This window comes from Phascolarctos cinereus, unplaced genomic scaffold (assembly GCF_003287225.1).
Source record: "Phascolarctos cinereus isolate Bilbo 61053 unplaced genomic scaffold, phaCin_HiC Scaffold_2;HRSCAF=192, whole genome shotgun sequence".
In the NCBI taxonomy this organism is placed as follows: Eukaryota; Metazoa; Chordata; class Mammalia; order Diprotodontia; family Phascolarctidae; genus Phascolarctos; species Phascolarctos cinereus.
Genome location: NW_027555625.1, coordinates 380,956,406 through 381,244,763, shown reverse-complemented (window position 1 = coordinate 381,244,763; position 288,358 = coordinate 380,956,406). Strand labels below are relative to the sequence as shown.

The following is a 288,358-nucleotide window of genomic DNA, read 5'->3' as shown; positions in this document are numbered from 1 at the left end:
TACATATATATTCTTATTAAACATATTTTCACATTAGTGATATTGTAGGGAAGAATTAGAACCAATAGGAGGAACCACAAGAAAGAGAAAAAAACAAAACAGAAGAAAGAATAGCAGATAGTATACTACGATCTGCATTCAAACTCCCTCATTCTTTCTTTGGATGTGGATAGCATTTTCCATCATGAGACCTTTGGAGATGTCTTAGATCCATGCATTGCTGAGAAGGGCTAAATCTATCAACGTTAGTCATTGCACAACATGGCTGTTACTGTGTATGACGTTCTCCTGGTTCTGCTCACTTCACTCAGCATCAGTCCATACAAGTCTTTTCTAGGTTTTTCTGAAGTTTGCCTACTCATCATTTCTTATGTAACAATAGTTATGCCACAAACATGTTCAGCCATTCCCAAATGATGGGCATTCCCTCAATTTCCAATTCTTTGCCACCACAAAAAGATCTGCTATGAATATTTTTGTACATGTAGGTCCTTTTCCCATTTGTTTGATGTCTTTGGGATACAGCCCTAGAAGTGCTATTGCTGGGTCAAAAGGTATGCACATTTTTATAGCCCTTTGGGCATAGTTCCAAACTGCTCTCCAAAATGCTTAGATCATTTCACAACTCTCTGGAGAATTTTCACTGGCTCTTCCCTGTGCCTGGAGTACTCTCCCTCCTTATTTCTACCTACTGGTTTCTCTGGCTTCCTTCAAGTCCCAGCTAAAATCCCATCTTTTACAAAAATTCTTTCCTGATCCCCCTTAATGTTAGTGCCTTCTCTCTATTGATTATCTCCAATTTATCTTGTATATATAACTTATTTGTACATATTTGTTTGCATGTTGTGCAAACCATGAGCCCCTTAAGAGAAAATTGCCTTTTTTTATATCCCTAGTGTTTAGCGCAGTGCTTGACACATATTAGATGATTTGTGTGTGGTTTGTCCTTCCTTCTCGAAGAGGACCATGACATCAGGAAGATGATGACATGACTTGCAAGTGAATTGGATTTAAGTGAGGGAGGGCTGTGCAAAGTCACCAGCCTCACTTTCTCCTCCAGAGCTGACTGGGCCCAGTGGCAGGATATAGATCTGGACAATTGGAGATGGCCCTGGATGCAGTGGGAGACCTTGGCCTTTTTAAGCTAAGGTCTTTCCGAGTTGTGCTTATGGACTGACTGATACTTTCCATATTCTTTCACTTGTTGTCCTTTATTCTGGAAGAGGACCAAAATGACATCACTATGTTGGGGTCAAGGTACTGTGTCTGGCTGTGGCCGATCAGAGCACACTGGCCTGGAAGGCTCTACCACAGGTCAGGCACAAATAATCCATATAAATGGTCCATTTCTCTATGCAGATGACTCCTATATCTATATATTCAGCACCAGTCTCTGCCCTGACCTTCAGACCCAAATCACTGGTTGCTTTTTAGACATTTCAAACTGAATCAAATTCAATGTATCCAAAATTGAATTTGTATTCTTCCCCCAAAAAAACAGCAACAACAACATGCTTTCTTCTTCTCTTCTTCCTGTCCACAAACAGGTGGCTAAAGGCTGGCACTAACTGTCTGGAGAGAGCCAACTGTTACATTTTCACTTATGAGTATTTACACCTCAGAAATGTGCAGTTCAGGGCCTGATTATTGTTTGGTGGATTGTCTAGACTTCAGAAAGCGGTAGAGACGATGTTGATAATGCAGATGAAACTTAAAAGTGTGTTTTCTGGAGAATGGGTTGTCAAACACTTACCAGCACACCCCAGCTGCCACCACCTCAAGTTTCTCACTATTCCATTTAATCCTATTCATTGTTCCCAGAGCAAATTTCCTTAAGTGTTAGTTTCACCGGGTGACGGGAAATCCAATGGCTTCCTACTATCTCTAAGATTAAATATGAGCTACTCCATTTAGCTTTTAAATCTGGCCTGTATCACCTGGTCCCAGCCTATCTTTCTGGCTTCACTGGACATTGTTCTTTCTGCCATATTCTGTAATATATCTAAACTGGCCTTCTCTCTTTTCCTCATGGGCAGCACCTCATTTCCCATCGCCATATCTTTGTAGGGCCACCCACATGCCTGGAATACACTCCCTCCTTACTTCTGCCCCATCAAGCCCCTCTCTTCCCTTAAGACCTAAATTATAGCTCCTTTATGAAGCCTTACCTGGTCTCCACAGCCAGTATCTTGAACTTGAGTACTTTTATAGGTTTGTTACATATTCACCTTAATTTTATATATTTATTTATACATTTATTTTATTTATATAGTTCACATATTTAATTATGTTTGTCATATGTTCTTTTTCTATTTATGCTGTATATGCTGTATATATTTTATATGTACTTATAGCAGTATCTATTTAATAAATATTTAGTATTATTTTTAATTTTATTAATAATTGTTTTATTATTTATATAATTATATTTACATATATATTTATTATATATATTTATATTTACATATATCTCTCCCATTAGAATGCAAGCTCCTTGTGAGTAGGAATCGTTTCATTCTATATGTCCCCAGGACGTGGGACAGAGCCTGGCACATAGTAGGTATACTTGTTGACTGATTGAAAGGTCATTAAAGGTCATTGAGTCCAACCCCTTCATTTTCAGATAAGGAAAATGAGTCCCAGGCTGGCTAAGTGACTTGCTCAGACTAACACAGGTGTTGGCAGAGGCAGGATTTTAATCCAGGTCCTCTGTGTCCCATGCCAGTGTTTTTTTTTTTACCATACTACACTGTCTCTCTGTGTGTATGTATATATACGACACCTCCCCGACCCCTCTCCCCCACATATTTTAAGGGCAGAAGAAGCAAGGGACACCTCACTCACTTCTAGCAATGTAGAAATCAGTGTTGAAAAATGAATCCATGTTGGTTCATGCATGAGAAGTTTCTCGTAATCTAGTAACTGTTGAAGAGACCAAAGAGGAATGGAAATATATGGGTGAGAGAGAGGCCAGGGCATGCTGAGGAGACCCGTTTTAGAGCTGGTTTCGTTTTCTGTAGTTATTAATGATCTAGAAGGAGGCAAGGCACATGCTGTGGCAATTAAATCTGCAGATGATAGTAAACAGAGCTGTGTGAGAGACACAAGTGAAGATCTGTAAGACATAATGCAGTGACCTAGACAGAGTAGAAATATGGGCAGGAAATGGCCAAATGAGATTCTTCCTGGAAAAAAAATAGAATCCTGTACATCTGGGAAGGAAATAATTTAAACACAGAGAGCTAGACCAGCGCAAAAGCATCAGTTAACGAAAAGACCTGTGAATGTGAATCTGTCTTGGAATGGAAAATGACAATATCTTGCTTTTGCATATACTTCAGACTTTTTGGGGGTGCTATTGAGGGTAGCACAATCCTGAGAAAGAGAGAGGAGGTATCAGTATCTTCTTTTTACAGATAAGGACATTGAGAGATGGATAAAATGACTTGCCCAGAGTCACACAGTTAGTAACATAAAATAACATAATGGGCCATGGGGATAGAATTGTTAGTCGTGAACGGCTGCTGATCAAATCCACTTTAGAGCTGCCCTACTGGAATAGTCAGGACTCGAGCCAGGACCAATGTGCTACTTAGCAAAGTTACTTTGTTTATGGGGTAGATCATATCTTCTCCTCTCCTGTTCATTCCCTTTCCCTAGATAAAAAATATTTTGGCTCTGCTAGTCATTTTATTCTGATGAAAATCAGTCTTGATAATTTGTTGTTCAATGATGTCCGACTTTATGACCCCATTTGGGGTTTTCTTGGCAAAGATAGTAGCGTGCTTTGCCATTTCCTTCTCTAGCTCATTTTACAGATGAGGAAACTGAGGCAAACAGGATTAAGTGACTTGCCCAGGGTCTCATAGCTAGTAAGTATCTCAGGCCAGATTTGAACTCACGAAGATGAGTCTTCCTGACTCCAGGCCTGGTGCTCTGTCCACCTCACCAGTTAGCTGCCCTATCTCGATAATGCTTTTGTTTATAAATATCCTTTTTCCCTAAACAGCCTTACACATTGGGGCCCTGAGGAATTCTACACATATGTGAATTTCACACACGTCTTTTATTTCAATTTATCTGACAAAATCTTTTAGTTTTTGTCAAGATGATCAGCAATTTCTGATAGACCCATTCTGCAGAAGAGAGAACTAAGGATTACAGCATTTTAAGATTTTAGTTAAGGCAGAGCCAGAACTGTGGTAGAGTAAGCATAATATTGCATTAGAGAGGGAACATTGTAATCCTCTAGGCTACCTAAAAGGGCTCCCCCTCTTGATCATGGTTAGTGGACCATGGTCCTCTGCTCTGCAACCTGGAACAGCACATTGATAGTCAAGAGACCTGGGTTCTAGTTTCTACTTTGCAAGTTACTCAGGGCTTTGTCTTGCCCTTTATAAATGAGGGCATTAGTTTTGGTTGTCTCTAAAATTTCTTTTAGCGCTTAACAATCTGTGTCTGTGAGATATGGGCTCCATGTGACTCCACCTAAGCTAAGCCTCAGTTTTCAGTAACAATTGAATGAGTCTTTGTGAAATTGGATAAGTCACTCACCCTCTGTGGGGCTTCCTTTTCCTCCTTTGTAAAAACTGAACTAGACCAGGGGTTCTTCACTTGGACACCCAAGGGGAAAGTGGATAGATTTCAGGAGGCCCATGAACCTGAATGGGAAAAAAACCTCTAATCACTTTCTCTTATCTCTGATTGAAACTTAACATTTTCTTAAAATGTTTTAAAACATAATTCTGAGAAGCGGTCCCTGGGCTTTGCCAGACTGCCAATGGAATCTATGACATAAAAAGGGTAAAAATTCTATACCAGATCATCCCAAAGACCTTTTCCAGCTCCAGCATTCTGCTTTGTGGGCTTTTTTTGGGGTGGAGTGAAGGAGGTTGGCTTCAAGATGTCTTTCACTCCCCTCCCCCAAAATATCCTTCTGTATGTCGTAAGGGTTATCATTCCACTGCATCCCCTGGTAGTCCAATCTCTTGGATGCTAAATGTGAAAAAACAACTGACTTTAGTACCTAGTTTTCCCCCCTCAATTTTATTATGGATAATTAATTAAAATATAAAGCTGCCACATGGTTCACTTCCTCAGAATGGGAGGGGAGGGGCAGAGGGAGGTGGTTAGGTAGTAAGAACATGGTAGACATCATCCCTGGACAGCTAGGTGGCACAGTGGATAGAGTGCTGGGCCTGGAATCAGGAAGACTCATCTTCCTAAGTTCAAATCTGCCCTTGGACACCTACTGGCCGTTTGACCTGGGCAAGTCACTTAACCTGGCTTGCCTCAGTTTCCCTATCTGTAAAATGAGATGGAGAAGGAAATGGAAAACCATTCCAGTATCTCTGCCAAGAAAACCCCAAATGGCTCACCAAGAATCAGACAGGACTGAAAACAACTGAACAGCAGCAATGGCGGCATCCCCAGCCTTGGCCTCATGGCATCCAGGAGCTCTGCCCATGGGGGCTGAGGTCTAACTCTCATCCCCACCTGAGGCTCCTTTCTGTGCCTTTTGCCTCAAGTCCTAGTTATAGCTTCGGTGAAAGACTACACAATTTGAAGGCCTGCTTGGAATAGATCCCTGGCCTCCTGTGCTTCAGTCTTGGGCCCTAAATACTTGTTTTTACCACTGTCAGTGACAAAGGATGGCTTAGGAAATCAAAATCTGGGCAGATTTCTTTACTTAGGGCTTTGTTTGATGTCGGATTTCCTGAAGAGAGAGAGTCGGCCCATGACTGTTTTAGCATGTAGGAGCAGTCAGCCCAACAGGAAAGGCTTGTTTTCATTAACATGGCCATCTCTTGAAAGAGGCAGCCCCATTCCTTCTCCCACAGCTCCTTTCTGTCTTTTGCTCAATGCAACCATATCCCATGACTGCTGGATTAAATCTCAGCAGGAGTGTGCATCTATTATTTCCACTACCCCGAAAGATGGGGAGGTGGAAGCTGGCGAACCCCTTTGGCCTCAGAGTAGTTGCCATGGATGAGTGCAGAAAACAGGGGGAAGAAACAAACCAAACAGCCACGCTCCCTTCCTGGAGACAGGGCGGAAAGCTTGGAAAATATAACGGGGGCTGTTGCCTCGTACTTGGGGGGTTGGTGTGCTGTTGTGAGCCATCCTTCAGCTGGGATTGAGCTGTTATTCCATGCAGGGGAAAAGTTGAATTCAATAACATGTGTTTCCATTCGTCGGAAGCGTGAAACAGATCTTTGCATTTACCAGAAACCTTGCCTGTGGCGTGTGATCTCAAACACATTTTTTAAAAGAGGGACAGGTGCCTCTTGGATTCAGTCCTGTGGTTTGGCTCACAGGAGAGACCCGAGTTCTGATTGAGCAAATCCATTGTTCCACATATTTTGCACATTCAGAAAATAATACTGTTAACTCCTCCTCCAAAGTCCTGCTCCAATGTCTCTTTGCAGTTTGGTGGTGGTCCTGTCTTTGTGAAGGCCATGCCTGGGGAGGGTGAGCCCTGACAGGGTTTACTGAACTGAAAAGTCTCCAGGGACAGGCCTGATGAAACCCTATGTGTCTCGTTCAAAGACATGCTTAACCAAGTGAGCACAGGGTCAAAACCAAAAAGTTGGCCATCAGCTGATGAATTTGGGGGCCATTGTAGCTATGGAAGATAACTGGCAAAGTCTTAGATGGAGAGAAAGGGTGAGTGGAGATGGTACCCACACCAGTGAAATCAAGTTCCTTTTGACAGATTAGAATATACTTTGACTAGGATTATTCTTATGTCTTGATTACATGGCCCTAGCTTCTTCTTTCCCAAGTCACTTTTATAGATTGATTTTTCTTTGGTTTCAATTGCCTGGAGAAATTCCAGGCTACCAGACCGAGGCAGATCATCTGTTTCTCAGATTTTTTTTCTGTCTTTAGCACTAAATCTGTCAGATATTTCAGTAAAAGGAATGAAGAAACAATAAGGCATTTTCCCTTGACCTGTAGAAAGATTTAGCAAAAGCACATAAAAGATTTGAGCATTAAGGGATGAGAGTTTTAATCCTGCAGTACCACTGATAATGGACCTTGAGAAGCACTTTCAAAATAAGTCTTCTTAAACGGAAAAGACTAATACTCGCTTACCTTGTAAATCAGCGATAATGAGTACAAACGAATATATGGCATATGTAGAGGCAACAGGCAGCATGGATGTATAAGCATGACCACGTGTTGCTGCAGAGATTAGCTCCTGATTGGGCCAGCGTTTGCGGTGCTCTGCCAGAGGACTCCTTACTCATTATTGTTCACCTTGTGTGGAGACAATAGGAACTTCTTTGTAATTATGTTTTTCCTGAGTTCCTCGGGCTAACAATCAAGGATGAATTTTCTTAAGATTAGCAGATTTGTTTATCTTGGAGGTGAAAATATCTAGGAAGGGCGATAATAATATCCCATGTTCTGGAACTCGAGAAGCAGCATGATATAGTAAATGAATGAAGGCATTTATTAAGCCCTTATGATGTGCTAGGCATTGGGCTAAGCATTAGGGATAAAAATAGGAGACAGTCTCCGCCCTCAAGGAGCTTATATTCTAATGAGAAAAGGCAACATGCAGAGAGGAGTGGTAGCCAGAGAGGAGTTTTTTTGGACAGGGAAGTCACAGGCCTGGTCATTGGAGTCAAAGGGAAACTGATTGGTATGTATTGGTATACATTCAGAGATGGTAGTGCTGATTTGATTATGGTTCTCAAAGTACAGAGAGGTGGCCTTAGAGGCAGGAAGCCCTGGGTTCCAGTCCTGCTGCTGATATATACTAGCTATGGCCACTTACCTTAGTCCTTTGACCTCACAGTGTTGGGCCAAGTCTCTAAGACTGTAAGCTGTAGATCTGCATTGATAAAGGGAATTTCTCACTGGGAACTCCTGAAACAGTTTAACTCATAGATCTATATGTGTATGTGTGTACATGTACATATGTGTGCATATACACACTCACATATAGTTGTCCCAAAAGTGTTAGTGCAGGTTTAGGTTATTAAAATGACTTCATCCAAAGGTAAGCTTCTTGAGGGCAGGATGTCTTGCTTTATGATATTTTTATTTCCAATACTTAGCGCAATGCCTGGCACATAATAAGGGGTTAACCAATGCTTTTTCATTCATTTATTACAGCACATTGCTTTCCAAGTGTTATAATATGGGTTATTATTATGCTTCTCCCGAGATATTTTAATCCCCAGGCTAAATATTCATTTAATCCTGAGGAAAACTCCTCCTTGGTTGTCCCAAAAGTCTTAGTGCAGTTTTAAGTTAACAGCACTAAGACTTTGGAGACATCCTGTAGAAGAACCCACTTTCTAATAATTAAAGATACCCCCAAAGTGGACTGGGCTGCCTCAGGAGGTAGTGACCCTCCAAGTGGATCTTGGATGACCACTCCTGAAGGAAACTGAAAAAGGACATAAGCTTCTAGAGGGCAAGGACTTGTTCTATCTTTTTCTTTGTTTTCCCTTTTCCTGCCATAATGCATTGCACATAACAGGCCTCTGAAAATAAAGGCTTATTGAATTGAATGGAACTGAATAGGACTGGATTAAATTAAAATTATAAAGGAGATTCTCTTATTAGACAAGGGATGGCACTGGACAACTTCTGAGGTTTCCTCCAGCTGTGGAATCCTGTGATTTTTCAGAAGAATGAGAATGGTAATGAGTTGTATGTTAAGGCCTGATAGTTCTTGCTGCACAGGACTAGGTAAATAGGAATACCTGGCCTTAGTCAGGTCTATCTCTCAGCCGGAGGCTGAGTCAGGGAGGCAACCCCCCTCCCCCTCCCCCCACAAAAAAACCCTTAAAAATCCAAAAAACTGAAAAGAGTGTTTCCTCTTTTATTATATAAATCCAAAACAATAAAATAATAATTTACTTCTTAAATAATAATAAAATAATACATTTAATTATTAAGTAATGGTTAATTGCTCATTAAATAATAATAATTCAAAGGATTACAGCAGCTAAGTTAGAAATAAGAGAGAAGAAACTATATGCATTGATAATTAGGGTTGCCTAGGTTTAAAGGGAAGAGAGGAATTTGCTCTGTTAATTACTTAAAAGAATGCTGAGTCTGAGTGACAAGCTCGTCAGCATGACTTAGCATAGCCAACCCTGCCAGAAAGTCTTCCGTGATATCATTATGCTTTTTCATTAAAAACTACTGCAAACAAAGTCAAAAGTTCTGAATGTTAATTTGAGGCCTGTGAACAAGGGGAAAAAATATGCTTCTTCACATTAATGGGCCAGTCCTTAAAAGCAGGGACTGTTTAATTTTTGTCTTTGTATAACCAGTGCCCAGCATAGTGCCTGTCTTCCAGTAAATACTTAAAAACTGTTTGTTGATTGCCTGATTGCCTGATTGATTCATGATCTCATCTAGAAGCAGTGTGAGATATTGGTGGGAGTATCAGCCTTGGAACCAGGAATCCCTGTTTCCAAATCTTACTTTGGATGCTTACTCTTTATATTACCTTGGGCCACATCTCTCTGAGCCTCAACTTTCTCATCTATAAAAAGGGTATAGTAAGATCTTGGTGTGAGGCCTCTGCAGATCAGATGGGTCACTTGCTTTACAAACCTTCACAGTTTGGTCTATAAATGTCATTTGTCACATAGGCTACCACCCAACCACGCCTTCTCCTCCTGTGAGACTCTTTGTTATCGTCTTCATGTAAATCTTCCATAAAGGATGTTCAATATTCCAGGGCCCTTTGATATGATGTGGTTGGGGCTGGAAGGGACTTGAGGGCCCATCTAGTCTAGCCCCGTATTTAAGAGATGAGGAGCTGGGGCCCACACACTAAGTCACTCGCCCAAGATTACACAAGGAATAAGTAGCAGAGACATGATTTGAACCCGGGTCCTCTGCCTCCAAATCCCATGTTCTTTTTGCTGTACTGTGTTGCTCTGGGTCTGTATGTTGTACTGGGCTCTTATTATATTACCAGCCAACTTCCATCCTGATGATAATTTCCTACGTGATCTCTCTTCCGTTACTTCTTACACATAATTCCTCGTTAGCTATATTTGTTGTGTCGTTTCAGACTCTTTGTGGCCCCATTAGGGGTTTTCTTGGCAGAGATACTGGAGTGGTTTGCCATTCCTTCTCCAGCTCATTTTATAAATGAGGGAGCTAAGGCAAACAGGATTAAGTGACTTGTCCAGGGTCACACAGCTAGTAAGTGTCTGAGGTTAGATTTGAATTCAGGAAGAGGAGTCTTCCTGACTCCAGGGCTAACACTCTATCCACTGTGCTATGTTCATTTATTTATTTTTATTTTTAATTTTTTTTTTTTTGTTATTGAGGCAATTGGGGTTAAGTGACTTGCCCAGAGTCACACAGCCAGGAAATATTATGTGTCTGAGGTCAGATTTGAACTCAGGTCCTCCTGACTTCAGGGCCATTGCTCTATCCACTGTGCCCCTCCATGTTCATTTATTATGCCTCCCCTAAATCTTTTATTTGGGAGAGCAAGGGAGCTGATAGTCCCTCTGCCCGGGCCAGACCACATCTGGTGCCGTGTAAAGCTCTGGGCACCACATTTTAGGATTGACGGTGAAAAGCTGGAATGCATCTGGCTGAGGGTAACCAAAGTGGCTGTTAAACAAAGACTGGTTAAAGGGACCAGGGCTGGTTATCCAAGAAAAGAGAAGAATTAGGAGAGACATGGTAGTTATTGCCAAGTATCTGAAAAGTTTTCACGTGTTTGACTTAGTTCCCAAGGGTAGAACTAAGAATCATATAATTCCAAAAAAGCAAATTTGGGCTTAGTGTTACTGAGAAAAACTCTCCAATGGTCAGAATTGTTTAAACAAGGAATGGACTCTCTTAGGAGGTGGTAAATTCCCAGAAGACTTGGGTTTACATCCTAACTCTGACACTTATAAGCTGTTCGACCTTAGGGTTTTTTTTTGTATTTTATTTATTTGATTCTGAACTTAAGAAATAAAACAAGCATTTTCATAACATAGTAGAATAGAAAAAAAATGATTGTATGTGAAACTTGCAAATCTGTTATGTACAACTTGCTACTCCTTTTAAATATATAATAAAGTTATCATGCAACTTTTTTTTCTCCCTCCCCCCAAACTAGCAGACTTTTGCCTCACAATCTTTCATCCGGTGAACAGGAAAGGGATCAGTGGGGGAAGATTAAAGGACTCCCTTGCCTGCCCCCACCCCCTTTCTGGACACCAGGCCTCGCAGTGCTGTTTGACCTTAGTACAGGCTTTAGGACAACTATCCTAACCCCTCTATTCACCCTCGGAGGCTAAGTGCTCAGAGATTGGCTCAGTACTTCACTCCTCAAGGTTGCAGGGCTAACTCTAAGAAGTTTGGATTGGCTTTATAATACCATATAGTTCAGAAGTCCCCACCACTATGCTTCCCCATTGATTGATTGTCAACTAGCCAGTCAAAATCAATTAGAAGGTATTTAGTGGGGCAGCTAGGTGGCACAGTGGATAGAGCACCGGCCCTGGAGTCAGGAGGACCTGAGTTCAAATGTGACCTCAGACCAAACACTTGACACTTACTCGCTGTGTGACCCTAGGCAAGTCACTTAACCCTGATAGCCTCACCAAAAAAGAAAAAAAAAGAAGAAAAAAAGGTATTTAGTAAAGTATTACTGTAGGAATGGTTAGTACAAAGCATCCCAACAAATTGGGGTGTGAAAGCTCACATTAAAAATTTGGTAATCTGTTCCCTTAAGTCGATACCAGCTGGCTCCAGCTCACTCCTGAAAACCCCTACCCTTACATGACCATGGACTGGTCGCCTAACATCTCTAAGACTCAGTTTCCTCATCTGTAAAATGTGGATAACAATATATGCAATGCCTTTACAGGGATGTTGTGAGTCTCAAATGAGATCCTGTGTATAAAATATTTTGAAAATGTTTAAATGCTACATTCATTTGAATCATCCCTGGAGAGCTATAAGCAATGGTCGTTTGTGAGGGAAATTATAGAGCAATTTCTGCAAAGGTATAGGTTAAACCCCTGGTTAAACTTTGACTCCTAGAAACTTCTATGACTGTATGACAGAATGAAAAAGAAAATAACTTAGATTCATTAGAACCATACCAGAGATTGAACCCTTATGATGCGGGTTTAAGTTAATTAATTTTAAAGTAGTTTTGAAAAATAAATGTTAGCAACATGGGCTGGTTTTTTTTGTCTTTTGTTTTTTCTTAATTGATTAGGAAAGTGAAACATAGGAAAGGATGTGACATCTACCCCAATGATTGTTGGAACTAGGAAAAAACCCTGAAATCCTTGTTCTTAGCAGAGGCAACCAAACATTTGTTTTTGTTCATGGTGGTTCTCCCTCTGCTTGCCATTCTCAGGTCAATTCTTCACTTCCCTTCTGCCCCAACTTCAGTCCTGATGCTAATAGGTTTATCTCTGGGAAGATGGCTCAGAGGAGAGTTCCTGCTTTGGAGGAATAGCCATTTGTGTCTTTGACTTTAAAATGTCTGTTTAATGATGAGTTGGACATGTGTGCCCTGGGCTTCCTCAGAGTGGTTTATGTTATTACAGAATTGGCTGGCTATCTATCAGTCTCCTGGGAATCATGATGGATGTTCTCATCTGCATTTAATCTGAAAGCTGGATGAGGATCTCTCCCTTCCCCCTTGGTTTTCTGGTAAACATCAGACAGATGAAAAAGGAGCTGGTAATTGTAGGGATGAATAATAAAATAATGGCCTATTGTTTCACTCAATTTCTTCTTTGTGTTTTTAAGAAAATACACAGGAGAGGAAAGGATTTGAATCAAGCATCCTCCAATTCTTGTTAAAATGATTTCTTTTCATAAATCTTAGTAGGTCACCAGAGCTGCTACCACCAGTCTAAAGCTGATGTTGCCTGTCATATTGGTAGTATCATCCAGTTGTATGTTGGTAAATGTTTAGCAACCAGCTTTCCAGAGTAAAAAATGTACATATAACATGCTTTTAAATTTAAATTGCATTCTTAACACTTTTTCTCCATCACTTTCTCAAGTGTAGATAATTGGCAGAATGATAAAATCAAGGCCTGATTTGGAGCCTTTGCTGATTTCCAGAGTATAAATGCTCACACTCAAAATTAACAATTGGCTCTAGAGATCCAATTCAGCCTTAAGGTTTGATTCACAGAAGTAAAGTAGTCAGGCAAGCCCGAACCCAGCCTAGCCCTTCATCTAGCCTGTTGGCACTTGCAATAATCTAGTTCAGATTGGGTGTCCCAAGAAGGGTCGACGTATGGCAACTGTTTGACTGGCTTGATTGAAATTTTTTTTTTTTAGGCAATTGGAGTTAAGTGACTTGCCCAGGGTCACACAGCTAGTAAGTGTGAAGTGTTTGGTCTGAGATCGGATTTGAACTCAGGTCCTCCTGACTTCAGGGCTGGTGCTCTATCCACTGCGCCACCTAGCTGCCCCTTGATTGGAATTTTAATCCTGATGTTACAGCTTTGTACTGATTTTTTTTTGTTGTTATTTTACCCCCTTACATTAAAACACAATAGAACTCCAATCAAATGCAGTAACCCATGTTGGTTCCAGAGGGCTGATGATAGAGCGTGCTTCTTTTCTCTAGCTAGAAAGGTGTTGAACTTCATCTGTAGAATGATAGCTGATTTTTTTTTGTCAGATGGTTTTGTTTAACTATTCTTTTAAGGACAGGCTACTATTGGCAAGAGTATTGGGGAATGAGTATAGCAGTGAAAAAAAAATGCATCAGAGAAAAAATATTCTTAAAAAGAAAAAAATTATCCATAAATTGAAAAATGGGCCTCAGGGGAGATGTGGGATATGAGCTTAGCCCTGAAGGATGAGAAGGATTGAGATAACCCCTTGACCTTTGACAGTCACTCTTCCAAACCTCTCTTGAGGACTTTTCCTCGGTATGCTTCTAGTCTTCGGAAATAAACACTGATAAGCATGCACTAGCTTCACTAATAACACGGGTTCAGTAAGGAGCTGAAAGGGAAAAACATACATATGTTTTAAAAATACCTTAGATCTGAAGCTTGGTTGGAGCTACTGGTTATATAAATTAAAAAAATAAACACACACAAGCACACAAATCCAAAATTGAAAATATAGTACATTAATTAGGGAATAAGCAGCTAGGTGGTGCGATAGATACAGTGCTAGGCCTGGAGTCAGGAAGAGCGGAGTTCAAATCCAGCCGCAGATACTTATTAGCTATGGACCCAGGGCTGTTGGCCTCAGTTTCCTCATCTATAAAATGAGCTGGAGAAGGAAATGGCAAACCATTCTAGTTTCTCTGCCAAGAAAATCCCAAATGAGGTCAGGACGTGTTGGACACGACTGAACAACAGCAAAACGTATGAATATTTTATAACTTCTCAAATGATTCCAAACTTGTTTCTGGAATAGTTGAACCAATTCATAGCTCTGCTTATGGTATATAAGTGTTTTTCCATACTCTCTCAGTATCGATTGTTTCTGTCTTTGGGTATGATGGGAGATCTTGGAATTGTTTTCATTTGCATTTTTCTTGTTGTCAGTGATTTGAAGCATCATTCATAGAGTTGTAGGTAATTTACATTTTTGGGGGGGAAATTTGCATTTTTTTGCTCACATCCTTTGAAGGGGGAAGGGAACACGTATTGATTAAGTACTTATTATATTCCAGGCACAGTACTAAACACTTTGCAAAATATTATCTCTTTTGTTCCTCACAACAGCCCTGGGAGGGAGGTGTAATTATTATTCCCTATATATTTGAGGAAACTGAGGCAGACAGAAGTTAAGTGTCTTGTCCAGAGTTACATGGCTAATAAGTATATGAGCCCAGATAGGAACTCAAGTCTTTCTCCCTGCAGGCCCAGAGCTTTAGCTACTGTGCTATGGATTGTTAAGCTAATAGGGAACGAATGGGTCTTTTCTATATTCGCATCTTTTCTCTGTAGCCTGTGGCTATCAGACTTGAGATTTCCCCCTTCCAGGCTATAGCTTATCTTCTTATTTTCGCTTCAGTGATTTTATTTCTACAAAATAATTTCAGTTTTACAGAACTGAAATACTTTGTTTTGAGGGGTTTGGTTTTTCTCTTGGTAACCTCTTCTATCCCTTGTCTAGGTATGAATGCTCACCCTAACTGTGGAGATGAATGTTATAATCTTCCATTCTCCCCTTTTATTTACTTTATTTTATTTCTTTGCTTTTTTGGTGAGGAAGTCGGGGTTAAGTGACTTGCCCAGGGCCACACAGCTTGTAAGTGTCAAGTGTCTGAGGCTGGATTTGAACTCAGGTCTTCCTGACTCCAAGTCCAGAGTGCTATCCACTGCGCTACCTAGCTGCCCCGCCATTTTTCTTAAAAAAAAAAAGAGATGGTCTTTAAGAGTTACACCATTTGTCTTTATTATAATGAAAAATGATGATCTAATACTTATCTTCCACTAAACTGTTTTCCTGTTTTCCCAGGGGGCATTGCCCCAGTAATTTGTGATCTTAGGTTTACTGAACATAAGACTACTGTGAACATTTGCCCCTGGGTCTTTCTTATCTAGTCCATAGCATCATTTTCATCTTCCATTTTTTAGCCAGCATCAAATGATGGTATTGACAGCTGCTGGGGGTGGGGGCTGAGAGAGGTGGTCAGGACTCCCCTATTAGTTGTTTCCTCCCACTCCATTTCAGCCCAATTGATGAAAACAAAAGGAGCAGGTAAGAGAGACGATAAAGTGTTAAACGGTGCAACGACGGGCTGCCAAGACCAATTTTCTCTGGCATCCGTAGTTGGCTTTCTTCTCTGTTTCTGGGGGTTACACTCAGAGCTGCCTTGGCTGACTGGCTTGTTTCCTGCCGGGTGTGGTATCTACTACTGAGTGGAATGGTTTTATTTCAAGATGTCATGACTTATGACAGAGGAAAGTCCCCTTCCCACCTCCATCCCCCTTCTGAATAGACATGTAAGAGGAAAGGCAAAGAGTTCTCTGAAGAATCGGTGCCTTTCCCAATTTCTGACTTTCCTCTAGACTGCTAAGGGTCACATTCACTGAAGCTGTTTGTTATCAACTATGTTTTCCTCTCTTGTGTATACTGATTTTAAAAAGCCACCAGGGGTGACCTATCCTTGGCCAACCAAGAGCTATTTTCTAATTCTAAAGAGAATTTCCTTACCCTTTGCAAAGGGGTAACAGAGCATAGTCACATATCTGGTTTGTTGTCTGTGTTACCTATCCTTTCTGTGGTTCCATCAAGGGGGAGGCTGTGGGCATGAAGACTGTCCTTATTAACTGCCCCTCTCCCCTTACACAGGCACAGATACACACACACACACACACACACACACCACACACACACACACAGAATCTTACTGTTCCCCACTTAAACATATGTTGTAGATCACCGATCAACTGTGTTGATTTTGGCACACTTGTCTATATTCTGACTTCTGAAAAGTTTTCTGTTGACTTTGGTAGGCATTGTCCTTTCAAATGCCGTCCTCCAGTGCCTTGTACTAAAGAGTCCATATGGCAGAGTCCACATGGCCCAATGTTTTGGACAATCTGAAAATTAACAGTTTGTCATGATGGTCTAGGACCTATAGCTGGTGGATCTGGGGGTTACACTCATTCCCAAATATATGACTATATAGTTCAACAAAAATAAGAATTGGAAAATTCTTATGGTGCCTGTCTAATAAAGGGAAAAGGAAAAAGAAAATTGGGTACCTCCTTCCCACCCCTCTCATTCCCCCTAGAGAAAGTCTGGTCCCAATAGAAACCCCAAAGGAATAGATGACTTGAGTTAGACTGGAAGTCACCACCCCCCTCCCACTACCCCAACCCTCAGGTGAGAAACCAAATTGTCCTGGGTGAAAATTCTTTGAGGTTTCTGCAACACATTGAATACTCCAAATTTCCGCAATGTTGCCCATATAACATATAGGACATTTCCAACTAAAGGTAAGGATGAACATTTCTAATGGGTTCCTTCAACATATAGCTCACTTGAAAATTTTCCAATGGATGCCTGCAATCCATGGGGCTTCTGAAATGAAGTTCTGAGCTCACCCCTTACTAGGATAAGCAGGCTAGCTTAAAAAATAAACCAAACAAATTTAGAAAAGCCCAAAGGGGTTTAAGAGTTCCCAAAAGGGATTAAGCATTTGGAGTGGATTACTGGTAGTGTCTACATCAGACAACCTGTTGTCCAGAAGGATCCTAGAAGAGCTATCCAGTCATGCTACGATGAGGCAAGTGGTTTAGATCTACTCAAAAGGAAAATTAAGAAAAAAATTAAATGGATCAGCTGCCAAAGTGTGAATTACTAGACTCCAGTATTCTAAGGGTGCAACCTCCATGCTGTTCGTATCAGCTCTCAACCTCTTAATGGAACATGGTAATACAGCAGATCTCAATAAATAAGAATTCAACAAGAAAAAAGTTATCTCAAAAAAAAACCTTGTTTAACTGGTAAAGAAAACACATCAGAGAACTAATTATCTAACCACAGGCTGAAAAGAAAAGGAAAAAAAGATGCAGGCTTTACACAACTTCTTGTCCAGCCATCCGGGTGGTAGCCCTTAAACTTCTGGTCCAGAAAGTATTTAAGGAATGCCAGTACTTTCTGAACCCGTCCTCATCTAGCACCACCTATTCCCTCCCATCTGAACTACCATCTGTCGGGGGTGGGGTGGGGTGGGGTCGGGGGAGTGTGTCCAGCTGAATTAAGGGAGATTGAGGCAATGATAGATGCTGGCAGTGCAGTGGGCTGTCAATAAAGAATGAAGTCAGTAATGCCCTCTTCTGTTTTGTTCTGTGGGCATTACCTTGTAGGGAAGTATTTCCATTCTCTTTTCACCACTGCTACTTTATCACTTTGGTGCATTTCCTGCCCTTCTGAGGTGGTGAGAGGGAACAAGGCTTAGGTGTAATCTCTCAGCCTCCTTGCTACAAGTTCTGATGGCTGTTTCTTATGTGGGTTATTCCTGTTGATCTGCATTTAAGGCAGATAGGTAGTCTTAGCAATAAAGGATGCTGCTTCCCAGAGACTGCATGTACCTAAGGTTGTGCCCATGCCATCCACAGGTAATGTATGACAAGCAAGGATTATCCAGACCCTGCACTTGACTGGCCAGCCCCCACCCCCTCATGCAGGATCTGGGCCTGTCTCATATTATCTCTGCCATAGATCATAGAGACCATAGATTTAGAGCTGGAAGGGATTAGAGATGTCATCTGGGCCAACCCCCTCATTTTACAGATGAGGAAACTGAGGCTCGGGAGGTTAAGTGAATTGCCCAAGCCCACGTGGTTCATATGTGTCTGAGGCAGGATTCAAACCTCGGTCTTTTGACTCTAATTCTAGTGTTGTAACCACTTTGACATCTAGAAGATTCATCCTTATGCTAGAGCCAGTGGTAGTGGTGGGGGGCTTCATCCCCTGCTTTGTTGTCATTGTTCAGTCATGCCAATTCTTGTAACCTCATTTGGGGGTTTTCTTGGTAGAGATACTAGAGTGGTTTGCCATTTTCTCTATTTCAGCTCATTTTGCAGGTGAGGAAACTGAGGCAAACAGGGTTAAATGACCTGCCCATTTTAAATGACACAGCTAGTTAGTGTCTGAGGCCAGATTTGAACTCTGGAAGATGTCTTCCTGACTCCAAGCCTGGCACTCTAGGCACTGCACCACATAGCTGCCCTCATCTGCTTTACATCCATATAATGCCGCCTCCATTGTTACCCTTGTCAAAACCACTTTTCCTCCATCTCTCTCTCTCTCATACACACACACACACACACACACACACACACGCCTCCTAGGCAACCCACATAAGAGGAAGATGACATTGCTTCCACCTTCTCAAAGGTCTATTCTCTTTGGCCCAAGAAGTGAAGAGTATAAATGCCTTTGGACAGCCAGCATCTTTTCCAGGGTCCCTACTATATCCTCTCCCAAGTAAGGTCTAATTGCCACCAAGGATCATAAAATCCAACCTTAGAGTAAGTGAAAGGTTTGCTTATCTCACTGAAGCTGGTATCAACTTTATTTTGGAATATGCCTAGGCTTCAAATTTCATGAGAAATGTGTGTGTGTGTGTGTGTGTGTGGCTGTACAATCTTCCTGTCAGTATATGTGTGACCAAGGGAATAGTTTTCCAAATTTATTCTTATGAATTTCATATGTAAACATCTAATAATAGTTTGGTTAGGTTTCTTTTTTAATCCAGTTAATTGTGACACTGAAAGTGTATGACTAAGATTTCCTTTGTTAGAACCACAGATCAAAGGAGTTAACCCTAGTGTTTCGGAATAAATGATTTTGAAGTTGTTCTACCAGAGACTATTTATCTTCATTTACTCTCATTGGAATTACCTAATTATTTGGCAGAACACTATTATGTGAGCCAGGTGCTTCCCTTATTGTGTTTTAGAAGTTTTGATAGATGTTTTAAAAGAATTCTGTATTTTCTTCATCCATCCAGCTGGTATCAGCATCACAGAATCAGAGTTGGAAAGGACCTCAGAGGACATCTATCCAAAAATCTGTCTCTGAAGAGGAATTCCCTTTACAGCTTCTCTGACACGTGGTCATCTAGTGCCTATCTGAAGGACTGCAGGGAGGGGGGAACCGATAACTCTCAAGGAATCCCATTCTTCTTTTAGAGAGCATTAATTGTTAGAAGTTTCCCCCTTAGAGCCAACCTAAATCTATATCCACCTTAGCCACTAGGTGGCAATAGAGCCCAGGGTCTGTAGTAAGGAAGACCTGAGTTCAAATGAAGCCTCAGATTCTTCCTAGCTGTGTGACCCTGGACAAGTCTCAGTTTTCTCAACTGTAAAATGGGTATAAGAACCCACGTGGTGCCTTCCTCACAGGGTTGTTATGAGACTCAAATATGATAGTGTGTGTAAAGTGCTTTGTAAGCCCTACTGTGCTTCAGCAATATGAAAGTCAACTATTAACAGAATATCCTCCCACTTCCTTTCCATCAGTCCAATGCAATCTCTTCCTTCAATCTCTTATTCAAGATTCATGTCCTATCAAAAGATTCCCTGACCTCCTTCTTGACCCTTCCCCTGCCCCCTCCCCCAAATTTACACACTTAATTCTTATATCAGCATTTACAGCCAAACTAGTACTACTTAATTAGGTACTTATTTACTAGCATTTTGAATTTTTTCTCTCTGTTTCATGTATGTATTTCATCTTACTTATTCAGCAGCAGTAATTATGCAGAATAGAAATGAGCCTCAGGAAATGAGAGGTGAAAAAGCCTCTAAGCAGCTAAAATACTTTTTTATAAAGTCATTGCAGTCACTATAATGCTATTAACTCTCAAAGCCTCAATCAGAGCTTACTTACTCTTATTTTAAATACAGTACTAATGAGCTTGTTAATATGGTTTCAAAACCCACAATAGATTATTTGCTGCAAATTAGAAGGGTTATAAGGGGTTACTGCTAGATAATTAATTGCTGAAACATTGATTAAAAAATTACACCTGACATTTACATAGCAATTTAAAGATTTGGACATACTTTCTCATTTGGTCCTCACAGAATTTCTGTGAGGGCTTCTTCCCAGGAAGTGATGAACGAGAGAGAGAGAGAGAGAGAGAGAGAGAGAGAGAGAGAGAGAGAGAGAGAGAGAGAGAGAGAGAGAGAGAGAGAGAAATCGAGCATACATTTACAGGCATGACCAATGTAGAAATTTGTTTTGCTGGACTAAATATGTTTATGATAGGGTTTTATTTATTGTTTTATTTATTTGTTTCATTGTTGTTCAATGAAGGTACAGATTATAAATGCAAAAAAATTTAAGTTTCTTAAAAAGAAAATTTAGAAATCGTTTGAGGAAGGCACCACAGGGATTATTATTTCCAGTTTACAGATGAGGAAACTGAGGCTCAGATAAGTCAAGTAAATCACTTATAGACACACATTACTACCAAAAGCAAGAGTCAGACTTGTATGGAGCAAGAGACACAAAAAGGAAACACACACACACACACACACACACACACACACACACTCACTCTCAGGAAGCCCAGCAGTTTGGGGCCATCTAACATAGGGGCAGACAACCTTACACACTCCAACGTGCCTGTGTACAGTGGTTGATTTTTCATCAGAATACTGAGTACTGTAGTTAGGAAGTAATGTGTAAATGCTATTTGGGTAGTCACGCGTTTGAGAAAGATTTCCATCCAAAATAAAGTCAAAAGTTGGAATACTTAAAAGTAAAGTTCCATTTACTGGAAACTTCCCTTGTGTGGAACAGCGCCTTCCTGACCGTGCCAGATCAATAAGGCTTCTTACTATTCCATCTTTTCTCCTTAATGAGATTGTGAGACCTTTGGGTAAGGGCTGTTTCTCCCAATGGTTCCCCTGGGCATGCACATATGAGTAAATGATTTGGGCGCACTGAATTGATACACTCCTTAGGGAATGTTTTTGAAATCTAATGGCATTAAAGCACAATCTTACACTGGGCATTAGTTCCCTTAAAACAGGAAAAACGTGCATGGCCGAGTCTTTTCAGAATGGCACATCTGTTGCTTTCTCATTGTCTTCCGGCTCTCTAAGCCCGAGAACGCCGCGGACGATCCAAGGGAATCTTTTCAGAGGCTTTCAACTGTGGAGCATTTCAATCTTTGCTCTCCTCCTCTTCTTGCGCCCTTTCTTTTGGCCGGACTTAGAAGTAAGTGCTCACTGCTGCATTTCCAATCCCTCCAAACAGACATTGAATTTTAAAAGGTCCCCTGTCTTTTCCCCTGTGTCTTAGCGTGGATGCTTTAATATGCTCCAAAAAGGGAAAGATGGGGTGGAGGGAGGAAAGAGAGTATTCCTCGTATATTTGTGGTGGTAGCAACAGCTTGAAACCATTAGCCTTGCTCTTATGCATTCCTGTGTTGTTGGAGCTCTCATCACAACACGACACAATTCTTATTTTTGTTTGGCCTCTTGCACCTCAAAGAGTTTAGCCCAGTGAAATACGAAGAAAGCAGAGCGGAGAATGCATTGCTTGATATTGGGAAACGTTGGATGAATCCCCTCAGCGTAGAATGCTTTTGGTTATAATGCCTGCAAACGAAGGAGATGCTAGTATACACCAGAGGATAAGAAATCCTAAGATGTAAATTTTAAAAGAGGTAACGGGATCCTTGACAACGGCGTCTGGGTATTTTCACGTTCCGTTCCTAAGAAACCATGTTGGTCATGGCCATCCCCAACATTTTAGAGGGGTAGAAGCTCGGGGGGGGAAAAAAAAAAGAGAAGACTCTGCAGGGCTTTGGCGTGCCCTTTAATTCCGCTTTCCCTCCATTCTAAATATAATTCTGCTCATTTGCATGCCAATACCCAGAATGCTTTGTAATTTCACAACTCCTTTCAGTGGTCCCGGAGCTGAAGCCTCAGGAACAAAGCAAAATGTTTAGGGCGTGCCTTTGGCTTCCCCAGTCCATGCTTTGCAAAAGAGAATTGGAAGGTAATCCTTCCCCAGCATGCCTCCTGGTTGTTAAAGTACCCTATATATTTATTGGGAACAGGCTGTGGCCTTGGTATGGGGCTGCTGTTTAAAGAAAGGAAGGTCTTTTTGGCTGGAGATGTCGGATTTTTTTTTTTTAATCTCAACAAAAAGTTATTAAGGGCCTATGTGTGCAAAACACTGCTTAGGTGATTACATGACTCAGTCTCTGGCTTCTGGAAAGTTTTAGGTAAAACATTCAATATACATAAAAAAAATAACTCATAGGTCTATGATGTTATGTTTGCAACTGGTAGTGACTTTGGAGACTATCTAGTCCTATGTCCTCCTCACTTTAGAAAAAGAAACTGAAGCCCAGAGAGGACAGTGACTTACATAAGGTCACACAAACAGGCCATGGAGAGCCAAAATTCAGACCACAAACTCTCGTCTCCAATCCAGTATGATTTCTATTGCACTTGCAATAACCTCGGGAGGTAAGGTAGTGAAAGCATCCCCATTGCACAGATTAAGAACCCGAGACCAGGAATTTCAAATGGTTTGCCCAAGGTTACTGTAACCTAGATTCAGACTCAAGTCCTCATTCCAACTTCTACATTCTTCTATCGCACCAGGGTTGCACTCCCATTCCACACATTGTTCCTGTTTTCTGGACTGCAATTTAAATTTCCCATTTAGTGAATTAGAGACAGTAGTGGCATGGGTGTGGACTAGAGAACCAGTCATGAAGACTGGGTTCAGGTTCTGTCTCTCACACCTACTAGCCGTATGAACCTGGGCAAGTCACCTAATCTTAGTGCTTTCTGCATCCGTCTCTTTAAGACTATAAATTGCACAAAGGGTGCTGATTGGCATTGATAGGTAGAGCTTCCTCACCTGGTACTTCCCCATACCTATTGAATCACAGGTTCAGTCTTTATCCCTATTCCTTTTTAATGAATAAGGCACCAAAAGGTGTGCATTAGTGAACCCCAGACTCTCAGCTTTATCAAATTTGCTCAAATACACGTGCCTTTGGGCATATGGAGATATTCAAGAAATATTTGTTGATTGCTTAAAGGATGGCAGCCCTATCTCTAATTTTGGTGCTAATCTATAAAGGAAATAAAAAAGAGCATTTCATTGGACATAGCTGCACGATCTTTCTACATTCATGTTTTGGCTTTGTATATTATTCTTGTATAAACCAAACCCATGTTGTAAATAAAGCATGTGGAAGAAAATTCAGTGGCATGACAGTATATTTTGCAAGTACAGCTTTCATTTAGAGTGCCGATTTTTAAAAAAAAAAACTTTGTAATTGTCTTCATATCATATCTTAAATGCGTAAAGCTTCACGATTTCCATTCAATGCTCTCTGCATACGGTTATGAAGTGTATCCTACGGTACCCAGCCCATCAGTCGGTACGTTCTCAGGAATGAACTGATGAGGCTGTAGGGGAGCAGAGGCGGTGCCGCTCAACCTTGTAACAAAGGCTGCCTGCCGGAGCATCCTGCCAAGGCAAAGGGGGCTCTGGGCGCAAGGGTTTGGGGAGGAAAACGGGGTGCCCGCTCTGCTCCGCCGGGGTCCAAGGGCGTGGTGGGGGGGTTGCAGTTACCAGGCAGTGCAGTTACCTGCCCTCTGCCTGCCCTCCCTCTTCGCCCCCGTCCCTCTCTGCAGCACAGCCCCCGGCCCCGCCTGCGCGGCGGCACCACCCCACTCCACCCCACCTTCGTCTCCTTCGCGGTCCGCCCGTGTCCGCCGTGTCTTGCGCCCCCTGGCGGTCACCAAGGTGGCTCACTTACGCACGCACTCGCTTGCACACACACACATCACACACACACATACACACATACACAAAAAGAAAAACTGGGTGAGGCAGATGCAATAAGGCAAAGGGAGGAAAATCATTAGAGAAGAGGGCGAAGAGGAGGGAGGAGTCGCGCGGACTGGGCCTTTCTTGCCTCGTTGGGTCCCAGCTGGCCCTGCAAAAGAAAAAAAAAGAGAAGTGTGGGGTGGTGGTGAAAGGGGCGCAGGGAGAGCGCTGCTATTGTCTCTCGGGCGGCAGCAGCAGCGCAGCGGCAGCGGCAGCCCGGCGGGGGGCGGGCAGAGGAGAGGAGAGGGGGAGGAGAAGGCGGCGGCGGCGGCGGCGGCAGCGGCCAGCCAGCGAGGGAGCTAGCGAGCGAGCGCACCATTCTCTTCACCTGATCTCCGGGCGGGGGTGCGAGCAGCCAGCGCAGGGCGAGAAGCCGGAGCCGGAGAGGCAGCCGCCGGTGCAGCAGCAGCAGCCCGAGCCACCGCCGCCACCCACCATGTCGTACCAGGGCAAGAAGAACATCCCCCGGATCACGGTGAGCCCCGGCTCCCAGCCCCAGCGCCGCTGCCTCCTCCCCTTCCCCTTCCTTCCTTCCCTGCCCTCCCTCTCTCTCTCGTCTCAGCTCTCTCTGGCTTTGTGTGGGGCGAGTTGCTGCTCCTGGCCCCGGGGCACAGCAGAGAGTGCAAGTTAAGAAAAGGGGGGGGGGTTGCGGAGGCGGACCTGGGGGGCGCACGCGGCCCCGGGGCTGGGCAGGAGGGAGAAAGGCAAAAAAATAGTAATGGCAGTGATAATACTAATAAAGGAGCGGCTCCATCCAGCCCTTCCAGGAACTTTGCGCCAGGTTCCCGGGGCCGGGGCGCCAGATAGCTGACCGCTCTGCGCTCCTTCCCCGGGAGCTCGCGCGCGCCCCGGAGCCCGGGCTGGGGGCCGGGGAATTAGACGGCCGCGGGTCCGATGGCCTTGAGGTTGGAGCGGGGTGGTGGAGGGGGTGGATTCTGGTTAACACCCTCGAAGCTTGGAGGTTGCAAAGCTTCCTTGAAGCGCGAGGCCAGGCGTTCTGGTTGGGGGGGGAGGACACCACCCGGGTCCTGCCCCAGCCTTGCCCCCTCGAGGGTCCAGCGTGGGTGTCACTCTCCCCACCCCCCCGCCAGCCTTGGAGGATTAAGCAGCCTTCAACTTTATTCCCCTTTGCACGGCCTTCTTCACCCCTCTCTGTACTGCATGTTTTGGTGCGTCATGTGCTGGGTTGGAACAAACGAGGACAAAATAGGAACCGGATTTTTCTTCTCCCAGCCCGGAGCGCTGACCGCGAATTGTTTTAAAATCAGTTGTCATTTGAGAAGAGCCTGGGCGGGCGGTGCTGGGTATTTTTGCTTTTGTTTTTTTAAACCCAGGATTTGAGTTTGTTACGCTGGGTACAGCGGTGCATCTAGCTTTGTGTGCACAAGGATGGGAGGAGGGTGTTGGCTGGGGCGGGGTGGCGGATGCTAGAGTCAGGTACAGGATCTACATCTCCCACGAGGTGTGGGCCGTGCCCATCCCCAGAGACCTGGCCCCCAGCCCTGCTTTATCCTAGATGCGGGGAAAACGGAATATTGTAACAGTAGGGCGACCGTCTTGGGCTCCAGTGGACCTGGATTTTTAGTAGTATTTGTTTTTGGTTTTAGAGGCAAGAAATGCAGCTGTGCTTTGTTTCCAATGAATTTAATTAAACCTTTGTGGGATGGGGTGTGGACTGGGGGGAATTGGTGGGCTACTCCATCTTTGCAAGGCGAACAAAGGAAGTGATAAACCCCGGCACGAGGAGTGGCTTTGCGGATGTTTGATGGTTTTACTGCTACCTGTTATCAGCTCATTAATTTCCTAAAAGCGCACTGATTTTGCGGGGCTTTGGGGGCTCCCATTTTCCATCGTGCCCATATCCACCGTAGGTAATGGAGATCATTTCAGATTCTCACTGGGTGAAATGTCTCCCACTTCTTGATGTCCATATTACCTTTTATCTGTATTCGTGCTTTATTTGAATTGCCATGCAGCCTGCCAGAAGAGCCATCGGTCCTTTGCTGTTTTCTGGGGCTGGGCTCCAGTGCCTTCACCGACACCTTACTGTAATGTCTAGCTTGTCCTAGCGAAGACTCACCAGGGCTCTGCCTAAGCTTAAAATAAGCACTAGGTTTTGGAACCAAAGCTTGTTTCCTTTCTATCTTTGCCAGCATGGTTTAACCAAAATAATTCAGAAATATTAGGGGGCGTGTAGTCTTAGGCTGCTCCTGTCCTTTTTTTCTCGCTCAAATTGATGTCGCTGCTGAATGAGCATCGTAGAAGACATCCTTGAATCACTGAAAAATGAAGGTAATTGGGATGTAACCTTTATTCTCGGTTTTAATCTTTGCAGAACCCAGGAAAGGACTGCTTTCTTTTGAGATGTTACATGTATGTGCTGGCTCATGATTCATACGTGTATTCATACATTGCAGTGCTTTCCACACAGTGCATCGTGATCCCTACTCATCTTGTGCTTCGAATAGACAGCACAATTGTAATTATTACGTTTGGCCAATCCAAGAGCCAGCCTGATTTTTCCTGTGGGCTCTGACCAGTGGGGTAGCACGGCCCCACCCACTCCCAGGGCCACCATTCAGGACACATCTGAGGAAAGATGAAAAGGTTTTAATAGGGGATGCCTTGTCTTTGAGTTGAACACACACACGTATGGGTGGGGTTCCTGTTTGACTCTCTCCAGACATCTCCTTGAGATGTAGCCTCAGCATTGAGTTTAGATTTAGGCCTTTTGCCTCAAGGTCTCCTATCTCCAGTAGAGTCTGTGATTGAGGACTGGGCAAGCTTTATATTATAATGTGGCGGGGGTGTCTTGAACACCAAAGCTAAAGCAACAGTTGTTAGATGAAGAAAATAAAGGGTGGGGTGCTGGGTTTAATAGGCAAGTGATGTACTTCTAGAAATTTGTTTTTTCTGTTTTGTCTTTGTTTTTCAGAAAGATAATGGGCACCATGTAAAAAAGGATATTTTTTAATGTTTTATATATAGATGTATGTGCATGTATAACCTATATAACTATAGGTTTTATACTCATATTGAAAGATTTTAAAACTACCTTACAAATATAGAAATCTGTGAGAGAAGGCTAGACACACCCTTCCAATAGATTCTATTCCATACTGACCCCAAAATATTTTTCAGAATATGGTGAGGAGATTTGGATTTAGCTTCTGTGCTCTCCGTGTTAATTTTCTTCAAAGCAGCTCCACCCTCAGCATCCAGAGGCTCTCAGGGAAACAGCAGTCAAATGGGTGCAGTTTTTTTTGGCCTCATGCCTCCCAACAGCCTCTGCCAGCTTCTTTACTCCTCTTGCTTCTCCATCCTGTCTCCCCCATTATTTGGACCAAAGTAACATTTATGCCACCCGGTTTCCATCCTTTTTTCTTTCTGCTGTTCTCCTGGCCACAGACCCTGGGAATGCAGCCACCTCCCTGGGGACAAGGAATGATAGCCCTGAAGTTAGGCATGGTGACTGATTTTTGCCAGGCTGGGAACCAATTTCCCAGGCTATTTGTTGGTGTGGAACCCATTCATCAGAGGCCTAGGAGTTTGGGGCTGGTGCTTTGATGGAGAGGTTTGATTTCTAGAACTTGGTTATTTTTTATTCCTTAACCTGGCATTTAAGGCTCCTCATAGTCTGGCCCCACCCTACCTTTCTAGCTTTATTACCCATCACTCCTCTTTATGAACTCTATCCTCCAACCCCTACCCCACCCGGCTTAATATCTGTCACCCAATTTTGTCCTACTCTTGATGCCTCAGTACTGTCACACAGGTCATTGCCCTTAATTTAGAATATATCCTTGTCAAAGCTCCACCTGTTGATAGCCTTGTCTTCCTTCAAGACCCAGTTTAGGTGCCCTCTTCTCCGTGAAGTCTTCGTGATTGTCCAAGCTGAAAATCCACTCCCTTCCCCCACCCCAAAAATGTAGGATTTTGTCTGAAATTCTCATTTCTGTCTATCACATCCTACTTTGTCTCATGCTAATCTGTATATAACATGCCATATCTTATTTGATAGATTGTAAGCTCCTAGGGGGCAGGACCTGTGTACCCAGTGCCTAGCTCGGTATCTGGCACACAAAAAAAATTGCTGAATTGCATTGAATTGAATTTTCTGAGAGTCCCAATGAGTGCTTAGCCTGGGCTCTGCCATCTCTACACATCGCACTTTGAAGTGTCAGAAGCTGGAGATGTGGGGCCAGTTACTCGGCCTATGCAGTCTGTATCTTGGTGCAGCTCAGGGTGGGGCAGGCACGATATAGTGGTGGGAAGATGCTCCCTCCCAGACTCTCAGCATAAATGGCAGAACCCCTTTTGCACCTCATCCTCTCAAGGGTCCCGTTCCAGCTGGATTCAGATCTCTGTAACAGCCAAGTATGATTGTGGAGGGTGGGGAATTGGGGATTTTTCCTACGTCGTAAAGAACTGTCCTTTGTTTTTGTTTGCTGACGGCCTCTCTTATCCTTTAAAATTATTATTATTTTTACCCAAAGCTTTTCCTTCAGTATTCCCAATGTCTGTAACACCCTTCCCCTCCCTCTTCACCTTTTGAATTCCTACCCAGCCTTTAGGTCAAGTGATACCCCTCCCAGGTGCCCTTCCTTGATTTTCACTTAAATAATAAAGACCTTCCCCCTCTTTGACCTCATGTTAACATTTTACCATATAACTCTGAACATTTTGTCTATTATAGTTATTTCTTTTAGGTTCTCATCCTTGCTATAGACTATAATATGCTCCAAGAGGGCAGAGGTTTATGTCTTATCTAAACTTTGTGTGTGTTTTGTTACTTATCACCCAGTAAGGGTTCTGCATGCTTAATACCCTTAATTATATAACAAAGCATGTTGGGTTCTAAATTGTGTATTAATGTCACAGAGATGAAGCTTTAATGATTTTCCCGATTCCCCTCCCATCCCCAGTCATATGAACTGCCTGATCACTGAGTGATGTAACTTACTCCGGGGACTTAGAATGTAAACTTGCTGAGGACAGGAATTGTATCACTTCTGTGACCTTGTGGCTGGCACTTAATACTTGTGGGTGGAGAAGGACAATGAATGAATGATGTAAATGGAAGGAGAGTTAAGTCTGAAATTGCTGAACACCAGTGGCTGGGAGTTAAGTTAGCCCTTTGTTTAAATACTCTGAGGGTTTTGTCCATGATGGATGGATGATTTCATCTTTGGCGTGTGGGACCAAAGTGTAGTCGTTGGGGGGTTCCCACTTAAGTGGCACCTCGAGGGTTTGGTCTGCTTGTTTGGAAGGCAAAGAAGAGTGTGGAAATACAGAGGATTTATTTGAAGTGTTTTGTGAGGGGAAATGTGAGATTGGAACCAGATACAGAAGTCGACTGTAGAATCCCCTTTCTTGGAGGTCTTTGTAAAGAAAAAAGATGTTGAGGAATCTGGAGTGGTCTTTGAGGTTATGGGCTGTGGGATGAAGTAGAGGACCTCAGAAGGCTTGGACTTAACCCTGTAACCTTAGAGTCATAGGATCACAGACCTAGTCGGAAGGGGCATCAGAGGTCATCTAATTTATCTTCCTCATTTTGCAGATGAGGAAATTGAGGTCCATAGGGTTAAGTGTTTTAATACTCCCTCAGCCTCAATTTCCCCATCTGTAAAATGGGGATTTTATGCTGTGCTGGCTGCCCTCTGTGCCTGGAACAGGTTTTGTCCTTATCTCTACCTCTTTATAACCCTAATTTTCTTCAAAGCTCAATTCAAACATAATTTCCAATGTGAGGCCTTTCCTGATCCCTGCCCCAGCCCTTCCCCTGCAGCTGTGTTAATGCCTTCTCCTTCAAATTACCTTTTTTTTTTTAAACATGTTGTCTCCATGATATAATGTTAGCTTCTTGAGGGTAGGGATTGTTTCATATATATCTTTGTATCCCTAGTAACTAGTGCAATCCTTAGCTAAATAGTAGGTGCTTAATAAATGCTCCTTGGTTGATTGAAAAGAGGAATCATCAAGTTATGTTGTCTCCCTCCAAGGCATCTCACATTAACAAAAATACGGGACCAAAGACTTGAAGAGTCTGAGAGATGAAGTAAAATAGCTGAGGGAAATCTTTGTGTAAATCTCCTTTGGGATTAATGAGGCCCTTTCTAGTTCTAGTGAATTGTGTGGTTCTCAGTAAGGTTAGCAGAATTGGTCTAAGAACGCTGTACAGGTGGTGCTGATAATAGCTAGCATTGATAGAGTGTTTTAGGATTTGCAAAGAGCTTTATGAATATTATCTCGTTTGATTCTCACGACAACCCTTTGAAGTGGGTGCTATTATTATCCCCATTTTACAGATAAAGAAACTGAAGCAAATAGAGGTTAAGTGACATGTTTAGGGTCACTAGGTGTCTGAGGCAAGATTTGAACTCTCTGACTCCAGGCAACTAGGTGATGTAGCGGATAGAGAGCTGAGCCTGGAGTCAGGAAGACCTGAGTTCAAATGTGATCTCAGACACTTACTAGCTGTGTGACCCTGGGCAAGTCGTTTAACCCTGTTTGTCCTGGTTTCCTCATCTGTAAAATGAGCTGGAGAAGGAAATGGCAAACCACTCCAGTATCCTTGCCAAGAAAACCCCAAATGGGGTCACAAAGGGTCAGACGCAACTGAAAAATGACTGAACAACAACTTTCTACCTTCAGGCCAGGGCTCTGTCCCTTGCACAGCTTAGGTGCCCTACCTCTCAGACCAATGTCCTTTGACTCCATGGTAGTTTATTAAGAAAACACATCTTTACAACAAATTTCCTCACAGACACACCCTTTTGCTGCAAAGTGACTATTTATAATGGGGTAGGGATATGAGAACCCTGTGTTAGCAAATGAATTCCAGTCCGGATGAATACTCATGTCTGTTTAATGCAGAGATTAATTAGTTTCTGGCTACACCCCCATGTTAATTTTCACTTCCTTTGTCTTATTCTTTATACCCGAGGGGTTCTTCCCAAGGAAAGGGCTTGGGAGGCCCAGGTGAGAGAGCAGTGCCACTAATAATAGAAAATTGGCTTCTGCTTCGTATGGTGAAAACAGAGGTTGCCAGTTTGATATCTGATAGTTACGTATACATTAAAACAACAGTGATGACTCATTTGGATGGTTGAAATAAACTTTAGGTCACAGAATATTAGTGCTAGAGGGGGCTTTAGAAATCATTTAAACCAATTCCTTTATGTTAGAGTCTCTAAATAAAGATGAGGAAATTGAGGTCAACCAGGAGGGAGGGGAAGCGATTTGGGCTTTTAAAGGGTGATGCAGCTTAGTAAGCAGCACAGCCAGGATTCAAGGCCAAAATTCCAGATCTTGTGTTCCTCTCTTCTACACATACTGTGATGACCTGCCGAGGTCACAAAGGTAAGTGTCAGTCCTCTTTGCATTGGACAGATAAAGAAACTGAGGTCTAAAAATGCCTAAAATCCCCAAATGGGACTTCGGTCTCCCTGACACATAGCTAGTGTTCTTTCTACTCCCCCCACATTCCATACCCGTAGACTTTGTGCCTGTTAAGACACAAGAGCTGTCTACCAAGTTTGCACTGTTCTTCCCAGGGTGAGCCAGGCTGGCAAATGGGGCTGATTCAGGCCGGTTCCATCACCATGGCTGAAAAAAACACCAGCAGAGAACACGGGTCCTTTTGACAGTGGGTCAGTAGCATCATCTTCAGATAGGGCCAACACTGTGCTGCGGCTGCCAGTTGTCTGAGATAATTTCTGGCGTTACCCCCAGAGCAGTGTAGTCAGTTACAAGGTAGAAAAACAGATAATATTTTCTTGTAGCGCTTTAATGCAGATATGTGCCTTGGAAATGGATTGGGCACCCCCCCCTCTGTGGCCCCTTTCCTCTTATCTTTTTTTTTCCCCCAGAAAAAGGCAGTCTTTCAGAAACCAGATTTCTTGATTCTCCTAAAGTCATTCTAAGGCATATTAATTAACTGGACACACCCAGATCTGGGCCAGAGGGAGATCTATGTAGTAGCCTAGGACCCCACTCCTGAGCTCATCTTTAATTAAAGACATTTCTCATTGTTTGCTTCATCTCATTTGTTTTTTTCCTGTGAAGAACCAAACAATTAACTAGGAAGGAAACGGTAATGTTTTGAAATGGAAATATTAAGGAAGATTTTTTAATAAGGGACATAAAGGAAAAGATGACCAGAGAGCAGATAGATGGTAGTCTTTTTCTTTAGTGGTATAGGGGTTTGGGCTTGGGGGGAATCGCTGTGGAGACCTAAGTTCCAATCCTGCTTTTGCCACTGACAAGCTATGTGACCCTGGGAAAGACTCTTCCCTTCTGGGTTTTAGGTCCATCATTTATAAAACAAGGGCATGGGATTTTTAGGTGCTTTCTGATAGTTAATAAGATCCACCTCTAAACATTCTCTCTCTGTTAATTGTGTCCTCTTGCTACCTTCTCTTAACTTTACACCCAGAGTTCCACAAAGTCCTTGCCTTTGTCCATCTTCCTTCCTCCTTTGTCTTCAGTTACTTGGGAGAAGGTAGAATAATGATAGAAAATGACAGAGTGGGGAAGCAGTAGTGTCTCAGAATTCCCATCTATCTGCTCATAAAAACCAAGACTTGTTTAAAATTGATCCATTTTGTTTTTTGTTGTTTATTATAATTTTTTCTACATATATCCCTCCCCACCACCTATAGTGTCTTCTCTTGCTATAAAGATTAAAAAGGAGAAGGAAAAAACCCCCAACACATTGACCACACCTGACAGTGTATTCAGTACTCTGTATTCAAACTCCTCAAATTCTGCAGTGAAAAGAGAAAAATACTTTTTCTCAATTTTTTATGTAGCCCACCTTAGTTACATAATTTCAATTTTCAGTTTCATATTTTTTGTGTTTTTTCCCATGGTTATAGTCATTATGTATGCACATTATGTAGTATTTATATGTATATACATACATATATGTGTGTATATAATGTGATAGATAATAATCTGTGTGTATCCATCAAGCCTTTTAAAGATGAAATTTAAGTTCATAGGTTCCTCTAGAGCCCTGATGGAGGTGGAAGGACTTAGAAGAGAAAAAAGATCATTGTCATTTTTTATCCAAGGGTTCCACATTTCTAACTTTAATAAAGGCATAGTAGGACCATTGATGGAGGTAGAAAGTAGTATAGGGAGGGTAATTACTCAGAGAACTATAAAAATTCATTCATTCATATTCATTAAGACCACACTTCAAGGAAGAAGGCAGCAGGAAGTAAAGGTGAAAATCCATATTCCTTACATTTGGAGCTGTAACTAGGGTGAGGTGACTGGAGTTTTGTTTCTGGATGCTGAAATTTAGAGGGTGATGACAGCTTTTGTATGCCTTTAGCAGGTAGAAACTAGTCAGCTTAGGTACTTGCTTAGAATTATTAGTTGAAATACCAGACCTAGCTACACCCCAGGCGAACTCTTCCTGGGCCCAGCCGGGCCTGCCAACAAACTCCATATCAGCCACCTCCCAGTTTTTTCCCAAGGGCCAGTGTCCTGGGATCTCTCCCCCCATAGGGCCTTGGGTCCCAAGGAGGTCTTCTCCTTGAGATTTTTTCCCATAGCTTGTCCCAGGAAGGCTCATTTTGACATGTTTGTCCCAAGAGTTTGAACTGCTAGTTACCAACCCTGCTGAAGAATGTAAGTTTTTGAGTTCAGGGACTGTTTCATTTTTATTTTTTGTTACCCAGTATTTAACTCAGTGCCTGGCACACAGTAAGTGCTTCATAAATGCCTGTGGATTGATTGATTTCCATAAATGTTAACAAAGGCCTAGAGAGACTTCATTTTTTCAAGGATGTAAAGTGAGTAATGATTGCAGGTAAGATGGTGTCTCCGAAATGTCTCCATTTGGGTCCTCTTTTTCCCTACCATCCAGTTTTTCCGTTCACTCTTCTCAACTGAAAGTAGCTAAATCCTATTCTCCAGGCTCCTAAGAGTTAAAGATGTGACCTGACAGCCACTGGCCTAGAGACTGATGTCTGGGGAACAGCCTTGGCAAGGCTTGCTAGCACAAACAAAGGCCTATTGTAATCCTGGGCTGCTTTGGGTGAAATGTGTTCCTGGAGGAACCCATCCTTTCCTCCCTAGGATTCCCTCCCCTCCCACCACTGCATCTGGACACATCCTCTGTGAATTTCAGGGCCCATCCTATGTCATATTCAGTCTGAGATGAGGCTGTTTTTTTTTCTTTGGCCAGCTTAAAGGAGTTCATGCTGACATTCAGCTCTCTTCCTATAGGTGGGCAGAATTGGGAGCATGATCCAGTTTGAACCAGGACAAAAATAATGCCTTTAATTAAGGCCTATTTATGCCCTTGTATAAACTGCAAATAAAGTCATTAGAGTCATTTACAGCGATTAGTACAGATCAGCCCTTCATTTGCATGACAAGATCTTTCCTTAAAGAAGCCTGGGCTTATGTTTGGGCTTTTTCTCTTCCTCACTTGTTCGATCTTATGGGCCAGTAGAACAAAATGCTATTTCTTCACACGTTTTTACATTTTCCCCTGCACCTGTTGTGCCTTTCTGCTTGAGGTTTGTTCAGGTTGAAGGCGGTTTCTCTTGTACTTGCACAGATTCTGTTATCTGTTCTTCTGAGAGCACACATTTCCGTGGAAGGCTCACGAAGTACTTTTCTCTCTACCTTTTGAGGTGGTGCGGTTATCACCCCCATTTTATCGTTTTATAGATGATGGAAAACAGATCGTTGAGAGGCTGTTACTTGCACAGGGTCACTAAGAGTCTGAAAGCAGTTTAATTCAACAAGCATTTCAACACGTACAAACTACTAGTATATGATTGAGTAGGGAGGTAATTCTCAGAATTCACATCGATCCCTTATAAGAACCACTTCTTTTTTTTTCATTGATGCCTTTTGTTTTTACGTCACCTTTTTTTCCCTGCAAATATTCCTCCCAGCCAATCAGTGTGTCTTCCTTCAAAACAAAGATTAAAAAGAAAAAAAAAGCTCAAAACCAACATATTGACGCTACCTGACAATATATTTAGTATTTTTACTAAGAGCCAGTTACTGTGACAAGCACAAAAACAAAAAGGAAACATTGCCTGCCCTCAACAGTCTTATGTTCTATAAGGTAGGGAAGTCAAATGTTTTTTAACTTGTTCATTTAAAAAAGCCTAGTTCCCCCATCTCCCCGAGGCTGGAAGCCCAAGAATTTTTCACCGGCCAATTCCATTAGTGGTTGACGAAGGAACTTTGGCCTGTTCTAATTCTAACCTAAGGTGTTTTTTTTCTCCTTAGATAACCCTGTGGCCCCTGCTTCTGGGGGGTTCACCATATTAATGATGGACTTAGTGTAGACATCTAATTGCCATAGTCTGATGAGTCTCAGCAGGTCCAAAGATATAGACCCACCAGTCACAGCCTCCGTAGTAGGGTGGGATCAAGGACATGCATCATGAAGCTGAGCTGAATGTGTTTTTTTTTTTTTAAAGGCAGTTGGGGTTAAGTGACTTGCCCAGGGTCACACAGCTAGTAAGTGTCCAGTGTTTGGTCTGAGGCTGGATTTGAACTCAGGTCCTCCTGACTTCAGGGCCAGTACTCTATCCACTGCCACCTAGCTGCCCCTGAATGTTGTTTTAACCACATCAAGCTGTTAAGAATTTTAAGACGTAGTCCCTGCCTTCAGGGAGCTTACCAAGAGATGTAAAACTATTGAGTAATAATGCCAAGTACCAGCTACATGGAGAAGACCACTGGAAGTGAACTTGCTCCTCATTTTCCAGAGAAGTAAACTGGATCTCAGAGGAGGGGAAGTGACTTACCCAAGATCACTAAGGTAGTAAAGATAACTAAGCCTGTCTTCTCTTATATACTTTAACACCCCTCCCCTCCCTCCCCAGGAGTGCTTAGCACAGGGCTAGGCACACAGTAGGTATTTTGAAATTGGACATTGATTTGACCTGATGTTGTAGTGGCCAAGATTCCCGGTGTGTTTGAGCCTTTGACTCAGCCACCCTCCTGTCCCCAAATTTATGTATCTTTTTAGAAATTGGAAAATTAACTTCAGTTCTACCTCACATGAGAAAGAGCATTTGATAGCACACATTGGTACGTGAATTTAGCAAGCGTTCGTGTGATGGTCAGGATCTTAGCCTTTCCTTTAAATGAACATAGTTTTGTGAAGATCTGAGGCTACAGTGAGGAAAAAGTAGCTCACTTTTCCTCCGTTGTGTTGGGTGGACTGTTGATCTTCACCCAGGCTGGATAGTGAAACTACTGCTGTGTAGCTTGGCTTTCTTAGGGCAGCCTCAGACTATTGAACCTAGACTGCTGACACCCCAGGGACGTGCTGGCCGCCCCCAGAGCAGCAGGCTGCTTTCATCTCAGCTGGTAAAAATATCCTCGAGTGTTCCTTTAAAATTGAGTTGTGTGACTTCCCGCTCACTTTTTTTTTAAGTGAGACTATGTTTAAAGCCATGTAGGTGGCATAGGAGGGAAGGGAAGAGAATAGGCATTTATTAAACACCTGGTGTGTACTTGTACCATGCTAAACGCTTTACAAATATGTCACTTGAGTCCTGGACTGGAGTGGGGAAAACCTCAGTTCATGCCTTGCTCAGATACTTAACTAGCTGTCTGACCTGGGCCAGTCACCTCCCATTCCTTGGCCTCACTGGGGGGGCGGGTGGATTTGGTAGTTCCTTCCAGTTCTAAGTCTGTAATTCTCTAAATGCTGCAGCCTTAATGCTGGGCCTCAGCAGAGGGTCCTCTAAGTGGGACTATTGCCACAGGCTTCTTTTTAAAAATTTTTTAAATTTTTAGGCAGTTGAGGTTAAGTGACTTGCCTAGGGTCACGAAGCTAGGAAGTGCCTGAGGCTGGATTTGAACTCAGGTCTTTTGACTCCAATCTGTGTTTGTGTGTCTGCACACACATACCTATACACACTTTTGATTTAAGAGACTTTTTGGCCATGAGGAAAGTTTTGTTTTCTAATTCACTGTTTGACTTGAAATCATTTCAGATACTCCTTGTTTATGGACCACAGACTGGCCGTCCAGAGGTTTGTTGCCGGTGGTGAACAGGGACGTAGGGCAGTTCTAGAAACACTGTTCTGTTTACAGGGACAGTGTGTGGGCGTGCAAGCACGCACACACATACGCTCACGGACGTCGTCCCTGACAAGTGGCCTTAGTTTTGGAGCTCAGGAGTGGGGGGTACCGCTTTTTCTTCCACGTCCGCTGTTAGCGCTTCATTAAAAAAATAAATTCCCTGTGAACATGATTCCTTACTCGGAGCTTGTAGCATTTTACATTTTCCCGGAATATTTGAGCCCCGTAGTAATTCTGCAAGGTAGCCTGGGTGTTACCCCCACTTTACAGATTAGGAAACTGAGGACAGCAGATGAGGGAATTAGCCCAGGTTGCAGAGGCGGGGCTGGTGTGGAGAGGTCTTGGAAGGACCGAGGCCTTGGAGGTTATGTGGTCGGTCCCTGCCATCGTACATAGGAATAACCTGAGGCCCTGAACAGGGAAATGACTTTTTCAAGGTAAACAAATATCATAGGTAATAAATGTCAGACTTGGAGTTGGAAACTGTGACCTTTGACACCAAGTCCTCGGGCCTTGCCTCAGGACCCCGCCACCTCTGTTTTTCTGGCCTCCTCCTGTCCCATCTCTTCTGCCGTGCTCCCCCAGAAGGCGTTGATTCCTCTCTCGTTTGGGCTGGAGCCCAGCGGGCTGATCCCCTTTGGCTCCTCGTCTTCACTGTATGTTGCCGGCCCTTCAGGATCTTATCTGCAGTTGTGGCTATTGCTGCCCAGATAAGTTGAGCAGTGGTGATTTGTGCCCTCTAATAGCTGTTAGTAGATATCTTCCTCCCTCCCCCATTCCTTTCTTCCCTCCTTTCTTCCTTCCTCCCTCCCTCTCTTTGTTCTTTCTCTTCTTTCCTTCCTTCCCTCTGTCCCAGTCTTCCTTTTTTCCTTTCTTCATTCCTTCTTCCCTCCCTACTTCTTTTTTCTTTCTCTTCCTTCCCCTCCCTCCCTCCCTGCTTCCTTCCTTCCTTCCTTCCTTCCTTCCTTCCTTCCTTCCTTCCTTCCTTCCTTCCTTCCTTCCTTCCTTCCTTTCTCTTTTTCTCTCTTTCTGTTTCAATCTCTCTTTCTTTCTCTCTCTTTCTCTCTTTCTTTCCTTCTTTCCTTCTTTCTTCCTTCCTTTCTTTCCTTAGGAGAATTGAGCCTGTCTTTCTTTGGTGATTAACTAAACATGGCTGACTTTAAATATCTATAACTACAAAGGAATGGAAAGTACATCAGTCAAGGACAGAATGTCATATGGGGGAAGGAGAGATGGAAAGTGTGGAAGAGGCAAGTCAGCAGGGAGCTCAATGCCTTGGAGGGGCAAGGATCTGCGGACCCTGATACCGAATGTAATAAATATATTTCTGAATAGTTGGCTGCATAGAAAAGGTTTTTGTAAATTGAAACCCATCTTGAATACAGACAGTGAGCTTGCTGTTAAAATGAGCCTGGTAATGAAATTCTTTTTGAAAGACGGCTTTTAAAAATTTTTTGGTTTTTATTTATTAGTGCTGTGACCTTGGGCAAGTCTGTGGGGTCATAGTGAGGCTCAAATGAGATAATGGGTATAAGTGCTTGAAAAATTTCTCTCTCTCTCCCCCTTTCTCCCTCCCTCCTCTCATTCTTTCCCCTTCTCTCATACTTTGTTCCTCCCTCCCTCTCTTCCTCCTTCTCTCGTTCTTTCTCTTTTCTCCCTCCCTTCCTTCTGCTCTCTCTTTCCCCCCTCCATCTCTTTCCCCTTTTCTCCCTCTCTTCATCTTTCTCTTTCTCTCCCTTACCCCTTCTCTCTCTCCCCCTCCCCTTCTACCTCTCTCTCTCCTTCCTTCTTTAATTCTCTCCTCTTCTCTCTCTTTCACTTCCTACCTTTCTTTCCACTTTGCTCTCTCTTCCCCTCCTCCTCCCCTTCTCCTTCTTTCTCTCTCCATCTCTCCTTTCTTTCATTCTCTCCCCACCTCTCTTGCCCCTCTCTCCCCCTCTTCTTCTTCTCTCCCTCTCCCTCCTTCTCCCTTTGTTACCCCTTTTCCCTCTCCCCCTCCCCTTCTCTCTCTCCCCCTCCCCTTCTCCCTCTCTCTCTCTCCTTCCTTCTTTCTGTCCTCTCTCTCACTTCCTCTTTCTTTCCTCTTTGCTCTCTCTTTCCCTCCTCCTCCCCTTCTCCCTCTTTCTCTCTCCATCTCTCCTTTCTTCTTTCGTTCTGTTCCCCCTCTCCTTCCCCTCTCTCCCTCTGTTACCCCTTCTCTCTCTCTCCTCCTCCCCCTCCCTCTCTCTGTCCCCGTCCCTGTCTCTCCTTCCTTTCATTCTCTCTCCTTCTCTCTCCCTCTCCTCTTCCCCTTGTCCCCCCTTCTCTCTCCATTTCTCCTTCTTTCGTTCTCTCCCTCCCTCTCTCCGCCTTTCCCTCCCTGTACCCCTCCTTCCTTCCTCTCCTCGGGACATTGGGAGGTTAAATTGTTTAGCCAGGACCACACAGACAGTGTATGTCAGAGGCAGACATGGGAGAGCACATTTGTCTGGATTTCTCTTTTGTCATCCTATCACCTTCTACCTTATTACCTTACAGCTGTGTAGATGTGCACAATTATGCCAAGGTCAGCTCTTAATACTGTTATGTATTATTCGTAAAATGAGAGAATTGGACCGATGATCTCTAAAACCTCTTCCAGCTCTGATAAGTTTACGTCTGATCCTCTTTAAAGTGGAAGTAATCACCCACTAATTTTTTTTTTTGTAAGTCATTTATTTTCAAGAGGGACACACCTGCTTTTCATAACCCTTAAAATCCAGGTTTACCTACCTTCATGCTGACCTTACTCTGTTCCTAAGCCAGTGCCTATGGCTACCTTTGGTTTTATGACAGAGAGATATAACAGATCCTCCAGGCCTGAGAGCCAAAAATAGCTACCTTTCAGCCTTCCAGCTGGCTGCACCAGCCAGCCCCTGTACTCTGTGTCTGTGACCATGCAGGTAAGTTTCAAGTCATATAGAACTGCCATGCCCAGTAGAAGAAGCATTCAGCCTCATCCCTTTTTCCCACTTCTGAGTGGGAGCCAGGATTTCCAGCCTTTGCTTTTTAACTTTGTTGGGACCCTTTTGCAAAACCTTCAAAACAAAGGAAAGTGGCATTGGAATTGTGAACCAGGAAGGATCCTAAGGATTACTTAGTACGATTAGATGGCCTCTAAAAATTCCTTCTGGCTTAAAATCTGTGATCATATGATTTAGTCTAATCACCTTATTTTACAGATGAAGACAGCAAAGCCGAAAGAGGGAAGCAGCTTCCCTGAGGTCGTACAGACGAGCAATGGAAACGCAGTCTGAGCTCTTCTGAGCTCCTCTTTCTTTCTCTGCTTAGCACAGTGCCTGCTGTATTGTGAGCAATTAACAGATGCTTAGTCTGCCTGTTGTCTCTATGTCTCTGGCATAGCTAGGAGTCATGTAATAAACTTGAATTTGGGGAAGGGGGAAGTCACACTGTACTAGTTATGGATGTAATTCAGCCAGATAAAATATGAAGCAGCATGATGTGGTATCTAGAGAGCCAGAGGACATGGATCCTGGCTAAGTCACTTAACTTCTCAGTGCCCCTGAACCCCTTCAGCCCGGTCCCCAACAATTATTAAGGGTTTATCTGGGTTAGGACAGGGAAATTCCTCATTGGGAGTTGTACCGATGAAACCACAGGGTTGGGTTTCTTTAAAATTTAGAAAAGTGCTAGATTTGGAGTAAGGATTCAGGTTTGAGCGCTGGTCCCACCATTTTATTTATTTTGGTAAGTCCTTTTTTGGGGGGCAAGGAGTCACTTAATCCTTGTAGGACTCAAGTGTTCTTATCTGTAAAAGGAAGAGGTCGAGCTAGGTTACCTTCCTACTTTAAATTTCTGATCCTATGAACTGAGTGCCTGCTATGCACTAGGATTCAGGAACCCGCAGCCTCGAGGCCACGTGTGGCCCTATAGGTCCTCAAGTACAGCCCTTTCACTGAATCCAAACTTCACAGAATTTAGAGGGCCATATGAGGCCTCAAGGCCGCGGGTTCCCTACCCCTGAGTGACTAAGTGTTGAGGATACAGAGGTGAAAGACAGCAGCAGTCCCTGCCCTCAGGGAGCTTATGGTCTACTAGAAGAGATAAAAGATGTCTACAAAGGAGAATGGTACCTTGTGGAATTTGACCAAGGTAAGGGAAGGGGACCAAAGTGCCCTTAAGACAAAGGAGCATAGCTGAAATAGAGAGGAAACTTGGGTTCCAGTCCTGCCTCTCCTGCTAACTGAATCAAACTTTGGTTGGAAAGGTGGCCAGATTTGTGTAATGCTGAGACTGGTTCATCAGTTCTTTAGGAATGAGGGAAAAAACATTTCTTGTGTACTTGCTGTCTTCTAGGCACTGGGTAGTGCCCTGGGAATAAATATATGAACCTGAGATTTTAAAAAAAAAATTAAATTTTCATTTATGGAATAAAACAAACATTTCCATAACATAATATTATTTAAAAAAAAGATGATTGCAGACGAAACTGCAAATCTGTTATGTACACCTTGCTACTCCTGTTAAATACATACATTTCTTTTTTTCCCCCTGAGGAATCCTCCCCTGCTCCCCAGCAATACCACTGCTAGGTATATGTCACACCTGTGATTTCCTTTGGTAGAGGGAACTCCTTGTGAGGAAAGTGTCCCTACAAAATCTAAGATCAGCAACTTTTTTTTTTTTTTGCAGATTATAATCTTAGTTTAGAGACTTACCTGAGGGTGATGAGAGGTTTGTGGAGCAGGCCTGGGACCCGGGTCTCTGTTGTTGTGAGATGGGCCCTCTATCCATTATGCTTTGGTGCCTCAACAGCCTTCGAGGTGGACTGTGTGTGCGGCTGATTCCCTCAGTGCTGCATAGGAGCGTTGGACTGGGATTCCACTGAGCTGGCTTCTGGCCCCTCCTGTGCAGCTTTCTCCAGTCTCTTCACCTCCATGAACCTGCCTCTGTGTCTCTAGGTAACATGAGGGCTTTGGCTTCGATCTCTGAGATCTTGAATAGCTTGACAGATAGTTCTGAAAGTCTGGAGTGAAGAGCTTCGACACTACTTCTGCTCCTGCCATTATTGGGGCCCTGGGCAAGTCGCTTACCATTCAGCCTCCATTTCCTCACCTATAAATTGGGGATCATTTATGGAATAAAGGCAGCGAGGTGGCCCAATGGATAGAGTGCTGGGTCTGGAGTGAAGAAGACCCGAGTTCGAATCTGGATCAGATACTTACTAGCTGTGTAACTATGGGCAAGTCACCTCTTTTTGCCTGAATTTCCTCATCTATAGAATGAAGATAATAATTAGCACCTACCTCCTAGGTTGTTGTGAGGATCACATGAAATAATACTTGTAAAGTACTTAGCACAGTGCCTGGCATATAGTGTATAAGTGTTAGCTATTTATTATTATTATTATTATTATTATTATTATTATTATTATTACATGAGATAATATTTGTAAGGTGCTCAGTTATTATTATTCTTAAATGAGATAGTTGTAAGGAGCTTAGCATAGGACCTAGCACATAGTAAGTGGAATATAAATGTTAACTATTATTATATGGTACTATACTACATCTCTCACAGGATTGTTTTAGGGAAAGAACTCTGTACCCCTTAAAGAGTTATTACTGTATTCCTGGCTTTTACAGTTTCAGGTTTGTATGGCTACACTTAGCTGGTATACATTTTTGGTAGGGAGAGGGGTGTGGCCTCAAGTCAAGACCTCTGATTTAATTAGTGTGGAGAATTCCTCTTAAGGAAAACTCCCACTCTTCACCAGTCAGTCAGTTAATAAAAATGTGTCAGGCCCCTACTATGTGCCAGGCACTAAGACTGAGGATACAAACAGGCAAAAGACAGTCCCTGCCCTCAAGGATCTTATAGTCTAATAAAGGAGACAACGTGGAAACAGCTGTGTACAAATAAGATGTATATGATGTATATACACATATAGGCATATGCGCACACATTACATATGTGTTTACATATATAGGAGATAATCAACAGAGGGAAGGCACTAGAATTATAGGGATTAGGGAAGGCTTTTTGTAGAAGGCTTTTTGTAGGATTTTAACTGAGACTCAAAGGAAGCCAGGAGGCAGAGATCACTTTAAAAGCTCACCTATAATTTAGAGTCTTAGATGTCTGGGAGCACTAAGTAGTTAAGGGACTTGCCCAGAGTCGCACAGCCAGTCTAGGTCAGAGACTTGAACTCATTTCTTTTCTGGGGGCAGCTAGGGTAGGGGGGCTATATGGCACTGCCTCTCAAGCACGAAGGAGAAGAACAAAGGGCCTGCCTACTTGGCTGTTTCTCCACAAATGCATACCTGCATCTCTAGGAACAAAGAGTAGAGATAGTACTGCTATGGCCTTTGAATCCAGCCCCTCCAAGGCCTTTTGAAGTCCCACAGCTGCCCTGGTGTGCCTCAGACCCTGAGCTCTCTTAAACACATCGTCAGATTTAGGAAGTTGCATAAGCCGGTGGCTGAGTGCCTAAAACCACAGTCCCCAAATTAGTCACTGCCAGCCCTAAAGTATAAGGTCAGTTTTTGTATTAGGCTCCATTGCCGCCTCCTCAAATGGGTGGTGAGCAATTGCCTGTAATTTGAAATCACCACCAACACATTCCAAGGCCAGAGTGCCCATGTCCTCTCCACCCCCTTCCATTGAAATTTTGCTAGTTTTCAGAATTAGCAAAGGGGGTTTTCTAATTCCCCTCCTGATGCTTCTCTCCTTTGAAAAGCCTCAGCGTAGAATATTCATGGAGTTTCTAATGCCTATATGGGCTGGTGACTGTTCACTTTTTCCCCTTATATATTTGAGACATATTGAAGTGGTCCTTTTGTAGAATGAGGAAATGGATAGGGCAGCAGACTGAGGCTCACAGAATGTTGCTAAAAGGGACCTTAGAGATCATTTACTTCAACCCTCTTGTTTTAGAGATGGGGAAACTGAGACCCATAGAGGTCAGGTCATTTGTCTGAGGTCATAGTAAATCAGTGGCAGGTCAGAATTAGGACTTAAATCTCATGATTCAGGTAAGGCTTTTCATGAAAACCCTCTCAGTCTTTTTCATGAGAAGTGAGATGATCATAAATTTCCTCTGATATTTGGCTTCCATAATTTGGGCCCCAGTGGCCTGAACCAGATTAAGATGTAATTGGGAAATATTTAACGAAATAAATACAAATTCAGTAGAACACAGATAATGTTCATATGTGGTTTTCTAAGTCATCATGCAGCTCACAGACATCCTTATGTATCCATTAACGTCTCCTCTTTCCACTTGCCTTTGACACCCCTAAGCTAGATCATGGTTGCCTCTTAGAGGAACTCCTTGACAAATGAGGAAACTGAGGTATAGAGAAACTAAGTGACTTGCCCAAGGTCACACAGTGAATTTATGGCAGAATCGGGATTAGAATCCAGGCCCTCTTGATTGACAGCTCTTGACTTCCCCCCCCCTTTTTATGGAATGTCATGTGTTAATGTTGCCCAGACGTGTGTAACGTGACGCTGGCCGCAGTGTTCTGATTGCCGGTTTTCAGCCCACATGGCCGCCCTTTATGTATATTTAGAAAGCCTCACCAACAGCCTGGCAGACCATGCCTTCTTCCATTAGTCCAGCTCATCTCCTTCCCAGTGCTACCATTATAGTTGGCTCCAGCTTCTCCACCCTTTGGTCTGTTCTCCCTGTACCCCAGACTTCCCCTTTGGTGATAGCCAGTTGATAGATCCATTTTATATCGCCTCTTCCTGTTCTGGCGGCCCCGTGTCCTTGCTGGCCCATGGCTGGCCCTGTGCCGTGTTGGAGGTTTCATTAGATGGCCTTCGAGATCCCCTTCTGCTTTAAACTCTCCAGTTTTGTGAATCCTTTCCTGTCCCTGATGCCATGTTAGCTTTCTCCCCACCTTCATCTCCTTTCCCCACATTGGCATCAACATGTGTCCATCTGTAAAACCTCACTGTCTGTAACCCTGCTGAAGGAAAGAAAACCACTGTCAGTGGGCTGGGGAGAAGGGCCCATGAGTATCTTCCCCGTTCAGTCCTTTGCTCTGAGAAGCCACTTCCCTCTTGGCCCATTGCATCTTTATAATTGTTGTTCAGTCATTTTCCAGTTGTGTCTGACTCTTCATGACCTCATTTGAGGTTTTCTTGGCAGAGATACTACAGTAGTTTTCATTTCCTTCTCCACCTCATTTTATAGATGAGGAAACTAAGGCAAACAAGTTAAAGTGACTGTCCTTGATCACATAGCTAGTGTCTGAAGCTGGATTTAAACTCAGGTCTTCCTGACTTGAGGCCTGGCACTCTGACCACTGCACCACCTAGCTGCCCTATGTGCGAGATACAGTACTGTATATACCAATGCACATACTATATACTATACCAAGATGGAACCCTTGCCCTTGGTGAGCTGACCTTCTGCTGAGCCTGTATTCTTCTCCTTCTTCCCATGTTAATGCAGTTCTTTGCTTTGTCCTCTGCCATCCTTCCTGTTTTCCTTCCTCTGTACTCTCTCAGTCTTTAAGGGAACCTTGGTTGAGTCAGTCATGGTGAACATGGGAAACAAAGAAGTCTCCCGTTTGGCTGTGAGAAATGGAAGGGAGAGGAAGTTGTACCAGATACATATACTATTTCTGTGTTGGGTTTATTTAGGGTGAAATCTGTTTATGGTTGAGATCTGGGACATTTTAACTTAACCTCTGTATAGCCCATCTGACTGGTCAGTAAGTATTGTTACATGGTGGATGTGATTGGAGGAAGGTCAGGAAGGTTGGCATACTCAGAGGTGATCATCTATGGCAGTTGAGAGGAGGTTTGCATAGGCAGCTGTGTGTCTAGCCATGGCTGGTTTCCAGCCCTAAGGAACCCAGAGCCAAGAAATTACATTATTCTCCAAGACCTTGTTCCCCTCCCTTACCCTTTCTTTTTGTGTCTCAATTGCATGTTTGTAAGTGAGAGTCTTATGAGCATATCAGTGTGCCAGGGAAGAAGCAGAGGAGAAAGGAATAATTTTCTTACGAGGTATTTGCCCCCCTTCCAGGAAGACAGTTTGTAGGTGATCTGTCTCTCAGCAGTGCTGATTTTCTGGGGAATGGCAGACAGGAGGGGTCATTAGAATCTCCCCTGGAGAGTGGGAGGCCTAGGAATTGGACAGTTTGAAATGACCTTGGGCTGATACCGTTCGGAGCTGGGAACAGTTGGTAACCAAGTACAGGAGATGAGACAGCTTGGCATAGGTGCTCACTGTACTGAGACCAAGAGGCCTGGATTTAAGGGGGCAGCTCTGACCCTGGCTGGATGGTCATAAACAATTCAGCCTCTGTGGACCTCTGCAAAAGGGGGGAATGATATTCAAATATTAATGATGCTGCTGCTGCTGGTGATGATGAAGCAGTAGGGGGTAGTGGGAAAATGCATTAAATTTGCATCTAACTGCAAGTCTAGGGAGGTCATGCCAGAATCTCCAATACCTTGTTTGAACAGCAGGAGCGATAGTACCCGTGTTGGAGGGGCATGAGCCCTGGAATCCCAAGCCCCGCCACTTAACTCTCTGCTTGACCCTAAGCAAGTTACTTTTCTGGGCCTCATTTTCCTCATTGAAAGATTGTTTTTGTCCAGTGTGGGGCACATAGTAGGTGATTAATAAATGTTTGCCAGTGGATCAGAAGGATTGGATTCTTCTAAAAAAAAAGCCTTTTAGCTTTAACTTTCTAGACTGTGGGGTTATGAAATGAGTATTGTTGTCCCAGCATCATTGATGGGCTTGTCCAAGGGGCCAGATCCTTGATGGATTCAGAGGAATTTTTACTTTATTGATCCTCAGAGATCCAATGTTATTTATAGGCAGTCTGTTTTATTGTAACTCAGGAAGGCTCATCTTCCTGCATTCAAATCTGGTGTCAAACACTTACTAGTTGGGTGACTGTGGGCAAGTCATTTAACCTGATTTGCCTTAGTTTCCTTATCTGTAAAATGAGCTGGAGAAGGAAATGGCAAACCACTCCAATATCTTTGCCAAGAAAACCCCACAAAGGGTCATGAAGAGTCAGATACTAGAGAAACATTTTTTTTGTAGTATTTACAGCATATGATATATGCCATTTAGACTCCAAGTGACAGATGAATTGGGTAGATAGAAGATTTCCTTATTAGGAGACCCTCACATGGATGAAATCAAAGGTCCAGCTTTTATTTTTTTTTAATAGTGCAATAAAATGTAAAGGTGAAAAGGGACCTTAGTGACCCAGTTTCCAAGTTCCAATGTTCATTTGGCGGGTGAAGGCCTGGAGAGGACAAGTAACTTAAACAGTATCACGCAGCTAGCTAATTAGGGCCTAAATCCCAGTATTCCAGGCATACTTTGAAGAGATTTCAGGTTCAGTCCCAGACCACTGAAATATATAAATCAAGTCACATGAATATTTTGTTTTCCTTGTGCATTTAAAAGTTATGTTTATACTGCACTGTACTCTGTTAAGTTTGCAATAGTATCATGTCTAAAAAAAAGTATATGACTTAATTAAAAATACTTTATTTAAAATGGTAACCATCATCTGAACCTTCAGAGAGTCATAATCTTTTTGCTAGTAGAGGATCTTGCCTCAGTGCTGCTAACTGATTAGGGTGGTGGTTGCTGAAGGTTGGGTAGCTGTGGCAATTTCTTAAAATAAGATACCAGTGAAGTTTGCCCCATCAATTGACTTTTCCTTGTATTTGAACCACTGTAGGGTTATTAATTGGCTTAATTTAAAATGTTGTGTCTCAGGGAATAGGGAGGCCAAAGGAGAGGAGGAGGGACAGGTCAATAGAGCAGTCAGAACACACATGCCATTTATTGATTAAATTCACCGTCTTATATGGGCACAGTTCTTGGTGCCCCAAAACGATTAAAATAGTAATTGATTACTGATCACAGATCACTGTCACAGATAGAATAATAATGAAAAAGTTTGAAATATTGGGCAAAATGTCGCACAGACACGATATGAGCACATGTTGTTGGAAAGATGGTGCCAATAGACTTTTAATGCAAGCCTTCAATTTATAGAAAACACATCTTCGAAGTACAATAAAGTGAAACACTATGAAACGAGGTATGCCTGTAATCATTGTAAAGCATTGTAAACCTTCAAGTGCACATAAATACTAACCATCATCCCCATCCCTGTCCTCCCGCAAGTTGACCCCAAAGGGTCTACCCAATATAGTATGGGCATTCTTCAGTTTTCCCTGACATTGCTGAGTTCCACTGAAGAAGCTCTCTGGCTGTTCATCTGTCACCCTCCCCATCTCCGCTAGTGAGACCAGTCCATCTTTGTTTCCATCATACAGCTCTTCAATGACGTCTTTTATTCCTTGGCCTCCAAGTTCCTCATTGGCTATCTGCTCCATTCTGCTCAGCCTTTCTGTTGTCCTCTGTGTGACACTCATTTTTAAAATTCTTCAGGCATCATTATACACCATGTTTCCCTGACAAAGGCAGCATTCGGGTCACCCAGTGCATCTCAGAAGTAATAACTCCAAACCCCCTATCTTCTTTCTCTGATCCTGAAATGCTTGTGTCTTTGGGCTGCAAGTCCAGCACGCATCGAACAGGTGCTGTGTTCACTCCAATATATTATATATTCCATAGAGTTGAGGCTTCTTTTAAGGAAGGCCATCCCTTAATCCCTGTGTAAATTGATTTATTTGAGGTGGAGAGAAATCACCCAGAGAGCACCTTGACCGGGCCTTTCAGTGGGTTGAACTTGAATCACAGAGTTTTGTGATTGGTTGAAAGTTATGAAAAAGGACAATTACCTCAGATTGAGGACAGCTCATTGGTCGTTTTTACATCTTGTCTTCTGCCCTTTAGAGCTGCAGGATGGCCTGTGGGCTATTAACCAGATGTGCCTCCAGCACTGAGTCTGTGTGGGCTTTGTTGACTGGATGACGGCCAAAAGAGTCTCTCATTTCTCCAAGGGGCTCATTCCCTCATTCCCTCAAACAAGAGAAGGTAGCAGTTAAGATCCTGTAAGTGTGAGGAGAGGGAGGCAGAACTCGGGCTTGCTGGCCTTTGCTTCAGTTTTGTGTTTATGGACACCATCCATTCACCCCTCAATCTAATGGGTTCCAGAGCGCCTTCTTATAACACAGTCCATTTATAGAGCTGTTGCTTTTTTTTTTTTTAAGCCCTTGGAGTGCATAACATTTTACAGATGATTTCCTTAATCTTTATAACACCCTGGTGAAGTAAATTCAAAGGCCTGAGCTACTCTTGGGTTGTAAATTAGATGCTTTTATAAGCTGCAGTCACACTTTGAGGCCACAAGAACAAAGCTTTAAAGCCTTTCACTGTAAAGTGATACCTTGAAGGAGACTTGGGGGGCAGGACTTCCAAAGGGTGTTTGACCTTGGACCTGCTTATCCTGCTGTAAGCCCCCAAACAGAGTACCTGAGTGCCGGAAACACACCCTTCACATCGTTGTACGTAGACTTGGGGGAACATCGTGGTCTGCGGGGCAGATACTGTACCAGAAGCCTGGGGATGTGGGTTTCATGTCTGGCTTAATCATTAATCACTTGTGTGGCCTGGAGCAAGTCACTGAACCTTTTATGTGTTCTTATGTTTTCTGTTTTCTTATCTGTAAAATGGGGCTATTAAGATCTGTCCTCCCTGGCTTCTGAAGTCTGTTGTGAGGAACAACTGAGTTAAATGTGTGTGAAAGCACTTTTTAAAAGGCTAGAGTGCTCCATAAATTTGAGATGGTATAAACAATACCAATGAATTAGCAAAAAAAAAAAAAAAAAAAAAAAAAAAAGAAATTGATCTCTCCTGGTCTCCCAGAATATCTTGTCTCCTTTGGAACCAGTTTGTGGAGGTCATGTTGCCCAGAGTGGTATTCATTTAGTGCTACAAACACCCTGGGGCATTAAGACCATGGTCCAAGGGGTTCTTCTTAAAAATTCTTTACTGCCTAATTATTGGATAAGGGCCAAAAGAGGCTCTTATTTCTATTGGTTAATAGTTTTGATGTAGGTTACTCAGTAGGGTATAATGGAGAAAGCACTTAGATAGGGTTCCAGAGAACTGAGATCTAGCCCCTAGTGACCCTGGGCAAGTCACTTGACCTCAGTCTGCCTTCGTTTCCTCATCTATAAAATGGAGATAATGATAGCACCTACCTACCTTCTGGATTGTTGTGAGGATCAAAGAGGCATTGCAGATCCATTCCCCTTTAGTTCTCTTTTGGTGGTATGAATTTGTTGGGGATTCGAGACCATAATGCAAGGAGTGCATGCTAAAAATTCTTCAATGACATCTTTAGCAGTGAATAATTGCCTAATTATGTTACAAACATATTTTTTCTCTATGACAACAAGTACTGTGTGGTTGAACCATTATAGGCTTACAGATTTTAATTTGGCATTTTTTGGGGGGACAGAAGTTATCATTGTAGTTATTATGAGCACTTAATAAATCTCAAAGAATATTATGAATAGCATATTAAATTACGCTGGTCATTCACATCATTTTGTTGTTGTGGTTGAAAGATTTTGGGAACAAAAAAAAAATTAGGAACCACTAACCTAGCCTAGCTCTTATTTTACAGATAAGAGAACAGAAACTCAAGAGAAATGTACTGACTTGCCCTAGGTCATAAAAATAGCGAGGAACAGAGCCAGAATTGAACCAGGGTTTTCTGACATCCAGTGTAGGGTTCTTTCCTAGGTAGCCTGTGTGTTCAGAAGACTACCATTTTGCTCGTCTTCCTATGCTTACTCATGCCACCACCATTAGAAGTCTCTGGAAGATACAATACTAAAACCAGGATGGCATCTTCCATTTTGATCAAAAGTTGTGCTACCCACAGCATGATTTCTTTTCAGCCCAGGGAAGTCTGAATGACCACTCCCATGTAGTTGGATGCTTTTGTCTGTAGCTGATAGCTTTTGGTGGTTTGGGAACGTGAATACTCATTCACCATTTTTATTGTGTCCAACTCATTGTGACCCCATTCGGGGTTTTCTTGGCAGATACTAGAGTGGTTTGCCATTACCCTTTCCAGCTCATTTTACAGATGCGAAAACTGAGGCAAACCAGGGTTAAGTGACTTACCCTAGGGTCACACAGCTAGTAAGTGTCTGAGGCCATATTTGAACTTAGGTCTTCCTGACAACAGGCTGGGTACTCCATCCGCTGTGCCACCTAGCTGCCCTCATTCACCATTTACATCCTGGTGACAAGCCAGGTCTGTGTGTTGGTTTGACAAGAGCAACATGTTCTCCAGATAGTTTTGACTGTATTGTCTTGGATTCTCCCTGGCCTGTGTGAACCAGGTAGAGCCTGGCTCTTGAGCCCATGCAGAGAATTGGCCTGTGGGGGTCTGCATAGGAGGGCCAAGGGCCTCCAGAGGACAGGTGGTTGGTGTTGGAGGCAGTATGGCAGAGGGCAGGAAGGGCACCTCAAGAGCAATTGGAAAGACCTCGGTTTTGATCCTCAGGTCTACCACCTAACTAGCTGAAGCTTTGGGCAGGTCACTTCACACAGTCACACAGTTTCAGAAGTCAAACCCCTCTTTCACATCACAGCCCTTCAGGTTGCTTGAAGACAGTTCTGTTCCTCATTTCTGGTCCTGGGCTAGACATCCTTTAACCGACCCTCAGTGGGCATGTAGGTGTCGGTTCTTTTACCAACCGTGTTCCCCCTCTGAGGCTCAGTGTCCTTCTTTGTTAAACGACAGCTTTGAACTCGATGACCTTGGAGATCTCTTGGCAATCCAGGAACCTATGCATTCGTTTGCCTTTTCCTTATGTTCTTCAGTTGGATTTTCCTCCTCCTGGGTCTGGTTTTTCTCTTTTGCCTTTTACAAACCAGAATTGGTTGAATTATTTTCCACAACTTTTCTTTTCCTTTGTGTGTCTGCTGTTATATCCAAGGTCTATACCGGGCCAGTAAATTCATCTCTGCCCTTTCAGTGACTTGTTGAACTTGGCTAGACTAGAGGTACCAGGAGAGTTATTCAATTAGCATTTGAAAGGGTTTCAAATACCACTAGGAACGGTGTTAATTCTGGTAGGATTAACACTTGCACTCTTTCTGGAGGGTGAGACAGGCCCAAGGCAGCTTTAGTTTCCCAGCTGTCACTCAAGTGAAGTAGCCGTGATGCACCCGTTGCTGTCATTCCCAGGACCTGAGGCAGGAGGGTTGATTATTATTATTATTATTACTATTATTATTATAGTATGGAACTACATAGATTTAGAGTAAAAAGGGACCTTGGGTAATCCCACAATATTACAATAATTGGCAGACTCAGGATTTGAATCCAGGTTCTCTGACTCCAAATCCAGCACGTTTTCCTCTGTACCATGTGGACACAGGTATATTAAAGTCGGCCAGCAGACATTTATTATTTATTTATGTATTTTTAGTTTTCAGCATTCACTTTTGCAAGATTTTGAGTTCCGGATTTCCAACCCCCTCCCCAAGATGGCATATCATCTGATAGAGACTATGCATGTACAATGTATTGAACGTATTTCCACATAAATCATGTTGTGAAAGAAGAATCGGAACAAGAGGGAAAAACTATGAGAAGGGGGAAAAAAAGAAAATCGTATGCTTCGATCTGCATTCAGACTCTGTCGTTCTTTCTCTGGAGGTGGATAGCATTTTCCATCATGAGTCTTTTGGAATTGTCTTATATCATTGCATTGCTGAGAAAAGCTAAGTCATAGCACAAATGTGGCTGTTACCGTGTACGATGTTCCCCTGGTTCTGCTCTCTTTACTCAGCATCGGTTTATGCAGGTCTTTGCAGATTTTCCTGAAATCCCACCTGCTCATCATTTCTTATAGAACAATAGTATTCTATTACATTCGTATGTTGTAAGTGGCTCGAATTTATTAACCACCTACTGTGTTCCAGACAATGTGCTAAGCACTGGAGATAAAAAGAAGGTAAAAAAAAAAACAGTCTTAGGTTTTCCATTAAACCTGTTGAGTTCAGTCTCCTAATAGAAAAATAATACTAAGTCGTTTTGACTATTATAAATACCCAACTTAACTACAAAGGACCTATGAAGAAAGATGCTATCTGCACGCAGAGAAAGAATTGATATATAAGTGTGTATAGAATGATTTTACATATATGTGTAGATGCATATTTGTGTCTAGTGGTAGCCATCTCTAGGGTGAGAGGGAAGGAAGAAAAAGAAATTTGCACGATAACTTTTTGATATAATTAAAAGGAATAGCAAGTTGTACATAAAAGAGTTGCAGTTTCATGTGCAAGCATCTTTTTTTTATTTTGTGTTATGGAAATGCTTGTTTTATTTTGTAAATTAAAAATGAAAAAAGAAAAATAATACTTTGGGTTATTAGAGGGAATTTAAAAGGGATAAAGGTAATGAAATGAAATTATTTCTGCTTTTTAGAAAGAGACCTCTTGTGTCAGTCACATTGGTATAGTAACAATGATGATGAGAATGATAGTTAGCATTTATTTAGCATTTTAAGCTTTGGAAAATGCCTGACGAACATTACCTCATTTTCACAACATGTAGGTGTGTAGGTGCTATTATTAGGTCTCCGTTTTTACATATGATGAAACTGAGGCAAACAAATTGTTAAGTGACTTGACCAGGATCACATAGCTATTAAGTATCTGAGGACGGGTTTGGACTCAGATCCTTCTGACTGCAGGTCCAACACCTAGCTTTCAATAGAAGATCCCAGGTTTGTTTTACATTTCTAGCGTTCACCTAACAGTCGAGGCGATGGAGGCGGGATTCAGAGTCAGAGGGCTGACCTGAGTTCAGATTCCGGCTTTGCTATTCATGACTTGGCTTCAGTTTCTCTATCTGTGGAATGGAGTTAACACTAGATGATCTTTCCAACTCAAAATCTCTGGTCTTGTGATTTCTTTGCTATATAATCAAAATGTTTGTTTCTTGTCATGAAAAGTGGTTAAATTGAGTACACATCCTAAAAACAGACAGAGGGCTACATCACATGACTTGGGGGGAGGAGAGGCTGCTGTGCTTTGACCATCAGTTTTATTAGAGTGCTGCATTTTCCTTTAAAATTCTTGTCACCTTGACCTTTCAGAGAATTCTCTGACCTGGATCCTCTGTTTCCTCAAGTCTGATCCAGTCACAACCTCCTTTGTAACCCTCTCTCTGAACATATTTTTCCTCATTTGACACTGCTGTAACTTTTGGCTACAGTAGTGAAAAGAAGGGTGGGTCCTTGGGTGGGGCATTAATCCCCACCCTTGCTGTGCAGCCTTATTCTATCCATCTGTCTTCACACACTAAATCTTGCCTCTAAAAACCATATACAAGCAGCAGGCAATATGACCGTGACACAAGGAGGTTAAAGACTGGAAAAAAAAAGTCCCACATGTAACTAAATATTTAAAACATTAAAAAATATTTAAATGTTTGTGGTAGGAAAGCCGAGCTGCAGAGTGGTGGGTATGCATGGATTAGAAACGACGCACAGGACCAGGAGAGCATTGTTACTGTGTACAGTAACAGCAGTATTGTAAGGCTGATAAACTGTAAAAGACTTAGCTACTCTGATCAACACAGTGATCTAAGACAGTTCCAAAGGACCCATGATGAAAAATGCTGTCTACCTCCAGAAAAAGAACTGATGAACTCTGAGTGCAGATTGAAGCAAACTTTTTTTTACTTTAATTTTGCTCTGTCGTGTGTGTTTTCCTTTGCACCATGGCTAATAGGGAAATATGTTTTACATGACAGACATGTATTATCAGTATCAAAAATTGCTTGCCTTAAAGAGGGGAGACAGGTGGAAGGGAGGGTGAGAATTTAGAACTCAAAATTTGCAAAAATGTAGTTGGGAAATATTTCATGAAATAAAAATTTATTTTTTGAAAAAAGAGAGTGCACAAATCGTGGCATGTGAATCTAATGGAATGTTGCTGCCCCAGAAGAAATGATACACATGAGGAATTCAGAGATATGTGGGAAGACTTGTGTGAATGGATGCAGAGTGATATAAACAGTATCAAGAAAAAATTTTACAGAATGATTACAAGACCGCGAATGAATGTTCTGTCAGACATGATGTAATTCTAATCACCAGTCTTGGCCCACAGAAAAGAAAGAATGAGATACATGTGTGGTGCATTGACAAGGTGGCTGGATTTGGAATACGAGTACTTAGGTTTGAATCCCAGCTCTGCTAGTTATTACCGTGTGGCCTCTCTCCTCATTTGTAAAAAATGGGGGCTTAGATAAATGATCTCTTAAGTTTTCTTCCATCTCTGATCTTATGATTCTCCAAGAAGGAGAGGTAGCAGACGATGGGTGCAGAAAACGTGCTCTCAGACATGGTTAATGGGATCCTTGGTTTTTACTTACCTGTCTTTCTTGGTCACCAGAAAAAGGTTCACTGAGCAGGTGGGTAGGGGGTATATTCAGAAATTACAGTGGTGTCAGAATATAAGGCTTTGATAGAACTTTAATTTTTAAAAAAGGAAACACCCCTTTTTAAGTGGTCAGGGAGCTGATATTGCAGAAATTATTGTTGTACTTGGCCTGAGGCTGTTAATTTTTGTTTCCAGGATGTTGGGGGGGAAGGCAGGAGCTGTGCATTTTCTCATTCCTTGCCTTCTCATGTAGTTTGCTATCAGCCTGTCGAGCCAGTAATTGGAAACATTTCCGTGCAACATACAAAATTCCTCAAAGGACAAGGGAATTTAGGGAGTCAGGAATTACAAGCATGGGGCCTTATTTCTAATGCCATGCAGTCCGGAAATCATTTTCATAAATTGAGAATATAACTTCTAAGACTAACCTTCAAAATACTGTATACACATTCAGATACTGAGCTGTTAGATTTATCCATTTATGCCAGATGTTGAATGTAGATATCTGAGATGGGGAAGGGGAGGGGGAGAAAGAAGAGGCAAAACTGTTCACAAAACATTAATTGGGCATGTACCATGTGTTCTGTGCTAGGTACTGGGGAATACCAAAATGGGAAAATAACATTCACTGTCCATGGGATTTAGGGTCTACGGAAGGAAGGAGATATACAGTATGTACACAAATTAGTATAATACAGGATTAGTGTACAGTGGGTCAGTGGAGAGAGGGGGGAGATTTAGTGATGGGGAGGGGGGCCCTTTATGGAGGAGGTAGTTCCTAAACTGAGTATTGCTGAAGAAGCAGAAGGAAAAAGAGAGTTGTGAACCTTCTAGCTGGCTGATCTCATCGTAGCTACCAGGTTGGAAAGAAGAGACACAGGGCAAACTTACTCTCTAGAGTAAGGAGATTGGAGGGCTAAGATCAAAGCTTTTCTCATGGGTCCTCTGAGAGATTCGAGAGAAGTCTTATTTGGGGTAGATGTTCGAGAGGAAGAAGGACAAAAGGAATGTGGTAGGTGAAAGGAAACTGAGTGCTATTTTATTATTAAGAAGGTAGACTAATGTGAAGAAATTATGGTGGGATGCGTTTGGTTGAAGATTTTATAGAGAAGTTACAGAAGTGATGTTGTTATCACAGTATACTATAGACCACTTGTACAGAAGGAGGAAATAGATGAGGTAGTTAAATGCAAGGTAGTTAGGGATGGGGAGAGCTTCAGTAGTTGGGGGGGGGGGAGGAATTGGAAAAGGCATTATGTAGAAGGCACCCAAGTTATGTTTTGAAGGGACTGTGAAGGATTCTGAGATGGAGCTAAGAAGGGCATACATTTTTGTTATGGGGAATGACCACGTGCAAAGTCATGGAGGTGGTAGGTGAAGTGCCATGGGAGGAAGAGCAAGAAAACCAGTGTAATGGTGGAGTTAATGTATGATAAAGCGGGAAGAGACGTTTGGGAAACAGATTAAAAACCCTGCATGGGAGCTGTATGAGTGATCAAGACATTTACCAGAGCCCTTGCACTATCAAAAACAAAGTAATCTAATTTCTTGACTTACCCCAATGATAATTCCTTTGTGCAAAAGCTGGACAGTTTCTATTGTGGATCTGATTCTCATCAGTAAGGAGGAACTGGTTACTGGCATGTGCAAATGATGGGAATTTTATAGGGAAGCAGCCTCTCTATCTTAGAATTCACGAGAGAGGAAATTTGGGTAGAAATTTGGCACATACTTGTCGATTCTGGGAGAGAAACTTCAGAGGGTTCAGTGATAGGTAGGATTCCGTGGCCTAACATTCTGAAGGTAAGGTCAGCCTAGAAGGAACACAGCATCATAAATTTTAGAGAGGCCATTGAATCCAAGGCTTTCATTTTACAAATGAGGAAACTGAGACCCAGTGAGGTTGGGGTTTGCCTGTTATCAAATAGCTAGAAAATGTCATAGTAGCAGTTCAGCCTAGGTCTTCTGCTTCCAAATCTGTGACTCTTTCCACAGATTTTTTTTTTTTAATTGCAGGGATCTTATCCTGAAAACTCTGGCTAGGCTTAGTGTATAGACAGAATGAAACCTATATGTAAGTGTTGTGAGGAGGGAAGGGAGGATGGTAGATATACACTGATGGCTTCCATCATTGCCTTGAGACCAAACTACACTCTTTTTAAAGGTTTTTTTTCTATTGTTTCTCCAGTAGAGACATTATCGTACTTGCTGTGTGCCAGACGCTATGCAGGGCACTTTACAATTATTATTCCGCTTGATCTTCGTGATAACCCTGCAACGGAGGAGGTCCTAGTAATATTCCCATTTTTAGAGAGGAGGAAGCTGAGGCAGACTGTTTGTTGAGCGTTAGTTTGTATTATCGCTGTTTGTTCATTTGTCTTACCTGCTAATAAACTAGAAAGTCCATGAGGGTGAGGCTGTCTTATCTAAACTTTGTATTTCCTCCAGCTGCTGGGGCAAGCTTTGCGCATAGTAGATACTTAATAAATACTGGTTGATTTGAATTTAAGTGGACTACCTTTCCTTTGCCGTGCCACACCTCAAACACTGATTTCTAGAGGACTTATCTGTTTGATAAACCACTTTTCAGGATTTGACACTGGGTGCTAGAGCAGTCTCCAGAAGGAAGTGTAGAACAGTGAGTGAGTGACAGCCTTTTCGGCCTCTAATGCTCCAGTAACTCTTGTTTTCCTTCCTTTCTAGAGTGACCGTCTTCTTATTAAAGGGGGCAGAATAGTCAATGATGACCAGTCCTTTTACGCGGACATCTACATGGAAGATGGTCTAATAAAGTATGTATGGTGTTCTTTGTCTTCTTGCTTAAGCACTCACCTTTCTGCTGACACTTAGCATGTATCATTTGGTATTATAGCTGTGGATTTGTGGATGGGGCAGAGACACTGTAGCTAAAGGGTGGGGAGGGTTATATTTGCAAAAGACAAGGGGGCACCCCTATCCTAGAGATCAAGAAGAGGTAAGTTTCCTTCAAAACCCTTTGGTGTTTCATTTTTGTCATGTTGTGTGTGTGTGTGTGTGTGTGTGTGTGTGTGTGTGTGTGTGTGTGTGTATCCATCTTTAATTCTGAATCCTGAAATTTTATTCTGAATTCCAGTCCCACATTTCCAGCAGCTTCCTGGCTGTTAAAACAATAGCCATCTTAAGCTCAGCATGTCCAAAACTGAACTTATCTCTTCCAGCCTCCTCCTCTCCCTCTCCTTTCTAATCTCCCTGTTTCCGTGGATTGTAATACCATCCTCCTATGAACCCAAGTTTGTAACTTTGGGGTCATTCTTGACTCTTCCTTCTTTATTACCCTCTAAACTCAATCAGTTGCCAAGCTCTGTTTTCCTGAAATTATTTAATATAAATTATTCTTTTTTAAAAAATTAATTTAATGATTTAATATTATTTTTACTACTTATTTATGGATTTTACCTTCCTGCTAGATTATAGATGCCACATGGGGAGGAATAGTTCTCTCATTTTCATATTTCCTCCAGTTGTGTATAATGTACTGGGTACAATGGTTACTTAATAAATGTATGTTGAGTGGAATTAAGCTGGATTTAGGTTTCCCTGCCAAGTCACACCTCAAACGCTGACTTTTAGAGCGTATAGTCTGATTTTTTCCCATACAGGACAGGGTGCTGTCTCATGCTTCTTGGCCTCTTTGCTGCATTTGACACTGTTGACCGCTCTCTCCTGTGTGGGTTTTTGTGACCTTGTTTTTTTCCTGGTTCTCCTGCCTGTCTAAATGCTCCTTTCTCAGTTTCCTTTGTGCATCCCTATCTCACCACGTATGGGTATATACCAAGAGTCTGTCCTGAGCACTCTCCTTACTTTAGAAACTGATTTCATCAACTCGCATGGGTTTAATTATTTCTACACAGGTGACTCACAGATTTATATATCTAGATGTAGTCTGTCTCCTGAGTACCAAGCCTGCATCATCTGTTGGACATTTTAAACTAGATATCCCCAAAGTACCTCAAACTCAACATCTTTCCTACCAAACCCTCCCCTTTACTTAACTTCCTCATTTCTTTCTTTTTTCTTTTCCTTTTTTTTTGTATGAGGCAATTGGGGTTAAGTAACTTGCCCAGGGTCACATAGGTAGTGAGTGTTGTGTTGTCTGAGGCCGGATTTGAACCCAAGTCCCCCTGACTCCAGGGCTGGTGCTCTATCCACCGTGCCACCTAGCTGCCCCATATTGCCCGTTTCTTTCAAGGGCATCATCGTTACTCCACTTTCCCACCTTCGTAACCTCAGCATTATCTTTGATTCCTCACTCTCCCTTCAGTAGCTCTCTCCTTGATTAGTGTAGTAATCTTCTAATTGGCTTCTCTATTTCCGTTCTTTCTTCTCTAACCATCCTTCACCCACCGTTAGCCATTTTCCTAAGGTACAAATTTTAGCTTATCATTCCCCAGCTTAGAAAGCTTCATTCATAGAGGAAGCTAGATGGCACAATGAATAGAGCGCTGGGCTTACAGTCAGGAAGGCCTGAGTTCAAATGTGAGCTAGTGAGTCTCCTAACCTCTGTTTGCCTCAGTTTCCTCAGCTGTGATAATAGCACCCATCATTTGGGGTTGTTGTGAGGATTAAATGAGATAATATTTGTAAAGTACCTAACACAGTAGCTGGCATATAGTAAGCAGTTGTTTCCTCCCTTCTTCTCTCCCTCCATTGGCTTCCCATTGCCTTTAAGATCGGAAACTGATTCTTTAGCTTGGCATTCAAGGTCCTTCATATTTTGTCTTTCCCCAGCCGACTAAGCAAAGTGATACTGAGGGTATTCCAGGATATAATTGGAAAGATAACATTAAACAGAAGGAAAATGGCAAAATTTTATGACATATATACACGTCATACGTACATATATATACACATACATACATACATATATATATATATATATATATGAATATAATGCAAAAATGTATATATTAACTGTTACGAATAGTAGAACTACCATACCCGAACTCTTAACGTCGCGGTCCCAGATGTGTTTATAGAAAAGGCAGAAATAATGCTAACAAAGAGTGAAAAGGGGAAAAGTGGCTGGATTAGATTCAATGTGGATATATTGAGGGATCGATTCATAAGGTATCTAAAGGAGAGGAAGACACCAAATAAATAGAAAAGATCCTGGACCTTATTAATACCTCCCCAAAAAGTATCCAAGAAAATACTAATAATCATCCATCTTTGATGAGGGTTTTGGTAGGGAACAGACAGGTTCTATAAGCAATAGTCCTTGCTAGATCATATCTTGGCCATCGCACAATTGACTGAAAGCTGTAGTGAATACAACATTTGATTATTATTAATCAATGATGTATAAATGGTTGGATTTGGTAGGACAAAATACCACCTTATGGGCTCTCTTCCAGCAGTGTCTCCTCTCCATACATAACAGTCATCTATGGTTTCTTAAAAGATCTAACAACAGAGATAACCTTGTTCCACAGCTCTGATTGTAATAATCAGGAGAGGCACAAAACCGGGAGCTGTAAATTCATCAGATGTTTCTGTCTCTGTGTACAGCCTTTGAATGGTTTTTATGCTTTTAGATATAATAAAACTTTCTTTGAAAACATAAATAAATAAATATAAAAACCATTCTTAGCACTTGGACCTTACAAAAACAGGCGGGGTGGATTTGGCCTGCCCTGTGTGACTCTGGTTTATGGATGATATTCTACTAGTTGCATCAAGCCCCAGAACATCGCAGAACTTCCTGGATGAGTTTCATAATCACACAAAAAAGTTTGGCCTGACCATCTAAATAGGAAAAACCAAGTGGATGAAAAAGCCAGTTTTCCAGATTATGGCATGCAGCTGGGGTTGGGTGACTTCTGGTATGTACATCTGGGATTTTGTACAAATGGAATTTAGACTTGCTTGGAGCTTAACAGTCCAACAGGGAGAAACATGGACACATACATAAAGCCTAATCACTAAATGAATGGTAAAAACAGTAAGAGTTGTTAGATGTTGTAGAATCATAATATTTAGAGCTCGAAACGGCCTTAGAAGTCATCAAGGCCAGCCTTCTCATTTTTCAGATGAGGAAACAGAGGCCCAGAGAGTGATGTGCTTGGGTTCACACAGATAGTAAGTGTTGGAGACACTTCCTAATCCAAGTTCGTTGCTCTGTCTACCACACTGTTGGTTTTTTCAGAGGAAGGAGAACTCCCAGTGGATAGAGCAGTGGGAAAGCTTCAGAGAGGAGGTAGAATTTGAGTAGGACCTTGACAAATTGGTAGTGTTATGACTAACGCGGTGGGGTGGAGGGCAGTAATGTCCATGGCAAGAATGTTAGGAGATAATTATTCATTTAATAGAATGACTCATCCTGGGAGTTTTTGATAGAGTGATCCACTGTCCAAATACAACCCAGTCATTATTTGATGAAGTTGGAAATGATAGCGCTGATGCATAGCCCATTAGGAATAAGATGAGGTTTGCTGACCCTCAGTAGAAAGAAGTATGCTCATCACATCATCTCTGGGGCCAGACATCTACTACGTCAGCAAGCTGTGTCCGAGGTGCACCCACCTGCTACGACTGCTGCCCCTTTCTAGCTTTCCTGGTTTTAGTTTCCTCAGCTTTCAAGCAGATCAGGTGTCAGAGGGAGGCTAGTTACTGTGAGCTGAGGTAAAGGGAAAGTCACATTTGTAAGAAATATGGAGGAAAATCCGCAGGAGCACAGTGTAGAGCAGAAAGGGACCGCAGAGGCCATCTAGTTCAACATTTTACAATAAAAGAAACTGAGGTCCAGAGAGGTCACAGATATCCTTCAGCTGCAAACCCAACACTGTCCCTGGTTAAAAAGTCAGCCTCAGAATGGCTGCCTTATGACTATTTTGAGATTTTTTTTTCTTATAGGGCCTAACCCTTTAATATAGGTATGGCACATGCTGTGGTTATGGGCTTCTTATGAGGACCAGGTTGGCAAATTCCCATCTTGTCAGCTGTAGCGATATGCCAAGCCTATTCTGAAAGATATCCTTAGGAAACTGAACGATGTTTTTGGGAGAGGATGGGAACTGATGCCTTCGAAGTTTGGCATTTGTAAAAGAGATTTTGTATGTCTGTGAACTTGACAATTCGTTTAAACCTTTCCACAGTGAGGGAAAGAAAAATTTTGTGTGTGACTGTGAGCTTAAGAAAATTTGTCTAAAGCTTCCCACAGAGCACTCAGGCTTTGTGACATTGCCTTTAGAACATCATGTTCACCCTAATCCCATTTTATCAGAGAAGAAGGAAAGCATGTTTAGGGGCCTCCTATCTCAGATGGTCAAGAGCAAGCTGTTTTTCTTCTACACCAAGGCCAGAGTTAGATGTAATGGGTTCAGATTGCTATGTGAGGGAGTTTAGGTTAGCTATAGAGGACTTGGTAACAAAGGATGGTTTCAGATACTGAAGTCTATTACAGAGGGAAATGATAAAATGCTTCTTATGATCTGGATTCTCATTGGTCCAGGATGAGCCTTGTGCTATTGAAAGGCAGAAGATTAAGAACTAAATTACTTTCAAGACATCCTAATGCAGCCTTTTTTGGACTTAAGATACTTTTACAGAAGTTATACCAGCTAAATGATGCTAAAAGTGATATATTTTTATTATAAGAATACCAGTTGAAAAAAAAAGCAACCACCGCCACTAGAATAATTTCTTTTGGAACAAGCTGGAAGTAGTTAAATCTTTTTTGCATTTAGAAAAATCATTCCTGAAATCTAAGAGCAGCTCAGAACTGAGTTCTTCAGATCAGTGGAATGAATGATCATTAATTGACCCAAGAATATTTATGCAGCATCTGTGTGCAAGGCTCTGTACTAGGCCCTGAGAACCAACCCCACTGAGAAGATGACGTTATAGTTAGAGAGGGAAAGTGTTACATAGATGAAAAGATGATTAGCAGTATTGAGCAGTGTGTATATGATAAAAGGTACCAAAATGGTAGACAGTAAGTACTATAGGAGTTCATGGAAGAGGTCACTGTGGATAAGGATGGGAAAAGAAGGCTTCATGGAAGATGTAGGACTTGGGCCAGGCCTTCGGGAATAGATACAATTTATATAGATGGAGAGGGAGAGCGCATCACGTCAGTCTTTACGCTTTTCCTTAGTTGACAAAAGAGATGAAAAGTTGGAGAAGTCCTCAGAATCCAGATTCTTTAGCCAAGTGGTTGGTTCCTAATGAACCTGGGTAGAGTCGGGAAGGGGGGGGGGAATGCCAGTGGAGCCGTTGGGTATTTGAGTTGAGATGAAGCTAAGATGAGGTGAGGAGTTATTTTTTCATTGTTTGGAATAGCATAGTGTTTCTGGAATAGCTGAGTGCTGCAACATGGATTATCAGGGACATTCAGGTGTGTGTGTGTGTGTGTGTGTGTTGTGTGTGTGTGCGCGCGCGCGCAGCATGTATACGCACATATATACACATATGTTTGTATGTGCACATGTATGTATGTATGTATATATATATATTTATATATGAAATATATCTAAATATAAAAGAACTTGGAGTTTGGCAGACTCAGTAGTAAGCATTTCACTGCCCCAAGAGAGAATCTTTCCTGGCCATATGGCTAATCTGCTTCTGACTGTGAATAAAAACTAGCATTTAGCAGCCTTTCTCCAGGGCAGGGGTTCTTAACCTTTTCTGTGATGTGGAACCCTCTGGCATCCTGGTGAATGAAGCCTTTAGACCCCTTCTCAGAATAATGTTTTAAACAATAAAATAAAATACATGGGATTGTAAATGGAACCAATTACATTGAAATAGTTATCCAAATATATATATTGTATTGAGATATATATTGAAATATTATCGAACTACTGGATTATGAATTATTCAGATTATATTGAAATATAATTGATTCCTTTTATAACATAATTTATAATATGTAATATTTTAATATGTATATATTCAAACTAGGTTCAGTATAATTTAAGTAGTTATCAAGACACATACATGTTTGCATTTTGAAATACACAATAAATGTATTTTGATAACTATTTCTATATAAGGTAGTGAGGCGGCATAGTGGGTAGAGTGCTGGTCCTGAATCAGGAAGACCTTAGTTGAAATCCGGTTTCAAATACTTAATAGCTGTGTGACCCTAATGCAAGTCACTTAAACCAGTTTGCCTCAGTTTCCTCATCTGGAAAATGAGCTGGAAAGGAAATGGTAAACCACTCCATTATCCTTGCCAAGAAAACCCCACAGGGGGTCAGGGGGTCATGAACGATTGAATAACAGCATTTCTATGTAATTGGTTCCCTTTATTATAATAGATAACTTATACTTTATAAAAGATAACTTATAATTTGTGAGATATTAAAACACATATATTGTTATAGTATATTGTATGTACATGTATAATATATTAAAAATTAATGATGTATTAAATAGGATATATTAAAAACTAGGTTCATGGACTTCCTGTTAAAAAACCCTTGCTCTGGAGCAGCAGTTCTTAAATTTTTTGGTCACAGGATCTCCTTACACTCTAAAAAGTCATTGAACCCTCCCCCCCAGAGCTTTTGTATGTTCTATCTATTGATATTTACCATATTGGAAATTAAAATGTCTCAGTGTTATTGTGAAAATTGTTTTGTCCTCACAGACCCCCTGAAAGGGTTCTGAGGACCATTAGGGACCTCTCGACCACACTTTCAGAGATACTTTTCTAGGGGCAGAGGGTCTTCCAAGCTATGATTGAAGAGTTGGTGTGCATGCTGATCTTAGGAGTTGAAGCATTATCTGGGAGTGGAATTAATGTTAGCAGGTTTACATGTGCGTTATAGGTGAATAATATATATAAAATGATGTGTGCCTTGTGAATTCAATTCACCAAGCATTCTTTAAAATTAAGTTTTATTTTTTCAATTAATGAAAATCTGCTTTTTTTCCCTTCTACCTTCGCCCCCTTCCTGCCTATAGAAAAAGACAGAACCCCCCCCCCCCGTGTAACAAATATGTATAGTCAAGGAAATCAGATTCACCAAATTCCCAATTTGGCCACATGCAAGAATCGAGGTCTCATTCAGCCCACTGAGTCCACCACCTCTGTCAGGAGTTGGGCAGCAGGTTTCATTGCCTGTGGAATTGTGTTGGGTCATTATGATCACCAAGCATTTATTAAGCTGTTGTTAGGTGCCGGATATTCTTCTTGCTAATGAGAATGTAAAGGTAAAAATGATACAGTGTCTGCTCCTTCAGATTTTAGTGTGATACTGGATTACATGCATTGGAAATGCTCTCACCGTTTTATGGTACCTTCTAGGTTGGTTCAGGAAAGAGAGCGTTGATTTGGGAAATAGCACACGTGTTCCTTCTGTGCTGGTGGTGTGACCCAAGGGAAGTCACCTGAATGTTCTGTGCCTCCGTTTTTACCTCTTCTGTACTGGGATGAATACTATTGGCCTGTTCACCCCTCTCCTTCCCCCTTCTTCAATGGTATATTGGGATTCTTAGTGAGTGATGCAGTAGATCTGGAAAACAGATGGTCAGTGAACAGTCAAGCAGAATGCATTTATTAAGCACCAGCGGTATACCACACACCGTACTAAAAGCACAGGGCCATAATTTCACTGGTGCTTAGTATCTGCTAGGATGCCGATTTAACACAAAGAGCTGATGCTGGAGAAACCCCAGTCTCACTTTCCACCAGCTCTTCTACCCTGAGCATGTTCTGCTGGCTTAGGACAACTGATAAGGTGGCAGAGAAGGGGAGGACTGAAAACTGAGGCAAGAGCGACTCAGCTGACCCGGCGCCAACAAAGGGATTGTTCCCTTTTAACCAGGATGAACTAATTTCTAGGGTAGAAGAGCCCCTACTATTTAATTAATTAAATCAGGATTCTTAAAAAATTAATTAAATCGGTATTCTAATTTTTTATTTTCACTTATTCTGCTTAGGATTCCTAAACACTGTTACCTCCTTAGTCTTAAGGCCCCAAATAAAAATACCAAATATGGCAAAAATAAAAATAGCAGAAATAGCAAACCCACAAAATAACTAAAAGATATGTATCTGATTCCTCTCTGTTGAGGAAAAAAACCCCACATTCTTTTGGTTCAACAAATATTTGTGAAGTGTTTGTTGTGGTGTGCCAAGCTCTGTGCTCTGTACCTAGGAGGAGAGATACAAAGGTTAGTCTAGCTATGTCTTCAATTATGGTTCAGTGAAATAGTGAGCTCATTGGTAAAGCCACCCCCACCCCGAAGAATGCCAATCACAACCGCTGTGTAGCTTCTCATACTGGATTCTTGTCTACGCGTAGACTCATAGCTCTCCTGTAGACAGTCTGTTCCGTGTGCTGGAGGTCTCGGATCCAGTCACAGGCTTGCATATCTGTAGCTGAAAGGACCCCGGAGGTCTTTGCATTTCTCATCCCCCAGCTGGCACTTGAACCTACGTCTCCTTGACTTTCAGTCCATTGCTTTATCCACTATACTATACTGCTTTAATGAGATCTTCCTCTAAGTCTAAATATATCACATGTACCAAGGAGATGAAAGAGAAAGGAAAAGGACCTATATGTGCAAAAGTGTTTATAGCAGCTCTTTCTGTGGTGGTAAAGAAATGGAAACCGAGAAGGTTTCTGTCAGTTGGGAAAATGGCTAGACATGTTGTGGTATGTGATTGTGATGGCGTGATGAGCAGAAAAACCTGGGAAGATGTCCATGAACTGATACAGAACAAAGTGAGCAGAACCAGGAGAACATTGCACACAGTAGCAGCCATATTGTAATGGTGATTAACTGTGAAAGACTTAGAATACGATGGTCCACCACAACTCTGAATGACGCATGATGGAAAATGCTGTCCACTTCCAGAGAGAGAACGGATGGTCTCAGATTGCTGATTGAAGCATAATTTTTGCCTTTTGTTTTCCTTTTTTTTATTTTATTTTTTTTTTTTTGGCAAGGGGTGAGGGAACCTGGCTAATGGGGAAATAAGTTTTGTGTGACTTTGTGTGCAGTAATGGGTGTTGTATTCAGTGGGTGGAGGGAGGGAAAGAACTTGGAACTGGAAATAAAGATAAAAACCTAAAACATTCGCTGGGGACCAGTTTGATACTTGAGATGTCCCTTGATATGTTCGTGTGCTTGAGAGCTTGGACCTGTTCATAGATTGTAAGGTAGTTTTCAAGGACACTCATTTTTTTAAGCACCCAGCATGATATATTTAATTTGTTTACATTGATGATATCCTGCCATGTTAATCTGTGAACTGCTTGGAAGGGAAGCTTTGACAAATAATCAGCTAGCATTTATTAAGCTCTGGAGTCAGAGGTCCTGGGTTCAAATACTGCTTCTGATAATTGGTTAACCTTATGACCTCATTCAAGTCTCCTGACCTCAGTGGGCCTCAGTTCCCTGTCTCTAAAATGAATTGAGTGGCTCTGGGGACTGTTCAGATTTCCATCTGTGTTTCTGTGCTTTTTTGCTGAAGTAGGTGCAGCAGATACAAAGATAAAAATGAAATTTCCTGCCCTCATGGAATTTGCATTCCACTGAGGGGGACAGCACGCGCACATGTAAGTATATACAAGCCATATGCAGAGTAAATAGGAGGTCATTTTTTAGGGAGATGGCGCTAGATGGTGTTGGAATCAGGAAAGATCTCATATCAAAGGTGTCACTTGAGTTGAGCTTTGGATGAAACTAGGGGCTCTGAGTCGTAGTGGTTAGGAGGGAATGCTCTTCAGCCATGGGCAGAGAAGTTAAGTTGATGAAATCCTTTGTGGTGTTAAGGCAGGTCCTTTGGGCTTTCTTCTGAGTGTGGTCACTATCTTTGTCCCTGTCTCTTCAGGCAAATTGGAGACAATCTGATTGTACCTGGAGGGGTGAAGACCATTGAAGCTCATGGGAAGATGGTAATCCCCGGAGGCATAGATGTTCACACTCACTTCCAGATGCCATACAAGGGAATGACCACAGTAGACGACTTCTTCCAAGGGACTAAAGCCGCCTTAGCTGGTGGGACCACCATGATCAGTAAGTTGAGTCTGCTGTATTTGTTTAATCATCTTCCCCCAAAAGTCAGTCCGTGTGATAATTAAGAGTTGTTTTCAGGGCAAGTCATATGCTTCCCCCATCTTGAATTCTTAAGATCTTACTAGCTAAATTGACCTGGGAGGTGAGCGAGACCATATGAAATATGGAATTAGTTGTCTGTTTTCTACGTGGAAGGGATCCATGGTGCAGATGGGTGGAAAATGGAGAGAGAATTCTCTGTCCACTTGTCTTAGCGTAAGAGGCTTTGGAAGATCTGGGTCCTGAGATGGGGCAGAGGATGACTTTCCGGGCCAACCTGTCAGAACATAGCTCCCAAGGAGAGGTAGACAGAAAGAAGAGAGACCATTTTAGTCCATCAGAGCAGCACAGTTGAATCTAGGACTGGTGTATGCAGAGAAAGAATGGTAGAGAAGTAGCCTGAGAATGAACGGATCCTTGGGATTTGCAGGTCTTGGTAAAGAGAAGATTAAAATTATGTTATCTGGTATTGCAGAATACTTGAACTGCCTCTTGTCTTTAGGGTTAGCAAGGGCTCTGGTGGTGTCTTTTCTTCCTTCCCTTCTCTCCTTGCCTTTTCTTCCTTTTCTCCCTTCCTCCCTCCCTTCTTTTGTTTGCTCCTTCCCTCCTTTCTTTCCGTTGTCAATCCCTTCCTCTTTTCCTCCCTCCCTAGCTTTACCTGTTCTCAAGAGTCTTATCCTGCTGATGAAAGGTATCCCAGAAGGGTCTAGCTTTTCTTTTCCTCTTTGCTGACTGGAAGAGGAGAACCTTCATCCTCCCTCTCATCTCCCCCTCCGCAGGATTGCATCAGTCATACCAGATGCAATTAGAGGTTGCCTGAGCAAAGAGCCTCAGGTTTTTTTCCCCAGCCAGAAGGAGGGGCCTGATCCTTACCAGCTGATTTCTCAGCAGCTGCCTAGCCCACAAGAGCCCCTGGTTTGGTGCCAAACATTATTAAGTTGTGGTTCGGTGTGTTTCCTTTCTGATAAGTGCACTTTGGCTGAATTTGATAGAGTGAATGGTCTGGGGATTATGCTTTCTGCTACCCGGATGAAGGGGGTGTGGGGTTAGAGAAAAGCAGGACTAGTTAGCTTCCTCCATCCAAGCACCATTAATCTCCTCTGTGGGAGAGGGGATGGGGAAAGGTTTCAAGAGGACCAAAAGTCAAGACAACAAGGCTAGATATGGCCCATATTGAAAGGAGTGACCTGACTTCATGGTCCCACAGACCGAGGGCCTGAAGCAGTCTGACTGGGCCTCAAAGAAATTATACCAGGAGCAAAATTTTTAATTGGATGTAGGATCGGTGTTGCTCTTAAATCTTATCTACTAATTCAGTAAGAAAGCAAAGTCAGGAGACTATTTGTGTAGATCTAGAGCTGGAAGGAAGTTTGGAGGTAATCTCGTTCAGTCTCCTCATTTTACCCATGGAGAAAATTATGCCCAGAAAAATAAGTGACTTCTTCAGGGCTACACAGGGAGTGAATGATGGCAGTTGTAGACAAAGGCCCCTGCCTTCATAGGGTTTGTGGTTTAGAGAGACTTTGACCCTACATGATCTCACAGGCCTGAATTTGGCACTTAGAGGAAGTCCAGGCCAGCTGCTTGGTATCATCCTCTCTGGGAGGTTCTGCGATGTCTGCTGCAGGCCAGGGTGCTCGTGGAGTGGGGATGGCTTGCGTTACCACCACACTTCCACACCAGCAACCACTACCAAGGGAGGGGAGCTGGATGTGGTAAACCAAGACATTGAGAAACCACCTGGGTTAATTTGAGTTAACTTTGCCCTGTGGGTGGATTGACCTGGATCCCAGATGTTGGGCTTTGGGGCAAGGAGAATGTAAAGATAGTTCTAGATCTCTAGTGGGACCCCAGAATACCTCAAATTTTGCTCTTATTGCATCCTGTTTTTTATCTTTGTGTGAGCACCTTTTGCCATTTTGTGGAATGATTTTATCTGGGGGGGGGTTCTGAATGTGTGTTTTATTAAAGAAATTTTAAATTTTATTAAAAGAAATTATTAAAGAAATTTTGTTAAAGAAATCTCAGTCTCAGGTTTCAAGTGGTCTGTTGCCCTAGCCATGGAACCACAGCTGGGGTACAGTTTGGTTGGGCTGGTAAAAGCCCTGAAGGTGGCAGAAGTAGCTGTGGTATTACTGAAAGAATGTTGGACCTGGGAGTCAGGAAGACTTGGGTTCAAATCTGGCCTCAGACATGTCGTAGCTGTATGATCCCGAGACTGTTAGTCTCAGTTTCCTCGTCTGTAAATGAGGGAGTGAACTAGATGACCTCTTCTAGTTCTTCCAGCTCCAATTTGACGGGACTAGAACCCCTTTGCAAGTCACTAGAGTCCAGAGGCAAGGTCAAGGTCAGGAATAGGATGCTTCAGACCTTCTCCCTTTTTTACTTGTCCAGTCGACCACGTGGTCCCTGACCCAGAATCCAGCCTGACTGAAGCCTATGAGAAGTGGCGGGAGTGGGCGGACGGGAAGACCTGCTGCGACTACTCCTTGCATGTGGACATCACTCATTGGAGTGACAGCGTCAAGCAAGAAGTCCAGAGCCTCATCAGGGACAAAGGTGAGTGAGGCAGCTTCCTTTTCCCCAGGGACCCTCTCCCCTTTGGCGCCTTAGGGGCACCTGTTTTCCACAGACCCCATTTCTTAACTTTTCCCTTTCCTGAGATGGGGTTTCCAGGGGAAAGAGGGAGCAGGGAAGCTTGGGAGATTCTGAGGTCCTGCTAATAGAAGGGTAGAATCTGGGCCATGCCTCCCCGCCAAGGCACGGGCGGCACGAGGTTGGGGATTTTGGCTTCAGACCTTGGGTTAGGAGGCATAAGCAAAGGTCTTCTCTCCTTTTTTGAAGCATCCCAGCACAAGTTCCCCTTCAAAGAGAGTGGATGAATCTGGGTCCCCATGGAAGGACCTTTGTTCTCTAAGGCCTTCCATTAATATCTCCATCAGCGAATATCGATTGCACGCCCACCGTGTGTGCTCAGCATTAGAGAAGGGAAGACTTGGGCAGAGCACTCAAGGTATTTGCCGATGGTGTGCAAATACTTGGGAAGTGAAACAATACAAGACAAATATGTAACGTATCAAAAGGAAGTACGTGATGAATTGCCCATTGAGGGATGTAAACAGAGGTCTGGGAGGGTAGAGAAGGAAAGATAATGGGTTGGCAAGGCCTTGTGAAGAAAGAGAGACTTTCCATTAATGTACACTGAAATGTTCATGTGTGTTAGTTATTGCCAAGTTCATAATAAAAAATGAAATTTAATTTTGAAAAAAAGACTTTCTCCTCTAGACTTTCGTTATACTCTGTTCTCCCACCCCTCCTTTTTGGGGGTAGGACTCTTGCCTCCTGAGACAGTAATAACTCCTTTCTTCCCTCCCTTTTTGGTTCACAAGTGTGGCAAATTCGACACTAACATTGTGAAAACCCCCTCTACCAGTGTTGGTCAATAACTCCTCTGTAATTTATAGTTTTAGACGTTAATCAGCAAGCTTTTATTTATTGCTATTATTATAATATTATAGCAATAACAATAGCTAGTGTTTATACAGTGCTTTGCGGTTTACATGTGTCTTACTTGAATCTCACAACCACCCTGGGTGTAAGGTGCTATTTTTTTGAAGGTACTATTTTTATCCCTACTTTATAGATGAGGAAACTGAGGTAAACAGTAGTTAAGTGACTTATCCAGGGTCACAAGCTAGTAAATGTCTGAGGCAAGATTTGAATCCAGGTCTTCCTGACTCCAGGTCAAGGTTCTGTCCACTACACCACCTGGTTGCCTCTGTGCTAAGTGCTGAGGATACAAAAAAAGGTGAAAACAGTCTGTGTCCCTAAAGAATGTGTATTCTCACGGGCAGACAGCTATGTACAAACAAGTCTCATACAGAATAAATTATGGATAATCCTTAGAGGGAAGGCAGTGGTATTAAGGGGATCAAGAATGGCTTCTTTCCAAAGGTGGTGTTTTTGTGTGAGGTTTGAAGAAAGCCAGGGAAACCAGGAGGTAGAGAAATCTAGGAATGGGGAGCAGCCATGAAAATGCACAGATGGAGTGTCTTGTGCAAGGAGGCCAGTGTCCCTGGCTTGTGGATGAGATGGAGGAGGGTAGGGTATAAGAAGACTGGAGAGCAGGAGGAATTCACTTTATGAAGGGCTTTAAAAGCCATAGGATCTTCTGTTTGATGCGGGAAGTAATGGGAAGCCAGCTGGAGTTTATTGTAATTAGAGGGTCATGATATGGTAAGACCTGAGCTTGAAGGCTGAGTGGAGGAGGATGGTTGAGAGTTGGTAGAGAACTTGAGGCAGGGAGAGCAGTCGGCAGGCTAGTGCAGTAACTGAGGAGTGAGATAGTGACGGCCTGCGCCAGGACAGAGGCGTTCCCAGAACAGAGAATGTATGAGGAAGGTGCCTATAAGAGATGTTGTAAAGATAGAATCGTCTTGACCACATATTGCTTATGGGGCTTTAGGCAGTGAGGAGTCAAGGATGATACTATGGTTTCAAGCTTGGGGCACTAGAAATGATGCCCTTGACAGGAATAGGGAAGTAAGGAAAGGTGGGGTGTTTGGAGGGAAAGATAATGACTTCAGTTTTGGATGTGCTGGGTTCAAGGTGTCTTCAGGACATCTAGTTCAAGATGTCTAATAGGCAGTTGCAAATGCAAGAATGGAGATATTGGGAGAGAGAGGTCAGGGCTACATAAGTGGTTCTGAGAGACTGAAAAGGAGCAGTCAGACAGGTAGGAGGAGAAAAGAGGAGAAGCCAGTGTCATGAAAACCTAGGGAGAGGAGTGTGAGTAACATCTGTGGCTGCAGAGGTCTGGAAGGTGGAGGATGGGGGGATTAAAAAAAAGGTCATTAGATTTGACAATTAAGAGATTATTGGGTACAGCTAGGTGGCACAGTGGATAGAGCTCTGGCCTTGAAGTCAGGAGGACCTGAGTTCAAATCTGGCCTCAGACACTTGACACTTAGTAGCTATGTGACCCTGGGCAAGTCACTTAAACCCAATTGCCTCACCAAAAAGCAAAAAAAAAAACAAGAGAGAGAGAGAGAGAGAGAGAGAGAGAGAGAGAGAGAGAGAGAGAGAGAGAGAGAGAGATTGAGATTATTGATAACTTTGAAGAAAGCACATTTGGTTTAGTGATGAGCTTGGAGTACAGACGGCACAGGGTCTAACATCAGACGAGAGGAAAGAAAGTAGAGGCATTATTGTCGATTCTTTCTCAAGGACTTTAGCCATGAAAGGGAGGAAAGATTCAGGACAGTAGCAAGGGGGATGGACAGAGTTTTTAAGGGAGCGTGGAGAGGGTGTTTTCCCCCAGGCACTCTCTTCTCTTCCATGACATAATACCTTCTTCATATATAATGGGAAATGGAATCGCCCTAGGAAGAGATGCCCTGCATCCCTTACCCCCACTGCCTTTGGAGACAACACGTGAATCTCAGAGATACCCTCTGTTCCCTAAGCAAGAAGCCTGTGGATTGAGGATTAGGGCAAAGAGGTTTTTATTAATGGAAAAAGATACTGCATAGTTCACACCCTGCCCCCCCTCACCTTTCTCTGAGCAGCCAGGCTTTCTGAGGTCCCTTCCTGCTCTGGATGAGTGAACTTATGCTCCTGAGACACACGTATGAGAAGCTGTTCATGGCTCAGTATCACCCTGGAAGGATGTTTCCAGTGGAGTGCTCCAGTAATTTGTGCTTGGTCTCTTGTGTTGTTCAATAATTTTAATGAATTCCTTGGATAAAAACCTAGTTGGCACGCTTGTCAGATGTGCAGATGACACGAAGCTAGGAGGGATAGACACGTCATTGGATGACAACGGCAAGCCAAAAGATGACAACGTTGGGTTGGACTAGGTCGTCCCTCCCAGCTTAGCTTGTGCAAGACTGTGATCAGTATTGTCTGTTCTTTAGAAAACAAGATAAGTGTTTTCCTTCCCGCCATTTATGAATTGAAAATTAGTCTTTCCTCGTGGCTAATGGATTTCATGTTATAGATGTGAGGGTCTTTGTGTGTTGGGAGGAAGTATTGCAAGAAGACAATACTGTGTCTTCTTGGTGTTTGACCAAAGTGATCCATCAAAAGAAAGGAGAGTCATCAGCCTGGTACATTGGAAAGAGTGCTGGGTTTGGAGTCCAAGGATGTGGGTTCAAATCCTGGGTCTCCTGCTTACTACGTATGACCTTGGGGATGTCATTTAACTTTTCTTGGCCTCAGTTTGTTACATGCAAACGAGGGATTTGGACTAGATGACAGCTGAGGTCTCTTTCACCTCTAAATTTGTGATTCCATGGTCTTGATCACTCATTCATTTATTTAATTTTTAAAAAACTTTCCTGTGTCATGTATTCATTTGACCAACTTGTGTTTAGTGTCTGCTTGTGCAGAGCACTGTGCTAAGCGTGAGAGAGATTGCTGCCCTCATTGGGTATGCAGACTAAGACACTTGGATAACTATAATGAACAATGTTGTAGTTGAGAATTTGATGCAATTAATAAGGTGCTATGAGAGGGCTGGGAAGGTCATTTGACAGAAAGATCAAGGAGACCCTTCATGAAAGAGGCAATATTTAAAGGGATATTAAATATTTAAAATTTAAGTATTAAATAAGAATTCGATAGTTAAATTGGGCAGCTAGGTAGTGCCATAGTGCACAGAGCGCTGGGCCTGGGGTCAGGAAGACTCATCTTCCTGAGTTCAAATCTGGCCTCAGACACTTACTGGCTTGTGTGACCCTGGGCACGTCACTTCACCCTGCTTGCCTCAGTTTCCTCATCTGTAAAATAAGCTGGAGAAGGAAATGGCAAACCACTCCAGTATCTTTGTCAAGAAAACCCCAAATGGGGTCACAAAGAGTTGGACGCAACTGAAATGATTGAACAGATCAGGCAGAGAGAGCAGTCAAAGCAAAGATGTGGAGGTGGGAAATGTACCCAGAGGAAAGTTATATTAGAATGCAGGAAAGATAAGATAGGGCTGGGTTATGGAGGGTCTTGAGTGGGAGGCGAAGGAGTTTGAACTTGACCTATGCACTTAGGGAGCCTTTGCGGGGTTTTGAGCAGTAGAGTCGCGGGATCAGAACTACACCTAAGTGAAATCATTCTGGAAGCAGCTGAAGGATCTGTTGCGAGTGGGGGAGGGGAACTGGAGTTGGGAAGAGCAGCCGGAGGCTTTGGTAGTATAGCTCAGGCAGACGTCAGTAAAAGCTTGTAGTGAATAGAGTTGTGAGTTCTTGGATTTAGAGATAAAAGGACCTCAGAGGTCACTGAGTCCATCGCCCTCATTTTCACAAGAAAACTAAGTCCCAGAGAAGCTAATTGACTTGCCCAGGGTTATACAGGTAGCAAACACCAGAGGCAGGATTTGAACCCAAGCCTTACATCTCCAGAGCCTGTGCCCTTTAGAGAGACCGTGAAAGATATGGGTTACATTTACCTCTCTCTTGTTTCTCTCCTGTCCCCAACCCTTGCATTTTTTTATTTTTACAGGCGTCAACTCCTTCATGGTTTACATGGCTTACAAGGATTTGTATCAGGTCTCCAACACAGAGGTAACACTGACTTAGCCATCAGGTTTGGGAGTGCCTGGGTGGGGCTGGTTTATTGGGGCCTCAGCTTCTTTGGCCCTGGGGAGCGCCATGGTCGCCCTTGGCGACAGCCGGAGCTCCTTTTGAATCTAGAGCAGCTCCAGCTACATAGTTAATAAGGCAGTAGGCAGGTTCCCACAGTCCTGGGGAGCCAGAGCTGGAGTTTCCATGGGCGGCAGTCTCCTTTGAAAGACAGCTGGGGAGGGGCATGGTCCTCTTCATCTCCTTTTATTGCTTCCTCCTTCACCTCACAGCCCTAGCTTAGTGTAGCCCTGGGGGGGTCTCACCCCAGCAGAGTTAGGAGTGTTCTGTATCAGAGGGATTATTGCCATCCTATCTCTGACTGCTTTTCCAGGGAGGTCCTTGGGGGTGTAGCTGTCGTGGGGGGCGATGTGGTTGACTGGCCCTATGTTTCCCAGGGGGAAGGGAAGTCCAGATCAGAGATGAGGCGTCTCTGAGAACCAAGGTAGTTACTAGTCACCAGATGTGTTGTTAACAAGTCCCAAGGCTATCTCCATCCCACTTAGGGGATGGCATAGGGCCAAATCCGAGAAGTGATCCAGGATATTAGGGAAATACATTAACCCCTGAATTCCCCTCTCCCAAGATTCTCTTTGGAATGTGTTCTTCTGGGGAGAGAGGATGGCCGCAGGAACCAATCATGCTGACTTGGTTTCCAGTGCCAGGCTCTTTAATCCTGAAATCATTTTTCTTGTTGATTGCCAACCAGAGCCCAAGAAGAAGGTTTTCCTTTGGGCATCTGACGGTTCCCTTTCAGGGTGTTCAAGAGTATAGGCTTTCAGATGAAGACAACCGGTATCCTTTTCCATTTCAGCTCTATGAGATCTTTAGCTGCCTCGCAGAACTAGGTGCCATTGCTCAAGTTCATGCAGAAAATGGAGACATCATCGCCCAGGTAATTGTCCAGCCAGCGAGAATGTGCTTTCCATCTGGATCCCCAGGCTTCTCTGTGTAAGAACGAACCACGTATTTACATTGACCTTAGGCCACTGGATAATAGATTTTGAGCTGAAAGGGGCCATAGAACTCCCCGAGTCCAACTTCCTCATGTTACAGATGAGGAAACTGAGGCCCACAATGATTAAATGACTTCCTGGTAAATGTTTGAGGCAGGATTTAAACCCAAGGCTTCCTGACTCCAGATTCAGTATTCTTACCACCACACCGAGGTCTCAACTTCAGTTCTGTCTTCTATAAAATGGAGTCAATAAAAGCATCTACTTCACAGGGTTGTTGTGAGGTTCAAATGAGCTAATATATGTATTTTATGAACTTCTTATTGTTGGGGCAGCTGGGTGGTGCAGTGGACAGAATACCAGGCCTAGAGTTGGGAAGACTCTTCTTCCTGAGTTCAGATATGGCCTCAGACACTAGCTGTGTGACCCTCAGCAAGTCACTTAATCCTGTTTGCCTCCATTTCCTCATCTGTAAAATGAGCTGAAGAAGGAAAGGGCAGATCAGTCAAGCAAACCCCAGAAGGGGTCAGGAAGAGTTGGACACAGCTGAAACGACTGAACAGCGGCAGGGTTGAACACTAACAGCACAGGGTTTAGACTCAGATCATTTGACTCTCAGTGCATTGCTCTTTCCACAGCACCATGTTGCTCTCCCGAAAGTTACTGGCGATTTTTCCTAAAGTGAAAGCAAGACCTAGTTGCTCAAGAGTCATTATCCTAAAAGGAAATCCTTTTTGGAGCAGGATCTATCCCAGGATGGAAAGGGGGAAATGAATTTTTAAAAATTAAGACTGAACCTGATGGAGGATTATTTTTTTAAGGATGGGCTGGAGAAATTCCATTGGTTTCCTGGGCATATTGAGTGACCTGTCATAAGAGTGGTGAACGTTAGGCCCCATAGCCCAGGCAGATCATTTGTAAGGAAGCAGGAGGTACTTACTGTGTGCGTGCTGAATGGGTTAGATGAGTAGATGCAGCATGGCTTTCACATATCCAGCAGTGGAGTCTCCCAGAAGGAAGAGAATACAACAGATGGGTCAGCTCTTAGTGATAACAACTCTCCTTTCTGTCATGTGGCCAAGTGTTTTTTTCTTTTTAACAACCCTTCGAGCTAGGTGGTGGTTAGGAGATAGGTACTTCTGCATTATACAGAGATGAGGAAACTGAGCCTTGGGAGTGAACGGATTTTGAAGGACTTCAACGTGGAGGGAGGGGGTTAGGTTGGGACAGAGAAGCAGGTTTTGGTGCACTGTGGGGAAAAAAAAAACTTTGCAATGATGAGTGCTGTCCAGAAGTAGAAGGCATTAGCCACCTCCAGAGGGAGAGAGTTCCTCCTCATCACGGATGTAGACACTAGATGGCTGGTCAGGGAGGTTGTAGGGGAGGTCTCTGCACCAGATAAGTGTTGGACCACGTGGCCTATGGTTTCCCTTCCAGTTCTCAGTGCTCACTTTCTGTGCCTTTCTGATGTCAACACAACTTACTAAGTGACAGAGCTGGGATTTGGGCTTGGTTTTCTTGACAACATTGATTTTTTTCCACTACACGTGCTATTTCTCAGGGTTTGTTTGATCGGATTCCCTGACAAAAAACTGTTCCATCAGTCACTTGGGTAGGATAGCAATAGTCATAATGACAGTGATAATTAGAACCAGCGTTTATACAGCACTTTAAGGGATGCAAAGTACTTTACGAACATTATTTCACTTTTTTTCTCATAACCCTTGGAAGTAAGTGCCATTATTTATCCTATTTTACAGTTGAGGAAACTGAGGTGGACAGTGACTCGCTCAGGGTCACACAGCTGTTAAGTGACTGAGGCCAGATTTTAACTAGTTTTTCTAACTTCAGGTCCACTGCTCTATGATAATGCTAATAATAATGATAGCTAATAACATTTTTGTAGCATTTACTATGTGCCAAGCGCTGTACCTTTTATAATGATTACCTCCTTTGATCCTCGCAGCAACCCTGGGAGGAGGGTGCTATTATCATCCTGTTTTAAAGATGAGGAAACTGAGGCAAGTAAAGGTTAAATGACTTACCCAGGGTCACACAGCTGGTAAGTGTCTGAGGCCAGATTTGAGCTCAGGTCTTCCTGACTTCAGGTATAATGCTTAACAAAAACAACAATAATAGCTAACACACACACACACACACACACATATGTGTGTGTGTGTATATATATATATGTATATATATCCTCATAGCAACCTTGGGAAGTAGATGCTATTATCCCCATTTTATAGATGAGGAAACTGAGGCAAGCAGGAGTTAAATGACTTGCCCGGGCTCACACAGTATGTATCTGAGGCCAGATTTGAACTCAAGTCTTCCTGTCTCAAAGACCAGCGCTCTGTTCATGGTACCACCTAACTCTTTTTCTCAGAAGTTTTCCCAGGCTTGGTGAACATGTCCACCAAAGTGTGGGTAAGAATGTGCTTAGATCCAGTGGGACTTGGAGTGGTTCCAGTTAGGGTGAAGAATCTTCCCGGAGACCTTCCTTCCAGTTCTCTGGCACCAGCCTTGTCTGTCAGGAAGAGTTCTCCCCATGTAACTGTCAGACTCTGGATTTTACCCTGTTTGGGGAAGATGACGAGACAGTGTCCTTTCAGCATCCTTAGGACTGTAGGGGAGAAGTAGTTGTGTGTATGGGAAACTCTGGAAGCATCATCCCATGTGCACCCAGAGATATTCCAGACACTTTGTGTGAAGGGTGAGAAGGAGAATTCTCAGCAGCATTGGATAGAAACTCACTTCTCCTTTGAGTGCCAGATACCCTTGTTTGAGTGCCCAAGCTGCTTCATCAGAATTCTCCACAGACCTACGTTGGATGCTTCTTGACTTATTTTGAGAAGGCAGAATGGTGCAGTGGATGAGGTCTTTGAAGTTCTGGTTTCTGTTGCTAGCTGTGTGATCGTGGGTAAGTTACTTAACTTCTCTGTTCCAGCCACAGTTTCCTTATCTATAAAATAAGGGAGTTAGATTTGATGGCCTCTGAGCTCCCTACCAAATCTAAATCTGGGCTACATTGAAAGTATATGATAGCCTTTTCAAAGAAACTCCCTTCCTTGTCTTTTCTCCTAAGACAGTGTGCCTTTGAGTCTGAGTTTCTTGATGCCAAAGGACCTTTGGGGCTCTTTGCTTTCTTGCAAACAAGAAACGATTGAGGGCACTTTTCCATTTGGAGGAATTTCTAGTATTGTTTATTAAGTTTAGCCTTGGCTATGAGAGATCTTGTTGTTTAACAGAAGACGGCAGATGTACCCTGGGATTTCGAAATCCTTATGTAAAAAGAAGAAGAAGAAACAAACTTGGCTGCTTTTAGTAGAGTAGAAAAGCCAAAAATCTACATTGCGAAGTTGTAGAGCAGCAGCAGAATCTAAGAGCCTGGGCTCTCGTGACCCTTCTGCAGCTGGGCTGCCCAGAGCTCACGTAAGGGGGTTATCAGCAGGTGCTTGGCTGGCGTCTGGTTAGTGGAAGGCACCTTGGAGATCATAGAATGAAACCCCTTCATTTTATAGAGGAGGGCTTGTCCTGGATTCAACCGCAGGCAGGGTAGTAGTGTCACTGGAGTTGGGAATCCTGAGCTACAGTAGGGCTGATGTTGGGTGTGTCCGCAGTAAGTATGGTACCCACAGGGGAAGCCCCCAGAGGCATGGAGTTATGAGGCTGCCTAGGGAGAGGTGTGTTGGCCCAGGTTGGAAACAGAGCGGGTCAAAGTTTTTGTAATGACCAGGAATGGAATCAGTGAGGGGATGATGTAAATCCAGCCTGGGTGAGGTTGGGAAACTCAGTTTTCCGTAGAGAGAGAGGAGAGAAAAAGGGAGGTGGGGGGGGGGAGAGAGACAGACAGAGAGACAGACACACGCCCACACACCCCAAGCCTCATATTTGGATAGTTCAGGCAGTACTTGTACAAGTAAACATGTAAAAAATGGATAACCTCAATGCCCAGTCCATTTTGTTCTTGCTTTTTCATAAGAATGAAGAAGCAACTGGAAAAATATTGCCTGCTGAATCTTAATGGGTCCCTGCTTTGCACACTGAAAGAATAGTTTTTGCTCTCAACACCTCATTGCTCCGAAACAAAAAGAAGGCCTTTTCATTCCTATGGAGATGAACACTTCAAAGGTGTACGTTATCTCCATTTTTCACCCCAGAATGACCAAAGCAAGCTTCCAGAACAATAGACCAGGCTCTTGATGTTTTTATGCATTCTTGGAATGAAGCGTGTTATTTTAAAAAAGAATCAGGATGACCTGTTACAAATCGTTCCAGGGTTGTTGTCCTAATTTGACAGCCCGTAAGCCCAGTAAGCTCAGCAGCCTTCTTCTGGAGAGCTGGGAAAGTGGTTTGTGGACTCAGAGGTCAGGCTGTGATTTGTAGAAGTGGTGGTGGAAGTGGAAGTGACCTTAGAGATTATCACATCCTTCATTTTACAGATAAAGAAACTGAGGTCCATAGAAAGCAAGTAACTTGCTTCAAGTTTATGTAGGGAGTCAGTAGCGGAGCTAAGATTTGAACCCACATCCTTGGACCTCAAATCCAGTACTCCTTCCATTATCCCACATAGATTCTTATCTGTGCAACTGTTGTCAGGTTTCCAGGTATCCTAGAGCTTTTGTTGAGGAGCAGAATCTGTTCTAATTAGTAGCATTGTTATTTTCTGTTACCCCTACTGCGTGCTCTTCCTGCCATCTAGTAAGTGAAGGCAGGGGTTGGTGTCCGGAGGAGATGGAGCCAGAAAGAGGGATGAATGGGATAGACTTCATGAATGCTTACTGAATTGCAGATGAGGAAATGAAATGTCCTTTAGTCCTTCAATAGCGAAGGTTCAGAACAGTGTTGTCTCTCTAATCCAAATTGTAGTTCAGTTGAATAACAGAGCATTCTCCTCCCAAAGGTATTGCCCTTTTCTTGGAGGACTTTGCTGCATTATTTTGTGGTTTGAAATGCACGCATGCACGTGCATGTTCAAAGTGCACACACCTGCATGCTAGGAGGGATGTGTGATTTCAGCACTGTTGTTAGTTCTGTGGTTACTGCTCCCACCACCAGCAGAGCAGAGTTCCAGGGAATTGTTTGTCTACACACGTGGCGCAGTCGCCTGGTTAGTGTCAGAGGTGGGATATGGAGAAGTGGTATGTCATACACAGAGGATGTTGCTGGCTTGAAGTAAAAGGTAAGATATATAATTTGATAAGAATATGCCCCGTTGAGCAGAGATAGCGTGTAAGGACTGGATTTGATTTAGGGGAATTAGAGAGCTTAAATAGGAAGGAAATTCAGAGGTCATTTGGTCCAGTATCCTCCTTTTACAGATGAAGAAAACTAAGGCCCTTGAAAGTTAAGTTGACTTGCCCAAGGTCATATGGATAGAAAGTATTAGAACAGGAGTCGAACCTGGGCTAGTCGCTCTCACCACTGTACCACACTGCCTCTCTGGGTTCAGATCTCATCTCTGTCACCTGCCTGCATCATCTCGTTCAGATTGTTTCCTCTCTCTGGTCCTTAGTTTCCTCCTCCGTAAAATGAGAAGTTGGGCTCGGTGGTTCTTCTAACCATTCTGGTAGAGATCTCATGGTTCCATTTTCTTTTTTGTCCTTATGTGGAAATGTTCTCTAGAATTCTCTACCTTTTTAACTGATAGTTAACTGGTATCTGTTGACATGTGGCTTTTCATCCCTCTAGGAACAAGCCCGGATGTTGGAAATTGGAATAACTGGCCCAGAAGGCCATGTGCTGAGTAGACCAGAGGAGGTAAGTGGCAAAAACTAAGGAAAGAAACGAAAGCTGGGGCTGCCTGCGTTCCTCTCTGCGCCCTCCCGGGAGACGCGCTCTTATCAGAAGCAGGCTTTCTTCCTTGCATCCTGTAACTTGTTTTATGTCAGATGCATTTATGTTTGGCAGTCGCTCCTAAGGAGTGTGTACCTCTCTCCCTCCCCCCACACGCAGCTTCGTGTCTGCTCACACATAGATTTTTGCACACACTCATCTTGGAGATGGAGAAAAATCGATAAAGAGAGGGAAACTATATTGAAGCATTTTATCAAAGGCTTATGTTTGGCCAACACAAGCAAAGAGTGCATCCAAATTGGAAAGGGATTGCTGAGAGAAAGAGGGGTATCTCTCTTCTAATCTCATTAAAACAAGTGACATCCATAGACCTTTGGGAATGGCAGTGGGAGGGAAACTTCTGAATTCCTTCACTCCCCCGAGGATAGCTGTGGATTCATCATCGTGGTCCCGAATTTCAATTTTTTTTCAATCCCAGAATCACAATCCCTTGGACACACAAGTGGATGAGAAATTATTTCATCTGCTTTCTGACATGCTGTAGGTTTTATATAAGTTTATCACTAAATATTCCATGTCTTCTAAAACTACAGTTACCAGGATTTCTTCACGTTCTGGAATTGGTAATTCTTTTGGATATTGGTGGTCTTTATATCGTCATGAGCATAATAGCTAGCATTTGTATAGTTCTTTGGGGTTTCAGAGCTGTTTTATTTAATCTCATTTAATCTTCACAGAAGCCCTGTGAGGTAAGTGCTGGTATTATCCCCCTTTTACAGATGAGAGAACTGAGGCTGAGTCAGATTGACTTACCTGGACTTATCCAGATAAGAAGTGTCAGGCATGATTCGAACTGATTTCTTCCCCACTCCAAGTATAGCATTCATACCCCTGTAAAACCAAACTGCCTCATATTTCATTTGTGTACTAGGTTCGAGATTAGTGAGGGGACAGGGGTGCGGTACAGTAGAAGGATTTGTATGCCTGTCTCCAGAGTAGCACTCACTTTACATGGTGGCATCTGCCCGTAGGATTGGGAATTGTTTGCTCTCGTGGTAAATACCAGGTTGGCATCGTAAAGGCTGGCCGGCTGGCATTATGGAACGGGCCGCCAGAACTGATTCTGTGTCTTGCATGTAAATATATAAAACTCCCTTCCTGTTCCGCAATTCTGAGCCAGTGTTAGTGATGGGAGGCAGAAAGTCCCTAAACAGAAGGGTCTAGTTCTCTCCCCCCTCACACACTTGTAATGATCCCTTCTTTTCGCTATTACTTGAATTTGTCATTGGAATTCATTAGCAGCTTTTGACCCTGGCTTATAGGCCAGATGTATCTTGCCTGTAAAGTCAGTCACCACCATGTGGGAAACAAAGCCAGATTAATTCCACAGGGTAGGTTGGTTTGGGCTAATCGGCGCCATTCTCGAAACCATTTCTAAAGGCTAACCACCGCTTGCAAGATAGATTCCTTCAGCTGGGTCACTGAGGGAGTCTGCAGTGGGCCGTGGGCCAGGGGATTTCAACGAAAGGCCTATTTTTGCCTTCTCTGGTTTGGCTTACTTGCTCGTTCCCCCTTTCTTCTTTTTAATAAGAGGCCTTTCAGCTGTAGCATCTGTCAGAACCTTGGAAGCCCTTGTGGGTGAAGTCAGAGAGGGTGATGTAACCCTCCAAAGATAGTCAGGTTGCCGAAGTGCTGGAAATCCACGCCACCCTGGGAGAGAGGGAGATCAAAGGCCAGGGTTGAGGTCATAGGGAGCTGAAGTGGTCAAGGCAGCTGCTCAGAGGGAGGAGTTATCAGGGAACAAGGCAGGCCCTCTCTAGTTCAAAGCATACCTAAACTGTACCTTGAGTGGTGCTTTGAGCCCTGGAACCCAGAGGCTCCACAGAGAAACTTGAAAGGATAATAGTCTGAGAGATAACAGAGGGTCAGTGGTATCCTGCTCGGTCATCTGGAAGCCCAATGTCACCTTCCTTCCCAGAGAGGAAAAAGTCGCTTGTGATGAGCACAGACTCAACTACTCAGACTTTTGTTGTTTACAGGCTATGTTCTTCCCAATGTGTTTTTTTTTCTTCAAAAATTACTGATTAAAATTGGTTCATTTTAAAATAAGTTTAATATATACCTAACATAGGTATAAACTTTTAGAAATAACAGTCACTTCCTGTTCCTTCCTCTCTTATGCAAAGTAAAACATTTACAGAAATCCTACCAACATTTGTACAAAACTTTCCCACTGTATTCTTTTGTAAAAAAATTAATAAAAATGGGTTTATTTTAAAATAAGTATGATAAACACACACACACATATAATAGGTATAGACTTTTAAAAATAATGGTGACCTCCTCCCTTGCAGCAAATTAAAACATTTACACAAAACCTACCAACACAGTGATGCCATATCTGTCGGTATATATGATATCTTGTGCCCATAGTCCCCCAACTCTCTACCACCTTCTGCTTCAGTTCAATTTAAAAAATATATTCATTAAGCATATGCTAAGTGCAAGGTACTGCAATTAGATGCAGAGACAAAAATAAACAATCAAAACCATTTTCTGCTGTTGAGCTTATATTTTGCTGGACTGTATATAGCATATACACAGATCATGGAATTGTAGTTGGAAGGGACCTCTGGGGTTATCAACTCAATTCCCTTATTTTACAGACAAGGAAACTGAAGGGCAGGGAAGCCAAGAGATAGTAAATACAGGGTGGTTGGAGATAGGGAAGTACACAGATAACTTGGGGGACTTATTGAAGTAGTGAGCGTGGAAGGGCTTTGTGATGCCTGATGAACTAATCCTGTACGGTTTATAACAATTAGAAGCTGTGCTCCACAATCCCTGCTTTGGGTTTATAAGAATTGGATTTGATCTTGGGGACATCCCACATACTGTTCTCTTAAGCTTGTGACCTCACCTAGGTGGTAAGGAAGGATTGATTAATTTATGGTATCACCAACCCCTTGGACTTGACCTTGCAATGATGTTACTCAGAAGATACCAGAGTTTGAGGCTATGGTTCAGCTGACGTTTATTGATTGTTTCAGGCAGACATTCTGGTACTACGGTGGTGTTTTCCTAGAAGGGTGGGGTACACCATTTAGTGGGATGGGAAGATAAAGGCTGTAATATTATTTCAACCTTGTTTAAGTACACATATGGCATGGGTGTTTACTTAACAAACAGAGCCAGCTGAAAAATTCAGCTTCCTTCTCTGTCAACTCATGACCACCCATCTCCATGAGGAATGGCACCAGGGTTCTGGAAGGTGGGAGGATTGGCAGCTTTGTTGGGGAGGTGGTCCCTGGCCTTTCTGACGTCTTGGTTCCTTTCCTTCTAGCTGGAAGCTGAGGCTGTTTTTCGGGCCATCACCATTGCCAGTCAAACCAACTGCCCTCTCTACATCACCAAGGTCATGAGCAAGAGTGCTGCGGACCTCATCTCTCAAGCCCGGAAGAAAGGTGAATTGTGCTCTTAGCGAGGTCCCCCTGTGCCTCTCACTCTGTTCCTCTCCTTCCTGGCCAGTGTCCCCAAGTCTTTGCTCTGCTGAACATACACATGTGGGATTTAGGATCCTAGCTCTAGAGTTGAAAGGAAGCTCAGACGTCAGTGAATCCAACCCCTTATTTTGCAAATGAGGAAATTGAGGCCCAAGGAGTTGGGTGACTTGTTCATAAAATGTAGGCCCTTCCCTATCTATCCTGGAAACTGTTTTACACATCCTCACTTTTGTTCACTGCTAATTATGCCCATTATTCCAGTGTCTCTGGAAGAATTATGTTACTTTAAAGGCTGGGTGGACTCTGCTGACTGGTATTTATCAAAGACGTTGTCCCTTGACCTGACTGGTAGATGGCTTGACCCCAGAATGAGTGGTCTGGGAGTGGTTATGAAAACTGTAGGGACAGACAGTGAATGGAGTCAGGGAAGGATGGAAGAGAGGAGAAAGGGAATGGCTTCAGACAAATCCACCAGGACTTTTGCTTTAGGTGAATGCTGATTGCCAGATCATTAGGTAGTAACGAAATATTTTGGGTGGAGGAGAAGCTGTGAGAACAGACAGTAGTTTAAATACCACATTTTGGGCTAAGTCCCCAAAACTCCACATGTAAGTGATTGGGACTGCTAAAAATAGCCCAAGCTGCCTTTTGATGCCTAGCTTCCCAGAGGGTGGGTGGCCGGCCCATTCTTGTGGGCAGAGAACCCTTTCTGTCTAGGCAGCCCTGAGAGATTCACTTGGGTTCCCTGTATTACTGTGTGTGTGTGTGTGTGTGTGTGTGTGTGTGTGTGTGTGTGTTTTACTATGGTGTTAAACTTTTCATCTGACACTATATTGTTTTTCCTTGATGCCTGAGTCACAAGAGGGCTGGATCTGGGAAAAGGGCCCAGCGTTCCCCTGTTTCACTCCTTCCTTTCATGGAGAAAAGTAGAAACTAGGCGAGTGTACACATGCCTGCAAAGCCATCCTGGGGACCACTTCTCCATGCTGCTTCTCATGAGTATTTTGCTGCCCTGAGAGGTTCTGCTTTGAGTGCTGTCCCTTTGGACAGACTTGACCTTGAGTTCTGTTTTCTTGGATTGGTCTGTTCCCTTACTGGGGAGGAAATTGCTCAGAGCCTTTGGACTCAAGTGAAGGTTGCTTAGGAAAAGACGAAATAAGATTTAGATCCAGAAGGGACCTTTAAAGCCTGCTGGGCCAAACCGCTTCATTTCATAGTTGAGGAAGTGATTTCACAGTGTTGAGTCTTTGCTCAGACCCTGCTTCATGTAGAAGGTCCATACTGTAGGTCTGGTATAAGTCTTCATATGGCCAGTAAACCGAGTGTCAAAAGGAAATAAAGCATATTTTAGTAAGGAAAAAAAAAACCTGGCCCTAGAGAGGAAGTATGTCCCTGAAGATTTCATTCCTCTTTCTTTTTCAAGGGAAGAGAGAAGATAATCCTGAGCAAGGAGATGTGGTGGTTTTCATGGTCAGTGCTGATGTGTCTCCAAGGTCTTTGGTGGCTCAGCTTCTGAGAGGGGCTCCTTAGGACTAAATGCCTCGGGCTGTCAGAGCCTGGATGAGTTTTCTTCACTTCTCCACCATTGTGTCCTTCTTGCTATTTCTCCATACAGTTGTTTTTCCTTTCATTTTTTTCATTCTTCATGCATCTGCATTTTTCAGTTGAATTAATATTTATAGAGAGCTCCTGGAGCTTCAGGCAGATTAACATCACACATTTGGTTTCATTGGAGTATGCTAGGCATTCTTAGTAAGCCAAGCCTCTTCTGTAGCCTTAAAGGGGAGACTTTGGGACGAGGAAGAAAGATAAATGAGAGTTAGAAAGGGTAGGGCTAAATATGGTTCTGACCCTCAAAATGGGGAATGGAGCTGATGAATACCAGCTTGGGGTGAGAGTAGATTTCAGTGCTCATCGACTTTTTTCCTGTTTAGAATAACTTTTATTGCTGTATTTTATTTTTATAGTCAACTAACAGTTATTCATTAAGCATTTACTAAGCACCTGTTATTTGCCAGGCTCTGTGTAAAACAGTGGGAATTCAAAGAAAGACAGAAGACAGTCCCTGCTCTCAAGGAGCTACCAGTCTGATAGGAGAGAAATCATGCAAATAGCTATGTACAAGCAAGATACATATAGGATCATTTGGTGAGAATCAGCCTAGGGAAGGCACTAACATTAAGAGGGATTGGAAAGGTTTCTTGCAGGAAGGGGATTTTAGTTGAAACTTGAAGGAAGCCAGAAAAGCTACATTTCCCAGTATATTCCTCTCTCTCCCAGAAAGGCATCCCTCTTAAAAAATGAAAACCTCAAAACCGTCTAGCAAAGCTACCTAACACATCAGAAAAGTCTTATCTCATCTCTAGTGTTTTACATATAGAGTGTTCCATCATATCTCTTCTTTGGGACCAGGCTTAGTCTTTGTTACTTAAATTCATTCAGTTTCAATCATTTTATTCTTGTCATTCTTTCCATTTACAAGATTGTAGTCATCGTAGATATTATTTTCTAGGTTCTGCTTTGCATCTGTTCATATAAGTCTTCCCATGCTTTTCTGTATTCATTATATTGATTTTTCCTTACAGCATAATAATATTTCATTGTATTTATATATCGTAACTTGTATGGTCATTCTTCAATAATCTCATCTACCTTCTGATGGGTATTTGACTTTAAACAAACATTTATTAAATGTCTCCTGTGTGCTGAGCATTGGGAGTACAAAGACCCTGATGAAACTTCCATCCCCTCAAGGTGCTGTGGTTCTCCAAGGATAGAGTTTCACAACTTTATTCCTTTGCCTCAGCAATCCCCTAGACTTCTGTAATTCACTGTTCTACTAGGATCTCTATTAATGAAGTCCAATGGGATTCCCTCTGCCATGAGGGCTCCCTCATCAAGTGGTCCATTGGAGACTTAATCTCTGGGGACATTTAATCCTTTGCTTGTCCCCAGAGTTTTACTTGGTGTTCTTGGCTTACTCCTTGCCTAAGATTGAAGTGATGAAAAAGGACCAGAGGGTAATCTTTCTTCTTTTGAGAAAACTTTGGCTTTGGGGCAGCAGTGGAAATCCTTACTCAGATCAGGATCTAGTTATCCCTGTTGACTTTGGGGAGAGGATGAGCTTGGATCTTTCTCACATACTACTCTGGGTACCTTGTCATCATTGTTTTCTAAACCTGTGATGTCATTAGCTTAAGAATCTCCCATGAGTTTCCACCCATGTAGGTCTATATGTACTGTGCACCTTATAGTCATAGAGATGTGTCTGGCGGCGCTAAGAGGTTAAGTAAATATAATAATTACAATAATAGCTAGCATTTTTATAGTCCTTTAAGGTTCGCAGCACTCTTGACAAATACTGTTGTACCCTCAAAACAGCAGTGGGAAGTGCTATTATTATCTCCATTTTACACATGAGGAAACCAAGGCTGACAGAAATTAAGTGACTTGCCTGGGGTCACACAGCTCGTAATCATCTGAGGCCAATTTTGAACTCAGGTGTTCCTGACTCTGGGCAGCTAGGTGACACAGTGGATAGAGTTCTGGGACTAGAGTTTGGAAAACATCTTCCTGAGTTCAGATCTGGCCTCAGACACTTACTAGCTGTGTGACCTTGGGCAAGTCACTTAACCTCCTTTGCCTCAGTTTCCTCATCTGTAAAGTGAGCTGGAGAAGGAAATGGCAAAGCACTCCAGTATCTTTGCCAAGAAAGCCCCATACGGAGTGTAGAGAGTCAGACCCGTCTGGAAATGACTCAACAGCTTTCAGACTACAGGTCTGGCACTCGAATCACTGTGCTGCCTTAGCTGACTTGTCCAGGATCCCACAGTGAGTATGTATCTGAGGCAATATGTGAACCCAGGTCTTCTAAAAACACCTCTCTTCCTTAGGAAAAATCATGACGTAAATCAGGCCTGCATAGTGTCTGCATGATACAGATTCCGCCTTCTCTTTCCATCCTGTAGGAAATGTGGTGTTCGGTGAGCCCATCACAGCCAGCCTTGGCACGGATGGGACACACTATTGGAGCAAGAACTGGGCCAAAGCTGCTGCTTTTGTGACATCTCCCCCACTGAGCCCTGACCCCACCACTCCGGACTACATCAACTCCCTATTGGCAAGGTGGGTGCCAGCTAATAGTAATAATAATAATAATAATAATAATAATTACAGTAATAATAACAACAACAATGTATGTGTGTACATATACATAGTTTATATATTATCTCTTACTCTTCACATCTCTCTTGGGTTGTAGGTTATGTGACTTTCCTAGGGTCACATAGAAGGTATCTTAGGCAGCATTTGAACTTGGGTCTTCCTGACTCCCAAGTCCAGTACTCTATCTGATATTTCACCGGCATGTCCCAGTGGTCATTTATATACCATAGAGCAGCACTTTAAGTGTGCATGCCCTTAGGCCATGCAGCGCCAACAAACACTGCCAATATGGGAAAAGGGGTCTTGAGTGGAAAAAATTTCAGAAGCCCTGCCATAGAGCAGCATGTGGGGTAGGAGGAAGAGAGCAGAAGGTAGAGTGGAGTCTCAAGCGAGTTCGTTCCCAGTGGGGCAGCTGGCAGCAGAGAAGGGTTCCGAGCAACGTGGGGTTAATCTGGCAAGGTTTTCAGCTGCAAGGTGCCACGGGGCAGAGGCATGCTGGGGCAGACCCAGACCAATGGGACTTGTCAGGCAGATCGGATGCAGACACTGTGCGAGCTGTGAATTCTAGAAATTCCTCGGAGGCCCAGGGCTGGACTTTCTCGTGTTTCTCATCCATGCTGACATGAACGGAGCCAAGAGAATAATGACATCCTGTTGAAGACTTTGTAAAGACTCCTGGAGCAGATCGAGTGTCCCCGGCGCCATCTTGTCCTCTGCCAGATCTCACACCCTAATGACAACCTTGTCCTCCACTGTGCGGCTTTAAGAGTCTGCCTCTCAGTGGGGGCAGGGGGGTGGATGGGAGAATCCAGACCTGTGTTTTCATTGGTGTAAGGGGACTCTTAAGGTGCTAACTCTCTCTACCGGTACAGATTGAGTGCTTAGCTGCAGTTCATAAATCCTAGAGTTGCCTGGGGGTATTCGGTGATTTGGCCAGTGTCATATAGCTAATACGTGTTAGAGGCAAGACGTGAACCCAGGTCTTTCTGACTCCAGAGTTAAGTCTCTGTCGTCTATACCATGCTGCCCATTATTATAATCATCAACATCATTATCATCATTGAAGGTTTGTCATCACTTTAAGGTTTGCAGGGGCAGCTAGGTGGAGCAGTGGATAAAGTGCCAGGCTTGGAGTCAGGAAGACCTGAGTTCAAATTCAGCCTCAGACACTTATTGGCTGTGTGACCCTGGGCAAGTTACTTAACCCTGTTTGCCTCAGTTTTCCTCATCCATAAAATGAGCTGGAGAAGGAAATGGCAAACCACTCCAGTATCTTTGCCCAGAGATCTTCGAATCAGGTCCCAAAGAGTTGGCCACAAATGAAATGACTAATCAGTAACAACAAATTAAAGTTTGTGAAGTGCTTGACAAATATGATTTCATTTGATCCACGTAGCAGCCCTGGAAGGTAGACACTCTCTGCTGTTACTGAGTTGTTGAAAGCGAGTCTTCGTGACTTCAGTTCCGGCTCTCTGTCCACAGAGCCACCTAGTTGCCCTTTAGGTGCTATTATTGTCCCTATTTTACATGGATAACTGAGGCAGAGGCCAAGTGACTTGCCCAGGGTCACCCAGCTGAGGAAGTGTTGGAGGTAGGCTTTCCACTCAGGTCTTCCTGCCTCCAGGTCCATCTCTATCCTCTCTGCCACTTTCCTGCCTTCTGCTTACCCGGTGATTTGTTCTGTTTGGCAAATGCTTTTCTGGTCAATGTCATCAAACATCTATTGATTACCTACTGTATGGAGAGTTCCTAGAGCTTGGCACCAGGCTCCCAAAGCCCTGGGAGTGGCTGATGGTAAGTTTGGAAACTTTAAAACTACTTTGTTAGATAGATAAACAGGTATAATATTTACTAAACGCTTACTAGGGGCCAAGCACTATGATGAGGACTCAGGGAATTGACCCAAGGTCTATGCAGTGGATAGAATGCTAGCAGGAAGATTATTTTTCTGATTCAAATTCAGTCTCAGACACTTACTAACTGTGTGACCCTGGGCAAGTCACTTACCCTGTTTCCTTATTTGTAAAATGAGCTGGAGAAGGAAATGGCAAACCAGAATCCAGAATCTTTGCCAAGAAACCTCAAATGGAGTCACAGTGTCAGACAGAACTGAACGACAACTTCAGACTTCCAAGACCTATGTTCTTCCCATTCTACTACATTGTGCTTTTGATAAAGGAAAAGGGAAGGCAATAGACATTGACGTAGTGCCTGCTATGTACCAGACGCTGTGCTGAGCACTTTTTGAAAATGTCATCTCATCGGGATTATCTCACATGGATTCAGACTAGACCTTTGATCTCATTGGTGTAAGAAATTCCCGTGCAAGGAAACTCCTCCTCCCAGTGTGAGCCAGCACCTTCTCTTCACCTTACCATCTTAAGACTTGCCTAGAAGATTGAGAGATTTAGGTGAATGTGCCCACATCAGACAGCTAATATGTGGTGGGAGTTGAACCCAGGTTTTGGCTTTGAGGCCAGTCCCCATCCACTATATTATGCCACCTTTCCATTCCCTTTCTAAGAGAATGAGAATGAAAATGAAAAAGATAGAGAGTGATGATGACAAAAAGAAATGAAGCCTCTTTATGTGAAAGAAAGGTTAAAACCCAAAACCTTTCACTGTAAATATACTTTAAAATATGGTGATTTTATGTAATTATCTTTAATATGTACCCTTTTTTCCTCTTAAAGAGATATGTTTTAGGAGTATAACCTATATTTAAATCGAAAGTGTAGTGAGTATAAGGGATCACTCCACCAATATTGAACAGTTATCTGGCCATTTTTGGTGGCCACATCCATTACTGGAGTTGTTCACTGCTGCTCCCTGGTGGCAAGCATTGTTAGTGTGCAGCCTCCCATCCCACCGGGCATAGGCTCATAGCATCCTAGATTTAGAGGTGAAAGGGACCTCAAAGGCCATTTGGTCCACTGATTTCATTTTACAGATGAGGAAACTGAGGCCCGTGGAGGTTTGAGGGGCTTTCCCAAGGTCACGCAGGCAGTAACATTGGAGGTGGGATTTAAACCCTGTTCTGTCCCTATAGATTCAGTGTTGCTTGTATTCCACTGTGCCCTCTTTGTTTTCCCAGAGCAGAGTGTTAGAGCCAGAAGGGACCTTAGAAGTCACCCATTTCAATCCCTTCATTTTATTTTATAGAGGCATGGAAACTAACCTGAGGCCCAGAGAGGGGGTTTTACACATCCAAGGCCACACGGCTAGAGCCATCACCGGAATGATGGGAATGGAACTTTCTCCTGTACTCCCCCTTACGTTTTAAGGCTGTCATAGACGTATTCGAGTCTCTGAAGTGTTCAAGTCCTCTGTTCGTGATAATGTGCCTAGTCCTCAGATTTTCTTGTAGTTAGAATCTGCGTCCTGGCCTCAGTGGCCCTGAGATGACTTGTTCCTTGGACCACTGGGCAGCACAGTAGCCTCTGTAATTAGGTAGCGCAGATATCTTTGGTCTTTTAAAAAATCATCATTAGAAAGTTATTGTTGTGAGCAGAAATAGTAACAATAAAGTGAAATATGTTTTCCTCTTGAGCTTTTGAGAGTCAGAAATTCCTCTCAGACACAAAGGCGCTGAAATCCTCTAGCAGCTGGGTGGTAAAGTGGGTGGAGTGCTTCATCTGTGTAAATTAAGAAGACTTGAGTTCAAATCTGACCTCAGACGCATACTAGCTGCGTGTCCCTGGGTAGGTCACTTAACCTATGTTTGCCTCAGTTTCTTCATCTGGAAAATGAGGGTACTCACAGCACTCATCTCCCAGGGTGGTTGTGAGAATCAACTGAGATAATAATTGTAAAGTGCTTAGCATTGATGCCTGGCACATAGCAAGTGCTATATAAATATTAGCTATTACTATTGTAATAATTATCATCATCATCATTACGATAAGGCACTTAGCACAGTGCCTGGCACACTGTAAGCACTATATAAATGTTAGATATTATTATCATCATTATCATCATTGTAAAGTGCTTAGTAGAGTTCCTGGCACATAAGTGCTAATATAAACGTTAGATATTGGTATCGTTATTGTCGTTATTATTATTATCATTCTTGTCTATGAAAGAGGACATATACGTATGAAAAAGCTGAAGCCTAAGGAGATTTAGTGACTTGCTGTTAAGGTTACATAAATAGTTAAGTGTTGAGAAGTGGGATTTGAAGCAGGTCCTTTAACTTTTTGCGTTGTACTTCAAGGGCATCTGTCCTAGGTAGCAGGTTGTGCTGAGGTCTTTTCTGCCATCTTTCCTGACCTAAAGCTTTTTTCTCTCCTGCCAGTGGGGACCTGCATCTTGCTGGGAGCGCCCACTGCACATTCAGCACAGCTCAGAAGGCAATTGGGAAGGACAATTTCACGGCCATACCCGAGGGCACAAATGGGGTGGAGGAGCGCATGTCTGTCATCTGGGATAAGGCTGTGGTAAGAAACGGGGGGGCGGGGGGGAAGGACAACTTGACCCCTCCTCTTGAACTCAGGACGAGGTTTAAGAACTGGAACTCAGGATAGGATGAGTGAGTTAATGAAGAAGCATTAATTAATTAATTGAGGCAGCTAGATGACTCCGTGGGTTGAAGCACTGGGCCTGGAGTCATGAAGACCTGAGTTCATATCCAGTCTCAACACAAAGTAGCTGTGTGGGCAAGTTGTTTAACTTCTGTTTCCTGTATTCACTGGAGCTGGAAATGGCAAGCCGTTCTGGTATCCTTGCCAAGAAAACCTTATGGACAGCATTGGTGTGCTGTGGTTCACGGGGTCATGTATAGTCAGATGTGACTACAACAACAATTAGTTATTATTGGTTAGCTTTTCTCTGGAAAGAAAAATAGAAAAACGATGAGGGTTTTCTGGCCCTTAGCATAAATAGTCTGGTGAATTCTTCTTAACACTTCCATCAATCAGTAAACATTTATTAAGCACCTACAGCATAGCATCCAAGGTGCTGTGCGAAGTCCAGGAAGAACTTCTGAAAGGCCCTAAACCTGCTGAAATGGAGTCCCTCAGGCTGTAATTTAACATTGGCTTTCATCGTCATTATCGCTATCAATTTTTTTAAATGCTTTAGGTTTTGCAAAGGCTTTAAGTTCTTCAAGAAGTGCTCATTTGGACCTCTATAATCCTGCTTGCATACTACAAGCATTAGCATCCATATTTTACAGATGAGGAAACTGAGGATCAGAGACTTGCTCGTAGTCACACCGCTAGGCGGGATTTGACTCCAGATTTCCTGACACTGAGTCTTACGGTTTATCCACTCTTTCATGCTGCCTTATGGAGGCGTATGATGACATCCTGTGAGAAAACACCTTTCTGGCTGTGGCATATAGGAGGAGCTTAATGAATGTTTTTTGATAGACCGGAGACTAGACACTTATTTGGTGTTGTTTGATTTCCTGTTGCACACACTTTCACCCTTTTCCTAAAAATGTTGTGTTAAGGCATGTTCATTTTGTTCACTCTGCGATGTCCCTAACGTACTCTTCTGACCATATTCCCCTGCTCAATAAACTTCATTGGCTCCCAGTTACCGCTAGGATCCATACAGCCTCCTCCTCTGGTTGGCACTGAAAGCCCTGGCCCTAGCCTCTTCAGAATTATTTCCATAATTATTCCCCTTTATTCACTTGATGCCACAGCCAAACTGGACATCTTTCTTTTCCTCACGCATGATATTCAGTGTCCCATCTCTGTACCTTTGCCTGTGCTCCGTTATGTCTGCCTCTTTAAATCTTCCATTTTCATCTTCTGCTGGAGTCCTGTCCTGATTCTCCTTGCTCCAAATTAACTTGTAAGGGCCTTCCACCCAATTACTTTGTTAATTTCATATACATTTTATGTACTTATAATGTATGATTTTTTAAAAATAGTATTTTTCCCCAATCACATGTCAAGTCAGTTTTTAGCATCTGTTTTTACAAGATTTTGAGTTCCGCATTTGTCTCTCCTTCCCTCTCCTCCCCTTTTCTGAAAATGGTAGGCAGTTTGACGTAGGTTATATGGGTGCTACCATGTAAAATATATTTCCATGTTAGTCACAGTTGTGAGAGAAGAAATGGATAAAAGAAAAAAATACGAAAAAGGATCAAGCAAGTGAAAAAACGTGCTTCAATCTGCATTCAGAGTCCATCAGTTCTTTATCTGGTTGGGGATAGCATTTTCCTTCGCCAGTCTTTTGTACTCGTCTCGGATCCCTGTGTTGCTGAGAAGAGTGGAGTCATTCGTAGCTGTTCAGCACACGGTATTATTGACACTGGGTACAGTGTTTTCCTGGTTCCGCATTTCATTTTGCGTCAGTTCATACAGGTCTTTCCAGGTTATTCTGAAATCCACTAGCTCATCATTTCTTATAGGACGGTAGCATTCCATTACATTCATATACCACAGCTTGTTCAGCCATTCCCCAATGGATGGGCATCCCCTCAATTATCCTATATTTTGCCACCATGAAAAGGGCTTCTATAAATATTTTTGCACATGGAAGTCCTTTTCCCTTTTTTATGATCTCTTTGGAATACAGGGATAGTGCTGGATCAAAGGATAGTTCCAATGGTTGGATCAATTCACAACTTTACCAACAGTGCATTAGTGTCCCAATTTTCCCACATCCTCTCCAACATTTATAATTTTCCTTTTTTGTCATATTAGCCAATCTGATAGGTGTAAGGTGGTACCTCAGAGTTGTTTTAATTTGCATTTCTCTCATCAAAAGTGATTTAGAGAGCACTTCTTCATGTGACTATAGATAGCTTTGATTTCATCATCTGAAAACTGCCTGTTTATGTCCTTTCACCATTTATCAATTGGGGAATGGCTTATATTCTTATAAATTGACTCAGCTCTCTCTATATTGGAGAAATGAGGCCTTTATGAGAGACATTTGCCATAAATATTGTTTCCCAGCCTTCTCCTTTCCTTTTCATCTTGGTTGCATAAAAGCCCTTTATTTTAATATAATACAATATAATTTAATATATATAATTTAATTTAAATATTATTTAATATATATTAATATAATTAATATAATATAATCAAAATTATCTGTTTTACATTTTGTAATGCTCTCTGTCTCTTGTTTGGTCATGAATTCTTCCCCTCCCATAGATCTGAAAGGTAGACTATTCCTTGTTCTTCTAATTTGCTTATGGTGTCACCCTTTATGTCTATATCACGTACCAATTTTGACCTCCTTTTGGTATATGGTGTGAGATATTGGTCTATACCTAATTTGTGTCTTATTGTTTTCCAGTTTTTCCAGCAGTTTCTGTCATATAGTGAGTTTTTATCCCAAAGGCTATTTTGTCTTTGGGTGTGTTAAACACTAGGTCACTGTGGTCATCGACTACTGTGTCTCACGTACCTGATCTGTTCCACTGATCTCCCACTCTATTTCTTAGCCAGTACCAGATGGTTTTGATTATTACTGCTTTATAATATAGTTTGAGATCCAGTATTGCTAGGTTGTCTTCCTTTGTATTTTTTTAAATTAATTCCCTCAATATTCTTGACCTTTTGTTATTTCTGTTATTTTGTTATTTTTTCTTAGGTTTGTCAGATAATTTTTGTTAGTTTGATTGGTATGGCACTGAGTAAATAAATTAGTTTAAGGCAGAATTGTCATTTTGATTATATTGGCTCAGCCTACTCATGAACAGTTGATATTTTTCCACTTGTTTCGATCTGACTTTATATCTGTGAAAAGTGTTTTCTAATTGTATTCATATAGCTCCTGGGTCTGTCTTGGCAGGTAGACTCCCAAATATTTTCTATTGTTTACGGTTATTTTAAATGGAATTTCTCTTTCTATGTCTTGCTGCTGGGCTTTGCTGGTCATATAAAGAAATGCTGATGATTTATATGGATTTATCTTCTATCCTGCAACTTTGCTAAAATTGTTAATTATTTCAAATAGTTTTTAGTTGATTTTCTAGGGTTCTTTAAGTATGCCATCACATCATCTGCAAAGACTGATAGATTTGTTTCCTTATTGCTTATTCTAATTCCTTCAATTTTTTTTCTTCTCTTATTGCTATAGCTAATATTTTTAGTACTATATTAAAAAATAGTGGTAATAATGGTATCATGCCCACTTCTTGAGAATAGAGATTGTTTCATTCTTTGTCTTTTTATCCTCAGAACCTACCATAGTTCCTGGCACATAGTAGATGCTTAATAAATGTTTGTTGATGGATTTGATTGATTGAAAAATTGGGGTTGGGGGCCATTGACCTATACTGAACCTATTCATTATTGCACCAAATAGCCATTGTCTGATAACAACTTAAAGATACCCAGTCCAAGACATTTAAACTCAGTGGGTAGTCACCTTCCTCGAGAAATGATAATAACCATGTCTAGTCTTCCATTGTCCGGTGGTCATTCCCTAGTCGATCCTGAGGCTTACCATATTGAAATTCTGTGACTGCAGCATTTGAAGTGCCCTTGGCCATCTGAACCCAAGTCACAACCTCCTAATTTGGCTCTGGGTGAGGAGGCTGTGCATTGACAAATGTCCATTTGCACTTGAACAGGCCACTGGGAAAATGGATGAAAACCAATTTGTAGCTGTGACCAGTACCAATGCCTCCAAGATCTTCAACTTGTACCCTCGGAAGGGAAGAATATCTGTGGGTTCTGACAGTGACCTGGTCATTTGGGATCCAGATGCTGTGAAGATTGTTTCAGCCAAGAACCATCAGTCGGTAAGGCTTGTTGTGCTGGGGAAGGAATGGTGGTGGTGGTGGTGGTGGTGGTGGTGGGGTCATGGGGTCATAGGGTTTAAAGGTAGAAGGAGGCCTTAGAGGCCATTTAATTTTTCAGAGCAGGAAAAAATGGGACTCAGAGACTTTGAGTGACTTTCCCAAGATTTATGTATAGAGAACTTTCTTGCTGTGGAAGAAATTTCACATATAAAGAATGATAACTAGAGTCCATTACACTACTGTAATGGCCCTTCCTTTGTAATCCAGCTTTTAATTGGAAGGAACCTCTGACTTTTATAGGCTCATAGAGTTAGAGCTGGGAGATATCTTAGAGGTTATTGAGTCTGGGCCCCACCCATCATTTTACAGAGAAGCCTAGAAAGGTTCAGACTTGCCCAAGGTCACATAGGCAGTAAGTGGCAGAGCAAGGATTTGGACCTATCTCCCCTGACTCCAAATCTCATCGCATTTCCACCATACTGTCCTGCCTCTCATATAAGTCTGGGGCAGCTACATGGTACAGTGGATAGATCACCTGGCCTGGCGTCAGGAAGATTTATCTTCCTGAGTACAAATATGGTTTCAGACACTTATTAGCTGGTCAAGTCACTTAACCTTGTTTGCCTCAGTTTCCTCTTCTGTAAAATGAGCTAGAGAAGGAAATAGCAAACCGCTCCAGTATCTTTGCCAAGAAAATCCCAAATGGAGTTAGCAAGAGTCAGACACAACTGAAATGACCAAATAACACGAACAAAACTCATATGGTTCACCTTCTCATTCCAGTGTAGGAAGCACTACTACGAAACCTATACCAGATGATTGTCAACCTGCCACTTGAATTTCCCTATCTCCCTAAATGAGGTAGCCAAATCCCCACTGCAGTACAATTTGTTAGAAAATTAATTCTGAAATTGAGCCTCCAAATCCTAATATCTTAGAAGTTGAAAGAAGCCTCAGAGGACATCTTGTTAGTTTAACACAGATTTCAGAGAGGATCCCTCCTATGCTGTTCTCAGGAGGTGGTTATTCAGCCTCTGGAGGACAGCTTACCACCTGCCAAAGTGGACTACTCTGTTCTGAAGACATCTCTACTTGTTAGGGTTTCCATGGGTTGAGACGAAATCTGCCTCTAAAACTTCTACCCATTTCTCTTAATTCTGTCTTTTGGGGTCAAGAAAAGAAAGCCTAATCATTCTTTCATTTGAGAATCCTTTAAATATTCAAAGACAGCTCTCCTAATTTCCCTAGTCATCCCTTCCAGGCTAAACATTCCTACTTCCTCCAAATAATCTTTATATGACATGGTTTCTAGTCTCCTCTCTATCATGGGCACCCTTCTCTGTACATTTGTTGTTTCTCATCCTTTATTCCTGCATGTGTGTGTGTGTGCGTGCGCATACATGCCAAACCAGACTCTTGACTCTCATTGGCTTTGCAGTTTATTAACCGTTCCCTACCCCGCCTCCAGTCCTTTTTTAAATGAACTATGGCAAAGACACAGCCTCCTCATTTTGTGCTTGTACTGCTGATCATTTTGAACCCAGGTGTAGAATTTTGTTTATCCCTCCTAAATTTGATCTTATAGAGCTTCAGTTCTTCATGCCAGCCAGTTGAGATTTTATTGGACCCCGCTTTTGTCATCTGCTGTGTTAGCTCTTTTCCCCAGCCTTATGGCCAGATACATCAGTCATCTCTGATTTGATGAGCATGCCACATATGCTTTCATCCAAGTCACTGATAAAAATGTTGGACAGAGGAAGACCAAGGACAGAGCCCTTTGGCCCTTCACTTAGCAGTTTTGTTTTAGGTGGACACGGACCCATCAGCCACCCTTCTTTGCTTCTAGTCATTGAGTCTGACTAATCTCTCTACCATTCCATCTTCTCTACAAGGATATCACGAGAAAGTTTATCAAATGCCTTGGTTGAACTCCATATATCTTATGTTTGTGGCATTGCCTTGTTGTATCAATGTGGTGATTCTATCAAAAAAGGAGCGAGGTTAATCTGGTATGATTTCTTTTTCATGAACCTGCGTTTGCTCATCGTGATCCCTACTCCCCTTTTCAAAAGCTCACAAATCACCCATCCCTTTGTTTCCTGGAAAAATCTTCTGAGCTTGTAAAATCAAGCTCCATAGCCTCACTTTGAAGAATCTACCTTCTTGGAAAATCAGAATATTTTCCCATTTGTCCAGTTCTTGAACGCCTTTTGTGTTCTTCAGGTTTTTTTTTCCAGAAATCAGTGTGGTTTTTTTTTTTTTTTTAGTTCTCTGGAATATAGTTCTTCCACACTTGATGACTTAAACTCATGGAGGTCAGGAATTCTTTAGCCATCTTCTCAGTTCTCTTGAGTTTCCCTGTTAACTACGGCTGGGTTGGTCTTATTGCTATGAAGATCACTCACTTTGTTAGAGAAAGTTACAGCTCTATAGGAGTCCATCCTCTGGAAGAAGTTGGGGACATTCTGGACTTTCCTTTTCTCTTTTATCATGGTGTATCAGTGCCTTATGATGCCAGGGACAGGGTAGTGTGCTCAGCTCACAATGTCCACAAAGATCCTATTCGTCTCATCTGTCCCTTGTGAAATTTTCTCTTGTGTTACAGGCTGCAGAATACAACATCTTTGAAGGGATGGAGCTGCGGGGAGCGCCCCTGGTGGTCATTTGCCAGGGCAAGATCATGCTGGAGGATGGCAATCTTCACGTGACCCAGGGGGCTGGGCGCTTCATCCCCTGTAGCCCTTTCTCGGACTTTGTCTATAAGCGCATTAAAGCTCGGAGGAAGGTAAGGAGGAGACTGAACCCAAATATAGTAAAAGTCAACGGTAGTGGGAATTGAAAGGCTTGGGGCAAGGGCTGACGTCTTGCCTTTGTTTTCACTGGGGTACCGAGAAGAATAGTGAAGTATTAGGACACCGTGTCTCTGGCTAAGCGATGTCCCCTACAAGAAGGGGCTTAGCCTTATGGTCTTGTGACCAAAATAAATTGCATCCTAGTGTTTGCAAGTTTAGGCACTGACATAAGGTCCTGTAGATTGTAGGCTTTTTAAGGACAGGAGTTATTTTATTTTTAATTTGATATCCTCCCCAGGCTTACCTGGCATGCAATAGGCACTTTAAAAAGGATTATTGAATGGGGTGGTGGCCATCCCTTTATTCACTAGGGTTAGAACATCCCTAGAGCAGAAAAGGGAAAGAAGATCAAAATATTGACCCATTGTAGCTCACTTGCTTGAGTCAGTATCATAAAATAATGTGTCCTTAGTGTTAATGCAGAGAACATATCTGTGGGACTTATCTATGCTTGGTGACTCTGGGAGCCCGTGTGCCTTTAGACTAGGTACTGGCACGTGTTTGGCTTTGCCAGGGAGGGACGCTACTGAGTTCACTGCTTTGCCCCTGTGAGGCCATAGGGAGTAGATGAAAGCAGTGGCCACCGTGATGGAACCAAAGCTAGGGGCCAATGGGCCAGACACAGTGACACCAATCCCAGGCTTGCTGACTTGCGGTCTGCTCTCAACTCTAAGAGGATTGTGAACTTGAGTTCAAACACCTTTCATTTTTGTACAGTGCCTGACACGAAAGGACTTCATAGTTGCTTGTTGATTTGAATTAATAACACTTTCTTTTCCATGGTGGCAGATGGCTGAAATGCACGCTGTGCCAAGGGGCATGTATGATGGGCCAGTGTTTGACTTGACCACCACTCCCAAAGGGGGCACCCCTGCAGGTTCCACCAGGGGGTCGCCCACTCGCCAGACCCCCCCAGTGAGAAATCTTCATCAGTCAGGATTTAGCCTGTCAGGTAAGGCTGGACTGCCGTGCCTGGATTTGGGTGGAAAATAGAAGGCTGAAAATTGAAAAACCAAACAGGACAACAGCAGTAGCCTATAATAATAACAATAAATACCCTGGGAAATCTGGGTAATAGGCCTTGAGGCTGGATAATTATCTTAAGAAACAGAAAGGTGTCTGCTTTGTTCTTAAGGGAGAAGTTTCTGGGGACAAGAAGAAAGTGTCTTAAGTCAACAAGGAATGCTGGCCATGGAGGAGTTGCTTTCTTCTTTCCAGAAATAGAGGATTTTAGAAGTGCTGAAAACACAGTAGTCCTCTGGTCTAACTCCTCTTCTTTTATAATTTACATTAAAAATTTTTAATTTAATTTTTAAATTTCTAAAATTTAAAATTTTGCAGTTTCTATTTTTAAATTTTACATTTAACAAATGCAGGAACTGAGATTCCAAGGGGTAGCATGAATGGTTTAAGATCATATAGCCAGGTTTAGAAGTAAAGCTAGCTCTCCATCCTGAGTCTTCTTTGACCCTCTGTCCAGAGTTCTTTCCAGCGTATGATTTCTACTACACTTCCACTTTATAAAATGAGCAGCAGGGAAATAGATTTACTCAGTTTGGGGCAGCTAGGTGGTGCGGTAGGTGAGGACACACTACTTAGAATCAAGATCTGAGTTCAAATGCAGCCCCAGGCACTTCCTATATCCCTATGTGAGTCACTCACTTTGCTCATCTGTCATTTCATTGCATCATCCTTATCTAAAATGAGGATGATAATAATAGTGCTTTAATTAAAGAGTTGTTGTGAAGAGTACATGAGATATTTGTAAAGCACTTTGAAAACCTTAAAAGTGCTAGTTATTACAATAGCATGACAAATACTTCTAATGTACAGAAATATTTTCACTACGTAAATAAAAGCCATACCAAACTTAATTAAATATTCTCACCAAATTAGGGGGCAGAATAGGAAAAGGAAAAAGGAGAAAGTGAATTGGAGGGGCAGCTAGGTGGTGCAGTGGATAGAGCATTGGACCTGGAGTCAGGAAGATCTGAGTTCAAAATCTGGCCTTAGACACTTAATTAGCCGTGTGACCCAGGCCAAGTTACTTAACCCCTGTTGCTTCAAAACAAACCACACAAAAAATGAATTGGAGGAAAGGGAGAGAAAAATAGGAAGAGAAAGAGAAACTTGGAAATGGAGCATGGGTTAATGGCGGGAGAGACAATGAGACAGGAACAAAGTGAAGGATGCTTTTGGGAAGTGACTGATGAAGGTTGGGAAGCCGTTCAGTGTCTTAGCCCTTGACATTAATCTTCGTGTGTCATTTTCTTACTTGCACCTTCAGGTACTCAGGTGGATGAAGGCGTCCGTTCCGCCAGCAAGCGTATCGTGGCGCCCCCTGGAGGCCGTTCTAATATAACATCCCTGAGTTAAGTAGCCCCAAAGAGGATGAGAAACCAGAAGAGATTTTTCAAAGCCAAAATGGTACATTGGTATTTAAGAAAGAAAGAAAGTGAATCCAAACAGTTCCAATCTGAAGAATCAATAAGCCTTCAAGCCTTATTTTTTTTTCTCCCAGTGCTACTCGCTTGCCTCGCTTTAAGAGTATCGCTTCATTTCTGTTGATTTGGGTTTTTTTGCATAGCCTTGAGAGTTTTTTTTCCTCTTCTACATGCATGCAGTAAGATGAGTCACTAAGTTAAGAGTCTGTAACCTACCTATGTGTTGCGTGCTTGTGTGCCGCTGAGTTATAAGACGGGGGATAGACAAAGCTGGGAGGACAGGGAACCCAAAAGGTAGAACGAAAGGGAAACAGGCCGCTTGGGGTGGAAGGGTGGTGGGAGCCCTGGCAGAGGGGCAGCGGGTGGGCTGAGTGCGGGAGGTGGGTGGGCCAGGGGAAGGAAAAGGGGGTGTTGTGTATTGTGTCGAGTACTTCTGTTTCCAATGAAGCCCGTGGGGCATGGCCACCGTCGTCATCACCTCATCACATCACGGTACCACGGGGCCTCCAGAGAAGGCAAGCAGTTTCTGTCACGTAGCCTTTGTTACGTTTCCTCTTCATCTGGTTTGTGTTACTTTGTACATTTTATTAAAAAATGAAAGGCAATCACTTCTTTCCTCCTGCTTGGTTGTCCCCCGTTCTTCGGTCTTTTGCTCGGTTATTTTCAAGGCCTCTTCGCCTCTCCAGCTCGTTCTTCTCTGGCCTGAGGAGAAGAAGGTGCTTCCGTTTTCTCCCTTCCTGCTGGTGTCCTCAGCCCTGTATTTTCTGCCAGGTGACTGGTGATAGGTGACCCAGGGAGGCGGGGCAAAGATCCTCAAGATGGCAGTGACACCTTACAAAGAGTTACTCTTTAGCGGGTTACTCTTTAGCTGCCTGCTAGAGGATGGATCACAAATGCATGTTGATGAAGAGAGAGAATCCTAAGGACATTTTAGTGTATAAAATCAGTTAATGTTGGATGTGGCCAAAAATAGGTTCCATCAAGCCTCCCGGGGGACGCCAAGCCAGGCAGGTCTGGGCAGTTGATTTTCTTAGTTTCCTGGTGCTCATACAGCTTCAGATTGGATGGAAGGTCTTTTTTTTTTTTTTTTGGTGTGTTTTTGGCAGGCATTTTCCTAAGAATCCCTTGAAATTTTAATTAGCGGTAAGGAACCTCATCTCCTGTGGATCTGGGGATGGGTGTGGGAGAAGGCAGGAAGTCAGAGAAGACTTTTTCCATTGACATTTTCTTTTTCATTTGTAACTGATCCATTTTATCCTTCATTAAGAAATAAACCTGCTGTGTTTATGAGTTCTTGTAAAGGTCAGGAAAGGGTGGCTTTATTTTCCACCTTAGCAAAATGTAGGAGTTGGATGATCTTTTAAGATCCCTTCCAGTGCTTAAGCCTGTGGTCACAGGGCAAGAGTTTGCTAAAGGTCGAGTTAGAGAAGTGAGATCTTGCATACACCTGCTTTTGTCTTCTGAGTTCAAGCATTGATTGTCCACTGCTGGTCATTTTCTTGCATTGTGTATTGCACGCACAGGCTTTCTCGAGTACCTTTGAGCAGGAACAGAGAGCATGGGCATAGTTTTCCCAAACCAGGACATTCTGAAGGATTTATACTCATAAGATGGTTTTTATTTTCAGGTTTCTGACCTGAGGAGGGAGATGAGTTGAGTAGACAAATCCCAAGTGAACAGAGAAGAGGGCTCCCAATGCTTTTTAGGGTCTTCTCAATACTCCATCTTGTTCCTCTGGGGACTGAGGAGGGTGGTGCATTTCCATTTTTCCTTTCTTGCCCAGTGTCCCTGGCCCTCTTTTTCCTAAAGAAATAGCAGAACCATCCAACCAAATATCCCTGCGGTTGGTCTGTGTTGTGAATCAGGCCAGAAATGAAAAAGAGAACAGAACAGACTGAAAATGACTAGGGAGGATTTTAATGAATTGAAATTGCTTTTAAAATAATTTAATGTTGATATCCTCATCTCTTAAATTTTACAAGGGCTTTGAAAAAATCATATTTTGGAATGAAGACTGAGAAACCCTGGTGTTGAGAGAACCCATTTCCCTAAGAGAGGAATAAAATGAAATCTGTGCACCAACCCTGGAAAGGCACCATCCCAGTGAGGCCATTTTTGTCTCTAAGGGCCAACCATTTAGTGACTATTGCCTTGGATGGTTATTTGGCATATATCTTTCCTTCTTTTCCTCTGTTTTGAATCAGTTTTAGATGTTAAGGCTAAGAGGACGTAGCATTTTAGATTTGTTTCATCCATGGGTGGGGGAAGGGGTGGAATTAGGCTTAATGTCAGTTGGGGTTACTGGTTCCCAATGTAGACCTCTGGCCTATTGTACTTAGCCTGAGTGTGCGGAGAATAAATAAATAAATACCTTGCTGGTTCTTTAAGATTTCATTGTAATCCCAAGCCATGGCCACAAGATAGCGCTAACATTACAGAAATGAAAATCTGCAGCCTTTCTGCCTGTACTTGAGGGAGCCAAGCCATTTATGGCCCAAGAAGGCCCTCCATATCATCTTTCTTTTCTCACGGTCGCCCATCCACCTCAGCTGTGCTCTCCCTCGTTACTGAGAGATTCTGACGTGAAGGAATTGGTCAGAACCTTTCAGTTTGCACAGGCAGATTAAGCCGAAGAGCTGTAAAGATTATCCAGGGCATGGGGGGGGGGGGTTGCAGACCAAAAGATTCAAAGGATGATCTCATCTTTGTTCGCTTGGATAACATCTTGCCAAACCCAGTAATTCTAGGTGAAAAATAAATCAGCATCTTGCTGAGTTTAGCTTCCACGGAATCGATTGCTTGGGTTTCAGAGTCTTCTGTCTTATTTTTAAATGGTTGGGTTTCTTCTTGAACAGTAGCAGGAAAGAAATGACATCAACTAATGCCCTACTGTCCAAAAAATTCATCAGGCCTCTCCTTCAGGTGGTCAGTAAAAAGGAGAAGGAAATGACTCACAGCGTGAACTGTAGAGATTAGAGCTCTGGTCTCTGAAGGCGGTTTTGCCAGAGTTTTCATTATGACGATTCTACAGTCCTCTCTCTCCAGGTCTTCAAGCCTTCTCCTTGAGGCAGGGCTCTCAGATGGCCTTCTTCGGCCTCAGTTTGCCAGCCACCATCCCGCCCTTACCCGGAGCCCTGTGATCTCTGATCCTGTGACTTCTGGAACATTCCTTCTCTCATTGTTGTTCTACTTCCCTCTGGTCCTAGATATCCAGTTAGCTTTTCCTGGAGTGGTGGGCAGGAGCAGGTGCTAATGGAATTGTTACCTTTCCCACTGATTCAATTTAAAGATTCAGTTTAAGTAAGAAGATGGCGATGGTGTACTTGAGCAAATGGATGCTCTCTCCATCTTTCTACCTCACAGATACCTTTTCTTGGATCTTACTGTGAGGCTGGGCTGTCCTAGGCCAGAAATAACACGCCTGGCAGGTTGAGTTTCCAACTTCCATATACTGCCAAGGGTTGTCTAAGCTTTCTCCATGGGAAGACCCAAGCTGGATTCCCAGATATGCTCACTGGCTGTTGTGGGCAGCCAACATTTATTGTATATTTCCCTTAAATTTTCCCCTTAAACTTCTTCTATTGACGTATGGTTTGTGGGTGTCAAGTTTTCTTGTATCTGGTGAATATGAAAGAAAGGACAAGTGAACCTTCCTGTGGTCTGTGGTTGCTGTGAAGCAGCTCCCGTGTGGAAGAGCTGTTTGGTTTGAACCGTAAAGAAAACAGTATTTTGAGTTTAGCTGAAGAAAAGTTCATCCAAGTGACTGTTACTGTAAACCTGGTTATTAAAATAATTGTAAAACAACATTCCCTGTGGTGTCCAGCCTCCTTCTTTGTGTGTGTGTGTGTGTGTGTGTGTGTGTGTGTGTGTGTGTAACAGAAAGTCCCTTGAGCCATTAAGCCTCTTAGGATCACAGCTAGAACTGGAACAGAACTTTGAGGCCATGAGGTCCAGCCCCTTTGTTTTACAAATGAAGAACCAGAGCCTCAGAGAGGTTTAAGTAATTTGACCAAAGTCCCATGTCATGAACAGACAGGCAGGGATATGAACCAGCTCCTCTGATGCCAAAGCCTCTGAGCCTTTCCACTGTACCGCACATCATTTCCCCGCAAACATGAAGACCTTGAATAACTGGGATGCTCCAGAAATGGGAATTCTTCTGAATTTTTCTGATTATTTGAAGATGACCCTGAAAACCCTTTCCCCCGCTTTTCAAGCCTTGCTAGAAAAATCTTTCCCCCAGTTGTGATGACTATGTGTGATGGGAGGTGGAAGTGGTCCCAGTGCCTTAGTGAGCAAGGGAGATTGAGTAATTCGCCAAAGGTCATAAAGCTCATAAATGCCAAAGGTAGAGTTTGAAGCCAGGTCTTCCTGACTTCGAGTTTAGTGTGCTAGACACCATAGGATAATAGTGCCTCTTCATAAGGACAGTCAGGATCAGAGAAATGAAATGACTTGGCTGTACAGTACAGATAGTAAATGTGTTAGGACTTTGCACAGCTGTTTCACTCAAATGCAGTTCACACACAAGTCAAGATACCATGCTCAAGATGTCATTGGTCCTCTCCAAGGATCAAGGACCACAATATGGGTTTTGCATGAGATCACACAGAGAGAGGACTTCCAGAGCAGGTGATGTAAATTAAACCTTGTTACATTTCTTACATGTGTGCCTCATTACTGTTAAGGCTACTCCTCCCACGGGTGCTGTGTGTAGTTGTGGGAAGGAGCCAACCGGGGTTTGGGAGAAGGGTTTGTGTTAATTGTCTTTACCTTGTTATCAGAGGAGTAGCAGCAGCTGCCCTCTGGGGGCCCAAATCACCACAACCTCCTCCTCCCTTCTCTTTCTTTCCCCTTCTCCATTTTTTTCTTCCAAAAGCTGGGACAATTTTCTTTTGTCCTGATCAGTTTCCACTCGTTTTTGATTCTTGAAACGTAGCTTATAAGAACAGGCTTTTTAAAAAGCCCATTGTGTTTCAAATGGAGCCACTTGGCTGTGCCTTTAAACACAAATCATTCTGGCTTTCATTGGCCAATAATAAGCCCAGCCCAGCCTCCATGGCTCATTGTTCAAGTATTGATGGCTTAGAATGATTGTAAAGAGCAATTATTTTCTGTTCTGGCCAGAAACTCTGGGGGTCTTCCCTTCCCAGATCGATAACCTTTGGTGGTAAATTGGGCCATCTTTTGTCTCGTTTTTTACTTAGCCCTTAGTCATTGAATGAGCATGGCCTCAGCAGACTGAGATGGGGAAAGACCAGGTCACCCACTGCATCCTGAGGCCATCACCAGGCACGTTGACCATTGTCTTCCTGGACTCTAATGACTGGAGGAGAGAATAAGGCTGAGGACTTTGCTTTGCCTCATTCAAAGCCCATTCACTCAAAAGTCAAGACATCATATTTGAGGTGTGATGGGTTCTCTTCAGGAATGAAGGATGAACAACAAATATGTTTGCAGTAGGATTTGAATAGGGGCCAGTGCCTGACTCCAACTACAGCAGTAGCCATTATGTTCTGTTTCTTCTCGTGACTGGACATCTAGAATTTCCATCTCTGCCATCTCTCATCCGTCTTGCACAGGGCTGTCCAAATAATCACCCTAAAGCACATTTGATCATGTGACACACTGCTTAAGAAGTGTCTGTAGCTCCCTGTTGCCACTAGGATAAGTAGAACCTGAGCTTGGCATTTAAGCCTGGTGAGCTTACAACAGTTTTTTTTTTTTAATGAGTTGAGCAAAACCAGCCACATTGCATTAGATCGCATATACAACATTTAAAACCCATAGTCCATTGGCCTCTACATTTAACATCCTTAATAATCTGACCCCAGGCTACCTTTCTATTTTGTACTACCTTTAACCCCTTCATGCATTCTATGTTCCATCCGTTCTCTGTTCAAATAGTTGCTTTTATCTCCCAATGCAAGAGAGCTACAAAAACGCTCCTATTTGGGTGAGGGTGGTATGGACATTGATCTTCACCAAGAATCTTAAGATTGCAGAGCTGGGTGGGAGCTCAGGGAACATCCAGTCTGATGTCTGAGTAGGAGTCCACTTAAGAAAATCCCAGACAATTTCAGTCTTTGCTTAAAGTGCTTTAATAATGAGTGAGTGACATATGCCCTCCTATGGCACTGGCCCATTCTTAGAAAGCTGTAGTTGTCAGTTCTCTACGTCAGAGTGAATATCAGAATCCCTGCCCCAAGCCTCTCCCCACTCCAGTTCAATCTTCACTCAGCTGCCAAACTGATTTTCCTAAAGCCCATGCCTTATCAGGTTGCCTCCCTGCTCGGTAAACTGCAGTGGTTCCCTGACATCTCCAGGGTCAAATATATAATCACCTGTTTGGCTTTCGAAGCCCTTCACGACCTGTGAAGCCCAGCCTGCCTTGACAGTCTTCTTAAGCCTTACTCCATGAGCCAGTAAAACTGACTTCCTTGCTGTTCTTAGCACAAAACACCCCCATCCCCATTTTCACCAGATGTTCCCTAAGACTGGAATGCTCTGCCTCCTGGCTTCTTTCAAGTCCTGGTTAAAATCCCATCTTCTGCAGGAGCTTTTCCCAATGCCCTTGAATGCTGACTTCCCTGAGATTATCTCTAGTTTATCCTGTATATATCTTGTTCACAGGTTGTCTTCCCATTAGACTGAGCTCCTTGAAAGCAGGGACTGTTTTTGCCTTTTTTTGTATCCCTCAGCACTTAGCATGGTGCCTGGCACATAGTAGGCATTTAATCAATGCATGTTGATTGATGCATTGATCAGTAGGGCCGGTCGTTGGGAAGAGCCGGTATTGTGAAGGTAATTGACAGAGGTAAGAGATGAGAGGACCATCAGAGTGAATCCTGCAGAACCTGTCTCTTCTAGTCAAGATCCAAAGTTCCAAATAGATCTTCTGTCACTTTGTTTGATGGCTGCTGAGAACATGTTGGCAGGCAGAGGGTTAACTGGGATTGTGGGAGTACTTAGCATGCAGGCCTGGGGGAGCCAGGCTGGCCTGCCAAACAAATCAAGTTATTAAGGAAGAGTTCAGGGCAACAGCCAACCCGCCGGCCTGCCGCCGAGGTATTGTTGGGCCTAAGAAGAGGCACTGTCTGGACTGAAAGATACATTTATTCGCTCTGCAGGCAGAAGGAGGCTTTAGTGACTAGGAAACAGAGTGAATGCGGTCTTCTCAGCCACAGATCCTGTTTGTGCTGGGCACTTGGAATGTCAATCTACTTTTGTGACCAGGATGGATTAGGACAGAGATATTGAGGAGTGGGTGTGGGAGCTATAAAACTGGTGATTGGCAAAGCTGCAGCAGACAGTGGGAGATGGGAGACCTGGGCATGCCCCTTCAACTCTGAGCCTCAGTTCCTTCATCTGTTAAATAGGGATGGTAGCAATCATACCACTACCTCAGAAGACTATTGTGGGGAAAGCATTTTGTAAGCCTTCTAAGATGCCATAGGAATGAGTGCTCATTTCTCTGGCTGTCCCCCGTGCCTGGAATGCTCTCCCTCTTCCGCTCTCACTACTGACCTCCCTGGCTTCCTTTAAGTCTCAACTAAAATCCCACCTACAAGAAGCCTTCCCCACCCCTTCTTAATTCCAGTGCCTTCCCCGTTCATTTTATCTCCTGTTTATCCTGTCTGTACCTTGCTTTGCATACATTTGTTTGCATGTTGTCTCCCCTGTCAGATTGTAATCTCCTTGAGAGCAGACACTGGTCTTTTGCCTCTTTTTGTATCCCCAGTGCTTAGCACAGTGCCTGACACGCAGTACACAATTAATAAATGTTTATTAAACGATTGATTGAATTAGGCCAAGTCCGTCATCTTATAGATAAGAAAATTGAGGCCCAGAGAAGTCAGACGTGTCCAAGGCCACACAGCAAGGCTGCTCATGTACATGAGATTTTGAGTGTAAGGCAAGGAAGCAGAATCTGGGCTTTCCCAGACTTCTGTGGCTTAAAGCATGGCTGATGAGCCCAACTGGTTAGGGCACAGTACCGGAGGTCAGCTGTGGACTAGATCTCCACATGGAGTTTATTATTAAATTAGTAGTAAAAGTAATTTCTAATTATTAATTATCATTAAAAGTACACAGGACACAAATCACAGTTTTTCCAAATTGGGAGAGACTTCAGTGACCCTGAAGTTAAACCTGCTCAAGTTCCCACTACATCATAATGTTAGTCATTATTTACAGTGTTAGTTGACATTTATATGGCACATTTATAAGGCTTGCAGAACACTTTGAATATATGACCTTGGTTAATCACACCAGACAAGAGACCATCTAGCCAGTCTGGGGACTTTGAAATGAGAGCCCCCCACCCCTGTCCATTCCACTGTATGTCCTAATTGTTATGAAGATTTTCCTAACATCTGTGCCCCTAGTTCTGCCTTCTGGGGAGAAGCAGAATGAGGTGAATCCTTCTGCCCCAAGTTAGCCCTCTTTAGGTCCTCCACAGCCCACCCCACCGCAGGTCTTCTCTTGTCCAGCATAATGTCCCCAGTTATTGATCTTCAAGTGGATGGACTGGAGGCTCTTCTGATCTTGGTCACTGTTGTTCAATCATGTCCAACTCTTTGTGACACCATTTGGGATTTCTTGGCAGATACTGGAGTGGTTTGCCATTTCCTTCTCCAGCTTATTTTACAGATGAGGAAACAGAGGCAAACCAGGTTATATGACTTGCCCAGAGTCATGCAGCTAGTCTAAGGCCAGATTTGAACTGAAGAGTCTTCCTGACTCTAGCCCCAGCACTCTATCCATTGTCCCACCTAGTTACCCAGTGGAGAGGGACTTGAACCCTGGACCCGCAGATTAAAAGTCTAAGGCTTTACCAACTAAGCTATCCCAGCATCCTTCTACCACCTTATAGCCCTCTACGGGTGCTTGAAGACAACTGTCATGTGTCATTCCCCCAACCTCCCACCTGCAGTCTTCTCCAGTATAAGCAAAGGAAGTAAATTACTTCCTTTTTTGATCCTCATTTGGGATGGACTTGAGGCTCCTCTGATCCTAGTCATTACTCTAGCTAATTAATGTCCTTCCCAAACATAACCCAGTACTCCAGCTGCAATCTGACCAGGGATACATTCCTAATGCCAGCCAGACTTCTTGAAATTGCAGTACACTGGTCATGAAGGGGTCTGGGTAAGAAAGGAAGCCTTTCCTGATCTCTCTTAATGCTAGTGCCTTCCCTCTGTTGATTATCTCCAGTTTGTTTGCATCTTCTGCCTTGAGAGCAGGGATTGCCTTCTACTTTTCAGCTTAGCACATTGCCTCCTGCGCCACAGAGGTACGTGCCTTGTATGTGGATGCTCGATAAATAAATGGATGCACTTACACCTGCATAATATATTCTCTCCAGAAGCAGAAGGTGGGGGGGGCGGTGTTAGTTACCACTGTTCAAGGCAGTATGTGACATCTCTGTTTCTATTCATTCTGGACACTGTGGCTGCTCAGTTTCCCCACCTGTTCTTGTTACTTACGGTCATAGATTAGAGCTGGGAAGGACCTCAGAAGTCATCTAGTCTAACCCTTCTATTTTACAAATAAGGAAACTGAGTCCCAGGGAGATGTAGTAACACCTTGCCTAAAGCCATAGTTAGTTAAGTGGCAGAGCCAAGATTGAATGTCAGGTCCTCCAGTGCCCTTCCCACTGCACCAGGACGCTGCTTTCGGTTCAAGGTTATGTTACTGCAGCTCCCCAGAGGTGCTTCGTCTCTAGGCCGACACTAAGAGAACTCAGGAAGAAGTTAGACACACGTATACAACACAGCAGAGGGTAAGACATTTGACTTTTTAATTTCTTTAGTGGCAGACAGACAGACAGACAAATACTTTACTTAGAACAAGTGAGCCTGGCAGATGGCTATTAGAAAACAAAGTTATATGGTGTTCTGACATCTTGGTGATGGACAACAGAGATACTCAGCCCCTCACTCTCTTCCCTTCAGCTTCCACAGTTCACCCTACCTTATCACGTGAATGCTAGAGCACAGCCAAAGATTATCTGCTGGGAGAATCCTCTGGAACATCTCTGCCCTGCTTCCTTTTTAATCTGCCAAATGATTAAAGGAATCTACAGTGATGAGTCATAGCGGTCACTTCATACAACTGTGATTGACAGTTCTCCCATGAGAGGCTACTTGACTACTCTAGTAAAATGAATCTTAGTCTTCTCTTGATGTAGAGGAAAGAATGTTATACTTGGAATCAGGGAAACAGGCTGAATTCCACCCTGGATACTTACCAGCTATGTGACTGTTTGACTTCTCTGAGATACAGTTTCGCCATCTATAAAATGAGGATGGTAATAATCATATTGCCTACTTCATCAAGGTGATCATGGAATGTTAGAAGTGAAATGGGCTTCAGAATCACCTACTCTAACCCCATTGTTTTAGAGATGAATAAATAAAGAGGCGAAGTGATTTGTCTTTTGGAGGTGATGCAGCTGATAAATGATAGAGCCAGGACTCAAACCCGTCTTCTGATTCCAAACCCAACATTATCTCCATTACCCTTTGCTTTCGGTTCCAGCCAAAATCTCTGGTCTTAGCTGGGGCTCCCTGAGCATTTTAAAGCATTGGCCTGGGTTTTATATCCCATGATCCCAAACTATTGTCAGTAAGGTGCCCCTTCTACTGTATCCATGCTGCCTAAGTTAACATGCATTCGCTAGACAGAAAGTCCAGGGAAACAGTGCTATTAAGAAAAAATGCTTCCGATCTTTTCAACATAGTGAGTCTATAAAGACATTTTTCTACAGTGATGGGTGGAGATGATAGGATAACACTAATAAAATTCTCAGGAACATATGTCACAAATGGCTGCCATGATTCCCTTCTTTTCCAAGCTGGAGCTCTCAGATTCAAGTTTAAGGAGTCATGAACCAGGAAATAATGGGCCCTGGAAAACCTAGGGTCATGCAATTCAAGCCAATTCAAGAACCTCTTATGTGCTAGTCACCAGAACTATCACTGGGGATACAGAAAAAAAAAATAAACATCCTTTAACCTCAGGGAGCTTACATTCTAATGGAATGTAAGTAGTTGTGGGTATATTTACCTCAGCCCTAGGAAGGTGTTGGTTTTAGCCCCTGACTCACAGAATAGAACAGAAGGGCTTCAGTGTTGCCAACAGCTATTCAAGAAACTATTCTGGAAAAGGTAAAAGCCTGGAATTGCGCCAGCTCAGCAGTGAGAAAGGTCCTTAGAACACTTTCTTACTCCAGTTTTCTGGAGAGGATACCAACACAGACAAAGCTTCTGCTTTCCTTTTGGCAAACAACTGTCTAAGCAGGCCATTAAGGCTCCAGGGAGGACCTTTTTGCCTCATCCAGGTCTATCAGTGTCCAGCTAGTGAATCTAAATCCTCAAAATCAAGAGCACTATTCTAGGCCCATAGGTAGCTTAGTATTAGACAGAAACACTAGTTAACTAGAAATATGAATTATGGATGTTTTACAAGGTTCCTCTCCTAGATCAGACATTCTAGATGAATGAACTAGACATGTCAGTGGAAGATGAGCCAAATGGCTTGCCTTCCTTCCCTTTGGTAAGATGTTTGTTCCCGAAACATCCCTTAGGAAGTTCTTTCAACAGGACTGTTTAACCAAGAAGAAATGTGTGACAGGGAAGAAAAAGTCTATGACCTTTGGGGCTCAAGTCAGAACAACCAAAACACATAGTTTGGCTTGAATTGCAAATGGCCATGGAAACTCTTGGCCTTTCCTCTTTGGAAAGAGAGTCTGGTCTCTTTCTCATTGCAGATGACTTTATTCCAGTCCCTAGCAGATCAGACTGTGTTAGGACAAGGGCTGGTGTTTGGAGAGAGCTCCCTGAATAAGAGATCCTATTCACAGAGTGTTTTATACACATTACCTCACTTGACATACTTTGTAGTTGGAAGGTTTGTTGTTGTTATTTGTCCTTTCTCGAAGAGGACCATGACATCAGGAATTCAGGAAGGCGATGCCAGGACTTGCAAGTGAATTGGATTTAAGTGAGGGAGGACTGTGCAAAGTCACCAGCCTCACTCTCTCCTCTGGAGCCATCTGGTTCCAGTGGCAAGACGTAAATCAGGACGACTGGAGATGGCCCAGATGCAGTGGGAAACCTTGGCCCTTTTAAGCTAAGGTCTTTCCCAGGTCTCAGTTTGACTGAGGCAATGCCCACTCAGTGATCAGGGCAAAGAATGGCCTCTTTTACCTACTCAAAGAAAAAAAAATCAGTCTGGGAGGGGAAGACCCTCGGGGTTTCTGGCCAAAACAGAAACAATGGCTATTTGCACTCCTGTAATAAATACACTCCCTGGCCACTGAGCCATGAGAATCCACACTGTGACCAGGTGAGGCTTGGGCTGGGACCTGTTGTTGGCCAGTCAACGAGAGCCGGAGTGATTTAGGTGGAGGGGAACACAAGAGGTGGAGGTGGACAGTGTTTTGTTTGGTGGTTGTTTTTACAAACATTTAAAAAGATATTTGTGCTACTTCCTTGCAAAGAAAACAAAACCTCCCTTTTTTTTTAATGGCAAGGAAAGAGACTCTTCTTCCTAGCACTGCTGGAGCTTAAGGTCTCTTAGTTCAGTACATTGAAAGCTGTAAACACGAGCAGATGTTGACTCCCCACTTCATGCCTGCACCCTCTAGGGGAGTATAGCCAGTTAGCACTCTCACTTTCCATCTCTTTCTCGCCCCATTCCCATCTCTGGCTTTCTCACAAGCCCTCATTCCTAGGAGGCTGCTTCCTCGATCAGTCACCAACTTGCCCTAGAATTGGCAAGAAAGAGACATCATCAGTGTTTCTTGGTTAGCTCATCTCTCACACTGAAGGACATCCTGCTAGACGTCAGATCAAACTTCTCTACGCATTGATGCTGGTCCCCCATATGTCACCACAAAATGGCGGGTGTGTTTTACATCTGACAGTATTCTTTTCTGGTGTTTCCTGGGATTTAGCCAGATAAAAGCAGTTCCTAGTTAAATGAGATGGTTAGTGCTGAAGGGCCATGCTACTGTGAGAAGGCCCCTGTTTTGGGGGTTCTCTTTCACATAAATCCTTATGGTTAAGTCCCATTCTTTTTTTTTTTTCTTGACAGAATCCTCTACTTCATACTCAGATGGGCTAAGGCATTCCGACCCCCTTTTGTTAGTTTTCGAGGATGGAAAGGCCTCACCCCAATCCTTACATTTTCCACAGTGTGACAAGGAGGAGAAAAGGGGTTAAATATAATAAGAACTCACAACTATACAGTGTTTTCCTCACAACAACCCTGTGAGGTAGGTCTTGTATAGGTAGTGTAAATATTACTATCCCCATTATCCACCGAGGCTCAGAAAGGTAAAGCTGTTTGCCAGTGGCCACAGTGTGTCAGTGCTGGGATTTGAACCCAGATCTTTCTTAGTCTAAGTCCTACATTCTTTGTACTACACTAAAGCATGAACCTCCAACACTTTTTATAATCATGGACTATTAGAGCTAACAGGGATCTGTATCAGATTATCTCATTGTATAGATGAGGGAAACGGAGCCTCAGGGAGGGGGTGACTCGCCCAAGGTCACACAGAGTTGATAAGTGGCAGAACTGGGACTAGATCCCCGGTCTCCTGGCTTCTGGTCTAGTGCTCCACCATAGCGTGCAGTGGGCATCTGTAAGTGCCGGTGGGGGGAGGCGAGAACTACTGTGTGAGCATTCTAAATGGAGGACTCAGAAGCACATGGCACAGTGCCCACGTGCAGAGCAGTCATTAACGCTGTGGGAAGAGGATGGAGAAGATCTCACAGGTTGTTGTTCTGACCATCTTCTGGGTCTTTGGCGTGTGCCAGCTTCTCATTGTGTTCCCTTCTTACCCTTCAGATGAAAAGAAGAAAAGGTTTAAGCCTTGAAAGGAAGGAAATGTATGAGTGAAAAACCAAACAAACCAACGTTACTGATTTAAGGATCAATCAGTAATGCCTGTGCTTTCTTCACCAGTGAGTGGCAGACGGCAGAAGTATTAATCTTCCTTAAAGCCCTACTTCTTCACTCCAGCTGGTAAATTTAGAAATACTCGTTCTGCGAGGAGTTCTGGCTGAGACATTTATCAAATTTACTAGGCCATGCCTTTTCTAGGAGTGACTTACTTTTCTCTGTTGAAAATAATGAATTCCTTCTGGACTGATTCAAGGTGCTCCTGAAGAAGGCAAACCTGCTAGGTGGAAATAAGAAAAGAAAGGTTAGCAGACAGGCTCACAATGGATCAACAGATATCTCCCAAGTGCTTATAATGTACTCAGTAGCATCGGACGATCAGTCCTAAGGCTTAGAGTCAGAAGGGCCCGTAGAGATCCAACACCCTTATTTGGCAGAGGAGGAAACTGAAACCCAAAAAGGGTCAGTAACTCACCCAAGGTCATTCGGGAGTAAATATCAGTCAGAATTTGAATTCAAGACCTCTACTTTGGCCAAAGATGATAAATTTAGAAAGTATTTATGGGGAAAAGACAATGGGTACCCACCTCTGCGCCTCTGTGTCCTCAGAAACAGGAAGACCTGGGTTCAGGCACCACCTCTGACATATTGGACAAATCACTGAAACCCTCAGTGCTCTAGGCAGCCCTCAGTAGTTGTAGACAAGGTACCAACCTGCCCTGGTAGAGGGAGCTTCCTCACCTGGGGGTTCTCTCTACCAATAAAGTCTCGGGTCTAGTCCCTATTTATATAACCTTCATTTGACAGAAGAGAAAACTGAGGTTCAGAGAGAAAACTGACTTGCCCCTCAGTCACATAAGCAGGTAGTAAGTGGCAGTGTGGGATTCACACTCAGCATCTCTGAGTGTTCTTTGCACTATTCCATACTACCTTTTCCTTAGCCCTAACCTAAACTATGATCACATCTACTTAAGTATTAGGAGAGCATGAAGCATGTTTTTCCCCCCCAGTTATCAAACTGAATGGCTGATTTGGGTAGGAAGGTCCAACTCTGTAAGATCCTGGCCCTGTCCTTCCCTGTCCCCTCCATAGTCCCCAAGAGCAGCCAAGGCAGCTGCATCAAAGAGAGGTAACAGAGAACCTGGCAGAGGGCAGTACCAGTAAGGGGACTGAGATCAGCACCATACACACTGCCATCTGGCAAAGGAAAGGGGAGCAATTCTCTTCAGGCCAGTAAAGAAATCACCACCTCTCCAGCCTGAGCCAGAAAGACTTGTTTGGGTAGCTGGCGGCCCTGGGCTGAAGTCAGAAATGATCAATGCCTTGGAGGAAAATGGGTGTGAAATGAGGCCCCCAGAGGCAGCATGTGAGGGTCTCTCCTGCAGGTCACGAGCCCACCACCCACTTCCTATCTCACGGTGAAAGGTGCAGATGTTCTACTGAGTGGCCCAGAATAATCTCTGTCTCCTCCAGGATCACATTTAATTCCATCTGACTGTTCACTCCAACCACTGTGACATTCATTCATCAGGGACTCTTAAATGTACTTTGGCACAAGTGAACAGGCTGTTAGCTATGTCCGACTGTGTTATTGTACAAAGTACCTGCTCGAAAGAACTTAACCTTGAGAAGTGGTCAACAAACATGGAGCCCGGGAGGAATGAGAGCAAAAGTTTTGAATGTTTACCAGAAAAGTTTCCCCTAAATTACTTTTGGGACTTAAGTTATCTGTTAGAGAAAGTTTGTTTGAGAAGTTATCTCTTGTCAACTTCTTATCCCTAAATGTGTGTGTGTGTGTGTGTGTATGTATATGTATATACATATACATGTATGTGTGTGTGTATATACAGAGAGAGAGAGAGATCTTTTGTTTTTATATCATCTTCATTTCTCTTCTCTTCCCAACACAGGGGTTGTAAATGTGGTATGCTTTCTAGGAAAGACTAGAAATGAGAAAAAAAAGCTGTTCAGCAAAACTAATCAAAACTTCAACTGAGTCTGACAGTATATGCAATGTTACACACCCTTAGGCCTCCACTTCTGCAAAGGGAAGTCTGTCCTCTCCTCTCTCATTTAATATCTAGTAACAAGTACAAAAGGGAGATCTTTCATGCCCACTGATTTTCCAAACTCAGAAGGCAGTCAGAATGCAACTAAAACAGAATTCCAGAGACAAAAGGTTGCACTCACTAGCCTGTCAAAATGTGATTTAGTTAAAAGGGCAGTGGGGATTACACGGAGCAGAGAAGGTAGTATAGAAGTAGGGCTCTCAGGAGCTCTTGGCAGAGGCAGCAAAAAAAGGCTCTTAGAGCTATTGTAGGAGACTTGTGAAGGGTCAAAACAGAAATATGAGTATTCAGAAGAAAAGGAAAAGGGAATGTAGGTAAGAAAGAGGCCAGGTAGACTTTACAAGAAAGGAAAAAGGGAGGAAAAATGGAAAACAGCATGATGCAGTGGGAATAGTACTAGATTTGGGTTCAAATCCTGTCTGCTACTTATTACTCATGTGATTTTGGACAAATCACACCTCTCTGCTTCTCAGTTTCCTCATCTATAGACAGAGGTGGCTAGGTGGCACAGTGAATGGAGCACTGGGCCTGGAATCGGGAAGTCCTGAGTTCAAACCTGGCCTCAGACATTTCTTAGCACAGGGCAAGTCACTTAACTTCTGCCTGCCTCAGTTTCTTCAACCAAAATGGGAGATAATATCACTGGCTTCCCGGAGCTGTTGTATGAATCAAATAGATAATATCTGTAAAGTACTTAGCACAGTGCCTGATAATTGTTGCCTCCCTCCCTATACAATAGAGAGGAAGGAGAGTGGGGAAGAGAGTAGAAAGACTTCTATCAAGTTCTAAATCTAGGATCCGATGAACAAAGGAAATACAAATGAAGCGATCTAATGAGAGTAAAAGGAAAAATGTGGTTGAAGAAATTACTACATTGTACTAACCAAGCCAGGGAGTGATGATTTGACACCTGGAAATGAAGAGGACCTGAGATACATTACATGAAGCTTCTATCAATCTGGTGATATCTAGTCCAAGTAGAAAGACTGATGATCAAAGATCAATCCAGATCAATCCAGACAGAAGACCTGGATTAAAAGTTTACCTTTGCCCTTGGCTACTTGTCTGACTTTAGCCTCCCTGGGCCTCAGTTTCCTCACTTGTAAAATAGGGGGGTCGTGTTGGATGAAATGACTCCTGCAGTCCCTTCTCACTAAATCTGTTACTGTGATCTGAGTTTCAGAGAGAAAGTATGTGGAGGTGAGGGAGAAGAAAGAGATGGTTTGGAATAGAGAGCAAAGGGTTTGAGCTGTGCTGTCCTCAATGGGCAGAAGGAGTTGAGTGGGATCCTATAACTTTTTAAAATATGAATTTTTAAAAATAGTCAAAGTCCAGACAGAAGCAGAGTATGGGAATTGTTCTAACTGCAAAAAAATGATAAAGCCATTTGCAGTGGGGGAGGGGAGGGAAGAAGGGGGAAAGATGTCTGGTAATAAAGTTTATTTTAAATTAATTTTTACTTGATCTTATTTATTATTCCTTGCAACCCTACAGCCTAAAGAGACATAGTGGAAGAAATCCCAGGGATTACAGGATAAAGAGGGTAATAATAACCCACAGGTATCCAGTTCTTCTTTAATGTAAGACAATATGTACATGAGGATTATTAAGTTACCAATCTCAGTTAGTGCAGTTTTAAACTTATTAAACTTTTGGGACCCCTTGTATTTGATGTGGGGTCACTGATCATTGTTTTCACATATCTTTTTCATTTACAATACAGGCTCTCCATTTCAGATTCAGATTTCACAACAGATGGGGAGTCTCGGTGGAGGGGAGGGAGATGCTTCCAAGGCATCCACTTAACAAGTGTTTGTCTGGCCTCTGCCAGGCCCCAGGCTCCTTGTGCTGATCGGGGAATACAAAGATGAAGCAGAAGACAGAGTCTCTGCCATCAAGGAGCTTGGAGAGACAAACACAACCCAGAGTTAAGCGACAGCATCAGGCAGTGTGGGATTATGGATCACGGGGATAGCAAGACCCTAAAATATGTTTGCTTTGCTTTTTTCTTTTTGGGGGGGGGGGAAGCAATTGGGGTTAAGCGACTTGCCCAGAGTCACACAGCTAGCGAGTATTATATGTCTGAGGCCGCATTTGAACTCAGGTCCTCCTGACTTCAGGGCTGGTGCTCTATCCACTGCACTATCTGTCTGCCCCTAAAATATGTTTGCTAAAAAAAGTCTTTGTGTGAGTGTTATAAAATATTCAGGCCGCCCCAACAGGTCATAAAGGAGGCTGACCTTGAAAAATTTTCTTTTAAAAACAAGAATAGAACAACAGTATCCTTTTAATTAAGAGGGCTTTTTCACACACACACACACACACACACACACACACACACGAAGGTGATGTGAGAGCATTTTTTTTCCTTAATGAGGGCACCTAATGATTGAAAAGTCTCATTTTTTTTTACTCTTTCTTAACAGAAGAATTTAGTCAAAGGCACTTTCTTAATGTACTAATGTACTGAAAAAAAAAGCCCTTTGTGTGTAATAGGGATCTTTGACGTACGGCAGCCTGATGCAGCGGGGAGACTACTTCCAGTTTTTCCTCCATATAGCTTATTTGTACCCAGTCATTTGCGTGTTTGGTCATGAGCTCCTTGACAGGGGCTGTCTTTTGCCCCATGCGTGGCACAGTACTTGACACATTCACTGAATGATTGACCTAAAGTCAGAAGAGAACTGAGTTTGATGTCTATCTCTGAAATTATTAGCTAGGATAACCCTGGGCCAGTCATCTTGTCTGAGCCTCAGTATCTCCATTGGAGGGAGATGAGGTGGTGTGGCGGACAGAGCTCTGGCCTCGTCATCAGGAAGACTTATCTTTATGAGTTCAAATCCTGCCTCAGATACCTACTAGCTGTGTGACCCTGGGCAAGTCACTGAACTGTTTGCCTCAGTTTCCTCATCTGTAAAATGAGCTGGAGAAGGAAATGGCAAACCATGCCAGTATCTTTGCCAAGAAAACCTCCAATGGGGTCAGGAAGAGTTGGACACAACTGAAATGACTCAACAACAACAAAAATCCCCATCAGAAAAATGAGGATTAGGGTAACCTAGAGTACCTGCCTCAGCAGGGGGCAGTTGTGAGGGTCAGACGAAGAATATATGTAAAGTGTTTTGTAAATCATAAACATTCTATAAAAATAAACTATATTATTATTATTGGAAAGAATATTAAGCTTGGAGTCACACATTTAAATTCCAGCTCTGCCACTTGCTAACGGAGTAATTTTAGGCAATCACTTTCCCTGTCTCATTTCTGTTTCTTCCTCTAAAATCAAGGTGCTGATGGAGATGACCTGATGGTCCTGTCTACCCTGACACTCTGTGATTCTGTGAAACTGCAAACAAGGGCAGCCAAGATGGTGGAGTAAAAGCAGTGATGTGCTTGAGCTCCCCCCCAACCCCTCCAAATACCTGTAAAAAATGGCTCTCAACAAATTCCAGAGCGGCAGAACCACAAAAAGACAGAGTGAACCAAACTTCTAGCCCCAGACAACCTGAAGGGTTGATTAGAAAGGTCTATTGTGCTGGGCTGGGAGAGAAACACAGTTCAGCGTGGGTGTGCAGGCAACAACTGGGCCTCAGGGAACTTGAAGCAGGCCTCAGGGGACTGAATCATGGGCAGCTGTGGCAGTTTCCAGACTTCTCAACCCACAAATGCCAAAGATAACTTAGAAGGTCAGTAGGAAAAGTCTATGATCGTGGTGAGAGAGAAGCTGGGTCCCAGCCCTAGTCCAGATACAGTCCTAGGGTGGCGGATGCTTCTGGAGCTTCAAGGCCACAGAATGAGGGGGAATTGAGTGGCTGATTAGAAGGGGTTGCAGGGATCTCTTTGCTGGCTGAGGCAGGATTCTTTTGCCTTGCCTGTGCTTGGATCTGGGTCACAGTTCTGGGTGGTGATCCTGGGGTGAGGAGGAGTGCTGGCATGGTGGAGCTTGTGGTGGAGAAGGAGTCCTCCTGACAGTTCCAAGGCAGAAAAGAATGCTTGTGGTCACTCATAGACCAGAGCACAGGCCAGAAAAGGATTAAACACCTTGCCCTTGATCATACCACCTTGGAAGAACTGACAACTTACACATCCCTAGAAGTATCTCTGAAAACAGCTCCACAAAACCTCTGAAGCTTGGGACAGTACATTCTCCACACTGGAAGCAGACCCTCTACCTTAACAAAGAGTTTAAAACTCAAGTAATTGGCTGGGAACATGAGCAAGCTGTGCAAAAAAACCAACCAAACAAACAAAAAAACCCACAAAAAACCTCAGACCATAGAATCTTTCTTTGGTGACAAAGAAGATCAAAACATACACCCAGAGGAAGACAACAAAGTCAAAGCTCCTACATCCAGAGCCTCCACGAAAAATATGAATCAGTCCTAGGCCATGGAAGAGCTCAAAAAGGATTTTGAGAAGCAAGTAAGGGAAGTAGAAGAAAAACTGGGAAAAGAAATGAGATTGATGCAAGAAAATCATGAAAAACAAGTCAACAGCTTGCTAAAGGAGATGCAAAAAATACTTAAGAAAATAACACCTTAAAAAATAGCCTAACCCAAATGGCAAAAGAGGTCCAAAAAGCCAATGAGGAGAAGAATGCCTTCAAAAGCAGAACTGGCCAAAGGGAAAAGGAAGTACAAAAGCTCACTGAAGAAAATACTTCCTTAAAAATTAGAATGGAGCAATTGGAAGCTAGAGACTTTATGAGAAATCAAGACATTGTAAAGCAAAACCAGAAGAATGAAAAAATAGAAGACAATGTGGAATATCTCATTGGAAAAAACAACTGACCTGGAAAATAGATCCAGGAGAGATCATTTACAAATTATTGGACTACCTGAAAGCCATGATCAAAAAAAGAGCCTAGACATCATCTTTCAAGAAATTATTAAGGAAAACTGCCCTGATATTCTAGAACCAGAGAGTAAAATAGAAATGGAAAGAATCTACCGATCACCTCCTGAGAGAGATCCCCAAAGGAAAACTGCTAGGAATATTGTAGCCAAATTCTAGAATTCCCAAGTCAAGGAGAAAATATTGCAAGCAGCAAGAAAGAAACAATTCAAGTATTGTGGAAACACAATCAGGATAACACAAGATTTAGCAGCTTCTACATTAAGGGACTGGAAGACTTGGGATATTCTGGAGAGCAAAGGAGATAGGATTACAACCAAGAATACACCTAGCAAAACTGAGTATAATCCTTCAGGGGGAAAAAAAAGGACATTCTGTGAAATAGAGGACTTTCAAGCATTCTTGATGAAAAGACCAGAGCTGAATAGAAAATTTGACTTTCAAATACAAGACTCAGAGAAGCATGAAGAGGTAAACAGGAAAGAGAAATCATAAGGGACTTATTAAGGTTGAACTGTTTACATTCCTACATGGAAAGATGATATTTATAACTCATGAGACTAGATGCTTCTGAGGAGGGACAGGGTCAAAAGAGAGAATAGAATAAACCGGGGTGAGGGGATTCTTGGGATAGGATGAAGGGAAATATACTTAGTTTTCCACAGCATGACTACCATGGAAGTGTTTTGCATGACTACACAAGTATAACCTATATCGAGTTGCTTGCCTTCTCAATGAGGGTGGGTGGGGAGGGAGGAAGGGAGAAAATTTGGAACCCAAAGTTTTAAAACACATGTTAAAAAAATTGTTTTCACATGCAACTAGGAAATAAGATATACAGGCAATAGGGTATAGAAATCTATCTTGCCCTACAGGAAAATAGAAGAGGAAGGGGATAACAGAAGGTGGGGTAGATAGAAGGGAGGGCAGATTAGGGGAAAGAGTATTCAGAATGCATGCTGTCTTCGGGTTGGGGTGGGATGAGATGGGTAGAAAATTTAGAACTCAAAATCTTGTGGAAGTGAATGTTGAAAACTAAAAATAAACAAATTAATGAATCTTAAAAAAATTATAAATGAAGCCTGTTTTCTTATGACTGATATCTCCCATTTCTAGAGAACTTTGAGGTTTGCAAAGTACTTCCCACACAGTATCTTATTTGAATCTCACCAGTAACCCTCTGAGACAGGTATGCCAGGTACCTCTATCTCTACTTTATGGACCAGGAAATTGAGGCTCAGAGAAGTAATGAGACTTACCCAATTGATTTGAATGAAAAAAGAATCATGTTGAGGATGCCTATTGTAATTGTGTGGAGGGGGCCTGGAGGGAGCAGGGAGAAGGTAAACTATTCTAGCATGGTCAGAGTTCCTTAGACAGGGATTCTTTCCCCTGTAGCTGAGGGTGAAGGTTCAAAGGTTGGGTATCAGGAGACAGCTGGATGCCACTAAAATATTCATGCTTGGGTTGCTGGCCTCCTTTCCACATGCATGGCTTAAATCCAAACTCTCCTGTTAAGTGTTGGGTCTTTTTTTTTTCTTACTTCTTCTTCTTCTTCTTCTTTTATTTAAAGAAAATGTGATTCTTAAGCAGTGGAGAATGAGGCCAGAGCTCAGCACAGGGAGTTTTAATCCTTCTCATGTGAGGCTGGTGGCCAAAGGCAAACCTTAAGATTCTTGTTTCAAATGTTAAATTCAGTTCTAGGAAAGTGGCCCCATTGACTGAAACCCAGTGGGGCACAGAAGATGGGGAATAGCATAGGACAGATTAAATCCTGGCTTTCTGACCCTGGCATATGTGTATCTTCTATGATTGTTGTCCTTCATTCTCGAAGAGGACCAAAATGATGTCACTGTGTTACAGTCAAGTTACAGTACATCTGACTGTGGCTGATCAGACCAATACGAGTGCAGAATGTTCTACCACAGGTTGGCACGAATAGTCCATGGGAAAACAGGGGTGGATTCTCTAAATTTGGACATCTCCTGTTTCTTTTGAGCTGCTTCAATTCTGCTTTACTCATAGAGCACTGCACCTTCTCTGATGAGGGCACGCCATACTGGGTGGTCCTGTGCTAGTGTCTCCCTTGTCATACAATCAATTCCAAAGTTCTTAAAAGAGACCTTGAGAGTGATCTTGCATCGCTTCTTCTGACCACCATGTGAACGCTTGCCTTGTGTAAGTTTCCCATAAAATTTTAGGCAAGTGTACATTGGCCAGAACTAGCTCAGTGTTTGGGAGGTTCCAAAGAAAAGTGTGGGAGAAATGAGATATTAGACTGCCTAACAAACGGAAGGTCTACAGAGCTGTTGTGCTAACCTCATTGTTGTACGTCTGTAAACCTGGACAATATACCAGTGCCATGCCAGGAAAATGAATCGCTTCTGTTTGAATTATCTTCAGAAAATTCTGAAGATCACCTGGCAGGATAAGGTACCAGACATTAAGGTCCTTTCTTGAACTAAACTGCCAAGCATTCAGACTCTACTGTATTTCCCACATATGAGAACTGGCTACCTCTTCCCACCTCCCACCTGCGTTCATTTTTTTCTTTGGAAAGCACAGACCCCTTTACATTCTTTAAAATTTGCTGAAGACCCAAAGAGCTTTCATGTAAGTGGGTTATATCTAGGGATATGCTGGTAAATGTTTAACAATCAAATCCCCCCTCAGAATGTAAGTGACACACTTTTACATTTAATCTGCCTTATTAACATTTTCTTCATCACTTTCTTAAGTCTAGACAATCAGTATAACAATAAATCAAGCCCTGATTTGTAGCATTTGCCAATTTCCAGGATGTAAATACTCCCACTGAATATTTAACAATCAGCTCCCCAGCCAGTTTGAGCTGGACCTAGTAACACAGGGGTGTACGTGTGTTACAGGAGGTGTTGTGAGGATCAAATGAGACAGCATAAATGAAGATATTTTGAAAAATATAAAGCACGATGCAATTTTAAGGGGCTATTTTTAATTTATCCCCTCTTGTTACTTCTGTTATTTCTTATTATGGAACTTTTGTAGGGCTTTTGTAGCATTCAGAAGTTACTTTTTATATGTCTGCCTTATATCTTCCTTAAACCATGTACTTTTCAAGGGTAGGTACTATGTCATCTCAAATGAATTACAGGAATGTTTATTTAAGTGCCTTAGGCTTTATGAAAGGCATGGTGGTAAGCCCTGGGAATACAAAGGCAAAAATAAAGCTCCTTGTCTGTCCTTCAGGAATTTACATTTTCCTGAGGAGAGTATTGATATGCATAGACAAGTAAATAAACATTAATTTGAGGCAGGAGACTGGAGTGAGTCTAGGCAAGTTCTGTGGAAGAGATGAGATCTGAGCTGAGCCTTGAAGAAAGATAAGAATTTGAGGAGGTAAAGATAGAGAGAGAGTCCATTCCTGGTGTGGGGAACAGAAGTGGGGGATGAAATGATAAGTTCGGGGAATAGCTTATAGCTACTTCTGTTGAAGTGTAAAGAGAGTAATAGGAAGTAAATCTGGAAAGGTAGCTTGGAGCCAGGTTGTAGAGGGCCTTAAAAGCCAGGCAGCAGAACTTGCATTTTGACCTAGAAACAATATGGTGCCACCGAAGGTTTTTGAGGAGGGTAGTGATATGGTTGGACTAGTGCCTTAGGAAGATAATGTAGCTGGGCAGCTAAGTGGTGCAGTGGATAGAACACTGGAAGACCTGAGTTCAAATCCAGCCTCAGACGTTTACTAGCTGTCTGACCCAAGGCAAGTCCCTTAACTTCTGTTTGTCTCAGTTTCCGCATCTCTAAAATGGGGATAATAATAGCACCTAGCTCCCAGGGTTGTTGTGAGGATCAAATGAGACAATAATTGTAAAGTGCTTAGCACAGTGCCTGGCATGCTATAAATGTTAATTACTACTATTGTGTTGGCAGCCATGTGGAGGATGGGTTGGAGAAGGGAGAGGCTGGAAGCTAGGAGACTAATTAGGAGATTACTGAAATAGGCCAGGCAAAAAGTGCTGAGGACCTGGGCTAAGATGGAGTGAGTGGGGAGGAGGAAATAGATGCAGGAGATTGGAGCAGGAAGGAGAAAAATTGAAAATATTTATCAACTATTCTGATATGAGGCATGGGGGGAGGGAAGAGTCAAAACTGACTCTGAGGTTGTGAACCTTAGTGAGCAGGAGTGCCTGCAATAGAAATGGGGACGTCTGGAAGAGCATCAGGTTTAGAGGAGGGAAATTCCATTTTGGACATACTGAACTTGAAATGTCAATGGCACATCCAAGGGAATATGTCCAACAGACATTTGGTGATGCAAGACTAGGGTTTAATAGCGAGATAAGGACTGGATATATAGATTTAGGTGCCACCTGTAAGAAGATGATAATTGAGCCCATGGGAATAGATGAGATCATCAAGAAAGAAAGTATAGGGAGAGAAGAGGCCTCAGAACTGAGCCTTAGAAAATTTCCATGATGACAGGCCAGAATGGTAGGAGGAAAACATAAAGACAACAAACAAAAATCGGGGAGGAGAAAGTTTCAAGGAAAAGAGGTAGACAGTGGCAAAAATTAAAGAGAAGTCAAAATGATTAAGAAAAAAAAAGACCACTGGATTTAGCATTGAAGAGTTAGTTGATTCCTCACACGTATATCATAATACATCACCTAATATATCACAGTAAACTCCAAGTGGATACCTAACCTAAACATAAAAGATCAAATCACAAACAAATTAGAGGAGAAGGAAAGGAAACAACTCACAACTACGGATGAGTGAGAATTCTTAACAAAATGAGGGATAGAGATGATTATAAAAGATAAAATGGATGATTTTGATTACGCGAAATCAAAAAGCATTGGCACGAGTAATGTGGTCAGAATTAGAAAGGAAACAGATAATTGGAGAAAAAAATCTTTGTAGGAATTGGCCTTGGCACAGAGAGACGGACCATATCTTGCTTGGAAATTAGAACAAAAGTATACAGAATGGGGAATGATGAGAGGGATGTAGAGGTGTGAAATAATGGAGAAGGGCCTCACAATCAAGCCTTGATTTTCCAATAGGAGGCAAAGTCTCTGCTGAGAAGGATGGGAGTGGAAGTGGTATAGGGGATCTGAGGGGAGAAGAGCAGGTTTGGGACATGGGAGAGGGTCAATAAAAGAAGAATAAAAGGACTGTCATGCAGCAGGAGGGCCAAGTTGTGATTGGATAGCATAAACTTGTCATTTGTCATGCTAGCATGAGTTCCTCCAGAAATGTTCCTTTTTTTTTTTTAACCTCCCAGCCCAATGCTATGCACATGAGAAGTGCTTAATAAATAATAATTGAATAAATGGACAGCTGCATTAAGTGCTGATGGGTGTGCTGGAACTGGCTGGAACTGACAGCTAAAGTTTTAGTCAGAGTGTTCACAGCTTGGAAATGAGCAGATACTATAAACTGGAGCTTGGCATCTTGTTTTGTTGGCTGTTGACTCTAGACTTAAGAAAGAGGTGGAAAAAATGTGAATAACCCAGAATATAATTTAGAGTCATTTTGATTATGACAAATATCCAAACCAATGACAAAGAACATGTGAAGGAAGGTGCTGTCTGCATCTAGAGAAAGAGGCGACAAATACAAGTATGTCTAGGATGATTTTACATATGTATATGTACACTTGTGTCTGATGGTAGCCATCTCTAGGGAGGAGGGCAGGTAAGGGGAAAAAAGGGAAAAAAATTAATTTACATGATAATACATATTTAAAAGGAATAGCAAGTTATATATAATAGATTTGCAGTTTCAGGGGCAATTATCTCTTTGTTTTTTAATTATACTATGTTATGGAAAGGCTTGTTTTATTCCATAAATTAAAAATTAATATATTTTTTTAAAAAGTATGAGTACATTTTTTTTCCTGGAGAGCCAGGTGTTAAGTATTTGCCAGTACATCTTTGGGTGTGGGCTATCCCAACTTCATTCTTAACAAACTTATTGAAATAAAAGATTCACAGCACAAACCATTCCCCTACACAGACGTGGTACTGAACTGAAGAGCACCCCAGCAACTCTACACACCCGTCTAGGGCATCATGATTTTCCCGTGTGCCCCGGGCAGCAGCAGCTGCGGACACGTATATTCAGTTGCTCACCTGGGAAGAGTCACATTTTCTGGCGTCCTTCTCTTTCTTTGCCAGTCGTTTCTTTTTCTTGTGAAGGGGATTGGACTCTAGGATCATTTCTTCAAGTTCAAAGGTGGGATCACAGTTCAGCCTGCCTTTCTGGAGGGAACAAAAGGAAAGGTCACTTAGTCCCTAGCGGGACTCAACCTTTTCTATCACTTTACACATGGGCCAGATCTAGGGAAGGGACTGAAGTAAGCCTCAACTGAAGTCGGCCCGAGATAATAGAGAGAATGGAGCCCCCCGCGTGCTCTACGTAATTCATTGTCTGCTTCCATGGCATAGCGCCTTCATCGTTCTTTACGCTTACCTTTTATTCTCTCTGTCTTCCAATTAGTCCGCCGTGGGTAGAAAGGGAAACAAACACCTTTTTAAAATTACATTTTACCTTTCTTGTTTGTGCACTTTTTGAGTCGCTGTGGGGTTTCATTGCTGGAAAAGTGCTATGGCACTAATGAGACCATTCTCTAGTTTGGGGTTTAATGGGAAGAGCAATGGATTTGTAAGCAGAAGACTTGGAATCAGATTCTGACTTTTCTACCGACTTTGTGTGAACAGAGACAAATCATCTTAGCTTAGCCTCAGTATTCTCCATTGTAAAATGAGAGGATTGAATTAGATGATCTCTAAGGATGGGGCCTGGAGTCAGGAGGACCTGAGTTCAAATCTGGCTTCAGATACTTACTAGCTGTGTACCCTGGGCAAGTCATTTAACCCTGTTTGCCTCAGTTTCCTCATCTGTAAAATGAGCTGGAGAGGGAAATGGCAAACCACTCTAGTATCTCTGCCAAGAAAACCCAAATGGGGGTCACAAAGAGTTAGAGACGACTGAAATGACTGAATGACAACAACAAAATTAACTGACTAGGGAGGGGAGCCTGCTTCTCGTCTCTACCACATTAAGGGAAATTTACTCCCTACAAAGGATTCCTACAGCCCAGACCATGGGACACCCCCCAGCTCTGTGATGCTTTATGGAAACAGTGCAAAGTCACACTAATGTCTCCATCTTTTTTTAAACTTCTGGAGTGATTCTCGCCTTTACCACTTATATCATGACATGTGATCACAGCCCTATACTGCTATGCAATTATGTGAAATGTCTGTCCCTCCAAGTAAGCTGCGAGTTCCTTTAAGAACAACAGGGTCCCTCGGTCTCCCTATTTTTTAATCCCTAAAAGTTCTTGGCATAGAACTGAGCTCAAAGTTGGTACTCAATGAATACTAGCAGAACAATAACTGTGTGAATTTTTGCAGCCCTGAAACAAGAGCTCTATGTGGAGTTAAAGACCCCAAACTCTGAACTTTCACCAGATTAAGAGCCTGAAATTCTGGCATAAAATGTATTGCCAATATGCCTCTAAACACAGCAATGCCATTGACAGATTAGCATCCTGTGTGCATTTAATCCACACAGATGAATACATAGAAGCAACATTAGTCTGGTGGATAGGGTACTAAGCTTGGATGTAGGAAGAGAAAGGTTCAAGTTCTGCCTCTGAGATATATTAACCATGTGACGCCAAGCCTCTTCCTCAATCGTATAACCTATCTGTCCCTCACATGTCTCGCTTTTGTCCCTAGGACTTAGTGAAGTATAAATGTGGAGCTCCCTATATTAAGATCCTTCCTGTATTGAATCATACCAAATTCCCTCCTACTTTTCAGGATATACAATTTCAGTGGTGTGGGATGGCCTGAGGCAAAGGCTATAAACACCAACATAGTAACAGAACATTTGAGTTTTGCCCTATAGGGCCCCAGTGGGCTGGAATTTATAGACCCTTCAAAAGCAGGAAGAAACATACTCTAAACTTGGAACAGGTGTTGAAATGAACAGTGGGGGTGGTGAGGAAGTGGGAGGTTGGACTTCTTTCAGTTGACTTACATTAGGAATGAAAGTTGGAATCAGCCTCTTCTGCAGAACTGCATCCCAATTCACATCAGCCATGTAGGAGCAGTCCTGGACATCTGATAGCTGAGAAAATCTGTGGTCAGGATTTTGTTCGAGCAACTGCCAAGAAAACACCAGAGTTTGGAGGATGAAGTATGGAAAGGCTCAGGGAGGCCAATTTTTAGGGGCAGCTCCATTTCTAATGTCTTCAGAGATCTCTCCCCAGTTCCCCCTTCCATCTATAGCCAAGCAGCTGCCACGTCATAGAATCAAAGGTTTAGAATTGAAAGGAATACGAGAAATCACCCAGACCGGAGGTTTCAAACATGCCACTGAACCCACAACACTCCAGGTGCAACCTGAAGCAGATTAAAATGTAATTGGGAAATACTGAACAAAATAAATAAAAATACAACGGAACATAGATAGTATTAATACATGGTTTTCTAAGTCAACATACTACCTGCAGGGATCCTTATATATGGTTTAGTGGCTCCTGTGTCTATTGGATTTTGACACCACTGATCTAGACCCTCATTTTATAGACATGACTCTCGACTAGTAAGCAGTCTGCTCAGTTCTCCTTCTACACCATCTCTTGTATCAAGCCTCTTCCCTCCAGTGAATCAGACACCAGCCTCAGGAACTCATCCCCTCTCCCAGGTCCCCCATGCCTCACAAAGCCTCCTCTTCCCCTCATTTCTCCTTAGAATCCTTGTCTCCCTTGTAGGATCAGCTCAGGGGCTGCCTTCTGTGAATGGGAAGCTTTCATTGAGCCTCCTAGCTTCACTTCTCTTTCCTGCCTCAAATTGCTATGGATCTATTTAACTGTTTACATATTGTAAACTCCGTAGGATATAGGCTTCTTGAAAGCACAAACAACTTTAATTTGTTTAAGGTTTTTAATTTCCATCTCTCTGTTCCCAATGCCTATAACAGTGCTTTGCACAGAGTTTTGTTTTGTCCAGTCATTTTAGCCATGTCTGACTCTTCATGACCCCATTTGGGGTTTTCTTGGCAAAGATACTGCAGTGGTTTGCCATTTGTTTCTCCAACTCATTTTATAGATGGGGAAACTGAGGCAAACAGGGTTAAGTGACTTACGCAGGATCACACAGCTAGTAAGTGCCTGAGGCTGGATTTGAACTCAAGAAAACAAGTCTTCCTGATTTCAGGCCTCACTTTCTCCACTGAACTAGCCAACTGCTCCTTTTCACAGAGTAGGCACTTAAATAATGCTTGGTGCATTAAATAAACTGTCAAAACAAAGTAAAAGATTGCTCTCTTAGAATTCAAAAGAGATAGCATAGAAATTGCTAGGATATGGATATATGAGAATAAATGACCTTGTGTACACAATTGGCTTTTGCCTATACTAAAGTCTCTAGAAAACCCTTCACTGACGTGTGGAGGAGACAACGGCTTCTCAAAGGTGATGTCAATTATGGTAGGTCCTGCAAACTTGAGATGGCTTTGAGTACAGGCCAAAGAACAGACTGTGTCTGTCATCTGATAACCAGCCTACTTCAGGCTGATGGGCCCTATCACTAAAATAGTGAACACGAGGTGGTGATGTATTATTCTGACCATAGCAATTCATTCAACCATCAACACAGGCTGAGGGACTTGCCAGCAGGAATGCCCAAACAGAAGAAACTGTGGGCTCTCAAAGTACTGAAAATAAGTTGGACTGTTGAGGTTTTTCTCATGTTCTTGATGGTGTAAGTTATGGTGCTTAATACATGTTTATTAATTGATTGCTTGATTCCACTCAATGTCTGACTTTCTTCAAGAAAGGTCACTTGATATGTTAGTTGTATAGAGATAATGCTTACTTTGACTTGGGGCTTAGACTTGAGGCTTAGCTGGTGTATGATAAACAGATTTCTCACTATGCTGGAAATGATCTAATGGGGGAAAGTGAGGCTCTAACTAGAAACATGTCAGCCCTACTGAGAACCAAATGGAGAAGACTGCCACTTAGCATCCATGTCTTTGTCTGGGACTGGGAAGTAAATAGCATGATTTTACACATAGATGAATGACACATGGTGAGTAAGACAAAGATGAGTAGAAAGTGTATAGGATTTGGAGTAGGAAGATCTGGGTTTGAATCCCAGTTCTGCCACTTACAACCTGTGTGACCTTGGGAAACTCACTTAAGCCACCCTGGACCTCAGTTTCCTTATCTGTAAAATGAGATGATTGCACTAGATAGCCTCTGAGGTCCCTAGAACTCTAGAGCTATGATCTTATGAGTCCTAACATTTAACTTGGTCCCAACTTGACCCTGTTGTAAACTATATATTACCTCACTTCAAAAACAACAGAGGTGGCTTTTCCCACATGGAAGGGCAATCTTTGAAAAACTGTACAAATTGTCGAGAAAGGATACTTAGTGAGAAGCTCTTTCTTTTGCTGGAGATTACCTTGTTGCAACTTTTCTTCCTCCCTAAGCTGTGCCCATCTTCTTCTGCCCACACCAGAGCTCTAACTAGAAATGTTCGTACCCAGGACAAGTGACATAAAATATTCCTGAGGAAAGCAACAGAAACATTAATGATAGGCCACTGCCATATGAGATGGTGGAACAGGAATAGGCCAGAGATGGAATGTCACCACTGGCCTACCATCTAATAGTTTCCTATTTTAACTAGTTATTTTTACCCACTGGGTGCTAAGATCAGTTTTTCTATTCCGCTAAAGGGTTGCAAGTACTATCAGTATTTTCTAAATTTGGGCCCCTGGTTGCTCATTTTAATTGCTTCTCTACTGTTCCCTTTGCTCAAGGGATTGCCTTAAAAACAACAACCACCACAAAACAAAAACAAATCCCCATTTCAACAGGAATTAAGTTCCACTGGTCAACTCCTGTTTATCTCTTTTATAGCAAGGTATTAAAAATTCACCTCCACCTCCTCTCCAGAAAAGGGTTCAGTGAACACTTCAAAGCACCACTCCCCATAGCAGTGAGTTCAGGGGGAGAAATGAGTAGGATGCAGTTGAAGTGACAACAGTTTCATAAAGTGAAGACATTAACTGAGGGTGATCACTCTCATGTGGGAAAAATTACACTAATATGAGTGTTATCTGGAGACTTGTGATTACAGTTTTATCCTGAACTATCTGGAGCTGGCTTGTGCCTCAAACTATCCCTGCAGACCCCATATTGACTTAGAAATACACAAACTAATATTATCTATGTTGTATTGTACTCTCACTGATTTTTTTTGTTAAACATTTCCCAGTTACACTTTGATCTGGTTCCAGCAGCACTAGGAAACATTGTCAGCCTTTTAAGGCCCCAGACAGGGAGTTTGGACATGTCTGATGTAGTGGATAGACTGTTGGGCTAAGAGTCATAAAGACCTGAGTTTGAAGCCTTTCTTAGACTACTACTAGTTATGTGACCCTATGCAAGTCACTTAATTTTTCTCAGCCTCATTTTCCTTATCTATAAAATGGGGATAACAATGATACCTACCTCACAGGGTTGATGTGAGGCTCTAATGAGGTAACAATAAAGAAATTTGCAAATCTTAAATCACTATATAAACTATTATTCTTCAAAAAAATTTTTTCATCTGGGAACATAGAGTCTCATGATGTACATAACTTTAAAGAAATAAAAAAATCAAGGGAACAACCAGTGGCAACTTTGGGAAGTTATCTCAATGCTCCAGTGGTCACCTCGCTCTGGAGCAGTCCAGTGATGACCACAACTGGCCATCAGCCTTGAGAACTGGACCTGCCCCATCTGCCTGCTTGGGCACTTCTGCCAGCATTACCTAAAAGTTGTCATTTCATCACCTCAAAAATGTGTGATTTCATCCATGTAGGTACTCTCTTGGTAATGTAGATCACAACTTCCCCACACCTTAGTAGATGGTTTCATGAGCTGCTGTTGCCAAAAATGTGACTCACTTTGGTGGCCAACCTTTGAGTGATAAGCTTCTCCACAGCTGGTCCGTAATTAACATATGATAATTAGACACACATCATGCACCAGGTACTCATAAGGGGCTTGGGATAGAACAAACAAAATGGTCCCTGTCCTCAAAGTGCTTATAGTCTGCTGGGGGATCACACCAGAGTGTTGTCGTTGCTCAGTCCCAACCACCTTACACTTGGATGGATTGCAAAAGAGAGAAACTGTAGTCCAGGTTTTGTTTTTCTTACTGACTCGTTTCAGCGGTGTCCATCCCTTTGTGACCCTATTTGGGGTTTTTCTTTGGTAAAAATACTGGAGTGGGTTGCCATTTCCTTCTCCAGCTCATTTTACAGATGAGGAAACTGAGGCAAACAGGGTTAAGTGACTTGCCAAGGGTCATGCAGCTAGTAAGTGTCTGAGGTCACATTTGAACTCAGGAAGATGAGTTCTCGATTTCAGGTCTAGCACTCTGTCCACTGTGCCATCCAGCTGCCCCAATTACAGCACGTATACCAAGTAAATAAGTACAAAATACATTTCAAGAGAAAGAGATGCTTATAACTGGGGGAGAGAGAAAGTGTCACAGAAAAGCCTCTCGTAGTAGATAGCATTTTTTTTTGTTTTTTATTTTTGTTTTGGATAGGCAGTGGGGTTAAGTGACTTGCCTAGGGCCACACAGATAGTAAGCATTATATGTTTGAAGCCAGATTTGAACTCAGGTCCTCCTGAATCCCGGGCCAGTGCTCTATCTACTGCACCACCTTCCTGCCCCTAGTAGATAGCATTTTTGAAGGAGACTAGGAATTCTATATGATGGAGGTAAAAAAGAAATACATTCTAGAAATGGGAGAGAGGCACTTGTGAAAAAGCTTAATAATAACAATAATAGCTAGCATTTATGTAGTACTCTAAGGTTTGCAGATCATTTTGCATATGTTCATTCATTTCATCCTAGCAAACAACCCTGGGAGGGAGGTACTATTATTAACCCCATTTTACAAATGAGGAAACTGAGGCAGAGGGAGGTTGTGACTTGTTCCCGGTCACATAGCCAGAAATTTTCTGAGGCAGGACTAGAACTCAGGCCTTCCTGGTTCTAAGTCCTGTTCTCTAGACAATGAGTCACTTAGGTGAATGGAAATGCGAGATGGAATATTGTATGTGGCAAGTCTAACTGGGATGGAGAATATGTGAAAAAGAGAATGTGGAATATGAATGGAAGCTGAGGATTTTACAGTTAATCTGAGTGGCAATTGACAGCCATTGAAAGTCTTAGAGTCATTTTCAGGGAAGTCCAAATCTGGTCCATCGCCCATTTTTTTTTATAGCCCCACAAGCCAAGAGTAGTTTTTTTTATAAGATTATATTTTAATATAATATAATATAACTATATTTTCCATATAATAAAATAATACAATAATATTATATTTTTAAATATAATAAGACTTTAGGTAAAAATATAAAAACATTCTTGGCTTGTGGGGCTGTACAAAAACAAAGCGGTCAGATTTGGCCATGATCCTGTATTTTGCCTACCCTTGGCACTTGAATGGTTACAAAATGCTTTCCTCACAATCCTAGAAGGTAAGTGTGTAAACATTATGACGACCATTTTATGGATGAGGAAAAGTGAGACTCAGTGACCCTATACTAAGTTAGGATTTGAACCCAGGACCCCTGCCTTTGGGCCATAGCTCCTTCCACTACACTACATTTTACTAACAAAGGTACCTCACCTAGCTGACCCGCTACCAAATATCCTTGGTAGGAATGGTTGTAAATGTAAATTTGTTTATAACACATTATCCATTCAAGACGGGAAGAAAGAAATTTGGAGAAGCTGTTAAAAGAGATGCGGACAGTCACAGCTGCCTAACATCTATAAGGTTCCTGCAGACTAATTTCTGTCACTTGGGAATCTGTTCAGAAAATATGCTTTCACCCACAGATTCAGGCTGAAAAAATAAATACCTTGGCTGCAATAGCACTGAGGGAAGATTTACACCCTTCCCTCCCCTCCTCCATACCTCCATCAGGGCCAGATAACTGTCACAGATAAGGTTAGAGAATGGTCTGTAGTCCAGATAATAGAGAGCTTGAGTCTTGCTATTTACTTCCCACTATGAAATTGAAATATTATTCTTTCTGAATAATTATAAAAAAAGAAAATTGATGTCCTTTTTGGGGGTAGCCTGATTCTACCGATTTCTTTTTAAAGTTCTTATGGTTTCAATCATATAAATTATCTCCTATTTTCCATAGCTTACATCCAGATGCTGGTAAATTGCTGTTATGTTTACCCCACCCCACCCTTCTCATTTCGAGGTTTGGAAGGTTTGCTTGGAAATACATCTCTAGATAACAAGTCTTTCTACGCTTTCAGACGGTAGCTGTACTTAAATTCAGTTGGAGGAGGGGGATTGAGAACAATCTCTTCCATTGGGCTTCCATACTGTGAGAGAGAAGGGGCTATCCCCCAAAGAGTCTAGGCTGAACCTCCATAACACTGCAGATGGTCTCTGATGGTCCCACATATCATGGGAAGATAGCAGGTAGGGGTGGAGTGATGGGAAAAGATGGGCCCTGGGAAAAGGGTTCCGGCAATGGGGGATCCGGGGTCAGAGCACAAAGACAAAGAGAAAAGGCACCAAGCCAGAGGACCGCTGGGAGTCTGAGGAGCTACTAGCCCCGTACGTCGGTTCCCTGGTGACAAAGTCCAGAGAGCCCAATACTGGCCACAGGGCTGGTCGTGCAGGTGTTTGCAGATGTGATTTGCTCCCTCACCAAAATGGAATGATTTCAGAAACCAAAGAGAAAGTTAAGTGTTGTGACCTTTGAGCAAAAAGAATCAGCCATGCTGGCTGAAGTGGAGGCATGTTCACCATGTGCTGTCAAAGGAAGGGATAAATAGAGACTGGAGAATGTACTGCTTCTGGATTCACGGACTTGGGTTGAAAAACTCCTCTGACACGGTGTATATGACCTTTAACTTCCTTGGGCCTCAATTTCCTTAGTTTTAGGAGCAGCTAGGTGGTACAGTCAATAAAGCAGGAAGTTAAAAAAAAAGACCTGAGTTCAAATCCTACCTCTGGACATGTCTCCATGTCCCTAGACAAATCATTTAATCTCCCTTTGCCTCAGTTTCCTCATCCACAAAACAGGGATGATAATATCATCTACCTCTCAGGTCAAATGACATAATATTTGTCAAGTATTTTACAAAACTTAAAGAACTATACAAATGCTAGCTATTATTATTATTATTATTATTATTAATTCTTCTTCTTCTTTCCTCATCATTAAAATAAAAGAGCTTCATTAGCTGGTCTCAGAAGTCCCTCTAGCTCCAGAGCCATGATTTTAAGATCATTATCAGGATTACATCAGTAGAAATTAGACGGAAGCAAGAGATTGATTTCAGCAGAACCACCAGAGGGTAGTATCCCACCTCGTCAGAAGAAAATGTTATTGTGAGCAATTGTCCCACATGTCTCAGTTATCTTTTCTTCCAGATTCATTCCTGTGACATCTATTCTCTCTGCTCCACATTTGGCATCTTTCCTATACTACACCATTTCGTATCGCTAATAATCTTTCTGTGTGTTCATCTCTTGGAGTTGCTACCAGCTGATAAACTCCTATAAAGGAATGTAGTTCTTGGTGTCATTACAGTGCTTAGCCCAGTTCTGTGAATACAGTAGGGGCTCAAGAAATATTTCTCCATTAACTCATTCTCTCCTTAATAAGACTCTAAGCATCTTTAAGGTAAGGATCATATTTTGTTTCTTTTATTTATCTCCCACAGTGCACAGTAGGTGCTCAGTAGTAAATACCTGTTGAATTCAATTGAAGAAATGTTCAATTCAACGAATACTTATTACATGCCTACCATGTTAAGACACTACGGTGAGAATGATACAAAATGGCATAGCCTCTGCCCTCAAGGAGCTTACAGCCTGCAAGGTGCACTGGTGCACATGCTGTCTTAGAATCAGGGCATCTGGGGGCAGGTAGGTGGCACAGTAGATAGAGCTCCAACCTTGGAGTCAGGAGGACCTGAGTTCAAATCTGGCCTCAGACACTTGACACTTACTACCTATGTGACCCTAGGCAAATCACTTAACCCCAATTGCCTCAGGGGAAAAAAAAAAGAATCAGGGTATTTATGTGGTTTTGAATCTCAAATTTGCCAATTATTACACATGTGACCTTAGGCAAAACACCTTTCCTCTCTAGACCTCAGTTTCCTCATTTGTATATAATGGAGAACCAGCCACTGAGAAATTCATCAGTGCATTCTCATGAGGACGGGGCTCAATGACCTAGTTACATAAAAATGATGAAGCTGAACTACATAGCCTCTCTTCCAGCCTAGGATCTTTGATCCTTTGTATGACAAGTTCTCCTAGCTGGCACAGTGAATAGAGTGCCAGGCCTTGAGTCAGGAGAACCTGAGTTCAAATCTGGCTTCAGATACTTATTAGCTGTGTGATCAGTTTCCTCATCTGTAAAATGAGCTGGAGAAAGAAATGGCAAATCACTCCAGTATATTCGCGAAGAAAACCCCAAACGGGGTCACCGAGAGTCAGACATGACTGAAACACCCGAACAGCAACAAATGACAGGTTCGCCGATCAGCACGATATAGAATATGGTATATACAGACAAAGTACTCTGTGGAAAGAGAGAGCATTTTAATCTAGCAAATTAAATGAGATAGCATATGGGGAAGCACTTTAAACATATGAAAGAACTACGCAAATATAAGGGCTTATTGTTTTTTGAATAACAGAAATGGTTCTGATGATGGAGACCGAGGATCCAAGTTTGAGTCCTGGCTCTGACACCAAGTATGGAACATCTGGCAAGTTGTTTCCCTCTCCTGGACTCCAGTTTCCTTTCTATAAAACGGGGAGCATGATACTTGTACTAGCAACCAGAGCTATCGTTAGGAGGAAATGGGGTGAAGCTTGTAAGTTTAAGATCCCGAGATCGTAAAAGTAGAGCTGGAAAGGACCTTAGAGGCTAAAGAGCCCAAACCCTTTATTTATTTCTCCAGCTAGGAGAGCTTGTCATACAGAGGATCAAAGATCCTATGCTGGAAGAGAGGCCATGTAGTTCAGCCTCATCATTTCTGTGTAACTAGATCACTGAGCCCAGTCCTTACGAGCATGCATGGAAGGCCACTGATGAATTTCTCAGTGGCTAGTAGTATTTATTTTTAACATTCATTTTTAATAGCATTTGTGAGTGCTGAATTCTCTCCCTCCAGTCTCTCCCTCACCCATTGAGAAGGCAAGCAAAATGATAGCAATTATACGTGTGAAATCATGTAGACTCTATTTTCATATTAGCCATCCAACCCCCTTATTTTGCAGTTGAGGAAACTGAGGCAGACAGGTTAAGTGATTTACTCAGGGACACCTAGCTAGTAAGTATCTAGGGCAGGATTTGAACCCAGAATTTCCTGACTCTACGTCCAGTGTCCTGAAAGTATATACTACTACATTATCATAGGCAATTATTCATAATACCATCCAGTCATGGGGACCATGTCGCCCCTCCTCTTACCTTTTTCAGCAGTGTCACCATTCCTATTGACCACGAAGCTGGGTAGGTCACAATTGCTGTCTTAAACATGTGAGCTATGTCATGAGTGGATGTGCCAGAGCGAATCTGATATGGCCTCTGTAAAAACATAAGAAGGAAATTATTTCTTTCTGGCTAGGGGAGTGAGAGGAGAGAGGAAGGCTGAAAAACACTTTCTTTGGACATTTTCCCAGGTCAGGCATGCAATAACTAAGATGTCATTGTGTAGTTTCCAAATACCCTACCTCTCCCCACGCTGCTATCCTCAATAGAGCCACTGAAAATCAACACAGGGCCAGGCCTCGCCCGGCTGAAGTAAACAGATTAACACTGGGCTGTAAACACAACAACAATAAACCCAAGGAAATGAGGTTGCTCACAAAGCAAAGGGGCCTGGAAGAAAAGAGGAAAAAAAACACAACAAAATAACCCACTACCAACAAAGCCATCACCGAGTTAGGTTGTGACCAGCATAGCTAGTGCTTTCAAAGTAGAGGTAGCAAATCCAGGCAAGAATTCACTGCTCTGCCATCTAAAGCCTAGTGGCCCAGTCATCTTTCCAACGAAGCTACAATACTGCTGGATCGTGGCTGGAGGCCAAGGTAAAGCAGGTCAGGCAGGTATGGGAGGTCTCAGGTGGGGTCCCCTTTTCCATTCTGTTTGGGCAAAGTGAAAAGAGAATTTGGAAGCAGAAAAACTTGGCTTTGCTCCCATTGTGATGTTGGGTCAGTCAGCTCCCTTTCCGTGCCTCAGTTTCCTCTTGTATGAAATGAGGAGTTTGGTCAAGATATCTGTAGTCTAAAATCCCTTTCCAGTTCAAATCCCATAATGCTATAAATGGCAATAAAACTATAAATCTAGCATAAGAAATAAAAATTTTTGCTACTGTCCTGGGATCCCTGACTGGATTAGATGTCCTAGGGAAGAATATTTCTTTGGGTGAGACCACTATCTGGGTAAAAATTTACAGTTAAAGGGTTTTCCAGTCTCCAATTGTAGTCTTTTTTTTTTGAGGGGTTGAGGGAGGAGAGGACTCATATTATTTTGCTTTGAAAAAATAAATGAATTTTCACAAGGTTCACAAGTGACCATTTGAAGATGACTTCAATGGATACCACTCACTTAAAAGGTGGCATGGTGCGAGAATAAGATTGCTACAGCCACAGAAGACTTGGGTTTGAATTCCAGTTCAAGCTCTCACTGCCTCTGCAAACTTGGGCAAATCCTTTCAACCACCTGGCCCTCCGTTTTCTCCTGGGTAAGATGAGCCTGGACCAAATGATGCCTTCTAGCTCTGTGATCCTCTGAAAGTGCTGCTGGGGCTTAGGTTTTATTCCTGTCTTTGGAAGATTTTCATTTAATATTTACTAACTAAATATATTTCACAAGCAACTTGTAAATGAATAATAATAGCTAACATTTATATAGTGCTTGTGTCCAGAGCAGCTGTGGCACAGTGGATAGAGTGCTAGAACTGAAATCAAGAACTCATCTTCCTGAGTTCAAATCCAGCTTCAGACACTTACTAGATGCATGACCCTGGGCAAGTCACTTACCCCTGTTTGCCTCAGTTTCCTCATCTGTAAAATGAGTTGCAGAAGGAAATGGCAAACCACTCCAGTATTTTTGCCAAGAGAACCTCAAATGAGGTCATGAAGAGTTGGACATGACTGAAATGACTGAACAATAAATACTAGGTACCAGATCTTCCTTCCTTCCTTCCTTCCTTCCTTCCTTCCTTCCTTCCTTCCTTCCTTCCTTCCTTCCTTCCTTCCTTCCTTCCTTCCTGCCTTCGTTCCTTCCTTCCTTCCTTCCTTCCTTCCTCCCTTCCTTCCTTCCTTCCTCCCTTCCTTCCTTCCTTCCTTCCTTCCTTCTCCCTTCCTTCCTTCCTCCCTCCCTCCTCCCTCCCTTCCTTCCTTCCTTCCTTCCTTCCTTCCTTCCTTCCTTCCTTCCTTCCTTCCTTCCTTCCTTCCTTCCTTCCTTCCTTCCTTCCTTCCTTCCTTCCTTCCTTCCTCCCTTCCTTCCTTCCTCCCTTCCCTCCTTCCTTCCCTCCTCTCCTTCGGTCCATATAGGGAATCATACCCCTTCCCTGCTGGTGCTCTGCCTCAAGGGATATAAATTTTGATTGCTGAAACCTCACAAGATATCTGGAGGTTTATGAGCTAGACTTCTTTTTTCAAGGCCCATGCCTTAAGCCCAAATCACTCTGGCTCTCCCAACAACAGGCCAACAATAAGTCCCAACCGAAGCTCATTTGGTTATTGTTTGGGTTTTGATGGCTCAGAGTGAGTGTAAACAGCAATTGTTTCTGTTCTGGTGAGAAACCCTGAGGGTCTTCCCCTCCCAGATTGATTTTTTTTATGACTAGGTAAAAGAGAACATTCTTGCCTCATTTCTTACCTAGCCTTAATCACTGAATGGGTGTTGCCTCAGTCAAGCTGAGACCTGGGAAAGACTTTAGCTTAAAAAGGCCAAGGTCCCTTATAGAGCTAGAAAAAAAATAATAACAAAATTAATCTAGAAGAACGAAAGGTCCAGAGCATCAATGAAATTAATGAAAAGAAATGCAAGGGAAGGTGGCCTAGCCATACCAGATCTTAAATTGTATTATAAAGAAGCAATCATCAAAACTACTTGGTGCTGACTAAGAAATGGAGTGGTGGATCAGTGGAATAGGTCAGGTATACAAGACCCAGTAGTCAATGACTACAGTAATCTACTGTACGATAAACCCAACGATTCCAGCTTCTGGGATAAGAATTCATTATTTTGCAAAAACTGCTGGAGAAACTGAAAATAGAATGGCAGAAACTAGGCATAGAGCAATATCTTACACTGTATACTAAAATAAAGTCAAAATGGGTACGTGATTTAGATACAAAGGCTGATACTATAAGCAAATTAGGAGAGCAAGAAATATTTACCTGTCAGATTTATGGAGAACAGAAGAATTTATAACCAAACAAGAGATAGAGAACATTGTGAAATACAAAATGGGTATTTTGATTACATTAAATTGAAAAGTTTTTGCACAAACAAAGCCAATGCAACCAAGATTAGGAAGGAAGCAGATAACTGTTTTTTACAACCAGTGTCTCTGATAAAGGCCTCATTTCTAAAATATATAGAGAACTGAGTCAAATTTATAAGAATACAAGTTATTCCCCAATTGATAAATGGTCAAAGGATTTGAACAGTTTTCAGATGAAGAAATTAAAGCTATAGTCATATGAAAAAAATGCTCTAAATCACTATTGGTAAGAGAAATGCAAACTCTGAGGTACCACATCATACATATCAGATTGGTTAACATGATAAAACAGTAAAATGATAAATGCTGGAGAAGATGTGGGAAAATTGGAGCACTAATGCATTGTTGGTGGAGTTGTGAACTGATCCAACCATTCTGGTGAGCAATTTGAACTATGCCTAAAGGGCTACAAAACTGTGCATACCCTTTGACGCAGCAATACTACTTCTAGGTCTGTATCCCAAAGAGATCATAAAAATGGGAAAAGGACCCACATATACAAAAATGTATACAGCAGCTCTTTTTGTGGTGGCAAGGAACTGAAAATTGAGGGGATGCCCGTCAGTTGGGGAATAGCTGAACAAGTTGGGGTATTTGAATGTAATGGAATGCTACCATGCTATAGGAAATGATGAGTAGGCAGACTTCAGAAAAACCTGGAAAGACTTATATGAACTGATGTAGAGTGAAGTGAGCAGGATCTAAGATAGCTCCAAAAGACTCATGATGGAAGATGCTGTCCACATCCAGAGAAAGAGCTATGAGTCTGAATGCAGATGGAAGCACATTATTTGCTCTCTTTCTCTCTCTCTTTTTGTTTTGTTTTGTTTCTTCCTTCTGATGGTTTCTCATTGGTTCTAATTCTTCTTTACAACATGACTAATGTGAAAATAGGTTTAAGATGATCATATATGTTGAGCCTATATCAATTTACATGCTGCCTTGGGGTGGAGGGAGGGGAGAGATGGGGTGAAAATTGGAACTCATAATCTTATGGAAGTAAATGTTGAAAACTAAAAATGAATAAATAAATTTATTTTATATATATATATATATATATATATGCATATACACACACAGATATAAAAGGCCAAGCTTCCCCACTGCATCTGGGGCCATCTCTACTAGTTCTGATCTAGATCAGCCACCAGATGTGAGGCTGGTGACTTTGCACAGCTCTGCCTCACTGAAATCCAATTCACTTGCAAGTCATGACACATTGGTCCTCTTTGAGAATGAAGGACATACAACAACAACAATGGGTCAGATATTGTGTTAAGCGTTTTACCGTTATTATCTCCTCTGATCTTTGTGACAACCCTGGGAGGTAGGTGCCGTCATTATCCCCCTTTTACAGATGAGGAAACAGAGGCAAATAAAGGGTAAGTGACTTTCACAGGGACATAGAGACAGTAAGTGGCTGAAGCAAGGATTTGAACACAGGTCTCCCTGACTCTGGGCAGGTAGGTGGCACAGCAGATAGAGTTCTGGGCCTGGAGTCAGGTAGACTTGTCTTCCTGAATTCAAATCTAGCCTCAGACATTCGTGTGATTCTCGGCAAGTCACTTAACCCTGTTTGCTTCAGTTTCTTCATCTGTAAAAAACCTGTAGAAAGCCCCAAACGGGGTCATGAAGAGTCAGACCTGATTGAAATGACTGCACAACAACAGCTTCCTGACTCCGGGAAGACACCTAATTAGGAGTCACTGCACAGATAAGAAGTTGTTGGTGTTATTCACTTGTGCCTGATTCTTTGTGATCATGTGGTCACAAAGCACGCCAATACTGTCCATGGAGTATTCTTGGCAAAGACACAGGAGTGGTGTGTCATTTTCTTCACCAGTGGATCAAGGCAAACAGAGGTTAAGTGACTTGCCCAGGGTCACACAGCTCCTAAGTGTCTGAGGTCATATTTGAACTCAGGTCTTCCTGACTCCAGGCCCGGTACTTTATCTACTGAGCTGCCTAGCTGCCTCCAAAGATAAGAGGCACCATGGCTTAATAGCTAGAATGATGAGTTTAGAGTCAGTCCTATGAACTGCACGATCTTGGGTAAGTCAAAACTTCTGGGTAAGTACCCCAATCAGATCTATCTCTAAGACTATAATTTATAGCTGAGGTGTTATCATGTCCATTGAAATAAAGCATTTCCATGCAGGGAATTCTCTACACTAATGGAATCACAGCTCAAACTTCCTCCACTTCCCTACCAAACAAACAAAAATAAAAGTCTCAATAGCATAGAAATGTTAATATGATCATGAATTGGATCATAGAACTAGAAAGACGCTTAGAGGTCTAGCCTAACTGCCTCATTTCTTTCATTTTTTGCAAAGTTTTATTGTCGTTTTTTCCTTGCAATGGGGACAAATAGTTAAGCAAATTAACTGACATGGGAACCAGTCTGACATGTGTATGTACCACATTCCATAGTTATGGTTCCCACTTCCCTGCTGAGAGGAAGAAGTTGTGTTTTCTCATCAGCTCTCTAGGACTAAGGCCATTCATTACAATTCATCAAAGCTGAGTGTCTTTTACATACTGTTATCATTTACATTACTGTAGTCATTGGGTATATTGCTCTCTTGGACCTGCTTTCTTCATTCCATATCATCTCATACCTTCCCATTTTCAATGGCTCAAGATGTAGAACCATTCCTCAATATTGTAGACAAGTAGTCAAAAGATAGAACAGTTTTCAGGAGAGGAAAGGCAAATGATCAACAACTATATAAAAGACAGATTATTAATAACAAAAGAAATACAAATTAAAGTAATGCTGTTTTACCTCATACTCAACAAATTGTCAAGGATGATTAAAAATAGAAATATGCAATGATGGAGGGGCTGAGGAAAATTAGGTATACTCCCATGAGACTGTGAGCTCCTTGGGATCAGGAACTACTTTGTACCTTTCTTTGTAATCTCTGCATTTAGCACAGTGTAGGTGCTTAATAAATGTTTATCGACTGATTTTGCAGAGGTATGAAATTATGGGTGAGGTAAAATGACTCTACTATTAGACTTGTTTCCTGTGTCGGTCAGTTTTGCAGAACTGTTTTTTTTCCCTCTTTATTTTGTTTTCTTTGTTCTAAGAGATAGTCCTTTTGAAGAAAAAAGGAAGGAAAGATATATCTAGAAATCAGAGATGTAAAAACAAAAATATCCATAAAATTTTGAAAAATTGAAGTTGATTATAGTCAATACCTTCATCTCTTCACTATTCAATATCTCCTCAATCACTTGCAGTTGTGTTTCCTCCCCAGCCCTCTCCTGAAAGTGTTCTCTTTAAGACCACTAATGCTGTCATAATTGCCACATCCAATGGTCTTATTTAAGTCCTCCTCTTTCATGTCTCTTCAGTTTTGGGCGTTACTAACCACTCACTCCTATTGGCTACTTTCCCCTCCCATAGTTTCAAGTGTCAGGTGGTAGAAATTTTTAGGTATTAAACTGGGAGCAATTTCATTGGCTACTGTCCTATGTCATGTTCATAAATAACAACAACAACAAAAGAAATTTGAAGAGCACAAAATGGAACAGAAATGTGATTGGAAATGAGCCAATTTATAAGAAATTGATGGCTATGCTAGGGGTACCTTGGAGAGAGGCGGGGCAGCAACTTTGAGTCTAGAGAAGGCAGAGTTTAACTACGAAGGGTCACATTTGTCAACAGCTATGATTAAGATTAGAACTTAAGGGAACATTTTCAAGTTCATCCCTTCTTTGAAACCTGTGTTTCTATCCAAATAATAACTTGCAAATGTCAAAGTGATTACTTAGCACCCTCTCTGTAAGATTGGGCAGTGTTTATAATTTTTCATAAATGGTTGATACTTTGTTCTTTCTTGCCTGAGCATACTTTTCAAAATATCATTTTATGGCTTAGTTTGTGATTTATAGAACTGCAAAATCCTAGATTTGGAAAGAGCTCAGAGGTCACCAAGTCCAATCCCCTTCTTCACTTCCATGCAGGATTCCCTTCTAAAGGCATTCCTCAAAGGTGGCCATTTGCCCTGGGAACTCACTACTTTACAGGACGCACCATTCCACCTTCAGACAGCTCTTGTTATTAGAGTTCTGTGTTAAGCTGGAGCTGAAATGTGCCTCCCTGTAAGTGGCTTCCTTCTTGCCAACCCTACCGGTCCTGGTCCTGTTCTCAGAAGCAGTAGAAGAAACATAAGCCCTATTCCAGACAATAGTCCTTCAGCTCTTTGAAGGCAACTATCATGTCTCCATTGTCTTCTAGAATTTATCAAAAGAAGCTTGGTAATATAATTTGTTTCCCTTCTTATTCTATTTTATTGATTTTTATGGCTGAAGTAATTTTTTCCCCATTAGAATCTCAAGATCAATCACAGTCATTTTTAATTACTCTAAGTGACCTACAGAAGAGATTCTTAAACTTTTTTTGTGGGATAGACTCCTATGGCAGTATGATGAAGCCTATGGAACCCTTCTCAGAATTATGTCTAAAAACACATAAAATAGAATAACATAGAATTACAAAGGGTACCAATTACATTGAAATATATTTATCAAAAAATCTTTTAAAATGAGTTCATTGATCCCAGGTTAAGAACCCCTGGACTAGAGTACCCTTTTCTCAAGATGCAGCTAAGGCATAATTCCTAACAGTGAGGTGATACAGAGAAGGGTTTAGTGCTAGACATCAAGTGTGCTATGCCTATCCAAATGAAATTAATGCAAATATATGTAATTTGGGATTATCTTTTCTGCATTAGCTTTACCTTTTCTCTTTTCCATTAGTATGTATAATCAATCAGCAAATATTAGAACTAAGCACATCTCATAAAAATGTTGAAAGATGGATTTTGAGGCCTTTTAATACAAAAAGTATTTATAATCATTTTACAAAATTTGTTCAAAATTATTTTAATAATTACTGATTTATTTTTTTAAAATATTTTTATTGCATGGCATTCCAGTAAGCTGGTCAGTACAAACACATTTTTAACTGTTTTCTGGCTTGCATTAATATTTTATGAATGTGTGATTTTTAATGTAAGCCACATAATAAAAACCTAATAAATAAATGTTTATTGAGTCCACATAAGCTCAACAAGTAATTATTGAAAAACATCTCAAAGACTCTACTTGTAAATTCTGAAAAGCTGGCAGACATAGGTCATAGATTTGGCTACTGAGATACTCTCCACTTGGTGGGGAGAGGTCATGATATTCAAGTTGTCCCCAGAATCTTCACTTCCAGTTCTGGGCCAACACACGGAACAGGTTCCTCTAAGGACTGGTGAAGCTAAGGCAGAGAGGACAAAAAAATCTAAAGCCTGTGAACTAGTACCAAAAGATTGTTACACTCCCAGAGAGGCATTTATAATATGAGATGAACCCACTAAATGTTTATAGCTGCCCTTTAACTAGGCAGGTTAAGATACACTTATCTCTTTTTTTCTATTTACTAACATGATTCAGATTAAGTTACTTTTACCAGTCTAGTGTCCCAAGTCCAATAATAATCAACACCCAATTGCCCATGGTGACCATGGCCTCTTCCTCCCAAGGCTGAGCTAGATTTCACAGTATCACCATGCAAGGGGAGGTTGGGGGCCAGATACCAAGTATGACAACTGGGTCAAGTCAACAAACATTTAGTAAGTGCCTGTCATGTGTAAGGCACTGTGCTAAGCACTGGAGATTTAAAAAAAAAAGACAAAAAAATTCCTTGCCCTCAAGGATCTCACGATCTTGTGGGGGAGAAAATATATCAACAACTATGCACGTACAATTTTTATACAGAGTGTGTATAGAGAATCTAATAATTTTTAGACTTTATAAATATTAAAGTAAGTGTTGGTACACTAAATAGATGATGTTTACCCGACAAGTTGATGCTTTACTGGAGGACCTGGTTACAGCAAAGGTCAAAATTAATGCAAAATAAAAAGAAAGGAAAGAAAATGAGGCAAAAATACTGTATGCACTTGCAACACTCCCTGTTGACCTATTTAAATAAGCTATGGATGCTGAAAAATAACAATTAAAAGCAAAGACAAAGACTCTGTTGCAAATTCTTAAGATCATCGATTTAGAGCTGAAAGGGGCCTTGGAGGCCATCCACTCCAACCCCCTAACTTTACAAATGAAGAAACTAAGGCCCAGAGAGGTTAAATAATTTGCCCAAAGTTAAACAGGTGGTAATTGGCAATGCTGGGATTAAAATACAGTGGCCAACCAATTAAAATAATGATCACAATAAGAAGGTAAAACAATCCCTGGGAACCACCTTGGCCACTAAATATGATAATTCCTTTCAGCTTGAGGTGACCTGGTAGCAAAGAGCTATAAAATGATTTATAATATAAACTCATAGTCAAAACATTGCAGAGGAGGCCAATGGAAAATTATAAGCCGTATTGCTGGGCAAAGTATAAAAGAAGCAGTAGAAAAATAGTCTGCAAAAAGTCTGGCATGAGATCCAACCAAGTGAAATCAGGTGAAGAACAGTCATCGATGAAGCTGTAAGAGGGACAATAAATCCACATGAAATGGAACAGATTTTCCAATGTTTTTATAATAATCTTTTCTCATTCCAGATCACAGTGGCACCAACATATTTGTGCTATTAGCACATTAGGATCCAATGAATTATTTTAAAAAGCAAAAATGTCACTCAAAGTGATATGGTTAAAAACAGTTTACCTGAAAAAAGACCTAGGGATTTTAGTGGGTGGTAGGCTCAATTGGGCAGCTGGGTGGTATGGTGGATAGAGTGCTGGGCCTGGAGTCAGGAAGATCTGAGTTCAAATCTGATCTCCAATATTTACTAGTTGTGTAACCCTGGGCAAGTCACTTAACCCTAACCTTATTTGCCTCAGTTTCTCCATTTGTAAGATGAGTTGGAGAAGGAAATGACAAACCACGCCAGCATCTTTGCCACAAAACCCAAATAGACTCATAAAGAGTCAGACATGACTGAAATGACCGAACAACAACAAAGTCTCAGTATGAGTCAATAGCATAATAGGGTAATCAAAACAGTGAACAAAATCATAGGCTCCATTGAGAAAGGTGTAATTACCAGGACTATGGAGATGATAGGCCTGTTGTTCTCTGCCCTGGTAAGAAGACATCTGGAGAGCTGTGTTCACTTCTAGGGAGCACATTTTAAAAGAGCATGGATAAGCAGGAGCTCATCCAGAGGAGGGGCTAATGTACAGGACCTGACAACATGGTGGCACATGTAGATCACAGAAGTGAGAAGTTACACAAAATATGTACTTGGGCCCTTCTTGTTAAAAGAGCCTTTCCATTCTACTATCTGTCCCTTGGGCCAGGTCTGAAATCTTTTACCTCTGCTATATGCCATAGTACCCAGAGGTCTAATCCTATTCCTCAATTCTACTATTTCACCCTCCTGACTCCCCTCCCCCCTTCTCCTTCCAATCTTCTTTCTTCCTACTAGGATGCCACAAAATTCTCCAAATGGGATGCCCAAAACTACACTAAGGACTTGTAATCAGTGTTTCCCAGTTGATGTGTTCCAGTCACCAGGGGATCACAATATCAGAGGTGCTTTCATTCATCCGCCTGCTTTCTTTCTTGTTGGTACCCCCTCTACTTTCTCTCCACATACACCCTTTGGCAATGGTCATCAAAAGGAGTGCTAGAAAATGTTTGGAAGCACTCCTCTGAATGAAATGAAATATTAGTAGAAAATCAATAGTCACTTTAATTTGGCTCCAAAAAAAAAAAAGAAAGAAAGTAAGAAAGAGAGAAAAGAAGATTCTTTCCATTAGTACAAAAAGAAATTTGTTTTCAGGGAGATAACTCCATTTTGCCCCTGAACCCAGAACTTCAGAATTGAGTACCAGTAAGGAATTCAACATGACAGGGCATGAATGGTGTTGTATTAACAATTCACACCTGCTCTAGCGGGTAGTTTCTCAGCTAGTATGTCACGTTGTGATTGCAAAATGACTTTCTTCAAACATACAAATATATTTACATGAGTTACTTAATGAATAGTACTGCAGTCCCCACTTGGGAGATTTCTATTATTCAAATTGCTCCTTCAATTTCTGGTACTTAATTTAATGTTAACAAACATTCTGAGCCCCATGCTGAGTGACAGGGAATTAATCTGCAGTGAAATCACACAGATTCTTACAAGCTCTTCATTGAGCTACCAAGGACTGATATTTTGCTGTCAATTTAAAAAAAGGATTTGGAGGAGGGAGAACTTGGAGATATACTGAGTTATTGCAGGCTGATCCATCTTTTTCTTGTAAAATACAACATATTGTGGCATAAAACAAATAGGAATAAAATTTTACCATACCCGGCCTCTCAGCAGCTCATAAGCAGTCACTCCCAGGGACCACCAGTCAACAGCAAAGGAGTATCCTGTTTGTCTTCTTGAGTTGAACATCTCAGGGGCTGGATGATACAGAAAAGTGGGGCTAATGATTACTTTTAGGTCCTTGATAAATGAATACCTCCACAGATACTGTTGTGTGTGTCAAGTTTACCTTCATGGGAAGAGAATGTGCTTAAACTTAAGCAAGATTCTGTCCTTCTGTTCAGAAGTATTGCCATTTCCCCCACCCAAATTTCTTTTGCTAGTTTTCTCCCCTGACTGAAAAAAAAGCTTTTGTTCTGGCTATAGGTTGGCATTGTCCCCAACCTCAATGTGTAGGAGCAGCCAAAAGGAGCACAGATTACTATCACCTCATAAGTCCCTGATTTTACTGCTCTCTGTCAATGCAGATTGTGATATAGTCTTCATGAATTGCAGCGGCTAACCTCAAACATCATGGGGCTCATGCTAGAAAAATTTCTAGGTTGGTAGGACCAGCCAGAGCTTATGCTCCACTGTCATAGCCTTTGAGAACCCATGACATCTTACTGAAGCACCAGGGGACTTTAGTAGAGAAATTGAGAGGGAAAGTGGTTCACACTTTATGTAGAACTTAAAGGCTTACAAAGAGCTTTTTTTGAAACAACACTGTAAGGTAGGGAGTCAAGTATCACTGTCTCCATTCTAGAGATGAGGATAAGGGGGCTCCAAGGGACTGGAATGGAAGAGAATTGAGAACAGGAAATCAGCCCTGGATATGGGTGTACTCTTCTATGCCTTATTCTGTGCTAGGCAAACTGAGTTTTTTGAGGGTGTTTTGATCATGTTTTTGATCATGTTTGATTACTGTAGGGATCTGATTTTTATAGGTGACTGATTTTTTAAATTCCTATTTTTAATTTGTGGAACAAAACAAGAATTTCCATAACATAATACAATAAAAAAAGATGACCATACATGAAACTGCAAATTTACTATACACAACTTGCTATTCCTTTCAAATATACTACAAAATTATCATGCAAATATTTTTTTTCCTTGCCTCACCCCATCTAGAGATGGCTACCATTAGACACAAATACACATATGTATATGTGTGTCTATACACACATATACATATAGAATTATTCTGTACATCTATTTATCAGTTCTTTCACTAGATGCAGATAGCTTCTTTCTTCATATGTCCTTTATAGCTAATTTGGGTATTTATAATACCAAATTAACTTATTCACAGGGGATGAAGCAAGATGGCAGAGTAAAAGCAGTGACTTGCTTGAGCTCTCCCCTAAACCCCTCCAGATGCCTGTAAAAATGGCTCTAAACAAATGCTAGAGCAGCAGGACCCACAAAAAGACAAAATGAAGCAAATTTCCAGCCCAAGACAACCTGGAGGGTTGATGGGAAAGGTCTGTTGTGCTGGGCTGGGAGAGGAGTGCAGGTCAGCATGGGCTGCACAGGCAAAGATGAATCTGAAGCAGGGCTCAGGGGACTGAATCACTGGCAGCTCTAGTGGTTTCCAGATTTCTTGACCCACAAATGCCAAAGACAACTTAGAAGATCAGTAGGAAAGGTCTGTCAGACCTGAGTGAGAGAGGAGAGGGGTCTGGCCCCAGCCCTGGGGCAGCAGCTGCTTGTGGAGCTCTCTGCCCACAGATGGTGCAGGAATCTAGCAGCTGATTGGAGGGGGATTACAGGGATCTCTGTGCTGGTGCTGAGGCAGGATTCTCTTGCTTTTCCTGTGCTTGGATTGGAGTCACAGTCCTGGGTGGAGGTCCTGGGGTGAGAAGGAGTGCTGGCACGATGGAGCTTGTAGTGGTGGTGGAGAGGAAATCATCCCCACAGTTCCAAGGCAGAAAAGAATGACTATGGTCACTTATAGATCAGAGCACAAGCTAGGAAAGGAGTAAACACCTCTCCTTTGACATAACACTTTGGAAGAACTAAAAATTTATAGCTCCCTACAAGTATCTCTGAAAACATTTACACAAAACCCTTGAAGCTTGGGACAATACACCCTCCACACTGGAAGAAGAGCCCTACATTAATAAAAAGTTTATAACTCGAGTAATTGGCTGGGAACAGGAGCAAACAGCAGAAAAAACTCAGACTATAGAATCTTACTTTGGTGACAAAGAAGATCACAACATACAACCAGAAGAAGACAACAAAGTCAAAGCTTTTACATCCAAAGCCTCCAAGAAGCATATGAATCAGTCCCAGGCCATGGAAGAGCTCAAAAAGGATTTTGAGAAGCAAGTAAGGGAAGTGGAGGAAAAACTGGGAAAGAGAAACGAGAGTGATGCAAGAAAATAATGAAAAATGAGTCAACAGCTTGCTAAAGGAGATCCAAAAAAATACTGAAGAAAATAACACCTTAAAAATAACCTAACCCAAATGGCAAAAGAGGTCCAAAAAGCCAATGATGAGAAGATTGCCTTAAAAAGCAAAATTGGTCAAATGGAAAAGGAAGTCCAAAAGCTCACTGAAGGAAATAATTCCTTAAAAATTAGAATGGAGCAAATGGAAACTAATGACTCTATGAGAAATAAAGAAATTATAAAACAAAACCAGAAGAATGAAAAAATAGAAGACAATGTGAAATATCTCATTGAAAAAAACAACTGACCTGAAAAATAGATCCAGGAGAGATCATTTACAAATTACTGGACTACCTGAAAGCTATGATGAAAAAAAGAGCCTAGACATCATCTTTCAAGAAATTTCCAAAGAAAACTGACCTGATATTCTAGAACCAGAGGGTAAAACAGAAATGGAAAGAATCCACTGATCACCTCCTGAAAGAGATCCCAAAAGAAAACTCCTAGGAATATTATAGCCAAATTCCAGAGTTCCCAGGTCAAGGAGAAAATATTGCAAGCAGCCAGAAAGAAACAATTCAAGTATTGTGGAAACACAAATAGGATAACGCAAGATTTAGCAGCTTCTAGATTAAGGGATCAGAGGGCTTGGAATATAATATGCTGGAGGTCAAAGGAGCTAGGATTAAAACCGAAGAATCATTTACCCAGAAAAACTGAGTATAATCTTTCATGGGAAAAATGGACATTCAATGAGACAGAAGACTTTCAAGCATTCTTGATGAAAAGACCAAAGCTGAATAGAAAATTTTACTTTCAAATACAAGACTCAAGAGAAGTATGAAAAGGTAAACAGGAAAAAGGAATCATAAGTCGAACTGTTTACATTCCTCCATGGAAAGATAATTATTTGTAACTCATGAGACCTTTCTTAGTATTAGGGTAGTTAGAGGGAATATATCTACACAGAGGGCATAGGATGAGTGGAATATGAAGGGATGATGTCTAAAAAATAAAATTAAGGGGTGAGAGAGGATTATACTGGGAGGAGAAAGGGAGAGATAGAATGGAGTAAATTATCTCACATAAAAGAGGCAAAAAAAAAGCTTTTACAGTGGAGGGGAAGAGGGGGAGAGGAGAGAGGAAATGAGTGAATCTTAGTCTCATCAGATTTGGCTTAAGGAGGGAATAACATACATACTCAGCTGGATATGGAAATCTTCCTTACCCTACAGGAAAATAGGGGGAAGGGTATAAGAAAGGGGAGATGCTAGAAGGGAGGGCAAATTGGGGGACGGAGTAATCAGAAGCAAACACTTTTGAGGAGGGACAGGGTCAAAGGAGAGAATAGAATAAGCAGGATAGGATGGAGGGAAATATAGTTAGTTTTTCCCAACATGACTATTATGGAAGTGTTTTGCATGACTACACATGTATAACCTATATTGAATTCTCAATGAGGGTAAGTGGGGAGGGAGGAAGGGAAAGAATTTGGAACTCAAAGTTTTAAAAACGAATGTTAAAAATTGTTTTTACACGCAGTGGGGAAATAAGATATACAGGCAATATGGTATAGAAATCTATCCTGACCTACAGGAAAACAGAAAAAGAATAAGAGAAGGGAGTGGTGATAGAAGGGAAAGCAGATTGGGGAAAGAGGTATTCAGAATGCATATCATCTTGGTGGGGAGGGACAGAAGAGATGGGGAGAAAATTTGGAAGTCAAGATCTTGTGGAAGTGAATGTTGAAAACTAAAAATAAATAAATTAATAAAAAATTTAAAAATAACTTATTCACTAAAAGTCACTCATAAAACAATACTGCGGTTACTGTATACACTACTCACTACAGGTGACTGGTTCTTATACATGTTCCTCATTCAGCACTTGAAGCCGAGTTTGTTCCGACTTAGTTTGTTTCCTGGAGAGGTTTTTCTTCTCTACAGTTTGTTCACAAAGCACTTTACTCAGGTTCAGTATTTCACTCAATCCCCTAACAACCCTGCAACACAGGTACTTCTATAACCCTCATATTACAAGTGGTCTTTGGAGACAACGTTCTAGACAATTTCTGAACAACTGTTACTTTCATCATGATACAAAGGGTACTGGGGTTCACCAAAGAATGACTGTTTGATGATAGACTTGTGCAAACTTTTCTGCTTTAAACTGCAAAAGTAAAAATGCAAAGCAAAAAGACCAAGATTTTTAAAACTCCTTACCGAACTTCTGCATAAGATGGGGGAAATAAGGCTAATAAGGAATTTCTCCGGGACTACTTCTATGTGAACTCCATTGAAAAGGAAAATTTAAATGAGATAACAATAGCAGTTCACATTTATATAAGCACTTTAAGGTTCGCATGGATTCTGCTAGGCCTCAAATGACATCCTCACAACAACCCTATGAGGTATATGCTATTATTATTCTTATTTTAGAGATGAGGAAACAGGTTGAGTGAGAGCAAGTGGCTTTCCCAAGATCCCAAAGCAAATAAGTATCTGAGATAGGATTCTAACCTAAGTCTTTCTGACTCAAATATCAGTGTTTTATCTGCTACATCATGCTATAAGGCATTAGGAGGGTTGACGGGAATAATTCTATGCAACTTTTTTCATGATTATAATATTCACATAGTAGGAGCTTAATAGGATCATATAGAGCTAGAAGGCACATCAGTGGCCATCTATCTCGTTCAGCCTCCCCCTTTAACAGATGAGGAAACTGAGGCCCAGAGGAGGCAAATGCCTTTGCCAACCTCACACAGATAGTACGTAAGTGGCAGGGCTAGGATTTAAACCCACGTCTTCTGACTCGGGTTCATTGCATTTTGCTACACTTTTTATTCTGCATCACCTCTTAATGATACCCTGCACGTCTGTTGGCTGAGGACCAGCCAAGCTGAGCTTTACAAGTTTATCACCTGGTTGTTTTCCAAGTGATGATTTTTTTCCCTCCCCTTAAAAACTCTTTACAAATTATGGCTGGGCTGTGATCTGTGTTGGCAGAGGAAGTAAACATACTGATGTAATTAATTAACAGCTACTGGAAGAATGAAATAAGGACCTCCTATTCTGCTGGTTGGTTTATCTTTACCAGAAACAGCCTCAGGCAGAGCAAGTCCCTACTCTTTGGGATGCCTCCTGTGGCCTTTTCTCTCAGGTTCCAGAGTCAAGAGCTTTGTTCTCCTCCTGACTTTGCAATTTTGCATTTATGTAAAATATGCTCAGCCTGGAACCTCTCGAGCATCCGTGCTGCAGTTTTATTGGAGGATCTCTAAGCAATTCACCTCAACAACTAATGCTTAACAGTCGCAAAAATAATGCAGAGATAGATAATATGTCCCGGATAAACCTGTGAGCAGGCAGCTATGCGGTACAGTGAATAGAGCTCCAGGCCTGGAGTCAGGAAGACCTGAGTTCAAATTCAATCTCAGACACTTAGTAGCTGTTTAACCATTAGCAAATCATTTTACCCTGTTTGCCTCAGTTTCCTTATTTGTAAAATGAGCTGGAGAAGGAAATGGTAAACCACTTCAATATCTTTGCCAAGAAAACCCAAATGGGTCACAAAGAATCTGACACGATTGAACAACAACAAAAACCCTGTGGACAGGGAGTTGGGGACTGGGAAAAGGGGCAGAAGCCATGTCTGGGTGAGGAATGAAGAGGAGTGGACTGCACAGTCAGTCATAGGGAAAAGGTTTTAGTGATGACTCAAGAAGCATGCTTCCCTAGTGATATTTCATTTATTCCCTTTAGTACTTTATTTACCTATGGGGGTGAGAGAAAAAAGGAGAGGGGGAAAGAGAAGGAGGGATGGAAGGAGGGAGGGAGAGAGGGAGAGAAAGAGGAGGAGGTAGAGGGAAGAGGAAGGAGGGGGAGAGGAGAGAGAGGGAGGAGAAAGCAGGGGAAAGAGAGAGAAAAAGAGAGAAAAAAAGGAAGAGAGAGAGAGGGAGGGAGAGAGAGAGGCAGACAGAGAGAGAGAGAGAGAGAGAGAGAGAGAGAGAGTGAGAGAGAGAGAGCACTAACATATGGTCCCATTCCCCAGAGCAGCTAGAAAGATAATTTTATAGAAGAAAAATGAGCCTCATTTTATGGAACTTCAGAACCCACCAAATCACAGCTTTCAAATACCAGGTGATGAAATAAATCCTTTTCTGTCATGGTTGAAACAAATGAATATATGTAAATAGCCCATTTCTGTCTTAGACTAGTGCTCAAATAATAGTTAAAAAAACAGCAATAAAGAGGTCTGAGAAGCCCATTTGCTCACGTTTGCGACATTTCAAACTGTCGTTTTCAGGAGTGACATGTGTCTCTAAGGTTTTCATCATTCTAAGGTCTGGGTCTGGTTTCCATGGTGAGAAGGTTAAAGAGAAAGTCTTTTTTTTTTCATTGTTGCTTAGTTTAAATGCAACATCTATCTAACTTACTTTTGAAACAAAAAAGTGGTCTTTCTTATCTTTTTTCTACAGGGCCAAAGCTAGAGAAGGAATCTTAGATAATACTTCAGTGAAAACATAATCCCAGTGCCACATCCATATTTCTTGAATATGAGTCTACTCTTTTGACTTCTTGTTTTTGCCTGGGTTGCTATGCCAGCGTGATGGAGCATTCAGAGAGTTGGTCTCTAAATTAGGAAAATCAGAGTTTAAGTCTCTCCTGCAACATGGTAGCTGTTATTATTCTTTCATATATTTAACATTCTATAGACTATTGCACAGATACATAAGATAATTGCTTTTTGTAGTTGAAGAAAAGTAGTAGGATATAAATTCATCCTCTGCAATCTCATAGTAAGCATCTTCAGTATATCTCCAGTAGCAGAAAGGCCATCAGGATGATATGTACCTCATTCTGTTTCCACGTGGCTTTAATTTATTCTACTGCGTCTCTATTTTGAAAGCTTTTGACTCCATGAAACTTGGAGATTATGAATATTCAATATGGTGACATCTATTAGAAATATGGTTTTTGAGTTTTTATGAGTCCATGTTATGTTTAGGTAATGATGATGACAATGGCAATTTTCTTCATCATCATCCTCATTATCAGAGGCAGCATGTCATGGCGGATATATAGATCTGAACTTGGAATCAGGAAATCCTGGATTCAAGTCTGTCCTTTAAAAATACTAGCTGCGTGGCCCAGATAAATCACTTAACTTCCAAGAGTATAACTGCAGAGCAGTTGCTATTCTGAAAGAGCAGAGGAAATTTCCTCATTGTGACTGACCTGTGCCAATAAAATCCCAGTCTAAGTAAAAAAAAAAAATTGTTTCTGTCTTACCAGACATACCCCAAATTAATTCCTTGCCTTGGTAAGACAGTCTAGTACCCTGCTGACTGCTGGTGCTCCAGGGTTAGACAGGCACAGGTCCTGCTGTCATTTAGTAACCTGACATTCAATTGAACAAATAATCTTCCATGAATTTGATTGCTATGAGTTTCTCTGCCAAGGCCTAATCACTGCTTATGTGACTGACAAGCAGATTCTCAGAGGAGAAAAAGAGAACGATGAAGCTATGGAATAGAGGTGACAGTCCTTCAGGGGAAGCAGCAGCACACATGCAAATCACCCCTGGCTGGTGCCTACAAAGATACTCATGATTTGCATAAGCTGGGGACTGACTTCATCATAAGGCACCCATGTGATTTCTACACAAGTGGCTGCCTTGGCTTCTTCTGGTGCCTTGGGAGCGTCCACTGGAAAGTTATGCTTAAAATTCTTCAGAGGATCTCTGTGAACCAAAATGACAACCTATTGAATCAGGACTCAGGGACCACTGGCAGGCCAGGCCATTTCATTAGAAAGGTCAGTCCCAAACCACCACTCAGCTTTTACCACTGACCCAGCTACCCACAGGTCCCAACTACTTGTTCTCTTCCTCAGTTACTGCCAGGACTTTCTGCATTGCAAATATCTGGCTCAATGTACTTGCCAAGATAATAAAAATAATGGTCATAATAAGGATGACTGGCATTTATGCAAAACTTTGTCATTTATAAAGTATGCTTTACAGACATTAGCTCATCTGAACCCAGGTTCACATTTATTCCCCCCCCCCCCAGTCTTTTCTGTTTATTAGCCTCCCAGGATTTTTAGCTATTTTTTTTAAAATCAAGGGATAAAGATCATAATTATAACAGCCAATGTTTATATAGCACTTTAAGGCTTAAAAAAGTTTTACATACACTATCTTACTTGCTTCTCCCCAAAACTCTGAGTTAGCTACTACAAGTATTATTATCCCCATTTTATGAATGGGGAAACTGAGTCTCAGAGAAGTTAAGTCATTTGTTCAGCTTTCCAGAGCTATTAATTCTGGCTCTAGAGAGGCGGAATTCAATTCCAAGTCTCTCCTGACTCCAGCTGCACTGTTTCCACTATACTACATAAAATCAAGGACATTTAAAGAAGTTTTTCTATTGACTATAATCCAGTAATCCAAGAAACAATATTGTGACTATTTTAAAAAGGGAGAGGAGGAAGAAGAAAGTTTTTTAAAGAGTGAATTTGCCCATCTGTTATTTAAAGCCCTTTATAACCTGGCTCTAATCTTGCTACCTTTCCAGTCTTGTACATTTATACGCCTTCTCCTACTCTATAAACCAGGCAAACTGGGTTTCCTGCTATTCTTGACACCTGTCAGTCCATCTCCCACTGCTGTCCCTTTGCATTGGCTGTGCCCCATGCCTGCCCTGCATGCCCTCCTTACTTTCACCTCTTGGAATCTCTAATTTCCTTCGAAGCTCAGCTCAAGCATCACCCTCTACAAGAAGCTTGTCCTGATCCATCCAACTGCTGGTGATTTCTCCCCACAAATTACTTTGTATCTATTTGCATGTACTTAAATGGTGTTTCCTCCAATGGAATCTAAGCTCCTTGAGGACACAGACTATTTATTTTTTGTCTTTGTATGCTCAGTTTCTAACACAGCTCTGGGCATACAATAAGTCCCTAATAAATGCTTATTAATTGACAGTATGCCTGAACCAATTATAGAGATGTTACCTTGCGCTTCAAGAAGGTAACAATATGTGAAAGAAGAAGGCCTAGCAGTACCAGATTTCAAACTATATTCCAAAATAGTTATTATGAAAATAATCTGGTACTAACTAAGAAATAGAGTGGTGGATCAATAGAACAGATTAGGTACACAATACACTGTGGTAAATGACCATAGTAATCTAGTGTTTGATAAACCCAAAGATTCAGACTTTGGGGGTAAGAACTCACCATTTGACAAAAACTTCTGGGAAAACTAGAAAGCAATTTGGCAGAAACTAGGCACAGACCAACATCTCACACCATATACCAGGATAAGGTCAAAATGGACAAATGATTTAGACATAAAGGGTGTGTCATAAGTAAATTAGGAGGGCATGGAAAATTTTACCTGTCAGTTTTATGGATTAGGGAGCAAACAATAGAGAGGATCATGAAAAGTAAAATGGATAATTTTGATCACACAAAATTTAAAAAAAAATTTGCACAAAAAAATGCAGCCAAAATTAGAAAGAAAACAGGAAAATGGGGAAGAAAATTTACAGCAAGTTTCTCTGATAAAGGCTTCATTTCTTAAATAGATAGAAGAACTGAACTAAATTCATAAAAATACAATCTAATTGATAAATTGGTCAAAGGATGTGAACAGGCAGTTTTCAGGAGAAGAAATCAAAGCTATCAATAGTCAAATTAAAAAGTGCTTTAAATCACTATTGATTAAGGAAATACAAATTAAAACAACTTTGAGATACCACCTCACACCTATCACAATGGCTGACATGACAGAAAGGGAAGATCACAAATGTCAGAGAGGATGTAGAAAAATTGGGACACTAAATGCACTGTCGGTAGAGTTTTGAACTAGACCAACCATTCTGGAGAACAATTTGGAACTATGCCCAAATGGCTATAAAAGTGTACATACCCTTTGACTCAGTAATATTACTCCTGGGTCTGTATCCAAAAAGATCAAAGAAAAGAGAAAAAGACTTATTTGTACAAAAAATATTTATTCCAGTTTTTTTTTGTGGTGACAAAGAATTGGAAATTGAGGGGATATCCATTAATTGGGGAATGGCTGAACAAGTTGTGTTATGATTATGATGGAATACTACTGTGCTATAAGAAATGATGAGCAGGATGATTTGAGAAAAACATTGGAAGACTTATATGAACTGATGTAAAGCAGAACCAGGATTACGTTATGCAGAGTAATAACAATATTGTAAAAATGATCAACTGTAAAAGACTTAGCTCCTCTGATCAAGACAATGATCCAAAATAATTCTAAAGTACCCAAAGATGCCATCCATCTCCAGAGAGAGAACTAACAAACTCTAAACGCAGATTGAAACATACTTTTTAAACCTTATCTTTCTGAGTGGCAGCTAGGTGGCATAGTGGATAGAGCACTGGCCCTGGATTCAGGAGGACCTGAGTTCAAATCTGGCCTCAGACACATAATACTTACTAGCTGTGTGACCCTGGGCAAGTCACTTAACCCCATTGCCTAACCAAAAACAAAAAAAAAAAAAAACCAAAAAAAACCCTTTATCTTTCTAGCTTGTTTGTTTGTTTTCTTTTGCAACATGGCTAATACGTCTTTCATGACTTCACATGTATAATTGATATATTGCTTACCTTCTCAAGGAGTGGGGAAGGAACAGGAAGGAAGGAGAGAATTTGGAACTCAGAATTTTTAAATTTTTAAATTTAACATGTAATTGGGAAATAGCTAACAAAAACTTTTTTTAAAAAAAGAAGGTAACAACTTTCACAGGTTAGCTTGTGAAAGGATTCCTATTCCTACAGCTGGATGGCATTAAGAGGGATTTTAATAACACGAAAAGCTGTAAGTAGGGATAACCAAGAAATACCCATTTAAATAATCAAAGAAATTCCTACCCATATAAGGTTTGGTGCCAGCAACTGTGGTGATTTTCGTTTCCTTGGTCAGTATGGCAGCAATGTTGAAATCTGTAATGTGCACGTGTCCTAAGGAGAAAGAAAAGAGCCAGGGTCAGGGCTTAGGGCCTTTCAGCGCCTGTCATGTAGATGAATTTATGTTTTAAAATAGCTGTTGCCTAGTTTTCTTAACAATTACTTCCAACCCAATCCTTCTATACATCCATTAAAATCCAGTTATCCAGTGTTCCAAGAACCTGGAAGTGAGAGGTTAAAGTCTCCTGAACCATTTCTGTCTCAAGGGCCTAGCACGATGCCTCACACACAGTAGGCACTGAACAAATCCTTGCCGATTGACTGACTGATGAAGTTGTTCCATTGATTAGGTGAATGACTGGAAGGCCAAAGGGCAAAAAAGGGAACAAGCCCTTTTCTATGAAAATGTGATAACTTTGGCCAAGATTTGGCTGCAAATTTGTATTGGCATGGAATGGGGGAATGTATGAGCTGGGAAACCATCTTCCTAATTTTCAAACACAATTAAGGCCCAGGTGTTACCAAGTCTCAAAAAGCAAGAAGGTGGCAGCCAATCAAAACCCAAAAGAATAATTTTGTGGCCTAATTTCTCGTAGTAATGATAGTCACTTTCTACTTTATCTATGGGAATGTGCAAGGGTATGCTGGAGCCAACTCGCTTAGGAGAGCCAGTTGTTAAATTTTCAGTGTGAGCTTTTACACCTTGGAAATTGGCAAATGCTTACAAAACAGGATCTGATTTGTTATTTTGTTGATTGCCTAGACTTAAGAAAGTGATGGAGAAAATGTTAATAATGCAGATTAAACTTAAAAGTATGCCATGCCTTTATATCCCCGCCCCCCGAAAGCTGGCTGTTAAACAACCAACACAATTCTAGGGATATGCTTTTGTAATATTGGGGGAATGAGATTAAATGTCTAGCATAGACTTATGACTAGTGGTAAAAGGCTGTCTCTTATGAACATCCATTCTCTTTTAAAGAAGGAAATCACAGGACAACAGATTTAGAGCTAGAAAGGTCCTGAGAGATTATCTACTCCATTCTCAATCCCCTCTTCATTTTACAGATGAGGAACTGGAGGCGTAGAGAAGTTAGGTGACTTGCCCAAGGTCACATACTAGAAAGTAACAGAATCTTGAACCTAGAGCCTCCAACTTAAATTCAGCACTCTTTCCACTAAAGCATGCTGCCTCATAATAGTGATGAGCTTTTAAATAATTTGATATCACATCATGATTATTCTAATGCCTAGAATACTCCCCCTCCTCGGTCTGTCTCTCAAATCTGCCTGTCTTCCTTCAAGGCTCAGTTCTGCTCCCACCTCCTCTGGCAAGCCCTGCTTGGTCCTGCTTCCTCCCTTCTCAAACTACCTGGTCCTTTACTTACTTCTATCAATGTTATGCATCTCAAACAAAGTATATATCTCTAACAAAGAGGCACAGGGGCTGTTTCGTATCCTCATTCCCTGTACACAGTAGGGGCTTAATAATTGCTTGCTGAATCAAATGGAATCAAATATGTTAATAATCCTCCCTTTACACTTAGAGAGTGAAAAGAGGGTTCCCATAGAACCAGATAATAAAAAAAGCACTTCAAAGGTCATCTAGTCCAACCCCTATGTGATCAGAAACCTCCTCTTCACCATCACTGACAAGGTTTGGGTCCTCATCACTGCTGCCTTGACTACTGCAGTAACCTCCTAATTGGTCTCCCTATCTCGGGTCTGGTTTCCAATCCATTCTCTACACAACTGCCAAAATGATATTCCTAATGATGAGGTCTGACCATGCCACTTCCCTGCTCAGTAGGCCCCGGGGGTTCCTAACCTGCGTCTAGGATTAAATACAAACTCTTTGGCATTTAAAGCCTGTCACACCTTAACCCAAGTCTAACTTTCCAGGCTTATTGAATGTCACTCTTCTGTGCCTTCTAGAGCCCAGCCAAACTGAACTTCCTGTTCTTTCTGCTGACACCATGCCTTAACAGAGATTGAACCCTGTGTCTGGAATGCTCTTCCTCCTCACCTCTGTCTCTTAGAATCCACAGCTTCTTTCAAAGCTCAGCCTAAGTGCTACCTCCTACATGAGGCCAGATGTAAGGGCTTTCACCCCCTGAAATTACCCTGTATTTACTTTATATGTATTTTGTTTACATTTATGTAGCATGAGGTAAGGACACTTCCCCTCTCCCCAGCATTCCCCATACATGTAACAAGGTTAAATGGGGTCCCGGGGATCTGACCACACTCACCCAAAAGTCACCCAAGCTAGCCAGAAACTTGATTCATTCCTTTATTTCACTCTTTTCCTTCCTAGCTCTAGTTATCCAAGAGTATGTTTAGATAATATATTTCTCATAATAAACTTTATTGTTATAATTAATTAGCTAACATTTTCCAGTGTCATTAATTAGCTCACATTAGTAATTCCTCTCACGTCTTTATAATTATATATTTAAATCACCAAATACATATATATATATACATACATATATATATATATAATTTATTATCAAATGAAAACAGTAATAATGCAAAGACACAAGTAACTATTTATGATACTTTGTCTATGACCTATGTCACACCCAGAATCACTTCTAATCCTCAATATAACAGCAGATGACTTTTCTTCACTTATCTGGAAACAGCCTCTCACCATTTAGTTCATTCCAGACACTGATCACAGTCCCCCGAGAATCTTTATAATTCTTCTCCTGATAATGGTTAAATTTGGTGTCTCTGAAAATAAGCTAGATTAGTCCCTCATCTTTCTGTTCTCTTTAGTAATCATAGGAAATCGTCTTTTCAATATACACCATTACTGGTCAGCTATTCACAAATACTTCACAAAATTATCTTTATAGGGTTTCTTTATGACCTAAGACAGTTCTAAAGTGGAAGAAGTTTCACATCACCTCCTTCCCAAATGTTTTCTCCATAGATCCTTCAGAAATCCTTATAGATCTCAACCTAACACACATACCTTCTCCAGAAGAGAAATACTTCATAATTAGATATTTCTTAACTGTCTTTCAAATTTCTAACACACTACTTTTCTCACCAGTCTATTTGGGTCTCAAAGCTACAATAATGGTATTTTTACAACATCTGTAGTTTCTGCGAGAAATGCTTGGAAATAGGAGTTATACTGAAAAGTGTTCATATGCTTTTGCCTGACAGAATGTGAGCTACTTGAGGGTAGGAATTGTTTTAGTTTCATATCTATATTTCATGGTGCTTAACACAAATCAGTTACTTAGTAAATATTTATTATCATCCAGCCTTTGTTTGAAACTTTCATTTAGAAGAAACTCTCTACTTTCTGAGGCAATCTATCACATTTTGGAAGTTTTAATTGTTAGAAATACACACACACACACACACACACATATTTTAAATGTTGGCCTGAAATCTGCCTCCCAGTGACTTCGACTCATTGACCCTAGTTCTTCCATCTTGCTAAGAAATAGTGCTTTGATTTTTCTCCTTTTTTTGTAGCTTCATTGTAGCTTTCCTTGTCAGGTTTTGAAGGAGTATTTTGGACATAGAAGCATTATGGCACAGTGCACAGAAAAGAAGCAGGAAGAAATAAGTTTGAGTCCTGCTTCTGACATATGCTGGCTGTGTGATACTAGGCAAGTCACGTAACCTCCTGATGGCCCCAAATTATTCTCTAAGTCTATAAACTGGTAATCTTCATTGGGAGAATTTCCTCTCCTGGACTTAAAAAACCAAAGATCTGTACCCAAAAAGACTCCAAAAGAGAAATTTTGCCATCAAAGCTGGGCCCTCTACTACAATGTACCTGTCATCGTGTGGCCTCACTGTTCTAACAGCTACAGTATTAAACTTGTAGCAACCATAAAGGGAAAAGGTGATGTTAAGCTAGAAATTGAGACATATAAATCTTAGACCCTGTTAGCTTCATGTCAGGAGATGGCAGCTTATCCAGAAGACCTCAACTCGTTGACATTTCTATTTGTCTATGTTAGTGATGTTTCAATACTTTGTCCTTAACAGGGGGAAAAACAATTGTTTTCCTCTATGGCAGTTTAAATTGCACACACCAAACATCGTCTTCTCTCTTTGAGGGCTCTGCAGATTCTATTGCAGGTAAATCTCATTGCCTTTCCCAATTCGGCATTCATTATTGATTTTATTTTGTGAAGGCAACAACAGATAGAACATGTTACATTTTTGAAAGGAATGAGAATAAAACTGAGTTGTGACCAACATCTGAAATTTGTCTGAATTATAGTTAGATGAGGTGATCTCTAGGCAGGGGTGTGCTGGCAAATGTTAAACAACTGGATCTCAAAAAAAAGTACTCATGACATACTTTTAGGTTTAATCTGAATTATTAACATTTCTCCATTACTTTCTTAAGTTTAGTTGATCAGCAAAACAATAAATCAAGTATTGATTTGTAGCTTTTGCCGACTTCCAAGGTACAAATACTCACACTGAAAATTTAACAGTGGGCTTCCAGGGTCCTGCTCAACTTTAAGACTCTTGTAATCTGTGCTGTAATTTTGCCATTCCATCATTTTTTCAGTTGCGTCTGACTCTTTGTGACCCTGTTTAGGATTTTCTTGGCAAAGATACTGGAGTGGTTTGCTATTTCCTTCTCTAGTTCATTTTAAAGATGAGGAAACCAAGGAAAATAGGGTTAAATGACTTGCCCAGGGTCACCCAATTGGTATCTAAGACCCAACTTGAATTCAGGAAGATAAGTCTTCCTGACTCCAGGCCCAGCACTCTATCCACTACACCACCTAGCTACCCCTGTGCAATAATAATAAAGAGCAATTTAAATATATCAATATGATCTCAGTTATTACCATGGTACAGTAGAAGGAGTGCTCTATTTGTAGTCAGAGGACCTGGGTTTAAAATTTGGTTTTGCTAGCTATAACCTGCATGATCTTGGGCAAATCATTGGCCCAATCACTCTGGGTCTCACTCTCTTAGTAGGTGTACTTTGAAAAAATGAGCCATAATCTCTGAGATAATAAGACTGTGGAGGAGATGAAGGCCAAAGGGATCCTATATTTCAGTGGGTTCTATAATTTATAATCCAAGTGGTTCTTGCATATAGTAGGTGCTTAATAAATGCTTATGACTTACTGACCTAAGGTCTCCAAAGTCCTTTCTAGGTCTAGATCTTTAAGCCTATGAATTTGATGACCTTGAAGGTCCCTTCCATCTCTAAATCTATGATTCTAGAATTATTACTACAGTATAAGTTGTTCTGTGATACCTCATTGTAGCACAGAAGCAATGCTGGTTCTCAAAGGTTATGCAAAAGAAGCAAAGCCTGACTTCTCTAGAAAGCCTTGGAATCTGGGCCTTGGGTCAGACAGATGCTTTGTTATCTGAGGACCTGCCTAGCTAAATTCCTAGAGGCCCATTACCAGATGGCTAATCATTAGGATTGTTTTTGTTTCACTAACTAAATACTGCCCATTAGGGTGTGAAAGGAGTACTTTATGCATTGGTGGAAGGGATACACAGACCAATTTTATAATGAATATTCTGAAATATGAGCTAGGGCAAATTTTATTTTATAGTCAATTCTGGTAGTCTCATTCAAAATGCTTTATAGACCCAATGGGCTTCCCAACATCCTTCAGAGGGAGAAGAGACATAGGAGTCAGTAGTCCTTCCACAGGAAAATGGGCCCTAGAAGAGTTGAGGGACTTAGCTAAGATTCCATCCATTGAGAAAGAGGATAAAATGGGATTACAGAATTATAGTATCACAGGGCCTTAGAACTGAAGGGATCATTTTACAGAATGAGAAACCAAGGACCAGAAAAAGCATTGACTTGTCCCAGGTCACATAGCTATTAAGTGGAAAAAACAAGACTTCAACCCAGGTTTTCTGAATCTCAACCTGGTCCTCTTTCCAGTCCACCACACAGAACTGACATCCCTTATCTGGGGCATGGCATTGGTTCTCAAAGTAAGAGTCATCAGGCATCTCCAGGTGGCTCATGGCCTAATACAAGTCATAATAAAATGTGCCATTTTAAAAACTGAATTTTCTACTGCAGGTTTGAATATACATTTGGAAAAATCCCAAAAAGGACCACTTAAAAAGTACCTAAAAGTGTGGTGTCTGGCTTGTAGTAGGTGCTTAATTAATGTTATTTTACTGATTGATTAAAAAAAAAGGTAGTGAACACATTGGTTTTCTAAGACTTTTAGATTATATTATTTAGACTCCAATTTGCAGATGATGTTTTGCTGATTTGCATCTAGCCCCAGAACAATAGAGATCCATTATTTCCATATTGTCTTTGACTGGACCTATGCTTTTAACAGGTTGGAAACTCTGAGTAAAGATGCTTTCTTTCAAGGCCGATCAATACCTGCTCTTCAACTTATAGTCTTAGAGAGTTGTGTGGGGGTACTGAGATGTCAAGTGATTTGGCCAGGATCACACATCTATGTATCAGACACAGTTTGAACTCAGGTCTTCCTGACTCTGAAGTGAGCTCTCTATCCCCTATGCCATAAGTGCCTCTGATCCATAACTCCAAAGAAATCATGCTACAGGCAAAACCAAATGGATGAAAAATGCCTGTTTTTCAGACTATGACACGCAGCTGGATGGTCAGGTTATTAAGTTAGAACAACAGTACTTATATTTGGGACAGGCAATAAAGAGGGATAATGAATTGGGCCCAAAATTGAATAGGAGGAAAAGGGCAAGCTATATTTTATTTGGGAAAATACATAGTGCTTTTAATAATTCAAAGCAGCTTCCTAACACAAAGCTTGTCTCTCCATTGATGCCAGATGGTGACAAATGCTGAGACAATGCAATCTCCTAAGAAGCAAATTGTTGATGGCCCGAAGGGCAATGTATAATAGGAATGGACGGGGACACCACATGTAAGCTATAGCACATTTCCAATGGGACCTCCATGCAAGAAGGGCTGTCATTAAGGAAACATATAGTTGGAAAGGACTGCTCAAAGGGCAAGAGTGAGGATTTATATAGAGCCTGAAGTATCTGCACTGGTATCCACAAAGCAGAAAGGCATGGAGGAAGGGTTCCATTCATTGGAAGATTCCATGAAGGATATATGTGAGGACATAAATACACCTTGCACAGACAGGAATGAGGAGGTGAGTAAGAGTTGTGATGTAAACTGGTGGCAGCTTCGTCCACATCAGTGTAGATTCAGAGCTGGAAGAAACCATAGAGGTCATGGTCTAGCCCCTTTATTTTATAGAAGAGGAAACTGAAGACTAGAGAAATTAAATGATTTCCCCCAAATTGCACAGCTAGATCATGGTGAGCTGGGTCCCTGATTCACAATCTAGCATTCATCTTACTGTGCTATGCTGCTCTTCAATGAAACACACTCGTAAGCCATAACTTGGCCAAAACTCCAAAAGATTTGTTTTCCCATTGGGTAGTAAATAAGCAGAATAACTGGCCCTCTGCACCATTATTTTGATGCAAATATTTGAGAACCCAATCTAGAGTGCATACTTCTCTAACTTCTACCACCTCTAGCTCATTCAGGTGACTCAGGTGGGTGGGCAATAGGTTAAGGTAACCAGGAAGGAGGGAGGGCACTGTGACATCAGGCTGAACTGCTCTGGGTAAGGCTTAGTGGCAGAACGAGCAAGAAGACAGAATTTTAAAAAAGCAAGGAGGGAGGGTCATAGCAGTAACATAGCATAATTTTATTTGAAAATAAGTACTTTATGCCACTAGCAAATCCGTTTGGGATCACAGATTTGGAGTTGGAAGGGGCCTTAGAAGCCACTGAATGCAACACCTTCACTTTTACAAATGAGGAAACAGAGACAGAGCGACTTGTCCAGGGACCTGTAGAAGGGGGGATCTGAACCCAGGTCTCCTTGACTTGAAGTCTAGTGACCTAGCCACTCTATCATGTTTCCCTTTGCCTGGTGATGCAGAAGATGGTGTATGGGACTTAGAGTCAGGAAGATATGGGTTCGAATCCTTGCCTCAGATAACTTTCCAGCTGCGTGACCCCAGGCAAGCCTTGTTTTTCTCATCAGTAAAATGGGGATAATACTAGCATCTACTTTACAGGGTTGCTTTGAGGAACAAATGAGACAGTGCATGTAAAACGCTTTGCAAGCCTCAAAGCACTATATAAATGCTAGCCACTACTGTTATTTGAAATAATCAGATTGATTCTCTTTTTTAATTGATCCTGTTTACAGTGAATTGATTCTGTCCTGTAACTGCCTAAGTCATGATTCTTTGTCTCTGAACTTAGTTCAGAAATTCAGCTGTCCTGTAAGGAGTTAAGTTTAGAAATTCAGTGCTCCTGTTAATCACTCTTGTATTCTTGTGCCAAAGAAATCTGTTACTTTGAAGAAGGCAGGTAGACACCAGGGAGTTTGGTCTAGTATCTTTATACCACCAAGCTATCCTTCTAGGATGTCTGGTTTGTTAACCAAAGAAGTATGGTCCACTATCTCTAACCTTGGAGGTGGACTCAAACATGAATATTTCTTAGCAACAGGAGGGAAGGAGGGGTTTGTTATTAGCCCCTCCTTCCCAATTTCCGACTAATCATATTGTCCCAACTTCCATGTTGCTGTCTATCCTGTAACCAATCGCTTTGTCTAGCCCACCTATCCAACTCTGTTCTTTGTTCTCTTGTATTTCCCGAAACCATGGGAAGGCTAGTCAGCCCCACTTGGGTCTTTGGTTTTTGAGAGTCTAATGACCCAATTTATTGGTTACTGCAGCCCTAACTAATTAGCCTAACTAATAAATTGATCGTGCTCAGACCATTGTCTCTCAGCTTAATTTTCAACCATAGCATATTATTGCTGTTTTTAAAATAAGATCTTCCATCATATAAAGTGCTATACAGTTTTCAAAACACTTTCAAATACAGCTTCTTATTTCATCTTCAAAACAAACAAATTCCTATGAGGTAAGCTATGTAGCATTATTGCTATTTTGTGGATGAAGAAGGTGATATTCAAAGCATTTTGGAATTGGAAAGGCCTTTGCTACAATTCCTTCAAGCTAAGACAGAGGAAATGATTTACGCAAAGTGATTTTCTTAGTAGGTGACAGAGTTAGGACAGAAGACCCAAGAAGACTCAAATCTTCTAATTATCTCATGTGTGCCCCCTCACAGTGAGGATGGTCAGGGACCCAAAGCAATTCCTGAAAACACTGGTTCACTGAGGGCTCTCTTAAAGAAATCCCATTTTCCTGGGCCTGCATAGAAGCATGGATTCCATCCTGAGTTGCAGTCTTGTTTTCAGGCTTGTGTCGGGCATGATTTAACAGAAAATGTTCAAGATAGCCTGCTCTACTCATCTGCCATCTGCACTGTTAGGACAGCATGAAAGATATATCAGGACGTATCTATCAGCTGCCGACTGAGGGACAGTCAAGTGTGTGGCAGTGTGAGGCAAAGGGATGTAGTGGGAAAATTAGTGAACTGAGAGGGGAAGACTGAGTGTTTGTACTGACTCTGCCAACGAATACTTATGTGGTTATGAATAAGACATTTCCCCTCTCTGAGCCTCAGTTTCTTCCTCTGTAAAATGAGAGGACTGTACTTTATGGTTCCTCCCAGCTTTGAAATTCTAAGGTTCTGTAGAGCACTGGCCTTATCGGTCTGGTATATGTTGGGCAAATCACTTAATCTCTTTGGGCTTCAGTTTTCTCATCTGTAAATTGGGCTAGAAATCCCTGCATACCTTATAAGGTTATGATGAGGATCAAATGATGTAATAAATCTCATTTGTGAAGACATTTTAAAAACATAAAGGGATATGCAAATAAAGGGTATGTTCTGATTATCTGTGCATTTTCATCTGGCTATGAGTTTGCCTGAAGTTCCTAGGGTTCAGTGGGAAAAGCACTGAACTAGGAGCCAGGAGACCCAGATTTTAATCTTGACTTTGCCGTTTACTACCTGTGTGACCTAAGAGATTGCTTCTCCTTTTTCAGCATCAGTCTCTCCTCATCTTTAAAATGAGGGGGTCAGACTAGACCAATCAATTAACCAATCACCACACATTCACTAAGCCCCATGTGCCAGGCATTATGCTAGGGACTGGGAATACAGTGACAAAAATGAAACAGTCCATGCCCTCGGGGAGCTTCCATTACAAGGAGGAGAGACAGCAAGTAACTACATAAAAATGTATTTGCACATAAAATGTATTTACAAGATAAATACAATATAATTTGGGGAGGGAAGCGTTAGCGAGCTGAGGACAACCACTTGGGTCCCTTCTGGCTGTAAATCTACTATCCTGTGATCAATTATTGACTTAATAGCTGTGGAAGGTACAGGGAATAGGAATTAATTTGCACTGATTCTGATCCCCCAAACATAGATATATATAGTATAATATATACATATTTTATATAATATATATCTTCTATTTTTTCTTTATTTCTAATTTCTAATTTCCAACTATATATTTATATATTAGATACAGATATATCTAATTCTAATTTCTAATTATATATTTCTAATATATTTTTATTACATGCTTTTATATTAAAATACCATTTATGAGAGTGTGTTCTTGTCATTTGTCTTTTTCCTTTACAAGCAAAGCTCAGAATGTACAAGAACATAACCTCCTGTAAGGACAGGGCAGAGCTACCTCTCTGAAAACAAAGACTAGTTAGATTCTCTCTCAGTCCATTGCCTAGCTTTTGTCTGAAACCTTTCTTACTCAGTAGGACCTGCTAGAATTGTTTGTCCCAGTCTCAAGAACACCATCCAGTAGAGATGGACTTTGGCTTTCCAGTGCTGTAGGAGGAAAATGCAGGTTGAGAATGTATTTTCCAGAGGCACCACGGGCTGACTGGAGCCAGACAGCAGACTGAGGTGTTTGGAATCACACTTTGACTATCTGCAAGAATTAACCAAATAATTCATGGGGAAGACAGTGTACAGTCTTCACGGAGTTTATCTTGATGTGAGACTGGCTTGGACACAGCTAAAGAATGTAAGAAAAATCAGAGGTTTGAAGGTTCCTTCCCGAGGGAAGAGGACCACCATGCATAATTCAGCCCTCTCAGAATAGACGTTGATGTGCTAGCGCTGGTGTTTGGGGGAAGAAGGAAAGAGCTGAACTTGTAAAAGGTGCTCAGCTTGTCCTCTCTCACCCGCCCATCACAAGGGCAGTCAAGAAGCCTACAGAGTGAGAGATAATAGAAAAGCCATGAGATTCATGGTAGGAAAAAGAAATCAACCAAGGCATGTGTCCTCAAACTATCAACATTTGTCATGGTCCTGAATAAAAACATAAATTGGTGCTAAGGTTTTCACAAATGAGGACGGAATGGCCACTATTTTGGGAAGCAGCGGAGTACGGTGGCAAAACAATGAACTGGGATTTAGGAGCCATGGGTTCTAGTCTTGGCTGTGTGACCTTGGACAAGTCATTCAACATCTCTGGGCCTCAGTTTCCATATCTGTAGGGTAGGACTAATGATCTCTGCCTACATTATTAGATTGTTGTAAGAAGCCAATGAGATAACCTCTCTCATTTGTGAAGTTACTTTCAAAAGGGACATAAAGGGATAAGGTATGTTACGATTCCTCTGTGGAGAAGAGGCCCACCAACTCTGCCATCATCTACCCTGACTGCCCCAGTCCAAGAGCCACAGGAACGGTAATGCTGCTCCCTCCTCTCTGCCATATATCAGTGTTCCTGCTTCCCCCCTGGCCCCACAGCCACCATCCAGGCCAGCAACTGCTGGGGAGGTGAGACTTGGCAATTGCCTCTTCAGGTGCTGCAGCCCCCACCTCCCCAGTGGCCACAGCTACTGAACACCCAGAAAAGAAAGTTCTTGATGCCAAACTTCCTGGTCCCATATCAGAACTAGGAAGGAAACAAGCTTTTATAAAGTACCTATGATGTGCCAGACATTGTGTTGAGAGCTTTGCAAATACTATCTCATTGATCCTCACAACAACCCTGGGAGGGAAGTACTATTATTATTCCCACTTTATAGTTGAGGAAACTGAGGCAAACAGAGGTTAAGTGACTTGCCCAGGGATACACAGCTAGTAAGCGGCTAAGGCTGGATTTGAACTCACCGTACCACCGAACTGCCCGATGTGTTTTTTAATTAATGGAAATGAAATGAAAGAAAATAATTACCCTTTGTCTTACATCCTAAGAACCTCTGGCAACTTTCTACCCAAGCTGAAACTGCCTCTATGTGTTGCTTCCCTCTTTAGAGTGTAAGCTCCTCGAGGGTAGAGGATGCATCCCCAGTGCTTAGCACATTGTAATCAATTAATAAATGCTTTCTTCATTTATTCTTTCATTATGATTAGTGGGTGCATTCCTGTCTGGATGTGAGGCTGCACAGGGTTAAAATCAGCACAGTTTGGTAGATATAGTGCTGGGCTTGAAGTCAAGGACAACTGGGTTCAAATTCCGCCTCAGATACTTACTGGTTGTGTCTCTGGGCAAGTCAATTCAATCTTTCTGGGTTTTAATTTTCTTATCTGTAAAATGAGGGGGTTAGACTTGGTGACCTCTGAGTCTCTTCCAGATCTAAATCTATGATCTTATGGTTCATTTGTGCCAGAATTTAAGGGAATCCTCTTGTCTCTGCCAGAGAGTGTGAATAAGAAATCGACAATTTTTTTTTTCAGTTAAAACACCTGTATGCTAATACTACCCATCGCCCAGAAGCATATGTTTCATAATTTATTAGCATTAGAAGTAGGGGAATGGGGGTAGAGAAAGCGGAGGGAGAGGAAAACAATTTGGAAGTGGGAAAAATACCCAGCCCTTTTCAAACAGGCCATAAATAAATGATTACCCTGTGCTTTGAAATTAGAGGTCACATTAAAAACTGATGCTCAGCTTTCTAGGCTCAGGTGTTATCTGACAAATCCAGTTTAAAACTCAGGTAAATAAATAAGAGAACAGTGTATCTCCCTTTGGAGTTTTATTTTGATTACCAAATCCCATCGTAAGTTTTAAATGATTAAGGAAACTTGGAGTAACCTTGTAATTCTGGTGACCTTGTAATTATTGCCAGAATCTTTTACTGCACACACCGCCCACAGAAGCACGCACACACAGGTGGGCTCTAAGCTACAAAACATCCAAGTCTGAAAAATTCATTGATAAGAGATGATCCTAAAGGATCCAAGAGAGCTGTTGTGAAGATGTCTAACCATAACTTCATCACTTTCAATTACCAACATGGCAAATGTATTTAAGATCAAAGTTCATTACCACACTTTTCCAAAGCATTCTATCAGGAGGCAGCATGATGCTTTGAGAAGAAGATTACTGCTTGAAGCAGAGCACCTGGGTTATAATTCCAGTTCTACTGGGTTACCTGTGTCACTTTGGACAAGTCACTTAACCTCTTGGGGCCTCAGTTTCCTCATCTGTAAAATGAGGTCTGAGGGAATGGACTGGATCAACATTAAGATCTCTGTCAGCTATAAGTCTATTGGGCAAAATAAGTCACTTTATACATGTAAGTCCCTTTATATGTATACGACCTTTCCACTAATTAAAAATAAATCATTCCTGTCTAGTCTACTTACATGTGCACAGGACGCTACTCACCATGCTCATCAAGTAAAATGTTGTCGGGCTTCATGTCCCTAGGAACAGAAAGTTTCATTAAAAAAATAAACATTAGCAACCGAGATCTCCCATTATGCATCTTAAGGACAAGGACATAAAGGATCATGGAGCATTACTGTGTTCTGAATGAGAAGTGTTGACAATGAATGAATTCTCATCCCCTTCCCCCTGCCCGACACCCTCCATGCTATTCACTGATCCTCAGAAAAAGGCAAAACATCCCCCCAAACTTAGTCAACTTTATTTGGATTTCAGCAGCGTGAGGCCACAGAGGGAGTGTATTTATTTAATTTGCCTTTCTGTGCCCCCATAGAGTGCCATGTACCAGTGGCTGTTTAATAAATACTGTTCTACTTAAGACTGAAAATGAGGTTTGCGGCTATTTATCTTAGCCAGTACCTTAGTCTTAAGCACTTCTGTGAGGTTTCAATCCACAGAAGGATACATGACTCTTCCATATCTATGAAGGAAATGATTTGTCCAAAGGGGAAAAAAAAAACTTCATCAACTTCAAAGTTCTCATGAAACTTGTGATAAAAAAAATTCCTTCAATCAGCAAATAGAATTGCCTCTCTCCACCAACCTCTACTTTTACACCCTCAGACTTTTCATCTCCCAACCCTCACTATCAGCAAAGTCCTTTAACCAAATTCACAGAAGCCATTTTGAAACAAGGTTCGCTAAAGTTGTTTCTATATTGCTGGAATAAAGCTGCTTTGTGCTACCTGAGCAATCGCAGAACAAAGCATTCGGGGCTTTCTTCTTCCAAAACACTTATATTACAACAGATATCTTGGTCCTTACATAAAATGTATTCTGGAAAAAGAAAGCCCCGAAGAGCTAACATTCTACTTAGGGCAGTGCTATACTAGGTACCTAAATAAACGTAGAAGATATTTCTGCAGAGTTATTTCACTGCTAAGGGAGTACCAAGGGACCTTGGAAGTTCCCATAGAGAGACACTGAAAAACAAGATAGGAGGAAGTAAAATTACCGCAATTCTGTCCAAGATAGAAGACAGGGATGAGATTTGTATGGGCATATGAGGCAAGGGTTCTTTTTCCTTCTCTTGCCCTTGAGAGACTTCCTGGCTGTCATGCTGAGTGCAGGGAGCTGGCTGCCTTTGCAGCTGAGCTAAGCCTGTAAGGGTCAGGGCTCTTGTGCTTCAGGGGAGGAACTGGAGTACACAGTGGTCTCCATTGGAGCTGGGATAACTGATTCTCTCGTAGGTGAACAGGTGCTGACTTTTGCTTTGGGGACTACCCGACTGTAGCAGTTATAAGTTGTCATAGCCTGAGACTTTTTCTGCCAGTGGTTAAGACCAGAATTTCTGGCACCAAGGGGTAGGCACAGTGGAAAAAAAAAGCCACAGCAAAAGTGAGTCTAGGATGGCTGAGATGAGCAGCTCTTGAAAATCCTTCAGCTGGTGAGATGGACGTCTCATCTCCTACATGCTTCTCTTTCTTTACCTTTGGTATAGAGCCTCTGGCAACCCTTTCTTTTAATCAGTTCCCTGATCTATAGGAGCTGGTATATGGTATAGGAGCTGTTGGTTCAAGACTATTGCCCAGGTACCTCAAAGGGTAAGCAAGGGGGAAGAGGACTCCACTCAGGCCTGCTTAACATTACCCATTTAATTTTGAATTATATAAATGTAAGCTATTATTATAATTCCATAAAATGTAATAGAATTCCATAGAATGTTGAGAGGAAGGATTGTTTCACTTAAAAAAAATTTATCCCAGTACTTACCACTATGCTTGGTATATAGTAGGTGTCTAATAAACATTTGTTGATTGATTATTGATTGATTTTTGCTATGTTCAATAAATGATGTAGCCCAAGTACAGTGAATGTTTGTGCCACATGAATGTGAGTAGTAGTTTGCTGAAGGAGAGTCCAGATGTGGAGGGAAGGAGGGACCAGAGCCATAGATTTTCTATTTTTAACATTTTCAGCAATATTTCATATCATGCCCTAGCTTAAATTCCAAATCTGACTGGCACCCTCCTTGCATGGCTCGACAGCCATTGTGTGTGGTGTGGGGAGGTGGGGTGTGGAAGTATGAGCTGAGGGTTAGATGTGGCCGTATTCTAAGCATTTCAAGGCTGAATTCCTACTGGTGGCTACTGGGGATATTGCAACCTTTTGGGAAGCTATACCTGATATGTGCTAGTAAGGAACTGAGGTGCCCTCCTGGGCTAGTAGGTCAAGAAGAGTGCTACCTGATGTACAATTCAGATATTACTACCCCTCACTGGATATTTAATAAAGTGACATATTGCCTTTCTGCAGGCTTAAGGAAGGCAGTGCATGAACTGTACTGGATTTCTACTTCAGTGTTCCAAGTGCCTCATGGTATGCACACAAAGTGGTCCATGTACACTATAGGTGTAAGATAAGTAAATGTATAATATGTGCAAAAGAAACACAAAGTCATTTTGGTGTGTATGAGCACAAAGAATTGGAAGAATCAAGAAAACCTCTTGTAGGAGGTGACGTGAGCTGAACCTTGAAGGGAGGTAAGGGTTCCATTTGGCAGAGGTGAGGATGGGGTGAGGGTCAATCTGTGCAAGGCACGGACTGTACAGGGAAAGCATGTCTACTTCTTATGGAAAACCTTTGTTTTATATGGTGGGAATTTTGAATTGTCAAACAGATATATTCCTATTTGACTGTAAGCCTCATTTTTTGCAGAGGCAAATATGGTTTAAAACTATGAGAAATACTAGTAGAACTTCCTTATTATTTGAGTCTTGAATATCTGTGGGTTCAAAGCCCACTTTAATGATTACTACCTGTGTGACCTTGGGCAAATAACTTAATCTCCCTGGGCCTCAGTTTCTTCATTTATAAAATGAAAGGATGGGACTCAAGGACCTTTGAGGTCCCTTCCAGTTCTGGACTAATGATTTTAAACATGTAACCTAAAGACTTACTATCTGTGAGATCCTGGGCTAATAACTTAACTTCTCTGAGCTTCAGTCTCCTCATCTGTAACTGGACTAGAAGGCCTACTGAGGTACATTCCAGAGTCTATCAGTCACCCATTCTTTATTTAATAGGATGAGAAAAAGATATGTTTCAGGGGAATAGCAAGTAATAACAATTTGGCTAGAGAATGAGGTTGGAACCAAATTGTGGAAGATCTTGCATGCTAGGTTAGGTAGGTAACCTGATGTAGAAGGTGGCTGGGGAGCCACAGAAAGAATTTTAGTGGGGAAGTAACATCACTGTCTGACAGGGTTATCAAGTTTAGATTAATGCTGGGAAAGCCTAGGGACAAAGAGATCAATTAGGAGGCCATTGTAGGAGTCCAGACAATTTAGAAATAATAAAGCCCTGAAGTAGAGTGAGGGAAATAGGAATGGAGAGAGGAGAATGGATTTGAAAGTGACCTGTCCCTTCTTTCTCAGTGAAATGCCCTTGGTAAAGTAGGAAGTAAGGTTATTCATCAAGAGCAAAGGGGTACAAGAGTGGGGTTGGAGAATTGAGAAGAATTGAAAAAGTTTTGCACTGACTCATGTTGGTACATGTGTTAAGGCAGAAGTCCATCAGGTAAAGAGTTACTTTGCTTTGAGACTAAAGACATTTTGATAAAGGGTTCCAATAAGTAAAAATGAACAATACCAGTAACAATATCCCTTATTCATATTGAATATGAACAGATAAGATTTGTAATAAAAGTAGGCAATTATTTTTTCAAGCTTTACTAAAATGATCAAAGATTAAGATCTAACCCTGTAGGAATAAAACTGAAGGAAGCGCAGCAGTTTTATTTATCTATGAAAGCACCTTGGGAGAAAATAAATGAAAAAGAGTTTTGATTATTGAAATTCTTGCTGGAACAAGTTGAGGCCTTTGATTTCTCGGCACTAGTCTCTTTTTTCTTCTCTTCAAAACTCATTCAGATATAAAAAACCAAACAAATTACAAAGAAAAGGATGTTTTAAGTCTAAATAGTAAGATTTTGGGGGAAAAGGCAAGATGAATCTTATTGAATTGGGAAGCTAGCTGAGACAAGAGTAGATTGAACAAAAAAAGAGGAATGAATCAGTCATTCACTCAAAATAATTTGTTGAACCCCTATTATGTGGAAGGTACTGTATTAGAGGCTGTAGAGGAAGATACAGCTTAATAAGACTGTACATAATACATGACAATAGTCTCAGGAATAAAATATATGTGCTTTCTGAGGATCAACAGCTAAGTTTGACAAGGCTCATCACCAAGAAGCTGGTCACTTAGTGATGATTTCTTTTTGGATTTTGGTGACCCATAAAAAAGAAGTAAAATAGAAAATAGCTCTCAGTCAGTCCACTGTGGTCCCACCCATTTCTACACTCATGGTTGCAAAATGTTGGGAAAATAACTATTCAGTCAGTCAATCGAAAAAAATTTATGAAGTGCCTACTATGTATCAGGTACTGTGCAAAGTGCTAGTGATACAAAGAAAGATTCCCCATTCTTAAGGATCTTATAGCCTAATAGCCTCTCACCAGTAGGACACAATTCAGCCAAGTGGGAAGGTTGTTTCAGCACTCCATTACCACCAAGCTGAGTCTGCAGCAGGTAGTTAACATGGTTAGTTAGCATACTCCCTCCTCTTCATCTTTGAAATCCTGTTATTCAGAGTTGCAGGTTTTGTGGGCAAAAACTTGCTACCCCTGTTACTACTCCCTAACCCCTCATCCCTATCCACTTTAGCCCTACCCCTCATGAGAACCTTTCTAATCTTCCATTGTGCCCTACAGAACTCAGTTCTATTGAAGAAACTTCCCTTCCTATTAGACCTCTTCTTTTCATTCTGCTTCCATTTTCTTGCACTAAATGGACACCTGGTTCCCCCAGAAGATATTGTGTCACCTGGTCAACCTCTCCATTACTGGATGGAACTTTTCTTGTGCTCCCTAACACATTGGCCAAAAGTGGGAACAGGCAAATTCCTCATTCCTGTTTCTAGATTCTCCCTCTCTGCTGCCATCACTCAGTAGTCAGATCTTGCTATTTACCAATCAGTCCCCAGACTCCTCTCTCCTTTGAAAAAAAAAACTTTTTGTTGCTGCTTTTTTCTTTCTCTTTAGATTGCTGTTGCAACATTATATATTGACTTCCTGTTTTTCTTTACTTCACTCTGTATCAGTTCATGTCTTCCCATGCTTATCAGCATTCTCCATATTCGTCTACTTGCAGTGCAGTAATATTTCATTACATTCATATGCCACAATTTGTTTTACCATTCCCAACAGACATTAACCTTGTTTTCAGTTCTTTACTATTACAAAAGGGCTGCTATATATATTTTAGTGTATATGGGTATTTTTCTGTCTGCCTTTGATACCTAATAGTGTCTCCTTTATCAAGTTCAGCATCTGGCTCAGTCTTCTTCTCCATCCTCACCCCTGCTCTTATATTGGGGGCCTTCAATATATTAATATTTTCTCAAATGCTTTGGACTCCAGGTTAATTAATCTCTTCAGCTCATATGACATGTACTTTCTCTCTACCTCAGTTACACAGGGGGAGCTACATATTTTATTCTACCATAGCCCATAACTGTTCAACCTCCATGATCCCAAACTCTGATATTCCTTTCTCTCAACTTAATTCCCCATACTTCCATTACTCCAATCTCTCTCTCTCTCTCTCTCTCTCTCTCTCTCTCTCTCTCTCTCTCTCTCTCTCTCTCTCTCTCTCTCTCCCTCCCTCTCTGCCCCTCCCTCTCCCCCTCCCTCCCCCTTCCTCTCTCTCCCTCTCCCTCTCTCTCTCCCCCCTCTTCCCCTCCCTCTCTCTCTCCCTCTCTCCCTGCCCCTCCCTCTCCCCCTCCATCTCTCTCTCTCTCTCTCTCTCTCTCTCTCTCTCTCTCTCTCTCTCTCTCTTCTCTCTCTCTCTCTCTCTCCCTCTCTCTCTCTCTCTCCTCTCTCTTCTCTCTCTCCTCTCTCTTCCTCTCTCTCTCTCTCTCTCCCCCTCCCCCTCCATCTCTCTCTCTCCCCTCCTCCCTCTCTCCCCCTCCCCTCCCCTCCCTCTCCCCTCCATCTCTCTTTCTCTCTCTCTCCCCCTCCCCTCCTTTCTGTGCCTACCACGGTTTCAGTTATCATCTCTGGGCAGATGACTTCACCATCTACATATCCAGGCCTCCTGACCTCCAGTCCAGCAGGTCTGCTTGACATCTCCACCTGAATGTCCCAAAGGCACCTGAAATCCACAATTTTTTTCCACAAGTTGACTCTTCTTTCAAATGCTCCCCTCTCTATTAAAGGTACCACTACCCTTCTAGTCATCCAGTTTGACCACCTCCGAATCAGCTCTGACCCTTCTCTCTCCCTTAACGCCAAGGACTCCCACTGCATCTGCGGCCATCTCCAGTCATCCTGATCTATATCTTGGCACTGGACTGAGATGGCTCCAGAGGAGAGAGTGAGGCTGGTGACTTTGCACGGCCATGCCTCACTTAAATCCAATTCACTTGCAAGTCATCACCTTCCTGATGTCATAGTCCTCTTTAAGAACAAGGACAAACAACAACAACGATACCCCATATTCACTCAGTTGCCAACCATCCTCATTCCTTCTATATCTTCTTACAACACCTAAGTGCAGTGTTCTAAACAAATTTGATCCTATATAAGCATGGTCACCTGAGACAGAAGCAGAATGGTAGAGTGGAAGGAGCCCTGGATATTGGGTCAGATGGAAATCGAGCTTGGCTCGCTAAGCCACTGTTGGCCTCTGACTTAGGCAAGCCACAATAAAATGAATGGGGTAGATCTGCACATCTCTAAGCTCTCTTCTAGTTCTAACATCTTGTTATTCCACATCTATGAGTCTTGTTGGGGATCGTGGAGGTGGAAAGACACACACCTCTCTGGCTGCTACAACTCTTAATTACATCTCTCTGTTTACAGGATACAAAAGAGCCAGTTTTCTCTGATTTGGCTGATTCCCTCTAAGGGAAGCTTAACCAACATGGAAAGGTAACACTCTCTGAGGCAGGGAACAAGATGTAACTGATATATCTACTGGACCCACTTGAATGACTTTACATGACATTAGCTGAGCTTAATAGGCTAATTACATGACTTTTCTGCACTCGTTCTGGAACCAAGTCCCCCAGCAATCTGATACAGGACATGAAAACTGTGAAACAAAAGACTTATGTGTCTGTCCTGAAATCTGCCTTTCTAGTGCCTCTCCCTGTTTTCTGTGATATATAAATAGGCACATTTAGGATCTCTCATCTTTAATTCAATTCAATAAACATTTATTGAGTGCCTACTATGTGCCAGGCACTGTGCTAAGTATTTCACAAATTTTACCTCATTTGATCCTCACAACAACCCTGGGAGAGGTGCTATTATTATCATCTCCATTTTACAGTTGAGAAAATCGAGGCAGACAGAAGTAAAAATGACTTCCTCCAGGCCACGCAGTATAAAGTGCTAGGTCCTCCTGACACCTAGCCCAGCACTCTATTCCCTAAGTCAGTAGGGTGTGATAGAAGAAACAAGCAGTGTGGTATAGTGGACAGAATGTTGGATTTATACTTAGAGAACCTAAGCTCACATAAAATCATATCCCCTCCCCCATAAGACACTACAGGTGGAATCATTTACTACAAGAAGCTTACAGAATAGTAATGCCCTGAAAAGGGAAGTTCAGCTGAGCTGTTCTCTATAGGCTCAGAAAAGCTTTTGAGTTCACAATTCTAAGCTTTAATTTTAATATTAGATATTTATCAAGCACTACAGAATCGCCTTGTGTTCTGTTTCACAAAGATGGCAAGGCCATTCATTAAAGCCAGGTCTGTGGACTGTATCATTCTCAGTAAGGGACAACACGGAAGTGATGAGTTAGGCAGGGAAATAATTCCCTTACAACTTGGGCACACTGTGGTAAGGAATAATTAACAGCTTGGGTTTTTTTTTCATTTCTTTAACAAAATCTATTCATATCTTTTGTTTTCACAGCACCTTCATTTCCAGATTTCTCTTCTAATACCCACTGAGTCATCCCCTATAATAAAGAAGAAAAACAAGTTCAGCAAAACCAGCCACCCACTGACACTGTCTGTCAGTCAGCGAGATCTGAGAAGTGATGCTCACGATGACATGTGGCCTCCTCTAGCATTTTTAACACTTCCCAAAGCTCTTTCCCACTTCTCATTCCACTTGGTCCTTGGGCAGAGGAACATTAAACATCTAAAAACATTAGACTGGAGGTCAAAGACCTCTGCCTGAGCACCTCACTCAGCCACTGGCGATTTATCTGATCCTGGGTCTCCTACGTCACCTCCCTGAGCCTTAGTTTCCTCTGCTGTAAAATAGAGATAATAAACAATGCTTACTTACTACTTACTTTATAGAGTTGTTTAGATGGAAGCCCTGGGCAAACTGTAAGGTGCTTCAGAAATGTGAGCTGTTTTCATTATTTTCATCAAAATAGACCAGATCTTATATACATCCATTTTATAGATAAGGAAATGAAAACACTCATAAAGTCATGCTAGGAACTGGTAGAAGAGTTCGAACCCAAACTCACGTGTCTTGACTCTAAGTCCCATGTCTTTTCTATTGGTGTTACTGGACCATCTTCCCTTTTCTTAATTGTATCTCCAATCCATAACACACTGCCTGGTACATAGCAGATGCTTAATAAATATTTATTGAATTGAATATATTATTGAAAAAGATGTCTTCCTGGTTGTGGAAGTACAGGTGTGCTGATGTAATCAATCAGTCAATCAATCAATTAATAAACTTTCGTTAACCTCCTACTATGTGCCAGGCATTGTTACACCTATCATTATGTTTTTGTCAATATCAATAAATCTTTTTTTAAAAAAAAAGAACTTAAAAGGTATCTTCCACACTCTTCTGCAATTCTGATCAATAACCCTGAAGAACAAAGCCAAAGATCGCATCTGATTTGTTTATCACAAGCATCAACAGAACTGTTACCTGAAGGCAAGCCAATTATTTTATAAGCAGAGAAAAAGAGAATGGGATGGTTAGGTACAAAGTATTTTGCTCCATTACTGCTCCAGAACAGAATGTACTGGCCTGGACACGTGAAAAATAAACTCTCCACTTGAAAATGAAACAAATTTACACTCCACGCCACAGAGAGAATAAAAATGAAACCAGTGGTACATTGCCACATTCCTTTCCGGCCGGTTTCAAATCCAGCTTTACTTTTGAAACCTCAGTAGTGGAAACAATTTATAAATCATGCACATAACTGCTAGTCTGATTAGTGTAGGGCAAAACTTTACCGAGTGAATCTTCTGGGTAGGATTTTTTAAAACTCTCTCATCATGTTAAAAAAAAAAAAGCTCCAGCTTCAGAAAGTTAGGATGCCTTAGGGGTGGTTTGAACAGACCTTTGGTGATGAAGTCCCTGCTTCCAGGCTTAGTAGGAAGCATCTTGGACCTGAGCTGTAGCCCTGCTCGACCAGCTTGGGTGTCTATGGGCAAATGACTTTCTTCTCTATGGGCCTCAGTTTCTTTTTATGTGAAATAAGGGGGCTGGACTAGATAATCTCTAAGGTTAGTTCTAGCTCCGATATTCTCTCCTGTAAGTCAAGTGTCATAGACAAGTGTCATAGAAAATGATCTCTAATAGGGGCTAAAACCAATTGCTGCCACGCTTAGTGTTCATTTCAACATGCTTTATCACTTCCCAGTTTGGAGAAGACCTAATTATTGAATTCTTTTTGGTGGCCCCCTGGATTTCACAAAAGCCAAGAGAATGCTGTACCCTAGAAAGGTCATTAGCCTAAGAATCAGGAGCCCTTTACCATTTGCTACTAACTACACTCACACCCAAACTCCCAGTTATATTTCTCCCTGAGCACTTTCTTTTTCTTTACAAAGATTACTGGGGGCCCAGAACTATGTCATTCACACGTGTACATCTGCTAGTTCATATTAACACTGTATCTAGATACCTGAGGCAGCTATGTGGTACAGTGGATAGAGCACCAGGGCCTAGAGTCAGGAAGACTCATCTTCCAGAGTCTGGCCTCAGACACTTACTAGCTGTGTGACCCTGGGCAAGTCACTTAACCCTGTTTGTCTCAGTTTCCTCATCTGTAAAATGAGCTGGAGAAGGAAATGGCAAACCACCCCAGTATCTTTGCCAAGAAAACCCCAAATGGGATCATGAAGAGTCAGACAACTGAAAAATGATTGAACAATAAATTTCTCCATGGGGATTAGCACTGATCTGATCAGCTACTTATAAGTAGGGAACGTTAGATTTGACCTTGACCTAGGACTCACTTCCCGTATAGTTATAACTCAATACTCTATGACTCTGAACATAGAATCAACTCTAAGGATCCTTTCTTATATACTCTTTTTTCATTCACACTTACTTTCTAGTACTGTATTGTACAGGAATTCAATTATAGATTTGGAGCTGGAAAAAAAACTTATAAACAATTGAATCGGGGCAGAGAAGTGGTGCAGAGGATAGAGCACCAGCCTTAGAGTCAGGAGGACCTGAGTTCAAATCTAGCCTCAGACACATAACACTCAACTAGTTGTGTGACCCTGGGCAAGTCACTTAACCCCACTGCCTAGCCCCCCCCAAAAAAAAAATTGAATCCTACTCCTTCCTTTTTCAGGGGAAGAAATTAAAGGCCCTGAAAAGTTAAGGGACTTGCCCAAGGTCACATAGCTAGTAAGGGGAAGAGAAAGAAAATAAACATTTATTAAGTGCCTATTATATGCCAGGTACTGTGCTAAGTGCTTTACAAAAATTATCTCAGTTAATCTTCATGACAACTTTGTGAAGTGGGTACTATTATTATCTCCATCTTACAGTTGAGGAAACTAAGGCAGACAGAAGTTAAGTGATTTGTCCAGCTAGGAAAGTCTGAGGCTCAATTTGAACTCAGGTCTTCCTAATTCCAGGCCCAGGGCTCTGTCCACTGCATCACCTAGCTGCCTCCAGATTTACAGCCAGGTTTTTCTGACTCCAAGTCCAATGCCCCATTCACTTTCCTAGACTGCCTCTCCAGTGTGCTTCGCTCTCGCTCTCTCTCTCTCTCTCTCTCTCTCTCTCTCTCTCTCTCTCTCAGGGATGTTATATGTCATCTAATCTAATCCCCTCATTTTACAGGTGAAGAAACCAAGGCTCAGAAAAGCTAACTGCCTTCCTCAAGATCACACAGGTAGGATATACAGAGCCAAGATTTAAACCACACCCACCTGTCTTTTCACTGTACCATGCGGCCTTCTACTAGTAGATGAGATTTTATTTCAAATAGTTAAAAGTCTTTACGTCTACCAAACCTCCCATTCTTACCATAATAATTTAAAGAACAGGATGACCTAGTTAAGTTAACCTGCACTGACTCCTGGGCTTAAAAGTGCAGGTAGCCTTGGGTGAAAATGGATGTTTCGACCCAAAAAAAAAAAAGACTTGATGCATAATACAGAGAAGGCTGATTTTTCTTTTCAGAGGTGTAATTTATACTCATTCGTTATTTAGCAGCTCAAGAGCAGGTGCAGAATGGGAATACATCAACCTAATACCCTCATTATTACCTAACATTTTGTCTCCTAGTGTAACATAGCCCCTTTTGGGTACAGAAATTGGAGAGAGAAAATTTTCCAGGTCTATGATCCACTTATAGAAAGGAAGATTTACCAAAACAAAAGGAAAAGACACAAAAACCTAAAAAAAAAATTACCAGAAGAAAATGTTTTCCTGGAATGATAAACAGGAAGGGTTATTCACACATTTTTTTTGAAGGGAGAATATCCAATTTAGCAGGACAGTGGATCAAACACAGTTTATGCAATCAGATAAAAGATCAACATTTTGGCACTTTTAATTCCCAGACACTACACATACGATAATCACATATTAGTGTTGTAAGGATTTTGGAGGAGCATACAGTCCAGCCAATGGCTAATAGGAGAACATCCTACAACAGCCTTGACACATGGTCATCCAGTCTTTGTACCTAGCATAGTACCTGGTACGAAGCCTCATAGAAATGCAAGTTGACTTACTGATGCTTTGTAGATCTCTAATTATGGGGAACTCACTCTCTCCCAAGACATCTGCTTCTACTTTTGGATAGCTCTGATAGGAACTTATTCTTAAGATGAGCCTATATCTGCCTCTTTGTGGCCTTTATCTATTGCTCCTGGGGAGGAAGGGAAGCAAGGCAAAGCTAATCCCTCTTCTGATACTCAAAGGTGGCTACTAAGACTCTCCATAAGTCATTTAGGAAGGTGAGGAGTCTGAAGATTATGCCTCTTGAAGATCAATTAAAGTCACGGTAAACCTTCTTCTTTCTGATTAGGGCATCATTTTTCTTCCTGCCACTGAGGTCTGCAGCCTTGGAGTCATTCTCAACTCTTCCTTTCCCTTCATTCCCAGTCTCAGCATCTCTCATCAGCTCTCAAGCCTGGATGCTATCTCCACAATGTGTCTTGCATCTGTGGTCTTCTCTTCACTCACATGGCTACCACCCTAGTTCACATCCTTATTACCTCTCACCTGGATAATAATAATAATTTCTAACTTGATCTAGCTCTTTTGGGTTTATAAATTGCTTAGTAAATATCTCCTTTGATCCTCAAACCAACCTTGTGAAGTAGCTACTTCATTATTATTATTAGCTTCATTTTTCAGATGAAGAAACAGAAGAAGAGTAGCTAAATGATGTGCCCCTGATTATACAGCACATAAGTGCTTGAGGAAGAACTCAGACTCAGGTTTTCCACTCTGTCCAGAAGCCTCCTAATTAACTGGAGAGCTGACTTTCAATCTCTCTCCTCTCCGATCCCTCCTCCACACAGCCACCAAAATAAAGCTCTAGAATCTTCAGGAGTCCTAAAGATATTCTAGCATAAAATGCAAACATCTCAGGTTGGCATTTAAAACCCGTCACAGTCTAGACACTGTTTCCTGTCATGAGCTTTCTATTTCAGCCAAACTGACCTACATGTTATTGCCTAAATTCCTCATTCCACCTTCTGCCTCTGAGCCCTTCCCCAGGCTATCTCAAATGTTTGGAAGACATGCTCTCCTCCCCTCAGCCTCTTAGAACTTCTAGCTCCATTAAAGTTTCCGCTTGGGTGCCACCTCCTGCAAGGTCTGTTTTCTGATTCCCCCTAGATGTTAGTGCATCCTTCCACCTCAAATCAGAGTGTTTACAAATATCTTTTTTACATTCTTTTCCCCTTCTCAAGAATAGAACCTTTGAGGGTAGGGGCTATTTTTCATTTTGTCTTTGTATCCTCAGTACCTTGCACATAGCAAGTGCTTAATAAACGTGGGTTGGATTGGATTGAATGGGATGGAATGGGCTGTCTAGCCTAGAAAAAGAGAAAACTTAGGAGGAACGTAATTACTGTCTGACTTGAAGTCTTGAAGGGCTGACATATGGAAGTGGGATTAGACTTATCAGTCACACTAATGATGGCAAGTATTGTCAGCTGAAAGTCTAACGGTAAAGCAGAAAATAGAAAAAGTATAAAAAGTGAACACAAGCATCATCAACAATAGTTAAACTTTCAATTTTTAAAAAAGGTAAATGGAGAACTCAGATGTCTAGAAAGACTATTTTTCCAGGATTAGCAAATTAGCTAACTGGGACCTAATTAGTTATTTTATGATGATAGATGATTATTTGTTTAAGATACAAGCTTAAGGTAAGGCACTGTATATTCTCCCTCTTCCCACTTTGGAGATTGTGTCTCCTTAATTTGTCCAGGCTGGAAATGCAGCAGCCATTCTCAGAGCCAGCTCCACTGCTGATTGGCACAGAGGCTTTGGCAGCCTCCTGGCTCTCTGCTTCTGGGGGCTCACCACATTGGTGTCAGACCTAGTATGGAAATTTGACTGACTTTAGTACTACTGAAACTCAAAACCCTAGAAAGAGCTCAAGCAATCCCCCAAGACTTAGCCTCCTCAGTAGCAGGGATTAGAGGCACTGGGCATTCTCAAGAATTATTAATTTGTTATTTTTTAAAAGAAGATGTATTGGTTAGAAATTCAAGAACATAGAATTCATTCATAGACCTGCCTGGTGAAGCTTCAGCACAGAAATTCTCACTGACAGGCAGAAACGACTGTAACAACAACAAAAAGTGACCTCAGTTGAATGGGAAGAAGATTCTGAGTTGACAACAAAGTCTAAATGTGATCCTGATGAATGAATCTGTGAATAGTTGTGCAGCAGATGACATCATCTCATCTCTGTTTAGCTTTTTGCTGCATATAACTTCAGCACAGCAGGTAGATGTCTTAGGGGATAGGACCACAAACAGTAAAAATGGGGAAAATGATGTAGCTATGTTCTTTCTATGCTAGAAGTCATCTGCTTTATTCTCCACTAGGGTTAGCCTCATGTGTGCAAAGAATAGGAAGAATAAAATTATGCCCCAGAAAGGGCAGCTCAAAAAAAAAAAATTTTTTTATGGCATATAGAAATGCTGGCCTGACACAGGGCTTGAAATACTCACATTTCCCCCAAGGCAACTTCCTTGGGGGAAGTCTTTGAAGACTGTTTTCAAATACAAGTCCATCTCAATTTCAAATTTCAAATCCCAAATCAATTTCAAATGTAAGACAATGGGGCAATGGGATAGTTATGCTGGATTTTATTGGTGTGAATGGAAAAAGTCTAGACAAGTCCATTGTGCTTTAGATAGTACTTCAGAAAGGGGCTAGCAAGAGGACCCTGGCATAAGGGAATGTGGAAGGTGACCAAATAGTGATAGTGAGTGGAACATTCAAAATGACACATTTCACTGGCTTCACAATTTTGCTTACTCTCCACTGCCAAGGCAGTATGGCATAGTATATAAAGCACTGGACTTTAAGCCAAGAAGACCTAAGTTCATGTGACCCTACGAGTAGAGGGTCACCAGGCTACCAAAGCTTCTGTGCCAATCAGTAGTAGGGCTTGGCCTGGGAGTGGCTGTTCACTTCTAGCCTGGGCAAAATAAGGGAACCAAATATCCAAAGAGGGGAAGGGGAAGAATATAGAGTGCTTTATCTTAAGCTAACAAATAATCATCTGTCATCATAACAAATTAGATCCCAGTTAATTAATTTGCTAATCCTGCAACAATAAAGAGTCTTTCTAGACAACCAAGTCCACACACTCAACCTCTCAGTGCTCTAAGCAATTCTCTAAGACTATAAGTTCCAGAGAAGAGGCCAATTTGCATTGGCATTGGTAAGTTGTAGAGAAGAGGACGGAGGTCGATTTCTTTTCTCACTCAGAAGGAGGCATTATTTGTGTCATTCAGAAAACCTAGACAGAGTTAATGTGACAACACCATGAGCACAATCTCATTGCTGCACAGAAGAAAAGGGTGATATAAAAGGCAGAAAACTCTTTTTTTAAAGTTACTAACTCTATTTCTTCAAACTTCCCAGTTCTATTCCTTTTATTTTTTGCTTCAATTTCAAATGAACTTTCTACAGTGTTGCCAACTGTTATAATTATTTGCATAAATTGCCTAATAAAATTTTATTGTTCATACAAGAATTGAAAAAAAAGTTAAAACTTTATTAGTGTCTAGTGTATCTTGGAGAGGAAGAAAGTATCCAACATCTATTGAGATGTGTCTTTGATACAAGATGACTCATCACTTAACAATGTTTGACAGTTTATCCCATATACCCAAATTACTTATTGAGTTTCCTCAAAATTGGACATGAAGACACTAATAGACATTTGTCCATTAGTGTTTAACGGTGGTAATTAGTTTTCCCCAAAATCATTCTTCAGAGAGATCACTGTGATCTGCGTATCAGGCAAGAGTATTGTCAAGGGACTGATTGTAATTCGTTTTGTGATTCTTAAGGGTTGGGTTGTGTGTGTGTGTGTGTGTGTGTGTGTGAAAGCAAATAAACACTTTTTCTAAAATTTTCATCTGCATTCGCTGAATTAAAGTAGAAAAAAAGGAAAGTCCGGGTGGAAACATTGCAAATTCATGCCGTTCCTCAACACTCACTGAAGACCAACCTTGAAATGCTTTGACTCAATGGACATCCTGAAGCAAGAAGCAAGAACAAGAATCTCACAATAATACAGAACAGAAAAAATTCAGAACTTATTAGTCATTACCCTTCACCACGGCCCGCAGAAAGACTAAAGAAAGGAAGATATGGATTTGAGGGACGCTCTTGTAATGAGTTTAACTTACATATAATAGAGGCTATTAAAGCTTGAAGGGACTTTAGAGAACATCTATTCCAACTTTGCCACTTTGCGAGATGAGAAAACTGAGTTCCAAAGAAATAAAATTAGAGGACCAGGGGCATACACCCAGTAAGCAGCAGAAATGGGATGAGATCCCAAGCCTTTTGATTCTCAAACCTCTTTCTACTAAGACATGCCACTTTTACTACTGCTTCAATCATAATTGATCTCTTTCTTTTCAGAACCCTTATAGCAGAGGTGTCAAACAGGCAGCTCACAACACTTGGGAGTGCAGCCAGAAGCAGATTAAAACATAGTTTCTATCTGATTTTAGTGGGTAGATTTATTAATTAAAAAAAAGAAATATATGACACGTGTGGTTTTCCAAGTCAATATGTGACCCACAGGCATCCTTATGTACAGTTTAGTGGGCCCTATATTCTTTTCAATCCATTTAACTTTTCTCCCACATATAACTGATAGGATTTAGAACTAGATGAGGACTTTGAGGGGATCAACCCTTACATTTCACAGATGATCAAAATAAAATGCTGAGAAATTTTGTCAGTGGCAAAGCTGGAACTAGAACCCAGATCAACTTATTAAATACACAACCTCAGATAATGGAACCTACTCTTACTGTACTGTATCATAAGCTCCTTGAGGACAGGGGCCATAGACAGGCCCCTTTCTTCACGCCTGCCCCATAGTTCCTAGCAGAAAGGTCTGCTCACACAAGCCAATGACATGAACTATTTCATTGTAAGAAAGTTCAATACAAATGGGTTGGAAATTAGCAACAGTTTTGATAAAATGAAGGATGGAGAAGGGATGAAGATTTAAAACGCCAACTATTACTCACTCCTTTGTTTCTGCAGTCAACAAGTATTAAGTCAGGCACTTTGATAAGAGCCATACATATAAAGAAAGGCAAACACAGTCCCTTCCCTCAAAAAGTTTACATTGTAAGGAGGGACAGACCGTGTGAGTAACTAGGTATATGCAAGATATACACAGTGTAGATGAAGGTAAGGCACCGGGAAAGGCCTCCTGTAGAAGGTGGGATTTGAGCTGAGCCTTAAAGGAAGCCAGTGAAATTAGGAAACAAAGGTGACAGGGCAGAGTACTCCAGTGGTGGGGGACAGCCAGTGCAAAAGCTTGGGACTGGGCTCTCATTCTGACCCATTAGCAGCCTGGGTTAAAGGATCAGAGGTGTATGAAGGATGGGGGATAAAAAAGGACAGAACCAAGTCAGGGACATACATACATGATACATGTATACATAGATGTGTATGTATATACGTACATATATATGTGTGTATCTGTGTAGGTGTATGCATGTATATATATATACAGAGAGAGAAAGAGAGACAGAGAGAAAGAGACAGAGAAAGAAAGAGAGAATGTACATGGAACTTAAATGAAAATAGGTTCTGTGTTACAAAGAAAAGGAAAAAAAAAAGATTTAAAAGGTGTTTTGAGGCACTGCCAGCTTCACATAATGACTTGTCTTCCCGATTTCTACATTGTCAGCAACCAAAACACCAGAAGGTAGTTGGCAATTTTCTTGGGATGATGAATAAGAGAAAAGACAGTGGGGGCAAATTCTATGAGATTAAAAGGACCTTCCTGACAAAAAGAATGTTTTTCAACCAGCAACTGCTATTCAGAAGAATCATAGCCAGAATAAGAGGTCAGGTTTAAGGTGATGTTAGTATCAGGGGGCTTATCTAGCTATTGTGATAATACCAGGCATGAAAGTTCCTATTCCCCAAGGTGAAAAGTAATGAAGACTAGTGGAAAGAGGATCGGTTAGAGAGAGAGTCTGGCCTGGGTTTGAGAACTGCCTCAGCCACTCAGTACCTGTGTGATTGTGGGCAAATTATTTAATCTCCTATCTGCCTCAGTTTCCTCCACCTATCATATGAGTATTATAACACCTCAACTACTTCACAGGGTTGTTGTGAGAAATAACAGTGTTGCCTTTTCTCAATCCCATTTTGCTATCGATTAGCTTAGCAAATGCGCAAGCCTCCATTTCTTAGGGCTGGGGTTTTCTATACCGGAATAAAATTAGTGTGGTCTCGAATGATAATATGTAATCATTTAAGTATTCTGGGCCCTTTGTTGACTTTATTTAAGTAGTCAAACCACAGTTTTACAATTGTTTAAAAGGAAAAACTGGGCGACCATAAGAGATAAAGAAATTGTACTTCAACGCTGTTCAATCAAATGCTAGATGATCAAAGCAAAGGCATCATGTTTGTGGACGTCCCTTACGAAACAATGTAGCTACTCGTGTTTCCCAACATGATGTACTCATTTCAGTACTTTCTAGGGGAAGCCGTGTGTGGTACTGGCTCTGCAGTCAGGCTGAGAAGGGAGTGAGAATTCTGTTTCAGAACTCAGTAGCGGTGAGGTAACCGAGTCTCTCAGATCTCTAGGTTCTTCATCTGCAAAATGGGCATAATGATAATTGTGTGCCCTACCCCATCAGCCTGTTGTAAGGATCAAGTGAGAACATAGGTAAAGCACTAGATAAATGAGTCATTATTAGATCTTTAGCTAATTCTGCTTAATAGACTATTTCTTGTCTACACTGGTTTGGGATCTGTATGTGACTTGCCTGTCCTGTGCTTATTTGTGTAGCATAAAGCATGAGTGATTAACTTAAGTAGCCACTTCAGAGCACTGATAGCATTCTACCCCTCCTTGACTTACAAACCTCTTCATTCTTCTTTCCTCCTTTGTCCTCTCTCTCTACCCCTTTCCCTGTATCAATATAAAAAACACATTAAACTCTCCTGTTTTAGAATAACTCATTAATTGTATTTTTAAAACTTAACAGTTTCTTTCCCCCCTTGTCCCCTTCCTTTATTCTTTCTTCTTTATCAAAATGAAATACAGATTAATCTGTTTTCCAAAAACTTGAAAATGTATTTTGTAAAACTTTATAAATTTCTCTCTCTCCCCCCATATCCTTCTCCCCTATTTCTCTATCTCTGTCTCTTTTATAAAAATGAAATGCTGACTATACTTTAATTTTAGAATAATTTTAAGTGGTATCTTTTTTTTTTTAGGCAATTGGGGTTAAGTGATTTGCCCAGGGTCACACAGCTAGTAAGTGTCAAGTGTTTGGTCTGAGGTCGCATTTGAACTCAGGTCCTCCTGACTTCAGGGCAGGTGCTCTATCCACTGCACCACCTAGCTGCCCCAAAATGAGATCCAGGATATTTTTTTTTTAGTTAGGCAATTGGGGTTAAGTGACTTGCCCAAGGTCACACAGCTAGTTAAGTGTCAAGTGTATGAGGATGGATTTGAACTCAGATCCTCCTTACTCCAAGACTGGAGCTCCATCCACTGCACCACCTACCAGCCCCTGGTTTCCTTTTTTTTTTTTTAAAGAATGCCCTTTCCTTTTTCCAGTCTATATTTTCTTTCCCTTTCTTCCTTTCTTTACTTCTTCCTCTGTTCCTTAGGCCTGCCAGTGGCATTTATTGATATTGCTAAGCCCTAGTAGAAAGCCATCTAGGATAACAGGATTGCTAAGTTTGGTGTAGTATCTCACCAACATCAGGTATCCTATGGCCTCTTAATAGATGTTCAAACTCAATACTCAGATCCTCCTAACTCTGAATGTCACCTTCCTGAAATAAGTCCCCAAACCCATGCCCACAACTGACCTATGGATGATGCGTTGATTCTGGAGGTAGTCCAGTGCCATGGAGAGCTCACAGATGAAGAGTTTCACTGTGTCTTCTTGGAAGCGGACATTTTGCTGCAGGTGATAACGCAGATCACCACCCAGTAGGAGATCTACCACCATGAACATGTCCTCCTCATCTTGGAAGGAGTACCTAAAACAGCACACACCCCATGGACGTAAGTTAAATGACTTCACAAATCACTAAGTAGCCGATTGTTCAATGGCATTAGTAATGCCATTCAAAACATATCCTGGAAGGATTAGAACAGTTTGGATGGAAGGTTTTCATCATGGACTATGTAGTATCACATACATTTTATTCTGTTAGGGACTGCATTATCTGGTTATCGAATGGAGACATCTGGCTTCCATTTCTGGCGTTGTCACCAGCTATGTGACTGCAAGTCACTTAACCTCTTTGCGCCTCAGTTTCCTCACCTGTAAAATGGGGGCAGTCAAATTTAGCCATAACCGAAAGGTTAACGGTGAGCTGCATCTGAGAAAATAGGATTTAAAGTTGAAGGAAACCTTAGAGATCATCTAATGCAATTTTCCCATTTTGGAGTTTATAGCATCCTATATTTAGAGCTCAAAGGTTATTTAGTCCAACCTCTTAATTTCAGAGATGAGGAAACTAAAACCCCAAAAGATTAAATGCCTTGTTAAAGTCATGCCCACAACTGACCTATAATTTCAGGAGGCAATATGATACAGTGGAAAGAGTGAGGGATTTTTGGAATAGGAGGATCTGAGTTCAAATCTTTACTGCTACCTGTATAACCTGGTTATGATAAGTCACTTAGCTTCTCTCATTTTCTCAGCTGTCAAATGGGGGAAAAGAGTATGTGTTAAAGATCCCTTGCAACTCTAAATCTATGATAAGGTGATCCTAAGATTCCTAATACAAATCCGGTATCCTTTTCATTAAACCATACTGCTTTCTTATAATTATTGTGAAAGCATCATAAAACGCTAAATATTAAGGAATTAAACAATGAGAATGCAGCACAGTTTGCTGGGCTGTTTATACCACTTTTCCAACATGTAATCTTTGGTTTTTAAAAAAGTTAAATTTATTTCATCACTTTTGATCTAGCACACATTTCCCTCCAAAATCTTTATGCACAATTTACTTCTTGAAAAAAAGGCTAGTTTGTTGGTTGTTAACAGAAAGGCAAGCTATGTCCTTTAAACTCAGATAACATGGTATGAAGTAATCTTTGTTTCCAAAGGACTGGCCTCGGCTCATACAAGAGATATTCACGAACTCATGGATTCAGGAGCGGAAGGGAACTTAGAGGCTGTATCTTTCAACCCCCTCATTTTGCAGATGAGTCAACTGAGAGATGAGAGGTCAAGTGAGTGCCCTGGGTCACCCAGGCATTGAGCAAGAGATGGAATTTGAACCTGTTTTCTGATTCAAATATGTATTCATCATATCGTATTTATAAAAAAAGTCCTACTGCTATAGTTATTTTTATTTCTCTAGAAAAATAATTCATATATTGGCTAAGGAATATGTATCTAGATCGGTGGTGTCAGATAGAAACAGGAGCCACTAGCCATCCATAATGATCCCTGTGGGCCACAGATTGACTTGGAAAACCATATATTAGCATTGTCTATGTTCTACTGTATTTTTATTTATTTTGTTAAATATTCCCAGCCAAACATTCAGACATAATGCAACCCTATTAAAATGAACATACATTCATTTTCCAGGATCATATTCTTTATCCACTATGCCCCTTGGTAAATAAAAAAGGAGATCTCTTTGTCTTCTATTTAACTATTTCTGCAGACCTGCTAATTCCCCCATTTCTACAGCTATGTAAGTTAAAGAACCTATCTTGCTTTATTTATTTCTTGTCAGGGTCTCTAACAATATCAATTCTGGATACAGTGTATAGTGGTTTAGGCTGATATAGGATGAAGAATAGTGGAAATTCAAAAGACAAGTACATTGTTTTAAGATACATGGAGGGTATAGGTAGTGTAGTATATTATCAATGATTATATGGGAGAAGTAGTAAAAAGTCTGATAAATACTGGGAAAAGGTGGTAGAGTGGTTGTGTAGCAAGAGAGGGAAAATACCACTAGTGTCCATAAAAATACTACAACAACAATAGGAGCATTTACATAGTACTTTAAGATTTGCAAGATACTTTATAAATATTAATTCATTAAAAGAGCTCAGGCCTTCAGAGTTCTGGGGAGATCTACTCTGAGGAAAGACATGGACTAGAATTAAACAGGATGAGAAGGCACAGGTGAGAAATGGTCTAAACAGTTAAAGTGCTCATGTTAATTAGATCGTAGATCCATATGGTAGTGGACTAGGACACTGGATTTGGAATCAGGAAAAATTGAGTTCAAATCTAGTATAGACACTACCATTGTGACCCTAGACAAGCTATTTTAACTTCTATCTGCCTCAGCCTCCTCTTCTATAAAACAGGAATCATAGCATCTATCTCCTAGGGTTGTTGTGAGAATAAACTGAGATAAATAATAGCTAACATTTATATAGTGCTTACTATGTGTCAGGACTGTGCTAAGCACTTTACAATTATTATCTAATTTTATCCTCACAACAAAACATTAAAGCACATATAAGTACTATTATTATTAATAACACATCATCCTTAAAGATGGCTACTACACTATGTTGATATAATGACAAAGTCATTAGTACTCATTTCTCCCAAGATGTCCCTATGAGTCTATTTCTGTGGAGGTTAGCTGGGGATAATTCTGAATCCAGGAATCTTAAAATGGAAGGATCCTTGAAAATTATCCAATAGAGAGGTTCTTAGCCTCAGGTCCATGGACTCCCAAGGGATCAACAAGTAGATTTCAATGGAGTCCATGAACTTGGGTGAGAAAATATTCACTTTTTGCTTTTATTTTATTTATTCAGTTACTTTTTGGTGAAGCAACTAGGGTTAAGTGACTTGCCCAGGGTCACACAGCTAGTAAGTGTTAAGTGCCTCAGGCTGGATTTGAACTCAGATCCTCCTGATTCCATGGGTGGTGCTATATCCACTGTGCCACCTAGCTGCCCCCCACTTCTTTTTTTTTTAAACTAACATTTGGTTTCCTTTGCAATCCAATGCATTTTATGAGGAATCCACAGGCTTCTCCAGACTGCCAAGAGGTATGTGACAAAAAAGGTTAAGAGCGCCTGAATTACAGTCTAGACTATCCCCACTTTTACAATGTTGGCATTCCCTGTGGAGGGATACTTGAACACTGATCAGTTTCAGCTTCTTCCTGTAATATTAAGATGCATTGCTGTTGTCTAACTAACAATGTCAGTTGTGTCTAACTCTTTGTGACTCCATTTGGGTTTTTCTTGGCAAAGATACTGGAATGGTTTGCCCTTTCTTTCTCCAGTTCAATTTACAGATGAGAAAACTGAGGCATGTAGGGTTAAGTGACTAGTCCAGGGTAACACAGCTAGTAAGTGTCTGAGGTCAGAAGAGCTGGATGCTACTGAAAATGACTCAACAACAAACTTGAGATGGCATGAGTGAAAAGGGCAACACACACCGTGGTGTTATTTCCCTAAAGGGGAATATCGATGCATAATAACTATATTATTTAAGATCAGCTTCCCTTTAAGAAAGCATTGCTATTTTGTGATATCTCGATCCTTCTGAAGATAATTACAATAATTAAATGATCAGTGTGGTTTACATGCTAAAAAAATTTCTGGACTGATACTAAAATTTAGATCATTATAAGTTAGTCCTGGTAAACAGTAGGCATGGGAGGGCGATATAAATAATATTTTCTTCTATCCTCATGAGTATACTTTCACCAACTGTAGGTGTTTTCACTCTGATGGTTACTTTACATGCTAGGCTAATTTTGATCTTGGTCAGTGGGTTTCAGTGGGATTTGTGGAGAAGTATAACAGGCAAAAATAATTCTATGTGCTAAAATGTCGGGAAGAGAAATCAAGATTTCCCAGAGTATGAGCTAGGAGTGTTCATGGCAAGTTCTCAGATGCCTTGAAGGAAATGTCAGCTTTTGTGCTAAGAGGTCCCAAGAGAGCCAGTAAGAGGATGTTTAAATGCACTTTATCTTCATTTAAGTGAAGAGGCTGAATTTAGACATTTTCATTGCAACAGGGGTGAATTTCTACTCGTGATGCTGAATGAATTTTCTAAGATCAACTCTATCAGAGGCTTCCAAAATTTCAGATAAACTAGGATGATGTGGCATGGTTGTCTTTAGAGATGGTTCCACATTTTATCACAGAAAATCTGAACTTTATAGGGTTCAACTCAAAAACTGATGCATCACATCTTCAAGAAAAAAACCCAATATAAAATCATATGATTATATCAATGCATACAGAGCTTTGCTAAAATATAACACCTATGCTTCCTGTATTTTTAATAGGAAAGAGCTTGTATTTTTAAAAACTAGAGGAATAGAAGGATTTTTCCTAAACACAATAAAAAATATGTAAAACCAATGTGTGTAGTGGAAAAACATTTTTCCCATTACAAAATAGGGCAGGACTATGTACTCTACAATACTATTACATTTTTTTTTTAAAGAAATGCTAGCTGGGGGCAGCTAGGTGGCACAGTGGATAAAGCGCCGGTCCTGAAGTCAGGAGGACCTGAGTTCAAATCTGGCCATGGACCAAACACTTGATACTTACTAGCTGTGTGACCCTGGGCAAATCACTTAACCCCAACTGCCTTAAAAAAAAAGTTAAAAAAAAAGAAATGCTAGCTAGTACAATAAGACAAGAAAAACAAATATAAGGAATAGGCATAGTCATAGAAAAGGTTAAAACATCTGCTATAGAGATATTAAAGTATGTTCAGAAAACTCCAGTGATTCCACAAAAACCAATAATCAAGATAATAAATGTTATTAGCAAGGTATTAAAGATTAGAGCTAGAAGGGAAGTCAAATCTCCCCCCCTCATTTTATAGATGAAGAAACTGAGGCACAGGTAGGTTATGTGACATGTCCAGAGTTATACAGATGTCTGCTGGAGGACTTGAATCTCTCTCTTCCTCACTCCAGGTCTAATATCCTATTCATGGTGTCATACTACCTCTCCGACAGAAGGAACTGATACTATTTGTAAGTCTTCAAGCAGAGACCAGACAATCATTTGTCACGTTTGTCTCAGGAGGATCTCATTTTTTGTATGGGTTGGATTAGCTGGCTTGCAAGGTCCCTTCCAACTCTCAAATTCTGATTTTGTGAAACCTATAAAAATCATCAATATTTCTATATAGTTTTCAAAAACCCCCAGAAGAAAAAGAAAATAATTATAAAAATCCCATTAAGGAAATTATTTTGATAGAATATAACAATTTAACAGAAATAAAGGGAGAGTTAAATAATTGGAGTGATTATCTCATAGACATATTATAATTATAAAGATGGCAATGCTACTTAAAGTATAGATTTAATGGAATATCAATCATATAGTATCCTATTGGTATATTGTTTTAGGTGTTGTAGATGCAGATACGAATAACAAAGCAATCCCTTCTCACAAGGAGCATACATTTGAATGAGAAAGGTATTAAAGAGAATAATAATTTGGTACTAGATAAATAAAGGAAATTGGAACACTGAGATATTAAAGGTAATAATAAAAGACAGATATCAAACCGACACTAAGGTGGCCTGAACCAGATTAAAATAGAGTTGGGAAATATTTAACAAAATAAACAAAAATACAAAACCCCCCACAGATAATGTTAATTGGTGGTTTTCTAAATTATATGTCCCATAGGATCCTTATGTACTGGTTTAGTAGCCCTATTTAAGTTTGACACCACTGATCCAGGAGAACCAAAGGTATAAAATAGGCTGGTATTTGATATCTCCAAGATCACAAAACATTGGGGAGGGGAGCCATTCATTAGACAGTTAACAACAATTTAGAAAATTGTATAGCAGTTGGGTAAGAAATAGGATATCATATATATAACATACATATATATCTAATCATATAGTATAAGAAATGATTAGATCATATACTGCAATAAATTCCAAGTGGATAAATGGCCTAAATATAAGAAATGCAATAACATTTAGGAAAAATGGAATCCATCACAATTGTGGGCTAAGGAAAAATACTTATCTGTCAAAAAAAACAGAAGGAAATGTATGAGAAAATAGCTGGATTTGGTTATATGAAAATAAAGTTTGTGTATAGCAAAGAGCAATTGGTCATTTAGAATAAAAAGGGGGTAAAGCAGCCTGGGGAAAAAATCTTTTCCACAAATATTTCTGATAAAAATGACATCCAGAATTTACAAGACATTGTCACAAATTTACAGGACAGTAATATCCATTTTTCAAGAGATAAGTGGATATGACCTGGAAGTTCTTGAAAGAAAAAAAAAATCAATACTTACCTGAGAACTGTTTAAACTCTATAATGAACAAAGTAAATATTAATACAACTCTGAGGTGTTACTTACTAGGAATTACTTATTAATAATTACTTATTAGCAAAGGTAGTTAGAAGGTGAAACCTCATGCTGACAGGTTTTTGGAGAAATAAGCAGGCTATTCTGTGCTGGTGGGGCTGTGAACTGATACAATCTTTTCCCAGAACAATTTAGGACTATTCGATAAAAGCCACAAAGCTGTTCTTACCTTTTGGTCTTATGATTCTCCTATCAGGGCTATATCCTAAGAACTATTTTGACAGGAGGGAAATGCTATTTGTATAAAAATATTCTTTGTGGCTTTTTTCATTATAGCAAAAAACTTAGAAACTTCCCTTGTGTGCAAAAATCAAGGAATGACAATAAATTATGGTATATGAATATAGTGGAATATGATTTCCTAGTAAGAAATAGCAAATATGAAAGATACAAATCAATATAAAGATGTAGAGGATGTGATGTGGAACAAAGGAAGAACTTTGTATGGTACCTGCTGACCATATATAAATATTTTAAAAAGCAATGAAATCTGGACAAGCACCCAGAAGGAAAAAGAGTTTCTGACTTCTCTTTTTATTTCCTTTCTCACTAATGTCTCCTGCACAACCAACTGTTTGGTCCTCTTGGCCAAGGTCATTCATGACAACTTTGACATTGTGGAAGGACTCATGGTATGTATAAAACAGGGCGATGACAACTGAGCCCCTTTGTTTTTCTATTTCCTAGATTTCTCAGTTACACAGTACAGCCCATCTTACAACCAAATAAGCTACATGGATTCTATATCTTTGTGAAAGTTAAGATATACATCTCTACCTACATGCCCCACTGGCAGCTCAGACTCAAACTGTTCAATACTGAGCTGATTGCCTTCCCTACTAAACCTATCCCTCTACCCAACTTTCCACTTTGTGTTGGTAGCACCATCATTCTCCCTGTGAACCAGAGTCAGAACCTCAGAATCTCTTCTTCCCTTCTCCAGGCCTCTAGCTCACCAGCTGTGAACCAGGAAGACACCGCAAGGTTTCCTCCTCTCTCCCAGGGCCAAGCTTCTGCCACAAGGGTCCTGTACTTCTCCCACTTCACTGCTATCTCTCCCTACCTCCACCCCCCTCCCCAGCCCTCCAGCCTTGTCTCTACTCAGATCTTGATGGTCATTATTGAGCCCTACCTGCAGACTACTCCACCTTATTTCAACTGAATTTGTCCAGAGCCAGAGTCTCTAATTAGGGCCTCTCTAGAGAAAATCTGCCTATTATTATTTTGTGCATAATCTCAGTAGGCAGTTACCTCTGGGAATGCTATAGCCAGTAAACAGGGAATAGAGGTAACACCATATTGTCACAAACATTACAAAATAATTTCTTTCAAGGCATGTACTCTGATGGTGAAAGGGACTTTTACTCAAAAGCTATCTCAAATAGCACTCCATGTAAGTAAATGCAAAATTTATGTGATTTTTTAAAAAAAATGGGCCTTGGACCACATCAACCTGTTTCAGACATACACTCTAAGCAGGGTCAATCTGGGTCATTCCTGAGATTGGAGACAGCTACTTGTGATTCAGATGGTAGAAGAGTAGGTCTTGACCAGGGTGAGATGTGAGTCAGGCCTTGACTAGGCTGAGTAATTACACAGCCTGGCTCCTTCTCTAAAAAGTGACACATGGTAAGACAGAAAGTCCAACTGGCTTTCTGCCCCTTCTACACCCTCTGTTGGAAAGGTAATTTGTCTTCCCTGATCTCTGGCCTCAGAGTTCCAGGGCAGAGATAAACTTCACTCCAAATTCCCAGCACTGTCTTCAGCAAGCAAGGGTTCATGCTCTCTGGGAAGTCCTACCTGGTCCCTGTCTCCCCCAAATGGTGCCTGGACACAGATGGAAATCTTTTTGATTCATTAGGGTAGCAACTGCCTCCACCCTCAAAAACCGCAACCTGTTGACTATATGCTTTTCTTTCATCTGACTTGAGCTCATCAAAGGCAATGGTGATATGGATGTCATGGCGCCCAGACATCCATCAGAGGTTCCTTGCACTGAATAGGGTTGGGATAGAAAGAGACAAGAAAATAAACCAGAAATTCTGAGAACTGGAGGAGTGTGTGTGTGTGTGTGTGTGTGTGTAAGACTCTTTGTGAGTGCAAATGCATCCTGAGACACTAGCTGTGTGATCCTGGGCAAGTCATTTAACCATGTTTGCCTCAGTTTCTTATCTATATAGTGAGCTGGAGAAGGAAATGGCAAACCACTGTAGTCTTTGCCAAGAAAACCCCAAAAGGGGTCATAAAGAGTCAGGCAAAATACATACATGCACACACACACATATATGACACACACATACATACACATACATATATACATACATCATGTATATACACATATACGTATACACACATATATTACCAGAATATTTATGGGGTCCTGTTTTAGAGATATTCTGGTAGCTCTTTTCTCTTATTAGCTGGTTCTAAAATGTGCAAATTTAAGATGCAGGAACATTAAATGATTTGTGGTTTAAAAAACACATTATTTTTCTTGATAAGAGACAGTGTCATGTAGTGTAAAGAGTACTGATCTTGCAGTTAGGTGAAAGCTAGGTTCTAATCCTGTCTCTGACATTACTAGCTGTGTGACCATGAGCAAATCCCTTACTTCTCTCAGTTTCCTCATTTACAAAATTTGGGAGGATTCAGTGATCTCTAAGATTCCTTCCAAATCTAAATCTATTATCCCAAGATAGTCCCACCTATTAGGGATGCCTTGAAGACAGTTATTTTATAAGGCAAGAGGACTCACTAGATAATGTTGCAGGTCCCTTCTTAACCTAAGAATCTATGATTTCTCAATCTACTAGCTCCTTTGTGAAGCCCTTCCTGATTGCCCAGGTAAAAATGACTTCTTCCTCCTTAAATGTCTTCTACATATTACCCAGATTTCTCTTTTGCTCTTTATATATTTCTCCTTCCTCTCCCACTAATTAGGCTAAAAGCCCCTTGGCAGTAGGGCTTATATCATGTCTATCTTTGCATCCTCAGCACCAAGCAAAGGGACAAGTACACAGTAAGTGTAAGTAATATTGCTGTTTTCTGGACGCTTGGATTGTAGAGCTTGCTTCAGTTAAACACGCACTTTGCCTGGCTTTTCCTGTAGACTTCCTCTCCTATATCAGTGGCCTACTGCAGTGACTGTGATCACAATTCATGCCCATTCCATGAACACAGATTTCCCTTCCAATTCAAGGCTGCTTGTTCCTTCAATTACCGAAAGCCCAGGTGGACCCTTGATACTGGTGGAGACAGCTGATGTGGAAAACACCCAGAGGTAGTTTCTGCAGCTGCAAGCTTGATCATAATTAGAGAAAGCCAACTGGGGAACAGGCTTGAGGAGGAGCAACCATTCCATATGCATATAAGCTGCCTGTTTAGGTTGTGTTAGCAGCTCATCTGCTGTCCAAAGAGATGGGAATGAGGCCTTTAGACTAGAATCTAAGTCACTAGCCAGGCCTGTTTTTAACCCTTGATTTGCATTTGTAGAAAACATCCCAGTCAAGTCTCTGTCTGCTTGACTAGGTGAAAAAAAAACCCTAATGTCTGATATATAACTAAGAAAAAAAGTTACTCGTCCCTTTAATCAACTCCTTCACTTACAATAACACCTGCTTAAGGGACCACTGGTGTTCAGGGACCAACGTCTAATTGCCTGATTTTTACAAGAACAATTTCATTTCCCTGAGGAGATATGCATTTTGAACTTGTATGATGAGCCCATCTGCATAAGGTAACTATGGGAGGCCTAGCAAGTGCAGTAAAGTGATTAACTTCAGAATGGGGTGGTAGTTAAAAATGGATTGTTATGTTTGCTGATGGTAAAGGACTTATTATCGTGATAATACTTGTATAGTATTTGGCCATTTGCAATTGCTTGAGAGGCAGCATATGATAGTACGGAGGAACCTTAAGAGTTGGAGGTCCTGGGTTCAAATTCCTACCTCTGAAGCTTACTTCATCCTGGCAAAGTCAGATGGTCTTCCTGGGCTTCTGTTTCCTCATTTGTAAAATGAGGTGATTATACTAGATGAGGTCCCTTTTAGCTCTAAACCTGTTATCCTACGGACAACGTTGGGATGTAGGCAGGATAAATGTTACCTCCATCTCACACATGAGGAAACTAAGGTTCAAAAATTCTAATTATTCTGAGCAACATCACAAGGCAGGGAAAGTGTCAGGGCCGCGACTAGATGAGTCTCAGCCTTTTGGTTTAAGGCCAGCTCTGAAACTGATATGGCAGAACCTTGACTTGAACCCAAACCACCAGCATCCTCAACTAATTTTTTTTTGTTTTTCTTGCATTTAATTTGTAGGACAATGAGTCTGATCATCGATCATAAGAAAGGGAGCTTAAAAGGAAGAAACAGATGGTGAGGCAGTCCAGCTCTGCATTTGGAGACTGCTGTATGCCATAGGTGCTTTATAAATGCATGTTGGTGTGACTGACAAGAATCAGCTTTCATATCAAAAACCTATTAGGGACAATGGCAAAAAAGAAAACTAAGAAGAAAGTGGAAGAACTGCAAGATAAAGAAGAATATGAGCCAGAAAAGATCCTTGACCATCGACTGGTGAAGGGCCGTGTACAGTACCTTGTAAAGTGGAAAGGCCACTTGCAGAAAGAGAGTTCCTGGGAACCAGTGGAGAACCTAGAGTGCTCTGAACTCATTGAAGAGTTCTTGAGATCCCAGATAGCTGACGAGACAGATGAACCTAAGGAAGGCAGAAGTAAAGCTAGCTTGCGTAACCGAGGCACGAGACAGGAGAGCAGATCGAAAAGCAAGCAAGAAAAGTCCAAAAAGCCACAGGATATGGCCCAAGAGTTGGAGGCAGAGAAGATTATTGATGCTGAAAAAACCGATGGGGGCTGAAGTTGTTGGTGAAATGGAAAAACAGTGATAAAGCTGACTTTGTTCCTGCCAAAGAGGCCAATATCAAGTGGCCCCAGCTGGTCATTAGCTTCTACGAGGAGAGGCTGAGTTGGAAATAGCCAGTGGACTAGAGTGGTAACCAGAACTACTTCTATCTTCAGCCAGCCTCTAGGTTGCTGGGTCAGTGGATTTGAAACAGATGAGGGGAGAAGAGGCTATGTTTGTTTTGAGGCCACAGAGCTGGCTTGAGATGTCCTTAGACAAAGGATCTGGTGCTTTGCTTGTGTCCTGTGACATCCCAAGTACATTAAACAGTTTTGGGCTGAATAAGTTTGCATGCTCATGCCAAGTGAGGGAGAAAGTGATTTAGGCAGGGATTTTTTGTACTTTGCTGAGTGGCAAAGAATCTTCCTTGAAGAGCAAAACTTGTAGAGTTAAGTGTGTGGGAGACCAAAAAATGACTACAACTTCTCTAAGATCTTCTACATAGTGTTGTTAACTCTTCATTTTTATCCCACAGCATTGTGTCAACTTTGACTCTTACTGATGTTATCATTTAGAGGTGTTGGGGAAGGGAAAGGTGAAGAGATAGGGTCATTTTTTTGTTGTTGTTAAAATGGGTGAGAAGTCAAAGTCCAGAAGTTTAACTTTAAAAAAAAAATCACTGGCAATATAAATGAGCACTACAAAAAAAACCCTGTTTTTTTTTTTCAATTGTGTCCTACTCTTCATGACCCCATTTGGAGTTTTCTTGGCAAAAATAATGGAGTGGTTTGCCATTTCTTTCTCTAGGTCATTTCACAGATGAGAAGACTGAGGCAAATAAGGTTAAGTGACTTGCCCAGGTTCATATAGCTTACTAGCTTACTTACACAACTTACTAGTGTCTGAGGCCAGATTTGAACTTGCCAAGATGAGTTTTCCTGCATCCAAGCCCAGCACTCTATTCACTGTACCACCTAGCTGCCCCAGCAAAAGACTGTATGAAGCTCCTAAGGTATGAATTGCCTAAACCTGGTGCATTCCTGCTAGAATTACTTCAGGCTGGTTGGAGACAGAATTATTTTAGGACTTGAGACATGGTAGGAGAGAGAAGCACAGATAGGCCAGTCTGTTGTTTAGCTCAAGATGCTGATTTTTTTTTTTTTAAGTATAAAAGCACTTTACTGCCTCTTCCTCTCTTCATTCACTTTCTCACACCCTAGGATGTCTCAAAGAGTTCGAGGTAGAAACTGTAAGAAATGATGGCGATTAGGGAACAGGCCCCGAATATCCCGGAGGTGGGTCAGAGTAAGGAACTAGTTGGTGGGGCTGGCAGAAGCAGAGAAGGGGAGAAGAGGCTGGGGGGACTTTGGCTCTGGTTTCTGCTTCCTGCTCTCCTTAGCTATCAGCTCCTGGGTCATTTGATCCTCCGTCTGCACCCTTTTGGCTTGCTGCTGCATCTGCCTCCAGACTCTCTGTTGCCCAAGCCACATTTGGTGCTACGGGTGTACAGAGCCAGGTCTGTGCTATCCTTGGCCCTGTCTCCTCCCTTTGAGCTGCTTTCACCTCTTCAGTTCCTGGGTTTTCCAGGTGCCTTACTTCTCTTTCAACCAAATGCCGCCCAAGCCTCTGTGACCACTCCCTGACTGCTCCAGGTCCCCTGTGGCTGATGGTTGCCCCCCCTGCCATTAGCCGCCAGCACCATCTCTTCTACCCCAGCTTCTCTTTGGTGCCTCTCCGATGCCCGTTGTTGCTTATTCTGCAGGGTTCTCTTCTGCTAATAGTGGCCTTTTACCTGGTCCTCCCTGAAGACACTCTTCATCTCCATCTTCTTCTGGCCTCTATCTCTTGCTACTCTGCTCTACCTGGCAGCCCAGTGTTCCCTCTAACACCAAGGTGATGGCAACACTGAGCTGGGCAGAGGGATACGAGTAACAGAATGCTGGGAGTAGGCAGAGCTGGGCTGCAGGAGAGGAAGCAAACCCCAGTCCCTGCCCTTGAAAAGCTAAGCTAGGGGCTTTAGCCAACTCCCAACAACAGTTCTTCAGGTGACTCACTACCTGGCCTTAAGTCAAAAGGGTTTGGGGGCCAAAGGGTAACCCTCCCTACTCCCTACCAGAGAGCAGACCCTCAGCTACAGGCAATGGTTGGCCTTCCCTCAGTGACAGCAGCAAGCCTGGAGACACAGGCAAAGGACAGGGTCAGAAGGGGGTTGTGGTGGGGCACTGCACTGGTGCTGGGCTCTAGGCAAGAGTCCCATTTTCACCTGTCATCTGGGTGAGTTTTGTGAGGGAAGGCAGCGAAGGAGAGTCACTGGTTTGAAGGAAGTAGAGCACCAAGAAAATCAATTCATAATTTACTCAGAAGGGGGCCATTCCCTGCCAGTGCTCCTCCCTGAACCAAACAGCACCTGATATAGACCAGAGGTCATACCAGCCCATCCAGGTCACAGCAGAGATTCAGGAACCCTGAATTATATAAAGCCAGTCTGTTACTGAAGGAGACATCCCCACGAAGACCGGTGGGCCCATGGCACAACTGGACCACTGGGTGATAAGCTGAAGTCCAGACACTGTGCACCCCTGGGGACTCGGGCTCTGAGAACAGACTGGACAAGTTCCCACACTGCCAGCCCCTCCCCCTCCTCCCCTTTCAGGCCTCCCCCAAACCCCCTTCTCCCACCTCTTCCTGGATGGGTAAAACCAGGAGCAAGGACTGTGGGGAGGCTCAGATGCCAGGGCAGAGTCAGGGGTTGAAGGTGCTAGGAAGGAGGTGAAGGTTTCAGAGTCTTGGGGAGAAGCAAGGGCAGGGTCCAAAGCTTGAAGTGGTGGGGGGGTGCGGTGTGTGCTACTGTGGTCCCATTCAGTAAGAGGTCAAGATCACACCCGTGACCATCAAAGCCATTTGCAGAGGGGCCAAAGGGGCTGAGGACACAGCACGGGGAGAACTCATCGAAGACCTCCTGTCAGCGTCTGGTCATGCCCTCGAGGCTGAGCACAAAGCTCCTGATGCTCCACCAGCTTCCCCATCTAGGCCTCACATCTGGAGCCTCCGTCAGGGCCCAGGGCCGTGGCTGAGCGGAGAGCTGGGGTCTGGACTTCCTTCCGGTCGTGAAGCCCACGGCTGACGGTCACTGGGAGCGGGGCGGGGCCAAGGCTCCTGGGCACCCGGTCTCCCGTTTCAATAACAGCGAACACGCCCCTGCCGTCGTCTGTGATGATGCCGGCCCCAGGCCCAAAGCCCCGGAAGTATTCAGAGCCGGGTGGGAGTCAGGCCACGGGCAAGGCCGCAGACGAGCCCACGCCATGCACGCCACGGTCGTAGCTCGAAGTTGTTCACGCCGCGGCTCTTCTGGTCTTGAGGTCGGCGTTCGGGCAGGGCCGATTGGCATTGTCTGATGCCAGAGGCAGCGCCCGAAGCCTCCGCGCGACAAAACCTCCACGTCCAGCTCCGTCAAGATATGGTCACCGCTCCAGAACCGCCCAGGACACAACTTCCGCCACAACCGGAAGTAGCTCACCCGCAGGTCGAGATATCTGAACACACTTCCGGCACTTTGGAGGACCTGGGAATCGTCAGGTGTCAGCCCTGGACTCAGGCTGCATGGGGTCTCCAGCGCCATACTTCCTTATCTAATCTGCTTGCGGTGACGCGATTGGCCAGCTCTGGGCGGTGCCTGTCGTTGATTGGCCCTGACTGAATATGAATATTCATGACACGTCTGAGAGGCCGGGAAGGCTGCCTCGTAGCACCAAGCTGGAGTCTCCTGCCAGGTGTGAGCTCTCAGCTCTGCTGTGGCAGAAGTCACCAGCGAGGCCCCTGCGGGGAAGGGAGTGGGGTAGGGGGAACACTGCCTCCTCGAGCCAAAATGCTAACTCCTGAAACTCCCATCTCTTCAAAAACTTGTTTTAATCCACAGCTTGCCTAGCCAACCAGTGATATGGATGTGGGTCCCATATTGTTAGGGAAGGTAATTTTTGAAGCCTGTTTTGTTTTTTAAATCTGAAACTACTGTCGATGGGGTTCTAACACTGATAGCGAAAGTTTAATCTGATCAACACAGGGCTGAAAGCTTTAGAACGCTACTGGAAAACAGCAAACGTTTAGGCAGTGATTCACTTGAAGAAGAAAAAAAGCCTGGCAAAATTGAATTTCTTTAAAAAATCCTTGAAATAACCTTGTAGCTCAAATATTTGGTGTCTTGAATCATGAGACTCACTAATTCTATCTATATTGGCACTATACAAGAACGCATTGCAAAAACAAACATTTTTTCAAAGCATTTTTTTTTAGGTTTCTATGAAAGATCTGATTAAATGTAAAATAGAATATTTTAAAATTTTACTCTGTACGGGATGTCCTGAGGGTTAATTGAACATACATTAAGTTCAGTTTCCTCCACCTTCCGTAATTGCACCATCTTACATAATAACTTTGTTCGGAATGATCAGCTTGAAGCTCATAAGATCCTTCTTAATCGTGGCACAAAGTTCAGATCTTATAACACTATCCACCTTCCCTCTGTCCCTCCAGCTATCCTTTTAAGGCAGGAAAGTGAAAGAGCAGAGCAGAGTTTAGAAATACTTTTACCATGAGACACAAGGAGTCTCCTGCTTAAAGCCCAGCTAACCAAACTTAAATTAACTAGGCTTCCTTCCTTATCCCCTAAATTATGGTTAATTGAGATTTCACTAGAACCACAGAAGAGGTTTTTCCCTTGTCCACTGTCAGTCACGTTCACACAACCTGGAATATAATAGAAGAGAAGTAAAAAATGTCCTGTTATGAGACCCCTACCTAATATGTTAAGAATAAGAGAATTTCTATCAGAAAAGCAAGTTAGCAAATAATTGAAATTATAATAAAACTCAAGGTGAAGTCAACCTAAAATTTTAAGGCAAGCCCTATAAAATGGGAAGGAAGTAGGTAGGAAAATATGGTATAGAGGAAAGAGCACTGCATATGAAGTTGTAGGCACTGGGTTCAAGTTCTGCTACTACTTGTATAATGTTGGGCAAGTCACTTCAACTCTTCGACCTCAGTTTCCTTATCTGTAAAATGAGGGATTTGGACTAGACGGTCTCTAAGGAACATTTTTCTCTACGGAAGGTCATTGTATAAATTGAAGCAAAAGAGTTGGTTGAATTTTTAAAGGAGGGATTCTTGACTTTAATGAAAGGGGTTCTTAACTTTTTGTGTCCTGGACCCTGTTGACAATGTGGTGAAGCCTATGGGCCCCTTTTCAGAATATATATTTTTTTAATAATGGAAGGACATGCTAAATTTCTGTTAGACATTAGAGAGAATAAAAATGTGATTTTTCCTTATCCAAGTTCATGGACCCCCTGCAATCTAGCCATGTACCTTTTAGGGGTATAAAACTCCATGTTTTATAGGGTTAAAGGCTTAAAGTTTCCTGCAGTGACAAAATCTTGTACGGGGAGAGTGGAATGATTTCACATTGGATATTGGTAATAAAAGGACAGAGTAAAATCGCTGTAGCTCCTGCAAAGGTTAAGTTGTTAGATAATTCAGATTTAGAATGAGGGGAAAAAAACACTGTAGGAAATGGAAAATTAAACAAAGATTCTCTCTCTCTCTCTCTCTCTCTCTCTCTCCTCTCTCCTCTCCCTCCCCACCTCTCCTTTCCTCTCCCCTTTCCTCTTTCCCTCTCTACTTTGGAAGTTAATTAAATAAACAGATTTCACTGTACAGTAGTTAACACTGTATTTTTAAAAAGACAAATGACCTGTTTTATGTACTAATTCCCCAGAGGTTGATCCCTAAGCATAAAATACAATCTTAATTATGTTTCCATTATTATCTATTGAATAAAGACATTTTTTGACTTTGCTTGACTGTGAAAACTGAGTGGTACTGCATATTTAAACTTCAGCCACATTTCATTTGTTTTAGGGACTAAATGAATAGCTCATATAATAAATTCATATAATTTACGTAAAGAAAAGAGAGGTAATGTGGTGGAAAGGTCAGAGATCCGGCCTAGGAGTCAAGAAGAGCTGGTTTCAAGTCCTACCTCTAACATAAACTAGCTGTGTGAGTGTGGGTAAACCCCTTAACATCTCTTAACCCTAGGCAGTTCTATAAAACTATATTATAGACTAGTTGCTCATCTGCATTAATGGAGGGAGTTTGCACACTGGAAGGTGACTTCACTGATACAATAAGTGTTCTGATCATTCTCTTCCCCACCCCCAATAAATAAATAAGTAAAAAGAAATGTATACACATAAACAGGTATGTTTCTATTGGCTGATAATACTTTACCTTCTCCATTCTCTAACACTAGACTTTAATATATGTCAGAACAAGACTTTTTCAATTCAATTCATATTCATCTACTTCCATGAATAACATCATGACAGTGTTAAAAGACATCATAATGTTATAGTTTTGGAGCAGGAAGGGAACTCTGAGAGAGTACAACTCTCTCATTGTATAGCTGAGAAAACAGAGGCCCTGTGTGGTTAATTAGGGTGAGAAGCAAAGAAGGCCTAAGGTTTCCACCAGTGGAAATAGCACTTTATTCTTCCCACCTCCCTCATGAGATCATGGATCCAAGTAAGTATACTTACTGAACGTGCCAGTTTCTTCATATGAAAGTGCACTTAATTTCCTACATTTGCTCTGACATTTCCTGGATTTTCCCTTTATCCAGATGGCATCCCACAACTCTGGAACTCTCAGACCAGTCAGCATGGATTTGGTCAATATATTTCAAACACCTAAATTTTCCATAGCTAAATTACTTTGGGAAATGCTGGTTGAGTTCCATTTATGAAGTCACTTAAAAAAAATGTTACCTATTACATTCAAATTCATCTCTTTTTCTCTCTTGATCTTTATAACATTTTCTGGATCACATCATAATCCTTCCGTACTCTTTAAGTCTTACACTGACCTCTAGCCAAAGTAATATGATTCTCACTTGAAATTTCAATGAATTTTTAAAAGACCTTATGTAAGAAAAGCAATACTTGCCTTTTTCCTCCTGATGGGTACCCATAGGCAACTTATGGGTACCAATAAGCAACCCATAGGGCTGCTTAAAACTCTGCCACCAAGTCCTATAGACAAGCTAGTTCAATTCCAAGATGTCAAGGAGAAAGACCATTGTGAGAATTTTCTAAAGATCAACTTCAGCTTTTTATAAACTGGAGGGCCAATGATTATTTAAGTTACTTGTGTACACCAAAGTCCTCAGGCAGAAAAGATTCTGTTGTCAATGGAAAAAGGCTAGTCTAAAAGTGGCACTACATTTGCTTCCACTTATAGGCAACTGTCTTATTGTGAAAGACACAACCTTGGATTGAATCTGTACAGCAGATGTTCATTCAATTAAAACGTGACCAAATGACAAGGGATTGAGGTTAAGGAAAACCTTATCACTGAATCATTCTTTCCATAGTTAACAATTTACTATCCCTTTTCCTAAAAAATGGTCTTCCATTAGCATGACCCAGCTCTTCATTCTGAAACCTCATTACAGGCCTGGAATTCGTGCATTGGAATTACCCTCCTGTCCCTGCTGCCTCTCCCTCTGATTGGTTGTCTCCTTCCCAAACTTCCATTTAAGAAGGAAGCCCCAGGACAGCCATGTCTCATTCCTCTCCAGGATGAACTCAAGATACCCTCTACCATGCTCCCATGTCAGGTACATTTACTCTCCCTCCTACTCCCACTTTTCAGCTTCCTTTTATATATTGTTTTCTCCCATTAGAACGTACGCTCCTTGAAGGCAGCGACTCTCTTTTTGCTGGTACTTGTACTAAGCTCAATGCTTGCTTGGCACATAGTAAGCACTTAATAAATGCTAGTTGACTGACTGAATAATGCCAAATAGAAATGGGTGAGAAAAATGCTCTGGAAGAGGATCCAAAAATTACAATCTCAAATTCAAAATTCTGATGACAACTGATTTCAACAATTAAACATGTACTGTGCGCCAGGTGCAGTGAACCATAGAGGTGAGAAAGCTGACTCCAGAGCCAAGATAAACTGGATTCAAACTCTACCTTTAATACCTACTGACTGTATGATCTGGGCAAGTCACTTAACCTATCAGGGCCCCAAGTCACTCTCTAAGATCATGCTTTTTACTTGGTATCAGTGAACTTAAAAAGAAAACAAAACATTTTGATAACTATATTTCAAAATAATTTTGGTACAATAATGATTTCCTTTGTAATCCTATGTATTTTATTTTATATATTTAAAAACATTATTCTGTTCCCCAATTGCTAAATGGTCAAAGGATATGATCAGGCAGTTTTCAGATGAAGACATCAAAGCCATTTATAGTCATATGAAGAAGTACTCTAAATCACTTTAGATTAGAAGAATTCAAATTAAAACAACTCTGAGGTACCACCTCCCCAGTCGGACTGGCTTATATAACAAAAAAGGAAAATGGTAAATGTTTGAGAGGATGTGGGAAAATTGGGACACTAATGCATTGTTGGTGGAATTGTGAGCTGATCCAACCATTCTGGAGAGCAATTTGGAACTATGCCCAAAGGGCAACCAAACCATGCATACCCTTTGATCTCGCAATGCCACTACTAGGTCTGTATCCCAAAGAGATCATAAAAAGGGAAAAGGACCCACATGTGCAAAAATATTTGTAGTAGCCCTTTTCATGGTGGCAAAATATTGGAAATTGAGGGGATACCTATCAATTGGGCAATGGCTGAACAAGTTGTGGTATATGAATGTAATGGAATACTATTGTGCAATAAGAAATGATGAGCAGGTGGATTCCAGAAAAACTTGGGAAGACTTACATGAACTGATGCAAAGTGAAATGAGTAGAACTAGGAAAACATTGTACACAGTATCAGCAACATTGTGTGATGATCAGTTATGAATGACTCAGCTCTTCTCAGCATACAAGTAAAGTACCCATGATGAAAATGTTGTCTACATCCAGAGAAAGAACTAATGGACTCTGACTGCAGATTGAAGCATACTTTTTTTCACTTGCTTTATTTTTTTATATTTTTTCCCTTTTGATTGTTTCTTTTTCACAACTGTGACTAATATGGAACTATGTTTTACATAATTGCACATGTATAACCTATATCAAAATGCCTACCATTTTTGGAAGAGAGGAGGGAAGGAGAAAAATCTGGAACTCAAAACCTTGTAAAAATGAATGTTAAAAATTGTCTTGACATACAATTGGGAAAAAATTAAATACTATTTAAAAAATAAAAACATTATTCAGAAAAGGGGTCTCTAGGCTTCTCCAGACTGCCAGTGGGGGTCAGACACAAAAAAAAGGTGAAGTCTGAACTAAGGCTATAGGTTGCAGTGCACTTGCTAATTGACATTAATATAGAATGGTTTCTCACTGAAGAGTCCTCATCTCTATCAATGAAATCACAGGTTTGGGCAAAAATAAAAGGGTAAAGTACTGGGGATACAAAGACAAAACACATGAAATAGTCTTTGCCCTCAAGAATCTTGTATGCAACAAAGCAGTGTGAATGTGTGTGTGTGTGTGTGTGTGTGTGTGTGTGTGTGTGTGTGTGTTTGCTGGTGGTCGTGGAAATGGACTCCAGGAAACCGTAATCTCCAAAAACTCAAGAGAAAAACACTCACCACAAATTAACCAGGAAAGGGTGTTCCAGACATTGCATGATCTGAAGTTCCTTGAAGACATTTCTTACTTCATTGCGCTCGACACACTTCTGTTTGTTCATGTACTTCATGGCGTACATCTTCTTGGTATCATTCTTCTGTACAATGCAGACCTGATAGAGCAAATCCGAGTGAGGAATTGATTAAGAGAAACAATATCATGTTGGAGGTAGAGAAGAGAAATATAAAACTCCTCCTTAGTAGTGCTGGCAGGTTTTCCTTGCCCAGCTCATAACTCTGAAAAGTTCCATTTGTTAAGACTTCCAATCAGATCTAAAGAAAAGAAATTTCAGGTCTCCTGAACAGTGTTAATTCAGCATTCGTATTTTCTCAAATTCCTTCCCATTTATTTAATCAGAAATTTTGGTGATTTTTTTTTTAGCAATCTTTGAAACTTTGTAATGTCATTAAAATCTAAACTTTGTCTGAAGTCCCTGCTTACTGAAAAGAGGTATAATGGTTGCTGTGAGCAATATTGTAAATTTCTGTATTCTTCACAACCCAAATGTTATTTCCTCCATGAAGTTTTCCCTGATCCCCTGGATAGTAATAACCTTCTCCCTCCTTGGAAAAAAACACTCTGTTTTGTCTCCTTTTAATGCATTCAGGGATAGGGATGAAGAATGGACCTGTGATTTCATCGATATAGGGAACTCCCAGAGGAGGGAATGACCTTTATCAATGGAGATCAACATCTTCTCTGCAATTTATAGTCTTAGAGCAGACCCGCACTACTAGGCAGTAGGTAGGGGCCAAAATTAAAGTAGGCTCAACTTCTTCCGGCTGTAGATAGGTTAGACTAGAGGCAGACTGCCAGTGGTCAGTTGCCGTGGGTCATGTGGCAAACAGAAGTGTGTGCAATGGCAACCCTACATTTTTTGAGGGCGGCCTGAAATCCTTTGGCAAGCCCCCCTAAGGCTATATGTTGTGCAGATCTATCTTAGAGAGTTGTCTAGATCATTGAGAGGCTAAGTGACTTGCCCAGTACATATAGTCAATATGTGTCTTGTGGGACTTGAGCTCAAGTCTTCCTGACATTGAGATTGGCTCTCTACATACTAAACTCTAGTAGCCTCTTTTAAACCTACTTAACCTTATTATAGTGTATTATAATTATCTCTGGGTCATTTTCTCTACTAGACTCTAATCTCTATGAGGACAGGAACTGTGTCCTTCTTGAACTTTGTACCTCTTCCAGGACCTAGCACAGTGCTCAGCCCACAGCAAATGCTTAATTGAAGTTTGTTGAGTTTTTATTGATTTTGAACAAAATCAGAAAGCCAGATGGGGTTTTTAAGCAGAGAGGAAAAATTTGGTGAAGCCAGACAATGCATGTAAATACCTCTGGCCTACTTTTAAAGGCTGTTTTAACACAGTTTTCCCCTTGGGTCATTTTCCCACATTGTATATAATAAGGTTATCAGGTCTTCAATTTAATATATTCCCAAAGGAGTTCAAGGTGAGTGCCTTTAAAAAAAATTGGCAGATGTGGAAAGATGGTATAGGAATTAGAAGAGGGAAGGATGAGATAGAGGAATTAGTCATTTCATTTTCGATATAAGTGCCCAGGGTACACTATGGCACAAAATGCATTCTAGAATAACTCAAATGAAAGACTGGAAAAAATACCTGCTAAGTACCATGATCCTTAATCAGCAGCCAAAATTCTCTTGATTTTTTGTCGTCACCCACTTTCACTGAGGACTTCATTTCTAACATTCTCTACTGGTTAGTATTTCATTTTTGTAAGGATTACATATAAAAATGTGCGCAAAAAAGAAATATGTGTGCATATCACTGCTGTTAGATTTAGGATTACACATACACAGACACACACACACACACACACACACACACACACACACACACACACACACACACGACTTCTGCTAAAGTACCAAAGAATTTTGTCTGAATGCATTTCCCCCTGAACCATAAAAGTCCTGAAAGTTACCTTGTCATATCAACTATTGCTTGAGCTCCTGACAATAAAACCTGGTTTTTAATTTTTTTTCTTTTTCTTTAGCATAAGGGAGATTCTGTTCTTTTCCTATGTCTACTATATTGCCTCTCTTGCATATCACAACTGCTCGATAAATATTTGTTGAAATGAATTAAGAAAGATTTTATACACTGGAGCCCAATAAGTAGTCTTGATTAATTCCATATGCTTTAGTGATAAGTATTTGTTTAATATCTAGGTATAAGAGACATTCCTTAAATCATAGTCAAAATCTCATATATTACAAGGATGTTCAATTCAATTTGATTTAGCAAGCATTTATTGTAAGTTTACCATGTACATGGGTCTGTACCAGCCACTGAGGATGCAAAGACAAAAAAATATAGTCCTTAACCTCAAGGAGCTTGTGTGTGTTTGTGTGGTTCGTCCTTCCTTCTTGAGGAGGACCATGACATCAGAGAGATGATGACATGACTTGCAACTCTGATTTGAGTGAGGGAGGGCTGTGCAGGGTTACCAGCCTCATTTTCACCTCCAGGGCCATCTGGGTCCAGTGGCCAGATAGTCATCAGGATGACTGGAGACGGCTAAGGATGCAGTGGGAGACCTTGGCTCTTTTAAACTAAGTTTTTTCAGATTCTCATTTTGAGTGAGGCAATGCCCTCAGTGAATAGGCCTCTTTAAGAATTGAGTCAAGGGATGGCCCCTTTAATAATAAAAAAAAAAAATCAAACTGGGAAGGGAAGACCCTCAGGGTTACTGGCCAAAAGTGAAATAGTTACTATTTACATTCACTCAGTGCGAGGGCCCAAAAAATAACCATTAAGTGCTGTTTGGGCGGGGCCAAACCATGAGATCAAGAGTGAATTGGGTTTAAGGCTTGGTCTTTGGGAAAGAAATCTACCCAATAAACTCCTAGTTAACTAGGTAGCTTTCAGCCATCAAAATTTACTGGGAGGGAGGGGAGGATTTTCTGGAGGATCTGAACTCTTTTAAGGAGTCATGTGGTCTGGTTTTAGTGAAGTGCTACATGGGATTGCAGAGAGTGTCTTTTTAATGCTGTGCAGGTGAGTGAGGTTTGTAGCCCTAAATGGTGGGAGCTAAGGGAAGACCTTGAATTTTGGCGGCAGGACCTTTTTTTGAGTAGTTATGGCTGAGGTTGGCTTGTGGTAAGAGTTTTATGATATGTCTCCTCTAAGAGGGAAGGATGCCCAGAGGGTAGAGTGCATTGGGAGGGAGGGGGCACTGGGACCGCTCTGGATTGGTGTCTTCTATTTTTTACTTAAGGAAAGTGCTTTGAAGGAAATTAGACATTCTGCAAGGTAGAAGTGAAGAGGTAGTCTGGCAATCTAGACTTGATATACCTATACATATACACATACATATACAAAATCATAAAATCAGGAGTCTAGTGCATAGGAAACCACTAGTCTCTAGAGTGTTTTCTCTTATGATCTTATCAGTAAATAGTCTGGCTATCTTTGCTGCTTTTGTTTGCTAGCAAAGGGTCAATTCAGTCTTGATTTTTACCTTTCCAAAACTGCCTTTTCCAATGGCACGCAAAATTTCGAAGTGATCAAAGTTGACTGTAAGAAAAACAAAAATGACAACATGGTAAGTGTTTGTTGACTAACCACCTGAGATTTTTTGTGTTACTATATAGTGATTTTTAGAAAAACATGGATAGACTTACATGAAATAACGAACAGCAAAATGAGCAGAACCAAGAGAATGTTGTATACAGCAACAACAATATTGTTTTAAGAACAACTTTGAATGACCAACTCATTTTGACTATTATGAATACCCAAATTAACTACAAAGGACCTATGAAGGAAGATGCTATCTGCATCCAGAAAAAGAATTGATAAATAGAAGTATGTATAGAATGATTTTGCATATATATTTATATTTGTATTTAATGGTAGCCATATCTAGGGTATAGGGGGAAGGAAAAAAAGGGCAAAAAAAGAAATTTACATGATAATTTTATTATATATTTAAAAGGAATACCAAGTTGTACATAATGGATTTGCAGTTTCACATGTAATCTTTTTTAAAAAAATTTTACTGTTATGGAAATGCTTGTTTTACTTCATAAATTAAAAAATCAAATAAATAAAAATTATAAAAAGAGATAAAAGTAAGCAAAGGTTTTTAGACTCAGTTTTCTCTTTATGTGAGGTGTACTGGGAAGCTAGGTGCAAAATACATTTCATCAATGCTTCCTATAATGCCAAACAACATTTCAGTCAGTCAGTCAACATTTATTAAGCACCTACTATTTGCCAGTCACTGTAGTAAGCACTGGGGATACAAGAAAAGCAAAAAGCAATCCTTGCCTTTGAGGAGCTCATGATGTAATGGGGGGAAACAACACACATGGACAACTTCTCTTTTATAAATAGGAACTTTACAATCTTCTGCTACGTCTGTACTTGTTCCTTACAGAGTTATCTGATGTTGTCGCTTGAATGAATTTGTTTTTTCCTAAGTAAGGGGTATATCATCCTTAAGGAAGCAGCACAGAAATGGATGCCTTGTCTTTAAGTATTATTATTTATCTGAAGGCATGTGCATAGTACATGTGACTGGCAGAGAAGGTTTGCTGCAGCACTGGCCCTGAAGTCAGGAGGACATGAGTTCAAATGTGGCCTCAGACCAAACAGTTGACACTTACTAGCTGTGTGATCCTGGGCAAGTCACTCAACCCCAATTGTCTAAAAATTAAAAAAAAATAATTAAAAAGTATAAGGATGGATGAACTCAGTGCTGTTGTGAAATCCACAAAATATTCCAAGACCTGGAAGAAGACCTCTAGTCTATTGAGTAATTATTCAGTGGAGGATTTACAGAAAGACATTGACAAGAAGCATACAGGATGAGGACTTACAGAGGGTCAGTGATCTACACAGAAGGAGGTGATTTTTACCAGCTCTTTTCCATTCAATTGTCATCTCTATTCAGGAGACTCCTAAATCTATACTATCTAGCCCTGCCCTCCCTCTTGAGATTCAATCCTGCATCACCTTCTAGACATTCTATTCTATTCAATTCGACAAGCATTCATTACATTTATTAAATTCCTACTATATACCAAGTATTGTGCTAAGCACCAGAACACAAAGACAAAAACAAAAGTCTCTGTCCTCATAGAGCTTATATTCTGTTGAGGGAAACAGCCCTGATAAATTGAGAGAAACAACATTGATACATATCATAAAAATGTACAATGAAAAATAAATATTATCTATCTGTTATATACAAAATAATTTCTGAGCTTGTAACAAGGACATATCTCCCACCAATGGGGAGTTCAGGAAAAGCTCCATGTATAAGGTGATTCTTGAGTTGAGTCTTGAAGGAAAGCAGGGATTCTGTGAGGCAGAGGGAGGAGAGAGTGCATTTCAGTCTTGGAGACAGCCAGAGCAAAGGCATGGAGTACTGTGTATAGGAAACAGGCAAGGCAGCCCAGGTAGAACTAGACATCTAATGGGCATCTCAAACTCAGTGTGTCCAAAATGGAATTCATTATCTTCTCTTCTAAACACAGGACCCCCTCCAAACTTCCCTAGGACTGTTATGAGCATTACAGTTCTTCCAGCCACTTATATTTAACACCTTGATGTTATCCTGCACTTTTCTCTTTCTTTTACCCTTACATCATTCAGTTGTCAGGTCTTGTCAGTTCTGCCTCCACAACATCTGTTTGCATCCGTCTCCTTTTCTCCATTCTCGTCCACCATTTGGACCATTTCAAGATCCTACTAATTGGACTCTCAGATTCTAGTTTCTTCCCCTCCCTTCACTTCTTTCTCCAACTGTTGCCCAAATGGTCTTTCTAAAGCACAGGTGTGACCAGGTCACTCCCGTATTTAAGAATGTTCAGTGCCCCCCTTTGGATGCTAGGATAAAACACAAACTACTCTGTTTGGCATACAAAGCCCTCCACAATCATGCTCCATCCTGCCTCTCCAGGTTTATTTTCTATTCCTCTTTTTCACAGACTCTACATTCCAGTTAAACCAGCCTACTGGCCATCCTCTGGACTCAACATCCCATCTCCTCCCTCTATTCTTTGGCCTGAGTTGTTCCCCATGACAGGGAAGTATGCTTCCTCTTTAGAATTCTCAGCTGCCTTCAAAGCTTAACTCAAGTGGCATCTTTTATGGGATGTCTTTTTTTTTTTTCTTGAGGCAGTCAGGGTTAAGTGACTTACCCCGGGTCACATGGCTAATGTCTGAGGCTGGATTTGAACTCAGGTCTTCCTGACCCCAGGGCTGGTGCTCTATCTACTGTGCCACCTCGCTGCTCCATGGGACGTCTTTCTTGAGCCCTCTGGTTGCTATGAATCTTTGCTTTCTCACATTAATTTTTAAAAATCTGTTTATAAGTTGCATTCACCCAATACAACTGTAAGATTCTTGAGGGCAGGGATTATTTTCCATTCACAGCAACTAGCTCAGTCCCTTGCATATAATGGGAACATAGGTGTTCATTGGGTTACAAAATCAACAGTTTTTCTATATAACAACAATAAAATTTCAGAAGCAATGGTAGAAATGTAGATAATGCCCACACAATCTACCCTGGTGCAGGTCCTCATCATCTCACCTCTAGATGATTGCAGTAGCCCGCTCATTTGTTTCTTTGCTTCAAGTCTCTTCTCGTTCCAGTACACCCTCCCACTCAGTTCCCAAAGTAAGCTTCCTAAAGTTCAGGTCTGACCGTGTAATAAACTCTATTGTTTAGTCATTTCAGTCGTGTCCAATTCTTCACAACCCCAATAAACTCTAATGGCAAACTGTTGTTACCTCTAGAATCAAATATAAAATTCTCTGTTTGTCTCTTAAAATCTTTTACAATCTAACTTTTTCTATCTTTCCAAGCATTGCTTCCCTCTGACTGTTCTTCAGGGTCATTGGCCTTGTTGTTCTTCTTATACAACACTCCATATCTTTACTCTGTGCCTTTTCATTAGATGCCTCTGGATTACATTCCTGGGTTATATTCCTTCCTCACCACTGTCTCCTGGCTTTCTTCAAGATTCAGCTCAAATCCCACCTTCTGCAAAGGGCCTTTCTGGCCCTCCTCCCCTTCCATCTTTCCTCCTTTTCACATTCACACTGCATATACCTTTTATGTAGATAGTTGTTTGCATATTTTCTCCCCCATTAGAATGTGAGCTCCTTGAGGACAGGGAATTTGTTTCTGCTTTCTCTGCAGCCTCAGCTACATAGTATTTGCTTAGTTCTTGTTGGCTTCTCCCAAGAGCAAGTGCCAGCTATTAACAACCATATGAAATAATGCTCCAAATTATAATAAGAGCAATTCAAATCAGAACAACCTCAATGTTTACCTCCCACCCAACAATCTGGCAAAATGACAGGGGGTGGAAATATTTAATTTTGGAAAGGGTATGGAAAGATGGGCACAGCAGTGCATTGTTGGAGCTGTGATTAGGACAATGAAATTTGGAAATGATTTGGAATTATGCAAACAAAGTGGTGAAAATATCCATGCTTTTTGATCCAGAGATTCTACTACTAGCTGTAGATACCCCCAAGGAGGGCATTGACAAAAAAGAAAAGATCCATACACAATAAAGTGTTTCTAGCTATACTTTTTGTGGTAGCAAAGAACTGGAAACAAAGTAGGTGCCCATTGATTGTGGAAAGCAGCTAGGTGGTGTGGAGGGTAAAATGCTAGGCCTACAGTCATAAAGACTCATCTTCCTGAGTGCCAATCTGGCCTCAGACACTTACTAGCTATGTGACCCTGGGCAAGTCACTTGAACCCTGTTTTCCTCAGTTTCCTCATCTGTAAAATAAGCTGGAGAAGTAAATGGCAAACCGCTCTGGTATCTTTGCTAAGAAAAACCCAAATGAGGTCACAAAGGTCAGATATAACCAAACAACAACGACAAAAGATGAATGTTATGTAACACAGTATTACCTCGCTGTAAGAAACAATGATGTAAACAGAGAAGCATGGAAAGACTTACATGAACTGATGCAAAGAGAAACAGGAAAACATTTACAACATTTGCACAGATACATCTATGTAAATGTTAAGAATGACTACTACCAAACAGCCAAAATGAATGCTGTGAAATTATAAAGAACAAGTCTGACCCCAAAGAGAGATGTGAGAAGATACCTCTCCCTGTTCCTGTACAGAGAGGGACGGGAAAGTGAAAGTGTGAAAAGTGAGTGTGAAAGATTGCATATAACATTAGATTTTTAAATATATTCATTGATTTTTATGATTTTTAAAAAAATTCTGGGCAAAGGAGGGGGAGAGAAATGGGGGAAATCTAAATGATATAAAAATAAAAGATATCAATAGAAACCTATAAATTAAAAATATCAAATACTTAATAGATTGTTGAATTTTAGACTACCTATATGAATGAGATCACAGATTAATTAATGTATCACACCTAGTAAGAAGAATAACCTATTTGTGCAGGCCTTTAAATGGAAGTCAGCTTTCTTGTTATTTGTTATGCCTTTTCAATTCACTTTCACCACGGTCCAATACACCCACTTGAGGGGATGAGTGAATATCAGCTCCTTGGTAAATATGTAATAGCTGAACTGCCCTAATGAATGTGTCCTTAAAAATCTCAGGCACTAGGGAAGTGTTAGGGCCTCAAGTCCTAGTGATAATCCATTTTATTCATACCTTTATTTTCAGTCAGTTAGAGAGAAGAGAAAGAAATCCAGTCCTGACCTTCTTTGCCTGAAGCCACTTCCATGTGTGACAGCTCAGCTTACTGAGAAAGCCAGTGATGAATGTAAAATGACAGAAAGTAAGATATTATTACTCATCATTCTAGCTCCTTCTTACTAAGTAGTAAGCAAAACCTCCATAATTCAGGCTGAGGGGGGAGGCCAGTCTCAATTAATGATGTGACTGAGTTATATCATTATTATATGTATTTTGTATAGCCTATGTTATATATATTTAATATATATCACATGTAAAATTTGTTTTTCTTAAAATGCATGTGTATCCATCATTCTCATCATTGAATTTTTCTATTACTCTACAGTTACAAAGAACTTTACACACCTTGCCTCATTTTCTCATTTCCTCACAACAGGCCCATAAGGCTGGCAGTCCAAATGTAATTCATGGCCCATCACTCAGGGCTGTTCTGCACACCCCTCCCTTTCTCAAGACTTTGGCCTCACATGGACTGGGTCTGGTTCTAAGGACTGACCCAAAGCAGGCTGTTTTCTCTTTTCAGCTCAGAGCCCCCACCTGGATCACTCCAGGAAAATCTCAAAATATACTCATGTTATAGCTTGTGTTTATGTTTCCCCAAATGTGAGAAATAAGGGCCCCAACTCTGGTGCAGGCACATAATATAAATGTTGATCAGGAATGGGTAGCTTTCATTTCAGCATCTCTACCGTCTTCCTGAAAGTGCTGTGATACAAAGGACTCACAGGACATGACTAGATAAAACACACACACACACACACACACACACACACACACACACACACACACCCCCACTCATATATCATTGAACTCCTGAAAGTAAACCCACTTTGGAGACTACTGATTAAGCAGCCCCATGCTATGGGACCTATATTGCACAAGCAACTATCATAACAGAGTTGACAAAGTCCATACCCACCTCTTACCCACTAACGTGGCATGGCTATAGCACTTTAGCGACAGGGAAATACACATAGTTTAGGCCAGGGGTGGGGAACTTGCAGCCTCAAGGCCACATGTGGCCCTCTAGGCCCTCAAGTATGGTCCTTTTGACTGAGTCCAAACTGCACAGAACAAATCCCGTTAATAAAAGAATTTGTTCTGTAAAACTTGGACTCAGTCAAAAAGGCTGCACGCGAGGACTTAAAGAGCCACATGTGTCCTCGAGGCTGCAGATTCCCCACCCCTGATTTAGGGAATCTTCTCTCTCTAGAAAACTCAAACACTCCAACTCAGTTACTCTAGAACTTGGGGTTACCCGCAGGAGTAAATCCCAAAGCTGGTATGGCCTAGTAAATCTCCCTTCTCCAGATAGAAGACTGTATTCCAGGATCATACTGCTTAAGGTATTTAAAATCCTCTCTTCCTCTACACAGAAGCTGCACAGAATTCTACAGATTCACAGATTCTACACAGAATGTACTTGAACTTCTATCTCAAATCCTTGCAAACACATATTTGTCATGGACATGTGCTTCTGTAGAAACTCTATAAATGTCTCCATGTAATGGGCAGGGCAAGTCCCTTCTTAGGGACTTCTTAGAAACTCTAGCCTCTCTCCTTTGTTCAGGAAAGAGAAGGGCAAAAGACAGGAACTCCAGTAATATCCCTTTCAGGCCCTGTGCACAATATGTGCTTCATCTGGCAAGCTACCATTAACCATTCTTTTTTTTTTTTTTTTTGGTGAGGCAAGGGGGGTTAAGTGACTTGCTCATGGTCACACAGCTAGTGTCAAGTGTCTGGTCTGAGACAGGATTTGAACTCAGGTCCTCCTGACTCCAGGGCTGGTGCTTTATCCACTGTGCAGCTAGCTGCTCCCTACCATTAATCATTCTTAAGGGAAGGGGAGAGTCATTCCAATCTGAGAGTCCAAAGGAAAGAGTCTTTGAAAAGGCCATGCTGGTGCCTTAGCTCTCTCGTATATCACAGGGAAGGGGTGGTTTAGTCTCCTATATTCCCTTCACTCCAGTGTCATTACCTTCACTTTACAGAGGATGCTGAATTTCAGAGAAGTAACATTGACATGGTCAAAGTCACACGGCTAGTAAATGGCAGATGTGGGACGGGCACCCACATTTTCTGATGAGATCCTGAACCCTTCCTGCAACCTCTTTTCATCTGCGTCTGAAAGAGGTTCTTCTATGACTTGAAATTGCTACTTCTATACAGCTCAGTTCACTTCAGGTCACTTATTTCATGAACTTCACCTTGTAGTACTCTATCAGAGCCAAAGCTACCCAATGGAGGAAAACTCCAAAACACTCAGTGTTAGAAGCAGAGCTGAAGCCAGGTAGTGTTTGCTTTCCCAGGAGTACGTGGTCTTTGAGCATGAGAAAAGGCAACTCACAATAGCAGCAGAACAAGCATCAGTATTACATTATGGCTTTGTCCTGCCCACTGTTAGAGGACAGGTAGATTATATTCAACCTGTACGGAGGCCTCACTGTGACCTTGTCCTTCCTTTTGGATGGATGGTACCTAAAAGGGTATGCTTGGAAAGGGAGGAGAGGCGCCTACAGAACCCAGCCTCCAGCCAAATATCACCTCCTTTGGGTAGTTTAGTTTGCAATGATACATGAGACAGTAGTCTGCGTTCCTCTGTGTTTCCAAGTTCATCAGGTAAAAGAGTGGCTCGTTTATTCTATTCTATTTGATAAACATTTATTAATCACCTCTATGTACAATTAGGGCCTTCTTGGAAGAGTGGAAGGAAAGTGTGCCTTGAATCAGGAAGAGCCAGGCTCAAGGCTCATCTCTGACACATACTGGGTGTGGGACCCCGAACACTTTACTTAATCTTTCAGCATTCTAGGAAACTCTCCAAGACTATCAGTTGTAGGGAAAGTGCTCCCTTTGCATTTCTCTGTTGATTTTTATTTTGGAGCATGGAGGTGTTTTGAGATTATAACTATAGGGCAGCACTGAGATAATTGGGTTAAAAAGATAGTCTTATTTTTGTTTTTATTTTTGTTTTTTCCCACTGGTGAACAGCTTGAGATTGCTAGATGTACTGCACAATCTCCCAAATGGAATCCAACCCACTTTCTTCCTCATATGTAATTCTGGGTCCGACTCACGGTCCATCTGCAGTGCCTGTCCCAGAAACATGAACTGATATATACCAGCTCAAAGGATTGACCTTCCAACTAGATGTCATTATCTAGACAATGGTCACATTTAATTTCTACTTGACGGTTCAACCCCTCGTTAGTCACTTTTGTTCTGTCCTTTCCACTCCAAGGATTATTCTTCATGAGAAAGAAAACAGAAGGAAGATTAAACTTGAAGAGCACTACCTTCTTTCTATAGTTTTCATCCTCCTACCCACCTCAAGCAATGGTCCTATTCCTTCTTTGATCATTCCTTTTTATCTACATCTACATCTACATCTACATCTACATCTACATCTACATCTACATCTACAATCTTTTTACTCTCCTTAGCTTTTCTTGCCAGATGCAACTTATTCCATGCTTTAGCCCTCCTAACACTCTTCTTACAGTACTGACAGTTAGTTGACAAATATTTGTGAAGCACTTACTATGTGTCAGATACTGTCAGATACATTCTTTCTAATCATTCTCTATTAATTGCCCTTACATCCAAGTTCTGTACATCTTCCCCACCTCCTACACACTAGGGGTTTAAATTTTTTTCCTATTAACAAGAATTTGGTTTCCCTTCTTCTACTCCTTTAGAAAATCTTGTAAAAAATGTGCACAGCAAAGCAAAATAAATTCCCATGGCCCATGCCAAAAGTGTGTACCTCATTCTGCATATTTAGTCTACCCCTAATGAAGATGTGGGTAGCATTCTTCACCAGCCCTTTGGAATCCTGATTGATCATTCCATCAATCAGACTTCTTAAGATTTTCAAAGTTATCTTGTCTTTCTTTACAATGTTGTGATTTCTTGTGCTCACTTCACTCTGCATTAATTTATACAAGGCTTTGCAGGTTTCTCTGAAACTGTCTTTTTCTATCATTTCTTATGCCACAATAGCATTCCATCATATTCAAACACTATAATTTTTATAGCATTTTATTTTATTTTGTATATGACATTTTATTTTCCCCCCTAATTACATATTTTTAAATTTAAATAATTTATTTTTAGTTTTCAACATTCACTTCTATAAGTTTTTGAGTTTTAAATTTTCTCCCCCTCCCTCCCTGCCTCCCTCTTCAAGACAGCATGCAATCTGATATAGGCTCTACATATACATTCCTATTAAATATAGTTTCACATTAGTTATGTTATAGAGAAGAATTAGAACCAATAGGAGGAACCACAAGAAAGATGAAACAAAAGAAAAAAGAGCAAATCGTATGCTTCAATCTCAAATGCTATAATTTCTTAATCCGTTCTCTAACTGACAGGGACCCCTTTACTCCCCAGTTCTTTGTCATTGCAAAAAAAAAGTAGAATGCATATCTTTTTCATATCAGACTTGGTTGATGAATTCTCTATTCTCTTTAGGTTATTCTTCCTTTTCTTTCTAGGAATTATCTCTCCCAAAACCTAAGGTGTAAGTCAGGCTATGTTGCGGAGTTTAAAATTGTGCAACCGACAATAAAAGAGACTGAGGCAGGGCTCTGAGCCAATGGTACTTTATTAAAGGGTCTTTATTTAAGGTCCTCCTTCCTCTAGGGCCTTTTTTTTTTTAATAAAGTTTAATACTTGGTTTGATACCTGAACATAAAATACAGAATCCCATTGGTTGATAGACCTTGTTTTGAAGGCCAAAGATGATGAATCAGCTAAAAAATGGTATATTAGCAGGGATGGGGGGAAGGGTGTCTCAGGTTGGGGGAAACATGGGGCATCTCCACCAACTGAGTGGTCATAAGATGGTCACCTGCTCATGTTGGACAAGAGAGAGTGGTCTGGAGGTAGAAAAATAAATTGGGGGATTTTTCATGTCATTGAGTCACCTCTGCCATTCTGGGCTTAGTTACCATAACAAGGAAAAACAAGGGAGGGCCTCTAGTTAGCTTCCTATGAGCAAGCAAGTGCACTTACAATCTGCTGTTCACAACCCTGGGGCCTAATGTACCTAATATAATCACTACCCCTATGGAATCATATCAAATTAATACTGATTAGAATAGAGTAGGAGAGTATAAGTGAATCATTTCTTACAGTGTTTGGCTTTTCTCTTTTCCTTTACCATGAATTATGAGATAGAATGGTTAGTTCCCACCAAGGTTTCCACCATTTCTATTTCAGGAACCATTTCCTAACAGAGGTTAGTGAGAAGCAGATCTAGAATGGAATTTCCCTTTTGTTGGTTCTTCCACTTACTGATTTCTAAGAATGAAATTATTATTGATAATATTATTAGTTTCTCTGCTTTGGGTAGAAAGAGAGCTCCAGAGGAGGGTGGAGCCAAGGAGTAAAAGCAGTGACTTGCTTCAGCTTTCCCCCAAATACCTATTTAAAAAATGGCTCTACACGAATTCTAAAGCAGCAGAACCCACAAAAAGACAGAGTGAACCAAATTTGCAGCCCAAGACAACCTGGATGATTGATCGGAAAGGCATATTGTGCCAGGCTGGGAGCGGAGTGCAGTGTGGTGTGGGCACGCAGGCTGCAGCGAACCTGGAGTAGGTCTCAGAGGACTGAATCTCGGGCAGCTGTGGTGGTCTCCAGACTTTTCCAACCCCCGAGCGCCAAAGACAACTTAGAAGGTCAGTGGGAAAAGTCTGTTTCTGCGATGCTGAGAGTGGAGCGTGGGGTCTCAGAGCCAGTTCCAGAGCGCAGAGCGCAGAGCGCAGGGCAAGGGCGCCGGGGCAGTGGCTGCATTCTGAGCTTCCGGCCCACAGACTGAGGGGGAATCCAGTGGCTGATCAGAGAAATCAGGGATCTCTTTGCCAGTGCTCAGGTAGGAATCTCTTGCTCTGCCCATGTTTGAATCTGGGTCACAGTTCTGGGTGGCGATCGGTGGTCCTGGGGTGAGGAGGAGCACTGGCGTGGTGAAGCTTGTAGTGGCTGTGCAGAGAAAACCCTCCTCACAGTTCCAGTACAGAAAGGAGTGCTTGTGGTTACCAATAGACCAGAGCACAGGCCAGGAAAGGAGTAAACACCTCGCCCCTTATCACACGACCTTGCAAGAACTGAAAATTTACAGGTCCCTACAAGGATCTCTGAAAACAGCTGTATAAACCCCAGAAGCTTGGGACAGTACATTCTCCACATTGGAAGGAGACTCTTACCTTAACAAAGAGTTTAAAACTTAAGTAATTGGCCAGGATCATGAGCAAGCAGCGTAAAAAGAATCAGACTATATTATCTTACTTTGGTGACAAAGAAGATCAAAACATACAACCCGAAGAAGACAACAAAGTCAAAGCTCCTACGTGCAAAGCCTCCAAGAAAAATATGAATCAGTCCCAGGCCTTGGAAGAGCTCAAAAGGGATTTTGAGAAGCAAGTAAGAGAAGTAGAGGAAAAACTGGGAAGAGAAATGAGAGTGATGCAAGAAAATCATGAAAAACAAGTCAAGCTTGCTAAAGGAGACCCAAAAAAATACTGAAGAAAATAACACCTTAAAAAATAGCCTAACCCAAATGGCAAAAGAGGTCCAAAAAGCCAATGAGGAGAAAATGCCCTAAAAAGAAAATTGGCCAAATGGAAAAGGAAGTCCAAAAGATTACTGAAGAAAATACTTCCTTAAAAATTAGAATAGAGCAATTGGAAGCTAGTGACTTTATGAGAAATCAAGACACTGTAAACAAATCCAAAAGAATGAAAAATTAGACAATGTGAAATATCTCATTGGAAAAACAACTGACCTGGAAAATAGATCCAGGAGAGAGAATTTAAAAATTATTGGACTATCTGAAAGCCATGATCAAAAAAAAGCCTAGACATCATCTTTCAAGAAATTAAAGGAAAACTGCCCTGATATTTAGAACCAGAGGGCAAAATAGAAATTGAAAGAATCCACATCTCCTCCTGAAAGAGATCCCCAAAGGAAAACTCCTAGGAATATTGTAGCCAAATTCCAGAGTTCCCAGGTCAAGGAGAAAATATTACAAGCTGCCAGAAAGAAACAATTCAAGTATTGTGGAAACACAGGATAACACAAGATTTAGCAGCTTCTACATTAAAGGACCAAGGGCATGGAATATAATATTCTGGAGGGCAAAGGAGATAGGATTACAACCAAGAATCACCTACCCAGCAAAACTGAGTATAATCCTTCAGGGGAAAAAATGGTCATTCAGTGAAATAGAGGACTTTCAAGCATTCTTGATGAAAAGACCAGAGCTGAATAGAAAATTTGACTTTCAAATACAAGACTCAAGTGGAACATGAAGAGGTAAACAGGAAAGAGAAATCATAAGAGACTTATTAAGTTGAACTGTTTACATTCCTGCATGGAAAGATGATATTTATAACTCATGAGACCTTTGTCAGTATTAGGGTAGTTGGAGGGAAAATTATATGTATGTATAGATAGATAGATAGATAGATAGATAGATAGATAGATAGATAGATAGATAGATAGATAGATAGATAGATAGATAGATAGAGGGCACAGGGTGAGTTGAAGATTAAGGGGTCATATCTGGAGAATAAAATTAAGGGATGAGGGAGGATTATTTTAGGAGAAGAAGAAAGGGAGAGGTAGAATGGGTAAATTATCTCACAAAAAAAAAAGAAAAGGCTCTTACAGTGGAGGGGAAATGGGGGAAGATGAGAAGGAATGAGTGAATCTTATTCTCATAGGATTTGGCTTAAGGAGGGAATAACATACACATTCAATTGGGTATGGAAATCTGTCTTACCCTACAGCAAAATAAGGGGGGAAAGGGACAAGAGAGCAGGAGGATGATAGAGAGGAGGGCAGATTGGGAAAGGGGGTAATCAGAAGCAAAAACCTCTGAGGAGGGACAGGGTCAAAAGAAAGAATAAAATAAATGGGGAGGCAGGATAGGATTAAGGGAAATAGAGTTAGTTTTTCACATGTCTACTATGGAAGTATTTTGCATAACTGCACATGTATAACCTATATTGAGTTGCTTGCCTTTTCAATGAGGGTGGGTGGGAAGGGAAGAAGGGAGAAAATTTGGAACCCAAAGTTTTAAAAACACATGTTTAAAAAAAATGTTTTCACATGCAACTGGGAAATAAGAAATACAGGAAATGGGGTACAGAAGTCTATCCTGCACTACAGGAAAATAGAAGGGGAAGGGGATAAGAGGAGATAGAGGAGAGGGCAGACTAGGGGAAGGGATATTCAGAATGCATGCCATCTTGGGGTAGGGGTAGGGGCGAGATGAGATAAAAATTTGGAACTCAAAATCTTGTGGAAGTAAATGTTGAAAACTAAAAACAAATAAATTTATATTAAAAAAAAAAGAAAGAGAGCTCCAGCAATATCCAGATAATTGAGATCTTCATCACCATTACATCATGCATCTATGCCAGGTTTGTGATTAATTTTTCCAACTCCTCAGTTTCTCTTTTCTGTCCAAGTGCCCTGGAGTACAGTTCAAGGACAATATCATTTCTAAAAGACCATGAATTTAGAGCTGGAAGAGACCTTAAACATCACCTACTCAAGCCTCCTCATCCTGTAGATGAAGAGACTGAGCCCCAGAGAGGTTAAGTTTGGGCATAAAGTGAGGTACTTATAGACAAGATTTGAACTAAGATACTCTGATTTCAGGTCTGACACATCTTTTGCTACAGCATACTACTTGGACAGTTAATAGTATGACCAACCAAATAATACTCTAGTGGATATGAAACATTTACTCACAGAGCCACAGAAGTATGGAAAAAGAAAGCTCACATAAGCAAAAATGAAAATAGCAAAGCAACCAGTTCTTGAGAGAGGCAAGAACCTTTTTTGATGGCATTTCCTGATAGAATGGAAGCTCAAGAAAACAGAAACTATATCACTCTTTGGCTTTACATTCCTAGGACCTGTCACGCTGCTTAGCACATAGAAAGGGGCTTAATAAATGTTTATTGATAATTGATTGTAGCCCATCCTAGGCCACATTACAACTATCTTTGAAGATGTTAGCAAACTAAATGATTTCCTGTCTTGTTCTCCAAGTTAAACATGAGCTATACATAAACTCTAACGCAATGAAAACTAATAGAACCATAAGATAAATTGTTTTAATAAAGTTCATTCTCCTCTCAAGTGGCTCTACATACAGATTGTGACCTCATACTCCCTTCCGAATGAACTGCAGAATTTCAGACTGCTGTATACCTATGCTCAAGCATGCATGCATGCATGAATGAAAAAAGCATTTATCAAGCCCTTACTTGGCACAAAGAACTGTGGATATAGATAAAAAAGCCAGAAAGTCTCTTCTGTTACATTCTAATGATGGGGCTGGAGAAGGAGAGACAATACATATTAGAAATCTCAGCTACAAGTCAGACCACCTAGTTAGTGGTCCTTAGGGTGAAAAAACACAGCAGAGGGTAATGTGTCTTATTTTTGTTTTTGTTTTTCCATTCTTCTTTCTTTCTTCAAAAGTAAATTTTCATTGATATCTATCATTTTCACATCACCTAAATTTTCCCTGAATCCCTCCTTTTCCCTTCTCCCAGGGAACCACCCCTATAACAAAGAATATTTTTTTAAAAGAAAAAGAGGAAGAGAAAAATAGTCAGCAAAACGGATCACGAAAATCCAAAAATAAATACAGTGGTCCCCACATATGGACCTCTCACCTCTGCAAATGGGTGGGGAATGATACTTTCTCATACCTCTTTGAGGCGATGCTTGTTCTTTCTAATTCTGCAACATTCAGTTTCGACTTTTTTGTGGTGATTGTTCCTCCCATTTATATTATTGTAGTCCTTGTTTATATGGTTTTCTTGACTATGCAACTGCTCGTGTAAGTTTCCATGCTTCTCTGTATTCATCATATTGTCATTTCTTATAGCACAGTAATATTCCATCACATTCATATAGCACAGATTTGCTTAGCTACTCCTCAATTAATAGGTATCTACTTTGTTTCTAGTTCCTTTACTACCACAAAAAGTGTCTGCTATAAATATTTTGATGTCTATGGGCACTTTCTTTTTTATCAATCTCCTCCTTGGGGTATATATCCAATAGTGAAATCTGGATCCAGAGGTATGAACACGTTAGCTCTATCATTTGCATAATTGCAAGCTGGTTTCCAAAAGGGTTATACTAATTCACAGATTCACCAACAATGCGCTACTGTTCTTATCTTTCCACAACCCATCCAACATCAACTATTTCCATCTTCTATCATCTTTCTCAACTTGCTGGATGTGAGATGAAGCTTTAGAGTTGTTTTGGTGCACATTTTTTTTCTTTATTAGTATTTGGATTATTCTTTTGTACAATTGTTTGTAGTTTGCAATTCTTTTGAAAACTGTTTGTTCATGTTCCTTGACCATTTGTCTGTTAGGGAATGGCTTTTGGTCATATATTTCTGTAGTTGTCTACACATCTTGGATACCAAAGGCTTATCTGAGAAATTTGATGCAAAGTTCCACCCCCCCTTCCCAATTGACTATTTTCCTACTTATCTCAGATGTAATAAATCTTTTAAAATGTGACTTCCATGGATAAATATCCATTTCTCCTATTGAACCATTTGATAGCACCAAGGACTTCGGTGGTAAGAACTTTCTTTTTTAGGACTTCAGTTGTTCTAGCTGCTAAGGAGGCAGGAACTGCAGAGCTTTCAGAAGAATTGCAAGGTCACATTTCCATAGGGGTTGCTTCCTTGAATGACAGCGGAAGGTCTGGACTTAAAGCAGGACTATTAACCTGGGGACACTGCTACTTCTTGGGCTTACTTGCCCATTGGTCAGCAGTTCGATGGTGGTGGTGAGGATAGAGGGTCCTTTCTCCACAGAGGTTGCTCCCTGTGTATGTGGGTGGCCTGGAAACAAGGCTGGTGGTCTGGAGGGGTGGCATTTGGACTCTGGGTCCTAGGCTTTCTCCATTAGGGTCAGAGGGAAGATGGTATACAAAGTAGTGGCAGTGACTTGACTCCTGGCGTATGCTACCCCATATCTCTTCCTTGAGGTACCTAGCTGCTTCAGGTATTTTGGCTTGCCTCTTTAGCTGGCAAGTTCACAGTTGGTCAGCAGTTAAGGTCATCTTTCCCCTTCTCCACAAGGATTGGTTGCTTCTCTCGGTACAGGAGTTGGTCAGGAAGCAAGGCACAACACACACACACTCACACACACTCATACACATACACATGCTGTATCTAACTAGAAAAGCCCACAAAGCTCATAGTGAGCTCTCTATATCAGTGGTATAGTGGGAAACACACTGAATTTAGACCTCTAAGACCTGGGTGTAAATCCTGGATTTGCCACATATTACTTGTGTGACCTTGGGCAAGGTGACTTTTGTCTCTTTGGACTCCATTTTCCTCATCTGTAAAATGGGAAGTTGGATTAGATGACCTTAAAGATCCTTTCCAGATCTAAATCTATGACCTCTTGATCTTTTAGAAACGATCATCCATTAGAATTTCATGAGGAATGAAAGAACCCAATAGACAAGGGTAGACTTTAGAGAAGATCTCTGTCTTTAGGAAAACTTTCACCCCATCAGCCCATTATTAAAAAAAAAATCTCCATGACAGTCATCTCCTATCTGTCACATTTCTCTAACCAATCCTGTGATTGCTGTCATCTTTCTATTACAGAGTCCTGTTAGTTCATCACATGGAAAGGCAAAAAATGAAAAATATTTCTTTGGAGACAAATATTTATTTTTGATCTTTGAAGCAGATCTAATTGGTTGCTGGGTGAGATTTTTTACACATGAAAACATCAGATAATTGTTTTGTTTGACAGCAGGGACTATCTTGCTTTTCAATTTATATATCCAGTGCCTGACATATAGTCAGCACTTAATAACATTTTTTCATTCATTCATTCATTCATTCAAAGCAGCACTTTTTCTTGCTTATGGCTGTTTTGATTTTATTTCCACGTAACATGTTTGAATTACTAATACCAACAACCAGAATCATAAAGGAATATAAACAAATGATGGGAAACTTTGGATGTTAAAACAGTAACATTTTAAATGTAAAAAGTACTGCAGTTCAGACCTCCATCCAACCATTTTGGGGTCCAACATGCAATATTAAAGCCTGAGCTGAACACCTGGATTCATTAGGAAGACTGAGCTGAACGCTTGGATTCATTAGGGAAATTGGAGTCAGTGGACTGTTGACTATGTTCTTCACCCAAATGCTCTCTACCATGCTTCCCCACTCTAGTTCCAGCATTTCCTCACTTGGATATAACTTTTTAATATGCAGTCTTATTCTATTTCTTTCCCTGTTAACCTATCCTAGCTCTTTCTGAATAATATATGGTCTTCCAGAGCCATACTCTAATCATGGGTCTCATCCCACCAAGCTTCACTGATACCTGAGATAAAATTTGCCTCCTTACTTAAAGATCTCTAATTTAATTTGTTTATTCCTAATATTTTCTGAATTTGTGTACCAATATCTGAGACCATGAATTTTATTGCCAGATTATTTCTTAGGTTTTGTCTCCTGTGAATTTCAAAGTGGATATACTATTATTCTTCCTACATTATACCTATTGTTAATGATACCTAACCTAATTGAAAACTGATTAGACGTCTTATCCCTCTCCTTTCCATTTCAGTTTAAAATCCTTTTGATTAAATTTGTAAACATCAAAAAATATATTCTCACCAGCCCTTTTAGATTCAACATCACTGACCTGGAGCCCTTCATATCTATATTTTAAGTTACGGCCCAGAAATCCAAATCTCATTCCCAGATACCATCTTCTTAATTAGTTGCTGACTTCCCAAATCTGCCTTTCTTTTCTGAAAGCCCTAGCCTTTAATCAGCAGCAAAAATGAAAACATCACATACTTATTTAGTATCTCCCTCTCCTCAAGAGATGGTATAAAAAGATCCTTTAATGTTTCAAAGATTGTGTCACATCCACCTTATATTTCCTTGATGTATACTAGAAGTGAGCTAGCCTCTCCTGACTTCATCTATATATGGTTCATTTCTGGATTGTAGCTTAAAAGAAAAGAATTTAGAGAACCCTTGCCAGGGACAGAAAACACCTAAGAGAATCTTTAGTGTTAAGAATGTATTTGTCTGGAATCTTATAAATCAACTCAAAAGATCTCTAAAGGAAAAGTGAAGGAAGAAGAAGAAAACTATGGATGTAATAGAACAGGCTACCCTTAATGGAGAATTTTCCAGCACACACTCAGGTGGCCATTGTATGAGGCAGGGGAACTGCTCTTTGTTGGAGAAAGCTCCAGGATACCAGACTCCCTGAAGCCAGAATATGTGGATTGTATTGAGTCAGTAACTTGGCGAAGGAAGAAAAGAGGAGTACAATATGGAAAGAGTTGTTCTAGGGTGTTCCTGAGAAGCCATGAGAAGATAGATGAACCTGGAAATAACAAAAGCTGGGCTGCCTGAGGCAAGAGAGCAAGTAGAGATGGAAAGGCAAGCTATGGTCTGAGGACTGAGAAGAGATAGATATGTGGGGATGCATAGAGCCCTATTGACATGACATCTCTGAACCTAGGGGTCCTGCTAGAATTCTGATGACTCAAAAGCCAACTAAGAGGCTTTTCATATCTTTAGCCTTCCCTAAAAGACTTCATGAGGAGTTCTGCTTCCGGGAGCCAAGATGGCAGAGTAAGAAGTAAGTTGCTCTTACCCTCCCATATCAACCTGTGAAAGCCCAGAAAATATCACCCCAGGAAAAACCCTGGAACAGCAGAAGAAAGACAGAGTGCAGCAGTCTGGTAGCCCAGGTAGCTTGAGGAATTAGCAGGAAAGGCCCCTCTTGCCCTGGGGGAAGGGAAGCAGTACAGAATGGGGAGGTATCCCAGCAAGCTAGCAGAAAGCCCTACCTCAGCATACCAGGAGGAGATCCTGAAACCTAGGTGGTGGAGCAGGCAAAACATCAACACCAGGACTCCCAAGTCCTCAGTGAGGGTAGGGGAACTGGTGGAAACCAGTGTGGAAAACCACTAGGTGCCTTGGCATTCTACACCAGTGCCTCAGCAAAACTAAGGGAAGCAGCACTCCAAGGGGTCCCAGGTGGATAAACACCCTGCAGCATCCATCTGAAAGGGGCTGAAGAAAACAAAAGGAAGGAAAGGGCCTGGTGAACAGAAAATCTCTAGGAGCCACACTACCCAATCCTACCCCTAGAGTTCCAGTGTTGCTGATTCCAGCCCAACACCAGGTAAGCGGCCAGAATCCTACGGCCTCCAACTGCCAACATAGGAGGTCCCAGCACACGAAGCCAGTGACCAGTCCCTAGGCTTCCAGCACAAGAAGCTTGGGTCAGTGCCCTCTGCTCCTTAGCAGGAGCACTTAATCTCTTTAAAGGCCAGGAAATAAGCAAACACCATGAGCAAAAAGAAACATATGACAGATTCACATTATGGGAACAGCAAAGATCAAGGCAGAAATTCTGAAGAGGACAACATTGTCAACAAACCCACATCTGGAACCTCAAAAGGGAATATGAACTGGTCTGAAGCCCAAAAAAGCCTTCTTAGAAGAGCTCAAGAAGGATTTTAAAAGTCAAATGACAGAGGTAGAAGAAAAAATGGGAAAAGAAATGAGAGGTATACAAGAGAGAGTAAATAGCTTGGAAAAGGAAGGACAAAAATTAACCATAGAAAACAAATCCTTAAAAAAAACAATTGTCCAACTGGAAAAAAAAGTACACTGAAGAAAACAAGTCCCTAAAAAATACAACTGGCCAAATGGGGAAGGAAGCACAAAATCTAATAGAAGAAAACAATTCGCTAAAAATTAGAATTGGGCAAATGGAAGTTAATGACTCTATGAGAAAACAAGAATCAGTCAAACAGAAACAAAAGAATGAAAAAATAGATGAAAATATAAAATCCCTCACTGATAAAACAACTGACCTGGAAAATCAATCCAGGAGAGACAATTTAAAAATTATTGGTCTACCTGAAAATCATGATGACAAAAAAAATCATGGATGATATCTTTCAGGAAATCATAAAGGAAAACTGCCCTGAGGTCCTAGAACCAAGGGTAAAATAGCCACAGAAAGAATCCACTAATCACTTCCTGAAAGAGATCCCAAATTGAAAACACCAACAAATATAGTAGCCAAATTCCAAAATTACCAGGTCAAAAAGAAAATACTACAAGCAGCTAGAAAGAAACAATTTAAATATCATGGAACCACCATCAGGATTACTCAGGACCTTGCAACTTCTGCATTAAAAGACTGTAGGGTGTGGAATATGATATTCAGTAAGGCAAAGGAGCTTGGAGTACAACCAAGGATCAACTACCCAGTGAAAATGAGCATGATCTTTCAGGGGAGGAGATGGATATTCAATGAAATAGGGGACTTCCAAGCTTTCCTGATAAAAAGACCAGAGCTCAACAGAAAATTTGATCTTCAAATACAAGACTCAGGAGAGACATATAAAGGTAAATGGGACAGAAAGAAACAACATGTTATTAATAAGGGCAAACTGTTTACATCCCTACAAGGGAAGATGACACTTGTAACTCTTGAGAACTATATTGTTATTATACCATGTTAAAGGGGTATACATAGAGGGGGTGGGTATAAGTTGACTTTGATGTAATGATAAAAAAAATCTAATCAAGTGGGTTCCGTGGATCCAAGTAAATGGATTAATCTGATCTAATTAAGAAAATGTACTCAGAGAAAAGGAAAGGAGGAGGCAGACAAGGATAAATTACATTACAAGAAAAGGCACAGAAACCTATTACAGCAGAGGGAAATAAGGGAGGGAGATCAGCATTGTTTGAACCTTTCATCAGATTTGGCTCAAGAAGGGAATTACATAATCAGTTAGGTATAGAAATCTAATTTGTCCTATAGGTAGTAGGAGGGAAAAGGGGAAAGAAAAGGGAGGGGGATAGAAGGGAGGGAAGAAGTAGTAAGAGTAAAGGGGAAGAAAAGGGATGGGGCTAATAGAAGGGAGGTGGGACTGAGGGAGGTGGTGGTCAAAAGCAAAACACTAGTGAGGAGAGAAAAGGAGAAAGGAGAAAGAAAAGCATAAACAAGGGTGGGGGTGGGGTAGGGTGGGAAAGAATAGAGAGAAAGACACAGATAGTAATCATAACTGTGAATGTGAATGGAATGAACTCTCCCATAAAATGGAAACAGATAGCAGAATGGATTAAAAACCATAATCCTACAACATGTTGCTTACAGGAAACACACTTGAAATAGAGGGACACATACAGGGTAAAGGTAAAAGGCTGGAGCAGAATATATTATGCTTCAGCTGAAGTAAAAAAAGCAGGGGTAGCAATCCTGATCTTAGACAAAGCAAAAGCAAAAATAGATCTTATCAAAAGAGATAAGGAAGGAAACTGTATCCTGCTAAAAGGCACCATAGACAATGAAATAATATCATTACTAAACATATATGCACCAAATGGTGTAGCATCTGAATTCTTAGAGGAGAAGTTCAGGGAGTTACAGAAAGAAATAGACAGCAAAACTATACTAGTGGGGGACCTCGACCTCCCCCTCTCTGAACTAGATAAATCTAACCACAAAATGAACAAAAAAGAAGTTAAGGAGGTGAATAGAATATTAGAAAAGTTAGGCATGATAGATCTCTGGAGAAAATTGAATGGGGATAGAAAGCAATATACTTTTTTCTCAGTGATACATGGGACATGCACAAAAATTGACCATGTACTAGGGCATAAAACCCTCACAATCCAGTGAAAAAAACAGACATATTAAATGAATCCTTTTCAGATTATGATGCAATAAAAATTATATGTAATAAAGGACCATGGAAAGATAGACTAAAAAATAATTGGAAAAGACTTCATGAGAAAGAAGATATTGAACCTTGGGCTTTTACCACTGGGGCTATGAATTCTGAAATAAATGTACAACTCTCCAGCCATCCAAAAAGCTTGCCAAGTGTTTACAAATATTATCTGATTTGATTCTCACAACAATGCTGGGAGGTAAGCACTATTATTATCTCCATGTCACAGATGAGGAAACTGAGGTAGCAGAAATTAAGTGGCTTACCCAGGGTTACATGGCCATTACACAGTATCTGAGCCTAGTTTTGAACTCCGGTCTTCCTGACTGCAGTTCCAGTGCTCTATCCATCATGCTATCTAGTTGCTTTGATTTTTAATCAGATGAATAAAAGCATAGATGACATGCTTATCAAATTTTGGATAACACAAAGCTAGGAAAGATAGTTATATTTATGTACCTCTATATAGAAAACATATACAAATACTAGTATAAATGTATAGGTTTGTATATATGTCATATATAGATACATAAGTGTGTATATATACACATATTAACTATATACATATGTTTATGTGTATATGTTTACATAATTAAATTCATACGTAAGTGTATGTATGTGTGTATGTATGTAGTGAAGCAGGCACTAACTAATCTGCATTTGTAAAGGGTGTTTCCTCATGGAGAGTTCCCTATATCAATAAAACCAAAGGCTCTGTTTAAGAAAAAAGGTCAAGGATTCCAAATTACTTCAAAAATTTCATAAATAAAAGATGGAGGTGGCATAGCCAAATAGCATTTCATCTGACAAAACACCTTGGAGGTTTTCTATGATTCACTAGTGGGATGTGTCTGCCAGAACAGCCACTGCAATCTTAGACTGAACTGAGGGGGACATCGTGCCCAGGGATGGAATGGTCTTGCTCTACTCTTCTCAGGTTAAACCATAGCTAGAGTGCTTTATTCAGTTCTTGGTGCCACATTTTAGGGAGGGCAATGATAGCTGGAGAAGGATGACCAAGAGGTGAAGGCTCTTGAGATCATGACATATGAAGATCATTTGAAGAAATAATCAGTGTTTAATTTGGAGAAGAAAAGGCTTAAAGAAGAATGTGAACATGGTTTTCAAATAATAATATCTAGTGTTTTTTTCAGTACCTCCTATGTGCCAGGCACTGTGCTAAGCACTTTGCAAATGTTTTCTCATTTAATCCTCGCAACACTGGGAGGTAGGTGCTATTATTATCTCCTTTTTTTTTTTTTTTACAATTGAATAAACTGAGGCAAACAAAGCTTAAGCAACTTGTTCAAGGTCACAAAAAACTAGGAAGTGTCTGAGGCTGTATTTGAACTCAGGTCTTTTTGGCTCTAGGCCTAGTGAGTTATCCATTGAACCATCTAGCTATCCTTAAAGGGCTAGGACAAGGAAGAGGGATTAGACTTATTTTCCAGGAAAACCAGTCTAGTGGAAAGCATGGTGAATATAGAGTCAGAAGAGCTGGCTTTGCCATTTACTATCTTTAGGCAACATTTAAACTTTCTGGTCTCCTTTAAGACTCAGTTCCAGTAATACCTCCTGCACTGGTTGGCTGTTGCCAATTGTACTTGAAGAGTGTGTCTAGCTGTAGCTGATCAGACCAACATAAGCTTGTAAGGCTCTATCATAGGTTGGGCATAAATATGAACCTTTCCTGACCCCTTCCCCCTTGCAGCTGCTAACATTCTTAGTCTCAAAATGATCTTATATACATTTTGTATGTATTCTGTAAATAAATATATATGTGTATGTATACATACATACATACATATATATACATATATGTATACATACATAAACACACACATATATTGTCTCTTCCAGTAGAATATAAGCTGCTTGAGAGTAAGACAATCGTTTGTCCGATGTCATTGTCCAAAATAATAATAATTTTTCTCTTTGTATCCCTAGCACCTCTCACAATTCTTGACATACAGCAGTGCTTAATAAATTTGTTGAATGACTGAATGAATGAATGAACTATCTTACAAGATAGTTACAAGATAGAGGCAGCTTAAGATAGTGAATGAATGCTAGATTTGGAGTTGGAGGACCTAGCTTCTTACCTAGTCTCTGACCTTACTATTCCTGCTGACTGGAAGCAAGTTACTTCTCTGAGCCTCAGCATCCTCATTTGTAAAATGAGACAGTTGGGCAAGACGATCCTTTGAGGTCCCATTGATAAAACTGTGATCCTGACTTCCTGGGGTGGAGCCACGATGGTAGATTAGAGAAAGCTGGGCTTTGCCAACATTCCCTTCCAGACAACTTTAAAATAATGCCTCAAGTAGAATTCTGGGGTGGGAGAGCCAGCAAAAGGTTGGAGTGAGACGTTCTTCCAGCCCAAGACAACACAGGAGGATGGAAAAAGAGCTCTGTGACATGGAGGGGCCTGGCCCAGAGTCCACATGGATGAAACACTAGTGCTGGGACTAAGTGGTGGTGGCAGAAGCAGCAGCAGCTTCAGGGGTCTTAAATCAGAGATGGTAAGGGGACTTGGCAGCTGCTCAGAAAAGAGATTACAGGGTACCCCTGTGCTCGCACTGGAAGCAGTACTAGATACTGTTTGGCGACTCCATTGCCTATACCCACTTCTGGGTCATAGTTCAAGGGTAGAGAGGAGCACTTTTGATCAAGAGGGGAGTGGAAGCCCTGAAGAGCAGCATCACTTCTTACCCCAAGGGATCAGGTACCCTGAGTAACAGTATCATTTCCTATCTCAAGAGAGGAAAGGCCATGAGGAGAAATATTGATTGTGGGGCAGCTAGGTGGTACAGTGGATAGAGCATTGGCCCCTGGAGTCAGGAGGACCTGAGTTCAAATCCAGCCTCAGACAAACACTTGACACTTACTAGCTGTGTCACTCTGGGCAAGTCATTTAACCCCAACTGCCTAAAAAAAAGAAAGAAATATTGATTGCAATTTCAAGGGATCAGAGGCCATCCTGGGTAAGGACCAGATTACAGACCAAGAGAGCAGTGACCATTACTCCTCTCCCCAGATAAAACCACCTTGGAAGCACCAAAAACTTCAAACCCACTAGAACTTGCAATGAAAACAATAGTGCAAAAAAGCCTGAAATTCAAGATAGACTCCTCCTACTCCATGCTGGAAACATAGCTCAACATTAACATAAAATTCCAAATCAAGAAATAGAATGGGAAAATGAGCAAACAACAACAACGAAAAAACTTGACCATAAAAAGGTGACAGGGAAGATCAAGACACAAACTGAGAAGACAATGATGTCAAAACAGCTACAAGCAGGGGCAGCTAGGTGGCACAGTGGATAGAGCACCAGCCCTGGAGTCAGGAGGACCTGAGTTCAAATCCAGCCTCAGACATGATACTCACTAGCTGTGTGACTGTGGGTAAGTCACTTAACCCCGATTGCCTGGAAACCGCCCCCCCCCAAAAGCAAACAAAACCAGCTACAAGCAAAACCTCAAAAAGGAAAAAAAAAAGGGAATTGGACACAAACCCAACAAGAATTCCTAGAAGAGCTAAAACATTTTCAAAACCAAATGAGAGTGGTAGAGAAAAAATTAGGTAAAGAAATGAAAGCAAATGAAGAAAATTATGAAAAGACAATCAACACCTTGGAAAAAGAGGCATAAAAATACTGAAGAAAAAACTCTTTAAAGCAAAATTGGCCAAATGGAAAAAGAGGCACAAAAGCTCACTGAAGAAAATAATTCTGTAAAAATTAGAATTGGGCAAATGGAAGCTAATGACTTTATGAGACATCAAGAAACAATAAAAAAAAGTCAAAAGAATGAAAAAAATAGAAGAAAATGTGAAATCTCATTGGAAAAACTGCTGATGTGGAAAATAAATCAAGAAGAGATAATTTAAAAATTATTGGATTACCAGAAAGCCATGATCAAAGAAAGAGGCAAGACATCATATTTCAAGAAATTATCAAAATATCCAGAACCAGAAGAAAATAGAAATTGAAAGAATTCACTGTTCACCACCTGAAAGAGACCCCAGAACGAAAACTTCCAGAAATATTATAGCCAAAATTCCAGAGCTCCCGGGCTAAAAACAAAATACTTTAAGCAGCCAGGAAGCAACCATTCAAGTACCGAGGAGCCACAATCAGTGTCACATAAGATCTAGAAGCTATCACTTTAAAAGAGCAGAGGGTTTGGCATATGCTATTCCAGAAGGCGAAAGGGCTGGGACTACAGGCAAGAATAACCTACCTGGCAAAACTTAATATAATCCTTCAAGGGAGAAAATGAACGGTTAATAAAATAGAGGACTTTCATGCGCTCCTGATGCAAATACCAGAGTTGAATTGAAATTTGACTTTCAAATACAAGACTAAGAGAAGTATAAAAAGGTAAACATGAAAGAGAAATCATAATGAACTCAATAAAGTTAAACTATTTACCTTTCTACATGGGAAGAGGATACATGTGTCTTTTAAGAACTTTATCGTTATTAGGCCAGTAAGAAGGATTCTACATAGAAAGAAAGTGCAGGAATTTGTGGATTATGTTGAGATTATGTTAAAAAGGGAGAAGTGAAAAAAAATGCAGCTACTTTCTTTGATTAAAGGCCTCATTTCTCAAATATATAGGGAATGGAGCCAAATTTTATAAAAATAAGAGCCATTCTCCAGTTGATAAAAGGATACGAATAAGAAGTTTTCAGAAGAAGAAATCAAAGCTATCAGTAGTCACATAAAAATGCTCTAACTCACTACTGATTAGAGAAATGCAAATTAAAACAATTCTGAGCTACTACTTTATACCTATCACGTTGGCTAACATGACAGAAAAGGGAAATGACAAATACAGGAGGGGATGTGGAAAAATTGGGACACTAATGCACTGTTGGTGGAGTTGTGAACTAGTCCAACCATCCTGGAGAACAATTTGGAACTACACCTAAAGAGGTTATAAAAGTATGCATACCCTTTGACCCAACAGTACTACTACTAGGCCTGTATCTCAAAGAGATCCAAGAAAAGGGAAAAGGACCTAGTTGTACAAAATGTTTATAGCAGCACATTTTGTGGTGGCAAAGAACTGGAAATTGAGGGGATGCCCATCTATTGGGAAATGGCTGAACAAGTTGTGGTATATGGTTGTGGTGGAATACAATTGTACTATAAGAAATTATGAGCAGAATGGTTTCAGAAAAATCTGGGAAGACTTAAATGAATTGAAGTGGTAAAGTGAGCAGAACCAGGATCACATTGTACACAGTAACAGCAATACTGTAAAGATGATCAATTGGGAAAGACTTAGCTACTGTGATAAGAATAATCCAAAACAATTCCAAAGGACCCATGATGAAAAATGCTATACATTAAAGGGCCCCCCCTTTTTTTAATAGATAGAAGAGAAAAGAAGGAAGGCCAGAAGGAAACAGACAAGCAGGACAGCTTTAAAAGTTACATGTTGAATTTATTATACACTTAAAAAGAAAGTCAAATTGTACATAATAAAGATATGTAGTTTCATATACAATCCTCTTGTTCTGATCCACATACCTGGAAGTGCTCATTCTGTTTAGGTTTTGTTATGCTCAGAGAGGACTGATGAACTCTGAGTGCAGATTGAAGCATACTTTAAAAAAAGTCTTTATTTTTAGCACTTTATTTTGTTTGTGTTTTCTTTTGCAACAAGGCTAATGTGAAAATATGTTTTACATGATCTCACAGGTATAATCAAAATAAAATTGCTTGCCTTTTCAAGGAGGGGGGAGGGGCAGAAGAAAGGGAGAGAATTGGTAACTCTAAATTTAAAAAAAATGATTGTTAAAAGGGTTTTTTAAAACATACTTGGGAAATAGTTAATGAAATAAATAAAAATAATTATTAAAAATGTAAAAACCTATGATATTGTGAAATCTTAACACAATGAACCTGGACGCTACTTAGAGCTCCCTGCAATGGGATTTGACCTGGATACGCCTGGTCCTCTGAAAATTCCCAGTGCTGTGTGGAAAAAGTTCATGCAATATGGCAAACCTATTGTGATCACTTTACAAAGAATTATTTAAGTGAATCATCAGTTCTTTAATATTCCAGGAAAGAGTTGGCAACGAGGGCTCAGCGCTAGTAAATGTGGAGCTTGGCAAGCCCTTCAGGAACACAGGTCCTAACTGTTTTACTTGAAACCCCTGGATGGATGGCTTGACTTTGCTCAGTCAGCACTTTTTCTTCTCTTAAACTCGTGGGCTGCTGTGGAGTCTGTGATTTACTTAACCAGATCACTGATGCCAGGGCCCAGCCATAGCACGGACAGCTTCGTTATTCCTCATGCTCAATCCAATATTTCATTAATGGGCTAAGAAGTCAGAAACAAGCAGGCAATTTCCTCTGAACAGAATCCAAAATGCAGTAATAGAGGGAAAAGGCAATCTCCTCTAACAATTTCACTTATCTCAATAAAACAAACAACTCTGATCGAAAGCAAAATCTATCTGGCCATCTTTCAAACACATTGCTTATTATGCTGTGCCTGGTATGCTTGGCAAAATGGCAAAGCACATTATTTAAATAGATTCTAATAAGCCAGATAGGGAGAGGAGAGTGGGTAGGAACCCATTTTGAAAATTGTGCTGCAATTTCTGTGATCCTAAGCTCCCCCTGCCACAAAAGGCTATCTTCTAAAAGCACCATTCTCTCTCTCCTAGGGATATATTATTGCTGTGAATAATAGGACATCATAATCTCAAAAGATTCAAAATTTCAGGTAATCCAAAAGACAATGGAAAGATGAAGAGTGGATGGAAGTAGTTCATAGCATATTATATTTTTAAAAATTATTTAAATTTTTTTTCTGAGCATAACAAAACCTAAATAGAATGAGCATTTCCAGGTATGTGGATCAGAACAAGAGCATTGTATATGAAACTGCATATCTTTATTATGTACAATTTGATTTTCTTTTTAAGTGTATAATAAATTCAACATGTAACTTTTAAAGCTGTCCTGCTTCTCTGTTTCCTTCTGGCCTTTCTTCTTTTCTCTTCTATCTATTAAAAAAGGGGGGCCCTTTAATGACCCTCTTTTTTTTCTTTGCTTTTTCCTCTTTTTTGTCAGGGGTGAAAGGCAAGCAATTTTATCCCGAGCTAAGTTTAGAAAGGCATATTCCCCAAATATTAGACATTAGAGCAGGGATACTTAAAGCTTTTTTGTGTCATTAACTCCTTTGGCAGTCTAGGGAAGCCTACGAACCCCTTCTGAAGTCAACAAACATTTTTGAGCTTTAACTGCATGTCAGACACTGTAATAAGCACTGGGGATGCAGAGAAAGACAAACACAGTCCTTGCTCTGAAGGAACTCACAATAGTAATAGGAGAGACATAATGTAAATAACTATATGCATATAAGATGCATATAGGTAGAAGGTGGTACCCTCAACAGTAAAAAGGAATTTAAGATTTTCAGAATTATGTTTTTAAAGTATAAAATACATAGTATTACAAAGGAAACCAATTATTTTGAAATATAGTTATTCAGATATTAAAAAAAAATTACAGACCCCAGATTAAGAACCCCTGCTTTAGGGTATGACTTTATAGAATTACTGGCCAAGTGAACTTTCAAAACTATTTTCTCGTGCATCAAGGAGAAATGCTAATACTAACAGAATCTTAGATCCCTGAAGTATTGAAATAAGTTCCTATGGGAGAGAAGCAGTCTGAGTAAATTGGAATATGAGGGGGGCAGGTAGGTTGTGCAGTGGATAGAGCTCTGGCCTTGGAGTCAGGAGGACCTGAGTTCAAATTTGACCTCAGACACTAGACACTTACTAGTTGTGTGACCCCGGGCAAGTCACTTAACCCTGATTGCCTCACCAAAAACCAGACAAACAAAAAAAGACTTAGCTCAAAAAAGTAATATGGGATGTTTTCTTTAAAAGGAAATGAAAATTCTCTTACTAGATTTCAAGTCTATGACCGTATAAATTTTCCAGACTTTAAAATATAGAGCCTAACCTTAATGTACTATTTCAAAAAGAAAAGCATTGACTAATTATTTTTAATGTGCGTGTTTCCCAAATGAAGATGGACATGTGGTGACATAAGTAGCAAAGACTGACAACGTCAAGGGAATGTTTGACTTCTCCCAACCTATAGAATTCAAGGGAAGTAGAACCAAGAAATTTGAACAAGTCCATCTGGTTGACCTCAGAGAGATATTCAGAATATGAAGGATAATAGTGGGGTAACTGAGCTGTTTAATAAGCCTTCTATAATATTACTGATGTTAACAGGAAACACAACAATTGGACACTGAGAGAAAGAGAATATTTGATTGCAATTTCACCTTAAGCCAACTCGGTGTCAGGTTCATAACAACATCAGTTTTGTAGACTGAGAGCTGGAAGAGAACTTGGAAGTCATCCAGTCCAATTGCCTTATTTCACAGATAAGGAAACATCTGTAAACAGGGGACAGCCAGCAAAAGTGCCCAGAGAGTTAAACTTGCCCGGGGTTGCACAGATAGTAAGTGGCAGATCCAGAATTCTGTAAATATGAAAATACTTTAAAAGACAGCAGGAGCATATGGGAGTTCTTGGCCTCTGGGTGAACCCTGTGTAAGGCCAGAAGTTTATGAGAACTGTAGTGAAAGAATGATAGACCCTGAAGGCGAGCAGCCATCTACCTGAACTGAAGAGGACTGTTAGGTGACAGTAGCCATTAACTACCTCCCAAGAAAGTCAGGCCTTTTTCCTCTGGCTGGTAATTGGTAGAGCAGGTGTGTAGTATTTGAGCTGTCACACAACTGTAATAGGGAACTCTGAAGAATAACAGAAGGCAATGTTAACCAAGGCCCACAAAAGTTCTTTGCAATCTAGAATTTATGTTCCCTCCCTCACCCTCAAATATCAGCCTCATGTTTGAGGTTAGATTTTGAAGAGAACTCAAGTACCCAAGGAATGGATCAGCTGAAGAAGAGACTCAATGCTGGGACTGTGATGCTTTTAACTGAGTGACTGGGAGTAGAGCTGTAACTAGGAATTTTGCTTCTTGATCAAGAATCACCCACCATGCTTGGGGCAAAATAACATAACTCAGTCCTTCGTCTGGGAGAGTCGGAAAGCAAGAGGGGTAGAAAAAAAACCAAACCATTCCAGGTCGTTTCCTATTTTGATTGGTGATTATTGCTAGCTAGGTGCTAAGCTCCTTGTTTTTATGCTGTAGAAAGATTATAAATTCTGCAAGACTTTCTATAATTTGTGTCCTATTAATGTGATAATCTCTTAATTTGGCACCCTAAGATAGAGTCCAGTCATTCCACTGTAGTTATGGCTCTGGTAGGATGTAGAGTGTGTTTGAGGGAGTATTTCTTAAAGCATAAATCCCAACACAAGGACAGATTCAACATTTAATAACCGATTTCTGAAAAGTTGGCCTCAAAATTAGCACCATCTTTGACCCAGCAATAGCACTTCTAGGGCTATATTCCAAAGAGATCATATAAATGGGAAAAGGACCCACAAATACAAAAATATTCATAGCAGCTTTTTTGTGGTGGCAAAGAATTGGAAATTGAGAGGATAGGATGCCCATCAATTGGGGAATGGCTGAGCAAGTTGTGGTATATGAATGCAATGGAATACTATTGTGCTATAAGAAATGATGAACAGGCTGACTTCAGAAAAACCTGGAAAGACTTGTATTGTCTGATGCTGAGTGAAGTGAGCAGAACCAAGAGAACGTTGTGCACAATAACAGCCATGTTGTGCAATGACTAATATTGATAAACTTAACCCTTCCCAGCAATACAAGGATCTAAGACATCTCCAAACGCCTCATGATGGAAAATGCTATCTGCATCCAAAGAAAGAACTATGGAGTTTGAATGCAGATCGAAGCATATTGTTTGCTATTTTTTTTCCTCTTCCGTTGAGTTTTGTTTCCTCTTTCCGGTGGTTCCTCCTATTGGTTCTAATTTTTACTTACAACATCACTAATCTGAAAATATGTTTAATAAGAATATATATATATATATATATATATATATGTATACACACACACACACTCACACACACACATACACATGTAGTGCCAATATCAGATTGTGTGCCATCTTGGGAAGTTTGGGAGGGAAGGGGAGAAAAAAATTAAACTCAAAAGCATATGGAAGTGATTGTTGATAAATCAAAATCAATTAATAAAAATTGGAAAAAATTTTTTAAAAATTAGGTCCATCTTTTGTCTTAATGCTAACAGTAGTGATTAATCACATAGGGTGATCACCCTTTCTTTCTTTCTTGACAATCTCTCTTCTACGGGGTTTTTGTGGCACTTCTCTCTCCTGACTGTCCCGCAAGATGACTGTCCTCATCAGTTTTACTTCTCCTTCTCAGTCTCCTTTGCTTGTTCATTATCCATATCACCTCCCTGCCTTCTAAATGTAGGTATAACTCACAGCTCTGTCCCGAGCCCTTTTTCTTCATTCTTTAATTTAGTGACCTCATCAACTCACATGAGTTAATTATCATCTCTATGCAGATGATTCCAGATCAATATATCTGGCCTAATCTTTCTTCTGAACTCGAGTCCTATTATCACTAACTGCTTATTGCGTATTTAAAACCCAATGCCCCATAGATATCTCAAACTCAACATGTCCCCAAAAGAAGCCATTTATCTTTCCCCCCAAATGCATCCCTCTTCCAAACTTGTCTATTTCTGTTGAGGACAGCATTATCATTCTAGTCCTTCAGGTGTCCAAACATGTTATTTTCATCTCTTCACACTCCCCTCATCTCATATATCCAAATTACTTGCTTGCCCAACCTGTTTATTTCCACCTGTACAACATCTCACATATGATCCTTTCTCTCCATACTTAGACAGCCACCATCCTAGTTCAGGCCCTTGTCCCCCTTTCCTGAACTATTGCAATGGCCCTTGTCTCAAGTATCTCCCCTACCCAATCTATCCTTCACAAATCTGTCAAAGTGATTTTCCCAAAGCTCAGGTGTAACCATGTCATTCCCGTACTCGGTAAATTCTGATGGCTCTCTATTGCCTGTAGAATAGACTAGAAACTCCTCTGTTTGGCCTTTAAAGTTCTTCACAAACTAATCATTCATTACTACTATTTCCATACTCCAGTCCAGCCAAACTGACCTTTTTGCTGTTCCTCATGAATGACTCATCTGCCATCTCAGTGTCTTTGCACTGACTATCTCTCCTCCCCCGCCAGCTGCATAATGTAGTTTCCCCTTTCACATTGTGACTTTCCCCACTGTGGTTTTAATATATTGGGAGTTAGCATAAGAAATTAAATGGGAATTTTTGGGGCAGTTTTGCAGAAGCTGTGCTGACACAGAAAAAGTTTAGAAACTCTGAAATGCATAAATATATATGTATTGTAGTTTATGATATCAACCCCAATTTTGTAATAAGGCACTTAAATACTCCATAAAAGAAAAAGAAAAAATTCAGACTTCTTCTCTGGTATGAAGGGAGGGCCAAAAATTTTATGAAGATTTTCCAGATTGTGGGGTGCTGGGTCCCTCCTCCTCCCCCTCCCCATTTCTGGGATATGGAAGGGATAATTGCATTCCCTTCCTCCTCTGCCACACAGAAGCCCTTATTTCCTTCAAGTCTCAGCACCTCCACCTACAAGAAGCCTTCCCTGATCCTATTGTCCTCCCTCCCCAAATTATTATTTATTTTTTATGACCACTGTTGGATGGATGTATATACAAATATGCATATACACATCGATATACACAAACAATAGTTGTACACATGTGTGTACATACACGCATGCATGCATGCACGCACATATGCATACATATATATTCTACCCTGACAGAATGATATAAGTCCTCTGAGGGAAGAGACTGTTTTGCATTTGGTTTTATATTCCTCTCGTGTGACACAGTGTCACAGATCCCTTTGGCAGTATGGTGAAACCTCGAACTCCTTCTCAGAGTAATGTTTTTAAATGCATAAAACAAATACATAGGATTACAAAGGAAACCAATAATACTGAAATATAATTATTGAAATATCTTAAAAACAAGTTCACAGATCCAAGTCTTAATTAATTAATGCTTGTTGGTTCACTGATGAATAAACTTTAATATCTAACCAATCAGAAACTATACAAGTGAAATCATGTCATCACTTCCAAACTTTAGGAAGAGGCTAGATTTAAAAACGTATATTTTTTAAAAGAACATCAGATAGTGTTGCTAAGGACCTTTTGCATGCCAGTATCTTAGGAGTTCATCGCCGTATTGCTGATGTTCCTGGCACAATTCCCGTTGCTAAAAGGTACTAAAAGCTGCATTGCTTACTTATTGAAAAAAACCAACGTTATTTATTAAAATGTTAGAGGCTTAGGTCATTTTAATCAGGCCATCGCACAATGTGGTCTTTCCAATATTAAATCAATGGAAGATCTGCATCTTGGACTGTTGGCCTAATGGACTGAAAGAAAGATGTAGAATGTATTTAAATGCCCCCCTCTAGGGTTGTTCTGTTTTGTTTTTAAAATCCATGGTGGTACAATAGCCATAAAAAATTTTAGGACATAGCAAGAGCCAAAGGGTAAAAATCCACATTTCCCCTTGGAATATACTTGTAAGCCATTTCCTGACATTAATGCTATTTTAAAATATGTGTGATTCAGAGATTGCAAAGATTTGGAATTTTCCTGTCCTCAGTATTCAAGAATCTGTAATTCATTGGTTTGGAAATTTCTTCCCTGCACTGAAGCAGATTGTAGCCTCTCCATATAAACTTTAGTAAAATCCTTTGTGAATTTCTGTGGCTGAAAAGAGTTAATCACTAGATGAATTATGAGTTTCTCTAAATGTAAATAGGCCAGCCATTACACGACAGACAAACAAACCATCTTGAGAATAGGCATTTTTTTTCATTCTTCTTAATTGGACCCCTAGCACAGTGCCTGCCACATAAGTAGATGCTTCATAAATGTTTGCTGAGTGATTGACCTCTGGGCCAATACCCAACATCTTATGAGCTCTTAGGTCCCAGCAGTGTTTGTTCTCTGTTGAGCCCACCATGCCATTACCATGCATTAGAATTAGGCTTTGGAGTCAGAAGAATGGGAAATTGTGAGTATATGTATAATACACATTCGATATTCAATTATAATCACATTCTATATGTATACACGTAATTTTCATAAATATACCATAATTCAGAGGCACAGTGAAGAATAATGGAAACCGTGCTGGACTTCAGGTCAAGAAATTGATTTTGGATTCTGTACCTCATGCCGACAAGCTGTCATTAGACTTCTCTAAGCCTCAATTTCCTCACCTGTAGAATGTATACATAGTACCTACCTCAGCGTTATTGTGATGACCAGACCACATGAAATAATGTGTAAATCATTTTGCAAACTGTTAAGTACTATGTGTCACTTAATGATTATAATTAATACACATATAAAATTGTATAAATAACTGTAAACTGCAAATCACTATATATACATTAGCTATATATCTGAGTCTGTAAATAATATAATTTGAATGATTTTCATTCATTTAAATGATGTTCAGTGACTATGTTCATGTACACAGTGTATATTGTATATATGCTCATACAGATATAAGCATAGATGTGTATATATACATACACACATGCATGCATACACACACAGAGTGAGTACATCTCAATCAATCAATAAGCATTTATATTCCAGGCACTGTGCTAGGTGCTAAGGATACAAACACAACGACTGAAACAATGAAACAATCCCTACTCATAAGGAAGTTTACAGTGGGGAAGACAAGAAATACATGTACAAATATGTATAGAATAAATACAAATAAATGCAAAATAGTAATTTACAAGGTAGTTAGGAATGGAGGGCAGTAGTATGTTGGAGGGGGGAATCAGGAAAGATTTCGTGTAGAAGGTGATGCTTGGGGCACCTAGGTGGTACAGTAGATACAGCACCAGCCCTGAAGTCAGGAGTACCTGAGTTCAAATCTGGCCTCAGACCAAACACTTGACACTTACTAGCTGTGTGACCCTGGGCAAGTCAGTTAACCCCAATTGTCTTAAAAAAAAAAAGGTGATGCTTGAGTTGCAACTTTAAGGATGAAAGGGATAGATAGGTATATTTCCATATATGTACATGTATGTGCATGCACACATATGTGCATTGTATATGTATGATAGGTTGGAATAGTAGATAGAGATGGTCTCAGAGTTAGGAATACCTGGGTTCAAGTAACACCTCTGATGTATAATGACTATGACCTTGGGCAAATCAATTAATCTTTCAGTGCCCCAGGCAACTCTTTAAGATTATAGGTGCAGAGATGGTATCAATCTATACAGAGATGAATGCCCTCTGTGGGAGTAACCTACACCAATAAAACCATAGGTGTAGTAATACCCACACACGCGTATATACACATGAATGGATAGGTACATATTTGTGTTGTGTGTATTTGTTTACATATAGCAGTATGGAATAGAGGGCTGCCCTTGGAATCAGGGAGACTGAGCTTTAAGTCTTGTCATGTACATATATGTGTATCGATGTATGTATGTATATGCGTATATATATGCCTAAGTCTACATCTATAAACAATAGAATTGTCTGGTTAGATATAATGACATTATGCAATACACATGTATAAAATAGATATGTATGTATATAATATATGTATAAATATATATGAGGCAGCAAGGCCTGTGGTTAAGTCCTGCCTCTGAAATATAAGAGCTGAATGACCACAGGCGAATCACTTAATTTCCCGGTTTATCAGGCCATATTCCAAGGTGATATCCTATTGAGTGAGTTGCCAATTTGTTGACAAGTATTTATTAAGCATCCTCACTATGCTAAGCATTGGAAATACAAAGACCAAAAATTACATTTCAATATAATTGAAATTAATCAACATTCTACAGGGAGAGACAACACTAAGTGGAAGAAATTTCCACATTGGGTGCCCCGCACATTGATAAAACCACAGGTCCCGCTCTGCCCATCCTCTCTTCCCTGCCCATTGCATTTATGGCTATATTCATTTAATGCTCATTGTGGCTTGTGCTCTGTCTCTGGCATTCATCCACAATTCCCACTGACTTCAGTGGGATTTGAATTCACATCTTCTCCACCCACTTGGTGAAAGCCTTCTCCTTTCCCATGGAGCTTCTTTCTAGTCCTCAATGCACTTGGTGGCTGTCGAGGGGTCCTCAAATTATCTAAGCACAGAAATTGGCTTATGGCATTGGCTGGACACCCTAGGGAACTCCATGAGAGGAATATTGGATTCCCACTCAGATCCTATCAGAAATTATCCCAGTAGGAGTATCATTTAATACTCAATGTTTGTACCCCTGGGGTTTATCTATATGCCACTGTTTGCTCTTGTTTATCTACATCAATAATAAGAAAGTGAGGTCTCTTCAGCTTCCGCTCCTAATCAAACAATTAAATCTTGCATCCATCAAATTGTAATTTTTAGCTTCACAAAGTTAAACTGAGCAACCTGACCTCCATTAATTTGTATGAAGAAATGCCATTTATCATAGTACAATGGAAATAGCATTGACTCTGGATGACCTACTCTTGTCAGTCATTATGTGACTTTGGTCATTTAGCTGACAAGAATGTATTAGGCATCTGTACTATACTAGGCAGTGGAAATACAAAGGCAAAAAAATTAAATAATTCCTGCCCTTCAAGGAGTTTACATTCTATAAGGGGAGACAACAAGCACACATATAAATAAATTTATACATATAAGACAATTTTGGTAGGAAAGCACTGGGAACTGGAGGAATCTGGAAAGGTGTCATGTAGGAGAGCTTTGCATTCAGATGTGAATTTTGAAGGAAACAAAAGATTCTTAGGATATGGCATATGGAAGGAGCACATTCTAAACATAGAAAATAACCGGCAAGGATTTGAAGGATAGATTGTCCTGTGTGAAGAACAGCAGAAAGACTGGTTTGCATGAACCATAGAGTGTGTGAAGGCTAGAAAAGTTGGCTGGAGCCAGGCTTTAAATGTGAAACAGGGAAGTATATTTGATTCCAGAAGTAGCGGGTGTGGCTTGGTCAAATCATTCAACCTCTCTGCATCTCAGTTTCTTTATGTGTAAAATAAGGAGGTCAGATTCAACAGCTCCTAAAACCCCCCTAAACCTCCATGATATTATTATAAGAGGGAAGTTCTATAACCTTACCACAATAATTTTAGAGGGCCTCAAATCAGTCAGAACTACTTATGAACAAGGCCAAGACATTAGTGCTGAAATAATCAATCAAAGGCATTAAACTAAGTGTGAATCAGCTAGTTAGCGGAATGGGATGGCTGAGGAGACTCAGTGATATCCTATGGGTCTTGGAACCTGAGCATTCCAGTGGTAAGTCAGAAGAAATTAGTTCCAAACTCTTGAGAGGCAATTGTTTGGGGAAGGGGTGGCTGGTAGTCCAGAAGAGCTTCTGTCTCTTCTCCCTCCTTACCCTACCTTCACCAGAGAAAGACCTTATGACCTTATCTCTCCCCTATCCTGAAAAAAAAAACCCAAACCTGTTACTTGATCCTTCCAGTCCTGCTATCATCCTGTATCTCTTCTGCCCTTTGTAGCTAAACTCCTCAAAAAGGCCATCTAAAATAAGTGCTTTCCAGTTTCTTACCTCTTACTCTCTTCTCTTTCTTTTCTTTAGGCAATTGGGTTCAGTGATTTGCCCAGGGTCACACAGCCAGTAAGTGTCAAGTATTCGGTCTGAGGCTGGATTTGAACTCAGGTTCTCCTGACTTCAGGACCGGTGCTCTATCCACCGCGCCACCTAGCTGCCCCCTCTTACTCTTTTCTTAACCTCTTCCAACAATCCAGCTTCCAGCCTTGTCATTCCACAAAAACTGCTCTCTTTTCAAAGTTACCAATGATCTCTTAGTTGCCAAATCCAATGGCCTTTTCTCAATCCTCATTCTCCTTGACTTCTCTGTAGCCTTTGACACTGTTGATCACTCTCTCTTCCCTGATACTCCATTCCCTCTAGGTTTTCACTCTCTCCTCATTTTCTTCCTAACTATCTGACCACTTTGTTTCTGTCTCCTTTGTCTCCTCCTCTGGGTCACACCCTCTAACTGTAGGAGTCCTACAAGGTTCTGTCCTATGCCCTCTTCTCTTCTCCCTCTATACTGTTTTACTTGTTGATCTCATCAGCTCCCAAGGATTTAATTACCATCTTTATACTGATAATTCTCAAATTTACCTTTTCTGTCCCAGTCTTGCGTCTCCAACAACCTTTCAGACATCTCAAACTGAATGTCCAGTTGACATCTTAAACTCAGTATGTCCAAAATGGAATTTATTATCCTTCCCCCAAAACCCCAGCCCCAGCCCATCTTCCCTGGCTCACAACCTGTGAATCATCCTGGACTCCTCGTTATCTCTCACCCCTGCTCCCCGCCCCCCATATCCAAGCTGTTGTGAAGGTCTGTCAATTTCATCTTTGCAACATCTCTTGAATATCCCCAGTCTGTCCTCTGACACTGCTACCATTCTAGTGCAGGTCCTCATCACCTCACGCCTGGATTATTGCAGTAACCTGCCGGCGGGTCTGTCAGCCTCAAGTCTCTCCCCACTCCAATCCATTCTCCATTCAGCCACCAAAGTGATTTTCCTAAAGTACAGGTCTGATCATGTTACTCCTCTACTCAAGAAGCTCAGTGGCTCCCTATTGCCACCAGGAACAAATAAAAAATCATCTGTTTGGCATTAAAACACTTCAAATCCTAGCCCCCTCCTACCTTTCCAGTGTTCTTTCACTTTAGTCCCCAAATTCACATACTCTTTGATCCAGTGACATTGTTCTCCTGGCTGTTCCTGACACTCCATTTCTTGGTTCCGGGTGTTTTTTCTGACTGTTCCCCATGCCTGGAATGCCCTCCTTCCTCAACTCTGCCTTTTGGCTTCCCTGGCTTCCTTCAAGTTCCAGCTAAAATCCCACCTTGTATAGGAAGTCTTTCCAATTCCCCTTAATTCCAGTGCCTTCCCTCTGTGAATTATTTCTCACTTAACCTATACATAATGTGTTTGTATGTGTTTGTTGTCTCCATCATTAAATTCTCAGTTCCTTGAGGGCAGGGACTGTCTTTTGCCTCATATCCCCAGCACTTCAAATTCTTATTGACTGACAGAGGCATTTGTTTGCGATAATAAAAACAACTTGCATTTATTTTGTGTTTTTAGGTTTTCAAAGGGTTTCATTATCTCATTTGAGTCTCTTGACAGCCCCATGTGGTAGGTGCTATTATTAATTCCATTCTATAGAAGAGAAAACCAAGGCCAAAAGAAGTAAGGTGACTTGTCCAAGGGCCACATGGTCATAATGTGTCTGAGGCAGCATTCAGACTTAGGTCTCTCTGGCTTCAAGTCCTCTTCACCCACATAAAATGAGTTGGAAGAAATGTTGCTTACTAAAACAGACTGGTCAGCCAGGGCGATGTGACTAGGATTTGAGTTCTGTGTTCTTGGCTTTATAGCTTATATGTCCCTACTCTGCCAAAGCCTTTGGGGAAGAAAAAATCCCCATTGAGTCAAAGGAAAAGTAATGCTTTCTGCTCCTTCTGCTGTCTTGGCACTTATTTGTGACAAACACCATCATCAAATGCTAGAATGTCCTGAATAATTTAATCTCTTAATTCATCATCTGCACTACTTTGCTAGTTATTCCAATGCCAAATAATAAATTTAATGCAAGACCAACCATTACTTTAGTTTGAGAACAGAAGGCCCACACTTCATTTCCTGATTCAGTGCAAGAAATATACAATGCATGGTTATCACGATGACAAAAGGAGGCCTCCTAGACCTTCTAGCACAGAATCCCTTTACTATTGGATTGTACACCATGTCCAATATTCTTGGCCTCCTCTTTTGAAGGACTCAGTTGCCTCAATCACTGAAGAAGATGCGAGAAAATTAGCCACACAGCCTGGCAGCTCTATGTTGCCAAATGAAAGTGGAGTACCAGGTTTTTACCAGGCCTGAAGAGCAGTGCAATAATTGAATTCTCTCAACAAACAACACATTTTGAGGATCTCCTTCAGTCTCCATTTTTATCTCATGCCAACTTTTTGAAGCTTTAAAACCTCAGTAATCAGAGTGTTGATTATGCCCTCCACCCATATTTTAACCATATTTTAGCTTTGTCACTGTAAGTTCAACTCATTTCAATTCGACTAGATGCTTACAAAGTGCTTTCTGTGGGCAAGGCAGTACAGAAGGTGCTGAGGAGATTAAGATGAAAGATTATTCAGATCTTTTCTTTAAAGCAAAATAATCTAGTATGAGGGAAGACTCATGTAAACAATTATAAAACAAGGTAGAATATGGTTAAGGGCCATGGGGAAGTCAAATGGAGTGATCTAATTGATTCACAGAAGGAGAGGTCACTTGTGGAAGGAATTGGGGAAGGCTTCATGGAGGAGGAGGCACCTAAACTGGGTGTGGAAAAGAAAGATTTCAACAGATGAAGCTGTAGGAGTGGAAGCAGTATGCAGATACACAGAAGCGAGAGGGGACAAGATGAGACCCAGGCCACCAGGAGTAGGTCAGTTTGTCTGGAGTATAAAGTATGTGAAGGAGAATAGTATAAGGTAAAACTGGAAAGATAAATTTAAGGAATGCCAGGATAAGCTGTTTCTATTTTATTCAACATGCGGTGGGGAACCATCTGAGTAGAGCAGGGAAGTGAATGTAATCAGACCTTAGCACTTAAGGAAATTGCTTCGGTGGTAGTGTGAAGGATGGAGAAAGGGAAGAGAGTGGAAACGAGATCAAATAGCAAGAATTTATAAGAATTATGGGCAGCTAAGTGGTGCAGCAGGTAGAGTGCCAATCCTGGGGTCATTGACAGGACGATCATGAAGGAGATAGCATTTAAAGGGTAGTAATTTGACAGCTGAATTGGGCAGATGGTGGCATAGTGGATAGAGCACCAGGTCAGGAAGACCTGAATTCAAATCTGGCCTCAGACACTTACTAGCTGTGTGACCCTGGGTAAGTTATTTAACCCTGTTTGCCTCAGTTTCCTCATCTGTAAAATGAGCTGGAGAAGAAAATGGCAAGATCACTCCAATGTCTTTGCCAAGAAAACCCCAAATGGAATCATAAAGAGTCAGACACAACTGAAAAGACTGAACAACTACGACAATAAGAATTTAGGAGAGAGATGATAAGGACCAGAATTAGAATAGGAAAGGGGAGTTTGGAGGCAGTATTCACAGGACTTGGCAACTGATTTGTTCTAGAAGTATAGAGATGGAGGGAGATAAAGCTAGTCAAAGAGGTTTTGAGCCTGAAAGACTCAGAAGGTAGTAGAACTACCAGTAGAAACAGGAGAGTCAGACAGAGTGGGGGAGGAGAAGATAATTAGTTCCCTTTTGGATTCAAGATGTTAGCAGGACATCCAGACACTTAACAGGTGATTGGAAACGGAAGTCTGGAGTTTGGGAAGAGGCCAGGGTCAGAGATATAGATTTTTGAAGTCATGTAGATAAAGGTGATAATTGAATCTATGGGAGTAGATGAAATTGTTAAAAGAGAAAAGTGCAGAGAGGGAAGAAATCAGGACTGAGGACAGGGCCTTGTGGAATTTCCACACCCAGAGAAGAACCAGCAAAGAATGAAACAGCTGTTAGAGGTGGTGAGAGAATCAGAAGAGAGAACTGTGAAGGAAGTCAAGGGAGGAGATAATATCGAGGAGGGGATGGGGAGCAGTGACAGATATTTCATTTTGTAAGGACCTTGGAACACATATTCCTGATAATGCTAGCTTCATGATGCTATTCTCTTGCCCTAAATCTGAGTCTGAAAATAAGACTATGATAATTTGCTAGTTAAATCAAATGGCAGGATACACACAGAGTATTTTGAAAACTTGAACTTGCTATGCAAATGTCAGTTCTTCTCTCTTGTTATTATTATTAAAATTTTTAGAAAATAAAAACAGTCACAAGGTACAGAGGAAAAAGCATTGAATCACATGGCCTGGGTTCAAATCCTACTTCTGATACTTACTACCTATATTTCCTTAGACAAGTAGCTTACCTTCTCTGAACCTCAGTTTCCTCATCTGTAAAATAAGGATATATCCTATGAGGTCTCTTCTAGCTCTGTCACCTTTATGACATTGTGATAAGATCATTTTTAAAAATTACTGGCTTCCGTAAAAACTTCCTTGTCATATTTGAGTTTAATTTTTTGCTTTAAAATGAGTCAGAAAAATAAAAATTATCATTAGTAGTAACACAAATATGACTGCCATCAGTAATCATTGGCACTTTATTACTTTCAGGGAACTAAAAGCAATTTTCTGCTGGTGTAATTATTCTTCCAACTAACAAGAGGCTGTGAGATCTGAGGGGAAAAAAAAACCATGGGATTCTCAGTTAGAAAATCTGGATTTGAGTCCTGATTTTCTAAAACCTTCACACTAGTAATAACAACTAACATTTATATAGCTCTTACTATGTGCTAAACACTTTACAACTATTATCTCATTTGGTCTCCACAACAACCCTGGGAAGTAGCTCCTCTTATTATCCCCATTTTACAGATGAGGAAACTGAGACAAAAAGGAGTTAAGTGACTTCATCAGGGTCATATAGCTACTAAGCGTCTGATCTAACCTGACTCTAGGCCCAGCGCTCTATCCATCTAGTTTCCTTAATAGTCAAGTCATTTAAAACTCTCTTGGTCCTTTTCTCTGTAAAATGGTAATAAAAATATTTATATTACTGGTATTACTGGATTGTTGAGAAAAAAAGTATTTTATTATCTGTTTCATAAGTGAGAAAACTATGATAGGCCCTAGTTTTGTGCCCCTGTCTAGGACAATGCCAGAAAATAATTAAAAGGCCTTCAATGGTTAGTTCCATGGTTTCCTGAGTTTAATTGAAATGAAAATCTGACAAGAGAAAAGAGGAGGAAAAGGGATGTGAGACTGTGACATGCAGCTCCTAGATCAATTGTTTGGAAGTAGACATTGTTTTTCAGCTGACTTAGGCGCAAACTTTTGTATGATCCATCAAATTTGCATGTAGTCGATACAGTTCTGTTGTTAAGATGGCAGGACTTGTGGGACAGACTACTTTTCGTGGCACAGGCACAGCACAAGTTTAGTTGAGTTTAATCAAGTTTTTTAGAAACCTCAATACAACTAACCCTAAGTACTAACTATGTGATGAGAGTTGGATATTTGAAAATGAACCTACACGAGGAAGGTATAAAATGCTCTTGGGCTATAATTTTGTTGTTCAGTTGTGTTTGACTCTTGGTGACCCCACATGGGATTTTCTTGGCAAAGATACTGGAATGGATTGCCATTTCCTTTTCCAGATGTGGAAACTGAGGCAAACAAGGTTAAGTGACTTGCCCAAGGTCACACAGCTAGTATGTGTCTGAGGCCAGATTTGAACTTAGGTCCTCCTGACTCTAGGACCTGTGTTCTATCCATTGCACCACCCAGCTGTCTCTGGGCTATAATGGAAAAAGACAAAACATGAAGTCACTGAATTTAACATTTGCTTTATTAAACATGCATTTGCTGGCTTTCAAAGGTTTCTTTTTTTTTATCACCTATTATTCTATATCATGTGAATCTATGTGAACAACTTTCCTGATATTCTCTTTTCAGTAGGTAGAACTACAGAACTTCTGAATCTACCAACTGGAAGAGATTTCAGAGGCCATCAAATCCATCCTAACATGTTCCTAAGAAGTGACTTCCAATGGTGGAAGTCACACCCTCTTTCCCTCCCTCCCAGTCACAGATTTAGAGCCAGAAGGGTGCTGAGAGGCCCCCAGGTCCAAACCACTTATTTTATGAGGCTATGCATTTGTCCAGAGTCACACAGCTAGGAAATATCTGAGACAAGGTTTTTACCAGGGTCAACTGTGACTCCAAGTCCAGCATTCTATCTACTGTACCAAACTGTACGTGCAAGAACAGTCTACTTTTGGACATCGAATCTGCTTCTTTGCAATTCCATGTATACTTCCTAATTCTGTCCTCTAGAGTCAAGTAGAATTCTTTTTCCACATGAAAAGCTCCTGGATTACTAGGAAAGAGCTATAGAATCTGAATCTTCTCTCTTCTCCTCTTCCTCTTCCTCCTCTTCCTGATTCTCCTCCTCTTCCTCCTCCTCCTCCTCCTCTCCTCTCCCTTTAATGGACATCCTCTAGCTTGCCTATGTCTTCCCTAAAATGTGGTGCTCAGGACTGCACATGGTACCCCAGATAGGCGTGTGAACACAGAAGGATAAAATAGAGCTATTACTGCCCTCATTCTGGATATAACATCTCTCTTATGGCAGCCTAAGTTAGCATTAGGGGTTTTGTTGTTGTTGTTTATTTGTTTGTTTTGGCAACTATACCACACAGTGAATAGAATACTGGACTTGGAGTCAGGAAGAACTGGATTCAAATCTTGCTTTTGACACATGAACTGTGAGACCATGAGTAAAAAGAATGTTGGTTTACAGAACAGACTTTCTTCTGCCACTTAAAAAAATTAAAGAAGAAACAAAAAGAAACCCCTCTATTTTATACAAGTTGCAGGATATCCTTTGGACATCACTACGATGGAATGAATTATTTGTCAGAACTAGATTGCAGTATGAACTATGCCAAATAAGCGTGAGCCTTTTACGCCAATGAGTTCTTATTATAGCTAGCTAGCATTAATACAGCACCTTAAGGTTTGCACAGCATGTTACAAATATGAGTTCATTTTATCCTCACAACGACTGTGAGGCAGATGTTATTATTATCCCCATTTATAGCATTATATAATGATATGATATGGGATCTTGCTTTTCTGCACACAAGGGGCAGCCCTGCCCCTAAAGATATTAGAGAGGCCTGTGAACAAAGGTCATATTTGAGGAAGAAAACAAACCATATCACATGATTGATTTGAGGGGAAAGGCTTTTTACAGGCAATAACAGATACCAAGGCACAGTGAAAAGAGTACTGGCTTTGAAATCCAAAGAGCTCAGTTCAAATACTGCCTACTATTTAATACATGTGTGAGCTTGGGCAAGTCATTAACCTTTATGGGTCTCCATTTGTGAAATGCAGAAGTTGGGCTACTAGATAACATTTAATCTCCCTTCCATCTCTAAAACAATGATTGATAATCACTTCTCTTTTTTTGTGTGTGTGTCTGGAGGCAATTGAGATTAAATGACTTGCCCAGAGTCACACAGCTACTAAGTGTCAAGTGTCTGAGGATGGATTTGAACTCAGGTCCTCCTGACTCCACAACCGGTGCTCTACCCACTGTGCTACTCAGCTGCCCCCAATCACTCCTTTTTTTTTTTTTTTGTGAGGCAATCGGGGTTAAGTGATTTGCCCAAGGTCACACAGCTAGTACCGGTTGGTCTGAGGCTGCATTCGAACTCAGGTCCTCCTGACTTCAGGGCCGGTGCTCTATCCACTGCACCACCCAGCTGCCCCTCCCCCAGTCACTTCTTAAGTGCCTAGGTGCCAGTCACTGGGGTTACAATGATAAAAATGAAAGTCTTTGCCCTCAAGGAACTAACACTCTATCGGTAATAAATACCATCATCATTAGTGGTTTGCACTGTATTTTACTTTGATCTTCATTACAGACCGAGGGTGAGTGACTTGCCTAGGGTCACACGGCTAGTAAGTGCCTAAGGTATGATTTGAACCCAAGATTTCCTGGTTCCAAATCCAGCGCTCTCTCTTAGCTATGTAGATTGCCTTCATATTTTATTTTGATCGGGCTCTTTTTTGAAGATTTCAGCGTTTCTTGTCTGGGATATTGCCATTCATCCTCCTAATATCCCATGGGATTGATAACAAATTTGCCGTTTGCCTACTAATATCCTGTGGGATCGATAAGAAGCTCAAAGCCTAATCCCTTTTCACCTTTGCTCCCTAAAGACTAACCTCCCACACAGAGCTGGCTCTGACTCCAGAGAGAGCAGCCCAGGTAGAATAAATTGAAGCCTGGGGTGTACTTCCTTTCCTCTGTGTGTGTGTGTGTGTGTGTGTGTGTGTGTGTGTGTGTGTGTGTGTGTGTATTGCAGACTAACAAGGCTACTATTGTTAACAAATATACCCTAACTTCTATATGCACCCTTCCTGTCGACTACCCTGCCTTTGGACCCTATGGTGCATCCTAAATGTTCTCTCAGGTGTAAACTTTATAGCCTTGTGCAATGGACTCCTTTGGCAGTCTGGTGAAAACTACAGACCCCTTCTCAGATCTTTTTTAGACACATTAAATAAAATACATAGGATTATGAAGGAAACCAATTATATTGAAATAAAGATGTAATTTCCCCCCCATTCACATTCCTGGCTTTTCCTTAAATCTGGGTCCATGGACTCTAGGGGTAAGAGCTCCTGATATGAGGGCTGATTTGATGTTAGAATCCAGGCAATCCTCTCAGTTTATGAATTGGTTATGTTCCGAAAATTGGTAAGCGCGCTGGCCTATGATTCAAGCAGTGGTATGCTGGTAAATATTTAACAACCAGCTCTCCAAAATCCCAAAATGTACACATAACACACTTTTAAGTTTAATCAACATTATTAACATTTTCTCCATCACTTTCTTAAGTCTAGACAATCAATAAAACAATTAATCAAGCCCTAATTTGTAATATTTGCCAATTTCTGGATTGTAAATGCTCACACTGAAAACTGAACAATCATCCCTGAACTCAAGAGACCTGGTGGTAGTCCTCATTCTGCCTGTACTTTTGTGACCTTTTGTGATCAATGAAATTCTCTGGGTCTCAGTTTCCTTCACTTTAAATGAGGCAATTGAGCTACATGGATCACTAAGATTCCTTCCAGTTCTTTTTTTAAAAAATAGGTGTGTATAATTTTTATTTATTCTACTTTTAATTTATAGAATAAAACAAGCATTTCTTTAACATAGTATAATAAAGATGATTGTACATAAAACCACAAATCTTTTATGTACACCTTACTATTCCTTTTAAATATATAATAAAGTTATCATGTAAGTTTCTTTTTTTCCATTTTTTCTTTCCCTTTTTTCCCTTCTGCCCTAAAGCTGACTACCATTAGACACAAATATGTGTACATATATGTAAAATAATTCTATATATACTTCTATTTATCAGTTCTTTCTCTTTGGCTGCAGATAGCATCTTCCTTCATGTGTCCTTTGTAGTTAATTTAGCTATTTATGTTAGTCAAAATGACTTATTCATTCTAACAAACTAGGAATTAATGAGGATGGCTGAGGAATGGGATGCTTTGGTAAACAAAATATTCTGGGAAATAAAGAGCTATCATACACAGATGTTCAATTTCAAAGAATTTGAATACAGTAAAATTCATAACTGTCCTACTCTAATAATCAAGAACCTGTGATCCCAGGTCCTCAAAGCTATGCCAGAGGAGAGCAAGTTTTGGCAGCTCCTACCAACAGGGAAAGACTTTGATTATGGAGCCTGGGGATGAACTGGGTATCTGTTAATGTAGGAGCAGTCCAGATAAGCACAGAGACACTCAGAAAGTTGGCCCCCAGGTGAAGAAATGTTTTGCCCACATCAGCTTAGAGGGATTGTGATCTGTATGAACGGTATGGAATCTGACGAAATCTCAGTTTTTGATGTAAGATGTGAACTGTACTTAAAAACCTAATTAATTCTGAGTATGACTTGGTGATGTAGATGGAACTCCTGAATCTTTCAGGTCTTAGTGTGGATGACGGAGTCCAGGTTGGCACTCTTTAGGATGGCAGATTTAGAGCTGGAAGAGACTTTATACATCAGTTGTTCAGTTCTTTGACTTTCCTTTTTTAAAGACTGGGTCTTCCTATCTTCCCCAGGCTAGAAGGTCAAGGGCAACTCATGGGGCCAATCCCACTCTGACTGGCATGGAAATTTAACCTGCTCTGTTTCCAACCTGGGCCAGTTTGCTTTTCACTAGGCAACCTGGTGGTTCCCCACTCTGTAGTGCAGACACTTAAATGGCCTGGTCCATGGGGGCTCAGAACTCCTGAACTTAAGAGATTGCCCCAGCCTAACGTCTTTGGTAGCAGAGATCACAGACAAGTGTCACTACGCCTGGCAGACATCATCTAATTCTACCCTCTCTTTTTACAGATGAAGAACTAAGTAAGGTCTGGAGAAGTGAAGGGGCTTGCCCCGGTCATACAAATTGCCAGTGAGTCTGGGAGCCATTGTTTGAATGACGGTCCTCTGACTCCAAATGAAATATTCTTTCCACTGTTCCACATATTACATACAATGATTATTATTGTGTTGTGGTCTGAAATTCATTCTGTATTTCCCATTTTCAGACAACAATGGGAAAATTTCAGCTGCCATCTTGACAGAGACCATAGGCTTAATCTCAGACCTGGTTTCTGGAGTCTTCTAGTTGACAACTGGTAAATTGTAGTATCCCTTTCACAAAGGAAAATATGGGTTCATAGGATTATAGATCCAGAGCTAGAAAGGACCTCAGAAGTCATCTTACCCAACCCTCTTATTTTACAGAAAAGGAAACTGAGGCACAGGGAGGTTTTTTTTTTTTTTTAAGTGATTTGCTCAAGGTCACATGTGGGGGAGAAGGGAGAAGTTTGAATTCAAATCCCCTGACTCCAGAACCAATGCTCTTCACTGTAACATGCTGCCTCTTAAAAAAATTATTAATTCATTAATGCAATAACAAATATGGCAAAACCTGTCTAGCCATCTTCAGAAGCCCTGTAATAAGCAGTCTTAAGCACTGAAGAAAAATAAAACAACAAATGCCATGCCTTACCATAACAAATTCACATAATTTTTAAAAAATTCACATCACCTTCTGAAAATGCAAAACCAGGTTTTATGTTCCCTCTTTCTTAAAGGCCACTGAGTGACTCTAGGCAATTAAAATACAATATTGTTTTCAAACCAAAAGCCTACATTTAGACTTTTTAGTCTAACTTAAAAAACTATATTTGAAACCATTGCATGGGGCCTTACCATCTTCATTTTCATCAAACACTGGAGGTTTGCTAGAAGTGTTTGCTCCCATGATGAAATCTTCCAAAAGGTGGAATCTGCAATTACATTGTTTTGGTGTAAAAAGTGCTAAAGGGTCTGGCACAGGCACCCCTCTTCTCTTTAGACGATGTATGGAAGTTTCAGGTTGGACATCCTATAAAGAAAAGAAAGAAATTGTGTTTTGGACTATTCTGGCGCTCTCTAGGCAATGATTTTAGATTATGACTCACAGAATGACCTAAGCTGTACCTTTACAAGGACATTTTATTTGATAGTAAATGATTTTCGGAGAGACTCTCAGAAACTACGTAATAGGATGTGACAACATATCAAGAAAGAATCACAAACATGTATCTTAAAAGTCTGACCAAAGAAAAATGATGTTTTTCTTAGAGCCATAACTAACCTGGGCCACTTTGGTCCAAACTTAGAATGTTTAGAGAGTGCAAATTAACATTAAATTAGACAAGGTAGGTGGTGCTGTGGATAGAGCAGTGGAACTGGAGTCGGGAAGACCTGAGTTTAAATCTAGCCTCGCCCACTTACTAGCTGTCGAACCCTAAGTCATTCAACTTCAGTTTCCTCATCCGTAAAATAAGGATAATGATATCATTTACCTGTCAGTGTTGATGTGACAATGAAATGAGAGAATATTTGTAAAGCACTTAATAAACACTAAAGTGCTACATAATTGATTGTGTTATTGTCGTCATCATCATCATCATCATCATCATCATCACTATTATTACATAAGTTCCTGCAGAAGAAGGTGAGGGAAACAGCTGCTTTGATACTGGTTAAGGAGTGGGGAAGAGGAGGTTCAGGCTTCAGGCTCCTTTCAACTCTGAGATTCTGTCCTTCATACTAAAATTGCAGCTGATTCTCCATTTCCACATAGCTGAATGTGTTATTTTCACATCATGAATTACACAGTTCATTTGAGGGCCTACGTGGTGTTACTCACTCGGTCTGGTTAGGACTGTACATCTTAGGGAGTGGCTGCTTCAGGTGTTTGAAATCACATAGAACTCTATTGTTAGGATTCAAGAACAGTCTAAATGAGAAATGCTCCATTTGAAATTTCAAAAAGTATGTTTAAAATCTCCCTTAAGTATATTTGTGATATGAAATTATAATTCTATTTCTTTTGCTTATATTTGTTAGTACCTGTGTCATATAAATGTCCAAAGATCAGAGATAGAAGGAATGGCCCAATGTGTTGGTAGCTAAGAGTCCCAAGACCTGGGGTTGAATTTAGCTCTGACATATGCTATCTGTGTAAACTTGTCAAATCTTCATTCTTCTGAGCCTCTGCTTACTCATCCGCAAAATGAGGATAATACATTTGTATTACTGACCTTACATGACTAATGTGGGAAAACAATGTACCATAAAATATTGTCAAAAGGGGAGTCATTACGATAAACCATAGCATACTGGTGAAAATGAGAATCATTGGCTTCCTTCAAGGCCCCTCTGTGAGAAAACTTTCCTGATTCCCTTAGTATTCAGGGATCACTTCTGTCTCCAATTACATTGTATTTATTTGCCTGCCCCCTCCCCAAGCCTTTGAAGGCAAGGACGGCTTTTCATTTTGTTTTTGAACCTCCAGTAGTGAACCGCTAATAATTAATTAAGAGTAGACAGTGTAGTGACGCAAGGAACCAGGAAATGTTGATTTGAGCTGTATGACTTAGGTCAAGTCAATTCCCCCCTCAGACTCTCAGTTTTCTAAACTGTAAAAGGAGGCAATTAAATGATCCCTAATGCCAATGCTAATGCTTTATATATGCCATTTATCCTACTTATTATTTCCTTATTGTTAAAAAACACAGTGATTTCTTTTTAAAAATCTTTTTAAATACTTATTTTTATTCATTTACATGTAAAAACAATTTTAACATTCTTTTTTCCTTTAAGTTTTGAATTCCAAATTCTCTTCCTCTCTTCTCTCCCCCCCCATCGAGAAGGCAACCAATCTGACGTAGGTTATACATGTGTAGTCATGCAAAACACATTTCCATGTAAGTCATTCTGTGAAAGAAAACAGAGACAAAAAACCCCAAGAAAAATAAAGAAAATAATGAAAAAGTATCTTTGATCTGAATCCAAGCTCTACCAGTTCTTTCTCTGGAGATGGACAAGCACCCATAAGTTCTATAGAATTATCTTGGATCATTATATTGCTGAGAATAGCTAAATTATTCATGTTAGATCATCATACAATATTGCTGTCACTGTGAACAATATTATCCCGATTCTGTTCTTTTCACTTTGCATCAGTTCGTGTAAGTCTTTACATGTTTTTCTGAGATTATCCTGCTCTTCAAGAAATGGATTGATTTCTAGGTAAATTTTTATTCTACAGAATGATAGTTCACTTCATAGGGATAAAACTTGAGACAGAACTGAGGAAAGGCTTCCTGGAGCACCTGAGCCAGGGAAGAATGATTTGAAACTTTATGAGAACCTCTTAAAAGTAAGATTAGAAGACAAACTCATTTTTTTGTACTAGGAAAATGAAAGTAACAAGTTCATTTGGCAAGCAGAAATCATTAAGGAAATGCTATCTTTCAAACTAAATCTACCTTAAGTGCTGGCAAAATGCCTCTCAAAAGAAATCAGTAAATGGAATCAGTAAAAAGAGAAGGAAATTAGGAAGAATCCATATTATTGCATAGGAAAAGGGATGGGGAAAATGGCTAATGGAAATGTGAGCTGAACACAAAAGCAAAAACTTGAGAAAAAAATTTTATGAGGTTAAAAACACCAAGCACCCAAAATATTTCTAGCAAAAGGAAGGGGAGGGGGCAATTTTATTCTTAAAATGTGGATAATTCTGATACATATAAAGAGGATGCAAAGAACATTGGGATGCTGGTAGTGTTATATCATGGAATAACAAGTTAAGTACAGATATGAAATAAAAATAAGATAGGGAGGAAAATGTATTCATTATACAAAGAATCAGCTGCCAAGGTAAGGCTTGACTATCAGAAATCACTGTTATTAGTCTTTCAAACTTTGCTCTTTTGATTTTGCTTCTGCAAAAAGTAATTTGCAGTTGAAAAATGCTTTAGACCACAGGCATCAAACTGATGTCCTGAGCTGTGGCCAGCAAAACTCCTAGATGCAGCCTAAAGCATATTAAAATGTTATTGGGAAATGTTTAACAAAATTAATAAAAAAATACAATATAACATAGATAATGTTACTTCATGGTTTTCTAAGTCAAAATGCAGCCTGCAAGTGATCCATTCCTATTTGAGTTTCACACCACTGCAAATTAGTCTACTTCTCTTCACTTCTCTATCTTTTGAGGCAATTAGTAGAGGGCTGGACTTGGAGTTAGAAAGACCCAAGTTCAAATCCTCCCTTAGGTACTTACTAGCCGTGTGATCGGGGCTGAGTCACTTTGACTTCTCAGCCTCAGTTTCTCATCTGTAAAATAGGGATAATAATAGCATGTATTTCATAGAATCATGAGGATCAAATGAGATAATATGTGTAAGGGGTTTTGCAAATATTAAGGCACTATGTAAATGATAGCTACTATCCTACCCTCTTTTCATCATCTATAGTCACACTCCAGAAATGATTATTTCCAGCCACAGAAGTGGCAAAAAGAGGCTTGAATTTTCCTTCGAGACCATGTAACTCCATACCATTACTAGGGGTTGACCTTGTGGGTTATGGCAGGAACACATTAACTCTGCCAGCTTCTACCAAACTAGGAGGGTTCAAAGACAGATTGGACAGATGCCTATTGTATGATGAGCAGCCTAGCAAAGTTCAGGGTCTTATCATCATATTGGCTACAGAGTGATGAATTTTTCACCCACAGCAACTCATGAAGAATACCTACCAAGTTATGAAGGAATTGTGACCTGTGTTGGTGGAGGGAGTACCCTGACCGAACATGTTACACATCCCTGAAATTGCACCTATCTTATAATTTACTAAGGTAGGTGCACACACACATACACACACATGTTGGAAATTACTATATTTTCATCATAATTTCTGAACTTTCCAGTATTAATTTTGATGGCTTAAACAATTGTTTGTTCACTCTGGTGTCAATGTTTTTTGGTTTTGCTTTTTTTCATTTAATGGGAAGAGAATGATGTGGGGAGGAGGTCATTTGGAGATATTACTAAAAGTATTGACTTAAAACCTTTCTCATTAACCAAAGGTACTAGAAAAAAGTTGTTTACAAACTATAATTTCTTTTGTTAGGTTATTAAAACACTTCTGCGTTACCAGTTTGGAATTTCCTCCATTTCCCCAGTTTAGTAACACAATCACATATCATTTCTCTCAGAGCACAGAATTACCTGATCCAGCCCTGAACAAAGCCAATTTTAATATATACTTCCGTATAAGGTAACTGCCAGCTATATAGTCCTGTTCTCTCCACTTTTCCATCTTTTACTCTTTTTTCATGCACACTCACCACACATTCCAGAAGCAAAAATTCTAAATAGAATGCGGTCGTCATCTCATGCATCTAATATGATAGGCCTTCTGCACCTCAAAATGCCAGCTGCCATATCCCCATCCACTCAAAGCTTCTAGCACAATGGAAGAGTGAAAGAGCTTAGGTGTGTGACACTAGACTTAGACTTTCTTTTCAGCAGTGGTTTCCTTTTTCAGATCCTATCTTAACTTAAGCCACTGATTTTGGGTGCTCTGACCTTCTAGTATTTGATTCTTAATATTCCAAACCAACAGATAGCTTGGTAGGTTGGCAACAAGTGTACATTTCCAAGTTGTGAGTGTCAGCAGGCAATGAATGAAAAATAGGTCAAATCATTAGAACGCTATGGCTTCAGAAAAATATACTTCTGGTCTGAAACCTCCATGCAAATCAGTGCAAGGGGCTCCCAAGAAAGTTCTCAAATCTTTGTACTAAAGGTTTTTATTGCTACTGTATTTACTTAATAATCCTTCTGGGGTAAGAAAGCTCCCATGGGGATGAAGCAATCTGCAGCTTCAGAATTATCCAAAGCCGGTCTTAACCTTTGTTGGGAAGCCCAGATGATGGAAACAAAGAGGAAGGAAAACCTTTCACTTATTAGATAGCACCTGGGCGGAAGGTGCAGTGAAGTGGGTGGCAGTCTTTAAGGGACTGCCTTTATGTTTGGCCTTGAGAACCTCCCTTTCGCAATACAGGCAGGAGCTTCTCTTGAAGTTCCTCATCCTATTCCCCATTCCCACCCCCATCCATATTCCCCCTAAAGAACTCCCCTCAGCCCTTTAAACAAGCAGTGTGACTGCCCGACCCTAGGATGAAGAACCAGTGAAGGGGGCGTTTAGAAACACAGAGAGTCCCAGAATAGTCACCTACCTTGTTAGCAAGGAGCTGGGGAGACTGTGACTAGCGAATGCTAGTGGCTCCAGGGGAAGAGAAGCGACTACCTGAAGCTGTGGCTGCAGACAAACAGCAGATGTGAGCTGCTTTGCTCTCGCTCTCCCTCTCTCCCCGGAGGGCTGGGTCTAGTGGGGGAGGGACAGAGAGCACAGGAGAGTGAATTAAGTTTCCCGGCTAGGGAGTCCCCAGACTGGCGCTGCTGTGGGAGGAGAGACAAAAGAGGGGAGCGACCAGGAGGCGGCCAGCCCCCACTTGCCCCTAGTTCCCTTGGCAAGGGGCAGAAGTGGGAACTCCCTCTTTTTATTTGTGATGGTGGTGGTAGTGAAATAAACCAGAGTCAACGAAGCAAAAAAGAAGTTTGGGGTTGGGGGCTGCCGGGGGTTGGGGTGCTACAAGGGAAGGAGAGGTCCGTGGAAAGCAGGTGAAGCGCTCTCGTGATGTCAGCAAGAAGGACCAGGCTTCCGGACCTGATGAGGATGCGGTGGGGTTGAAATAGCCTCAAGGGGATCGAATCGGCCACGGTCCTTTAACTGCAGGGCCGTGAAAGGCACATTGAGCAGTTAAGCGATCAGAGTGAGGGTTTTCTCCGAGTAGCGAGCGCAGGGCAAAGCAGAGCAGTAGGCTACCCCTTCCTCGCCCAGCCTGAATAATGGGGTGAAGGGTGAGAGAGGGCAGGCTTCTCTAGCAGCTAAAACAGCCCTGGCTGCAAAGTCTCGGTTGGAAAGGGTCCTAATTGGGGATGCTTGGACGTCTGGGATCCTCCAGAGCCGTCCACGTCTATCTGGGGACATGGGTAAATGCGCCCCTCGATGGAAATACAAGATAGTGCGGAGCTCGCCTGAGGCGGAGTGTGAGACCCAGTTCAGCCTGGAGATGGCCCGGAGCGCAGTCCACAGCGACCTGCTCACTTGGCTCCAGAGCTTAGGTTGGAAGGCCACGCTCCTCTCTGAGAGGCTGAGTGGTAGGGTAGGAAAAAAGCTCCGGTTCTGGGTTCAGATCATCTGCGTTCAAATCCCACCACTGACACTTAACCTGTGTGAGCTTGGTCAAAGCACTTGACTTCCTCGAGCCTGTAAAATAAGGATGGAATCTGTTAGCACCTAAGTGCTCTCCTAGAGCTAGCGTCCTGTATTGTATTTCCACAGAGTCAGTAGCTTACCTCTCGATTTAATTTGACTGTGGTGTAAATGACTAACTTTGCGGAAAGTATTAGCTCTGAGGACCGAGCTTCAAATTCTGCTTCTTATTACCTGCGTGATTTTAGGAAGTCGTTCAACCTTCTTTCCTTCGCCTCGATTTCCTCCTTTGTAAAATGATTGGATTAGAATAGATACAGAACAAATCCTTTTATCAAGAAGGTTTGTTCTGTGAAGTTTGGATTCAGTCAAAGGGCCGCACTTGAGGACCTAGAGGGCCACATGTGGTCTTGAGGCCGCAGGTTCCCCACTCCTGGGCTAGCTGACTTGGGAAGTTTCTTTCAGTGTCTGATCTGTGATCGCAGAAGCCTGACTTTGAGTCTCTACTTTAGGAAGCTAACTCCAATTTGGGGTTTGTCTTTATTCCCAGGCACCTAACACAGTCCCTTGTCCATAATAGACATATAGTAAAATGTGTGTTGAATTGAAGGATAGACCAAATGATCCCAAAGAGAATTAAGAATCTAGCTTACCCCCTCCAATTAATGTTTAAGCCACAAGAGAATTTAATATTTTTTTGGGAGGGAGGGCTTGGAGTGGGGTTAGAGTTGAGCTGACCTTTAAGGCAAAAAAACGAGAAGCCAGGTATCTCTCTAGTGTTCATCTAGATTCTAAAAACATTTTCATTTTTCTAATTTGCTTTTTATTATTGTAAAAGCACCGTGGGAGTCTAATCTTCTATATTGCATCACAGCTCATTCCGATCCGTAGGGCTTGCCATATTTTATTCTGTTATTTGTTCAGGAGGCTTTCTTGTATTCCGCTGCTTATTAATTTGGACAAGACACTACAAAGAGAGCTATGTACCAAACTCTCTGACAATAGAAACTTTAGGGAGATTGATCGCTAGGTTTTTGCTGTGATCTTTGGCGCCCCCTCGTGGAAACCAGAGAAGGAGGTGAATAACCTTGTTATAAGGAAACCAATTTCAAAAGAGGTATTTCAAATTTTAATTTATACGGAGTGTTTCAAAAGTCTTGGTGCAGCATTAAGCTATTAAAGCTTGTGTATTGGTACTTAGCCTTTTGAAAAAAGGAGTTGCTTGTGATATGAATGCGTTAATGCTTTGAAATACAATTGTTCTTGGAACTATCTCCTCTGATTTTTAAAACCCCAAACGAGAATATGCAGGAAACATGGAAACAGTGGGAGTTCTTTACAAAGTGCTAGACCCCAAGGTCAGAGGTCCTAGAGAGGAATGCTAGGTCTGTTACTTACTAATTGGGCAACCGTGGGCAAGTCGTTTTTCCCTCTCTAGGCTACAGTTTCCTCATTTGTGAAAACAAGGCTGTTGGATAGATAACTAAAGGGGACTAAAGTCCTTTAGTGAGAAGCAACCTTGGAGCCTTAAAGACTTTATTCTGGTCCAGTCTCTGACTTAAACTAGTCCTGTGGCTCCAGGTAAGTCAATTAGCTATAATTTACAGATGAATTTCATCAGAGAAGGGAGTTTGGTCACTGAGGGTTCCCCTACACTTTGGGTCCTGACCCCTAAAATTGGATCACTTCCAGCTCTAAATCTATGAATCCGAAAAATTTAAGAGACTATTTTTAAGAGACTAAATTTCTTTTGGGGACAAATCCCTCAGTGTGGATTACTATTATGAACAGTAAGTGAATTTAGGGATTCTGTCTGAAAGTATGGAAATTGACATAAAAAGAAATAAAAAATGCTCTTTGTCTAACAATTCAAAAGCCTGATGCTGTAAAGAGTACACAAACCATCCTTCAATTTCCAAGAACCATTGAGGGACCACAGTGTCTTTCCCTGACACTTCTCATTTAACTCAAAGATTCACAGCTCCTCATCTGTATATTTCCTTCCTGTGGGAACTGATCTGTGGGGAATGAGGCGCCTTTCCCTTCCCATCCTCCTCCCCCAAATAAAGTAGCAACAGTATATAAGATTCAAGTGTCTCTTGGAAAATGTATCCCATTCAGTAACTGAGCAGACTGAAGGTCTGTCCTCTAAAAAGAATCGTCTTACTCATAAGGTGTACATTTAGTTTTAAAGCTTGGAGAGCCAGTGTTTCTTTTGCATTGGCTATTGTACTAGTTCTGGCACAGATCATAAGGAGAGCTTTCTCTTTAGAAAAATCACCCTTAAAGGAGCCTTTTCTTATAGTTTATTCTTTGGGAGTGGAGGTTGTTCTTTATTAATGCCATCTGTGGTAAACAATTGCAATAAATTCAGTTTAAAGATTTCAAAATGTTTTTCTATCTCACCCTCACGCAGATGTTTATGTGTATTTAAATGTTGTTTTTTCTCTCCTTACTCTCACAATCTACATTCCCAGAGTGCTGCAATTTATTTATTGAAGGCTAGCAGGAACCCAGGAGATTTTAAATATCTCATGACTGATAACTAGATATGAACATAGATAAAATGTTATCTAGGTTTTCTCCCTCAGGGTCTCATAGGAAAAATGACTAAAACAGCATCAGTTGTTTTTAGGTTTTCTGAACTTTTTTTTTAAGAGAAATATTTATGTCTAGATAAAAAAAGGCATGTTATTACCTCCTACCTCAAAGTCAGCTATAAAAGATCCATCTAGAGTGATATTTCCGTAACAATAAAGTGATTGGTTTATGATTTATTATAAACTTATATATCAATGCAACTAATTAAGCAAGCTTCATAATTATAGATAAATAAAATACTTCGATATACGTATTAAATAGAAATTTCTATAGTCTGATAAGTTGATCTTTATGTAAACAACAACCCTCTGTTCACAGGGGCTTGCCAAAATGGCCAGACTTAGTGTGAATACTCAATTTTAGCCTACTGCAGGTCAAAACCCCTGAGCTCACACAATTTACTGCTAGGCCTCATATGGAATATTCATTTTCCCAAAGTGCTGAGCAAAATATTTAAACATAAACTTTTAAAATGTTTTATTTTATTTATGCTGTTTTAAAATCTATTAATAGATATAAAGTGATTAGTAAACAATGGAACTTCTTTGAAAAGAATACAGATTCAGCTTGTCCACTGTGTCAATTTTCTATACTTGCTCCAGCTAAGACATTGTGTGCATTTATTAGGAATTCAGTTTTCAGTATAGCCTTTATCAGATTGCTTGCCGGCTTGGAGAGGGGTGAGGGCAAGGAAGGAGGGAGAAAAAAATTTGGAACTAAAAATGTTATAAAAGTGAATGTTGAAAACTAAAAAAGAAAAAAAAACAGAAAATTCAGTTTTCTCCTATGTTAGGGTCTGCCCTAGATAAAATAAAGTTTCACAGATACGTCACCCACCTTGTGACCTGTCATTTTGAAACCATTAGGATGCATTATTTCAAGATCAAACCCATTGTCTCCTTCATATCAGTAGAAATATAAAAGTGGCTTTTTAAAAAATTCTGTGTTTGTTCTATGTACGCTTCTGGAAAAAAGATTCTGACCATACGCTATTGAAGACAGAAGAGTTAGGTGGAGTGAATTGTGTGACTCCTGGGTTTTAATTGCCAACTGCCAGCTCTGATTCTGACTCATTGCATGACCTTGGGCTGGGTACCTTGTCCAAAGCTGTCTTTTGTTTCCTCAGTTTCCTCATCTGAAAAATAATATGGTTGGATTAGATAATCTCTGAAGTCTAAATCCTTTTAAAGTTTCAACTCTCTAGGCCTCAATTTTGTCATCTGTAAAAAAAAAAAGGGGGGGGGAGTTAGACTAAATGACCCTTGAAATCCCTTCCAATTCAAGCTTTGAATTTGTATGATAGTAGGAGAAAGAAATGAGAAAAAAACTATGCATTCTGCCTTATTTGACTTGAAATCAATAATAGTTTCTACTTACTTCATGCAATAAATGCGTTGCTGAAAAGTTGTGTGTATTGTGTCCAGGAGACTAGTTGTTTGATTGTGGGCAAGTTACAACCTCTTTGAGGTTCAGTTTCTTCTTGAACAATATGGAAATAATACTACCTTTTCAATTTACTGCAAGAGATTATTATGAAAACTAAATAGAATATCTGTGAACATGTTTTCATAGCCATAAGATAATACATGAATATACAGTTGTGCTAATAACATTTTCCCATTAGTATTTTTAGAGAGATTTTATCTTCATTTTTAATTGATCTTTAGTTGGAAGGAAATCCTAACCTTCTAGATTCTTTTTGAGGGCATGATATAATTTAGGGCTTGTGATGTGATGACAGAGAACAGTGTAAAGAATGCTAGATTGGTAGTCAGAAGAGCTGGATTTAAGTTTCAGTTCTTGTATCCTGTGTGACCTTGGGCAAATCATTTAACACCTCTAGGCCACAGTTTCTCATCTATAAAATGAAGGGGTTGACCCTAAAGGTTCATTTGAACTCTAAATCTGTAATCCTATGTAGAAACATGTCATTCAAAAGGAGAGTTTTAGCTGGACATCTCGAAGACTGAATAGCTACTACTTTCCAAAGTGCTTGCTGCTATGAAAGCAGAAACTTTAAAAAACATTTTTTTTAACAACAATTGCCCATGCCCCATCCTTTAGTTCCAATCAGCATGACATGACATTTTTTCAGGTAAATGCCAAGTTAAGTGTGAAACTTTACTTTGCTGCTCTCAAAAGCTCCCATGAATTCCTGTGATTTGATGCTGCTGGAATAGGACTCTTCGCCCTTGGTTTACGTCACCCACAGTTTAGATCACATCTCATGCCTGGAGTTCTTGGAGTACTCTTGCTCCATGACTGCCATGCTTTGAACTCCCTCCTGACCATAAAATAGAGGAGAATCACAGGAGAACTGTTCCATTACTTGGAGCTAAGCATCTTGTCAGCTGCCTCAAGGTTGAATCTGAAGGAACTGATGACTGAATAGTTTCGATGGAGGATCATCTAGGCAATTTCTTTGTATGCTCAATGTGCAATCTAGAACAATCTTAACCTAGGGTTTGTGGAGAGACTTTTGAGGGCCCATGAACTTGGATGGGAAAAAATGCCTTTATTTTCTCTAACCTCTTACAGCTAGAATTTAGCATTTCCTTCAATTTTGAATAAAAAATACCCCACAAGATTATTCTGAAAAGGATCTATAGACTTTACTGGTCTGCTGCAGGGGTCTATGACACACAAAAAAGGTTAAGAACCTCTTCTATAGAGTCAAAGGTCATTCAAATCCTTCCTCTTACTATTGTGATGTTTACTAAATGTGGGACCTTGGGCAAGTCACTTAACTTCCCCTGGCTCTAGTTTTTTCATCTGTAAAATGGGGGGTGGATTGGATGAGCTACCTCTAAGGCCCCTTTAGGCCTATGGTCTTATCAGCCTTTTTTGTCTTTTGGTTTATGTTGTGCTATTAAATTTACTTTCCCCATCATGTTGCAGTGATGAATATTGTCATTTAGATGGTAAAATTAGGTACTCCACTCTTGGTTGTCTATACTAATGGAAAATGGTAAAATGGTAAATCACTTTAAAAGGGTTTTTGCTTAGCTTTGGAATATATGTTTCTAGTTTGTTTGAATATGAATATCTCTTGTAGCTTGGGAATTACCTGATTATACCATCTTTAGTTGTCCAGCTTGTCATCTTCTCTCTCTCTCTCTCTCTCTCTCTCTCTCTCTCTCTCTCTCTCTCTCTCTCTCTCTCTCTCTCTCCCTCTCCTTAAATCCTTCTCCACTCCCTAGCTCCATGTCTACAGCTATCATGACTGGGCCATCAGACACTTCCCCTGAAGCTGGAAAGACTGAGATTATAGGCAAAGATGTAATTCCACTCTGACCAGTGCTTCAGATACTCTAACAAATGCCAAAAGGACCCGGGCCTCAGGTAGCAGGCCTGGCACATGACAGAGACCTGCTACATGTATAATATTCCTCTTGAGTGTAAAAAACAACTGAACTGGCATCGTGTTTGAATTTTGGTTCGTTCCCTGGGAACCCAGATATGTGACCCAAGCTATTGATCCCTCTCGGTTCCTGGGTGTTTTAGTGGGAACACTCGCTAATCTCACCTTCCATTGTTACTGTATGCTGGAAGACAGAGGTCCCATAGCATCGTGTACTGAGAGCTGGAAGAGACTTTAGTGGCTATTGAGTCTAACTTCCTCATTTCATAGATAAGGAAGCCCAGTCCCAGAAAAGTTAAGGATCTTGTCCATGGTCACACAGTTAGTGTCTGAGGCAGAATTCAAATGAATTTCTTCCTGACTCTGCACCGGGCCACACTGCCTCAAATCGTACTGTTCAGTCAGCTGGCTATCCCTAGTTCCCAAATGCTCCCCTGGGATGGATCTATGATCTTAATCATGTGGATGTTCCCCCCATCCCATCCATGTTCCCATTCTCTCTGTGTGTGACGTTTATCTGCGTCCTTCCACAAGTTTGCCACTTGACATGCAGGATGCCTTCCTTTCCTTTTCTTGACGTGATAAGGAGAGGCTTTCATCGAAACATATAGGTTATTCATTGGTTGCCCCTTGCTGCCATCTTGTGAGCAACCCAACTTCTTTAATCGTGTTTCTTGGATGACTTCTTTTACTCCATTTGTCCTTTCCTTGTTTCCACATTTATTTATCCCTTCCACCACCAATGTTACTTTAAAACTTCAATATCCTGACCCATGATCTCCTCCTTTATCCCTGTTTCTGAGGAAAAACTCCCTCTCCTAGCCAAAGCCAATCCTTTTACCTGTATCCTTAAGCTCATCTCCTCCTATCTCCTACCTCCTCCCAACCCTTTGATCATTCCCATCCTTTCTCTCATCTTCAATCTCTATTTCGGGAAGGGTCTATCCCTTGCTACCCACTACCATGCTCAGACACATACTAATCTTTAACAATTTTTTTTGATCCTGTCATTACCTCAAACTATTGTCATATATCTCCCCTCTCTTTCACTGACAAACTCTGAAAGGCAGAGTAGTATAGTGGATACAGTGGTGGACTTGGAGTCAGGCAGTCCTGGGTTTAAATCCTTCCTTAGCTGCTTACCAGATGTATGACTTGAGGTAACTCACCTAACTTCTTGGGTCTTGTTTCTACCTCTGTAAAAGGATGGAGTTCGGCTCAGTGATCTCTATGGTTCCCTTCCAGCTGTAGACCTGTGATCCTATAAATAATTGTTTATAGTTAATAAACACTTACTAAGTGCCTACTGTGTACTGGACACTGTGCTAACTTCTGGGGATATAAACTCAATAAAAAGAAAGTCCTTACCCTTAAGGAGCTTACCATCTAATAAGGGAAGATGATACACGAAAGGAAGCTGAAAAGCAAAAAAGAGGATGGCACCCGACTTGGGGGCACGGCAGAGAAGTCACCAGAGAAGTCCCAAAGTAGTGCATGTGATATCACCATCACCTCCTCATCCCTTCCCAGCACTTGCAACCTGGCTTCCAATCCCTACCACTCCATGGATCCAAGATTTCCAGTGATCTCCTTACTGGTAAATGGAATAGAATTTCTCGCCCTCCCCTCCTCCTCAATCTCTCTGAAGCTTTTGACACTCTTGATCATCCCATCTTCCTGAATACATTTTCCTTCTCTGGCTTCTATGACATTGTTCTCTCTTGGTACCCTTCCTACCTGTCTGATTGCTTCTCACTCTCCTTTGTGTCATTATCATGCACCTCTTGCCCCCTTCCCATAAGTGTTCCCCAAGACTGTTCTGGACCCTCTTCTGTGTCTTTATTCTTTCTGCAGCTAGGTGGTACAGAGCTGCTGGGCCTGGAGTCATTTCAAATCCAGCCTCAGGTTTGCTAGCTGTATGACTCTGGGCAAGTCACAAGTCACTTCACCTGTGCCCCAGTTTCCACAATATAAAATGGGGATAACAATAGCAGGGCTTTTGTGAGGATGAAAGGAGATAATATTTATAAAGTGCATAGCACATAGTGGGTGCTTAATAAATGCTTGTTT

The 288,358-nt window shown here is 41.2% G+C and overlaps 2 protein-coding genes and 2 pseudogenes across 3 annotated transcripts in view; 2 read left to right on the top strand and 2 right to left on the bottom strand.

The window, feature by feature from the left end:
• Window positions 1–108,656, top strand: part of DPYSL3 (dihydropyrimidinase like 3) — a 141,790-nt gene extending 33,134 nt beyond the window's left edge. The window contains exons 1-14 of one of the 2 annotated variants that reach the window (XM_020964236.1): window positions 24,319–24,790; window positions 58,460–58,548; window positions 68,586–68,770; window positions 71,204–71,368; window positions 76,301–76,362; window positions 77,234–77,314; window positions 83,070–83,138; window positions 86,518–86,638; window positions 90,646–90,802; window positions 95,136–95,277; window positions 99,384–99,554; window positions 102,160–102,339; window positions 103,196–103,358; window positions 104,694–108,656. In XM_020964236.1, coding sequence (XP_020819895.1) covers window positions 24,752–24,790; window positions 58,460–58,548; window positions 68,586–68,770; window positions 71,204–71,368; window positions 76,301–76,362; window positions 77,234–77,314; window positions 83,070–83,138; window positions 86,518–86,638; window positions 90,646–90,802; window positions 95,136–95,277; window positions 99,384–99,554; window positions 102,160–102,339; window positions 103,196–103,358; window positions 104,694–104,782 — 1,713 coding nt within the window. In that variant the 5' untranslated portion in view covers window positions 24,319–24,751 and the 3' untranslated portion in view covers window positions 104,783–108,656. Of the gene's footprint in view, window positions 1–24,318; window positions 24,791–58,459; window positions 58,549–68,585; window positions 68,771–71,203; window positions 71,369–76,300; window positions 76,363–77,233; window positions 77,315–83,069; window positions 83,139–86,517; window positions 86,639–90,645; window positions 90,803–95,135; window positions 95,278–99,383; window positions 99,555–102,159; window positions 102,340–103,195; window positions 103,359–104,693 lie in introns of those variants that run through there. The other variant, XM_020964234.2, reaches the window with a different exon arrangement.
• Window positions 108,657–113,170: 4,514 nt separating this feature from the next.
• Window positions 113,171–279,416, bottom strand: STK32A (serine/threonine kinase 32A). Its single transcript, XM_020964198.2, has 13 exons — window positions 279,287–279,416; window positions 273,916–274,090; window positions 223,873–223,928; window positions 220,341–220,492; window positions 199,355–199,528; window positions 179,475–179,512; window positions 165,853–165,942; window positions 154,599–154,696; window positions 143,230–143,346; window positions 133,722–133,847; window positions 131,804–131,932; window positions 118,977–119,044; window positions 113,171–118,704 (listed from the first exon to the last, which is right to left on the bottom strand). The coding sequence occupies exons 2-13, from the start codon at window positions 273,965–273,967 to the stop codon at window positions 118,632–118,634; spliced, it is 1,173 nt and encodes a 390-aa protein (XP_020819857.1). The 5' UTR covers window positions 273,968–274,090; window positions 279,287–279,416; the 3' UTR covers window positions 113,171–118,631.
• LOC144455658 (chromobox protein homolog 1 pseudogene) lies at window positions 210,294–210,853 on the top strand (annotated as a pseudogene).
• LOC144455470 (speckle targeted PIP5K1A-regulated poly(A) polymerase-like) lies at window positions 211,898–213,745 on the bottom strand (annotated as a pseudogene).
• Window positions 279,417–288,358: the final 8,942 nt, after the last annotated feature.

Bases quoted from the DNA above. Each gene is read 5' to 3' on its own strand.
- STK32A (XM_020964198.2), bottom strand. From the start codon at position 273,967: ATGGGAGCAAACACTTCTAGCAAACCTCCAGTGTTTGATGAAAATGAA. The intron at 223,929-273,915 runs GTAAGGCCCCAT...TTTTTCTTACAG, and splicing joins GTTTGATGAAAATGAAGATG to TCAACTTTGATCACTTCGAA. The intron at 154,697-165,852 runs GTAGGAATTTCT...TGTATCATCCAG, and splicing joins TGGCACCAAACCTTATATGG to CCCCTGAGATGTTCAACTCA.